The 288,358-nt window shown below is 37.6% G+C and overlaps 2 protein-coding genes across 2 annotated transcripts; both read right to left on the bottom strand.

Annotated features, from left to right (window-relative positions):
• Positions 1 to 21,689: 21,689 nt before the first annotated feature.
• Positions 21,690 to 24,310, bottom strand: LOC139178883 (butyrophilin subfamily 1 member A1-like). The gene is made up of 4 exons (XM_070777692.1): positions 24,144 to 24,310; positions 23,626 to 23,652; positions 23,021 to 23,047; positions 21,690 to 22,845 (listed from the first exon to the last, which is right to left on the bottom strand). Exons 1-4 carry the CDS (start codon positions 24,190 to 24,192, stop codon positions 22,322 to 22,324), a joined length of 627 nt encoding a protein of 208 aa, XP_070633793.1. The 5' UTR covers positions 24,193 to 24,310; the 3' UTR covers positions 21,690 to 22,321.
• An 88,016-nt stretch (positions 24,311 to 112,326) lies between these two features.
• On the bottom strand, positions 112,327 to 275,121 carry LOC109555690 (butyrophilin subfamily 1 member A1-like). Its single transcript, XM_070777615.1, has 4 exons — positions 274,953 to 275,121; positions 272,567 to 272,671; positions 113,498 to 113,524; positions 112,327 to 113,325 (listed from the first exon to the last, which is right to left on the bottom strand). Exons 1-4 carry the CDS (start codon positions 275,119 to 275,121, stop codon positions 112,802 to 112,804), a joined length of 825 nt encoding a protein of 274 aa, XP_070633716.1. The 3' UTR covers positions 112,327 to 112,801.
• Between the last annotated feature and the right edge of the window lie 13,237 nt (positions 275,122 to 288,358).

Genomic DNA, 288,358 nt, shown 5'->3' with positions numbered 1-288,358 from the left:
TTTCTTTTTTTTTTCCCTGTTACATTAAAAAAAAAAAAATCATAGCATATATTGTGTGTATGTGTGTGTTAATTGCTCAGTCATATCCAACTCTTTGCAACCCCATAGACTGCAGCCCACCAGGCCCCTCCATCCATGGGATTCTCCAGGCAAGAACACTGGAGTGGGTTGCCATTTCCTTCTCCAAAAGGAACTATAGAAAGAAAGAAAGTGAAGTCGCTCAGTCGTGTCCAACTCTTTGCGACACCATGGAATGTAGCCTACCAGGCTCCTCCATCTGGAGAAGGCAATGGCACCCCACTCCAGTACTCTTGCCTGGAAAATCCCATGGACGGAAGGGCCTGGTGGGCTGCAGTCCATGGGGTCGCTAGGAGTCAGACACGAATGAGCGACTTCACTTTATTTTTTCACTTTCATGCATTGGAGAAGGAAATGGCAACTCACTCCAGTGTTTTTGCCTGGAGAATCCCAGGGATGGGGGAGCCTGGTGGGATGCTGTCTATGGGGTTGCACAGAGTCGGACACAACTGAAGCGACTTAGCAGCAGCAGCAGGTTCCTCCATCCATGGAATTTTCCAGGCAAGAGTACTGGAGTGGGTTGCCATTTCTTTCTCCTAACATATAGTAGAGACTGTAAATGATACTTTCTCACACCAGGGCCCCAGATTTACGTATTTACCTAGATCAGAGGGAGGAATGCGTATATATGCTACCTCTACAAGTTCTTGCAGTCTTAGCCTTATTTATCCTACAGTTTATGGAAAATCTGCCCAGGATGTTGAGAATAGCTGATTTCTACATCTCCAGCCCCATAAATATTTCTAGCCCATTCATTCAAAAAGCTGATGCAGATATTTACAATCATCAAGAGTTCATTTTCTCTAGGATATTCCCATGAATTATGTATTATTAGCCCATAAAATTAATTAGAATTCTAATGACTGCTCTAGGCAAGAACACACCTTTCATGTGTTGTTGGAACATCTGCATTCAGTCTAATCAATTAGGACAAAAACTAAATTCTAGGGATCATCAGCTGAATTTACAAGATGTTTCCTGGTTTCTTGCATTTGATCCCTGATAGACAAGTGTAACTGATTCTAAAGGTTCTCAGGTCCCATGCTGATGTCAACATGATGCATTTCTTTGGCCTTGGAGGTGTTTACACCTGGTCTTGAGAATGCTGTACATGGTCCGGCCTCTCATATGGCAATTTGGATGACTTAGTGCAACAAATTCTCAAACCTATCCCATCCTGCTGTTAAGCTAGAGAATATATACACACAGAAACCTTTGTAGATGAGAAATGCTGAATGATGCTATTTGGAGGATGTTCTTTTAGATTAATGGACAAGATTAAGAACAGATTTCAGTGGTCTTAAATGCACAAGGGACATCAGAAAGGCAAATGCCTCTTTAAACCTCTCCCCTGCTTTGGAGAATTTCAGGGACTTGGCCTGCAACTGTGTAGCACCTGTATGGCCTGCAACTCTGTAGCACCTGTGGATAACTCATCTCTCTGAGTCTACCTAGTAATCACTAATAACTTTCTTTTTTACTGGACAAATTGTTAATTCTGTGGTTACTGACAAACAAAAGAGTTAAATAGGAAAGATCTAAGGCAAAAAGTAACAGGCAAGTCCTACCATAAAAATTCCATTAAAAATATCAGGAATTTACATGAAGTAAACCCACTCTTGGACTTCCCAGGTGGTGCTAGTAGTAAAGAACCCATGTGCCAATGTAGGTAGACATTAGAGCTATGGGTTCGATCCCTGGGTGGGGAAGATCCCCTGGAGGAGGGCATGGCAACCCACTCCAGTATTCTTGCTGAGAGTATCTCATGGACAGAGAAGTGTGGCAGGTTGCAGTCCATAGGGTTGCACCGAGTTGGACACAACTGAAGTGACTTAGCATGCTCACAAACCCACTATTATTCTAAGGTGGTCAGGTGGGAGAGTTTGCTTACTGCTATAGAGGAATGGGGGTTGGTTTCTCTACCACTTAACTTTATGGAGGGCTCCAAAAAGGAAAAAATGATAAAGACATTTCTGAGATTTTTTGCTTTAAATCCTGGTTTCCCTTGGTAAAGGCAACTGCTTATGCTTCCCTGATTTAAGACTATGTCTTGTGCTTACGTATAAACGTCCTGTGTAATTTTCCTATTTTAGTTTTTGGCATTTCTGCTGAAATATATATATTCTTTCTCCAGTTACATAGTAGCTCATGAAAATTTATTTCCAATAGTAGAATTCCATCACATATCAAATCAAGGGACTATAATTTGTCTCTCCTAATGCTCAGGAGAAAATTTCCTTGATTGCGAGCTTTTAAAAATTTTGTTACTTTATACTGACCTGCACAATGTGACTGGGTTAAAACCTAGTAAATACATTTACAACAAATGAGCAATTGAATGAATGAATTTCATATTTCCTTATTTCACTGTATATACCATTCTATTTTATTTTCAAAGTAAGTCATATAGAATAATCTTCAAATTGTCCCCCAAGGTTTGCTGATTTTCTCATCTCTGTTTCCTCTTTATGAACTCTCTACTGAGTGTAATAAGTGCCTGTCTCTCTGTCCTTCTCTTTTTTCTTCCATTTCAGTATATTGTTGATCTTTAAACGTTTTACTTTAGATAATGAGAAATCAAGTCTTATAAAGTTTTATTGCTTACATAAGAATGATTGCAATAATAACGCAGCTACAACTGATGAGTTAGCAAAGATATCTGGGATGTATCTGGTTGACCTTTGTCCACAAGGGAGGGGGGAGATATAGTTTTATTGCTGAGAAAATAACTTGATAAGAAACTTTACATGTTTCTTTTTTTAAAAACCAAGAAGATCTTCCAGGTTTAAAAACATATTGGGACATTTCAGAGGCAAAATCCTGACCTAATTGGTGCAAAAGAGCAATTAGAGAAAAGATTTGAAAAGATTTTAACAATTGAATATGATACAGGTCAAAGAGCTTTTGAGGAAGCAAGAGCAAATATCTGGAGGGAGTTGACAGAATCTTGGAAGATTATTTCTATACCAAGATATAATGATGGCTGTGAGGGTTGTTGGTACTGCATTTATAGGGGAATGACTTTGGGCTCAGCCCGGGGGTTGTTATAAATAGATACGAACTTCATGGGACTTGGCAGTGTTTGAGCTCCCCACTTGAAAAAGCCAAATGGTGACAAAGCAAAAGCATAACTAAGTAAGAGGCAAAAATGCAACTGGAACCATTTTTATGATTTACCTGTACAGACAATTCCATTTTCTCATACTTGTTCATTGTCCTAAACACTCAGAGATGCTCCCTTTCCCAGAGCCTGCTGTCCCCTCTGCTCTCATCATATTTCTCCCAGTTTTTGAGAGTCTTGGCCTCCAGAAGCAGTCACTCTCCATGGGATCTAACCTTGTGTAGATTACTTTAGTCAATTTATAACTGTAGCTTAACTGAGTACTTTGGCTTCCTTGTTGACTCAGTGGTAAAAGTTTGCCTGCCAAGCAGGAGATGTGGATTCAATCCCTAGGTCAGGAAGATCTCCTGGAGAAGGCAATGGCCACCCACTTCAATATTCTTGCCTGCAAAATGTGTGGACAGAGGAGCCTCGAGGGCTACAGTCCATGGGGTAGCAAAAGATTCAGACACAACTTAGTGATTAAACAACAACAATTGACTACTCTAACCATGATTTGGTGGTAATGTTCTTCTGCCTTGAAGATATTTTCTACCATCTACAACTGGATCTGTTTGCCAAGGACTATATTCTGTCCTTTCTATACCAACTATCTACCTGTTTTGGTTTCTGCTTCCTGGGCATGTCCATCAGACTCCCTGTAGATTTTTCTGCTGTGTCCTCATGAAGGGCCCTCCTTGATGTTGGCTACTTGTGTAGCTATCCCTCCTATTATTTGAGACCTTTCTGCCTTGATGGACTCCTTCATCTTCTTGCTGCTGGAACTGAGTCTAATATTTGCCTCATGTTCACCACCTCCCTCAGTGTGTCTAGTTTCTCTAGCCTTCCTGTCTAGCTTGTTCAGCTGCCACCCAAACTCTAGTGCTGGAATTAGAAAGGGCAGATTTATGAAACTTAAATAAGAAGGTGGTGTTGGTGGGCCACTGGGGCTTTCTTGAGTCCACAACAAGTGTGTGTGTGTGTGTGTGTGTGTGTGTGTGTGTGTGTGTGTGATTTTAGAAAAGTTCTCATAATTCTGTGGACCAGGGACCTTGTAAAATATGATAAATGTTTTCATTAGTATAGTATATAATGGTAACGAACATTCAGAAAGTAAGTGTTCAAGGTCAATAAGTATTAGAATTTGCAGAGTGCGGGAGCCAGTACGGGAGTTCCCACCCATGACAAGGTCATGCGGGAGAGCCCTGATGGGCAAGGCGAGTCAGGACTCGAGGGGCCCCCTGGATCTGCTTGAGCATCTACCCCAAAAACCAGAATCATTCTGTTTTACTATTTCATGACTTTTACCAACTCCTCTGACATTTATGGGGGGCTATCCCTGACCACCTTTCTCTGTAAGAAAATCAACTTAGAGCTCTAGTTAATAATTCTCCAGGGTACAATAGGTGTGTTCCAATTCAAATCCCTTAGATAGTTTTCTAACTTGCCTGACAGGTTTTCGGACTCTTACAGCTATGCATGTGACTGTTCACAGCCTCCCAACCACAAGAGGCACGGAAAGCTTAAGATATTCTAACAATGCAGGGCTTCTTGGGGAGTTAAAATTATTAGGATAGAACTAGTAGAAGATTTCATTGTTGAGCTAATGCTTGCTGCCAAGTTTCCATATCCCTTACCCACTGTGTCCCTGGGAGTATATTAATTAATATAGTTGGTATATAGAAAAAATAACTAGTGGCCTTGGTGTTAACAACTTTAGACCCTTGAGGTAGTAAATTCTTTCCTTGCTACAGCCCACTGCACCTTTGCCCTATAGGAATGTAACTTTAGTGCTTTTGGAGCGTGGCACCAAACTTTAGAAAAATTACTTTTAGAGAAAATAAGTTTTCTGGTTAACTAACCTTTATCAAAACAAAGAGTCATAAAATGTTAATAGACCTCCTGGCCAGAAGATGATGTAAATGACCTAAAGCATTTGTATACAGAAAAGAAAGCCTGGTCTCGATAAGGGTCAAGGACTGCTGACTTTGCATGACTCTGCAACCCCTATTATCCTCTATGTACAACTTAAGGTATAAAAACTCCTTTTGAAAATAAAGCTAAGGGCCTTGCTCATCAGGCTTGGTCTCCCCGAGTCGTTCTTGCTTCCCTTTCTCTCCTTTTCTTCTCTGTTCTTCCTTCAGGATGACTAATTTGGAGAGTGGGGGGCCCTCTGAGACCACTTACCTGCCCAGGCTTCTAAGACCTACTTGAGAAGGTGCCTAAGGTGGGGGCACCTTCAGCTATTCGAGAGGGTGCCTGTGGCCTCCGTGGTCAGAGCAAGTTTGGTGTCACGAATTTTATTGGCTTTCCATGTAAACCAGTTAGATCAAGCCTCTTTCTCTCCCTTTTTGCTATTCTTTCACCAATGCCGTCCTCCTGAGGGAATCCCTGGATCCAACTGGGACAGGACCCCGGTAGCAGAGTAAAACTTTCAGAACCCAGAGTGTGCAGATTGCTATAAAGCTAAAGAGAAAGATCTCCTGGAGAAAGGAATAACTACCCATTCCAGTATTCCTGGGACTTTTCTGGTGGCTCAGATAGTAAAGAATCTGCCTGCAATGCGGGAAATGTGAGTTTGATCCCTGGATGGGGACGATTCCCTGGAGAAAAGATTGGATACCCATGCCAGTATTCTTGCCTGGAGAATTCCATGGACAGAGGAGCCTGGCTGGCCACAGTTCACGGGGTCACAAAGAGTCAGATAGGACTGAGTGACTAACACTTTCACTTTCGAAAAGAAAAGGAACACCTGGGCTTCTGAGGGTCTAGTAACTTGTAAGTGTAGGTTCAGATCTAGGTGACACAGGCAGTCTATTCCCAAGTCTAAGATGCAGTGGAAGGTGTGGATTTGGCCAGTGTCCAAAGCTCAGGTGAACTATTAGGAAAAAGTTTCAAAAGTGATTGGCACTGGCCACACTTGCCCTCTGTGACAGTCTGCACTCTGTCTGTGGCGTATGTTTCTAAATAAATCCACTTCTACTTCTAAAAGAGACACACTTTATCTCTCACTGAATTCTTTCTGCATTCAGCCATCAAGAACCTGAGCTTCATTAGGTCCTGAAACCAGCCCATAGCTGATATGGCTTGAAGAAATATGTGGAAGAGGATATCAAAAGTCTCAGATATACAACTTCTCCACGGGCAGTTATTTCATTTAATCAATCTATTTTTCAGAGCTGACTTGGGCTTCCCTGGTGGCTCAGTGATCAGGAATTCACCTTCCAAAGCAGGAGGCACAGGTTTGCTCCCTGATCCTAGAGAATCCGGCATGCCACAGAGCAAATAAGCCCATGTGCCAGAACTATTGAACCTGTGCTCTAGAGCTCAGGGCCTGCAACTACTGAAACCTGTGCTCCCTAGAGCCCATGCTCCTCAACAAGGGAATCCTGCACTCTGCAACTAGAGGGTTGTCCCCGCTCACCATAAGTAGAGAAAAGCCCACACACCAATGAAGACCCAGCATAGCCAAAAATAAATAAATAAATTAAAAATTTGTTGGGACTTAGGGATCAGTTGAGGGAATTGCTATGCAGAAAATATGTTCAGTTCAGTTCAGTTTCTAAGTCATGTCCAACTCTTTGTGACCCCATGGACTGCAGCACACCAGGCTTCCCTGTCCATCACCAACTCCTGAAGTCTACTCAAACTCATGTCCATTGCGTCAGTGATGCCATCCAACCATCTCATCATCTGTCATTCCCTTTTCCTCCTGTTTCAGTCTTTCCCAGAATCAGGGTCTTTTCCAGTGGTCAGTTCTTCACATCAGATGGCCAAAGTATTGGAGTTTCAGCTTCAGCATCAGTCCTTCCAATGAATATAAGGACTGATTACCTTTAGGAATGACTGATTGGATCTCCTTGCAGTCCAAGGGACTCTCAAGAGTCTTCTCCAACACCACAGTTCAAAACATCAGTTCTTCAGTGCTCAGCTTTCTTTATAGTCTAACTCTCACATCCACACATGACTACTGGAAAAACCATAGCCTTGACTAGACAGATCTTTGTTGGCAATAATCTCTCTGCTTTTTAATATGCAGAGGCATAGCTTTTCTTCCAAGGAGCAAGCATCTTTTAATTTCATGGCTGCAGTCACCATCTGCAGTGATTTTGGAGCCCCCCAAAATAAAGTCTGTCACTGTTTCCATTGTTTTCCCATCTATTTGCCATGAAGTGATGGGACTGAATGCTAGGATCTTAGTTTTCTGAATGTTGAATTTTAAGCCAACTTTTTCACTCTCCTCTTTCACTTTCATCAAGAGGCTCTTTAGTTCTTCGCTTTCTGCCACAAGGGTGGTGTCATCTGCGTATGTAGGTTATTGATATTTCTCCTGGCAGTCTTGATTCCAGCTTGTGCTTCATGCAGCCTGGCATTTCCCATGATGTACTCTGCATAGAAATTAAATAAGCTGGGTAACAATATACAGCCTTGACATACTTGTTTCTCAGTGTGGAACCAGCTTGTTGTTCTATGTCCAGTCCTAACTGTTGCTTCCTGACCTGTATACAGATTTCTCAAGAGGCAAGTCAGGTGGTCTGGTATTCCCATCTGTTTCAGAATTTCCCACAGTTTATTGTGATCCACACAGTCAAGGGTTTGGTGTAGTCAATAAAGCAGAAGTAGATGTTTTTCTCAAACTCTCTTGCTTTTTTGATGATCCTACAGATGTTGGCAATTTGATCTCTGGTTCCTCTGCCTTTCTAAATCCAATTTGAACATCTGGGTATTCATGGTTCATATACTGTTGAAGCCTGGCTTGGAGGACTTTGAGCATTACTTTGCTAGCGTGTGAGATAAGTGCAATCATGCATTAGTTTGAACATTCTTTGGCATTGCCTTTCTTTGTGATTGGAGTGAAAATTAACCTTTTCCAGTTCTGTGGCCACCGCTGTTTTCCAAATTTGCTGGCATATTGAATACAGCACTTTAAAGTATCATCTTTTAGGATTTGAAATAGCTCAACTGGAATTCCGTCACCTCTACTAGCTTTGTTTGTAGTGATGCTTCCTAAGGCCCGCTTGAGTTCACATTCCGGGATGTCTGGTTCTAGGTGAGTGATCACACCTTTGTGGTTATCTGGGTCCTGAAAATCTTTTTTGTATAGTTATTCTGTGTATTCATGCCACTCTTTTTAATACTTTCTGCTTTTGTTAGGTCCATACCATTTCTGTCCTTTACTGTGCTCATCTTTGCATGAAATGTTCCCTTGATATCTCTAATTTTTGAAGAGATCTCTAGTCTTTCCCATTCTATTCTCTTCCTCTATTTCTTTGCACTGTTCCTGAGGAGGGCTTTCTTCCTCACTTCATGGCATATTTGTTGGGGCTAAGGGGAAGCAGTGAGAGATTTTGATGGGCTCCAAAATCACTGCTGCTGGTGACTGCAGTCATGAAATTTAAAGACACTTGCTCCTTGAAAGTGTCACGCGAGTGTATGTTCCTTGGTTCTTTGTCTCGTCACAACAAAGATTTGGAGCAACGGACATTAAAGCCCTCAGTGCATGACAGCTCTCAGGTCTTGGACAAATCATGTTACAGCTCTTAGGCAAATCAGTGTTACAGCTCTATTTTATTTAGAAGATAGCAGGAGAGTGAGAGAGAGAGAGAGAGAGAGAGAGAGAGAAAGAGAGAGAGAAAGAGAAAGAGAGAGAGAAAAGAGCGCACGCACGCGCGCGACAGAGTCCGAGACAAAGTGCTTTGGCTCTGTCTTTTATATGTTTTTTCCTCCACCTGGGCCTGCCCTATGCAAATTGGGCTTAGCCAGGAGTGCTGTTTGTTCTGTTTGTTCTGCCTGAAGTCTTCACTCTGGTCCTCGGACCTTCCTTTGACCTTCTTTGTCTTTTAGCCACCGCCATTTTGGACTCCTTTTCCCTATTCTACCTACCTAACAAAAGGAAGCTATGACAAATCTAGACAGTGCATTAAAAAGCAGAGACATCACTTTGCCAATGAAGGTCCACATAATCAAAGCTGTGGTTTTTTCAGTGGTCATGTTATGGAGGTGAGAGTTGGACCATGAAGTAGGCTGAGCACCAAAGAACTGATACTTTGATACTGTGGTGCTGAAGACTCTTAAGAATCCCTTGGACTGCAAGGAGATTGAAAGTTTGTAGCTAGGAACCAGGAGCTACACCACGATTTGTAACTTTTGGAGGATAGGATATCGATCCGGGGTCAGAGACGAGGCTTTATCTCATGAAACTTTTGTGTAATAAAGTTTTATTAAAGTATAAAGGGATAGAGGAAGCTTCTAACATAGACATCAGAAGGGAGTAGAAAGAGTGCCCCCCTTGCTAGCTTTTAGCAAAGAGTTATATATCTGTTAAAGAATCACCTCAAAACTGAGAGAGTTCCATCAGGCCCTTCTCCCACAACATGCATTTTGAGATAGCCTGGGCACAAGGTGAGTCATTCCCAGCCATGAAACAATGGACATGAATCTTAAAGGCAGCTTTTCAAGCAAATGCAGAGTTTCATTAGCATAGCTTAAGAGAACATTTCCATGAGTAAGACACACTGGTTTGTTCAGCCTTTAGTGGTTCAAGGTTTGAGTCTTAGGCAGAACTGACTTGAAAAAAGGCAGATCCTAAGGCAAATACGTAGTTCATTAACATAGCTTAAGAAAAACATTTCCATAAGAGAAATGCATTGGTTAGCTTAAGGTTTAAGAAAAGTTAAGTTCAGATGGAACCAGGTGTAGTCATGAGAACGCAGAATTTTAAAAGAAACCTCCTTTTAATTTTGTATAGAGAAGGAAACAAAAATGCCTGTCACTTGAGTTTGTTTCCTCCTGCTGCTTTAGAGAGAAAAAAAGTCTGACACTTGTAGTCTATTTCCTTTGCTTGGGGACCTCTAGCCTTCCTGCCTGTTACTCTCTCAAGATCAAACCAGTCAATCCTAAAAGAAATCAACTCTGAATATTCATTGGAAGGACTATTGCTGAAGCTGAAGCTCCAATACTTTGGCCACCTTATGCAAAGAGCTGACACATTGGAAAAGACACTGATGCTGGGAAAGATTGAAGGCAGGAGGAGAAGGGAGTGGCAGAGGATGAGATGGTTAGACAGCATCATAACTCACGGACATGAATTTGAGCAAATTCCAGAAGATAGTGGAGGACAGAGGAGCCTGGCATGCTTCTGTTCATGAGGTTGCAAAAAGTCAAGCATGACTTAGAGACTAAACAACAACAGCAACAACAAAATTATAGAGCCAGAATCAGAGGTACCCTGGTACATAAAGCTACATTTTGGAGAGTGTCTATTGTCGTGGTCTGTGCGTGGGTTGGAAAAGAATTTCCAGACATGAGGCAGAATAAGAGGAGAATAAAGTTTATTAGAGTGGGAGATGCTATTAGAACAGTGGGCCAGCCAAAGGGAGAACCGATGTCGAAAAGGAGTCCTTAGTCCACTTTTATACCCAGGGTACAAGGAGCAGGATAGGGGTCTTGGGGGTCATTTGCTGATTGGATGAGGCATGTACACTGGTTGGGAGAAGAGTAAGGGAAATACCTTCTCACTGTGTGGGGTAGGAGGGGAGACAGGCTCAGGAGGACCTGAAATCTGTTAATAGTTACAACATGGGGGAGGGAAGGATGGTAAGGGTCTGATTTTTCCGTTCTTGCATTCCAAGACCCTCCTTGGTTTCATCTGGTCTTTCATCCTTGGGTCACCTTATTCCTTCCTCTATTTTTAGGGGCAATTCTTTGGCCCCTTTTGATACCCTACTCATGTCTAACTATCTACCTATTTCCCTTCTCAGGCCTTTGGGAACCCAATTTCAAAGGAAAAGGGCAATAACCATTCTCACTTCTTCAGGCTGTACAGGGGTGTCGTTGGGCTCTGGGTTCTCTTTGCCTGCTCTCTGTCAGGTGATTTATGGAGGGAGACGAGAGTTCACAGAAGTATAAGTCAGCTTGTTTCAGCATTGTCTGGGTGTTGGCTAGGGACTATTCTTGTACTACCACTTGGAAATTTGTTGTATCCTAGAAGAAACAGACTTAACAAGAAAGTTAAAGATACATGGCCCAAAGATTAATAGAAGTAGAAAATCGCTGAGGAGGTAGCCTCAGGAGAACCAGGACTAGACATTGCTTTGTGAGATTAGTGTTTCTCTAGGTATGAGAAGATGCAAGAATTTGGGCTCATAAAATCTTTATCTCAAAACATATGACTTTCTGAAGGCTTGTTCTTCCAGTTTTTTCCCAGAACACAGAGTGCCTTATTTCTGATCTCCAAGCTGAACTCCTTTCAAGGGGTCTTGAAGGTCAGCAGCCTGCAGTGGTAATGATTTAATCTTTGTAGAGGCAACTGGCAAGTGCCAACTTCTAGTCAGTAAGGCCCCTTCAGAGCCACATATTTGACCATGCGTTGGAGCATTTCATGACCATTGTGTCCCGTGGTGCTGGGAAGGCTCATTCCCAGGTCTAACGAAGATTCCATTGACAGGCCACTCAATGTATTGTTACTAGACCAGACCTTGCAAGTAGCAAAGGTCTCTGGACCATACCTGTCTTACTAGCCTCTTGGTCCTGGAAAATATTCCCTCTTGTTGCTTTTCCCATATCTAGAGTTACTTTATTACAGTCATTGATCTCATATGGTACTGCATATTAGCATTTTATCATAGGCTCAGTCACACATTTGGTAACATAAGAAACAATCTTCTGAAACAAGCGACATAGAAAATAATATAGCTAGCAGTTATTAGTAAGGTCACAAGCAAGAATTTAAGTCAAGAACTTTCATTAGCTATAGCACAGTATACCCCAGGTCATCCGGCTTAGGTAAATGATTATAGCCAGGTGTTAATCTCCCGGTTGTACATCATGGGGCATCTGACCTTTATCCAAAGACTGGTTACTGAGATAAGCTTTAGAAGCAAACTTAGAGTGTCCTTTTAAATAACTTAGTTAAACCTTTTAGCAATAACAACAAGGAACTAGCTCAGAAGTGAGTTGCTGTAAACACAGACCTTAATTAACAAAATTAGAACTTAATAGTAAGTGAAACACAATTTTTTGGTCAGTATGAAGGCATTAACCATGTAGCCAGGGTAGGCTTTAATCCATCAAATAAGAATGAGATTTGTCAGGGAGCCCAGGAAAGCCAAGCGGCCGTCTTGGATTTCCCATAGCCATGACTCTTTGATTTACAGCTATTGTTCACCCATTTTTAATTCCCTGATTTAGGAGCAGACCATGCCATGTTTTAAGGATGTCAGGATAGCAAAAGTCTAACCATGAGGGGTTATTTTTGTAGAAGCAGAATGAGCCTTGTCTACATGTACCATAATCTTAAATAATGCTTATTTACTTTACCAAAGTAACAAAAGATTTAAACAACAAATATAAATCACTTAAAGGCAAAGAAATTCAAAATCTGTTATTGAAAGCTTCATTCTAAGAAAACTTTGTTCTTTTAACTTTGAGAGTAGACTAAATTCCAGCCTGGTACCAGCTTACCAGATAACAAACAAACAAAATTTGTTTATTGGTTAACCTTAGAAAGGTCTTTTCCATACATCTTGAAGTAGCAATATTCTTGCAAAGGCATCAGAATGAAACCATAGAAGGCATGTTTAAAATCTGATTAAATTGCAATTGACAAAGTAACCTGGTCATTGCTGTGACTTGTAACACTTTAATATGTTAACTAGAATTATAACTGACAACATTTTACCAGGACATATCAGATTTTCATGAATTTCACATAATTTCTGGGATATTTATATTAGTAAAATCAACCATATGATATAACCTGAGAAGATTCATCACTCTTCTAACAATACTCCCCGTGTAATTAAACATGTCAAATGAACTCTCTTTGGGATGTTTCAGGTGCCCTCTGAAGCATCCCAAAGTTAGCTAGAAGTCAAGATATTTAGGAAGTTTTGTCAATAAATATCAAAAGGGTTTATAACAGTCAGGTAGGATCATATAAGTCACTGTGAAACATAGTCATTCGCTTAGCCAAAGTTAACAAAAGATTTCAAAGGTAAACATAGAACAGATCACTTCAGAGGTAAAGGAACTTAAAATCTATTATCAAAGGCAGTTCAACATCGCAAGAAAACTTGTATTATGTGCAAAATTCTTTTCTGGGAGTCCACTTTTCATGAAACCTCCTTATGACTTTCTGTACCCATTCCTTTGTTTTCCTATCCTGAAACAGCCACCTGTACGTCAGAACTACTTCTTTTTCCCTTCATAAAATGCAGTTTCACTCCTCATACCTTCTTTATTAACAAAATATACATCCTACTTTCCTTAAGCAACCAAAACCTGACCTTTATATTAGCATTCTATAGATTTGTGAACATAAAATTTAGAAATGATAATTTCTAAAAAATAATTTGCTTTCTTATAGAGAACATCTCAGGATGGCACCAAACGCTGTTCATTAATACTCAAAAATCTCTTTAGTTTCTGTGTAAGAGGAAGTTAGTGTTAAGTAGTGAATTTTCAGAATCTTACTTTATTTGGAAATGACCTAGGTATTCAATAAACTTTCATCACTTAGTTTAGCACAATGTTAGTAATTCATGTTACCAAAATCTGGAGAGACTATTTTAGACAGACATTTTTAAAGTATAATTATTTTGAATAGTTTATCTAAAAGCTCATGTCTCATTTACATTTTTTAGGATTTTTTTTTTTCTAGAGGTACTTTTCTTGTTGACACACTTGTAACAGATATAACAATATAGCAATATTTAACTTATAATAAACATTATAATATAATATATAATAATATAATATAAACCTATTTAACTTATAATAAACCTATTATAATATAATATACAATACATAATAATATAATATAATATAAACCTGTTTAATTTATAATAAAACTTGGCACAATGAAAATATTATGCTTAATATTAATTAATGACTCTTAGACACTCATAGCTCAGTTGGTAAAGACTCTGCCTGCAGTGCAGGAGACCAGGGTTCGATTCCTGGATCAGGAAGATCTCCTGGAGGAGGGCACGGCAACCCACTCCAGTATTCTTGCCTGGAGAATCCCTGGACAGAGGAGCCTGGCAGGCTACAGTCCATGGGGTCACAGGAGTCAGTCATGACTGAGCGACTAAACTACCACCACCACCACCAGACATGTCTATATCTGATTATCAAGCAAACATTAACACTAGATATTTAATATTGAATATTTCCCAGTTCAAGTGAATCTGAAATTCATTTAGGATAATTTTTTTGTTGTTGTTTAGAACTGTTTGATTTGTAAGTGCTTACTTTTCTGTAGGCCAATTAAATAAGAACTCATTTACAACTTCAGCAATATTATCAAAAAACAAAAGACACATACTGAGACACACATAAATCGAGACAGACAGACAGACAGATTCTCGTAGTTTTCTGCCTGAGATTTAAAATATTTCTTTGGCCTTGTTTTTTTGGCTTGAAGTTCTAATTTGCCCAAGGCTGAGGTCTCAGGCAAAGTGGGCAGTGTATTTCAAGGATATGGAAAGGGTTAACTTTAAAGCTTTTCCCTAGGCAGGCTTTTTAAACAAGCTAGTTGTTTTTGATTGCATATGCAAAAAAGAACTGGTTTTGTGGTTTCCAAGAAAAAAAATGTCATTTTAACATTTCTCTCTGGAGTCTAAAGAATATCAGGGCCATCAAATCATCTTCTTTTCTGTAGTCATAGTTTTATACCTGAATTATAGACCCAATAGTGTTCAAATTGATCTGATATCAGGGGCAGATCAGCTGATAAAAATCTTGGATTGTCCCTCTGGTTGGAAGTGAGACCTTTGGCCCATCAGAAGAATCTGAAGGGTTAAGGGAATTTGCTGGAGTGGGGGAAGCTTGGTTCATCCCAACCCTGAGAGATAGGAAGAAGTTAGAAGGGGATTCTTTAGAATGTTTGGAAAGTTTTGATCCCACATGTCAGTTCAGTCACTCAGGTGTGTCCGACTCTTTGTGACCCCATGGACTGTAGCATGCCAGTCTTCACTGTCCATCACCAACTCCCAGAGCTTGCTCAAACTCATGCCCATCAAGTCAGTGATGCCATCCAACCATTTCATCCTCTCTTGTCCCCTTCTCCTGCCTTCAATCTTTCCCAGCATCAGGGTATTTTCAAATGACTTAGTTCTTCCAATTAGGTGGCCAAACTATTGGAGTTTCAGCTTCAGCATCAGTCCTTCCGGTGACTATTCAGAACTGATTTCCTTTAGGATTGACTGGTTGGAGCTCCTTGCAGTCCAAGGGGCTCGCAAGAGTTTTCTCCAACACCACAATTCAAAAGCATCAATTCTTCAGCACTCAGCTTTCTTTATAGTCTAACTCTCACATCAATACAAGCCTACTGGAAAAACCACAGCCTTGACTAGATGAACCTTTGTTGGCAAAGTAATGTCTCTGCTTTTTAATATGTTGTCTAGGTTGGTCATAACTTTCCTTCCAAGGAGCAAGCATCTTTTAATTTCATGGCTGCACTCACCATCTGCTGTGATTTTGGAGCCCAAGAAAATAAAGTCTGTCACTATTTCCACTGTTTCCCCATCTATTTGCCATGAAGTGATAGGACCAGATGCCATGATCTTTATTTTCTGAATGTTGAGTTTTAAGCCAACTTTTTCACTCTCCTCTTTCACTTCCATCAAGAGGGCTCTTTCGTTCTTCTTTGCTTTCTGCCATATGGGTGGTGTCACCTGCATATCTGGGTTATTGCTATTTCTTCTGGGAGTCTTGATTCCTGCTTGTGCTTCATCCAGCCTGAATTTGGCTTGATGTACTCTGCATGTAAGTTAAATGAGCAGGGTGACAATGTACAGCCTTGATGTACCTCTTTCCCAATTTGGAACCAGCCTGTTGTTCCATGTCTGGTTCTAACTGTTGCTTCTTGACCTGCATATAGATTCCCTAGGAAGCAGGTAAGGTGGTCTGGTATTCCCATCTCTTCAGGAATTTTCCACAGTTTGTTGTGATCCACAGAGTCAAAGACTTTGGCGTGGTAGGCTGCAGTCCATAAGGTCCCTAACAGTCAGACACAACTGAGCGAATTCACTTTCACTTTTCACTTTCATGCACTGGAGAAGGAAATGGCAACCCACTCCAGTGTTCTTGCTTGGAGAATCTCAGGGACAGAGGAGCCTGGTAGGAGGCCATTTATGGGGTCGCACAGAGTCAGACATGACTGAAGCAACTTAGCAGCAGAAGCAGATGTTTTTCTGGTATTCTCTTGCTTTTTCGATGATGAAAAAGTGGAACTATGAGCCATGCCGTGTATGGCCACCCAAGATGGGTGGGTCATGGTGGAGAGTTCTGACAAAACGTGGTCCAGTGGAGAAGGGAATGGCAAACCACTTCGTATTCTTGCCTTGAGAACCCCATGAATAATATGAAAAGGCCAAAAGATATGATACTGAAAGATGAACTCCTCATGTCGGTAGGTGCCCAATATGCTACTGGAGAAGAGTGGAGAAATAATTCCAGAAAGAATGAAGAGAAGGAGCCAAAGTGAAAACAATGCCCAGTTGCGGATGTGACTGGTTGATGGAACTAAAATCCGATGCTGTAAAGAACCATATTGCATAGGAACCTGGAATGTTAAGTCCATGAATCAAGGTAAATTGGAAGTGGTCAAACAGGAGGTGGCAAGAGTGAACATCAGCATTTAGGAATCAGTGAACTAAAATGGACTGGAATGGGTGAATTGGATCCCTCAGATTTTGCAAAATAGGAGAAAGACCTGGACCAAAGGGAACCTCAGAATCCTTTCCTAGAGATCATGTGGATATGAAAGGTCGAGTAGGGGTCATCTGGAAATCTGATGGAGAGAAAGAGAGAGGGACAGGAGATAGGGAGGCAACAGAAAGACACATGTGGTATGAATCCCTCAAATCTGGATTCTGACTGAGGGCTTTGAAGGAATGAACATAAGGAAATTCTGAGTCCTTTCTCTGTTTTTGGCAAAGCTACTGTGCTCTTCAGAGGCCACTTTTTGGGGGTTCTCCCAGTTTGTATTTGGGCCATGCCTTTTGCAGGGTCAAAATTTTCCAGTTTCTGAGACTGTAGCCAAGGAGTGAGTCTGAGAAAGGCTTCCAGGACATACCAGAACCCACTCTTAGCTTACCTGACATAGAATGGGGGTACTGAGAGAAAGTTGTCCCTTTGGTCCCAGTGATCTCGCCATGTGACTAATAGCACACAATGGCCAACCGTCCCAACAGTCACATCCGCAGTGAGAGGTGACCCCTGAGAACCATGTGCTAAGGCACCATGTGACCCCAGCAGACAGACATTCCTGGGTGACTCACCATTTGGTGATTCCCTGAAACATGGAAGGCACTCTTGGGATGGCTCAGAGGTAATATCTAGGCTCCATAAATTAATCCAGACCGAAAAGAGAAGTGAAAGTGACAGGGAAGAAGGCTGAGGAATCCGCCTTACTATCCTATTGGGGAGGCATGGCCAGGGGACAATCGTCTCTGTTTTGCTTCAACCACTATGTTCCTGACGGAGTGCATGGAAGTTGTCTTCCTGGGGCTGAATGCCCTTGTGGCCTGATCCATTCCATGTCCCCCTTATCCTCACACAGGAGTCCTCATGTGGCAGGCACCCTAATTGCTTTTAAGTGCCTGACCTGTGCCCATGCAATATTGGTTGGCCTAGTCCTCAGTTAGAAAGGAGTCTAAAGGAGAGACCCTTACCCATTTGGGTGGCAGCTACTGGGGCACAGTGAGCAGTGGGGCCTTTGGAACACACCAGAGGGTAACCCTGGCCAGAGTTCCTCAGTTGCTTCTATAGCACTTGCCAGTTTGTAGAGGGTCCCTATGAGAATGGAGAAGTGAGGAGGTGGGGGAGGAGACCCCAAGTCCCCCTATGGGCCATCAAAAATGTCATGGACCAAGTGAGGATTGGAAAAGAATTTCCAGAAATGAGGCAGAATTAGAGGAGAATAAAGTTTATTAGAGTGGGAGATGCTGTTAGAACAGTGGGCCAGCTCAAGGCAGAACTGACGTTGAACAGGGGTCTTTAGTCCATTTTTATACTCAGGGTACAAGGAGTGAGATAGGTGTCTTGTGGGTCATTTGCTGATTGGATGAGACATGTGTACTGGCTGTGGGAAGAGTAAGGCAAATACCTTCTCACTGTGTAGGGTAGGAGGGGAGACAGGTTATACTGCTCAGGAGGACCTGAAATCTGTTAATAGTTACAACATGGGGAGGGAAGGATGATAAGGGTCTGGTTTTTCAGTTGCTGCATTCCAAGACCCTCTTTGGTTTTATCTGCTCTTTCATCCTTGGGTCACCACGTTCTTCCCTCTATTTTAGGACCAATTCTTTGGCCCCCTTTGGCAAGCCTCAGGTATGGGATGTGTTATTTTCTTCCTTCCTGCCGTCCACAGGTGGACAGGGTTCTGAACAAAGGCACTTTAGTTTAACGATCAGGCAGAGGGGCAGGATTCTCTGAAGCAAATCATTCTGTATGATTATAATAACAAAATCAATGAAAGCAAGTCAAAGAAACAGTTCCATAATGGAGTCAGAATTGGCTTCCATGATTTACTTATTGAGAGGGTAAGGGAAGTTGGTTTAATTATTGTGAGGACTATCAAATCTGAAATCCATAGGGAAGGGCAAGCTGGCAGATTCTATTTCTTTTGATGGCTTCATTTTTAGGGTTGAAATAATTTAGAATAGCACTTTCTAGAAAATACAGCAACCTATGCTGCTGATGCTGCTAAGTCACTTCAGTCATGTCCGACTCTGTGTGACCCCATAGACGGCAGCCCGCCAGGCTCCCCCGTCCCTGGGATTCTCCAGGCAAGAACACTGGAGTGGGTTGCCATTTCCTTCTCCAATGCATGAAAGTGAAAAGTGAAAATGAAGTTGCTCAGTCGTGTCCGACCCTCAGCGACCACATGGACTGCAGCCTTCCAGGCTCCTCCATCCATGGGATTTTCCAGGCAGGAGTACTGGAGTGGGGTGCCATTGCCTTCTCCGACAGCAACCTATTTAATTTTATAATTTTGAGAGCTTTATTTAAGCAAAAGGCTATCGCAGAAAAGATTTGAGAGCTTTATTTAAGCAAGAGGCTATCATAGAACTAATATTCCTTGGAATCATACTTCGAGAATTAATAGCTTGTGATCGTTTAAACTAAGAGCTTTAACACCCACCGTTTAACTATAAAGTGGGCTTGTCAGGTGGTGCTAGTGGTAAAGAACCCACTTGCCAATGCAGCAGATGTAAGAGACATGGGTTTGATCCTTGAGTTGGGAAGATCCCCTGGGGGAGGGCATGGCAATCCACTCTAATATTGTTGCCTGGAGAGTTCTATGAACAGAGGAGCCTGGTGAGTTTCAGTCCCTGGGGGCACAAAGAGTTGGACACAACTGAAGCAACTTAGCATAGCATACATACATTTACTATAACTCTTTGGTCACACTGCTGTTGATTTTACTTCTTTAATCATAAACCTGTAACTGGTCCTCATCATGAAGTATATGTATCGTGATGTTTTGGTCTAGATAAATAAGAAAAGAGTGAGTTTGTTTAGGAAAAGTTGCCTTGGATTTGTTGAGTCAAAAGACTGGGACTCTAGTTCCAGTTCTGGCATCTAGTAAATGTGTGACTTTGGGAAATATTAAAAGTCTGATAACAATATAAATAATCAAAGCCTTACTTTACTCATCTGTAAAATAGGAATTAAGGATATTGATAGCTTTAACATGAAACAATAGGTATTCAGGCATGTGGAATTATGAACAGTGAAATACAGACATAATTATCACAGAATTAAGTACTTTACATAAATTCATTACAGTCGTAGAATTAAAAATTTTTTTTCTATGTTGGTTTTCAACTGTTTCATGAAGTTTATATAAATGCAGAAATTCTCTGGAGTTTCTGTAACAGGTTTTGGGTTATTATTTTTTTTTTAAAGAATAAATGATCAGATTGTGTTTAACAAACCAAAATAAAAAATAGTACATTGTTTTGCTGGGACTATTAATAGACTGTAATGAAGTATCACACATTGATTGCCTTAAATGACTGAAGTTTATTATATCACAGTTCTGGGGCCAAGAATTGTGATACTGAGGTGTGGCAGGGCTATGTTCTTTTTGAAGGTGCTGGGGAGGAATCTGTTCCAAGTTTCTCTCCTAGCAGCTGGTACTTTGTTAGCAATCTTGTGCATTCCTTGGCTGTGGAAGCAGACTTCAGACTTCACATGGCATTCTCCTTGTGCCTATGTGGATGTCTAAATTTCTCCCCCTCCCCCCACCCTTTTTAGGGTCAACAGTCTTACTGTACTAGGGATGCACTGTACTCCATCTTTAATGACACCTGCAATGAACCTATTTCCAAACAAAGTCACATTCAGAGGTCCTGGAGGTAAGGGCTTTCAATACGTGAATTTAGGAAAGGTGGTGAGGGAGATACAGTTTAACCCATAACCTAGAGTATATGAAGAAGGAAATGGGAATCACAGAAATACACAGTTTTTATGTAATTATTTTGAGGAGTTTATGAAAGAAGAGTATAGAGGAGGATTTAGGGTAGGTAGAAAATTGTATTGTTTTGATTTTTAAGGTGGACAAGATTTTGAAAAACATAAGGTTTGTGGGAAAAATCTTGAGGAAAGTCTGAGAGGAACAACTGAAGGATTGAAGTCCAGAGAGCCCAGTACAGAATGAATGGAGATAAAGATTGGTTGGTGTTCCTGTGAAGAAAGGGAAATACTTCTGTTAATAACACAGTGAGAGAGGAGTAATGGGGAGGTGGAGATTTAGGTTTGTTGTATTTATTATTGCAAAGATGAGATAATTGTCTTCTAATTGATTATTATTATTAATATTATTTTTCAAAGTGGGAACACGGTCATATATTGAGTAAAGGTGGGAGTAGATTTGGAAGTTTAATGAAGGTAGATTTTTTTAATGAATGAGAGGATTACTTGATAGTGCTGGTGTCCAAGTTGTGATAGGTAAATCATACAAGTAAAGAGGAACCATCTGCTCACATGTGTGGATTTCTATAGCATGTTTAACTGCCAGTATGAGAGATAGGTAATTAGATTTATCCATATTTGGATGTGTTTTTCCAAGTACATGTGATATAAGGGCAATGAGGCCAGGGATTTTTACTCATTAGTAAGATAATACCTAAAATTATTAACCATGGTAACCACAAAGGAGAGGGTGGGAAGTAAAGTCAAGAGGTACTGAGGATTCAGGAGAAATTGGAAGACCCTAAATGAGACTGACACACTGGAGTAGCTGAGCAAGCAAGTACAGGACTTTACATTTACTGTTTCATCTGAATATTCAACTGTGGAAGTCATCTGCCACCATCCTTAAAGGGAGGGTGATTGAGTTAGTATTGGATTCAGTCACAACAGACAAAAATACAACATACAAATGGTTTAAAGATATAAAATTTATTTCTTACTGGAAGTAATTCAGAAAGTGAGCATATAGTAGTTTCATAAAGCTGTCAAAACTCTAGACTCATTCTATCAATATCTTTTCTGTCTGTATCATATTACATGGTCAGAGATGTTCTTAGAGATCCATCCATCATGGCACATTCCAGCCATCCAAATAATTAGAGAAAAGAAGAAAATCACATAATTTTCCTTTAAGAACACATTCCAGAGATCATACTGAATATTGTTGTTTAGTTGACAAGCTGTACCCAACTTTTCACAACCCCACAGACTGTAGCACTCCACGCTTCCTTGTCCCTCACCATCTCCCAGAGTTTGCCCAAGTTCATGTCCACTGAATCAGTGTTGCCATCCAACCACTTCATCCTCTGTCATCCTCTTCTCCTCTGCCCTCAATTTTTCCCAGGATCAGGGTCTTTTCCAAAGAGTCATACAGAATAATTCATCTTAAAATGCACTGGTCATAATTTAGTCACATTCAGCAGGGGATGCAAGGAAATCTAATCTTTGTACTAGGCTGTCATAGGCATAGTGATAAGAAGAGGGACCTATAACTTAGGAAGAAGGGAGAATTAATATGGGAGACAACCATCAGTCTGTGTATCAGAGCTTCAACTGAGAATAAGTCAGTAAAGGAGGAAGAAAAAAAATTTGTGTCTAGTGGGGAGAACTGTAATCATCATGGAAGGTTAGGCATATGAATTACAGCATCATTGTGTTCTAGTCCACCTGGACAATGGTCAGAGGGCCTGAGTCAGAGGACCAAAGTCTAAAAAGTGGTCTTAGGCCACCATAAAATGCTTGTTTGGAAAATGTGTAGATGTGGGATCCATCTGTCATGTTATAGAAAGATACATCTCCAGCCTTATAATCAACGAATACTCCCACCCTACAGAGTTTTTCTTTTAGAGTAAGAGAAGTTTCTGGGGATGTGAGGCCCCAGTACTCCCCGTCATAGAGCCTAATGGCCCAGAAACCATTCTGCGGTGACACTGTGACCCTCCCCTTCCTTGCTACATTATTCCTACAAACTCCCAGGTCCCAGGAATGTGTGTCCTGAACCTCCACCTCCCAGAAGTATCTCTCTGAGCTGACGTGTAGCTGACCAAGCACACAGGGAATGGAGACAAATCTCTCTGGGCAGCTGGGAAGTTCCTGACATGGTTCTTGCCATGTTACTCTTCTCCCCTCTTCAGACAGGAAGAGGGCAGGATGGGCAGTGGCTGCATCCAGAGTCAGATTTACTGCAAAGACAAGGGATCATCAAGTTTCTGGGAGGGTCTCAGTAGGCTTAGGCCACAGTCTCCCTTCCGTGAGGGCTCCTCTGGCCCTGGGAAGATCCAGTTCACCTCCCTCACCCATCCTCCCTGGGACTACCCCACAAGGAGCTGGGTCTCTTTTGGATCATTACAGACTTACCAGTCTGGAACTCTTCTTTCCTCCAGTCTGCAAAGAGCAAATGAACATAAGAATCCATCATCTGACGGATAGAGCTTCCTGTCTGTCCAGAATACTATGGTAATAAACGTCTTAATTGAAGAATAACAGCAACAAAAAAAGAAAAGAAAAACCAACCTCTTTTTATACACTTGAACCTCTTTTTACAAGATGCTAAATTATGTATGACTTGAAGACCTGTGCCAATGCTATGCTCTCCTCATCCAAAATTCATATAGGACAAATATTTGCAATCTATTTGGGATGTTTGAAAGGAAATACAGGATATGATGGGTCTGAACAAATAACTTATTGTTCACTTTAGATTCTTCAAATTTTAGCAGATGATAACCATTCTACCTTCACTCAAATCACAATGTTATATGCAACTAAAAATAATAAAGCTGTTAAGATGTAATGTTCCAAACATATTATTATCTGTTAGAATAATGAGCAATCTACTGAATTCATGGAATAAAGCCTTGGAGTTTCCTTGATTTTCAGCAAACCATTTTGCACACAGTAGGGTGTTCATTTAAAATATCTTTGATAATAGAATTTTCTTCATCAGAGTCCATGTTGCTTACCAGCATATAATGGTATTTCCCTCCATGCTGCAAATGAACAAAATAGAAAAAACAACTTTTATTCTTGCATGTCTTCTTTGTCTTTTTTGTTATGTTAAAAGCAAATATAAGAAATATTTGTCTTTGTCCTATTTCTTCTATTGAATCCTTTGAACTTTCTCTTTATATCCTATATCCTTATATTCCAATTTCAAACATGGTGATAAAATTATCAGGTGAAGGATAGATAGAAGTATAGAAAAAACAAAGGTGGCAGGGATAGAAGCATGAAGGAAGGAGCAGAGATGGAAAGAAGGAAAGGGGAGAGGAAGGATTACATGCTGAGTCATCATTAGTGGCTTCACTTCAGAGAGAATTTATTAAAGCATTGATATTTATAAAGATAATGCTTCCAGTGCTGTTTTGCTTACACTAAACATTTTTTTTAAAAATATTTTTGCATTCTATCCCACTAGCATAGGGGCAGAACCTAAGAAAAACAGAACAGTGAAGGTGTCTGAGAGATAATCATTACTCACCAGACTTGAATTGAGCCTTCTTCCTCTCTGAAAGAAAATACACAATCATGCATGTATATAAACAAATTTTCTTAACATCATGAAGAAGATGCAAGTAATGCCATACATCTGTCAATATTTGTGTCTGAAACTTGCTAAGTAATGTCCATTTCAAAAGCAATGAAAGAAATGTGTAAAGTTCATTCCATCTGGAAACTTCACTATAGTTTGAAGAATATAATCAGATATGAATGGACATAAAGATTTAATAATTCTTGTAGTAGGATACTAAAAATAATGTAGAATTATTTTAGAAAATAGCCATAGAATTTACATATAAAATATCAATGAAGTTTATTTGAGTGACTGAAAAATGTATGTTCAAGACCCTGAAGGAAGAGAAATTTGTTGAATTAGCTATTAAATAGTTAAAATAAAAATGAATAAACAGTAATAATTTTGCTTGGAAAGAAAAAGTGATGCAAATTCATGTAAAAATATTTATATACCTTAGATTACTGGAGATTATGGTCAAGCAAAGTGTATCAAGATTACACTTGACATTAGTATATGCAAAGTGTTTGAAAGGTCAACAAAGGAAGAACTTATTCAGCAGCTTTGGAGTCTGAACACTATTCTTAAGTTGAAAGAATATAATATATAAAAAATGGGGACTCCATCTCAGAGCACATGAGAAAAACCAAAGTTAAAAGAAACTTTCTATTGAATGGAAATAACAACATTCTTCTTAGCTTAATCCCTTTGATCTCACCAATCTTTTTTTTTCCACCAACCTTATAATGAAGTCATGGTAATCACCAGAAAGATAAAATAAAAAGGAAGATTAAAAACTAGAGGAGGGAATTAAGAGACTTAATACAGGAGGAGTTCATGAAGCCAAAAAGAAAATGGATAAGGTAATTTGAAATTCACAAGAAGGCAAAGGAAAGACAGGAGTATGTAAGAGGCGAATGTCATAAGAGGAAAACTATATCTAGGAAATAAATCTTTTTTAAAAAGTCACAGGAAAAGAGACACAGATGTATAGAACAGCCTTTTGGACTCTGTGGGAGAGGGTGAGGGTGGGATGAGTTGAGAGAATGGTATTGAAACATGTATATTATCATATGTGAAATGAATCACCAGTCCAGGTTCGATGCATGAGACAGGGTGCTCGGGGCTGGTGCATTGGGATGACCCAGAGGGATGGGAGGGAGGGAGGTGGGAGGGGGGTTCAGGATGGGGAACACATGTACACCCGTGGTGGATTCATGTCAAATTTTTTTTTAATTAAAAAAAAAAGTCACAAAGGTTACCAATTTCTTTCTTGAATTGTTCTGAAAAATATAAAGGAAAAACTCAGGTAGATTTCAAGGAAAACCAATACAGAAAATAAAATAAGAGGAAAAATATATATAGGAAATAAATCTTTTTAAAAAAGTCATAAAACTTACCATTTTCTTTCTTGAGTTGTTCTGAAAAATATAATGGAAAAACTCATGTAAATTTCAAGGAAAGCCAATACAGAAAATAAAATAAGAGGAAAAAACATGTCTAGGAAATAAATCTTTTTAAAAGGTCATAAAACTTACCATTTTCTTTCTTGAGTTGTTCTGAAAAATATAATGGAAAACCTCATGCCAATTTCAAGGAAAAGCAATATAGTATATGAAAGTGAAAATAAAATTCCACTGCTCAGTAAATAGATAAGATGAATGTAATTAGAAAAAAAAAAACCAAAGAAACAAAAAGTCCTGAAAAATACCAAGGAAACAAGTATTTTTATCTTGGGTAGAATGGAAGATTTGTTCTTGCAGAGAAAAAAATCTTAACCTGACATTTTGGTAAGCAATGAATATTGCTCACCATGAAGCCATCAGAACCCGAGAGTGGATTCAGGATGGAGAAAAACAGGATACTGGCCCAGTAGTTATGATGCATGTCAAAGGAATAATTTCGGTGAGCCCAGACACTTATATCTTACCACACATAGAAAGGCATTAACATCATTAACTTGAGATGCCTGTTTCATTCTTTTTAAAATTATTCTCAGAGGTAATCTTGATGTGTTTCTACTACAGTTCCCCCCCTCCCCCCAGTAAAAACTTCAAGATATCTTGAATCCTTTCTTACCTCTCTGGAAGAGTTCCTCAGAACTCTCTGGGATCCTGTCTCCCAGATTGTAGTCCTGAGTAAGGTCCCCAGATAAAACATAACTTGAAACTTTAAGCTTGTGCATTTGTTTTTCAGTCAATAATTTTGGTTTGGTGACCAACAAAGGAACCAAAAACATACTTCTCTCCTTCACCTGAACTCCATGAGGATCTCTAGCTTTGTCACTAGCAGAAGTTTTTTGTGCCCATCTGCCTCCTCAGAGAGTCCAGATGATTCTGGGTGGATCTTGGATCTCCCATTTTACTGATGAGCCTGAGTTTTAGTCTGTGGTGTTAAATCTCTGTCTGAAATTTAGTGTCAAGAAGAGATGCCTGGGTGAATGTAGTGGGAATTCTTGATAATGTACTTTCACAGCCCTGAGAAATTTCATAGAATTGCACCTGGAAAAACAGCATATATTAAGAAACTGTGTTTTTCTTAAGAATAATCTTCTTGTTACAAACCCCAAGGGTGAACCCGGAAGGGAGTATGACTGGGATCATGAAAGTATGGACTTTGGAACACCGGGTTGGCATCAGGCATGAACATTGCCTACGCAGTTGCTAATTGTTCCTGAGACTAGCCCAGATGGGAACAGCCTGGGGTAAAAACAAGGAGATCTGGACTATGTCAGTGTAGTGTGTTGGGAAAGATAAGATCAAATAAAGTCTTGTAGTCTGCAATTAGCAACAAAAGCTGGACTCAGAGTGGACTCTGCATCTCAGTCCAGTAGAGGCTGCAGGTCTTCTGACCCATTGCTCCAGATTTTGTGTTCTGTCTTCATTATCATCACTTGTTCCCAGACCATTAGGTCAACAGGTAAAAGACACTGAGAAACTTTTGCTCAGTTGAAAGACACTGAGAGGTTTATCCTCAGTTGAGACACATTGGGACGATTTTGTTGTGTATGTACAGCATTTATACTTACAAGTACTTGCTTTGTTGTGAATTAAAAGACATTTCACCCTAAAAATGGGCAAAATGAGGCTCTTTTGACATCACTTCATGGGAAATAGATGGGGAAACAGTGGAAACAGTGTCAGACTTTATTTTTTTGGGCTGCAAAATCACTGCAGATGGTGACTGCAGCCATGAAATTAAAAGACGCTTACTCCTTGGAAGAAAAGTTATGACCAATCTAGATAGCATGTTGAAAAGCAGAGACATTACTTTGCCAACAAAGGTCCGTTTAGTCAAAGCTATGGTTTTTCCAGTGGTCATGTATGGATGTGAGAGTTGGACTGTGAAGGAAGCTGAGTACCGAAAAATTGATGCTTTTGAACTGTGGTGTTGGAGAAGACTCTTGAGAGTCCCTTGGACTGCAAGGAGATCCAACCAGTCCATTCTAAAGGAGATCAGCCCTGGGTGTCCTTTGGAAGGAATGATGCTCAAGCTGAAACTCCAGTACATTGGCCACCCCATGCGAAGAGTTGACTCATTGGAAAAGACTCTGATGCTGGGAGGGATTGGGGGCAGGAGGAGAAGGGGAGGACAGAGGATGAGATGGCTAGATGGCATCACTGACTCGATGGACATGAGTCTGAGTGAACTCTGGCAGTTGGTGATGGATAGGCAAGCCTGGCGTGCTGCGATTCATGGGCTCCCAAAGAGTCGGACGTGACTGAGTGACTGAACTGAACTGAACTGACATACCAAAATTATATTTTTGCATGCACAGATAAAAAAGACCTTGCTTGTTGGAACATCTTTTCAGAATTATGACTTTAAAGGGGGAAAAAAAAAAACCTTTTCTATGGGCGAACTTGCACTTTTGTCCTTGTGTCTTTGCGATGTAAATGTTTTACCTCCTCTTCTCAGATTTTTTTCTGTGTTTTGAGGGTGTGTTCTCTGCATACCAAGGTAACATATTGGTGGGAGCCAGCACGGGAGTTCCCACCCATGACAAGGTCATGTGGGAGAGCCCTGATGGGCAAGGCGAGTCAGGGCTCAAGGGCGCAACGCCCCCCGCCCCCTCATCCCCACCGGATCTGCCTGAGCATCTACCCCAAAACCAGAATCTGTCTGTTTTACTATTTTATGACTTTTACCAACTCCTCTGACATTAACAGGGGCTATCTCCGACCACCTTTCTCTGAAGAAAATCAACTTAAAACTCTAGTTAATAAGTCTCCTGGGCGTAATAGGAGTGTTTCAATTCAAACCCCTCTGATGACTTTCTAGTTTGCCTGACAGGTTTGTTTGGACTCCTGCAGCTACGCATGTGATTGTTCACAGCCTCCCAACCACGAAAGGCACAGGAAGCTTAAGATATTCTAACAATGCAGAGCTTCTCAGTGTTAAAATTCTTAGAATAAGACTAGTAGAAGATTTCTTTGTTGAGCTAATGCTTGCTGCAAAGTTTCCATATCCCTTACCTACTGTGTCCCTGGGAGTGTATTGATTAATATAGTTGGTATATAGAAATGTAAGTAGTAGCTTTGATGTTTGTAACCTTGGACCCTTGAGTTAATTCTTTTCTTGTTATAGCCCACCACACTTTTGCCTTATAGGAATGCAACTTTATCTAATGCTTTTTGAGGGTGGCACCTGACTTTAGAATAATCACCTTTAGAGAAAAATAAGTTTTCTGAAGAAAGGGTCATAAAATGTTAACAGGCCTCCTGGCCAGGAGATGATGTAAATCACCTAAAGCTTTTGCATATGATAAGTTTGCAGAAAGAAAGCCTGGCTTCGATAAGAATCAAGGACTGCTGACCTTGCATGACTCCACCCCTCCCCCCATTATCCTCTATGCACAACTTAAGGTATAAAAACTACTTTGGAAAATAAAGTGTGGGCCTTGCTCACCAAAGCTTGGTCTCCTCATGTCGTTCTTTCTCTTTCCTTTTCCTTTTCAGGCTGATTCCCTGGAGTGCAGGGGCCCTCTGTGTTCAATTTCCTGCCTGGGCTTCTGAGACCCACTCGAGAAGGTGCCTAAGGTGGGGCACCTTCAGCTATTGAGTGGGCATCTGCAGCCTACATGAACAGAGCAAGTCCCATGCTGGGGCTTTATTGGCTTTCTGAGTAAACTAAGGAATATCAGCCTCTTTTCTCTCCTCTATTTTCTTAACTGCAAAATTCTTTCTTATCTCTTTCTCTATTTCTCTCAATCGCCAACACCGTCCTCCCGAGGGAATCCCTGGATCCAACCGGGGCTGGACCCCAGTAACATATGGTCTATATATGGCAGCCCGTCAAATAGACTAGAATTCCGAGCAACCTTTTTGTCTGGTTATGACAACTCTTGGTAAATAATCTGCTGGTAGTGCAGGAAACCTGGCTTCAATCCCTGGGTCAGAAGATCTCCTGGAGAAGAGAATGGCTATCCACTCCAGTATTCTTGTCTGGAGAATTTCATGGACAGAGGAGCCTGGCAGGATATAGTCCATGGGGTCACATCAGACATGACTGAGCAACTCTCAGTCATGCTACCTCTCAGAGCATGCCAATTTTGAGGGAATTTGTCATAAAGGGTCCCTAACTATAAGGCCTTTGCCATCTTCTCCTTCAGTGCACTGCCTGTACAATGAAGGCCCTTTACTTTCTTAGACTATTTTTGGGAGTAAACATTTTAGATCTTGTGAAGACTACATCGTTGCTCTCTCTTGTGGGGACACCTTTAGTGTCTGATTGGCTTGAGTTGCTATTAAGGTACTACTCATCAATGGCCAGATAATAGAGTCAACTTTGATATGCTCTGGCTAATAACTCAAGGACTAGATGAATACCCAGAACAATTTCTAGCCAGGTTAACAGAAGTCCAGAAAAATATACAAGATTAGACCCTACTTCCACAGAAGGCACCACTGTCCTTAATACCCATTTTATCTCCCAATAGTCCCCAGACATCCTAAAGAAACTAAAAAGCAGAAGAAGCTCCTAAACCTTCTAACAAGACCTTTTAAATTTAGCTTTTAAGATTTTCAATAACCAGGAAGAACAGGCAAAGCTAGAGGAAGCCCAATGAGATCAGGCCAAATACCACCTTTTAGCCTCTGCCCTCCATGGCTCCAAACCTCCATCAACCAACAAAGACAAGAAGCCACCTGCCTTGCTTCAAATGTGGCAAAGAAGGCCACTGAGCCATTCTTGCATAGACCTGCGGCTCTCTCCAGGTCAGTGTACCAGCTGTGGCATAAAGGGACATTGGAAGGTCAAGTTCCCAAATTCCCCTCTAGGGATCAGACATCCCCTCCTGGTCCTGAGCATGAATCCTCTGACCCAGCTCTGCCTAGCTTCCTCAGGCTTTCCGCTGAAGACTGAAGGTGCCCAGGGCTCCAGGCCCCAACTCTCATCACGTCTACTGAACCCAGAGTAACTCTCACAGTGGCAGATAAGCCAATCTCTTTTCTCATCAACACGTGGGCCACTTACTCTGCTATGCCTGCCTACTCTGGAAAAACCAAGGCTTCTCAGGTCTCTGTTATGCGGGTTGACTGTTTAATGTTTATGCCATGAAAACTGAGCCTTTATCTTGCACACTTCAAGATACCCCATTTTCCCATTCTTTTCTCCTACTCCTAAAATGCCCCACTCCTATTCTTTTGAGAGAACTTTTTTCAAAATTCAAAGCCTCTATTACTATCCCAAGTCCACCTTCTGGTCTAGTCTGGTTACTGCTCCTCAATCCCACCTCCTCTTCCCCTTCCCCTTCCCCATTGCCCTCCTTGTCCATAAACCCCATAGTTTGTGATACAGACAACCCATCTGTCAACTCTCACCATGCTCCAATTCATATTTGTCTCAAAGGCCCCTCTATATTCCGCAATCAACAACCATACTCCATCTCTCAGAAATATCAATAAGGGCTAAAGCCTATCATTGCTAAACTCCTACATCAGGGTCTCTTGTGCCCAACCCACTCTCCCTATAATACCCCTATCTTACCCATCAAAAAGCCAAATAGCTCCTATCACCTGATCCAGGACCTGAGACTTATCATTGCAACTGTTATTCCCATACACTCAGTAATTCCAAATCCCTAGACTCTTCTCTCTCATTCCCTCTTCCACTACCCACTTCACTCTTCTAGACTGCAAGGATGCCTTCTTTACCATCTTTTTACACCCAGACTCTCAAGACCTCTTTCCCTTTACCTGGACTGATTCATACAATCATCACTCCCAATAGCTGACGTGGACAGTCCTCCCACAAGGCTTTCGTGAAAGCCCTCATTTCTTTGGCCAAGCTCTAGCATCAGACCTAACCTCTCTTGACCTTATTCCAAGTACTGTCCCCCAATATGTGGGTGATGTCCTCCTTTGTAGTCCTTCACTTACACACTCTCAACAATATACTATATAACTCAATTTTGTAGTCAATTGAGGGTATAGAGTATCTCCAACCAAGGTTCAGCTCTCTCTTCCTAGAGTCACCTATCTCAGAGTCCTTTTGACACCAACCAAAAGATATATCACTTCTGGTAGAAAGGCCCTTATATCCACCCTACCACTCCCTACATCCAAAACAGAGATCCTGTCCTTGGGATTAGCTGGATATCTAATTTTGGATTTCTAATTTTGCCCTCTTGGCACAATCCCTATATCAACCACCAGAGAAGATCTTTCAAAATCCCTACGGCTAAAATCAAATACGCATTCAGGCTTTAACAGCCTTAAGCAAGCCATTTTCTCAGCCCCAGTTCTAACACTTCTGACCTTTCTCACTCCTTTATACTCTACACTACTGAGAGACACAAAATTGCCCTAGGAGTTTTGGGACAAAATCAGGGCCCCTCCTTTGACCCTATTACTTATCTATCAAAGCAATTAGATACTGAGGATGGCCAGTAAGTCTGCATGCTCTGGCAGCAGCTGCACTGCTTGTTCAGGAAAGTAAAAAACATACTTTTGAAGGGCCCACTGTCATTCATTCACCACATGACTTTAAGGACTTACTTTCTCACAAATCCATGACCCTTCTGAAAGGTTGTTGTTGAGTCACGCGAATACACCGGGATTCTTGGCCCCCGAAGGAGAAGAATTCAATCCGGGGCCAGAGACGAGGCTTGATCGCTCAGAGCTTTTGTGTAATAAAGTTTTATGAAAGTATAAAGGAGATAGAGAAAGCTTCTGACATAGGCATCAGAAGGGGGCAGAAGAGTACCCCTCTGCTAGTCTTTAGCTGGATGTTATATAGTCACTAGCAGTCTGTTAATGAAAGAAAGGAGTGTCTTAAAATTCAGAATGGCACCAGGCCCCTCACCCATAAGATGCATTTTGGGATAATCTTGGCACCAAATGGTTTATCCTGGGCCATAACATGATTAACTTGAATCTTGAAGAAGGGCAGACCACCATACAAATAGTTTCATTTACATAGATTAGGGGAACAATATCCATACTGGTTTGTCAAGTAGGTTCTGGGCCAAGAGGCAGAACCGACTTGGAGACAGAGTTTGGGGTAAAGGCATAGTACATTAGCATAGCTTAAGACAAACATTTTCATAAGAAAAAGGCATTGTTTATCTCTAGACTCGAGAATAGCTAACTTCAGGCGAAGCCGGGTGTCATTATGGCAACACAATATTTTAAGAGAAACCTCCCTTTAAATTTGTATAGAGAAGGAAAAAATATTGCTAGTTTGTTTCCTCCTGCCGCTTAAGAGAGATAAAAATGTCTGACACTTGCAGGCTATTTCCTCTATTTGGAGACCCCTGGCCTTCCTGCCTGTTACCCTCTCACTTCTATCTCTTCTACACATCCAACTAATTCATGTCGCCCTTCCTGAATCTCCCATGTTCTTCTTTGAATGCTGTCCTACTCTCAACTCTGCCACACTTATTCCTAATTTTTCTGAGTCCCCCATCCATACTTGTAAAGAGGCATTAGAAGACCTGACCATTTCTTGCACATTTCCTCAGCCCCTTTAAATAACCCTGACTTTACTTGGTATATTGATGGCAGTTTTGTTACGACATCAGAAGGAAAAAAAAGATAGCTGCACATGCAGTTGTCTGAAGTTATTGATTCCCAACCCATCCCCTCAGGAACCTCTTCCCAATAGGCAGAACTTATTGCACTAACTAGAGCACTTACCCTCATAGCTAACAGAACAAACATGTACACTGATTCTAAATATACTCTCCACATCATACACTCACATGCTGCCATCTTGAAAGAATGAAGGCTCTTATTTATGAAAGGCTCTCCCATAACTAATGCCCCATTTATACTCCAGCCTTTAAATGCAGATAACATGCCAACTGAAGTAGGCATCATACATTGTCCAGGTCACCAGGTGGCCTCAGACCCCATTTCATGGGGCAACAATGCCACAGACAGAGAAGCAAAATAAGCCTCACTCCCATCACCTGCTCAACAACTCATAGTAATCCCCAACATAAAGCCTCTTTACTTCTCTGAAGTAAAAAACATGATTATTATAAGAGGGAGCACAACCACAAAGAGAGATGTTACAAAAACAGAGCTGTTATCTTCTCCCCAAATCTCAGGCCACACAGATTCTTATGGACATTTATCAGGCCCTGCACATTCATCAGGCCCTACACATAGGCACTAAACTGCTTTATCATCTCTTAAGATCTCTTATCACTTATCCTAACCTTCTTTCAGTCCTACAACAAATCACTCAGTCTTGCATTATCTGCTCCTCAGTCTCACTGCAGGGAGACTTAAAGCTTATTTTCTCATTCCCAACACATCAGGCTCAACTATCCCAGGGGATGACTGGTAAACTGACTTTGCTCACATGCCTCCAACATGAAAAATAAAACTCATGCTTACTCTAGTAGACACTTTTTCAGGGTGGATTGAGGCTTTGCCTATGAGATCAGAAACTGCCTCAGAGGTAACACAGTTTCTCATATGAGAAATCATCCCTTGGCCTCCCACTCCCCCTCCAATCTGAAAATGGCCAGCTTTTATTTCCCAAATCACTCAACAAGTAGCCCAATCCCTTGGCATAACCTGGAAACTATATATTCCTTACAGACCCCAAACCTCAGGAAAAGTAGAAAAGGCAAAGTCTATTCTCAAAACACACCTAACCAAACTCTAGAACTACAAAGGCCATGGACTGAATTCCTTCCCATGGCTTTGGGTTGCATTAGGGCTACTCCACGGGCTCTGTCTTTCCTCAGTCCTTTTGAGCTCATGTATGGATGCCCTTTTCTCTTAGGTCAATTCCCTACTGCAAGCCCCTTGCTAGAAGAGTATCTTCCCATCCTTAATCTTATTAGACCCCTTGTGAGAAAGCATGCACATCACTCTCTCCCAAGGCCTCATCAAACAAATCCAGCTGACCTAACACTCATACTGGGAGTCCTACTTAAGACCTTATACTATAAAGCTCTCCAGCCTCGATCGACTGGTCCATTTGAGGTTGCTTTAACCATACCACAGCTGCTAAACTGGCATGTCTTTACTCATCGTTTTGTGAAAATGAAAGTAAAAGTCGCTCAGTCATGTCTGATCTTTGCGACCATATGAAATAGTCCATGGAATTCTCCAGGCCAGAAAACTGGAGTGGGAAGCCGTTCTCTTCTTCAGGGGATCTTCCCAACCCAGGGATCGATTCCAGGTCTCCTGCATTGCAGGCAGATTCTTTACCAGCTGAGCCACCATCTCTAGATTAGAATGGGCCCCAGGAGTCTCTCCATCTCCACTAAGAAACATTCCTAGCTCGAAACTCTTTGCTACACCAGCACTGTTCTGAGACCCACCAGGCTTTGACTGGATGGAATTCCTGAAGAAACAGAATAGCCGAAACCAAATACCAATCAATAAAATAAAAACAGATGTACTGGTTACTAATTGGACTGGGATTTCCCCTACCTACCTTATTCGCAATAGGACTTTATGTCTCCCCCTGAGTGGACTATTATTCAAAAGCTTTCCCTCTGCTTTACCTACTTCTGCATAGTTCTTGTTTTTTTTTTTTTTCTGGAGCGTGGTCCTCCTCTTACTGTGATCAGCCAAGATGAATTCATTATCCACTTTTCTTCACATAGTAACACAAACCCTTACCTTTCCTGGAGACACCATTGTTACTGATTGCCCTTTACTCCTTGACTTTATAAACAATCTTTGGCTCCAGGGAGATTTCATAGAGTTCACACTCAAATTTCTTTCTACACCTGGATTCTTATTTTTATAATTTTCTCCCCTTAGACATGAGACATCACATCATGATTTTACTATTACTCCCTCTTCTTTTACAGTCCAAACCTCACAATAATACCTTGCCTATAACTCACCCTTCCCCAAACCTTGCCTACCTATTCAGAACTCTAAATCTGATCCATCGTTTACTCAATACCTAAAACCCAACCCTGGCCAGTGATTGTTGGATTTACTTATCCATCTCCTCTCCTGGAGGATAGGTGCGTCTCATTTCCACAGGCAAATGGACTCACATAACAACTCTTTTTATCACACATACAGAGGAGAATCTTTTCATCATACATATGTTATTTATATTCAATTGATCAAATTCACAATCCTGACAAGATATTGACCTCCCTCCTTACAGATCTCCCTTTTACTCATAAAGGACCAGCTATAGGAAGACATTACTTTGCCAACAAAGCTCCATCTAGTCAAGGCTATGGGTTTTCCAGTGGTCATGTATGGATGTGAGAGTTGGACTGTGAAGAAAGCTGAGTGCCAAAGATTTGATGCTTTTGAACTGTGGTGTTGGAGAAGACTCTTGAGAGTCTCTTGGGCTGCAAGGAGATCCAACCAGTCCATTCTAAAGGAGATCAGCCCTGGGTGTTCTTTGGAAGGAATGATGCTAAAGCTGAAACTCCAGTACTTTGGCCACCCCATGCGAAGAGTTGACTCATTGGAAAAGACTCTGATGCTGGGAGGGATTGGGGGCAAGAGGAGAAGGGGACGACAGAGGATGAGATGGCTGGATGGCATCACTGACTCGATGGACGTGAGTTTGAGTGAACTCTGGGAGCTGGTGATGGACAGGGAGGCCTGACATGCTGCGATTCATGGGGTCGCAAAGAGTTGGACACGACTGAGCTACTGAACTGAACTGATAGGAAGACACGCTCCCCGCCGCCCCCCCCCCCACCCCCAACCTCTGACGTTCATCTACAACAACAGACTCCTTTCTGTTTTTCTACACAAAACTCTGTAAACAATTCTTACCCCCAACTAGGAACTATGCCATCGCATGTCTGTAATTACACTTCACAACTCTCCTTTCCTTCAGGCCTCTCCGTCTACAAAATATCAGGAACTTCAGGACATTCTTTTGCTTTCTCAGGGAGACTCCCTTCTACATATGGCATAAATACTCTTTTTGTAGGGACTACACTGGTGAGTTCACTGTCAGTCTCAGAAACTACTAACAAGTTCCCAGAAAGACTCGTATTTGCTATTAATTTCAGCTGTTGTCTTCTTACACTTGGAATATTTTTCTTATTTGGAACCACCACCTATTTATGTTTTCCCACTAACTGGACAAGAACATTCACCCTGGTATATCTAGCTCTGGATGTTTCTATTGCTCCTAAATATTAGACCCTCCCTATCCCACTAATTCATAACTGACCCAAATGGGCAATTCAATTCATTCCCCTGTTAATCAGTTTAGGAATAGAAACTGGGATTGGAACAGGGACTGCAGGACTCACAACCTCTTTAAATTACTACCAAAGCCTTTCTAAAGACCTCACTGAGAGCCTAGACTAACTAGCTACTAGTCTTATCATTATCCACACCCAGCAAGCTTACCTGACTGCCATGATCCTCCAAAATAGAAGGAGATTAGATCTTCTAACTGCAGAAAGAATGGGCCTATGTCTATTTTTGGAGGAAGCTTGCTACTTCTCCACCAACAAATCAGGAAGCAGCAAGAAATCTGACAAACAGGGCCTTGAAATATGTTGACACCTCAGCAATTCATGGGAAAACTGGCTAAACAGTTGGAATTGGATGCCCTGGGTTCTACCTTTTCTAGGCCCTCTCCTTCTACTTACCCTTATTCTAAGTTTTTGCCCATGTTTAATGAGTCTTTTTTTCAAAATTTCTTCAGGACCACTTACAAGCCTTCACCAATAAAACTATCCATAAGCTATTTCTAACTCATTCAGATTATCAAAAACTTTGGCCCCACACAAATCCCCTTGACCCATATTCCAACCTTTTCTCATCTTTCCCCTACAACATCCCTGTCCCACAGGAAGCAGTTAGAGAAGATTGACCTTTGGCTCTTATCCTAAATCAAAAAGGCTGGAGTGAGAGGGCCTCCATGGGGCCTCCTGGTAGAAATGGCTCAGTATACTGACCTTGCAAACAAAGAATAAAGTCACAGTGACCCTTGAGACTGGCCAAGTTGCCCAAACGATATTCTGTTTCCCCACTGGTGCCGACCTTCTCAAGGCTATAAGACCACCAGATTCCAGACCTCTGGCTACATGACTGCAGGACTCAGCTACAGGCTAATAATTAACCATCCCTTCAGAGAATTTTTCATTGTCGTGTTATAAGAAAGACCCCATCTAAAAGGGAGGATGCTGGTTCTCCTTAAGGGCCAGTGACCCTCTTGCTTCCCCCTAATAAATTTCCCTTTTCTTTGCCTGATTGCTAGGTTCACTCTGTTTCCTCCCGACTCACCTTACATCAGTATAATCTTACCCGAGAAAAAGAAAAAAGGAAGAGAAAAGCAATTGAAAAGAAGCCAGTGTTTTAGGGGAAGATAGCTGTCAGTAAAAGGAAAGGATGAAAAAAGATAAAATTTAGATAATATAAAATGATGAAAGTTTTTTTTTTAAGGTGCAGGTAACAGATTAAACAAGAACTAAGAACAGGCGAAAAAAAATTGACTTGCCTTTTTCCAGTGCAATATTATCTGAGGAAGGAAAAAAAGAGAAAAACAATTGAAAAGAAGCCAATGTTTTAGGGGAAGGTTGGTATGGATAAAAGGTAAGAATGAGAAAAGATGGAATTTAGGTAACATAAAATGACAGTTTTTTTTTTTTTTTAAGGTGCAAGTAACAGATGAAACAAGAGCTAAGAACGGCAAAAAAAAAATTGACTTGCCTTTTTCCTGTGCAGTATTATCTGAGGAAGGAAAAAAAGAGAAAAACAATTGAAAAGAAGCCAATGTTTTAGGGGAAGGTTGGTATGGATAAAAGGTAAGAATGAGAGAAGATGGAATTTAGGTAAGATAAAATGACAGTTTTTTTTTAAGGTGCAGGTAACAGATTAAACAAGAACTAAGAACAGGCGAAAAAAAATTGACTTGCCTTTTTCCTGTGCAGTATTATCTGAGGAAAAAAAAAGAAGAGAAAAACAATGGAAAAGAAGTCAATGTTTTAGGGGAATATTGGTGTGGATAAAAGGTAAGAATGGGAAAAGATGGAATTTAGGTAAGATAAAATGACAGCTTTTTTTCAAGGTGCAAGTGAGAGATGAAACAACTAAGAATAGGCAAAAAATAAAATAAAATAAAATAAAATCCCCAATTTTTGACTTGCCTTTTTCTTGTTTAATCTTATCTGAAAAAAAAAAGAAGGAAAAAAGCATCTCATCAAAATGTGGGCCCAATGTAAAAAAAGGAGAGCAGAAATTTGAAATCCTTCTGTAATTGACTCCATAAGTCAAATTGACCAAAGCATAAAGGTATGTTCCACAGGACATCTTGCATTCAGAGTTATTGTTTTATTATATCCCACAATCTCGATCTCCAGTTCCTGGACCAAAGTAGCAAAGACAGATAATGACTCAAGGAGAGGAGGTAGAATAGGGCTACAAAGGCAAACAATATCAATGGTTCATCTTTCAGTGAACGTTCTCCTTTTTTTAGGGTGGAGGGAAACAGGCACACATACATGAGTCACATATTTAGCAAGTCATAAAGAGGTCTACAGTAGCAGTACTCATCAGTCTAAAATGGTATCTGTAACTGTAGTTTTATGAAGGTTGCTCAGTATAAAGAAGAGGTGTGTTACTAAGTTCATTAAACTTGTAAACAAAAAATGATTGAAAACCATCATTAGCAAAACAAGGTTGTTAAATTTTGGATGTTTATAGTATTATATTATTAAAAAATCTTTTAGAAGTATCGTAGGACTCTAGTTTCTCATGTCATTCACTTAATTCAATATCGAGAAATGTGTTATATATTTCCTTAAAAGTCTTTCTACCAAAATAAGTATAGATTGCTAAATTAATAATTATTTCAGAATAAAAATGAAGGAAAAGATGGAACAATTAGTACAGTATGAAAGAAAATAAAGCCAAGGAATGCCATGTAAATGTTTGTTATTTAGGGTACTTGGGTGCTATGATCAAGGGCAATGGAAGAGGGAGTCTAAACCTCACACTGGAACCATGAAGGATATCTGAGTTTACATAGTCCTTGACAGGACTATAGACCAAGAAGCTTCACTCAGAAAGAATGGAATTTTAGCTCATCTCCTAAGGTTTGGGGAGATATCAATTGCATGTAATGGCCTTTGAACTTTGAATATATGGCAGCTGTACTAACAATGGATAGTTTTCAGAAAATAAGTACAGAGTGTAATCATGTACCCATCAGTCTCTTCTTTTTTGTTTTATAAAATGCACACTGAAATTCTGGCAAGACTCTACAGAGTAGAAGACAGTACTTATAGGGAAGGAACATCTGTTCTGAAAAAATAAAGGGATGGAAAAGAACGAGGGTAGAGGGTAGGAAAACAGAAATGGAGACAACTTAATATAGATGATGCTTATGAAGCAAAATAACAGACATTGAAGGGTAGGGTATGCCAAAAGATGGTGTACAGATTAAAGGAATATGAATGACTGTGAGGAAGCAGTCATTTAGAAGCATATTGGAGTATAAATGTTGTCAGAAAATTTACCAAAATGCAAACCCTGATCAGAAAAATAAAGTGAAAAGGTCCATAAAAGTGTTAGAGAGCAGAAAAAGAAGGAAAATATAAATTTAATGACAACTCATATGCAGTATTAAATATACCAGGATGTAGGCCAACCCACAAAATTCACACACTCATGCAAGTACACAAACACACATGTACACATGTACACAGAGCAGCTGAAAGTTACCTTTTTCAGGAGAATATTGGTTATGAATATAAAAGAAGAAACAATGAATTTACTTAGGAAAAATATCTGGAACAGTTGTAATAAAAAATGTTTCTGACATGGTTTTATGTAATTTTTGCAAAGAATTTCTTTAAAATGAAAAGGATAAAAATGAATGAACTTTCTGAATTGAAAAAAAATTATTTCTTCCTATTATTATCATACAAAAATTATGTTGATCCCATTCAAATTGTTTAACTTTCTAATTACTTGGAGGTTAACCTTCATAAATTCCTTGACTGCTACTAAATATAGAGTCACTGCTTATTATTTTGGTAGCACTAGCTGTACAGTAGCCACACTCGCTGAATTAAAGGAGTCTGAACCACTGCTAATAGAAAAAATACCAAGTTAGGTTCCTGGGTGCTCATTTTCACAAAATTTTCTACAACTGAGTAAACTATAACTTTTAAAACATAGATTAATATTTAAATTGATGGCTAAAAGAAGTTCATTTTAATTAAATCACATGAAAAAAGGAAATGATGCTCTAGACATAGCATATGGGGATTGAAATAAAATGGCTGGGCATATGTGGGACAAACTTTCACATTAGTTCCTGAGGATGCCAATACTTTATAAATGTATGATTAATAAAATTTACACAGTAGGAAGGGTCTGTTAATGCCAGTTTAAGCAAGTGACAAAGAAGTGATAACTGGGGAAATTGAATGAGAAATAAAAATGGTGAATTTCACTTGAAAAGACAAAATAATGAGACAAAACTCTATAAAAGTATGTATAAAGACTTAAAGACAAAGGTACCAGAAAAGAAAGAATCCATGACTAGGTAAGCAAGGAAGATGCCTTTATGTTGGGGACTTGACCTTTTTCTCCTCACATGAAAAAGGAAAAGAACTCAAAATGCATTTAAAATGATAATCCAATGTGAAGAAGAAACAAAGAAAAATTGGAAAAACTTCCATACTTTACTCTGTGGTTCAAACATAACCTAATTTTTTGTAAGATTTGAAGAGCTTTCTAGAAATCTGGGAAAAGATTGTTTTACTTTCATTCACCCTTTGAGGTTAAAGGAATCAAGATAAGAAATGACACTGGGGAAGGAGATAGAATAGAACTTCCTCTTGGATAAACAATGTCTGTCATTAGTCCTGTATTAAACCTTCTACATTTTTCAGAATAAATTGCAGACTCACAGTTTTGCACAAAAGAACAGCTTAAAAAGAGGTGAGGAAGCAAAGACAAAAGGCATTCATTTTTCAAAAACAATGTATAACAATAGTCATATGAATCTTGCTACATGCATTAAAGATATATATTCCTAAATTCCATTCCCTTTGAAGACAAAATTATAATAGAAAATTTCATTAGAAGAGAAGGATGTTAAGTTTAAAATAACTCTATTCAGATCAGATCAGATCAGTCGCTCAGTAGTGTCCTACTCTTTGCGACCCCATGAATTGCAGCACGCTAGGCCTCCCTGTCCATTACCAACTCCCAGAGTTCACTCAGACTCACATCCATCGAGTCAGCGATGCCATCCAGCCATCTCATCCTCTGTCGTCCCCTTCTCCTCTTGCCCCCAATCCCTCCCAGCATCAGAGTCTTTTCCAATGAGTCAACTCTTCGCATGAGGTGGCCAAAGTACTGGAGTTTCAGCTTTAGCATCATTCCTTCCAAAGGACACCCAGGGCTGATCTCCTTCAGAATGGACTGGTTGGATCTCCTTGCAGTCCAAGGGACTCTCAAGAGTCATCTCCAACACCACAGTTCAAAAGCATCAATTCTTCGGTGCTCAGCTTTCTTCACAGTCCAACTCTCGCATCCATACATGACCACTGGAAAAACCATAGCCTTGACTAGACAGATCTTTGTTGGCAAAGTAATGTCTATGCTTTTAAATATGCTATCTAGGTTGGTCATAACTTTCCTTCCACGGAATAAGCGTCTTTTAATTTCCTGGCTGCAATCACCATCTGCAGTGATTTTGGAGCCCAAAAAGATAAAGTCTGACACTGTTTCCACTGTTTCCCCATCTATTTCCCATGAAGTGGTGGGACCGGATGCCATGATCTTCACTTTCTGAATGTTGAGCTTTAAGCCAACTTTTTCACTCTCCACTTTCACTTTCAACAAGAGGCTTTTTACTTCCTCTTCATTTTCTGCCATAAGGGTGGTGTCATCTGCATATCTGAGGTTATTGATATTTCTCCTGGCAATCTTGATTCAAGTTTGTGTTTCTTCCAGTCCAATATAGTGTGATATAAACAAAAGAAAACAACAATAAAAACTGCAACAAAGAAATTGGCTACATCTGATGGGAGGAGAACAGAAATACCGAATGCTTTTGTAGCTTACTCCAAGTTTCAAAGTGACCAATATTTTTTAAATTGGAAGCAAATATTTCCAAAGGACATCTTGTCAAACAGGGCAAAGGTGTATTACACACACACACACACACATGCACACACACCACCTGATGCAAAAGTTATAGAGATGGAAAATGACACTATGAGGTAAAAGATTTCTTCTGGGATAAACAACATCAGTCATATATGTTTCACTGGACTTTCCCCTTTTTCTCAGAATACAATCCAAACATGCACATGTACACGAGTGCTTAAAGTGCTTAAGAAATCATGAGCAAGCCTACAACAAAAGCATCCATCTGGCTAAAACTCTATCAATAGCAGTAGACCTATGAAGTCCTTCATGCATTAAAGAGGTGTATTCCTTAGTTCCATCTAATCTGTAACCAAAAATATAATTAAAAATTATCACTGTAAAAAGAAGGTTGTTAAGCTTTTAATGGTTATATTAGTGCTTCATTAAAAAAATGTATATATGTATATGTATATATATATACATATATATATATATATTTTTTTTTTAGGAGTATCCTAGAACTCTAGCCTCTTGTGTCATTCACACAAAATTTCAAGATGGAGAAATATGTTATAAAAAATCTTGCTCAATATATAAAGTCCTTCCACAAACACTTAAAAGTTATTGCAGTGTGACAAATTAATAATTATGTCAAAAAATACAAGAAAAAGACAGTAAAATTCCTATCGTATGAGAGAAAATTAAGCCAGAAGTGGTATGTAAAATATCTGTGCCTGAGAGAAGACTCTAGTGAATGGTCTAGGGTATTGACCCTAAAGCCCACATTAGATCTACAAGGTATACCTGAATTTGTACTGTCTTTGAAAGAATATCTCAGCAAATCTAGAGTCTAGTCTTAAAGTTTGGAGAGGTATCAGTGGCATATTAAAGACTCCTTGAATTTTGAATACATGACAGAAACCCTAAGTTATTGAAAGTGTACCAGAAAATAAGTACAGAATGTAAGCCACATGCTCATCAGTCTCATCCCCTTCATCTCACAAAATTCATAGTGAAACTGACAAGGATCTGGATGAGAGAAGAAGACAGGGTATATAGGGAGGGAATATAGGAAATGAAACAAGAAGCACTGAGAAAGAATCAGGTTAGGGTAATAGATGGAAAGAATTTAATATGACAGAAGTCCATAAACAAAAACATCAAGGAGAGAAGAGTAGAGAATAAGATAAAGTGTGAATGAAAATTGGGTTTATAGATAAACAGAAAAGGAATGTTAAAAGAACCAAGAAAGTAGTTGTTTAAAGCTTATTGGAATAAAAATGTTTTCAGGGAAATTTATCTAATTTTTTCCCAAAGATTAAATGAAAATTTAAAAGAAAACATGCAGGTAAGTATAATGGGATTAAAGCACCAGGGAAATTCAAATTTAGTGAAAAATTCACATAAAATGTTAAATGTAGTAAGATTTAAACAAGTGCAAACACATACACAAATGTGGTGATATACACAATGTGCCACAGTTTCTGACAGCTTCCTTTGGTTTTGATCAAAAATTAAAGGAAGAAAAAGATCAGTCTTGCTAACTTGAGTAAAAATTTCAGGCATATTAGTGGTGATGTTTACCATGCAAAAATGTTCTTGAATTATTTGGACACTACATGGGCTGTTATTGTTTGGTAGATTACCTTTAATAAATCCTTTGGCTGCTACTAAATATACATTATTAAGTCTCACAATTATTGTAGCTATGTTGCATAAAGTATCCACAAACAGTGAATTAGAGGCTACTGGACTGCTTCAAGAGAAAAATGCAGGGCTTGGTTCTTAGGAACCTCTGTTTACACTTTGTTAAACAATGATGACATGATTTTCTTTCTGGAGAACTGCTGTATTAGCCCATGGCAAAATGAAGCTCATCTTATCGTGACTGCCTTTTCAGAAAAAAAGGTAAACATGTGCCTATGAAAGCAGAATTGGTTAAGAAGAGATGAGGAACTAAGGAGAAAAAGAATCACTCATTTGTTCAAAATAGTATATGTAGCAGTGCCTGCATGCATTAAAGAGGTAATCTGATTTTTCTCTGCAGATAAAAATATAGTGAAAAATGTCATTAAAAATAGGATATTTCATTAGAACTGATTCAAATGTATTCTTTTTAATGGCTGAGTAATACTCCATTGTGTATATGTACCACTGCTTTCTTATCCATTCATCTGCTCATGGGCATCTAGGTTGCTTCCATGTCCTGGCTATTATAAACAGTGCTGGTATGAACATTGGGGGTACACGTGTCTCTTTCCCTTCTGGTTTCCTCAGTGTGTATGCCCAGCAGTGGGATTGCTGGATCATAAGGCAGTTCTATTTCCAGTTTTTTAAGGAATCTCCACACTGTTCTCCATAGTGGTTGTACTAGTTTGCATTCCCACCAACAGTGTAAGAGAGTTCCCTTTTCTCCACACCCTCTCCAGCATTTATTGCTTGTAGACTTATGGATCGCAGCCATTCTGACTGGCCTGAAATGGTACCTCATAGTGGTTTTGATCTGCATTTCTCTGATAATGAGTGATGTTGAGCATCTTTTCATGTGTTTGTTAGCCATCTGTATGTCTTCTTTGGAGAAATGTCTATTTAGTTCTTTGGCCCATTTTTTGATTGGGTCATTTATTTTTCTGGAGTTGAGCTGTAGGAGTTGCTTGTATATTTTTGAGATTAGTTGTTTGTCAGTTGCTTCATTTGCTATTATTTTCTCCCATTCTGAAGGCTGTCTTTTCACCTTGCTAATAGTTTCCTTTGATGTGCAGAAGCTTTTAGGTTTAATTAGGTCCCATTTGTTTATTTTTGCTTTTATTTCCAATATTCTGGGAGGTGGGTCATAGAGGATCCTGCTGTGATGTATGTCAGAGAGTGTTTTGCCTATGTTCTCCTCTAGGAGTTGGTATACCTGTGGTGGATTCATTTCGATATTTGGCAAAACTAATACAATATTGTAAGTTTAAAAATAAAATAAAATTAAAAAAATAGGATATTTAAATTTTAATGGATAATTTTGCATCTTATGGAAAATATTTTTGAAAGCATTGAAGACTATAGTTTGTGGCTTCATTCACATAAAATATTCAAGTTTAGAGATAAAAAGTTCCTAACAATACAAATCTTTCCACGAATATTTGAAGTACTTGCAGTTGACCAAATTGACAGTTGTGTTAATAAAAGTAAGGAACAACGAATTAAAATTATTCTCTTCATATATAAAACAAATTGGAGGGGAAAATGGTGAAAAGTATTTTAATACTTGGAGTAGCAGATTTAGGGCAGTGTAAGAATGACCCTCAAGTTTACATGTGACCAATGAATGATTTCAGATATTATTCAGGTTTTGAAGACCAGAAAGAGAGTACTATGGGAGAAGTCAACAAGCAAAATATTGCCTTAGGATGGCAGAGATCTGGATAGTGCAAGGCAAGGATGGTACATTGACTGAAAACTGGTATATGATTAAGACATCAGGAAAGTAAGGATTTTAAAGTCTTTTGGGAATAAAGGGATGCCAAAGATACTTTCCAATTTTTAAAAATTTCATCTGTAAAATTCAAAGATGTGTCAATATAAATGTCAGTGGAAAGAAATACACAAAAAATTCATATTTGTTAAAAACTGTATGTAAATTTAAATAATTAGGATACAGATAAACACACAAACCCCACTCATTTACACCAACACACACACAGGCACACATACAGTGTTTGAAATTTCCGTTTAGAGAAATGAATAGTATTCAATAAATGAATAAGGAAAAAAGGAATACATTTTTGAATTGAGAAGACAAAACATTTTTTTTTTTTTGTTAAATATCTGATGAAATTATTATGATTCCTTTCAGCAATATGTTTGGCCTGGAGAATTCCCTGGACAGAGGAGCCTGGAAGGCTACAGTTCATGGGGTTGCAAAGAGTTGGACATACTGAAAGATTAACACACTCAGCAATATGTACTCTTTTGTTACCAACTTTTTTATCTTTAATAAGTGATTACATGTTGTTAAACATATCAATAAATACACAACTGTCCTAGAGTAGTGGTTTTGCCATATAAAATCACCAAACACTGAATTATTGGATCCCAAACAACTGTTCTTATAGGTTATCACTTTCAGGTTCATGGTGCCTCTTTCCACATTTTAGTCAACTGATTAATACGTAACTGTATTTTATGAGAGTTTGATTTTAACTCATTCCTCAATGAAACTTACCTTCACAAAGTAAAATAAAGGGAATGGAGATGAAATATTAAGTGGCAGTGAGGGAGCTTTTAAATTAAATGAATGAAAATATCTTGGACAAAAATTTCAAATCAGAAACTTAAAAATGGCAAAATTTTATAGGTAAGTTAGTACATATATACACTTTCCCAAAAGGAAAATATCTACATGAATTACACAGATGGGACAAATCAAAGCAAAAGTGATAGAGCATTGAATAACAAACGAAGGGGGCAACTTCAGTTGAAATAATCATAAAATGAGAAAGAATGATGTAAAGCTATATGTACATTGCAGCTGAGGAAGATGATTGCTGAGAGTTGAAGACTAAAGTCAAGGAAACAAAAGAAACATGACAAACTGCAAACTGTGAAACATTAGTGGGACTTACATTTATCCTGTTCACCCTTATCTGAAAAAATAAAAGGAAGAAAGAGCCATGTAAACCAAACTAAGGCACAATGTAAAAGGAGACAATAATTTGATTCCTTTCCATCATTTACTCATTCAATAAAAATGACCTCCCTTGTCTAAGAGTTGGAACCTAATGTTCCAAAGGCCATATCACTCATGTGAGATAATGCTGCTTTTTATTCCCTCATCCTTTGTGGCAAAGGAATAACTATAGGAAGGGAAATCAGGTAAAGTGAATTCAGTTTATCCCAGTTTATCCTCTGGGATAAGCTGAATAAATACCATATATGAACGCACATACCACTAGACCATTCAGGTATGACCTAAATAAAATCCCTTATGATTATACAGTGGAAGTGAGAAATAGATTTAAGGAACTAGATCTGATAGACAGAGTGCCTGATGAACAATGGACGGAAGTTCATGACATTGTACAGGAGACAGGGATCAAGACCATCCCCATGGAAAAGAAATGCAAAAAAACAAAATGGCTGTCTGGGGAGGCCTTACAAAAAGCTGTGAAAAGAAGAGAAGCGAAAAGCAAAGGAGAAAAGGAAAGATGCAAGCATCGGAATGCAGAGTTCCAAAGAATAGCAAGAAGAGATAAGAAAGCCTTCTTCAGTGATCAGTGCAAACAAATAGAGGAAAACAACAGAATGGGAAAGACTAGAGATCTCTTCAAGAAAATTAGAGATACCAAAGGAAACATTCCATGCAAAGATGGGCTCGATAAAGGACAGAAATGGTATGGACCTAAAAGAAGCAGAAGATATTAAGAAGAGGTGGCAAGAATACACAGAAGAACTGTTCAAAAAAGATCTTCATGACCCAGATAATCACAATGGTGTGATCACTGACCTAGACCCAGACATCCTGGAATGTGAAGTCAAGTGGGCCTTAGGAAGCATCACTACGAACAAAGCTAGTGGAGGTGATGGAATTCCAGTTGAGCTATTTCCAATCCTGAAAGATGATGCTGTGAAAGTGTTGCACTCAATATGCCAGCAAATTTGGAAAACTCAGCAGTGACCACAGGACTGGAAAAGATCAGTTTTCATTCCAATCCCAAAGAAAGGCAATGCCAAAGAATGCTCAAACTACCACACTATTGCACTCATCTCACATGCTAGTAAAGTAATGCTCAAAATTCTCCAAGCCAGGCTTCAGCAATATGTGAACCGTGAACTTCCAGATGTTCGAGCTGGTTTTAGAAAAGGCAGAGGAACCAGAGATCAAATTGCCAACATCCGCTGGATCATGGAAAAAGCAAGAGAGTTCCAGAAAAACATCTATTTCTGCTTTATTGACTATGCCAAAGCCTTCGACTGTGTGAATCACAATAAACTGTGGAAAATTCTGAAAGAGATGGGAATACCAGACCACCTGACCTGCCTCTTGAGAAATCTGTATGCAGGTCAGGAAGCAACAGTTAGAACTGGACATGGAACAACAGACTGGTTCCAAATAGGAAAAGGAGTACGTCAGGGCTGTATATTGTCACCCTGCTTATTTAACTTATATGCAGAGTATATCGTGAGAAACGCTGGGCTGGAAGAAGCACAAGCTGGAATCAAGATTGCCAGGAGAAATATCAATAACCTCAGATATGCAGATGACACCACCCTTATAGCAGAAAGTGAAGAGGAACTAAAAAGCCTCTTGATGAAAGTGAAAGAGGAGAGTGAAAAAGTTGGCTTAAAGCGCAACATTCAGAAGACGAAGATCATGGCATCTGGTCCCATCACTTCATGGGAAATAGATGGGGAAACAGTGGTAGATTTATGTTTTTGGGGGCTCCAAAATCACTGCATTGGTGATTGCAGCCATGAAATTAAAAGACTCTTGCTCCTTGGAAGGAAAGTTATGACCAACCTAGATAGCATATTTAAAAGCATAGACATTACTTTGCCAACAAAGATCTGTCTAGTCAAGGCTATGGTTTTTCCAGTGGTCATGTATGGATGCGAGAGTTGGACTGTGAAGAAAGCTGAGCACCGAAGAATTGATGCTTTTGAACTGTGGTGTTGGAGAAGACTCTTGAGAGTCCCTTGGACTGCAAGGAGATCCAACCAGTCCATTCTGAAGGAGATCAGCCCTGGGATTTCTTTGGAAGGAATGATGCTAAAGCTGAAACTCCAGTACTTTGGCCACCTCATGCGAAGAGTTGACTCACTGGAAATAACTCTGATGCTGGGAGAGATTGGGGGCAAGAGGAGAAGGGGACGACAGAGGATGAGATGGCTGGATGGCATCACTGACTTGATGGACATGAGTCTGAGTGAACTCTGGGAGTTGGTAACGGACAGGGAGGCCTGGCGTGCTGCAATTCATGGGGTCGCAAAGAGTCGGGTACGACTGAGAGACTGAACTGAATTGAACTGAACTGAATATTCATATGAAGCTTGCTACATGAATTCAGGGATATGTACCCAAGTTCGATCTGACATAAAAGCCAAGATACAGTTGAAACATATCATTAGCAAAGTAAGATGTTAAACTTTGAAACTTGAATTGCGTATTGAAAAAAAACTTTGGAATCATCCTAGGAAAATAGCTTTCCTTGTCATTCGCATAAAAAGTCCTGAATTTTAGATATAGTATATGTGAGTTTTTCTTAATATATAACATCCTTGTATATTTATTGAAAAGACATTGCAGTTTTTATAACTATTAATTATGTGGATAAAAAATGTAAAAGTATAAAAAATAAAGTAGATAGAAAAAGACAGAAAAGTACTCTAAAATATTTTAAAAACAGGAATATTTGAGTAATACACTCAAAAACAGTAAAAGCATGTGACTCCGTCTCACAGTTAATCTAACAGTGGATGGCATCAAGTTTTATAATATCTTTAACAGGAAAATGGGAGGAGAATCTTCATTATCAAATTGGAAATCCTCTTTTATCTTAAACTTGGGAAGGAATTAATAGTATAGTAATGTCTCCTTCAACTTTAGAACATGTTAAGGTCCTAAATTAACTGACAGCTTTCAGAAAACATAGAATGGTAAACCGTGTGATGGTCAGTCCAATTCCTTTACCTCAGAAAATCAAAACAAGTTTGGTAAGTCCTGGGCAGACAGACAAAGGCAATATGATAGGATGGAAATGGAAAAAGTGTAATGAGCAAGTGTGGATGGAACATAGGTAAACAGCAATGAAAAGAATGAAATAAAAAAGAGGCTCATATCCTAAAATTGCCCGGAGGTGAATGGACAGCCAGGTGAAAAGTGAGTGAGATAAAAGGCCAGAAGATGTTCAAGACAACATGAAAGCAGGCAATGGAAGAGTTACTGGAGTGAAGAGTTACAAATTTACCAAGTCTTTTCCCAAGATCACCTGGAAAATAAAATGGAAAGCTTCATGTAAACACCATGGAATACAAACACGAAGAAAAGTGAAATATTTTGAAGAAACCAAAAGTAATGTCAACACTCTCTAGATACACTGAAACACACTCACCCATGCACATTATGAACACAAAATAAACTCACCGACAATGGCTGAGAGCTCCTCTGTTTTATCCAGAGAATATTCTGTGTTAAGAAAGAGAAAGAGTTGAGCTGTAGGAGTTGCTCAAAAAATGGGCCAAAGAACTAAATAGACATTTCTCCAAAGAAGACATACAGATGGCTAACAAACACATGAAAAGATGTTCAACATCACTCATTATCAGAGAAATGCAAACCAAAACCACTATGAGGTACCATTTCATGCCAGTCAGAATGGCTGCGATCCAAAAGTCTGCAAGCAATAAATGCTGGAGAGGGTGTGGAGAAAAGGGAACCCTCTTACACTGTTGGTGGGAATGCAAACTAGTACAGCCACTATGGAGAACAGTGTGGAGATTCCTTAAAAAACTGGAAATAGAGCTGCCTTATGACCCAGCAATCCCACTGCTGGGCATACACACTCAGGAAGAAGGGAAAGAGACACGTGTACCCCAATGTTCATTGCAGCACTGTTTATAATAGCCAGGACATGGAAGCAACCTAGATGCCCATGAGCAGATGAATGGATAAGAAAGCAGTGGTACATATACACAATGGAGGATTACTCAGCCATTAAAAAGAATACATTTGAATCAGTTCTAATGAGGTGGATGAAACTGGAGCCTATTATACAGAGTGAAGTAAGCCAGAAGGACAAACACCAATACAGTATACTAACGCATATATATGGAATTTAGAAAGATGGTAACAATAACCCTGTGTACAAGACAGCAAAAGAGACACTGATGTATAGCTCAGTCTTATGGACTCTGTGGGAGAGGGAGAGGGTGGGGAGATTTGGGAGAATGGCATTGAAACATGTATAATATCATGTATGAAACGAGTCGCCAGCCCAGGTTCGATGCACGATACTGGATGCTTGGGGCTGGTGCACAGGGAGGACCCAGAGGGAGGGTATGGGGGGCGGGGAGGAGGGAGGAGGGTTCAGGATGGGGAGCACGGGTATACCTGTGGTGGATTCATTTTGATGTTTGGCAAAACTAATACAATATTGTAAAGTTTAAAAATAAAATAGAATTTAAAAAAAAAAAAGAAAGAGAAAGAACAAAAGGGAATTGCATTCAACTTTTTAAATGAAGAGAGGTTTTTAGAAATATTTGTTCAGATAGTTGCATTTTCAAAATTTTTGTGTTCCTTTTGACTTTATATGGGCTTAAATTTTTTTTTAATTTTATTTTTAAACTTTACAATATTGTATTGGTTTTGCCAAATATCGAAATGAATCTGCCACAGGTATACATGTGTTCCCCATCCTGAACCCTCCTCCCTCCTCCCTCCCCATACCATCCCTCTGGGTCGTCCCAGTGCACCAGCCCCAAGCATCCAGTATCGTGCATCGAACCTGGACTGGCGACTCATTCCATATATGATATTATACGTATTTCAATGTCATTCTCCCAAATCATCCCACCCTCTCCCTCTCCCACAGAGTCCAAAAGACTGTTCTATACATCAGTGTCTCTTTTGCTGTCTTGTACACAGGGTTATTGTTACCATCTTTCTAAATTCCATATATATGCGTTAGTATACTGTATTGGTGTTTTTCTTTCTGGCTTACTTCAGTCTGTGTAATAGGCTCCAGTTTCATCCACCTCATTAGAACTGATTCAAATGTATTCTTTTTAATGGCTGAGTAATCCTCCATTGTGTATATGTACCACTGCTTTCTTATCCATTCATCTGCTCATGGGCATCTAGGTTGCTTCCATGTCCTGGCTATTATAAACAGTGCTGGTATGAACATTGGGGGTACACGTGTCTCTTTCCCTTCTGGTTTCCTTAGGGTGTATGCCCAGCAGTGGGATTGCTGGATCATAAGGCAGCTCTATTTCCAGTTTTTTAAGGAATCTCCACATTGTTCTCCATAGTGGCTGTACTAGTTTGCATTCCCACCAACAGTGTAAGAGGGTTCCCTTTTCTCCACACCCTCTCCAGCATTTATTGCTTGTAGACTTTTGGATTGCAGCCATTCTGACTGGTGTGAAATGGTGCCTCATTGTGGTTTTGATCTGCATTTCTCTGATAATGAGTGATGTTGAGCATCTTTTCATGTGTTTGTTAGCCATCTGTATGTCTTCTTTGGAGAAATGTCTATTTAGTTCTTTGGCCCATTTTTTGATTGGGTCATTTATTTTTCTGGAATTGAGCTGTAAAAGTTGCTTATATATTTTTGAGATTAGTTGTTTGTCAGTTGCTTCATTTGCTATTATTTTCTCCCATTCTGAAGGCTGTCTTTTCACCTTGCTTATAGTTTCCTTTGTTGTGCAGAAGCTTTTAATTTTAATTAGGTTCCATTTGTCTATTTCTGCTTTTATTTCCAATATTCTGGGAGGTGGGTCATAGAGGATCCTGCTGTGATGTATGTTGGAGAGTGTTTTGCCTATGTTCTCCTCTAAGAGTTTTATAGTTTCTGGTCTTATGTTTAGATCTTTAATCCATTTTGAGTTTATTTTTGTGTATGGTGTTAGAAAGTGCTCTAGTTTCATTCTTTTACAAGTGGTTGACCAGTTTTCCCAGCACCACTTGTTAAAGAGATTGTCTTTTCTCCATTGTATATTCTTGCCTCCTTTGTCAAAAATAAGGTGTCCATATGTGCGTGGATTTATCTCTGGGCTTTCTATTTTGTTCCATTGATCTATATTTCTGTCTTTGTGCCAGTACCATACTGTCTTGAGGACTGTGGCTTTCTAGTAGAGCCTGAAGTCAGGTAGGTTGATTCCTCCAGTTCCATTCTTCTTTCTCAAGATAGCTTTGGCTATTCGAGGTTTTTTGTATTTCCATACAAATTGTGAAATTATTTGTTCTAGCTCTGTGAAGAATACCGTTGGTAGCTTGATAGGGATGGAAGAATCAATATAGTGAAAATGAGTATACTACCCAGAGCAATTTACAGATTCAGTGCAATCCCTATATGGGCTTTTATTATTCAGTATGCTTGCTGTAATAAGTTTCTTAACATCTACTAAATATAATGTAAATATATTGTAATCTTTTTACATAATATATTTGTATAATATCTACATAAATATAAAGTAGTCCAAATCTTAGTTTTGTTATATCTCAATTGAATGTTAGTCATAAACACTGAATCAAGAATCTTTAGCCACTGCTTCTAGTAGAAAACATTGAATTATTTTCCTAGTTTCTTTTGTTCACATTATCTTCATTGGCCAAATAATATATCACCTTGTTTTATGTGTGTTTCTATCAATGAATGCCTAAATGAACTTGAAGACAATGGTACAAGAAAAGATGTATCTTTAACTAGGTTCACAGGGAAATACAAGGGGAATTGGGATTTTTTTTCTTCTCACTTTTTGAGAAGTGAGAATTAATTCAAACTGAAGGTGTAATACCAGGAAAGGAAAAGGACAGACATTTGAAAAACTTCCATCCTTCCCACTGTGTCTCAGCCTGACCCACATTTTCTGAGAACTGGCATCATTTTCAGAGAAGGTTCAGTGCCCTTCCCAGAAGTCAAAGGAGACTTTTTTTTTTTTTTTTTTACTTTCATTCAACCCTTGTGCCAAAGAAACAAGACCAGAAATGATAGCAGGGGAGGAGGTAGGACAGGATTTCTTCTGGGATAAAAAACACCATCATGGGTGTGAGCTTAGAGCCCACACTGGACCAATGAATTCACACAGTCTTTGAAAGGACAAGAGCAGTAGAAACTTCACTCAATAACTTTGGAGTCTTGTTTTATCTCATAAGGTTTGAAGAGGTATCCATGGCATATTAATGGCCCCTGTTCTTTGAAAACATAACAGAGGTTCCAAGTGGAATGGGAGTGCTCCAGAAAACAAATATAGAATGTAAACCATGTTCTGATCAGTCTTACCTCCTTCACCTCACAAAACATAATGAAACGGGCAAAACTCTAAATGATAGAATGCAACAGTATTTATAGGGAAGGAACATAGGAATAGGCAAAGGAAGCATTGGGAAAGAATCAGGTATAGGGTAACATAAATGAAGAGAATATTAGTGAAGTTCCTAAGCAAATAATTTGGGACGTTAGAGTAGGTGTCCGTGCAGAAATAGTTTAAGGTTAAAAGGACAGGAAATATTCAAACTGTTGAGAAAGGATAGTTTAGTGAGGGCTTGGAATATCAGTGGTAAGAAAAATTTACCAATTTTTTTCTGAAGGTCACCTGAAAAAAATAAAAGGAAACACCATTATAAATATGCCTCAGAAACGAAAAGGAATTTAAATTAGTGGAAATTTCACATACAATATTAAATGTAACAGAGATAGACAAACACAGATACTTACACAACATATGTGCAGGCATACACATATGTACCAATATGACTGGTAACTTCCTTTTGTTCTGAGAATATTGGTCGAAAATTAAAAGAGGAAAAGGAGTGATCTCACTGACCTGAGGAAAAATTTCAGGAATGATACTACTCGTGGTTATCCTTTTGTTTTTGATTTACCTGACATCACTTGGGGTCTTACTGTATGGTCTGTTGCTGCTGTTGCTGTTTAGTTGCTAAGTTGTGTCTGACTCATTTGTGAACCCATGGATTATAGTCTGCCAGGCTCCTCTGTCCATGGGATTTCCCAGGCAAGAATACAGGAGTGAGAAGGAAGTCACAGTTGCCAGCAATTCCAGCCCTCCAGGATGCTCAGGAAGGAGAAGAATATCTGTGCAATCTGGCAGCCCCCAGGCTGCAGCCACTCCTTATGATGAGCACTGAGGAACTCAGGATGTGGAAAAAAAACACAGGATACTGGTCCCAGGATGGCTGAGGTGCATATGAAAAGAATGATTTCAGTTAGCCCAGAAAACTCTTGCATCCTCCCATACATACAAAAGTGCTAAATTCCTTAACTTAGGATATCTAGTCCTGTTTAATTCACAAAAATATTTTTGATTTTCTGACTGCATGCCCTTTGTTGCAAACTTCTATATGACCTGACTTCTTCCCCTGTCTCCTCAGAGCAGTTCTCTCAATGTCACTTGAGATACCGTCTCCCAGGCTTGAAGTCTTAAAATTCCCCACCGAATAAAACACAACTCAACTTTTGTGTTGTGACTGTTTTTAAGTTGACAATGGTCTTTTCTATTATCAAGACCTTGACAATTTGGTATAGTGAAATTTTATTGATTTACAAATACTTTCATGTTTCTTTTCTCCTTTCAGAATTGAGCTTGCTCAGTTTGAGAGTCAGGCTTGTTTTGGTTAAGAATTTTCAGGTTAGGGACAATTGCAAGACAAAGGAACAAATAGTCCTGTGGTTTTCTTCCATAACATTTCAGTGATCTGCATAATTTGTGATTCTTTAGTGCTCAGACAGTAAAGAATCTTCCTGCAATGCAGGAGACCCAAGTTTGATCCCTGGGTTGGGAAGATCCCCGGAGAAGGGAATGGCAAACCACTCCAGTATTCTTACCTGGAGAATCCCATGGATAGAGGAGACTGGCAGGCTACAGTTCATGGGGTTGCAAAGAGTCAGACATGACTGAGTGACTAACACACATACACACAAAACTAAGAGCTAGCTTGATTTCATTTAACTGAGCTATACTAATATATTGGGGAAAAGTATTCAACTTTCAGATATAAATGTTCTCAACTTAAAAAAAGAATACTGGAGTGGATTATCACCGCCTTCTCCAGGGGATCTACATGACACAGGGATCCTACCCATATCTCTTGAATTGGCAGGTGGATTCTTTACCCCTGAGCCACCAAGGGAGCCCATTTGGTTGGTTACTTTTAATAAATTCTTTGCCTGCTACTAAAAACAAGCAATCAAGTCTCGTATTTGTTTTAACTATGTTGTATAAAATATCCACAATAGTGAACTAGAGAATACTGAACTGCTTGAAGAAAAAAATGCACGGTTTGGTTTTTTAGACTATCTATTCACATTTTATTAAATGATGATGACATAACTACTTTCGCACATGTCAAAATGGAGTTCATGATATCTCAATCACCTTTTCAGAAAAAAAAAAAAGATATTACATGCACCTATGCAAACAGTATTAGTTAAAAAGAGATGAAAAACCAGAGAGAAAAAAAATCATCCACTTGTTCAAAACAGTATCTGTAGCAGTGGCTGGCTTCCCAGGTGGTGTTAGTGATAAAGAACTCGCCTGCCAATGCAGAAGATGTAAGAGATGGGGTTTTGATTCCTGGGTCAGGAAGATACTCTGGAGAAGGGCATGGAAATCTACTCCAATATTCTTGCCTAGAGAATCCCACATACAGAGGAGTCTGGCAGGCTAGAGTCCATAGGGTCACAAAGAGTCAAACACAACTGAAGTGACTCAGCACACAGCACAGCACAGCAGTGGCCACATGACCTCTGCTGCCTGACTTAAAGAGGTAAATTTTATTTCTTCTAAAAACAAAAGTATATTGAAAAATGTCATTAGAAAAACAGGATATATTAAAGTTTTAATGAATAATTTCTGCTTTTGTGGGGGAAAAATCTTTTGGAGACACTGCAGGATGGTAGTTTTGGTGAAATTTACATAAAGTATTTGGGTTTGATATATGTATTATTTTTCAGCTTTCCTAACAATATAAAGTTGATAGTCCCCTGGACTGCAAGGAGATACAACCAGTCCATTCTAAGGGAAATCAGTCCTGGGTGTTCATTGGAAGGACTGATGCTAAAGCTGAAGCTCCAATACTTTGGACACCTCATGCGAAGAGTTGACTCATTGGAAAAGACTCTGATGCTGGGAGGGATTGGGGGCAGGAGGAGAAGGGGACGACAGAAGATGAGATGGCTGGATGGCATCACTGACTCGATGGACATGAGTTTGAGTGAACTCTGGGAGTTGGTGATGGACAGGGAGGCCTAGCGTGCTGCGATTCATGGTGTCACAAAGAGTTGGACACGACTGAGTGACTGAACTGAACTGAACTGAACAATATAAAGGGGCTTCCCAGGTGGTACTAGTGGTAAATTACCTGCCTGCCAATGCAGGAGGTGTAAGACACCCGAGTTCCATTCCTGGGTCAGGAAGATCCCCTGCAGGAGGACATGGCAACCCACTCCAGTATTTGTGCCTGATAAATCCCACTGATAGAGGAGCCTGGCAGGCTACAGTCCATAGGGTTGTACAGAGTTAGACATGACTGAAGTGACTTAGTATGCATGCATGCAGTAATAGAAAATCTTTCCACAAATATTTGAAGTAATTGCAATTGGCCAAATTGACAGTTGTGTCAATAAAAGTAAATAAGAATGAATTAAAATTGTAGTCTTTGCATGTAAAAAAAGTTCCAGGAAAAAATTATATTTTAGTATTTGATACTTAAGGGTAATAGACTTAAGGGCAATGTAAGAAGGACCCTCAAGTTTACCCTTCGCCAATAAATGATTTCAAATTTTATTCAGATCTTGAAAGAAAAGAAGAGGGAGGCATATGGTAGAAGTCCATAAGCAAACCTTTGCCCTAGAAGGGTAGAGATTCAGGAAAGTATAGGCCAATGAGGGCATGTTGAATAAAAGCTGGGATATGTTTAAGACATCAGGAAAGCAAGTCTTTAAAGTGTTTGGGGTATAAAGGGGTGTCAAATATACTTTACCAATTTTTATCTGAAGTTTGTATGTAAAATAAAATGAAAGACAATTTAAATTTCATTGGAAAGAAACACAAAGAAAATTCAGGTTTGTTGAAAATTGTATATAAAATTAAATTATCAGAATATAGATGAACACACAAAACACAAACACACACATACAGATTTTGAAAGTTTCCTTTTGAGAAATAAATAGCATTCAATGAAAAAGAAAAATGAATATATTGTCTGAATTGAGAAAACTTAGGAAATATTATATTTGGTTAATTACCTAATAAAATTTTTCATGATTTCTTTTGAAAGCATTTACTCTTTTATTACTTAGTTTTTTAAAGTTTTTAATTACTTATCTGAGCCCTGCTGAATATATATATATACAAAAATCTCCTATACTTGTAGTTTCTCTGTATATAAGGTCACCAAAAGCTGAATTACAGAATTTTGATCCACTGCTCTACTGATATTCAGGGTCAGGCTAATGGGTGCCTCTTTTCACAACACTTTGTCAACTGATCAAAACATAACTGCATTTTATGGGAGTTTGATTTTAACCATGGCTTAATGAAGTTTACTCTCACAAAATCAAAGAAAGGGAGGGGTATGAAATATTAAATGAGAGTGAAAGGAAGTCTAAGTCAAATGACTGAAACTATTTGGACAAAGCTTTCATATCAGAAACTAAAAATAGCAAAATTTTGCAAATAAATTCTTAGTCGTATGTACTTGACAAAAAGGAAATTTCTTTTAGATAACAAGAACAGGATAAATCACAGAATAACACATGAAAAGCATAAACTTCAGTTGAAATAATAATAAAATGAAAAAAATATGATGGGAAGTTAGGTATATAGGTTGGGGTTGATAGAGATGGAAATGACAATTAAAGACAATGTAAAAGAAATAGATGAGACATAAGATACAGAGTGTAAAAAATTACTGGTATTTATCTTTATCCTGTTCACCCCTAACTGAAAAATGAAACAAAGAAATAATCATTCAAATAAATAAATCATTCAAATATCGGCAAGAGGACAATAATTTGCAACATTTTTTATTATTTATTCTTCTTTTAAAACTGTCCCATCTTTCTAAGGATTGAAATCAAATTTTTCCAATGCCATGTAACCCAAGAGAAGTAATGTTGCTTTATAACCTTTCATTTTTTTTTTCTCATTTACAGAGTGAAACCAAAACCAAAATATGACATTATTATTTCCCAAGGATTTTTCTCCTTTCTTTTTTAATTGGAGGGTAACTGCTTTACCATGTTGTGTTAGTTTCTGCCATACAAGGATAGGAATCAATTTTTATATATCATTATATAATCAATCAATCATTATATATAAATTTATTTATAATATATGTTCTCTCTTTCTTGAGCTTCCCTTCACCATCCTATCCCACCCCTCTAGGTAGTCACACAGCACCACTTTGGTTTCCTGTGTTCTATAGTAGCTTCCCACTACCTATCTGCTGTACAGGTGATAGTGTACATATGTCAATGGTACTTTCTCAGTTTGTCCTCCCCTCTCCTTTCCCTGTAGTGTCCACAAATCTGTTCTCTAGTCTGTGTATCCATTCCTTCCTTGCAAATAGGTTCATTAGTACTATTCTTCTAGATTCCATATATATGCGTTAATACACAATACTTATTTTACTCTTTCTGACTTATTTCACTCTTTTTAACAGGCTCTAGTCATATACCTCACTCCAACTAACTCAAATTTGTTCCTTTTTATGGCTGAGTAATATTTCATTGTGTATATGTACTGCATCGTATTTATCCATTCATCTGTCCATGGACATCTAGGTTGCTTCCATGTCCTAGATATTATAAATAGTGCTGCAAAGAAAACTGGGATACATGATTTTTGAATCATGATTTTCTTAGGATATACACCCAATAGTAGGATTGCAGTGTCATATAGTAGTTTTAGTCCTAGTTTTTTTTTTTTTTTAAAGAATCTCCATAACTATTCTCCATAGTGACTGTAACAACTTACATTCCCATCAACATTAATTGTTTGTAGTTTTCTGAGGATGGTCATTTAGATTGGCATGAGGTGATACTTCATTGCGGTTTTGATTTGCATTTCTCTAATAATGAGCAATGTTGATCATCTTTTCATGTGCTTATTGGCTATCTGTATATCTTTTTTGGAGAAGTCCCTCACAGTTTTGTGCAAAGAAGATTAACTTGAGAAAGAAAATAATGACAGAATATAGAGTAGAACTTTCCCTGGTATAAGCCATGAAAATCATTAATCCTACAATGGGCTCATGGGCTCTTTCACAATAAAAGACAAAGATGATCACATGTATAATAAGATATCTACAGTTTTACTTGTGAAAGCATATGGTAAAAGTACCCTCGTGTTACAAACTGCATTTGTTATTATATCCGTATGAAGTCTACTTCATGTTATTAACAAGATATGTTCCCTAATTTCATTCAATTTGTAAATCAAAATATAATAAAAATATTATAAATATTTATTTAGAAAAACCTTTTCGATTTATGCTAGAACAGCAGCATCCTCTGTCATTGACATCAAAAGTTATAAATTGAGATATGTATTGTGCATAAACTTTTCTTAAAATATAACCTCCTTCTGCAAACATTGAAAAATGATTGCAGTTTGAAGAATTAATATTTATGTTAAAAAGTATAAAAGAATGAAGAACATTTATTGTAGTTGAAAAAAAAGGAAAGTATTGTAAAGTATTTGTAATATTGGGAACAGTTTGGTAATAAGATAACAGATTAGGAAGGGAGGAGGACAACATTTTGAAACTACCATAGTGTTCTGTGGGATTCTAACAGACACATATTTCTGAGACTGAAAATGTGAGATTCCAAGGTTATCTCAGTAATTAGAAGATAACGTTTTTGTACTACCATACATGTCTGGTTGCAAAAAAATAAATATTGAAAATGATACCCAACAATGCTGCTGTATAGCACTCCCTCTTGTATAAAAAGATATCAATCATTGTTCTTGCATTGAACCTTCCACTTTTTCAGAATATGATGGAAACATATACTCATTCACCAGAAAGGTAATTGAAAATAAATGACAAAGACAAAGTAAAGACAACCATCTGTCCATAGTTCTGCTGTAACAGTAGTCAAATAAGTCTGCTACATAAATAAGTTTAATATATAACTGAAATGAATTCTTTCTGAAACGAAAATTATCATTAAAACTGTCTTTTAAAAATATCAGTTTTAAGGATTATATCTTGTTTTTGGAAAAAATTCTTTGGCAATTTCCTAGGACAACGTTTTCCTTGACTTTCACATCAAAAGTTAAGAACTGAGAGAGAGGTGTAAACCAAATGCAAAATTTTTGGCATATAAATTTATTCTAAAACATCAAACAAAATTCAAGTTGTCAACACGATCACTGTGTCATTCAAAATCCAAAAAAGAAAGAAAACAATTTTAAAAAGGAAAATTGCCATTGTTAGAAGAAAAAAAAAATCCCAAACCAGTCTTTGGAAATATTCTTATGCCTTGGAATGCTAAGGTAATGTATTTGGGTACAGTGGGTCAACCGCCTTTTCCAAAATTCAGTAAAAACAGACTACAGGAGAGGTACTTGACAAGGATGAGGAAGAACAGAGTAAAGAAACCCATCTGTCCACAATCTACCTGCAGCAGAAGTATCAAGCTTCTTAGATACATAATTTGATATATAACTGAATTAAATTATCTTTAAAACAAAATATACCATTGAAAGATATCATTAAAAAGTATTAAAGTTTTACATATTCTATCATGCTGTAGGAAAAATAATATTTGGCAACTTGCTAGGGCAATGGTTTCTTAGTCTTTCAAACTGAAAACTGAGAGAGGAATATAAACAATTGAAAATTTCCCAGGATACATATTTCTTCTAAAACCATTAAGTAAAATTTGGTTGTGAAGAAGATCATGTGTTATTCAAAGTGCAAAACAAAGAATAAAAAGGGAAAAAATTACTAATATTGGAAGAAAACATTGCAAGGATAACACTGGAAATATTATTATATCTGAAAATGTGTTCAGACACAGTGGAAGAATGAGTATCAAGTTAATGGACCAAGAAAAGAAAGCAGAATTTATACAGGCTTTGAAGATTCAATGAGTAGTCAAGCTTTACTCAGCCTGTTAGTGGTCTTCTCTGATCTCTGCAGGTTTGGGAAAGTCTCGTTGACCTAAATTTGGGCCCTAGATATTGGAATTAGCCAGAGGACATAATTGTGATGTGTTCTGACAAATGACGAGAAGGAACACAGTTCCTGTCAACCTAATATCCTTAATTTCCTCACCTTTTAAGTAAGCCTATAACATTTCTTAAAAAAGAAAAAAAAGTTAATGTAAACAGGAAAGAAATGCCATGGAATGGAATAAGGAGGCATTGAAATGGGTTTTTAGAAGTGGAAATTAATGAAAAGAACTCTCTATGGACAAGTCTATAACTAACATTTGGAGAGAGAAAAGTAGACATCCAAAAATAGTGCAATACAAAGAAAGCGTATGGATTAAGAGACTGGGAATGTCAAGGCCTCAGAAAATCACTTATGTAAAATAGGTTTGTGAGAAACATGTTTAAGAATACTTACCATTTTTTCCCTAAGGTTCTTTAGAAAAATAAAATAAGAAGTTTAAGGGCAATGTCATGGAAATGGTACATTAGGAAACAAAATTTGTTATAAAATTCATATTTATGTCTTAACGATCTAAATGCAAATACATAAACATGCCCACACACATACACAGAGTGGCTGAGAGCTCACTTGTTTAAGAGACTATTCTCCCAAACGGAATATGCATAAAAAGTAAAAGTATTGTGCTAATTGTGAAAAAAATTTAAAATAATAATTCTAAAGTCTACATTTAAAAAATATTCATTATCTATATTGAATATACTACTGTTGTTGCTTTCCAGCTTATTATGTCTAATTTGTCACTGGGCTTTTCTTCTATAAATGGAGTCAACTTCATCAGTGCTATACCTAAGAGAGATTGCAACAACAGGACAAATCACAGAAGCACCTATGTGGGAAATTGACTAACAAGTATATATGGCACACAACCATTGAAAGGACATAAAAATGAGATAAAATCATACAAGAATGTGTGTACTGACTCTAAGGAAGATGATGATCAAGCATTGAAGGCAAACTTACAAAAGAAAAATGAAGCTATGACTAGGTACACAGGGAAATACGTTAACAAGAGTTGGATTTAAAGAAGTAACTTGTTAGGAATGGTAGAGGACGATATTTTCAAACACTGCCATATTTTTCTGTGGAGTTCTAACCAACACACATTTATAAATATTTGAACCATGAGAGTCAAAGGCTATTTCAGCAATTAGAGGGAAATGAGTTGTACTTTTTATATGCCTGAGTTCCAACACTTCCCTGGTGGCTCAGACAGTAAAGCATCCGCCTACAATGCGGGAGACCTGGGTTTGATCCTTGGGTCGGGAAGATCCTCTGGAGAAGAAAACGGCAACCCACTCCAGTACTCTTGCCTGGAAAATCCCACGGATGGAAAAGCCTTGTAAGTTACAGTCCGTGGGGTCACAAAGAGTCAGACATGACTGAGCGACTTCACCTTCACCTTATGCCTGAGTTCTAAAAAGAATAAGATTGAAAATGATACGAAGCAAACAGGTAGTATAGTTCACCCTTAGTGATAAAAATCATATCAATAATAGGTCTTGCCTTAAGCCATTTCTTTTTAAGAACACACAGACAGCAAACAAAAGCTCATTTGCAAGAGAGGTAGTTGAGAAGACACGAGGAGGACGGAGTTCCTCTGTCCACAAATCTACCCTGTAACAGTGGTCATTTAACTGCTGTCAAATATGTTAATTTGACATATTCCTGAGTTGAATTATCTTTGAAATAAAAATTATCACTGAGGGCGGTCCTAAGACGGTGGAGGAGTAGGACGGGGAGACCACTTTCTCCCCTACAAATTCATCAAAAGAGCATTTAAACGCTGAGTAAATTCCACAAAACAACTTCTGAATGCTGGCAGAAGACATCAGGTACACAGAAAAGCAGCCCATTGTCTTTGAAAGGAGGTAGGAAAAATGTAAAAGACAAAAAAAGAGACAAAAGAGGGAGGGATGGAGCTCCGTTCCGGGAAGGGAGTCTTAAAAAGACAGAAGTTTCCAAACACCAGGAAACACTCTCACTGCTGAGTCTGCGGCGAGCCTTGGAAGCACAGAGGGCAACATAATAGGGAGGAAAAATAAGTAAATAATTAAAACCCACAGGTTACTAGCCCAACAGTAACTCCCCCAGCAGAGAAGCAGTATAGACGCCTGCACTCACCACTAGCAAGCAGGGGCTGGGCAGGGAGGCACGGGCTGCATTGCTTAGAGTAAGGATCAGGCCTGAATGCCCTGAGGGTAATCAGAGTGAACTAATTTGGGCTAGCAAACCAGACTGTGGGATAGCTACCATGCGAAAAGCCCTAAGACTCCACCAGGCCAGCCACAGAACAAAGGGCTGAACAGAACTAGCCGGCTGCAGACCATCCCCCTCCAGTGACAGGCAGCCAGAGCTGGAAGGGGGCAGTTGCATCCCCAGAGAGACATTATCTACCAAACTGCAAGCAGGCTTCTTTGCTAACTAAGACTTCTTGGGGTTCTGGACAGTCATCATCTGCCTGAGAAGGTGCACCGGTTGTACACCCAGAAAACCGAGCAGCAGGGACGGGAGAGGCGATAAGTCGCAGTGACTGCGGTCACCAAACACATCATCATCTGAGCTGCTCGGACCTGGGAAGGGCACAAAAAGCAGGCCCAACAGCGTCTGTGCCCCTGGGGACTACCTGAGTGCCTGAACCTGAGCGGCTTACACCTGGGAGGTGCATGCAGCCCAGGGCTGGCCTCAGACGGTTCCCAGCAAAGCAACCTAGAGCCTGAGCAGTGTGGGCAGGGAGAGTGCACGTGCCATGAGCAGGGGCAGGCCTAGTGTGGCTGAGACACTGTGAGCACACGCCAGTGTTATTTGTTTGCAGCGTCCCTCCATCCCCACAGAGCGACTGAACAAGTGAGCCTAAAAAAAAAAAAAAAAAAGTGTCCACCACCGCCCCGCTTGTGTCAGGGCAGAAATCAGACACTGAAGAGACCCAACAGAAGAAGCTAAAACTGAGGGAACCACCTTGGAAGTGACAGGTGCAATAGATTAAAACCCTGTAGTTAGTACTGACGACATAGGAAGGGGCCTATAGATCTTGAGAAATATAAGCCAGACCAAGGAAGTATCCGGAAATGAACTGACCCCACACCCCACACTGCCCACAAGAACACCAGAGAAAGTCCTAGATATATTTTTACTATTTTTCTGATCATTCTTTTTTTTTGTTCTTTCTTTCTTTTTTAATGTTTTTAAAATTTTAAGTCCTCTTTTACTCCTTTAATTTTCATTTTTATAACCTACTGCTGCTGCTGCTAAGTCGCTTCAGTTGTGTCCGACTCTGTGCGACCCCATAGACGGCAGCCCACCAAGCTTCTCTGTCTCTGGGACTCTCCAGGCAAGAACACTGGAGTGGGTTGCCATTTCCTTCTCCAATGCATGAAAGTGAAAAGTGAAAGTGAAGTCCGACTCTTAGTGACCCCATGGACTGCAGCCTACCAGGCTCCTGTGTCCATGGGATTTTCCAGGCAAAAGTACTGGAGTGGGGTGCCAATGCCTTCTCCTATAATCTACCATTACTTTTCCAAAAAAAAAAAAAAAAAAAAAACTTTTTAAAAGCAAACTTCATATATATATATTTAAAATAATTTTTGTGACTTTTTTTTCTTCTTTCTTTAATATTGTATTTTTGAAAATCCAACCTCTACTCTAGAATTTTAATCTTTGCTTTTTGGTATTTGTTATCAATTTTGTACCTTTAAGAACCCAATCTTCAGTACCCATTTTTACTTGGGAGAGAGATTACTGGCTTGATTGCTGTCTCTCCCTTTGGACTCTCCTTTTTCTCCATGAGGTCGCCTCGGTCTCCTCCCTCCCCCTTCTCTTCTCTACCCAACTCTGTGAATCTCTGTGTGTTCCAGACTGTGGAGAACACTTAGGGAACTGATTACTGGTGGGATCTGTCTCTCTCATTTTCATTCCCCTCTTTTATCCTCCTGGCCACCTCTGTCTCCTTCCTCCCTCTTCTCTTCTCTGTATAAATCCATGAACATCTCTGAGCGGTCCAGACTGTGGAGTGCACATAAGGAAGTGATTACTGGTAGCTTGTTGTCTCCTCTTTTGATTCCACCTCATCTCATTCAAGTCACCTCTAACTCCCTCCTCCCTCTTCTCTTCACCATGTAACTCTGTGAACCTCTCTGGGTGTCCCTCACTGTGGAGAAACTTTTCATCTTTAACCTAGATGTTTTATCAATGGTGCTATATAGAAGGAGAAGTCTTGAGACTACTGTAAAAATAAGACTGAAAACTAGAAGCAGGAGGCTTAAGTCCAAATCCTGAGAACACCAGAGAACTCCTGACTCCAGGGAACATTAATCGACAGGAGCTCATTGAACGCCTCCATACCTACACTGAAACCAAGCACCACCCAAAGGCCAACAAGTTCCAGAGCAAGACATACCACGCAAATTCTCCAGCAACACAGGAACACAGCCCTGAGCTTCAATATACAGGCTTCCCAAAGCTACTCCAAAACCATTGATATCTCATAACTCATTACTAGACACTTCACTGCACTCAAGAGAGAAGAAATCCAGCTCCACCCACCAGAACACTGACACAAGCTTGTCTAACCAGAAACCTTGGCAAGCCACCAATACAACCCCACCCACAGTGAGGAAACTCCATAATAAAGAGAACTCCACAAAAAGCCAGAATACAGAAAGGCCACCCCAAACTCAGCAATATAAAGAAGATGAAGAGACAGAGGAATACCTGGCAGGTAAAGGAACAGGATAAATGCCCACCAAACCAAACAAAAGAGGAAGAGATAGGGAATCTACCTCATAGAGAATTCCAAATAATGATGGTGAAAATGATCCAAAATCTTGAAATAAAAATGGAATCACAGATAAATAGCCTGGAGACAAGGATTGAGAAGATGCAAGAAACGTTTAACAAGGACCTAGAAGAAATGAAAAAGAGTCAATATATAATGAATAATGCAATAAATGAAATTAAAAACACTCTGGAGGAAACAAATAATAGAATAACAGAGGCAGAAGATAGGATTAGTGAAGTAGAAGATAGAATGGTAGAAATAAATGAATTAGAGAGGTAAAAAGAAAAACGAATTAAAAGAAATGAGGACAATCTCAGAAACCTCCAGGACAATAAAAACGCTCCAACATTCGATTCATAGGAGTCCCAGAAGAAGAAGACAAAAAGAAAGACCATGAGAAAATACTTGAGGAGATAATAGTTGAAAATTTCCCTAAAATGGAGAAGGAAATAATCACCCAAGTCCAAGAAACCCAGAGAGTTCCAAACAGGATAAACCCAAGGTGAAACACCTCAAGACACATATTAATCAAATTAACAAAGATCAAACACAAAGAACAAATATTAAAAGCAGCAAGGGAAAAACAACAAATAACACACAAAGGGATTCCCATAAGGATAACAGCTGGTCTTTCAATAGAAACTCGTCAGGCCAGGAGGGAATGGCAAGACATACTTAAAGTGTTGAAAGAAAATAACCTACAGACCAGATTACTGTACCCAGCAAGGATCTCATTCAAATATGAAGGAGAAATCAAAAACTTTTCAGACAAGCAAAAGCTGAGAGAATTCAGCACTACCAAACCAGCTCTCCAACAAATGCTAAAGGATATTCTCTAGACAGGAGACACAAAAACGGTGTATAAACTCGAACCCAAAACAATAGAGTAAATGGCAATGGGATCATACTTCAATAATTACCTTAAACATAAATGGGTTGAATGCCCCAACCAAAAGACAAAGACTGGCTGAATGGATATAAAAACAAGACCCCTATACAGGGGACACGTACAGACCGAAAGTGAAGGGCTGGAAAAAGATATTCCATGCAAATAGAGATCAAAAGAAATCAGGAGTAGCAATACTCATATCAGATAAAATAGACCTTAAAATAAAGGCTGTGGAAAGAGACAAAGAAGGACACTACATAATGATCAAAGGATCAATCGAAGAAGAAGATATAACAACTATAAATATATATGCACCCAACATAGGAGCACTGCAATATGTAAGACAAATGCTAACAAGTATGAAAGTGGAAATTAACAATAACACATTAATAGTGGGAGACTTTAACCCCACTCACATCTATGGATAGATCAACTAAACAGAAAATTAACAAGGAAACACAAACTTTAAATGATACAATAGACCAGATAGACCTAATTGATATCTATAGGACATTTCACCCCAAAACAATGAATTTTACCTTTTTCTCAAGCACACATGGAACCTTCTCCAGGATAGATCACATCCTAGGCCATAAATCTAGCCTTGGTAAATTAAAAAAAAATGGAGATCATTCCAAGCATCTTTTCTGACCACAATGCAGTAAGATTAGATCTCAATTTCAGGAGAAAAACTATTAAAAATTCCAACATATGGAGGCTGAACAACACGCTGCTGAATAGCCAACAAATCACAGAAGAAATCAAAAAAGAAATCAAAATATGCATAGAAATGAATGAAAATAAAACACAACAACCCCAAACCTATAGGATGCTGTAAAAGCAGTGCTAACAGGAAAGTTCATAGCAATACAGGCATACCTCAAAAAACAAGAACAAAGTCAAATAAATAACCTAACTTTACACCTAAAGCAACTAGAAAAGCAAGAAATGAAGAACCCCAGGGTTAGTAGAAGGAAAGAAATCTTAAAAATTAGGGCAGAAATAAATGCAAAAGAAACAAAGGAGACCATAGCAAAAATCAACAAAGCCAAAAGCTGGTTCTTTGAAAGGATAAATAAAATTGACAAACCATTAGCCAGACTCATCAAGAAACAAAGACAGAAAAGTCAAATCAATAAAATTTGAAATGAAAATGGAGAGATCACAACAGACAACACAGAAATACAAAGGATCATAAGAGACTACTATCAGCAATTATATGCCAATAAAATGGACAATGTGGAAGAAATGGACAAATTCTTAGAAAAGTACAACTTTCCAAAACTGAACCAGGAAGAAATAAAAAATCTTAACAGACCCACCACAAGCATGGAAATCGAAATTGTAATCAGAAATCTTCCAGCAAAAAAAGCCCAGGTCCAGATGGCTTCACAGCTGAATTCTACCAAAAATTTAGAGAAGAGCTAACACCTATCCTGCTCAAACTCTTCCAGAAAATTGCAAAGGAATTTTCAAATTCCTTCCAAACTCATTCTATGAGGCCACCATCACCCTAATACCAAAACCTGACAAAGATGCCACAAAAAAAGAAAACTACAGGCCAATATCACTGATGAACACAGATGCAAAAATCCTTAACGAAATTCTAGCAATCAGAATCCAACAACACATTAAAAAGATCATACACCATGACCAAGTGGGCTTTATCCCAGGGATGCAAGATTCTTCAATATCTGCAAATCAATCAATGTAATACACCACATTAACAAATTGAAAAATAAAAGCCATATGATTATCTCAATAGATGCAGAGAAAGCCTTTGAAAAAATTCAAGATCCATTTATGATAAAAACTCTCCAGAAAGCAGGAATAGAAGGAACATACCTCAACATAATAAAAGCTATATATGACAAACCCACAGCAAACATTATCCTCAATGGTGGAAAATTGAAAGCATTTCCTCTAAAGTCAGGAACAAGACAAGCATGCCCACTTTCACCACTACTATTCAACATAGTTTTGGAAGTTGCAGCCACAGCAATCAGAGCAGAAAAAGAAATTAAAAGGAATCCAGATTGGAAAAGAAGAAGTAAAACTCTCACTGTTTGCAGATGACATGATCCTCTACATAGAAAACCCTAAAGACTTCACCCAAAAATTACTAGAGCTAATCAATGAATATAGTAAAATTGCAGGATATAAAATCAATACATAGAAATCCCTTACATTCTATACACTAATAATGAGAAAATAGAAAGTGAAATTAAGGAAACAATCCCATTCACCATTGCAACGAAAAGAATAAAATACTTAGGAATATATTTACCTAAAGAAACTAAAGACCTATATATAGAAAACTATAAAACACTGGTGAAAGAAATCAAAGAGGACACTAATAGATGGAGTAATATACCATGTTCATGGATCAGAAGAATCAATATAGTGAAAATGAGTATACTACCCAAAGCAATCTATAGATTCAATGCAATCCCTATCAAGCTACCAACGGTATTTTTCACAGAGCTAGAACAAATAATTTCCAATTTGTATGGAAATACAAAAAACCTCGAATAGCCAAAGCAATATTGAGAAAGAAGAATGGAACAGGAGGAATCAACCTGCCTGACTTCAGGCTCTACTAGAAAGCCACAGTCCTCAAGACAGTATGGTACTGGCACAAAGACAGAAATATAGATCAATGAAACAAAATAGAAAGCCCAGAGATAAACCCACGCACATATGGACACCTTATCTTTGACAAAGGAGGTAAGAATATACAATGGTTTAAAGACAATCTCTTTAACAAGTGGTGCTGGGAAAACTGGTCAACCACTTGTAAAAGAATGAAGCTGGAACACTTTCTAACACCATACACAAAAATAAACTCAAAATGGATTAAGATGTAAGAAATGTAAGACCAGAAACTATAAAACTCTTAGAGGAGAACAGGCAAAACACTCTCCGACATAAATCACAACAGTATCCTCTATGACCCACCTCCCAGAATACTGGAAATAAAAGCAAAAATAAACAAATGGGATCTAATTAAAATTAAAAGCTTCTTCACAACAAAAGAAACTATAAGCAAGGTGAAAAGACAGCCTTCAGAATGGGAGAAAATAGCAAATGAAGCAACGGACAAGCAACTAATCTCAAAAATATACAAGCAACTCCTACAGCTCAATTCCAAAAAAATAAAGGACCCAATCAAAATGGACCAAAGAACTAAATAGACATTTCTCCAAAGAAGACATACAGTTGGCTAACAAACACATGAAAAGATGCTCAACATCACTCATTATCAGTGAAATGCAAATAAAAACTACAGTGAGGTACCATTTCACGCCAGTCAGAATGGCTGCGATCCAGAAGTCTACAAGCAATAAATACTGGAGAGGATGTGGAGAAAAGGGAACCCTCTTACATTGTTGGGCGAATGCAAACTAGTACAGCCACTATGGAGAACAGTGTGGAGATTCCTTAAAAAACTGGAAATAAAACTGCCATACGACCCAGCAATCCCACTGCTGGGCATACACACAGAGGAAACCAGAATTGAAAGAGACATGTGTACCCCAATGTTCATCTCAGCACTGTTTATAATAGCCAGGACATGGAAGCAACCTAGATGTCCATCAGCAGATGAATGGATAAGAAAGCAGTGGTACATATACAGAATGGAGTATTACTCAGCCATTAAAAAGAATACATTTGAATCAGTTCTAATGAGGTGGATGAAACTGGAGCCAATTATACAGAGTGAAGTAAGCCAGAAAGAAAAACATCAATACAGTATACTAACACATATATATTGAATTTAGAAAGATGGTAACAATAACCCTGTATGCGAGACAGCAAAAGACACACAGGTGTATAAAACAGTCTTTTGGACTCTGTGGGAGAGGGAGGAGGGGGATGATTTGGGAGAATGGCATTGAAACATGTATAATATCAAATAAGAAATGAATTGCCAGTCCAGGTTTGATGCAGGATACACGATGCTTGGGGCTGGTGCACTGGGATGACCCAGAGGGATGATATGGGGAGGGAGGTGGCAGGGGGGTTCAGGATTGGGAACACGTGTACACCCGTGGCAGATTCATTTTGATGTATGTCAAAACCAATACCATATTGTAAAGTAATTAGCCTCTAATTAAAATAAATTTAAATTAAAAAATTAAAAATTATCACTGAAAATTGTCATTAAAGGATATTAAAATTGTTAAAATTTTATCCTCTTATAGCAAAACATAATTCTCAGTGACTTCCCAGGTAATGGTTTCTTTATCTTTCACATCAAAAGTCAAGAAACAAAACAGAATAATATAAACAATTGAACATTTCCTAAGATATAAATTTCTTCTGCAATTATTAAGCAGAATTCAGATCGCCATGATGACCTGTCATTCACAATATAAACAAAAAGCATTAAAAGATGATTACTATTCTTGGAAGAAAAAAAAAATCTAAGAATAACATTGGAAATATTCTTAAAACTAGGAGTGCTTGGGTAAAGTACTCAAGGACATGGAAGAATGTGCCTCAAGTTTATGAATGATGGAAAGATAGCAGAATTTGCACAGGATTTGAAGGGACAATATTTCCCTTGTAGCTCAGCTGGTGAAGAATCCACGTGCAATGCAGGAAACCCTGGTTCGATTGCTGGGTTAGTAAGATCCCCTGGAAAAGGGAACAGCTATCCAGTCCAGTATTCTGGCCTGGAGAATTTCATGGACTATCCATGAAGTGGCAAAGAGTTGGACACAACTGAGTGACTTTCACTCACTTTCACTTTGAAGGGACAACGAATATGGAAATTTGACTCCGTCTTTTAAGCATTTTCTTTCATCACTGCGGGTTTGAGAAGGCTTCATTGACATAAATGTGGACCCATGAAGTTGGATTTTCTTGGAAGTGCTAACTAGTAAAGTGCTAACTAGTCCTGGGAGATAAACAGAGTGGAGCCCAGTGCCTTTTAACTTAATGTTCTTCATCTCATCACCATCTTAGTGAACCTATAACAAGTCACTAAAAGGGTTTCCCTCATGGCTCAGACGGTAAAGAATTTGCCCACATTGTGGGAGACTTGGGTTGAATCCCTGGGTTGAGAAGGTCCCCTGGAGAAGGGAATGGCAACCCAATCCAGTATTCTTGACTGGAGAATTCCATGAACAGAGGAGACTAGTGGGCTATAGTCCACAGGATTGCAAAGAGTCGGACAAGAATGAGCAACTTTCACTTCACTAAAATAGGAAAAAACGAATGTTAACAGGACAAAAATGATATGGATACACACTACTATATGGAAAATAGTCAAAGAGGATCTACTCTATAGTACAGGAAACTCTACTTATTCTAATATTTATTATATGTCAAATGGGAAAAATTTGAAAAAAATAGATACATGTCTATAGAAATGAATTACTTTCTTGTACACCTGAAATCATGATGGTGTGATCACTCACCTAGAGCCAGACATCCTGGAATGTGAAGTCAAGTGGGCCTTAGGAAGCATCACTACAAACAAAACTAGTGATGGTGATTGAATTCCAGTTGAGCTCTTTCAAATCCTAAAAGATGATGCTGTGAAAGTGCTGCACTCCATATGTCAGTAATTTGGAAAACTCAGCAATGGCCTCAGGACTGGAAAAGGTCAGTTTTAATTCCAATCCCAAAGAAAGAAAAACGCCAAAGAATGTTCAAACTACGGGACAATTGCACTCATCTCACACGCTAGTAAAGTAATGCTTAAATTCTCCAAGCCAGGCTTTAGCAGTACGTGAACCATGAACTTCCAGATGTTCAAGCTGGTTTTAGAAAAGGCAGAGGAACCAGAGATCAAATTGCCAACATCTGCTGGATCATGGAAAAAGCAAGAGAGTTCCAGAAAAACATCTATTTCTGCTTTATTGACTATGCCAAAGCCTTTGGCTTGTAGATCACAAAAAACTGTGGAAAATTCTTCAAGAGTTAGGAATACCATACCACTTGACCTGCCTGTTGAGAAATATATTTGCAGGTCAGGAAGCAACAATCAGAACTGGACATGGAACAACAGACTGGTTCCAAATAGGAAAAGGAGTACGTCAGGGTTGTATATTGTCACCCTGCTTATTTAACTTATATGCAGAGTACATCATGAGAAACACTGGGCTGGAAGAAGCACAGATTGGAATCAAGATTGCCAGGAGAAATATCAATAACCTCAGATATGCATGTGAAACTACCCTTATGGCAGAAAGTGAAGAAGGACTAAAGAGCCTCTTGATGAAAGTGAAAGAGGAGAGTGAAAAAGTTGGCTTAACTCAACATTCAGAAAATGAAGATCATGGCATCTGGTCCCATCACTTCATGGCAAATAGATGGGGAAACCATGGAAACAGTGACAGACTTTATTTTCTTAGGCTCCAAAATCACTGCAGATGGTGACCTCTGCCAACTCCTTGGAAGGAAAGTTATGACCAACCTAGACAGCATTTTAAAAAGCAGAGACATTACTTTGGCAACAAATGTCCGTCTAGTCAAAGCTCTGGTTTTTCCAGTAGTCATTTATGGATGTGAGAGTTGGACTATAAAGAAAGCTGATCACTGAAGAATTGATGCTTTTGAACTGTGTTGTTGAAGACTCTTGAGAGTCCCTTAGACTGCAAGGCGATCAAACAAGTCCATCCTAAAGGAAATCATTCCTGAATATTCATTGGAAGGACTGATGCTGAAGCTGAAACTCCAATACTTTGGCCACCTGATTGGAAGAACTGATTCATTTGAAAGGAGCCTGATGTTGGGTAAGATTGAAGGCAGAAGAATAAAGGGATGACAGAGGATGAGACGGTTGGATGGCATCACTGACTCAATGGATTTGAGTTTGAGTAAACTCCGGGAGTTGGCGATGGACGGGCGGCCTGGCATGCTGCAGTCCAGGGGGTTGCAAAGCGTTGGAGATGGCTGAGAGACTGAACTGAACTGATGGATCAATAAAAAAAACTATATTCCTGTAGTATGAAAGATATTTGACATTATCTTTGGTAACTGCGTCTCATGAAATTTTAATGAAAACTGATATTTTAGAGATATTTATAATAGACCAATTCCTGAGATATAGGTCTTTCTATAATTATGTATCAGGAGGGTCAATTTGGCAGTTTAAATTATGTTAATGAAAACGCAAAAATAAAAAGAACAAAATGATTGCTCATTGAAGTTTTTCCAAGAGAATCATGTAAAATTATTTATATACTTGGAAATATTTTGAGAACATGTTAAAAAGAATTGAATAAATAAGCCTTAATTTCATATTAACTAATGATTGAAATTTACTCATGTTTCAGAGGACAATGGATGGAGAAACATCACTCACATGATAGATATCTTCTCTTGTCTCTAAATATTTGGGATATATAATTGATATATTAATAGACATGGCCTCTTGGACTTGGTATATGTGAGAGTTCCTATCTTTGGATGTGTTTTAGAAAGACAATAAAACATTCCTGTCAACTTAATTGCCTTTAATCTCACCAATTTCTCCAAGAAGCTACTGCAAGTCTCTAGAAAACAAAAAAAGTCTGACCTGCCTCTTGAGAAACCTGTATGCAGGTCAGGAAGCAACAGTTAGAACTGGACATGGAACAACAGATTGGTTCATAATAGGAAATGGAGTACGTCAAGGCTGTATATTGTCACCCTGCTTGTTTAACTTATATGCAGAACACATCATGATAAATGCTGGGCTGGAAGAAGCACAGGCTGGAATCAAGATTGCCGGGAGAAATATCAGTAACCTCAGATATGCAGATGACACCACCCTTATGGCAGAAAGTGAAGAGGAACTAAAAAGCCTCTTGATGAAAGTGAAAGAGGAGAGTGAAAAAGTTGGCTTAAAGCTCAACATTCAGAAAACGAAGATTATGGCATCTGGTCCCATCACTTCATGGGAAATAGATGGGGAAACAGTGGAAATAGTTTCAGACTTTATTTTTTGGGGCTCCAAAATCACTGCAGATGGTGAATGCAGCCATGAAATTAAAAGACGCTTACTCCTTGGAAGGAAAGTTATGACCAACATAGATATCATATTGAAAAGCAGAGACATTACTTTGCCAACAAAGGTCCATTTAATCAAGGCTCTGCTTTTTCCAGTGGTCATGTATGGATGTGAGAGTTGGACTGTGAAGAAGACTGAGCACCAAAGAATTGATGCTTTTGAACTGTGGTGTTGGAGAAGACTCTTGAGAGTCCCTTGGACTGCAAGGAGATCCAACCAGTCCATTCTAAAGGAGATCAGTCCTGGGATTTCCTTGGAAGGAATGATGCTAAAGCTGAAACTCCAATACTTTGGCCACCTCATGCGAAGAGCTGACTCATTGGAAAAGACTCTGATGCTGGGAGGGATTGGGGGCAGGAGGAGAAGGGGACAACAGAGGATGAGATGGCTGGATGGCATCACTGACTCGATGGACATGAGTTTGAGTGAACTCCCGGAGTTGGTGATGGACAGGGAGGCCTGGCCTGCTGCAACTCATGGGGTTGCAAAGAGTCAGACACGACTAAGCGACTGCACTGAAATGAACTGAACTGAACTGAATAGGTAAAGAATGGTATGAAATAAATGAAGTTAAGAATGGAATATGAAGGAAAATGGGAAAGTAAAAGGAAATTAACTTCAAGTAACTTAAGAAAGAAGTGCATAGATATTTAATTGAGAGAGAAGGTAGATATACCAGAGAAGAGCAAGCCAATGGATCATTATAGATTAAAAGGCAAAAGACATCAATGCAAGGAGAAACCATCATTTTAATGGTGTTGAGAACAATAGGTTTTTTGAAAAATTTACCTATTTTAACTGATGTTCTTTCTGAAGAAGAAAATAAAAAGATCAAAGTAAATATAATATAAAAATGGGACGATAATTCAAATTGAATGCGAAATCTACATTTTGAACCCACATGAATGTGCACACAAATACACACATGTATGTACCACTGCAGGAAGGCACACACATTCACATACTTATACACATGCCCAGTAGCTGAGAGTTCAGTTTTATTCAATGAGTGTTTTTCTCAAAGTGAAAATGGGCATAAAATGAGTGAGTATTCTGACTTGTGAGAACTTTTAGAAATAGCAGTTCTCATGCTTATCTTTAAAATATTACTCTCCTCTTTGAGATAGTTAGGCTTTTATTATTCAGTTTGTATGCTTTCCCGATAGCTCAGCTGGTAAAGAATCCTCCTGCAATGCAGGAGACCCCAGTTTGATTTCTGGGTTGGAAAGATCTGCTGGAGAAGGGATAGGCTACCCATTCCAGTGTTCTTGGGCTTCCCTTGTGGCTTAGCTGGTAAAGAATCCTCCCGCAATGCAAGAGACTTGGGTTTGATTCCTGGGTTGGGAAGATCTCTTGGAGAAGCAAAAGGCTACCCACTCCAGTATTCTGGCCAGGAGAATTCCACGGACTGTATAGGCCATGGGGTCGCAAAGAGTTGGACACAACCGAGAGACTTTCACTTTCACTTTGTATGTTGTAATAATTACTTTGCCTTTTAATTAACATGTGCATTCAATCTGGTTATTATGACATCTATATGTGATAAAATAGCCACAAACACTGATTTGGAGGATCTTAGACCACTGCTTCCAGAGGTACTATAGGGTATATTACCTGGCCTCCTCTATTAAGAATGTTTTCATCACCTAAAGAATATATAACATGGTGCATGCAAATTTATCTTTTAAGTATGCACAAATAAAATTTTTCTTAATTTCCATGAATAGAAAAGAAATATTAAAAGTCAGTAAAGTAGGTCTGAATGAAGTGACCTGAGCATATCTTGAACAAAATTTTCACTTCAGCCACTTGAAAAGACAATAGTTTAGAGGAATATTATTGATAAAATTTACTTGACTCAATAGGAATGCCTGCATACATGACAGCAATAGGACAAATCAAATAGCTATACTGGGGGATAATTGAATAGCTAATGAATATGGAACCCTTTAGTTGCAAAGATAAGATTGAAGTGAAAAAATCATGTAAAATATGTGTATCTTGGAGTTGAGAAAAATAATGTTTGGAAGTTGAAATAAAAGGTATTAAAACAAGTAACAGTTGAAATAAGACTCAGTGGTAAAGAATCCGCCTGCCAAGCAGGAAATATAGGTTTGATCCATGGATTGGGAAGATACTCTGGAGAAGGAAATGGCAACCCCACTCTAGTATTCCTGCCTGAGAAATGCCATGGACAGAGGAGACTGGCAGGCTACAGTCCATGGGACTGAAAAGGGTCAGACACCACTTAGTGACTAAGCAATAAAGAGTTGAAACCATGCTTAGGTACACAGGGAATAATATTTATGGGATTTATGTTTTTTTCTTCACCTTTGTCAATAACTAAAAGAAAGAAGCCATTCATTCAAAATGATGCACAAGGTCACAAAAGAGGAGCACAAAACTTTCAAACATTTCCAAAGTTGCTTCTGACAGTTGTCTTCTGAGAATTGAAAGTTCAGTGTTCAAAGACCATCTCACTAATCAAAGGAAGATTTATTTCACTTCTGCATATCTTTTGATGATAAGGGACTAAGCAGAAATTACAGAATGCAAGGCCGTGGAATAGTACTCCCTCTGGGTTAAAGGCTATGCGTATGTATACTAAGTTGCTTCAGTTGAGTCTGACTCTTTGAGACCCTATGGACTGTAGCCCGCCAGGCTCCTCTTTCCATGGGATTCTCCAGGCAAGAATATTGGAGTGGGTGTCCATGCCCTCCTCTAGGAGCTCTTTCCAACCCAGGGATCGGATCCATCTCTCTATGTCTCCTGCATTGGCAGGCAGGTTCTTTACCACTAATGCCACCTGGGAAGCCTGGGTTAAAGGCTATAGGATACATCGATCATTGATTTCTATTGGGTTTTTGACTTTTTTAAGAAAAATTTTTCTTTTTTAAAAGTTTTTCTTTTTTAAAGAAAAACACACAGGCATACGCAGAAAGAGGTACTTGAAAAGAGACAGACTGAATAAATAAAGGCCCCATTGTCCAATACTCTCTGCATTACTAAACTTCAGTTCAGTTCAGTCACTCAGCCATGTCTGACTCTTTGAGACCCTGTGGATGGCAGCATGCCAGGCTTCCCTGTCCATCACCAACTCCCAGAGCCTGCTCGAATTCATGTCAATCGAGTCAGTGATGCCATCCAACCATCTCATCCTTGGTTGTCCCCTTCTCCTCCTGCTAAACTTATAGACAGTTGCTAAACTTATACACAATTTTATAGGAGCATTGAATCAATATATGCTTGAATTGAATTCCTCTTAAAATAGAATTTTCATTTAAAATAACGTTACTTGGAGTAAATGTACAAATTAAGGAGAAGGGTGAGCAAAGGAAAGAATACAGATTAACAGACTGGGAATATTAAGGCCTCAAGAAATCCACCATGTAAAAGGGTTTGTGCCGGGAGCCACCACGGGAGATCCCATCCATGACAAGGTCATGTGGAAGAGCCATGACAAGCAAGGTGGATCATGGCTCAAGGGACCCCCTGAATCTGCTCAAGCATCTATCCCAAAGCCAGAATCTGTCTGTCTTACTATTTTGTGCCTTTCACCAACTCTTCTGACATTAACAGGGGGCTATCTCCGACCACCTTTCTCTGGAAAAAATCAACTTAGGGCTTTAGTTAATAAGTCTCCTGGGCATGAAAGGAATATTTATATTTTAACCCCTCTGTTGGCATTCTAGCTTTCCTGACAGGTTTATCCATACTCTTGCAATTAACACACATGATTGTTCACAACTCCCCAACCTTGAAAGGCACGGGAAGCCAAAACATTCTAAAAGTCCTAATGAGCATAGAGTCCTTTAAGGGATGAAAAATTATTAGAATAGATAGTACTGGTAAAGGGCTTCATTATTGGGCCAATGCTTGCTGCCAAGTTCCCATATCCCTTATCCATTGTGCACCTGGGAGTGCATTGGTTAACATAGTTGGAATGTAACAAAAACAAGTAGCAGCCTTGGAATTAACCACATCAGACCTTTGAGCTAATTTGTTCTTTCTTTGTTGTAACTTACTGCACCTTTGCTCTGTGAAAATGTAACTCTGTTTAGCACTTTCTGAGGCTGACATAGATTAGCAATATAAAGAAAAAACACTTCAAGGGAAAATAAGTTTTCTGGCTGATCAGCCTTTATCAAAAAAGGGTCATAAAATGTCCACAGGCCTCCAAGGTCAGAAGATAATGTACACAACATTCTTTATGGGAAAGGTATGCAGAAAAAACCCTGGTTTTGATAAAGACAAAACAGATGTAATGTTTGGGCTGACTCTGTATGACTTTGCATCTTTCATTTCCCTCTATGTACAAGTCAAGGTAAAGTTATGGACCTCGCTCACTGAAGCTTGGTCTCCCCGTGTCATTCTTTTTTTTTCCTTTTCTCTCTTTTTCTCTCTCTGTTCTTCTTTCAGGATGACTTCTTGGAACACAGGAGCTTTATTGGTTTTCTGTGTAAACCAAAGAAGATCAAGCCTCTCTCTCTCTCTCTTTTTACTTTCCTTATTGCCTATGCCGTCATCCTGAGGGTACCCCTGGATCCTGCTGGGGCTGGACCCTGGCAAGTTTGTGAGCAACAAGTTTTTAGCAAACATACAATTTCTTTCCTGTGTTTCTTTAGAAAAATAAAATGTAAGTTTAAGGGCAATATCATGGAAATGGAACACCAAAACCCCAAAATTTATTGAAAAATTCATATTCAAAATTATAGCTATCTGAAAACATATACAAACACACACTACAGGAACACACACACACCACACACACACACAAAACAGTTGAGAGCTCGTTTTGTCAGGAGACTCTTCTTCCATATGAGAATAGGGTAAAAGTTAAAACTTTGTGTGTTAATTGTAGAAAAATATTAAAATAATAGTTTTGAAGTTTACCTTTAAAATATGCTCTTTATCTATTTAGTTATTACTAGGGCTAATATTCTGTTTATTAACTCCAATAGGTTCTTTGGCAGTTATTAAGCAGATGGAGCCAAGTTTATTACTGTAATAGCTAAAATGTGTTAAGAAGGCATGAACATTGAAATAACATCTTGAACCATTGACATAGAGAAAATGCCTGGTTCATTTCTTGTGTGATTCTATTCATACTTAGGTCAACTGGTGAATACATAAACTCTTATAATGTGAACTTCTACTTTAGCTGAAACCTGAGTGATACATGTCTTAATGAGATCACACAAAAAAGGGATTTAACTACTAAATGATAGTGAAATTGGTTATAAATCAAATGATGTGCATATACTGGAGAAAACCCACACTTCAATATCTTGAGAATGGCAAAAGTATGAAAAGCACCATTACTCACATTTAGTTGACACAAAAGTAATGTCTTCCTGCTGCTGCTAAGTCTCTTCAGTCGTGTCCGACTCTATGAGACCCCACTGCTGCTGCTGCGGCTAAGTCACTTTAGTCGTGTCCGACTCTGTGTGACCCCATAGACGACAGCCCACCAGGCTCCCCCGTCCCTGGGATTCTCCAGGCAAGAACACTGGAGTGGGTTGCCATTTCCTTCTCCAATGCATGAAAGTAAAAAGTGAAAGGGAAGTCTCTCAGTCATGTCCGACTCTTCACGACCCCATGAACTGCAGCCCACCAGGCTCCTCCATCCATGGGATTTTCCAGGCAAGAGTACTGGAGTGGGGTGCCATTGCCTTCTAGATTACATCAAGATGAGAAATCACAGAAGTACTAATGGAGAAAACTGAATAACAATCACAGAAGGTGAACTTCTAATACCTAGCCTAATATCTCTCATGCCTATAAAAATCAATAAAATAAGGGCACTTCACTGATGACATGTACAATAAAACCCTAATGCTTACAGAGAGGAAAAGGTGTGCAATGAAAATCAAGAAATGAAAAAGGAAAGAATTAGTAAAAACAGATCAAAGACATTAATACAGCATAGTCTACATCCAAAAAATTGGGAGGGAAGGGTGAGCCATGGGTGGCATACACATAGAAAGGCAGAGAATTTTAGCATTCATTTAAGGTTATGGGGCAAAGAATGTCAGAAAAAATTATCAGTTTTCCCCCATAAATTCTGAAAAATAAAATGTAAATATCAAAAGAAAAAAAGATATTTCAATTTTATTGAAAAATTTTATAAAAATTTGTATGTGCTATAAATTAATTAATGTAAAGATATACACACACACATACTAGGAACACCTCTATGGAAGACATGAATATATAAGAACACACACACACAAATATGCTCACAAGTCCACACTGGCAAATCTTGCTCTTGCTCAAGGATAGTCTCCAGAAATAGAGAGGGTCATAAACTGAGTAAATGTAATATGTTTAGAAATATATTTAGAAACTTAGTCCTGGAATTTACCTTTCAAAAAATTTCTTAATTATATTTATCATCAGTTTTACTGTCTTTTTCAGTCTGTAAGACAAAACAAGCTATTTGGGTGCTACTATGCATCTTGAAGGTAGTAGGGAAAATCACTAGACCATTCAGGAATAACAATTCAAGTCCCTTACAATTATACAGTGGAAGTGACAAATAGATTCAGGGATTAGACCTGATAAAGTGCTTGAAGAACTATGGATGGAGGTTCGCAACATTGTACAGGAGGTGGTGACCAAAACCATCTCCAAGAAAAAGAAATGCAACAAGGCAAAACGGTTGTCTGAGGAGATCTTACAGATAGTTGAGAAAAGAAGAGAAGCATAAGGCAAAGGAGAAAGGGAAACATATACCCATCTGAACGCGAGGTTCCAAAGAATAGCAAGGAGAAATAAGAAAGCTTTCTTAAGTGAACAATGCAAAGAAATAAGGGAAAACAATAGAATTCAAAAGACTAGAGATCTCTTCAAGAAAATTAGATACCAAGGGAACATTTCATGCAAAGATGGGCACAATAAAGGACAGAAATGGTATGGACCTAACAGAGGCAGAAGAGATTAAGAAGAGATGACAAGAATACCCAAAATAACTATACAAAAAACATCTTAATGACCCAGAAAACCATGATGGTGTGGTCACTCAACTAGAGCCAGATATCCTGCAGTGTGAAGTCAAGTGAGTCTTAGGAAGCATTGCTACAAACAAAGCTAATGGAGGTGATGGAATTCCAGCTGAGCTATTTCAAATCCTAAAAGATGATGCTAAAGTGTTGTACCCAATATGGTAGCAAATATGGAAAACTCAGCAGTGGTCATAGGACTGGAAAAGGTCAATTTTCATTCTAGTCCTAGAGAAGGGCAATGCCTAAGAATGCTCAAGCATATCGCACATTTGCGCTCACTTCACATGCTAGCAGAGTAATGCTCAAAATCCTTCAAGCTAGGCTTCAACAGTATGTGAACTGAGAACTTCCAGATGTACAAGCTGGATTTAGAAAAGGTGGAGGAACCAGAGATCAAATTGGCAACATCTGTTGGTTCATAGGAAAATCAAGAGAATTCCATGAAAACCCCTACTTCTGCCTCACTGACTATGCTAGAGCCTTTAACTGTGGAGCATAACAAACTGTGGAAAATTCTCAGAGATGAGAATACCAGACCATCTTACCAGCATCCTGAGAAATCTGTATGCGGGTCAAGAAGCAAAAGTTAGAACCAGACATGGACAAAGGACTGATTCCAAAGGAGTGAGTCAGGAAAAGGAGTATGTCAAGGCTGTATACTGTCACTCTGCTTATTTAATTTACATACAATGTACATCATGTGAAATGCCAGGATGGATGAATCACTAGCTATAATTAAGGTTTCCAGGATAAATATCCGCAAACTCAGATAGGCAGATGACACCACCTTAATGGCAGAAAGCAAAGAGGGACTAAAAAGCCTCTTGATGAAGTTAACAGAGGAGAGTGAAAAAACTGGTTTAAAACTCAACATTCAAAAAACTAAGATCATAACGTCTGGTCTCATCACTTCATGGCAAGAAGGTGGGGAAACAATAGAAACAGTGACAAGCATTATTTTCTTGGGCTCCAAAATCACTGCCAATGGTAACTTCGGTCATAAAATTAAAAGATACTTTCTCCTTGAAAGAAACGTTTTAACAAACTTAGACAGCATATTAAAAAGCAGAGACATCACTTTGCTGATAAAGGTCTCCTTAGTCAAAGCTGTGGTTTTTTCAGTAGCCATGTATGGATGTGAGAGCTGGACCATAAAGAAGGCGAAGGCCATAGAATTGATGCTTTCAAACTGTGGAGCTGGAGAAGACTCTTGAGAGTGTACTGGGCAGCAAGGAGAACAAATCAGTCAATCCTAAAGGAAATCAACCCTTAATATTCATGTGAAGGGTGAAGCTGAAGCTCTGATATTTTGGCCACCTGATGCAAAGAGCCAACTCATTGGAAATGATCCTGATGCTGGGAAAAGTTGAAGGCAGGAGGAGAAGGGGGTGACAGAAGATGAGATGGTTAGATGGCATCACCGAATCAATGGACATGAGTTTGAGCAAACTCCAGGAGATAGTGAAGGACAGAGGAGCCTGTCATATTGCAGTCCATGGGGTCGCAAAGAGTTGGACATAGACTGAGCGATTGAACAATAACAAATGCATCTCTGGGCTTCCTTAGTGGTTCAGATAATAAAGAATCTGCCTGCAGTGCAGGATACTCCGTTTCAATCCTCTGTCAGGAAGAACCCCTGGAGGAGGGCATGGCAACTCACTCCAGTATTCTTGCCTGGAGAATTCTATGGACAGAGGAGCCTGGCAGGCTACAGTTCAAATGGTCACAAAGAGTAATAAATGACAAGCAACTTGGCACACATGCACCATTTGAGCCAATGCCTAAATGAAATCATCTGAATTAAATCTCATGAAACGAAGGGAAATAAAATATTCAATTCCAGTGAAAGAAGTTTAAATTACAGGACAATAATTTGTATTAGACAAACATATTACATCAGCCACAATGAATATGACAGTATTTCAGTGGTATGTGATCACTAACTTTAACTGGATTGGAATAAAACATCTGCAGAGATTGCAACTCTAGGATGGATCATAAAAGTACCAATGGGGAAAACTGAATGACAGCAGAATATGTCAAATATCCTTGAAAAGACAAAGAAATGAGAGAAAAATCATACAAGAATGTTCATACAATATCTTTGAAAACGATGGTAACTGAACATTAATGACAAAAATACAGTATCAGATGGATCCATGACTAGGTACACAGGGAAACACATTAATAGGACTTGCCACTTTCCCCCCACATTTATTCATAAAATCAAAAGCACAAATAAACAATTCATTCAAAATGAAAATAAAAAGTCAGGAAGGAAAGAGGACAAAATTTTCAACCTACTGGAGTTATCTGTGAGGTTCTTATAGACACATATTTCTGAGCACTGAAACCGTGAGATTCCAAGACTATCTCATTAATTATAAAATAGTTATGCTTCTATGCCTAGGTACAAAACAGAATATTATTGATAACGACACCAGGTAAAGTGGTAGTATAGCAGCCCTTCTTGGATAAAAACCTATCAATCATTCTTTCATTGGGCCTTCCACCTTTTCCAGAACAGAATGAAACCATATATCAACGCATATACATACCAGAGAGGTAGAGGAGTCAGATTCAGAGATGGAGAATAGAATGGTGTTTGCACATGGTGGGGAGAGAGGAAATGGAATGTTTGTTTAATGGGAACAGAGTTTTAACTAGTGAAGATGAAAAGTTCTAGAGTTGGAGAGTGCTGATGGTTGGAGAAAAATGTGAATGTACTTAATGCTACTGAATTGTACACTTAAAATGGCAAATCTTATGCTGTTTATTTTACCACAATAAAAAATAGTGAAAAAAAAAAAAAAAAAAAGAGAGACATGAGAAGAACAGAGTAAAGGCGCCTGTCTGTCCACAATTCTAGCTGTAACTGTAGTCAGATAAAACCTGATATATAAATAAATTTGATGTTTAACTGAATTGAATTATTTTTGAAGTGAACATTATCACTAAAAATGTCTTTAAGAAATGTCAAAGTTTCAAGGATTATATCCTGTTGTAGGAAAAAAAATTCTTTGGTTACTTCCTACAACAATGTTTTCTTTGACTTTCACATCAAAAGTTAAGAACACACAGCTGAAAAATTCCTGGAATATATATTTCTTGTAAAAACAGTAAACAAAGTTTGGGTTGCCAAGATGTTCATTGTGGCATTCAAAATGAAAACAAAATATCAAATAAAAAGGAAATAATTACCATTGTTGGAAGAAAAAAATTCCAAGAATAACTGGAAATATTCTTATGTCTGGGAATGCTAGGGTAATATATTTGGGTACCATAAAAGAATGTGTCAAGTTTATGGACCAAGAAAAGAAAGCAGAATTTACACAGGCTTTGAAAGGACAATAAATAGGCAAACTTCACTCAGCCTGTTAGGTGTCTTTTTTCATCTCTGAAGATTTGGGAAAGTCTCATTGACCTAAATGTGTGCCCTTTAAAATAGAAAATGATGAAATTCCTGACTAGGGATGTGCCCAGAAGATAAATAGGATGGAACCCTGGGCTTTAAATTTAATGTCCTTTATCTCATCAAGTTTTCAGTAGACCTATAACAAGTCTCTGGAAAACAGAAAAAGCTGATAAGTGTAGGAAAGAAATGATATGGAATGGGAAAAGTGGAAACTGAAATGGCTTCTAGGAGGAGAAACTAAATGGAAAGAACATCCTCTGAATAAGTCTATAACAAATTTGGAGATATAAGACAGACATCCAGGGGAAGGGCAAGACAAGGAAACCTATGGATTAAGAGAGTGGGAATTGTTAGGTGTCAAGAAATTAGTCATGTAAAATTCATTTATGAGTAATAAGTTTTACTTGCCAGTCCTTTCCTGAGGTTCTTTAGAAAAATAAAATGGAAAGTTTAAGGTCAATCATGGAAATTCAAGAGACAAAATTTATGGAAAATATTGATACATATGATATCATGTATCATACATGTATCATGTTTAAAATGATAACTAACACACAGACACAACAGAAACACACAGAAAACAAGTGGTTCTGGGAAAACTGGTCAACCACCTGTAAAAGAATGAAACTAGAACACTTTCTAACACCATACACAAAAATAAACTCAAAATGGATTAAAGATCTAAATGTAAGACCAGAAACTATAAAACTCCTAAAGGAAAACATAGGCAAAACACTCTCTGACATAAATCACTGCAGGATCCTCTATGACTCACCTCCCAGAGTAATGGAAAAAAAGCAAAAATAAACAAATAGGACCTAATTAAACTTAAAAACTTTTGTACAACGAAGGAAACTATAAGCAAGGTGAAAAGACAGCCTTCAGAATGGGAGAAAATAATAGCAAATGAAGCAACTGACAAATAATTAATCTCAAAAATATACAAGCAGCTCTTGCACCTCAATTCCAGAAAAATAAACGACCCAATCAAAAAATGAGCCAAAGAACGAAACAGACATTTCTCCAAAGAAGACATACAGATGGCTAACAAACACATGAAAAGATGCTCAACATCATTCATTACCAGAGAAATGCAAATCAAAACCACAATGGGGTACCATCTCACGCCTGTCAGAATGGCTGCTATCAAAAAGTCTACAAACAATAAATGCTGGAGAGAGTGCAGAGAAAAGGAACCTTCTTACACTGTTGGTGGGAATTCAAGCTAGTACAACCACTATGGAGAACAGTGTGGAGATTCCTTAAAAAACTGGAAATGGAACTGCCATATGACCCAGCAATCCCACTGCTGGGCATACACAGTGAGGAAACCAGAATTGAAAGAGGCACGTGTACCCCAGTGTTTTTCACAGCACTGTATACAATAGCTAGGACATGGAAGCAACCTAGATGTCCATCGGCATATTAATGGATAAGAAAGCAGTGGTACATATACACAATGGAATATTACTCAGCTATTAAAAGGACACATTTGTATCAGTTCTAATGAGGTGGATGAAACTGGACCTATTATATAGAGAGAAGTAAGTCAGAAAGAAAAACCACAATACAGTATATTAACACATATATATGGAATTTAGAAAGATGATAATGACGACCCTATATGCGAGACAGCAAAAGAGACACAGATATAAAGAATAGACTTTTGGACTCTGTGGGAGAAGGTGAGGGTGGGATGATTTGAGAGAATAGCATTGAAATATGTATATTACCATATATGAAATTGATCACCAGTCCAAGTTTGATGCATGAAACAGGGCACTCAAAGCTGTTGCACTGGGATAACCCTGAGAGATGGGGTGGGAAGGGAGATGGGAGGGGTTTCAGGATGGGAGACACATGCACATCTATAATTGATTCATGTCAATGAATGGCACAAACCATTACAATATTGCAAAGTAATTAGCCTCCAATTAAAATAAATCAATAAAAAAAAGAAAACACATACTGTGGACTATGAATGAGAGCTCATTTTTTAAATATAGTATTCTCCTGAAAGAGAACAGGTGTAAAAATAAAAGTCTTGTCTAAATTGGGAAAAAGTATTGAATACAGGGTTTGTAGACTGGATGATTCTATTCACATGTTTGTCAATAAATGAATATATAAACTCAATTCAGTTCAGTTCAGTTCAGTCACTGAGTAGTGTCCGACTCTTTGCGACCCCATGGACTGCAGTACACCAGGTCTCCTTGTCCATTGCCAACTCCCGGAGTTTACTCAAACTCATGTCCATTGAGTCAATGATGCCATCCAACCATCTCATCCTCTGCATCCCCTTTGCCTCCTGCCTTCAATCTTTCCCAGCATCAGAATCTTTTCAAATGGGTCAGTTCTTCGCATCAGGTGGCCAAAGTATTGGAGTTTCAGCTTCAGCATCAGTCCTTTCAGTGAATATTAAGGACCAATTTCCTTTAGGATGGACAGGTTGGATCTCCTTGCAGTCCATGGGACTCTCAAGAGTCTTCTCCAACACCACAGTTCAAAAGCATCAATTTTTCAATACTCAGTTTCCTTTATAGTCCAACTTTCACATCCATACATGACTACTGGAAAAACCATAGCCTTGACTAGATGGATCTTTGTTGGCAAAATAATGTCTCTGCTTTTTAATATGCTGTCTAGGTTGGTCATAGCTTTCCTTCCAAGGAGTAAGTGTCTTTTAATTTCATGGCTGCAATCACCATCTGCAGTGATTTTGAAGCCCCCACCGCCCCCCCCCCCCAAATCTGACATTGTTTCTACTGTTTCCCATCTATTTGCCATGAAGTGATGGGACCAGACGTCATGATCTTAGTTTTCTGAATGTTGAGTTTTAAGCCAACTTTTTCACTCTCCTCTTTCACTTTCATCAAGAGGCTCTTTAGTTCTTTGTTTTCTGCCATGAGGGTGGTGTCATCTGCATATCTGAGGTTATTGATATTTCTCCCAGCAATCTTGATTCCAGCTTGTGCTTCATCCAGCCCAGTGTTTCTCATGATGTACTCTGCATATAAGTTAAATAAGCAGGGTGACAAGATACCCTTGAAGTACTCCTTTCCTTATTTGGAACCAATCTGTTGTTTCATGTCCAGTTCTAACTGTTGTTTCCTGACCTGCATACAAATTTCTCAAGAGGCAGGTCAGGTGGTCTGGTATTCTCATCACTTTCAGAATTTTCCACAGTTTATTGTGATCCACACAGTCAAAAGCTTTGGCATAGTCAATAAAGCAGAAATATAACTCTTGCTTTTTCCATGATCCAATGGATGTTGGCAATTTGATCTCTGGTTCCTCTGCCTTTTCTAAGACCAGCTTGAACATCTGGAAGTTCATGGTTCATGTACTGTTGAAGCCTGGCTTGGAGAATTTTGAGCATTACTTTACTAGTGTGTGAGATGAGTGCAATTGTGCGGTAGTTTGAGCATTCTTTGGCATTGCCTTTCTTTGGGATTGGAATGAAAACTGACCTTATATATATATAAACTAGTGTTATGCAAATTTCTCTTTTAGCTAAAGTCTAAGTGAGGCAGGTCTTTTATGTATGAAAACACGTGAAGGAAATGTATAAGTACTAAATGATAGTGAAAGTGTTTGCACATCAAAAGACTGAGCATATATTGGAGAAAACTCACACTTCAGAAGCTTGAAACTGGTAAATCTTTGAAATATACAAATATTAACATTTTGTTGACAAAAAAGAAATGTCTGCCTAGGTTGTATCAAGAAGAGAAAATCACAGAAGTACTAATGGGGAAAATGGAATGTCAAATACAGAAGGCAAACTAAATTTGGGAAGATTGAATAAAAAGACAAATCATGTAAGCTATTTATATGATGGTGTTTAGAGACATGGAAATAGATTATTGAGGAAAAGGATATAAAAACACAGATGAAACCGTGTGTATATTCACAGTGAAATACATTTGGAATCATATGTTTTCCTTCTTTACTCTAATTGATCAACAAAATAAAAGAAATTCAATACATTCAAAAGAGAGAACAATGTCAGGAAGGGACTAGGTCAAAAATTGGAAAAACTCCCTTAGTTTTTTTTTTTTTTTTGGTTCAAATGGACCACGATTTATTAGAATTAAAACTAAAAGTTTCAAAGTCCATCATACTAATGAGAAATAACCATTTCATGCCATTCATTCCACTGTGCAAAATGACCCAAGATTGGAAATGGCACCATCAGAAAAGTTAAATTAGGAGTTTTGAGTTCAACAGTATCAGGTCCTTGGTTTTGTGTAAGCACTTCTCCCTATCTCAGAATAGGAAATTAGCATGAATAGATGTATGAGCAACATATTTAAAAAGTGATGAGGACCTATAAAGGGACCTTTAGTACACATGTATCAGTAACCACTTTTAGCCTCCTACTATACTGCTAAATTCTATTTCCTCTGAAACAAAAATATAAATGAAAAACATCAAGAGAATAAAGGAGATAAATATTTAGTGTTTGAATTAGTGTGTTCCGAATAAATCTTTTAAATATGCATTTTGCACCAATAGAAATTTTGAGTTCAAAGGCTGCACAATACTGTAGGGCTTCCTTATTGGATAAAACATTTGTATACCTGGAAACAACTGGGTTTCCAGGTATACAGGGGGGATGGGAGAGTAGGTTTAGAGGTCACATGTAATCAAGGAACGTCATCTGAATTAATAGTCTTTGAAAGAGCAGAAGGCAGAATAATTTACTCAACAAATTTGGAATCTTCTGTTCATTTAAGTTTTGGGTCAGTATCGATCACATAGTTATTGTCCCTTAAACTTAAAAGGTCATAATGACTCAACATTAGTGGTCATTTGCATGAAAACATCTATTGCATGGGAGTGATGTGGTGATCAGCCTGATATCCCTCATCCTTACAAAAATTAGAATCAAATCAAGACAACTCTCAGGAGACATAAAAAGGAAGAAAGAAAACCAATGAAGTTTATAGAAAAGACCAGGTATATAATGAAAAGCAAGGAATAGGAAGAGTTGGAACTAGGGAAAAACAGATAGAAGAAGTTGATATGAAAGTAGTCCATATACAAACAATTGGAGAGGGTTGAGGGGAAGAATGAGTGAAATGATGCCAAAGAGAAAGAAAGGGAGGGAATGATAGTAATCATTTAAATGGTTATGGGAGAAGTGTCTGAAATAATTACCAATTTTTTCCCCTAAAATATCCAAAAAATAAAATGAAGATATCCATGTAAATATCAAAAGATACAAACACATAATAACTCTATTCTACTGTAAAATTTGGCATTTACAGTTCAATTTATTAGTGTTCAGAAACACAAAACACTCATATAGAACATGTATATACACAGAAGAGCTCAAATAGGAATATCAATACCGACAATCTAACACATCCATAGTGAGAAACCCTCCATTTGCTCACTGTATCTCCAGAAATTCAGAGGGGACAAAAATGAAGTAAATTTACCACACTACAGAGAATTTTAGGAATGCTAGTCCTAGAAGTTACCTTTTTAAAAGGTTTTTAATCACTTGTGACACTAGTTAGGCATTCATTGTTTTAAGTTGAAGTATAAATGATTTACAACATTGTGTTAAAGTTTCAGCTGTACAGCACAATAATTCATATATATATGCACACATATTTTTTCAAATTCATTTCCATTATAGATTATTATAATGTATTGGATATAGTTCTCTGTGCTATACAGTAGGTCCTTGTTTTTCATCTGTTTTATATGTAGTAGTGTGTATTTGTTAATTCCTTACTTCTATTTACCCTACCCACTCTTTCTTTGAAAACCAGAGGTTTGTTTTCAATGTCTCTGAGTCTGTTTCTGTTTGTAAATAGGATTTTGGTATTATTTTTAATATTCCATATAAAAGTGAATATTACGTAATATTTGTCTTTTATTTTAATGCACACTAGGGTTGCTTCCATGTCTTATAAATAGTGCTGCCATGAACATTGGGGTACATGATAATGTGTATTTCCAAAATAATTTCTTCTTCATTAATCAGTAACATGGCCTAAATTTCTTTGCTATGTCACTTCTTCACAAATTTATTGTTTCTTTGTTTAAAAAGTATATAAACATCCAACTTGGATTACTTCCTAGTTTTCACATCTATGAGACCTCTGTTTGGACAAAATTAATTTTTTTCCCTGTTAATCTACCTGTGTCAATGTCATTATTAGACCAGCAAAAGAACAAAGAGAGATGGGGGAATTTTTTTTCCTTCTCTGGGAATGTTGCTTTTCCCTAAATGGTCCAGGACAAAATTTATATTACTCTTTCCTTATTTTCATTTTCCCACTCATTTTATTGGTTTTGTCATAATTTATTGTATTACATTTTTAAATCTTACCCAGTTTATTGTCTATTTTCCTGCAATAGTAAATTCCAATTATGAACATTCCAGTTCTAAGCAGTTCTATTACACCTTTCCACGCAAATTTTTCTGAAAAGCAAAACAAAATATAGATATGTACAGTTAGATTTAATATTCATTCTTACTCCCCTTTCACCCCAAAAGAATCCACTTTCATTTTTCTTCTCACATTTGGAGGAATTTAAAGGATGTCTTTTTGTTCAAAAAAACAAAAACATGTTTTTTAACATCAGCTATGTTTGTGATATTACACTAGTTGTGATGGGGAACGCATCAAAACAGAATTTACACTTTCTTTGCTCAGGAAGGTTCCCTGCAGTTATATGATGTATTAGTTGGATCTCCAGGAGTTCTTGTCCTTAAAAAGTTAGGTACACCTTAGAAAAATGGCCAATGAATGGTTGATTAACTTAATTTAGCCATAGAGGACTAAACTAGGAAAGAAAATTTGTGGAGACTCTTTATGGATCCCCATCAAAACAGCAAAAGGAAATAGAATTTAAAATTTGCAGAGAGTTTAAGGGGACTCTGTGACCATATCAAGCATATTCACTTTCACATTATAGAGGTCCCAAGAGGAGAAGAAAGAAAGGAACAGAAAACACATTTGAAGATATAATGGCTGAAAACTTCTCTACCCTGGGGAAGGAAATAGGTATCTAGGCTCAGGAAGCACAGAGTCATAAGTGAGGTGATTTCGTAAGAGATTTACACCAAGTCATTTAAGAATTAAAATGGCAAATGATAAAGATGGAGAATATTAAAGGAAAGGAGAGAGGTCTTTGCCATAAAAAATTCTTTCTGTTTAGTTTTCCTACTTGCTAAATATCAGGTCTTCCTTGGTGGATCAGATGGTAAAGAATCTGCCTGCAATTTGGGAGACCTGGTTCGAACCCTGGGTTGAGAAGAGCCCTTGGAGAAGGGAATGGCAATCCACTCCTGTATTCCTGACTGGAGAATTCCATGGACAGAGGAGCCTGGCGGGTTACAGTCCATGGAAAAGTCGGGCATGACTTTGCTAAATAAGTCAGACAGAGAAAGAGATATTGTATAATTTCATTTATATGTGGAATCTAAATAATACAACAAACTAGTGAATGTAACAAAAAGAAGTAGACAGAGATACAAAGAACAAACTACTGGTTACCAGTGGGGAGGGGAGAAGGGCAATATAGGGATTAGGGCCAGGGAGATACAAATTATTGGGTGTAAGAAAGGCTCAAGGATGTGTTGTTTAACCCTGAGAATATAAACAGTATTTTGTTAATAATTATAAATGGAGAGTAACCTTTAAAAACTGTATAAAAATAAAAAAAAATCTAAACTTCCAACCTAATATCTGATGAAAATAGAAGCAAATTAAATCCATGAAAAGTAGAAGGAATAAAATAATAGAGATTAGAATAGAAATAAATTAACTAGAAAATATATGATACAGCTATTCTACTTTCAAGATAAATGAAATCGTACATCTATACAAAAACTTTCCCAGAAAGTGCATACCAGTTTTATTTACTATCCAAAAAGATGGAAACAAACCAAATGCTTGTAAACAGGTTAACAGATGAATCAATTGTGATACATCTATATAATAGGATACTACTCAGTAATAAATAACATGGATGAATATCAAAATAATTACTGATTGGAAGAAGCCAGAAGATAAAATATGGATGTAGTATGTCATTCCATATTCATAAAAATCTATATAAAAGAATGTGGGCTGTGTTCTTAGTCACACAGTCATGTCCAGCTCTTTGTCACCCCATGGACTGTAGTCCGCTGTCCACAGGGATTCTCCAGACAAGAATGCTGGAGTGGGTTGCCATGCCCTCTTCCAATATAAAAGAATAATTTTTATATAAAACTTATAAAAAGAGACTAAAATGGTCTGGTTTCCTCAAATTTGTATTAAAAAACCATAGTGATATATTGAGGATTTCTCTTTATCAAAACAATCTTGTGACACTGTATGCATATACAATATTTTACAAATAAGTCTCTAAAGCACAAAACTACAAAATATCTCCATATACAGTTGAGAATGATGCAGAAACATATTTTGTGATAGAAGGAATAATGGTCTTCTAAAAATGCCCACATACTAATCTTTGGATTCTGTGAATATGTTATCTTATATAGCAAAAGGGACTCTGCAAATGTGATTAAGCTGACATCCAGATGGGGAAGCTATATTTGATTTTCTGGGTGGGTCAAATGCAATCACAAGGAAAAGTGAAGGAGGGAGGTGGAATGTCAGAATCAGAGGAGGTATGAAGAAAAAGAAGGCAAGGTGTGGAAGAAAGGGTACATTTAAAAATCATATAACCTTCAGCCTGAGAGGCAAATTTAAATATTATTTATATGCCTTCTCACGGAGAAGGCAATGGCAACCTACTCCAGTACTCTTGCCTGGAAAATCCCATGGACAGAGGAGCCTGGAAGGCTGCAGTCCATGGGGTTGCTGAGGGTTGGACACGACTGAGCGACTTCGCTTTCACTTTCATGCATTGGAGAAGGAAATGCAACCCACTCCAGTGTTCTTGCCTGGGGAGTCCCGGGACGGCGGAGCCAGGTGGGTTGCTGTCTATGGGGTCACACAGAGTCGGACACGACTGAAGTGACTTAGCAGCAGTAGCAGAGCATACGCAAGCTTCAGTCTGAGAGATACATTTTTCCAGGTGGCGCTAGTGGTAAAGAACCTGCCTGTCAAAGAAGGAGACATAAGAGACATGGGTTTGATCCGTGGGTTGGGAAGATCCTCTGAAGGAGGAGATGGCAACCCACTCCAGTATTCTTGCCTGGAGAATCCTATGGACGGGGGAACCTGGCGGGCTATAGTCCATGGGGTCTCAAAAAGTCAGACGTGACTGAAACGACTTAGCAATATGCCTAGGAACATAAAGAAATTCAATGAAAGGTGAAAGCCCAAGGGAAAAACTGAAAAGCTAAAAAAATAGCAATAGTGAGTAAGTAGATGTAAATAGGGCAATGAAACTCATCTTCTTTTGCTTCTGAGCAGTTTCTTGACAAAGCTGTGCAGAAAATATCAAATTCAATCAATAAAATTAGGAAGCAGATAAATCATTCGGTTTGGTGATACAGGTTCCCAAAGCAACGTCGTCTGACAATTATAAGTGGGAGCATTCAACAATGACAGAATGACAAAGGAGAAATTATGACTTAGATCTTTTAAGATGTTAATAAAGATTTATTGATAATGTCAGTTAAAAAGAATTTCTCTAAAGTAATAGTCACCAAAAATAAATTTATTAGCCACTTTGGATACAGTTAGGCTCCTTGAAGATTTGAAAAAATTAAAATGAGTGCTTCAAGGAAATGCTACATCAGAAAGTACAATAAATAACCAAAATCTCAAAAGCTTTGAAGAAGCTATTCTACAAATAGTGACTTCAGGCTCTATACATCAGTACTTCTCATCTCAACATCTTTATACCTCGATAACTCTCATCTCAACATCTCAAAGAATATGGTAATCATTGGAGTTCACTAAACAAAAATATTGCTCACCTCTCTCTGTATTGATCACTAAAAAACAAAAGAAAAATTGTGGCTAGTGAGCAAAGTAAAAGTGAAAGAAAAAGAGAAATGGGATAGATTAAAGTTGAAGAATAAAAGTTAGAAAAGATTAAGATAGAACAATCTGGATATCAACAAAGTTATATAAAATTGCCATTTTCTTGAAGGCATGGATAGAAAAGAGGAAATTTAAAAATAAATATGTAAATACCAGTGAAGACAAATAATACAAAAATGTACTGAAAAACCCACAAATAAGATAGACACTAGGATAACACTAAGGAAAAATATTACTCATGTTCTCTCTGTATTGATCACTAAAAAACAAAGGAAAGATCTTCAGCATTTATGCAAACATCAGAATAATTAAGAAAATTTGTGTTCGTGTTCTAGAGAGGTAAGTAGGCTAATTTTCAATTTGTTTCTCATAGACTATTTTGCAGATTTTATTTCTGCCTCTTATCTATAGCATATATACTATTATCATCCTGAATCACTTATATGGACAAACAACCATCACACTCTTGCCATTTCCATTTACATATAGATTGCATTATTTTCAACTTAATGTAAATGTATAGCTTTTCAAGCACTTTTTTTTGGTCTTTATTTATTTATTTATTTTGGTTAATAAATTTTTTTTTTTTTTTTTTTACTTTACAATATTGTATTGGTTTTGCCATACATCAACATGAATCCGCCACAGGTATACATGTGTTCCCCATCCCGAACCCTCCTCCCTCCTCCCTCCTCATACCATCCCTCTGGGTCGTCCCAGTGCACCAGCCCCAAGCAACCAGTATCATGCATAGAACTTGGACTGGCGATTCGTTTCATATATATTATACATGTTTCAATGCCATTCTCCCAAATCATCCCACCCTCTCTCTCTCCCACAGAGTCCAAAAGACTGTTCTATACATCTGTGTCAAGGAAGTGTAATATCTCCATTTTATTCTTGTTCAAGATTGCTTTGGATCTTTTGTGTCTTTTGTGGTTTCATACACATTTTAGCATTGATTTTTCTATGTAAAATACCATTGAGATTTTAATAGGAATTTCATTGAATCTGTGGATTACTCTGGGTAGTATGGCCATTTTAACACTATTAATTCTTCCAATCCATGAACATATTTGTCCATTTATTTGTGTCTTCTCAAATTTCTTTTATCAATATTTTGTAGTTTGAGTATATAGATCTTTTACTTTCCTTGTATTTGTATTTGGTTAAATGTATTTTGCTCTTTTTGATGATTCTGTAAATGGGGTTGTTTTCTGTAAATGGGAAGGTTTTCTTGATTTCTTTTTTGGATATTTTGTTTTTAATGTAAAGATATGGTACTGAATTTTGTGTTTATTTATCTTGAAAATTTATATGATTTTTTAATGAGTTCTAGAAGTTTTTTTGTGACATCTTTATGGTTTTCTACATGTAGAAGCATGCAATCTGGGAATAGAGACAATTTTATTTTTCCTTTGTGATTTGGATAACTTTAATTTTTTCATGTATAATTGCTCTTGCTAGTACTTCCATTACTAGGTTGAATAGAAGGGAGAGAATGGGCATGCTTGCCTTGTACAGGATCTTAAATAAAAAGCTTTTTCTTATTAATTATAATTCTATCTGTGGGCTGTTCACATATGGCCTTTATTGTGTTAAGTTCCTTTTATATCTATTTTGTTTGGAATCTTTCTTTTTCTAAAGCATGAATGGATATTGAATTTGGTCAAATGCTTTTTCTGCATCTACTGAGGTGATCATGTTGTTTTAAATATTATGGTCTGCGATGTCCCTTGGACTGCAAGGAGATCCAACCAGTCCATCCTAAAGGAGATCAGTCCTGGGTGTCCATTGGAAGGACTGATATTGAAGCTGAAACTTCAATACTTTGGCCACCTGATGTGAAGAGCTGACTCATTGGAAAAGACCCTGATGCTGGGAAAGATTGGGGCACAAGATGAGAAGGGGAGGACAGAGGATGAGATGGCTGGATGGCATTACTGACTCGATGGACATGAGTTTGGGTAAACTCTGAGAGTTGGTGATGGACAGGGAAGCCTGGCGGTGCTACAATTCATGGGGTCGCAAAGAGTTGGACACGACTGAACGACTGAACTGACTGACTGATGTTGTATCACACTGACTGATCTGGGTACGTGGAACCAACGCTGTATCCCACTGGTAAAATCCCATTTGGGCATAGTTTATAGTTTTTTGATGTGCTGTTGAATTCAGTTTGCTAGCTTTTGACTGAGGATTATTACTTCTATGTCTAAGCAGTACTAAAAGGGAAGTTTCTAGTTATAAAAGATTACACTAAAAATATCTCCAAAGTTTGAAAAAAAGATCTCAAATAAATGATGTTATATCTCAAGGAACTATAAAAAGAATAAACTAAACTCAAAGTTAGCAAAAGGATGGAAATAATACCTGTGGTGGATTCATTTCAATGTTTGGCAAAACTAATACAATATTGTAAAGTTTAAAAATAAAATAAAATTAAAAAAAAAAAGAAAACAGAAACAATGAAAAAAATTAACAAAACAATAAGTGAGGTTTTTCAAAAAAGATAAAATTTGCAAGCACTTAGCAGCAGCTAGACATGATTAATTAAGAAAAAAAGAAGACTCCAATAAGTAAAACAAAAAATGAATGAGACATTGTAAAAGATCTCTGAGAGATTTTTTAAAAAAGGATCCTAAGGCCTTGCTCATCTGTATATTTTCTTTGGAAAAACATCTATTTAGTTCTTTTGCTCTTTTATGAATTAGCTCTTTTTAATATTGTGTTGTATGAATTGTTTATATATTTTGGATATTAACCCATTTGGTCATATCATTTGCAAATATTTTCTTCCATTCAGTGGGTTGTCTTTTCTTTTGTACAAAAACTTCTAAGCTTAATTAGGTTCCATTTGCTTATTTTTGCTTTTGTTTCCCTTGCTTGAAGAGAAAGTTCTAAAAAATATTGCTAAAACATGTCAAAGAGTGTACTGCCTATGTATTCTTCTGGAGTTTTATGGTTTCTGATCTTACATTAAGGTCTTTAATCCATTTTGAATTTATTTTTGTATATAGTGTGAGAAAATGTTCTAATTTCATTCTTTTACAGGTAGCTGTCCAGTTTTCCTGGCGTAGGTAAGGATATAATTTACAACATAATAGAGGTAATAACAATGCTTTACATTATAGGTGAACATTGTTAAGAGAATAAATCTTAAGAGGTTTCATCACAAGAAAAATTTTCCTATTTTATAAATATGTGTTTATATGAGATGAGGATGTTCATTAAAATTATTGTGATAATCATTTCATGATAAATAAAAGGCAAAAGATGCTGTATGCCTTAAACTTATACACTGTTGCCTATTAACTTTTAATAAACCTGGAAGAACAAATTGAAAAACAGTAAACATTTACTGTGGATTAAAAAAATAATTCATACAGATTAGTCCTAGTTCTGCTTGAGTAATCCCCTCAATTGACTGTTCATTAAACTAGATAGTCCATTATATATTTGAAAGTAAAATAATTGCTACATTTCACAAAGCTTTCCTTTCCCTAAATCTTTTATTTATTTAATCATTTTCTCTCCATTAGAGTTTGCAGACCCTGCAGATTCTGGAAAATATAATCTGATGTCTTTGGCAATGTTGATTCCCAAAATTAATACAGATTTTATATAACCACTGAATGATGAAATGATAAAGTGAGTTTATCAGATATGGTCCATATAAGTTACTTTCTTCAGATATGCTAAAATGCTGTTCAGATTTTTTCTGGCACCATGCAGAAGTCTAATATTATAAATATTCAGATCTGTCACTTCACTCATTTTTTAAACTTACCATATCCTATAGCAGCCAAAGTGACAGTGAATAATTTAATCATAATGTCAGATGTGAAATATGGAACTCCAGAGATCTCTTAGTTGGTTCCTATATACAAAACAGTGTTTTTCTTCCCTTCTTTCCTGTAAACAGAAAAATCACAGCTCAGGTCCATTTTCCTCAGGAACGCTGACCTCCATCATTCCCTGGGGAGTCAAGGGAAGATTGCTGGGTCTGGGTTGGCCCATGGTGGGAATTCAAGGAGGGGTTGGTATGAGAAGGAACTTCTCTCCTGGGTCCTGTGCTGTGAGTGAGGTAACCTCATCTGACAGCACCAGCACATGGGAGTGAGGGAAGCTCCACCTGACCACAGACCTGCTCTCATTCCATCTTCCTTCCTGAAGGAGTGTGAGAAGCTGGAAGAGGTAGGAAAGATTCCAGACCTTTAGAAGAAGGTTTGCCTGAATGAATTCTCACATTGGGTTTGGATGAGTGATTGAGTTCAGGGGAGGAAATGCAGATGAAAGACTCAGTGTTCTCATCTGACACAGAATAAATGCCTCTCCTGGATAGACAGTGAAGGAAAGAAAACCGAGAGATGTAGAGATAATGCAAGGATCATGAAATGTATCCAGAATCAACTGGAGATAAATAAGTTCTGAGGACCAGAGAAAGATAAAAGCCAAGTATCTGAGATTGGAGAAGATTACAGCTTTTCTAGAAGAAACTTTAATGTTTTCTAACTAGGGAAAGAAAGAAATCAGAACAAAGATAGACAAATCAGAAGAGTCAAAGACGCTGACTTTAGATCCTTTTTCTTAGAGTCTCTGCTGTCTCTATTGACCTTTCTCAGATCCTTCACACACACACACACACGCATACACATACTCCACCAGTGCCCTTCTTATACATGATAAACGTTTCTTTTTACACTTACCTGGCTTAATCACCAACAGAAAATATCAGTTTATTAGCACACACTGAACATCTCTCTTCTCTTAAGCCTGCTCTGAAATACTGAAGCCCTAGAAGCGTCAGTCAGACCACTCAGTTGCTTCCCGTCTATGCACTCCAACCAATAGGAACAGAAGCATAGCGCAAAGACACAAGGTAGCTGGGAGGGGACTTTAGATTGCACTTTGCTCTTCTCCGTTCATGAGACCATAATAAAACCCCCACATGACCGTAAAGCCAAGTATTTAATCCAAATAGGTATGTCCGCATATGAACACACACACAGACTGCCTTTTTCCCCTGCTTTTATTGCTTTTGTTATTATTTTACAGTTCATAGCATACAGTAGAGATTTAAACAATACATTCTCACACCAACTTCTGAGATTTATGTATTTACCTTAATCAGAGGAAGGAATGTGTATATATGCTACCTCTACAAGTTTTTGCAGTCTTAGCCTTATTAACCCTATGGTTTATGGAAAATCTACTTAGGACATTGAAAATAGCTGATTTCCACATCTCCAGCCCCATAAATATTTCTAGCCCTTTCATTCAAAAAGCTGCTGCAGTTATTGACAATCATCAAGAGTTTATTTTCTCCAAGATATTCCCACGAATTACGTATTTTCAGACCATAAAATTAAATTAGAACTCTAATGATTGCTCTAGGCAAGAGGAACAGGAACCATCAACCTTTCATGTGTTGTTGGAACATCTGCATTCCAGTTTAATCCATTAGGACAAAAACTAAATCCTTGGGATCATGAACTGAATTTATAAGATATCTCCTGGTTCCTTGCATTTGATCCCTGATGCTGCTGCTGCTGCTAACCACTGTAATTGACCTGCAAGGCTCCCAGGCCCTATACTTATGTCAACATCATGCACTTCTTAGGCCTTGGAGCTGTTTCCTCCTGGTCTAAGAATGCTCTATGTGGTCCTGCCTCTCACATGGCAATTTGGGTGACTTAGTGCAGCAAATTCCCAAATGTATCCCCTCCTGCTTTCATATTAGAGAAAATATCCACACAGGAACCTTTGCTGATGAAAACTGCTTAACTATGCTGTTTGGAGGATGCTCCCTGGTGGCTCAAAGAGTAAAGCATCTGCTTGCAAGGCAGGAGACCTCGGTTTAATCCCTGGGTAGGGAAGATCCCCTGGAGAAGGAAATGGCAACTTTCTCTAGTATTCTTGCCTGGAAAATCCCATGGATGGAGGAGCCTGGTGGGCTACAGTCCACGGGGTTGCAAAGAGTCTGACACGACTGAGCAACTTCACTTTCTTTCTTCCTTTTAAATGGACAAGATTAAGAACAGATTTCAATGGTCTTGAAAGCACAAGGGAGACCAGAAATGCAAACACCTCTCAAAACCTCTCCCCTGCTTTGGAGAATTTCATGGACTTGAAGGATGGTATGGCCTGCGCCTGTGCAGCACCTGTGGCTACCTCGTCTCTTTGAGCCTGTCTAGTGATTGCTAATAACTCTCTTTTTACTGGACAAATTGTTAGCTCCATGGCCAACGTCAAACAAAAAATGTTAAATAGGAAAAATCTAAGGCAAAAAGCAATAGCCAACACCTATTATAAAAATTCCATTAAAAATATTGGGAATTTCTACCACTCGGGATTCCCAGGTGGTGCTAGTGGTAAAGAACCCAGCTACCAATGCAGGTTGATGTAAGAGACGTGGGTTTGATCCCTGGGTGGGGAGGATCACCTAGAAAAGGGCATGGCAACCCATCTCAGTGTTCTTGCCTGGAGAATCCCATGGACAGAGAAGCCTGGCAGGCTGCAGTCCATAAAGTCACACTCAGCTGGACATGACAGAAGTGACTTAGCACAGACACATGCAAACCCACTATTATTCTAAGCTGCTCAGGTGGGAGATTTGGCTACTGGTGCTAGAGGAATGGGAATTGGTTTCTCTACCACTTACCTTTATGGAGAGCTCCAAAAAGAAAAAAAATTATAAAGACATTTCTGGAGCTTTTTTGCTTTAAATCCTGAATTCCCTAGGTAAAGACAACTGCTTAGGTTTCCCTGATTTGAGACTATGTCTTGTTCCCATGGAGAAGGCAATGGCAACCCACTCCAGTACTCTTGCCTGGAGAGTCCCATGGATGGAGGAGCCTGGTAGGCTGCAGTCCATGGGGTCGGTAAGAGTCAGACACGACTGAACGACTTCACTTTCACTTTTCACTTTCATGTATTGGAGAAGGAAATGGCAACCTGCTCCAGTATTCTTGCCTGGAGAATCCCAGGGATGGCGGAGCTTGGTGGGCTGCCGTCTATGGGGTCGCACAGAGTTGGACACGACTGAAGCGACTTAGCAGCAGCAGCAGCAGCAGCAGCAGCAGCTTGTTCCCATATATCAATATTCTGTCTGTGTAATTTTCCTTCTGTTTTAGTTTCTGGCATATATATATTCTCCAATTACATAGTGATTCCTGAAAATTTATTTCAAATAATGAATTCAGTCACATGTCAAATCAAGGGACAATAATTTATTTGTCTCTCCTAATGCTCAGGAAACAATTTCCTTGATTGCAAGCTTGTTTTAATTTTGTTAGTTTATACTGGCTTGCACAGAGTGAAAGAGGGTAAAAACCTAGAAATTACATTTAGAATAAATGAACAATTGAATGAATGAATTTCATTTTTCATTATATTTACTGTCTTTACCATTCTCTTGCCACTTATATTTCAAAGTAATTCATATAGAATAATCTGCAAATTGTTTTTCCCCCAGAGTTTGCTGATTTTCTCATCTCTGTTTGCTCTCCCTGGACTTTCTGCTGAGTGTCATAGGTGCCTGTCTGTCTTTTTTAAATTCCTTTTTAGGTTATTTTTTACCTTTAAACACCTTAATTTATATAATGAGGAAAAGCTATGTAAGATTTTATTGCCTACATGCTAACGATTGCAGCAATAAATCAGCCACAACTTAGGACTTAGTGAAGATATCTGGGTTGTAAATTGGTTGACCTTTGTCCACGAGGGAAGGGTAAGGAAAGATATAGTTTTTATTGCTGGGAGAGTAATTTGATGAGAAATTTTTTTATGTGCTTCATTGTTAAAAACAGAGAGAATTTCCCAGGTTCATAAACATATTAGGACATTTCAGAGGCAAAATCATGACAGAAATGGTGCACAAGCACAATGAGAGAAAAGGAGATTTGAAAATAATTTAACAGTTAAATATAATACAGGTTAGAGGAAACTTTGAGAAAGACTGAAAGTAAATATCTGGAAGGAGCTGACAGAATGTTGGAAGGTCATTTCTGCTCAAGATATGATGTTGATTATGGATGTCATCAGTACTACATGTAAAGAGAGGCATCCTCTAGGTCTTTTGCTCCTATGGTAAAGAATCTGCCAGCAATGCAGGAGACCCAGCTTCGATCCCTAGGTGGGGAAGATCTCCTGGAGTAGGGAATAGCAAGCCACTCCAGTATTCTTGCCTGGAGAATGGACAGAGGAGCTAGAGGGCTATAATCCATGGGATCACAAAGAGTTGGACACAACTGAGCGACCAACACTTTTCTATAGGATCACAACTCCGGGTTCAATCTAGGGTTGTAATAATTAGATACAAACTTCATGTGACTTGGCAGTGTTTGAGCTCCACTCTTGAAAAGGTCAAGTGGCGGCAAACAAGAAGAGGCAAAAATGAGACTGGAACCATTTTTATGATTTATCTGCACAAACAATTCCACAGTTTCTCATACTCGTTTATTGTCTTAGACACTCAGTGATGCCCCTCTCCCCAGAATGTGTTGTTCCCTCTGTTCTCATGATGTTTCTACCAGTTTTTGAGAGTCTTGTCCTCCAGAAGCATTCACTCTCCACAGGGTGTAACCTTGCGTAGATTAGTTTAGTCAACTCATAACTGTAGCTGAAATGACTACTTTACTCATAATTTAGTAGTAATGTTCTTCAGCCTTGATGATATTTTCCACTTCTGTGGGGCTTCCAAAGTGGCTCAGTGGTAAGAATCTGCCAGCCAATGCAGGAGCTGCAGGAGCTATGGGCTGGATCCCTGGGTTGGGAAGATCCCCCTGGAGGAGGAAATGGCAACACACTCCAGTATTCTTACCAGGGTAATCCCAAGGACAGAGGAACCTGGTGGGCTACAGTGTACTGGGTTGCAAAGAATTGGACACAACTGAGTATGAACACACACACACACACACACACACACACACTCGTTCTCTTATGCAGTCCTCACTAGAGGGTGAAATATCACCTCCTATATTCTTTCCCAGGCACAATCACTTCGGATAACATCATTCCCCTGTGTCTTCCATCTCTCACTCTGTTCTCCTTTCTATATAAATATATATTTTTATATTTCCCATTTAAAAACAGAATAAAATTAAGCAAAGCTATTCAAAACAAGCTCAAACAAAATTCCTTCCTTCTAACCTGCCTTCTGTTAAAGATTCTGACATTTCTCTTTTTTGGGTATTAGTTCTAGAAGGTCTTGTAGGTCATCATAGAACTGTTCAACTTCAGCTTCTTCAGCATGAATGGGAGGGGCATAGGCCTGGATTACTCTGATATTGAATGGTTTGCCTTGAAAACAAACAGAGATCATTCTGTCATTTTTGAGATTGCACCCAAGTACTGGATTTGGACTCATTTTTCAGTGTCATATCTTTTTGTCTTTCCATACTGTTCATGGGTTCTCAAGGCAAGAATAATGAAGTAGTTTGCCATTCCTTTCTCCAGTGTATCATGTTTTGTCAGAACTCTCCACCATGACCTGTCCGTCTTAGGTGGCCCTATATAGCATGGCTCATAGTTTCACTGAATTAGACAAGGCTGTGATCCATGTGATTAGTTTGGTTAGTTTTCTGTGATTGTGGTTTTCCTTCTGTCTGCCTCCTGATGGATAAGGATAAGAGGCTTGTGGAAGCTTCGTGGTGGGAGAGACTGACTGTGGGGGAATCTGAATCTTGTTCTGATGGGTGGGACAGTGCTTAGTAATTATTTAATCCATTTTTCTGTTGATTGGGCTGTGTTCTCTCCCTGTTGTTTGGCCTGAGGCCAAACTATAGTAGGGTTAATGGTGGTAATGGCGACCTCCTTCAAAAGGACTTATTCAGTGCCCCTGATCCCTCAGCAGGCCACAGTCAACCCATGCCTCCACCAGAGACTCCTGGACACTCACAGGCAAGTCTGGCTCAGTCTCTTGGGACACTGCTCCTTTCTCCTGGGTCCTAGTGTGTGCAATATTTGGCTTGTGCCTTCCAAGAATCTGTTTCCCCAGTACTGTGGAAGTTTTGTAGTCAAATCCCACTGGCCTCCAAAGTCAAGTTCCTTGGGAGTTCTCAGTCCCTTTTTCAGATACCCAGGTTGGAAAATCTGTTGTGGGTCCTAGAACTTTCTTAACAGTGTTCTGCAGTTTGTGGGTCATCTGCTCAGTGGTTCTATGGTGGGGCTAATGGCGATCTCCTACAAGAGGGCTTATGCTACATGCTGTGTGTCCCAGATCTGTTGCAGCCAGAGCCCCTGTCCCTGTGGCAGGCCACTGCTGACCCACTCCTTTGCAGGAGACACTCAACACTCAAAGGCAGGTTGGCTCAGTCTCTGTAGGGTCTCTGGATCCTCATGTGCACAAGGATTTCTTTTGAGCCCTCTGAGTGTCTCTGATGGGTATGGGGTTTGATTCTAAACGTGATTTTGCCCCTCCTACCATCTTATTGGGACTTTTCTTTTGCCCTTGGATGTGGGGTATCTTTTTTTGGTGGGATCCAACATTCTCCATCTGATGGTTGTTCAAAAGTGAGTTACAATTTTGGAACTAACACCAGAATTTTGGAACTAACACCTTCTAGAGCTAACACCATAATAAGATGTCATTTTCATCATAGGGGACTAGAATGCAAAAGTAGGAAGTCAAGAGATGCCTGGAGTAACAGGCAAGTTTGGCCTTGGAGTACAAAATGAAGCAGGGCAAAGGCTAACAGAATTTTGCCAAGGGAACACACTGGTCATAGCAAACACCCTGTTCCAACAACACAAGAGACAACTCTGCACATGGACATCACCAGATGGTCAACACCTAAATCAGATTGATTATATTCTTTGCAGCCAAAGATAAAGAAGCTGTATACAGTCAGCAAAAACAAGACTGGGAACTGACTGTGGCTCAGATCATGAACTCTTTATTGCAAAATTCAGACTTAAATTGAAGAAAGTAGGGAAAACCACTAGACCATTCAGGTATGACCTAAATAAAATACCTTATGATTAAGCAGTGTAAGTGACAAATAGATTCAAGGGATTATATCTGTTAGACAGAGTGCCTGAAGAATTATTAATGGAGTTTCATGACATTGTACAGGAGGCAGTGATCAAGAACATCCCCAAGAAAAAGAAATATAAAAAGGCAAAACAGTTGTCTGTGAAGTCCTTCCAAATAGCTAAGAAATGAAGAGAAGCTAAAGGTAAAGGAGAAAAAGAAAGATATACCCATCTGAATGCAGAGTTCCAAAAAATACCAAGGAGAGAAATAAGAAAGTCTTCCTAAGAAGTCAATGCAAAGAAACAGAGGAAAATAATAGAATGGGAAAGACTAGAGACCTCTTCAAGAAAATTAGAGATACCAAGGGAACATTTCATGCAAAAATGGGCACAATAAAGGACAGAAATAGTAAGGACCTAATAGAAGTAGAATATCTTAAAAAGAGGTGGCAAGAGTACACTAAAGAATTATACAAAAAAAGATCTTCATGATCCAGATAACCATGATTGTGTGATCACTCACCTAGAGCCAGACATCCTGCTGTGTGAAGTCAAGTGGACCTTAGGAAGCATCACTACAAACAAAGCTAGTGGAGGTTATGGAATTCCAATTGAGCTATTTCAAATCCTAAAAGATGATGCTGTGAAAGTGCTGCACTCAACATGCCAGCAAAGCTGGAAAACTCAGCAGTGGCCACAGGACTGGAAAAGGTCAGTTTTCATTCCAATCCCAAAGAAAGGAAATGCCAAAGAATGTTCAAACTACCATACAATTGTGCTTATCTCACATGCTAGGAAAGTAATGCTCAAATTCTCCAAGTGAGGCTTCAACACTATGTGAACCGAGAACTTCCAGATATTCAAGCTGGTTTTAGAAAAGGCAGAGGAACCATAGATCCAATTGCCAACATCCATTGGATCATAGAAAAAGCAAGAGAGTTCCAGAAAACATCTAATTCTGCTTTATTGACTATGCCAATAGTCATTAACAAACTGTGTAAAATTCTTCAAGAGACTGGAATACCAGACCACGTTATCTGCCTCCTGAGAAATCTGTATATAGCTCAAGAAGCAACAATTAGAACCAGACATGGAAAAACAGACTGGTTAAATTGGGAGGAGTTCATCAAGACTATATATTGTTGCCCTGCTTATTTAACTTGTATGCAGAGTACCTCATACAAAATGCTGGGCTGGATGAAGCACAAGCTGGAATCAAGATTGCAGAGAGAAATAGCAATAACCTCAGATGTGCAGATGACACCACCATTATGGCCAAAATCAAAGAGGAACCAAAGAGCCTACTGATGAAAATAAAAGAGCAGAGTGAAGAAGCTGGCTTAAAACTCAGCATTCAAAAAACTAAGATCATGGTATCTGGTCCCATCACTTCATCGTAAATAAATGTTGAAACAATGGAAGCAGTGACAGACTTTATTTTCTTGGGCTCCAAATTCACAGCAGAGGGTGCCTGCAGCCATATAATTAAAAGATGCTTGCTCCTTGGAAGAAGAGCTATGACCAACCTAGACAACATATTAAAAAGCAGAGATAGTACTTTGCTGACAAAGGTCTGTTTAGTCAAAGCTGTGGTTTTTCCAGTAGTCATGTATCAATGTGAGAGTTGGACCACAAAAAATCTGAGTGCCAAAGAATTGATGCTTTTGAACTGTGGCAGTGGATAAGACTCTTGAGAGTCCTTTGGACTGCAGGGATATCAAACCAGTCAATCCTAAAGGAAATCAGTCCTGAATATTCATTAGAAGGAGTGATGCTGAAGCTGAAACTCCAGTACTTTGGCCACCTGATGTGAAGAACTGACTCTTCTTGATGTGGAAAAGACTCTGATGCTGGGAAAGATTGAAGGCAGGAGGAGAAAGGGATGACAGAGGATGAGATGGTTGGATGGCATCACCGACTTGATGGACATGAGTTTGAGCAAGCTTCAGGAATTGGTGATGGACAGAGAAGCCTGGCATGCTGCAGTCCACAGGATCACAAAGAGTTGGACATGACTGAGCTACTGAGCTGACCTGAACTGATTTCTTTTTACCTTTTACAGCTAATGTTTCTTTGAAAGAGTGGTTCACAGTCATCCTCCTCACTCATCTAATAGCCATTGTTTATAAGATTTCACAATGTTAGCATTCTAATGCCTTTTAATTGAAGAATGAATAAACACAATGTGGTATATCCATACAGTGCTGCTACTGCTGCTGCTGCTAAGTCGCTTCAGTCGTGTCCAACTCTGTGTGACCCCATAGAAGGCAGCCAACCAGGCTCCTCCATTCCTGGGATTCTCCAGGCAAGAATACTGAAATGGGTTGCCGTTTCCTTCTCCAATGCATGCACGCATGCTAAGTTGCTTCAGTCATGTCCAACTCTGTGTGACCCCATGGACAGCAGCCCACCAGGCTCCTCTGTCCACAGGATTCTCCAGGCAAGAATACTGGAGTGGGTTGCCACTTCCTTCTTCAAGATAAATTCTATCAAAAAGGAACAAACCACTGAAATATGAAAAGTGTGTGTCTCTAAGATATTATGCTAAATGAAAGAAGCTAGACATAAAAGACCATATATTATATGACTGCAACTGTATATATCCAGAAAAGGCAAATCTATGTATAGAGAAAATAGATTAGTGATCCCTGGGCCTGGGAACAAAGATTATTTGAAAACGAAAGCAAGAGCTCTTTTGGGGAGATGGAATCCTTTACGATTGGATCAATGATGATTGCTGAACTATGTAAATATGTTAAAAATTATTGAGATGATTTTTTAGAATGAATGAACACTTGAATGAATGTATGGTATGCAAATAACATCTCAACAAACCTTTTTCTCAGAATTATCACAGAATTAAGTACCTTGTATGGATTTATCAGTTTCAGAATTCTTACTTTATTTAAGGTACATTTTATCTATGTTGATTTTCAACCATGGCATGAAATTTGTGTAAATGTAGAAACCCCTTGTAATTTCCATAACATAGTGTTTACTTCTGGATTATTTTTATTAAAGAAAACAAATGAGCAGATTGTATTTAACAAAAGAGAATTGTATTTGTTTGCTACACCTTCTACTATACCACAACAAAATACTACAAGCTGAGTAGCTTAAATGTTGGAAGTTATTTCAATATAGTTGCGGAGGCCAGAAGTCTGAGTTCAAGATGCGGATTCATTTTGATATTTGGCAAAACTAATACAATTATGTAAAGTTTAAAAATAAAATAAAATTAAAAAAAAAAAAACAAAAAAACACAAGATGTTGACATGGTGATGCTTCCTCTGAAGGTGCTAGAAAAAGATTGGTTCCAAGCCTTTTTTTAAACTTCAGGTGCTTTGCCAGCAGGCTTGGACCTTCCTTGCCTTGTGGCAGCAAAACTCCAACCTTCACAAGCTGTTCTTTCTGTGCATGTTTATGTCCAAATTTTCCCTTTTCATAAGGACTCCAGTTACGTTGATTTAGGCACCCGTTCTATGCCATCTTAACTAACTATATCTACAATGACCCTATTTCCAAATAAGGTCACACAGTGGGGTATTGGTGGTGAGGATTTGCATATCATAGAGTATACTAAGAAGGAAATAAAAATGAGGGAATATAAATAGAGACTTTAGATAAATGTTTTGAGAAGTTTGATTATGAAAGAGAGTCAAAAGGGTTAATAAGAAGATGTAGAGTTGATGGAAAATTGCATTGTTGTGATTTTAAGATGGACAAGATTTAAAATTGTTAAGTTTATGGTAGAAAAACTAGTTGGAACACTGAGAGGAATAATTGATGGACCTTAGTACCATGTAAGATAGTATAAGGTGGAAAGATGGGTAGAGAGGAGAGTAGGTTGGTGTTCCCTGTAAAGGAAGAGGGATATTTCTCTTAATGTAACAGTGAGGGAGGAGTAATGTAGAGTTGGGAGATTTTGATAATTTCACTATATTTGTCATTACAATGATGAGACAATTCCCCTCTGATTGATTCTATTTGTTACTATCTTTCCTGTTTTTTCAAAATGGAAATACAGTCTTATACTGAGAATTAGGTGGGAGTAGAGTTAGAAGTTTTAAAAAGTAGAATTTTTAATGAAATTGACTGGAAAGGCAAGGGACTGTAAATGACTGGAGACACATGGGAAGATTGCCAGATAGAAAAGTGCCATCAACAGTGCTAGTGCCCAAGTTGTGACAGGTTACTGCACACGTATAGAGTAACCACTCTACTCATCTGTATGGACTTTTATAGCATGTTCAACTTCCAGTATGAGAAATGAATAATAGATTCATTCATTTGGGGGTTTCTTTCCAAGCAGATGTGAAAGGACAATGAGATCAGGACTTTTCACTTATTAGTAAAAGAATACCTAAAATTATTAACCCTGGCATCTAAATAGGAAAGAGAAGGAAGTGAAGTCAGGAGGGTCTGATGAGTCAGGAGTAATTGGGAGACCCTAACTTGACTCATACACTGGAGGAGCAGGAGTTGCTAAGAAATCAAGTACAGGACTTTATGCCTACTATTTCACTTAAATATTCAACTGTGGGTGTCATCTGTTGCCATCCTTAAAGGGAGGGTATACAAACTAGGATTAAATTCAATTATAAATGACAAAAATCCAAAGTATAAAAAGCTTAGAGAGAGAACAGTTTATTTCTCACTGAATATAATTTAGGAACTGAGTAATAGAATAGTTTCACAAGTTATCAGAAACCTAAGCCACTGTATCTTGTCTGCTATCCATGATTTTTACATGGTCACAGATGTTTCATTAATGATAGATTTCAGGCATCATAAAAAGTAAACAATGAGAAAACATAGTTTTCCTTTAAAGAAACATCCCAGAAATTACACAGAATAATAAATCTATAATGAATTGGTCATCATTTAGTGATATTCAGCTGGTAGTCTAGAAAATTTAATCTTTATACTAGGTTGTCACAGGCATAGTAATAATAGGAGTTTATAATTAAGGAAGAAGTAAGAAGTGATATGAGAGGCAACAATCAGTCAGTCTCACAGAACTTCACCTCGAGAATGAACCAATATGCAGGAGGGGGAAAAAATCATGTTGTGGCCAGTGGGGAGAATTATAATGATCACTTGGGCCCAATGTTATACTTTCTCAGGGAGGTGTAGGCACATGAATTACATCAGTGTGTTCTACTCCACCTCGACAATGGTCAAGGGGCCAGAGTCAGGGAACCAAAGTCTGAAAAGTGGTCTTAGGACACCATAAAATGTCTGTTTGGAAAATGTGAAAATGTGGGATTCATCTGTCATATTATAGAAAGATACATCTCCTGCCTCATAATCCAGGAATATCCCCACACTAAGGGGTTTTTCTCTTAGAGTAAGATGAGTTTCTGAGATGGTAAGGGCCCAGTAATCCTCCTGGTAGAGCCTAATGGCCCAGAAACCATTCTGTGGGGACATTTGGAAAGTCCCCTTTCTTGATACATTATCCCTACAAACTCCCAAGTCCCAGGAATGCAGTTCCCCAACTTTCACCTCCCAGTAGTATCTCCCTGAACAGATTTGTGGCTGACCCAGCACACACGGAATGGAGACAAATCTCTGTGTGGAGCTGGGTAGATCTTGCTGTATTTCTTGCAAGGTTACTCCTCTCCCCTCTTCAGTCAGGAGGAGGCTGGGATGAGCAGTGGCTTCATCAAGAGTCACATTTACTGCAAAAACAATTAGACTGTCATGTTTATGGAAAGAGTCTCAGTAGGCCTGGGCCAGAGGGTCCCCATTCTGTGAGAACTTCTCTGGCCCTGGGAACATCCACGTCATCTTCACCCATCTTCCTTTCTTACCCCACAAGGAGCAGGGTCCCTCTTGGACCATCATACTCACCAGCTTGGAACTCTTCTTTCCTCCAATCTGCAAGGAACATATGAATGTGAGAAGCCCCATCTGATAGATAAATATATCCATCTGCTCAGATTATGAGTATAAATTCTCAAGGATTAATTTATAAATGATAATAACCAAAGAAAATATTCTTTGATATACTGGCACCTCTTTTCACAGTCTGTTAAATTATGTCTGGCTTGAAGAACTGATTTCTTCAACCAGCATTCCCATAGGATAAGTGTCCCTAATCTATTTAAGATGTTGGAAGAGAAATAGAGATTATGATATGCCTGATCAAATAAATTCTCTTTGTTGTGGTTTCCTCAGACTTTATAGGAGATGATCTTTTACTTATCCTCACAGCATTATTTGAGATGTCAATTAAAAAATAATAAAACAAATAATAAATGTTGGCTAGGATGTGGAGAAAAGGAAACCTTGTAAATGGTTGATGGATGTAAACTGGTGGAAAATAGTATAAAGGCTTCTCAAAACACTAAAAATAGAACTGCCATATGATCCAGCAATTCTACACCTGGGTATATAACCAAAGAAAATGAAAACACAAATTTGAAAAGGTACATGCACCCCATTGTTCATACTATACCTGAATTTAATGTATATATATATATATATATATATATATATATATATATATATACACACTACAAGTGACTAAATATTGTTTCTTTGTGTGTGTGTGTATATATATATATATACACACACATACTGATTACTGTTCCTTTGTGTGTGTGTGTGTGTGTGTGTGTGTGTGTGTGTGTATACACATACATGAAATTTTGACATTTGGAACAATATGGATGGACTTGGATGGTATTACTATTAATGAAATAAGTCAGACAGAGGAAGATAAATAGAGTGTGTTATCACTAATATGTGGAATCTAAAAAATAAAATAGTGAATATAACAAAACAGAAACAGACTTACAGATATAGAGAGCAAACATAATTATCAGTGGAGAGAGGAAAGGGGGGAGGAATAATATTACAGTTTCAGAGGTACAAACTACTATGTATAAAATAAATAAACCTAAAGGATATATTGTACAGCATGGGGAATATGCTTCTCTGGGCTGGGAAGATCTCCTGGGGAAGGAAATGGCAACCCACTCCAGTACTCTTGCCTGGAGAATCCCATGGATGGAGGAGCCTGCTAGGCTACAGTCCACTGGATAACAAAGAGTCAGACATGACTGAGTGACTTCCCTTTCTTTCATGGGAAATATAGCCAATTTTTATAATAATTTAAATGGAGTATAGCCTACAAAATTTTGAAGTCACTATGTTGTACACCTGAAACTAATGTAATATTGTAAGCCAACTATGCCTGGTAGAAAGTGAAGAAGAACTAAAGAGCCTTTTGATGAAAGTGAAAGAGGACAGTGAAAAAGTTGGCTTAAAGCTCAACATTCAGAAACTAAGATCATGGCATCTGGTCCCATCACTTTATGGCAGATAGATGGGGAAACAGTGGAAAAAGTGTCTGGCTTTATTTTTCTGGGCTCCAAAATCACTGCAGATGGTGATTGCAGCAATGAAATTAAAAGACACCTACTCCTTGGAAGGAAAATTATGACCTAACCTAGACAGCATATTAAAAAGCAGAGACATTACTTTGCCAACAAAGGTCCGTCTAGTCAAGGCTACAGTTTTTCTAGTGGTCATGTATGGATGTGAGAATTGGACTATAAAGAAACCTGAACACAGAAAATTGGTTCTTTTGAACTGTGGTGTTGGAGAAGACTCTTGAGAGTCCCTGAAACTTCAAGGAGATCCAACCAGTCCATTCTAAAGGAGATCAGTCCTGGGTGTTCTTTGGAAGGACTGATGTTGAAGATGAAACTCCAATACTTTGGCCACCTCATACGAAGAGCTGACCCATTGGAAAAGACTCTGATGCTGGGAAAGATTGGGAGCAGGAGGAGAAGCGGATGACAGAGGATGAGATGGCTGGATGGCATCATCAACTCGATGGACATGGGTTTGGGTGCACTCCGGGAGTTGGTAATGGACAGGGTGGCCTGGAGTGCTGTGATTCATGGGGTTGCAAAGAGTCAGACACGACTGAGTGAGTGACTTAACTGAACTGAACTATGCTTCAATTATTAAAAAATCAAATAGAAAATAATAATGGTCAAATTGCTAAATTTAATATTTTAAGTACATTATTATTTTTTAAAATACTGAGTAATCTATTGAGTTCATAGAATGCATATTTTGGAGTTTTGTTTGTTTTTATTGTATTGTTTTGCATGCAATAGGTATTCATTTAAAATATATTTTGCAATAGGACAGCCTTTATCAGAATCCATGTCACTCACCAGGGTATAATGTTGACTCCCTCCAGCCTGCAAAAACCAAAACAGGAAACTTTACTTTTTTTTCTTCCATTTTTTTTTCTCATTGTCTTTTTCATTTCTCCTTGTCTTTGTCATATATTTTCTTCTGCATTCTTTGGACTTCCTCTTTTTATCTCATATTCTCATATTCCATTTTTAGAAAACACAATGATAAAAATGATCAGGTGGAGGGTAGATAGAAACATAGAAGCAATAAAAAGTGGGAGGGATGAAGGAGAAGTGGGAAGGAGAAGACATGAAATAAATTAAGGAAGGAAGGGGAGAGAAGGAAGAACATGCTGAATCACTGGTGGTTTGTCTTTTGAAAATAATTTATTGAAATTACTAGAATTTAGGAAGATAACATTTCAAATGCTTTTTGCCTACTATAAGCATTTTTGTTGCTTTTCTAAATCCTATTCAATTTCTACAGTGGAAGAATCTGAGATTTAGAAGAATAAAGATTCTTGGGAAATAAGCTTTACTTACTTAATTTGAACTGAGCCTTCCTCCTATCTGAGAGAAAAAAAAAACAAGTATAAATACACATATATAATGTTAACTAGTTAATTTAAAAAACTGTTTTCTTAACATCATGAAAAAGATTCAAGTAAAGTCATACATCTGCACATATATCTGCCAATGCTAGTAGTGTCTGAAAGTTGACCAAGTAATATCCATTTTACTTTTTATTTTTTAAATATAAATTTATTTATTTTAATTGGAGGTTAATTACTTTACAATATTGTATTGGTTTTGCCATGTCCATTTTAAAAGCAACTAAAGAAATCTCTGAAGCCTACTACATCTAAAAACCTTCCTACAATTTGAAGAATATAATTTGATATGTAGGGATATGAGAGTTTAATAATTCTTATGATATAATACCAAAATAGTGTAGGAATAACTTGGAAAATAACTTTAGATTTTAGGTTTACAATGAAGTTTATTTGAGTGAAAAAAAATGTATGTATAAAGACCTTGAAGTATTAATGATTAAAAAGCTAAAAATAAAAATAAAAGAACAACAATAATTATGGTTGGAAAAAAAATCCAGCAAAGTTGTGAAAAAAATATTTATACATCTTAAATCACTTGAGAATATAGTCAAGAAAAATGGACTAGTAAGTCTCAAGATTAACTTGACATCAATCTATATAGCATAATATACAAGTAAAAAAAAAAAAGGAACTTATCTCACTCAGCAACTTTGGAGTTTTAACTTTCCCATAAAAACAAGCAGAATATCATGCATAAAACAATGGGCACTCCATATCAGAGCACATGTTGAAGAACCCAAATTAAAAGAAACTTTCTGTCATCATTCTTAGCTTAATCACCTTTATCTCACCAAGTGTAAAACTAACTACTGTACAGTGAATTACTATAAAATTCCAGTAATCACCTGGGATATATTAATACAAGAAGCCTAAAAATAAAGCATAGAAAGGGAAGGAAGTGAATAAAACCTGAAAGAATGAAAAGGGAACTTAACATGGAATGAGTTCAGGAAGATAAAAAGAAAACAGATAGGGTAATTTGAAATCCACAAGAAGAAAAAGACAAGAAAGGAGTAAGAGGTAATGAGACAGGAAGTGACAAGGAATTTTTTTCAAAGAAATATATCAGTAAAAAAGAATGTCAGAAAAAAGTTACCAATTTCTTTCTGAAGATCTTCTGAAAAATAAAATGGAAATCTCATGTAAATATCAAGAGAAACCAATATAGAAAATGAAAATGAATAGAAAATTTCCACTGCATAGTAAACTGGAAGGATGAATGTGATTAGAAAAAAACAAACAAAAACTCCTGAAAAGAAAAAAAAAGCCAAGGAAGCACAGTTCTATCTTCAAAAACTGAGAAAAGGAAGTGAATTTCCCCAGTTGAATAAATAAAGAAGAATGATGATGATTAGGGCAGAAAAACTAACTAGGATTTTATCCCATACATACATATTTTATGAACAGTATTAAGGACATTCATAATTGAAGATTTAGACAAAATCCATATTTAATAAAGGAATAAAATAATTCCATAACAAATGTTATCTTTCATAGTAGTATGTTGAAACTGATTTTGAATTTTGCAAGTCTTTCTATGTCAGATTAAACAAGTTGTCTTTAAGTGAAACAATTTGTGAATTATAGTCAACAAACACTAAGTCCTGAGAATATCTTTTTAGAAGATGTCATAGCCATTAAGAAAGCAAATGACTATAATGTTTGAGTACATCTTTGGCAACTGCAGCCATGAAATTAAAAGCTGCTTGCTTGCTCCTTGGAAGAAAAGCTATGACCAACCTAGATAGCATGTTAAAAAGCAGAGACATTAATTTGCCAACAAAGGTATGACTAGTCAAAGCTATGGTTTTTCCAATAGTCATGTATGGATGTGAGAGTTGGACTATAAAGAAAGCTGAGCGCCAAAGAATGGATGCTTTTGAACTGTGGTGCTGGAAAAGACTCTTGAGAGTGCCCTGGACTGCAAGGAGATCCAACCAGTCCATCTTAAAGGAAATCAGTCCTGAATATTCATTGGAAGGACTGATGCTGAGGCTGAAACTCCAATACTTTGGCCACCTGATGGGAAGAACTGACTCTTTGGAAAAGACCCTGATGTTGGGTAAGACTGAAGGTGGGAGGAGAAGGAGATAGCAGAGGATGAGATGGTTGGATTGTATCACTGACTCAATGGACATGAGTTTGAGCAAGCTGTGGGAGTTGGTAATGAACAGGGAAGCCTGGCATGCTGCAGTCCATGTGGTCACAAAATCTGATACAACTGAGTGACTGAACTGAACTGACATCTTTCCTGAAGTCCGATGGTTTCTATTTACATTGAATAATAGTGCAATGAAATTTAATTGAGTTGTCAGTTGAGAGAACTTTTAAAATTAGATTTGATAAACTCACACTCTCAATTTTATCATGTACCTCAGAAGAAGTTCAAAGAATTGAAGTTAGGACTGTAATGAAACTTCCATTTCTATTAACTTACAAATAAGTACACCATTTATCAGCACATAAATATTTTATAAGCAAGCAGAAAATTAATGACATAAATTAATGTTTATTTTAGATTCATGTATTTGAAGGGACTTAAAATATGAGTTAATGGAGATAAAGTAATGCAAGTATTACATGAGAAAAATGTTAGAAGATCATTCTTTAAGCAGTTTCTTTTTAATTTTATTCCTATAATGCAACTTTAGGCTTTATGGGATTTCCCTGGTGGCTCAGATGATAAAGAATTGCATGCAATGAGGGAGACTCAGGTTTGATCCCTGGGTGGGGAAGATTCCCTGGAGATGGGAATGGCTACCCATTCCAGTATTATTGCCTGGAGCATTCCATGAACAGAGAAGCCTGGTGGGCTACAGTCCATGGGGTTGTAAAGAGTGAGACATGACTGAGTGAATAACACTTTCACTTCACTTTCAGGTTTTATTAGAGTCCTTTAAAAAACTTACATATACATTTCAAGAGATAAGCTCTTGTCTAGAATTCATGTGTTGTAAAAAATATCTTGGGCATTCTTGCATGTTATAAATTTTAAGCTTTTATATAATATTTACATAAAAGTACGGGGCTTTGCTGGTGGCTCAGTAGTAAAGAATCTGCTGCAGGAGATTCTCTGCCTGAAGAAGAAAAAGCAACCCTATCCAGTATTCTTCCCTTGAGAATTCTATGGACAGAAGAGCCTGGTGGGGTACAGTCCATGGGGTTGCAAAAGAGTTGGGTACAACTTAGAGACTAAACAACAATGATGACATAAAAGTACATATGTGCTTTTCCTACATTCTTTGAAGAAACCTCTTTGGTGGTGTTAATTTTACTGCTTCCTCCTTTTCCCATCATTCCTGTATTCTCTAGACTTAACCATTTATTAATACTCATTCATGTCTCTCAAGTTATAACCTTCTTGAATTTTTATGCCTTCTAACCCAATTTTCCTCATAGGAAAAATGAGGATACTATTATACAATTCCCATGGAGAAAATTTCTTATAATTTCTATGCAATGAAATGAAAGGAAGGGAAATAAAATATTAAAAGGCAGGTGAAGTGGGCTCTAATAATATTACCTGAGCTTATCTTGGATAAAGGTAGCAAAACAGTTTTCTAAAAAATACCATAAACTTCTAAAGTATATTATTAATAAAAATTTATTTTACAGAAAAGATCTGTATACATAGATTGGAATGGCAGGATAAATTATGCCAACAATAATGGTGAAAACTGAATAACAAATGAAGATGCAAAACTTCAGTTGGAATCACAGGATCATCAGAAAAAATCATTTAATGCATATGTAGATTGGAATTGCAGAAAGTATTCTTTGATAGTTGAAGAAATAAGTACAAGGAGATCAAACCGGTCAATCGTAAAGGAAATCAACCCTGAATATTCATTGGAAGGACTGATGCTGAAGCTGAAGCTGAGATACTTTGGTCACCTGATGCAAAGAGCTGACTCATTGGAAAAGACCCTGATGCTGGGAAATGTTGGAGGCAAAAGGAGAAGGGGATGACAGAGAATGAGATGGTTGGATAGCATCATTAACTCAATGCACATGATTTGAGCAAACTCAAGGTGATAGTGGAAGGTAGGGGAGACTGGCGTGCTGTAGTCCATGGAGTCACAAGGAATCAGACATGACTTAGCATCTGAACAACAACAAGAGGTGACATAATGACTAAATAACAGAGTAAACTACATAAATGGGATTAACTTTTTCATTGTTCATACTCAGCAGAAAATAAAAAAAGAAAGAACCAATTCATTTAAAAACAAGTCACTCTGTCAGGAAGGAAAAGGACAAAAATTTGAAACACATCCATAGTTTTCAAAATGACTCCTATCTCTGACAAGTTGAAACTACAGGGTTCAAAGGCCATCTCAAAGGCCAATAAAAGGCAATAGTGTTTTACATGACCCCCATCCCTTACACAAAAGAAGGCACTAAGACAGGAAACAAAACCTGAGAGGAGATATCATAAGATTTGTCTGGGGTAAATTATATCAATCATTCATCTTCAATTGAACTGTCACCTTTTTAAGAAAAAAATGCAGGAAGATTGCTTACAAGATGGTGTAGTAGAAAAACCCTGAACTCCTCTCCTCTCATGAGCACACCAAAACCACAACTATCTGCTAAACACACTGGGACTTACCAAACAGATTTTCTATAACTAAAAACACAAAGAAGAAATCACATTGAGATGGTAGGAGGGGCACAATTGTGATATAATCAAGTCCAAAATCCCCTGAGTGGGTGACCCCAAAACTAGAGAATGGTTGTATTGCACAGGTTTTCCCACAAGAGTGAGAGTTCTGAATCCCATGTCTCTGCAGCCTGGGGGTTTGGTATCAGGAAGAGGAGCTCCCAAATTACTTGACTTTGAAGGCCAGTGGGGCTTAAATTGCAGGGGCGCCACAGGACTGGGGGACAAGAGGCTTCATTCTTAAAGGGTGCACACAAAATCTCAAATGTACCGGTACTGAGGGCACAGTAACTTCATAGGAGCCTGGGCCAGACTTACCTGCTGGTCTTGGAAGTTCTCCTGGGAACATAAGGGGGGCACAGCTGTAGCTTACTCTGGGGAATAGACACAGCGGTGGATATATTGGGGAGTATTCATGTGCATGAACTCTCACTGGAGGTTGACATCTTGCTTAGGTCATTAACACCAAGTTCTGGCCCCACCCAACAGTTGGTAGGAGCCAGTGCTGGGATGCTTCAGGCCAAACAACCAACTGGGGGAAATACAGCCCCACCAATCAGCAGACAGGCTGTCCAAAGATTTTTTAAGCCCACAGCCACCTCTAGACACACCCCTTGACATGGCCCTACCCACCAGAGGGCCAGGACCTAGCTCTACTCATCAGTGGTCAGGCATTGGCCCCTCCTGCCAGAAAGCCTACACAAACCTCTAGACCAGACTCATCTACCAGGGAGCAGATGCCAGAAGCAAGAAAACCACAATCCCACAGTCAGTGGAACTGAGCCTGCAATATAGACTACTACGTGAACAGCTGACTCTGGGAAAGGACCCTGATGCTGGGAAAATTTGAGGGTAGAGGAGAAGGGGGTGACAGAAGATGAGATGGTTGGATGCATCACCGACTCAATGGACATAAGTTTGAGCAAACTCTGGGAGATAGTGAAGGACAGGGAAGCCTGACAAGTCTGCCATTCATGGAGTTGCAAACAGTCGGACACAACTGAGCGACTGAACAACAAATGTGTAAAATAGATAGCTGGTGAGAAGTTGCTGTGCAACACAGGGAGCCCAGCCTGGCACTCTGTGATGACCTAGAGGGATGGAATGGGGGGAGGGGAGGGATGCTCAAGAGGTAGGTGATATATGTATAGTTATGGCTTATTAGCTGTGCTGTATATCAGAAACCAACACAACCTTGTAAAGCAATTTTCTCCCATTAAATAAAAAAAAAACAAAAACAGATCAGACCTTACCCTGGGACCAGCTGATCCCTGAACCTTGAGTAGTGCGAGGGGAGTGCTCTACTGGGACACCTAAGACATCCCCTACAGAGGATCACTTCTCCAAGGTCGAGGAATGTAGCTAACCTCTGCGTGTGTGTGTGTGTTTGTTGCTCAGTTATGTCCAATTCTAACATACATAAAAACACAAACAGAACTTCAGATAAGATGAAGCAGCAGAGGTATATGTTCCAGATGTAGGAACAAGAAAGAAATGCAAATATGCAGATACACACTAGACAGGCGCTCAAAAAATGATAGGGAATTGCATGGTAAAAGCACTCATTTATCCAAAACTGTATCTGCAGCAGTAGTCATATGTGTTCAATATTTCAACACAGACCATTAGAGTGAAATGGCTTTAATGTTTTGATAACTTATATAAGCAAAACCTAAGCTAGGAAAGGTATGGAACTAACAGAAGCAGAGGAGATTAAGGAGAGGTGGCAAGAATACACAGAATTATACAAAAAAGATATTAATGACCTAGATAACCATGATGGTGTGATCACTCACCTAGAGCCAGACATCCTTGAGTGTGAAGCCAAGTGGGCCTTAGGAAGCATCACTATGAACAAAGCTAGTGGAGGTGATGGAATTGCAGCTGAGCTATTTCAAATCTTGAAGGATGATGCTGTGAAAGTGCTGCACTTAATATGCCAGCAAATTTGGAAAACTCAGCAGTGGCCACAGGACTGGAAAAGGTCAGTTTTCATTCCAATCCCAAAGATAGGCAATGCCAAAGAATGCTCAAACTACCACACAATTGCACTCATCTCACACACTAGCAAAGTAATTCTCAAAATTCTCCAAGCAAGGCTTTACCAATATGTGAACTAAGAACATCCAGATGTTCGAGCTGGTTTTAGAAAAGGCAGAGGAACCAGATATCAAATTGCCATCATCCACTGGATCATAGAAAAAGCAAGAGAATTCCAGAAAACATCTACTTCTGCTTCATTTGACTACGCCAAAGATTTTGGCTGTGTGGATCACAACAAACTGTGGAAAATTCTTCAAGAGATTGGAATATAAGACCTTGTTATCTGCCTCCTGAGAAATCTGTATGCAGGTCAAGAAGCAACAGTTAGAACTGGAATGGAACAATGGACTGGTTCCAAATTGGGAAAGGAGTTCATCCAGCCTGTATATTGTCACCCTGCCTCTTTAACTTGTATGCAGAGTACATCATGCAAAATGCTGGGCTGGATAAAGCACAAGCTGGGATCAAGATTACTGGGAGAAATATCAATAACCTCAGATATGCAGATGACACTACTCTTATGGCACAAATTGAAGAGGAACTAAAGAGCCTCTTGATGAAAGTGAAAGAGGAGAGTGAAAAATCTGGCTTAAAACTCAGCTTTCAAAAAAAGATCATGGCATTCAGTCCCATCACTTCATGGCAAATAGATGGGGAAACAGTGACTTTATTTTCTTGGGCTCCAAAATCACTGCAGATGGCAACTGAAGCCAAGAAATTAAAGGACACATGCTTCTTGGAAGAAAAGCTATGACCAACCTAGACAGCATCTTAAAAAGCAGAGACATTACTTTGCCTACAAAAGTCTGTCTAGTCAAAATTATGGTTCTTCCAGTAGTCATGTGTGGATGTGAGAGTTGGACCATAAAGAAAGCTGAGCACTGAAGAAATGATGCTTTTGAACTGTGGTGTTGGAGAAGACTCTTGAGAGTCCCTTGGATTGCAAGGAGATCCAACCAGTCAAACCTAAAGGAAATCAGTCCTGAATGTTCATTGGAAGGACTGATGCTGAAGCTGAAGCTCAAATACTTTGGCCACCTAATGAAAAGAAGTGACTTATTAGAAAAGACCCTGATGCTGGACAAGATTGAAGATAGGAGGAGAAGGGGATGACAGATGATGAGATGGTTGGATGGCATCAGTGACTTGATGGACATGAATTTGAGCAAGCTCTGGGAGTTGGTGATGGACAGGAAAGTCTTGTGTGCTGCAGTTTATGGGGTTACAAAGAGTTGGACACGACTAAATGACTAAACCGAGCTGAAGCCAAAGTCAAGGCCCTTCAATCCAAGAAAATAGAACTTAACAACAGCCAATCACAGTCAAATAAGCTTTCATAAATAAGGCAACAGTTTAAGCTATGACCAGTAAAATAATTGCTTTGCTTCTGCATCATTTTCTCTATAAAGAGCTTGCCCCTAGTTTCTTTTGGTAGAGCACACTTAACCACTTTCAGTTTAGTGCTGCCAATTTGAATTGATGTTTACTCAGATAAACCCTTGAAAATGATATTGTGCCTCAGGTTATCTTTTAGTATATGAAAACTAGTGTATCATTAAAGAGACATATTCTTAAATTCAATTCCCTCTAAAAACAAAAATATATTTGAATGTCTTTAGAAAAAAAGGTTATAAAACATGATAATTACATTAGTGTTTCACTAAAAAATCTTTTGGAAATATCTCAGGAATCATGCTTCATATGTGATTCACACACAAAATTCAAAATTGAGAGATATATTATATTTGAACTTTCCTTAAAATTAAAATCCTCCTATAAGTATTTGAAAGGAATTACAGTTTATTGATCTGATAATAAAAATGAAAAAGGTGAAGAAAAATTTTTGTGGTTGAAAAGTTTAAAAATTTAAGAAAACTTAAGTAAAATAATATATACCTGGAAACTCTGGGATAATATGTTCAGTGTAGTGTAAGAATGAATTTTGACCAAGGAATTATATCTGAATTCACACAGTAGTTGAAAGAACAATATAGAAAGAAACTTTAATCAGCAAGTTTGGAGACTTCCTCTCATCTCCTAAAGTATGAGAAAGTATCAATTTCATAGTAATAGGCCTTCAGATTTAGAATACAGATGTCCAAATTTTGGGTATTTTCAAGAAATACATATATAGTGTAGAAACCATGTGCCTATCAGCCTAAGCTCCTACATTGCATAAATTTCATAGAGAAACTTTTGCAAGTTTCTAGAAACAGAAGAGGCAAGTGCATGTGGGGGAAGATCAGGTATGAAATTTAAAAAAGAAGGAATAGGAAGAATGAAGGCAGGGAAACAAAATGAATAGCACTTAATATGAACAAAGTTTATAATGCAAAATTCATGTGGGAACAGGAGACATCCAGAGTGAGCCAAAAGGTGACATGTTTATAAAAAGGCATGGAATAGAAAGATATCAAGAAAGTAGTTATTTAAAAGTGTTTTAGGAAGACGTGGACGTTAGAGAAAATTTACCTGATTTTTTCTGAAGTTCTTCTGAAAAAAAAAGGAAAGATCACTGTAAATTTTATGAGAAAGAAATATGAATAAAATGCACATTTATTGAAAGGATGTGTTTAATATTAAACCTATAATGACCCATGTAAACACATGCATATGCATGAATACATACGTGCATGCACACACACATGTGAACACACACACACACACACACATAGACACACATACACTTGGCTGAAAGCTCCCTTTTGTGCCAAGAATACTCTTCAAAAGATGAAGAAGGAGGAAATGAATGAATTTTCTGAATTGAAAACAAGCTGGAATTTTTGTTCTGATCATTATACAATTTTTCTTGATCCCTTTTGAAATTATGGATGTTTACAGAAGTTCTTAGTGCTTATAAGTTCTTTGCTCTTAATTATATGTCAGTTATAATTACAGGGTTAAGTTCATGGATGCCTTTATTCACAACATTTTTTCAACCAATTAAAGCATCATCTTATTTTATGCTTTTGATTTTAACTCATACCTAAATGCAACTTATCTTAAAAATAGTCAGATGAAAGAAATGGAAATAAGGTATTAAATGACAGTGAAGGCTGTTATAAATCAAAAGACATACAGTTCAGATCAGAAACCTTAAAAAATACCAAAATATTACAGATAAATTGTTACTAAAATTTACTCAGCAGAAAGAAAATACATGCAGAGTTTGCAGTAACAGGAAAAATCAGTAATAATGAAACAGATACATAAGAAATGATGAAGAAGCATTACCTTTCAAATACTGTATCTGAATTACAGGTGAAGAGAGTTAATTTTATTTGAAAAAATAAAATAATAAAAAAGCATGAACATGTAAAACTATATGCACATTGGCATTGAGGAAGATAATTATTGAAGTTGAAGACGAAGGTAAAATAAGCAGGAAAACATTGCCTAGGCATGAAGTGAAATATATTAATGGCATTTACCTTTTTCCTGTTTATATTTATCTGAAAAATAGAAGAAAGAAAAACCAATTCATTAAAAATGAAAACACAGTATTAGGGAGAAAAGAGTAGAAAAATTTGAAATCCTATGAGCTTTACTTCTTTAAAAGAATTGATGGTTATTTCTAAAATATTGGAACTAAAAATTTGCAAAGACCATCTAACCCAATGAAAGGCAATGCTGTTTTCCATACAACCCCTTAGTGCAAAAGGAATTAAGAAATGAAACCATAGGATAAATAATGTCAATCATCCTTCATTGGGCTATCTCCTCTTTTTCAGACTAAAATACCATATTAACATACACAAATATGACATAGGAACTTAAAATGTAATGAAAAGCCTATAGAAAATGTACTCATTAGTCAAAACTGCATCTGTTGTAGTAATTACATGGAACCTGCTACATGCATTAAAGATATAAGTTCCGAAACTATATTCAACCTGTAAACAGAAATATAATTTAAAATTTGGAAAAGAAAGATGCTGAACTTTTAGTGATTATATTGATGTTTTATGAAAAAATCTTTCAGAATCATGTTAGGAAAATAGCTTTTTGTGTCATTCACAAAGAATTTTGAATTGAAGACACATGAAATTTTCTTGATATAATATCCTTCTACAAACATTTAATAGGTATTGCAGTTCATAGAATTAATAACTGTGTGACCGAAAGTGCAAAAGAATAAGAACATTTATTATAGTTTGGAAAATAGCCAGAAAAAATTGTGTAAAATATTTGTATGACTGAGAACACTTGAGTAATATGATCAAGGGCAGTGAAAGAGTGAGATCCAAGGTCATAGGTGACCTGTGAATGCCAGTGGAATTTATACAGTCTTTGACAGGATAATGCAGGAAGAAACTTCACTCATGAAATCTGAAATCTTCTTTTATCTTGGGAAAATATCAATTGTACAGTAATGGCTTCTTGAACTTGGAATATGTACAGTGACCCTAAGTTAATGGATGTTTTCAAAACAGTATGTACAGACTGGAACTCATACATCTGTTGGCCTAATCAATCCCCTTATGTCACAAAACTAATAAAGGATCAATGGCAAGTCAGTGGAAGACAGGAGAAGCCAATGTTTCTAGAAAGGGGCAGTATGGAATGAAGAAAAAAAAAAAGAATGAGGAAATGATAGAAAGTAGGAAAATGGAAATGGACAGTATTTAATGTAGAAGTCCATAAACAAACAAAAACCCTGAAGAAGGAGCAGTAGACATACAAAAGAAGAATGAACCAATAGATCACATTTGGTAAAAAGTCATGGAATGTTAAAAACATCAAGAAAGCAGTCATTTAAAAAGGACAATGGAATAAAAAGTTATCAGAGATAATTTACCCAGTTTTTTCTGAAGTTCTTCTGAAAAACATAATGGAGAGAACAATGTAAATAACATAGGAAACAAAATCAAATAAAATTCAAATTTATTGAAAAATATGCATGTATTAAATGTGAAAATTGGACTAAATGTGAGAGTTGGACTATAATGATTTGAGATTTGGGCTATAAAGAAAATTGAGTGCTAAAGAATTGATGCTTTTGAACTGTGGTGTTGGAGAAGACTTTTGAGAATTCCTTGGACAGCAAGGAGATCCAACCAGTCAATCCTAAAGGAATTCAATCCTGAATATTCATTGGAAGGACTGATGCTGAAGCTGGAACTCCAATGCTTTGGCCACCTGATGCAAAGAATTGTCTCATTTGACAATACCCTGATGCTGGGAAAGATTGAAGGTGAGAGAAGAAGGGGATGACAGAGGATGAGATGGTTGGATGGTATCACTGACTCGATGGACATGAGTTTGAGTAAACTCTGGCAGTTGGTGATGGACAGGGAAGCCTGGCGTGCTGCAGTCCATGGGGTGGCAAAGAGTCAGACACGACTGAGAGACTGAACTGAAAGTGAAAGTTGTTCAGTCATGTCTGACTGTTTGCAACCCCATGGACATAGTCCATGTAAATCTCCCTGCCAGAATACTGGAGTGGGTAGCCTTTCCTTTCTCCAGGGGATCTTCCCAAACCAGGGACTGAACCCAGGTCTCCTGCACTGTAGGTGGATTCTTTACCAGCTGAGCCACAAGGGAAATCCAGAACTGAACTGAACTGAAAGTTAAATGTATCAGAATACAGATAAACACACACATATGTGTGCCTGCACACACTTGTGAACCAACAGTGGTTGAAGGATCACTTGTGTCCAGAAAATATATTTCAAATGTTAAAGGGGGGAAAGGACTGAATTTAGTGAATTGAGATAAAAAAAATTCAGGGGCACATTAGTTCTGCTGTTTACCTTATAAAAATACTATTGATCTGTTTTTAGCCTTATTTAGGCTTTTATTGGAGAAGGCAATGGCACCCCACTCCAGTACTTTTGCCTAGAAAATCCCATGGATGGAGGAGCCTGGTAGGCTGCAGTCCATGGGGTCACTAGAGTTGGACACGTCTGGGCGACTTCACTTTCATTTTTCACTTTCATGCATTGGAGAAGGAAATGGCAACCCACTCCAGTGTTCTTGCCTGGAGAATCCCAGGGACGGGGAAGCCTGGTGGGCTGCCGTCTATGGGGTCGCACAGAGTGGGACACGACTGAAGCGACTTAGCAGCAGCAGCAGCAGCAGGCTTTTATTATTCAATTGTTAACTTTATATATTCTTTGACTTCCATGAAATATATATATAAGTCATTCTGGTTATTGCAGTAGCTTTGTCATGTATAGTCACCAAAAGTCACTGTTCCAGTATAGTGAAACACTATTCCAGAAGGAAATCTGTGTTAGGTTTCTAGGAATCTCTATTCATAACATTTTCATGAACCCATTAATATTGAATTTGTTTTGTGCAAGTTTATATTTTAGCATGTACTTGAATGAAGCTTATCTTATCTAAATCACATTAATAGAAGGTGAATGCTGTGTGAGATGACAGTGAAAGGGGTTCTTGAATTATCTTGGGATACACCTATACATTAGCCATTCTAAAAATGACAAAACATCAAGAGACATACTATTAATATAATTTACTTGACAAAAGTATTTGTCTACAAGTGTTGAAATGCAGGACAATCCAGAGCAATAATAATACAGGAAAGTGAATTAAAAAGAGAAATGGCATACTCAAAATAATGAAACAAAATCATGACAAAATATACAGATACAGGAATAGAAGGTGATGATCATTGATACTTAAAGACAGGTGCAAAAGACACATGAAAGCATGACTAGGCACACATTACTAGGACTTGTCTTTTTTCTGTTTACACTTATACTAATATAAAAAGAAAAACAATCAATCTACATTCAAAATGAGGATACATATCAGTAAGTGAAGAGGATAAAAATTTGAAACACTTCCATAATTTTCTCTACAGTTCAAACTGACCAATAATTCTAAGAACTGGAATTGGAAGATTCCAAAGCCACCTCACCAATCAGAGGCAATATTCTTTTACTTCCGTATGGACTTGGTGCACAAGAGCTAAACAGAAAACTGATCATGAGAGGAAGTTGATATAACTTTGTTGGATAAACAATATCAATCCGTGGTCTTTTAGAGGCACTTCTTTCATTTTAAAACAGAGTACAAATACACAAAACACAAAGATAGGTTGTTAAGAGATGAGGAAGAAAATAGTAAAAGCATCCCTCTAACCAAATCTATTTATCAAGTAGATGTATTTCAAACCTATTCAGTCTGACAAAAAAATGGAAAAATACCATTAGAAATGGAGAATGTTAAACTTTAAATGATTATATTTGTATTATATTATAAAAATTTTTGGAAAAATTCCAGTGTCTTTGTGTCATTGACCTACATCATTCTCAATTGAGAGATTAATCAATGAACTTTCCTTAATATATGAAAGTTTTTCTCTTAACATTTAAAAGGAATTGAAATTTTCAGAATTCATAATTGTGTTAATGAAAGTATAATCAAAATTCATTTTGATTTAAAAGAAAAAAGATAGGAAAGATTATGCAAAATATTTGTATACCTGAGAACATTTGAATAACATATTCACAGGCTATATAAGACTAAGCCTCCAGTTCACATTTGACCAATGAATGGGAGTAAAACTATATTTAGCTAATAAGCGTTCTTGTTAAAGTTTGGTGAATAATTAATTGCATCTTAACTGGCTCTCATATTTCTTATATAAAACAGAAGTCCTAAATTAGTGGGCAGTGTCCACAAAATATATATAGAATAGAAACCATGTGAATATCAGCCAAATTTCTTTCATCTCTCCAACTTGATAATGCAATAAGTATGACAAGTCTCTGGAAGAACACAAGATCAATGTTTATAGGGAGGTACAGATATTGAATGAAAAAGAAGGATTGAGAATGAATGAAAAGTATAGAAATAGAAATGAAGAGAACATAATGTGAGAGAAGACCATGAGCAGAAATAAAGTGAATGGGACACGTAGACATCCAGAAGAATGAGCCACTGGAAACCATATAGGTAAAATGGAACTCTAAAGACACTAAAAAAGCAGTCATTTATATGGTTATGGGAAATGTCAGAGAAAATTTACCAATTGTTTGGGGAAGATCTTCTGAAAAATAAAATACAAAGATAAATGTAAATATCATGGGAAGTAGATGTGAAGAAAATTAAATGTATTGAAAATTCTAAATATAAGCCCAAAATTAAACCTATTAACATGCAAAAGCACACACACACACTTACTCACATACACACTACCTCACACATAAGTACCAACAGAGGAGGAAATCCCAGTTCTGTCCACAGAATATTTTACAAAAAAATCAAACTAGAAATGGAATGAAATTACTGAAAGAGAAAATTTTTTAGAAATATTAGTTGTGGTGGTTACCTCTTAAAATATGCTATTGACATTTTTTGGCATTATTTAGGCTTTTATTGATGGACAGGGAGGCCTGGCGTGCTGCAATTCATGGAGTCGCAAAGAGTCGGACACGACTGAGTGACTGAACTGAACTGAACTGAGCTGAGGCTTTTATTATTTGATTTGTTAGCTTTGGTAAGTTCTTGTGTTGTGCTGTGCTCAGTTTCGTTCCACCCTTTGCAACCCCAGGGACTGCCAGGCTCCTTTGTTCATAGAATTTCCCAGGCAAGAATACTGGAGTGGTTTTGCCATTTCCTTCTCCAGGGGATCTTCCTGGCCCAGGGACCAAACCAGAGTCTCTTGTGTCTCCTGAACTGGCAGGTGAATTCTTTACCAGTAGTGCCTCCCAAAAAGCCCCAACCCATGGATATATATAGCCTTGTTACATGAAAAAGAAGGAAATTGAAATATTAAGTGGCAGTGATGGCAGTTCCAAATCAGATGGCCTCAAGTTATCTTGAATAAAGTTCAATATCAGAAAGTTTAAAAATGCAGACATATATTTTAATGCAGGAGGCCCAGGTTCAATCTCTGGGTCAGGAAGATCCCCTGGTGAAGGAAATGGCAACCCACTCCATATTCTTGCCTGGAGAATTCCATGGACAGAGGAACCTAGTGGGCTCCAGTCCATGGAGTTGCAAAGAGTCAGACATGACTGAGTGAATAACACATACACACAGAATAATGAATAAATTCTCTAATATCCTGCTACCTTAACCAATGTAACTGTGTATTATCAGCAACATGTAGATATTTAACATGCTTGATGAGTTTAAGATTTTCCAGTCAGTATTTCTTTGATGCTCAATCTCTAAAATCATTATGAAGTGGGATCTTATTTAAGTTGAAACCTGTGTCCTCTTCAAAGGACCCCAGAAGCCTAATGTAGCTTCCTTGCTGTTCATTTAACAAGATATTCCAAAGTAAGTTTGACATTTTCTACCTAATCTGGAAATGGCTATTTTTTTTCAAGACATTTTACATTCTTTTAGTGAGAAATTGTTTAGAGAAATCACGGTCTTGGAAATGGGAACAGGAATTTCTGGGAAGTTGATCATAGTATCCAGACCTATTCAGTGAAACAGATATATGTGTACATATGAAATAATAATACATCATTGGAACTTGCCTTTTCCCTGTTCCTTCTTGTCTGAAAAATAAAAATAAGAAAGAATTAACATTCAAAATGAAAGTACAATGTCAGGAAGAGATGAATATAAAATTTTTAGAAGCATTGAGTTTACTCTGTAGTTTAAGCTAATATTTCTGGGAATTGGAACCACAAGTTTCCTAAAGCCATCAAACCAATCAAAGGCAGCGTTGCTGTACAACTTTCACCCACTGTGCAAAGCAGTTAAGATAGGTGGTGACACCTTGAGAGAAAGTAGACATGACTTCCTCTGGGATATATATATATATGTGTGTGTGTGTGTGTGTTTATATATATATACACACACATATAATCAATCATTATTCTTTCAACAGACCTTCTTTTTCAGAATAAAGTGCAAGCATGTTCACATACAAGACAGATACTTAAAAAGTGATGAGGAAGCATATAATATAAACATTCATCTGACCAAAACTGTATCTGTAGCAGTAGTTATATGAAGCCTGCCACATATATGAAAGAAGTATATTCCTAAATTCTATGCAACCTGGAAACATAAAAGCAATTTTAAAATTAAGGAGGGCAATAACCTTACAGAAGTATTCTAGGATAATAGCTTTTTAAGTAATAGGTCTATATTATCAAGAAATGTATTAAAGATATAAATTGCTTCTACATCCATAAAAGAATTTTATATGGTATAGTTAAGTTCTATGCCAACAAAATGCAAAAATATAAGGAGAATGACTATAGTTGGTAGAAAAAATATGAGTAGGAATTGTGTAAAATATCTATATACTTGTGAACACTTGGGTAAAAAGATTGATTGCAGTGGAAGACAGCTTCATGCTTACAAATGGCCATTAAATAAAATCAGAATTTACACATTTTTGATAGAACAATCGGTGGGGATATTTAATCACATGTTTATTGTCTCATAAGTAATAAACTTTGATAAGTGTCTATTGCAAAGAAATGAGCCCTAATATTTGGAGCACGTGACAGAGGTCCAAAGTTTGAATATTTTCCAGAAAAACAGATAGAATAAAAATCATATGCCATTTGTCTCATGACTTCTCATTGAAACTGTGGAAGGTCTCTGGGTACAAAAAAAAGGACAGTATTTATAGAGAAGAAATGGTGTGGAATGAAAAAAGTGAGCACAAATGGAAGGAAGGGACAAGAAATGGAGACAAGTTAATAGAGGAGAGGTAACCAAAAACTTGGGGAGGGAAGTGTAGACACCCAGGAGAAGAGTGAGCCAATGGATGACATATAGATAAAAGATAGATAATCTCAAAGACACCAAGAAAGGAATAATTATAAAAGGATTTGGGAGTAATGAGTTGTCAGAAAATTTACCGAATATTTTCTGTGGTCTCTCTGAAAAATAAAATGAAAAGATTAGTGAAAATATTTTGTGAAAGAAACAGAAAAAATCAAATATTACAATTTTTAAATTTAAAATAAACCCATTAGTTTTCAGGTAAAAAAACACACACAAATATTTTCCATGCAAAGATGCACATATACACACACACACACTGTCTAAGAGCTCATATTTATCAGAGAATTGTCTACAAAAATGAAAAGAGGAGTGAAAGAGAGAATTTACTGAACTGAGAAAAATTTAGAAATGTTAGATAAAATATGTGTGTGCTGTGCTCAGTTGCTCAGTCGTGTCTGACTCTTTGCAACCTCATGAACTGTAGCCTGCCAGGCTCCTCTATCCATGGGACTTTGTGGGCAAGAATACTGGAGCAGGCTAACATTTCCTCCTCCAGGGGATCTTCCCTACCCAAGGATCATACTGGAGTCTTTGCACTGGCAGGCAAATTCTTTACCACTGAGTCACCTGGAAATTCCTATTAGATAAAATAACTACCTTTAAAAAGTGTTCTTAATCCCTTTTGACATTGTTTAGGCTTTTATTATTTGCTATGCTACCTTTAATAAGATCTGTGGCTGCTATCAATAGTGATATAGTCAATTCTTGTTTTTGTGATATCTATGTTGTATAACCAGGTGGCGTTAGTGGTAAAGAATCTGCCTGCCAATGCAGGAGATGCGGATTCTATCTCTGGTTTGGGAAGATCCCCTGGGGAAGGAAATGGCAACCCACTCCAGTATTCTTGCCTGGAGAATCCCATGGACAGAGGAGCCTTGGGGGCTATAGCCCATGGGGCCATGAAGAACATGTAGGACATGACTGACTGGTTGAACACACACATGTTGTATAAAGTTGCTTAAAATACTGAAGTAGGTAATACTGGTCCTAGAGAAAATGCAGGGTTATGTTCCTGGGCGCCTCTATTCACTTCTCTGTTCACCTATTTAATGAAACCTAACTGTAGTTTAACTTCTATTTTAATTCATACCTGAATGAGCTAACAAACAAATTATTTGATAGGAAGTGGAATGAGATATTAAATGTTGGTAGAAGTGGTCCTCAGTCAAACAGCTTGAACCTTTTTTAGAGAAAATTTATACACCATAAGCTTTAAAAGTACAAAACTTTTCAGATATATTATTAACAAAATTTATACAACAGAATGAATCTGTTTATATTGTTTCAATGATTAAGACAAATGAAAGAGAATATTGGGGAAAATGTAATAACAAATGATGATGGCAAACTATAGTTGGAAAGATAACAAGACTAAGTCATGAAAAATATGTCTGTTGGAACTGAGGAGTATAATCATTGAACACTGAAGACAAAGGTAGAAGAAACAGATGAAACATGGCTAGGTATACAATGAAATAGCTTAATTGGACTTGCCTTTTTCTTGTTTACTCTTATCTGAAAAATAAAAGAAAGAAAACCAGTTTGTTCAAAGTGAGGGCTCAATGTCAGGAAGGAAGAGGATAAAAAACTTTTAAAGTTTTATAGTTTATGGTTCAAATTGATTCTTATTTATGAGAATAGGAACCTTACGGATGATCAATCAGAGGCAGTACTGTTTTATATTCTCCTACCTCTTATGCAAAAGGAAATAAATAGGAAATTACCTACTGAGAGGAGACTGACTAGGAATTCTTCTTGAATAACTAGTATAAATATTTTGTTTTTCATTAGAACTTTTTCTTTTTTTCAGAATAAAATGCAAACGAGTACACATACATAAGATAGGTACTTAAAAAGTGATGAGAAAGTATACACTAAAACACCTTTGTGTCCATAACTGTACTAGTACATGTACATAAGATGCCTGTGTGTGCTCAGTCACTCAGTTGTGTCTGATTCTTTTGTGATCCCTGGACTATAGCTTATCAGGCTCCTCTATCTCTGAAAATTTTCCAGGCAGGAATATTGGAGTGGGTTGCCATTTCCTTCTCCAGGGGAATGTCCCAATCCAGGGATTTAACCTGAGTGCCCTGAATCTCTTGAATTTGCAAGCTGGCTCTTTACCACTGAGCCACTTGGGAAGCCCATAAGAAGCCTGTTCCATTCATTAAAGATATATGTTCCTAAATTTCACTCCTGAAAACGAAAATGTAATGGAAAAATATCACTGGGAAAAGAAAAATATTAAAACTAGTAATTGTATTAGTGTTAATGAAAACATTTTAGGAATATCTTGGGACAATAGCATAAAAAGGTAGCAGAAAGCTCACTGATCATTATTGATAAATAGTCAAAGTTAAATTTGGTAATATAATTGTGATTCATAATTCACTCAGAATTCAAAGTTAAAATAATGAATGTAGTAAAATAGCCATAACTACAACAAACTGTTGCTAGTTACAAATATTAAAAAAATATGTAACTTGTAATAGCAATAACCTAAACTGTGAGATGGGAGAAGGCAATGGCAAACCACTCCAGTACTCTTGCCCAGAAAATCCCGTGGAGTCAGACACAACTGAGCGACTTCATTTTCACTTTTCACTTTCATGCATTAGAGAAGGAAATGGCAACCCGCTCCAGTGTTCTTGCCTGGAGAACCCCAGGGACGGGGGAGCCTGGTGGGCTTCCGTCTATGGGGTCGCACAGAGTTGGACACAACTGAAGTGACTTAGCAGCAAAACGTGAGGTGAAGAAGCAAAAAGTGTAAGGTTTAGGAATTCTTCTGAAGTTATGTTATTATCAGCTTGAAATAGGGTGTTATAATTTAAGATATTTTATGTAAACTTCATAGTAACCCAAAGGGAAACAAAATCTGTAATAATTATGCAAAAGAATATGATAAAGAAATTAAATCATACTGATAAAAAAAAAGACATCAACACACATATATACACATGCAAAACAGAGTAAGAAACAGGGAACAACAGACCTACAGAATAACGGAAAAACAATTAACAAAATGGCACTAGTAAGTTTTTACCTATCCAACCAGCACGCTAAAGCGCCGGTGGCTGCGACCGGCGTGCTAAAGCGCGGGCGGCTGCAACTGGTGCGCTAAAGCACGGCTGAGAGGAGCTACCCGACGTTGGAGGTCAGGGGCAGAAGCCAGGAGGACCCTATGCCTGAAGGGCAGTGGCCAAGAGGAGTTACCCCACGTCCGAGGTCAGGGGCAGCGGCTGAGAGTGCCAGGCTGCGACAGCGCAGGAACTGCCGAGAGGAGCTACCCCGCGTGCGAGGTCAGGGGCAGCGGCCGGGAGGAGCTACCCCACGACCCTATGCCGGAGGCCAGGGGCGGCGGCCGGGAGGACCAACCCCACGTCCAAGGAGCGGTGGCTGCGTGGGCACAGAGGGCCTAGAGGAGCTATCCCACGTTGAAGGTCAGGAAGGGCGGTGGTGAGGAGATACCCCTCATCCAAAGTAAGGAGCAAGGGCTCTGCTTTGCTGGAGCAGATGTGAAGAGATACCCCACGCCCAAGGTAAGAGAAACCCAAGTAAGATGGTAGGTGTTGCAAGAGGGCATCAGAGGGCAGACACACTGAAACCATACTCACAGAAAACTAGTCAATCTAATCACACTAGGACCACAGCCTTGTCTAACTCAATGAAACTAAGCCATGCCTGTGGGGCAACCCAAGATGGGCGGGTCATGGTGGAGAGGTCTGACAAAATGTGGTCCACTAGAGAATGGAATGGCAAACCACTTCAGCATTCTTGCCTTGAGAACCCCATAAACAGTATGAAAAAGCAAAATTATAGGATGCTGAAAGAGGAACTCCCCAGGTCAGTAGGTGCCCAATATGCTACTGGGGATCAGTAGAGAAATAACTCCAGAAAGAATGAAAGGATGGAGCCAAAGCGAAAACAATACCCAGTCGTGGATGTGACTGGTGATAGAAGCAAGGTCCAATGCTGTAAGAGCAATATTGCATAGGAACCTGGAATGTCAGGTCCATGAATCAAGGCAAATTGGAAGTAGTCAAACAAGAGATGGCAAGAGTGAAAGTCGACATTCTAGGAATCAGCAAACTAAAATGGACTGGAATGGGTGAATTTAACTCAGATGACCATTATATCTACTACTGTGGGCAGGAATCCCTCAGAAGAAATGGAGTAGCTATCATGGTCAACAAAAGAGTCCGAAATGCAGTACTTGGATGCAATCTCAAAAATGACAGAATGATCTCTGTTCATTTCCAAGGCAAACCATTCAATACCACAGTAATTCAATTCTATGCCCCAACCAGTAACACTGAAGAAGCTGAAGTTGAACAGTTCTATGAAGACCTACAAGACATTTTAAAACTAACACCCGAAAAAGATGTCCTTTTCATTATAGGGGACTGCAATGCAAAAGTAGGAAGTCAAGAAACACCTGGAGTAACAGGCAAATTTGGTCTTGGAATACGGAATGAAGCAGGGAAAAGACTAATAGAGTTTTGCCAAGAGAATGCACTGGTCATAGCAAACACCCTCTTCCAAAAGCACAAGAGAAGACTCTACACATGGACATCCGAAATCAGACTGATTACATTCTTTGCAGCCAAAGATGGAGAAGCTCTATACAGTCAGCAAAAACAAGACTGGGAGCTGACTGTGGCTCAGATCATGAACTCCTTATTACCAAATTCAGCCTGAAATTTAGGAAAGTAGGGAAAACCACTAGACCATTAAGGTATGACCTAAATCAAATCCCTTATGATTATACAGTGGAAGTGAGAAATAGATTTAAGGGACTAGATCTGATAGATAGAGTGCCTGATGAACTATGGAATGAGGTTCATGACATTGTACAGGAGACAGGGATCAAGACCATCCCCATGGAAAAGAAATGCAAAAAAGCAAAATGGCTGTCTAGGGAGGCCTTACAAATAGCTGTGAAAAGAAGAGAAGCGAAAAGCAAAGCACAAAAGGAAAGATATAAGCATCCGAATGCAGAGTTCCAAAGAATAGCAAGAAGAGATAGGAAAGCCTTCTTCAGCAATCAATGCAAAGAAATAGAGGAAAACAACAGAATGGGAGAGACTAGAGATCTCTTCAAGAAAATTAGAGATACCAAGGAACATTTCATGCAAAGATGGGCTCGATAAAGGACAGAAATGGTATGGACCTAAAATAAGCAGAAGAGATTAAGAAGAGGTGGCAAGAATACACAGAAGAACTGTACAAAAAAGATCTTTATGACCCAGATAATCACGATGGTTGATCACTGACCTAGAGCCAGACATACTGGAATGTGAAGTCAAGTGGGCCTTAGAAAGCATCACTACGAACAAAGCTAGTGGAGGTGATGGAATTCCAGTAGAGCTCTTTCAAATCCTGAAAGATGATGCTGTGAAAGTGCTGCACTCAATATGCCAGCAAATTTGGAAAACTCAGCAGTGGCCACAGGACTGGAAAAGGTCAGTTTTCATTCCACTCCCAAAGAAAGGCAATGCCAAAGAATGCTCAAACTACTGCACAGTTGCACTCATCTCACACGCTAGTAAAGTAATGCTCAAAATTCTCCAAGCCAGGCTTCAGCAATATGTGAACTATGAACTTCCTGATGTTCAAGCTGGTTTTAGAAAAGGCAGAGGAACCAGAGATCAAATTGCCAACATCCACCGGATCATGGAAAAAGCAAGAGAGTTCCAGAAAAACATCTGCTTTATTGACTATGCCAAAGCCTTTGACGGTGTGGATCACAATAAACTGGAAAATTCTGAAAGAGATGGGAATACCAGACCACCTGATCTGCCTCTTGAGAAATATGTATGCAGGTCAGGAAGCAACAGTTAGAACTGGACATGGAACAACAGACTGGTTCCAAATAGAAAAAGGAGTATGTCAAGGCTGTATATTGTCATCCTGCTTATTTAACTTATATGCAGAATACATCATGAGAAATGCTGGACTGAAAGAAATGCAATCTGGAATCAAGATTGCCAGGAGAAATATCAATAAACTCAGATATGCAGATAACACCACCCTTATGGCAGAAAGTGAAGAGGAACTCAAAAGCCTCTTGATGAATGTGAAAGTGGGGAGTGAAAAAGTTGGCTTAAAGCTCAACATGCAGAAAATGAAGATCATGGCATCCGGTCCCATCACTTCATGGGAAATAGATGTGGAAACAGTGGAAAGAGTGTCAGACTTTATTTTTGGGGGCTCCCAAATTACTACAGATGGTGATTGCAGCCATGAAATTAAAAGACGCTTACTCCTTGGAAGGAAAGTTCTGTCCAACCTAGACAGCATATTGAAAAGCAGAGACATTACTTTGCCAACAAAGGTCCGTCTAGTCAAGGCTATGGTTTTTCCTGTGGTCATGTATGGGTGTGAGAGTTGGACTGTGAAGAAGGCTGAGCACCAAAGAATTGATGCTTTTGAACTGTAGTGTTGGAGAAGACTCTTGAGAGTCCCTTGGACTGCAAGGAGATCCAACCAGGCCATTCTGAAGGAGATCAGCCCTGGGATTTCTTTGGAAGGAATGATGCTACAGCTGAAACTCCAGTACTTTGGCCACCTCATGCGAAGAGTTGACTCATTGGAAAAGACTCTGATGCTGGAAGGGATTGGGGACAGGAGGAGAAGGGGACGACAGAGGATGAGATGGCTGGATGGCATCACTGACTCAATGGACTGAGCCTGCGTGAACTCCAGGAGTTGGTGATGGACAGGGAGGCCTGGTGTGCTGCGATTCATGGGGTCGCAAAGAGTCGGACATGACTGAGCGACTGAACTGAACTGAACTGATCAACAGTTATGTTAAATATAAATAAATATTCCAATCAAAAGACATAGAGCGGCTGAATGGAAAAACTAATTTAAAAAAAGATAGATTCAATTTTATGTTACCTACAAGAGACCCACTTTCACCTTAAAGACACACATGGATTGAAGGTGAAGGGACGGAAAAAGACATTTCAAGCCAAAAAGAGGAAAATGAGACATATATATTTCATTACATAGTGAAAAAGGGGGTTAATTCTGAAGATATAAAAATTATAAATGTCTATGTGTCTAATTTTGTAGCACCTAAATATACAAGACACATATTCACAGAGATAAAAGGAGAAATAAATAGCAATACAACAGTAGTGGGGTACTTGAATACCTCACTCCCAACAATGAATAGATCACATAGGCAATCAATTAGGAAACAGTGGATCTGAACAACACTATAAGCCAAATAAACCTCACAAATATATCAAGAACACTTATCCATCAACAGAAAATACATATTCTTCAGAATCACACATGGAATATTTTATATTTAGATCATATATTGGGCCACAAAACAAAGTCTTAGCAAATTCAAGAAGACTGAAATCCTACTAAATATTTTGTCTGCTCACAATGGTATGGAACTACCAATAAGATGAGTCCAAAAATCAATAAGAAATAGAAAACTGGAAAATTTACAAATGCATGAAATTAAACAACACTCATTAAAAGCTAATGGATCAATGAAGAATTTAAGGGGGCATACATTTTCTTGAGACAAAGAACATGAAAACACAACATATCAGAACTCATGGAATGTAGCAAAAGCAGATCTAAGCGGGAAGTTCATAGCAATAATAACCCATTATAATAAAAAAATGAAAAAAAATCCCCAAATAAAAACCAAACCCTATGTCTTATGCAACGAGAAAAAGCAAATTGAGCTAAAAGTTGAAAGAAGAAAGGAAATAATAATAGTTAAAGCCAAAGCAATAAAGAATAGAAAAACAATTGAAAGGATAAACCAAACTGAGTTAATGTTTTGGAAAGTTAAAATTGACAAACTTTTATTTAGAATAATCAGTGAAAAAAGAAAGGCTGCAAATCAATAAAATTATAGATGAAAAAAGTGGACATTACAATTATTATTACAGAAATGCAGAAGGCAGTAAGAGGTTATATGAACATCTATATGCCAACAAACTGGACAACTTAGAAGGAAAACAAACCCTCTTAGAAATATACAACCTACCCAAGACTGGAAGAAATAGAAATCTTAACAGACCAATTTCTAGTGAGGAGATTGAATCAGTAAGAAAAATTCCCTAGTGAAGCAAAGTCCAGGACTTGATGGCTTCACTGGTCAATTTTACAAATCACTAAAAGAAGAATTAACACCAATCTTGAACAAAAGTTTCCAAAATATCAAAGAAGAGGAAATAATCCCAAACTCATTTTACAAGGCCAGCATTATTCTGATAACAAAGCCAGGTAAGAACATTATCAGAAAAGAAAACTACAGACCAATGTCCCTGCTGAATATGGATGCAAAAAATTCTCAACAAAATACTCTTAAATCTAATTAGGCAGCACATTAAAAAGAACATTCATCATGATCAAGTGGTATTTATCTGTGTGATCCAAGGATGGTTTAACATATGCAATGCAATGTGATACATCACACTAATAGAATGAAAGAAAAGAATCATATTATCATCTCAATAATTCAAAAAATGGCAAAAATTCAGCATCTTTCATGATACAAACATATAGCAAATTAGGTGCAGAAAGGACATATTTTAACATAATGAGGACCATTTATGAGAAGCCCATAGCTAACATACTCAATGATGAAAGCTAGAAAGCTTTTCCTCTAAGATCAGAAGTAAGACAGGGGTGCTCACTCTTACCATTCTTACTCAACATAATACTGGAAGTCTTCAGTAGAAGACTAAATGGCATCAGAATTGGAAAGGAAGATGTAAAGCCATCTCTATTTGCTGATGACATGATTTTATACACAGTAAACTCTAAGAACTTGATTAAAACTGTTCATAACCAATCAAGGAATTCAATAAAGTTGCAGGGACAAAATCAACACATAAAAATCAGTAACACTTCAACATACTGACCACAAACTTTCTGAAAAATAAATTTAAAAATTGATCTCATGTATTGTGAACAGTATCAAAAAATTAAAATACTTAGATTCCTAAAATTAAAATACTTAGATTCCTAAATTTAGCTAAGGCAGTGAAGGATCTCTACTATGAAAACTACATACTTTCATGAAAGAAAATAAAGCGTACACCAAAAAATGCAAATTTATCTCATCTACATGCTTGAAAGAATTAATATTGTTAAAATATTGATACAACCAAAAGCCATCTATAGATTCAAAGCAATTCCTAGTAGGATTTTTTTTTTACAGAAATAGAAAATACACTCTTCCTTAAAAATCTTATGAAACCACAAATGACTCCATATAGCCAAATAAATTTTGACAAAGAATAACAAGCATCTCAATTCTGATTTAAGCTATCTTGTAACAGTATAGACCTATAGTAATTGAAACAGTATCATACTGGCAAAAAACTTACAAATAGACCAATGGAAAAGAATTGAGAACCCAGAAATAAAACCAAGTATATATGGCTAACTAGTATTTGACAAAGAAGTCAGGAAGAATCAGTGGGGAAAAGACAGTCTCTTCAATAAATAGTGCTGGAATATTACTCATCTGTTAAAAAGAATGCATTTGAATCAGTTCTAATGAGGTAGATGAAACTGGAGCCTATTATACAGAGTGAAGTAAGTCAGAAAGAATAACACCAATACTGTATATTAATGCATATATATGGAATTTAGAAAGATGGTAACAATGACCCTATATGTGAGACAGAAAAAGAGACACAGATGTAAACAACAGACTTTTGGACTCTGTGGGAGAAAGTGACAGTGGGATGATTTAGGAGAATAGCATTGAAACATGTATATTATCATATGTGAAACAGATCACCAGCTGAGGTTCGATGCATGAGACAGGGTGCTCAGGGCTGGTGCACTGGGATGACCCTGAGGGATGGGATGGGGAGGGAAGTGTGAGGGAGGGTCAGGATGGGGAACACATGTACATCTATGGCTGATTCATGTGAATGTATGGCAAAACCACCACAATATCATAAAGTAATTAGCCTCCAATTAAAATTTAAAAAAAAGTAAAGAAAAAAAATAGTGCTGGAAAAACAGGATAGTCACAGTGAAAGAAAGAAACTTGATCCTATTTTATATCACTCACAAAAAGTAACTCAAAATGGATTAAAAACTTAATGTAAGACTTAAAGCTGAAACTCCAATACTTTGGCCACCAGATGTGAAGAGCCAACTCATTGGAAAAGACCCTGATGCTGGGAAAGACTGAAGGCAGGGGGAGAAGGAGACGACAGAGGATGAGATGGTTGGGTGGCATCATGGACTCAATGGACATGAGTTTGAGCAATTCAGGAGATAGTGAAGGACAGGGAGGCTGGGGATGCTGCAGTTCAAGGGGTCACAAAGAGTCAGACAGGACATAGTGACTGAACAACAACATTAAAAATATCAGGATGTAAACACACAAACACATATATGCAAGCACACAGATGTGTACCAACAGTGGCTGCAAGCTTCATTTCAACCTGAATATGCTGGTCAAATATTAAAAAATAAAAGGGAATAAACTTACTGACGTGAGCAAAAGTTTCAGGAATATTTGTATTTGTGGTATTGTTTTCAAAATGTTCTTAAACTCTTTGGCTATGGCTGGGCTACTATTATTCTGTCAGTCGTCATTGATCAGTTCTTTAGCTAGTACTGAAAAGAAGTGATCATTTCCCTCATTTTTGTAGCTCTGTAGTATGAGGTGCACACAAACAGTGAACTGGAGGATCCTGACCCACCACTTCCAGAGAAAATACAGGGATTGGTTCTTAGGAGCCTGCGTTTACATTTTCATCAAACAGTGACTACATTACCACCTTCAGCTGAGTTCTTGTTTTAATTCATGCCCAAATAGACTTCATCTTTTCTCACTCACCTTTTCAAAAGAAAATGGACACATACACCCATACAGAAGAAAGTTAGTTAGAAAGAAATGAGGAAGCAAAGAGAAAAAAGCAGCCCTTTGTGACATACAGTAGCTGTGGCAACCTTTATATGAAGCCTCCTATGTGCATTAAATTTCACTCCCTCTGAAAATAAAAATATAACTCTAAAGTGTCATTTACAAGTGAAGTTTTGAACTTTTAATGGTATATTCATGTTTTATGAAAACATCTTTAGGAGACATTGATGGACAATAGGCTCTTGTGTCATTCACACAAAATTTCAGTGTTGAGACATATATGATTATTGAATTTTCCTTAAAATATAGAACCCTTCTACACACATTTTGGAGAAGGCAATGGCACCCCACTCCAGTATTCTTGCCTGGAAAATCCTATGGATGGAGGGGCCTGGTGGGCTACAGTCCATGGGGTCGCTAAGAGTCGGACACGACCGAGCAACTTCACTTTCACTTTTCACTTTCATACATTGGAGAAGGAAATGGCAAGCCACTCCAGTGTTCTTGCCTGGAGAATCCCAGGGACGGGGGAGCCTGGTGGGCTGCCATCTAGGGGGTCGCACAGAGTCGGACACGACTGAAGTGACTTAGCACACACGTTTAAGAGGAATTGCAGTTTCCCAAATTGTGCCAACAAAAATAAAAACAGGAACTAAAAGTGCAATTGTTGACAAGAAAAATTTCTAAAGTTTAGGTGAAATATCTGTATGAATACTCTGGGAACAGATGGGTAATAAGTTCAAGGTCGGTGGAAAAATGACTCTCAACTTTACTCTTGACCCTTAAAATATACCAGAATTGATACTGACTTTGGAAGACAATGAGGAGAGACAACTAGGAGAGAAGCTCCAACCTAAAAATTCAGGTTAGAGAAGTAGACATGCGGAGTAGCGTGAAGCTTTGAATGACAGACCAATAAAACAGTGAGAAATGTTAAAAATCCATCAGAAATACAGTCATTTTAATGTGTTTTTGGAGTAACATGACTTCAAAGATACTTTACCAAATTGGTGTTGAAGTTCTTCTGAAAAAGAAAATGGATAAACAATGTAAATCTCATGGGAAAGACATAAGAAGAAAATTCAAATGTGTTAAAGATATATATTTAAAATTGAATCCATTAAGATGTAGATGCACACACACGTACAAACAAATACAACAACACATACAGATGAATATACACAGACTTGTCTGAAGGAGGTTTTCTGAGGAAAGAACAGTATTTAATAAAAGAAAGCAGGAGAAATGAATAAATAAATAAGTATTCTGAATTGAGAAATCATTATAAGGAGTGTAACTCTGGTAATTATCTCACTCAATTTTTCATGATCAATTGGACCTTATTTAGTGTTTTATTGCTCAGTTTTTCTTCTTTAAGCAGTCTTCTGATGGCTGCTAAGGATATATAGTTAATCCTACTGTTGAAGCTATGCTATGTATAATACTACAGACACTGAAGTACAGAGTGGTGAGCTACTGTTCCTATAGGATCTGCAAGGTTAGGTTCCTGGGTGCCTCCATTCACCACTCTTTCTCAACTGATTCATACCCCACTGTATTTGTGTGAGTTAACTCATTCTTAATGAAACGTACTTTAACAAGTGTCCGATGAAAGGAAGGTTGAATGAGGTATTAAACAGCAGCAAAGAGGGGTCTGAATCAAGTGAACTGAAACTATCTTGGAAAATATTTTCAGATCAGAAATAAAAATAGCAAAACTGTACAGATAGATTATTACTAATATATCCTTGACAGAAGGAAGCATGTGCATACATTGTAAGGAGAGGACAACTGAAGAAAAAGTAATGGGAGAAATTGAATATAACATGAAGATCTCAGACTTCGGTTACAACAATAAGAACATGAGACAATCTGATGTACGGCTCCCTGGACATTGAAGATGATCATTGAGAGTTGAAGATCAATGCCAAAGAAACTAGTGAAACCTGACCAGGTACAAAGTGTAATGGACTACTGGGCCTTTCCTTTTGACAGTTCACCATTTTATAAAACAAAAGGAAAAAATAACCCATTTGTACATAGAGAAGGCACAATGTCAGGAAGACAAGGGGACAGTCATCTGAAGCCAATAGATTGCTTGTTTTCTTTTTTTTTTCCGACAAAACAGACATAACTTTTTATGAATTGGAACCAAAAGTTACAAAGACCACTTAACCCATGAGGCAGTGTTGTCTTACCTCTCCCCAGCCATTTGTGCAAAAACTTTTAAGATAGGAAATGGAATCATGACTGAATATACAGTAGGACTTCCTCTTTGCTAAACTGTATCAATCCTTGGTCTTGTTCAAGCCTTACAGATTTTTCATAATAGACCAACATTCTTGCCAGAAAAAATTATGGAATATTGTGGTGGTGTAATTAAGAACATGAGGATAATATGATCAAGGACAGTGAAATGTGAGACTCAAACTTAACCTGGACTCTGAAGTGACATCAGAATTTATACAGATGTTGACGAGACAATAGAAGAAATTTCATTCATCTGGTTTGGGATGTTGTCATCTCTCAAGGTTTGGGATGATATCATCATAGCAATGTCCACTTCATATGAATATTTTCTGATATATCAGAAAATAAAGTGTGAAAAACATGGGCCTATTAGTTTAATTGCTCTCATCAACAACATTTAAAATGTAAGTATAATAAATCTCTGAAAGAGAGATGAAATCAGTGATGTAGGAAAGAAAGTTATGACATAAAAAACAAAGTAATGGGAAATGGTGGAACATAAAGCTGTATCAATGGAAAGAAGTTAATAAGAGAGAAACTGATGTCCAGGAAACAGAGAGGGAAGAATGGACAATCAAGAGAGAAGAGGAGTCAATGGAGGGCATAGAGATAAAAGGGCAGACTGACACCAGAGGTCATTAAAGGTTTAATGGAATAAAATTTTGTCAGAGAATTTCACCAATTACTTTCCAAAGATCATCTGAAAAATAAAACGGAAAGATTGAAGTAAATACTGTAGAAAACACACATGAAGAAAAATCAAATTTTTTGAGTAATCTGAGTGCAATTATCAATGTATGGGATGCAGATGAAAACACACATGCATACATCAGGCATATAAGTTGGTTATTAATTAATGAGGAAGCAAAGAATATAAATAGCCCTTTGTGAAATACAGTAGCTGTTACAACCTTTGGATGTAACCTCCTACAGGCATGAAAGAGATACATTCCTAAATTTTACTCCCTCTGAAAATAAAAATACAACTCTAAAATGTCATTTAAAAGTGAAGTTTTAAACTTTTAATGGATTTATTAATGTTTAATGAAAAAGTCTTTAGGAGACATTGATGGACAATAGGTTCTCATGTCATTTGCACAAAAATTCAGTGTTGAGATATTTATTGTTATTGAATTTTCCTTAAGATATAGAACCCTTCTACACATGTTTAAGAGGAATTGCAGTTTCCCAAATTGTGCCAACAAAAATAAAAACAGGAAGTAAAAGTGTAATTGCTGGCAAGAAAAATTTCTAAAAAGTTTATGTGAAATATTTATATGAATACCCTGGGAACAGATGGGTAATAAGTTCAAGGTCAGTGGAAAAATGACTCTCAACTTTACTCTTGACCCTTAAAATATATCAGAATTGATATGACTTTGAAAGGCAATGAGGAGAGACAACTAGGAGAGAAGCTCCAACCTAAAAATTCAGGTTAGAGAAGTAGACATGCAGAGTAGCGTGAAGCTTAGAATGACAGATCAATAAAACAGTGAGAAATGTTAAAATCATCAAATATACAGTCATTTTAATGTGTTTTGGGATTAACATGAACTGAAAGATACTTTACCAAATTGGTGTTGAAGTTCTTCTGAAAAAAAAAAGAAAATGGATAAACAATGTAAATCTCATGGGAAAGACATAAGAAGAAAATTGAAATGTATTAAAGATATCTCTTTATTTTTTTTTAATTTTATTTTATTTTTAAACTTTACGTAATTGTATTAGTTTTTCCAAATATCAAAATGAATCCATCACAGGTATACATGTGCTCCCCATCCTGAACCCTCCTCCCTCCTCCCTCCCCATACCATCCCTCTGGGTCGTCCCAGTGCACTAGCCCCAAGCATCCAGTATCGTGCATTGAACCTGGACTGGCATCTCGTTTCATACATGATATTTTACATGTTTCAATGCCATTCTCCCAAATCTTCCCACCCTCTCCCTCTCCCACAGAGTCCATAAGACTGTTCCATACATCAGCGTCTCTTTTGCTGTCTCGTACACAGGGTTATTGTTATCATATTTCTAAATTCCATATATATGCATTAGTATACTGTATTGGTGTTTTTCCTTCTGGCTTACTTCACTCTGTATAATAGGCTCCAGTTTCATCCACCTCATTAGAACTGATTCAAATGAATTCTTTTTAATGGCTGAGTAATACTCCATTGTGTATATGTACCACAGCTTTCTTAAAATTGAACCCATTAGGCTGTAGATACACACACATATACAAACAAATACAACACATAAACAGATCTTTATATTGAGCATGCATTCCTATCTTTGTGGTAGTCTGGTTAATGTGTAAAACAGATGGATGTATTAGTTGTGCATTGCACATTTAGCAATATCAGACACATACAGATGAACACACACAAACTTGTCTAAAAGAAGTTTTTTTTCTGGAAAGAACAGTATTTAATAAAAGAAAATAGGGGGAATGAGAAGAAAAATTCTGAACTGATAAATCATTATAAAAATAGTAACTCTGGTCATTATCTCATACAATTTTTCATGATCAATTGGACCTTGTTTAGTTTTTTATTATTCAGTTTTTCATCTTTAAGCAGCTTTCTGATTGTTGGTAAAGAGATATAGTTAATCTTGTTGTTGAAACTATAGACAGAGGAGCCTGGGGAGCTATAGTCCATGGGATAGCAAAGAGTCAGACACAACTGAGAGGCCAACACTTTCACTTTGTTTTCATGCTGTGCATAATGCCACAGACACTGAAGAACAGAGTCCTGAGCTACTGTTCCTATAGGGTCTGCAGGGTTAGGTTCCTGGGTGTCTCTGTTCACCATTTTTTCTCAACTGATTCATGAAGTGAAGTGAAAGTGAAAGTCACTCAGTTGTGTCCGACTCTTTGCGGCCCTATGGACTATACAGTCCATGGAATTCTCCAGGCCAGAATACTGGAGTGGGTAGCCTTTCCCTTCTCCAGGGAATCTTCCCAACACAGGGATCGAACCCAGGTCTCCCACATTGTAGGCAGATTCTTTACCAACTGAGCTATGAGTGATACCTAACTGTATTTGTGTGAGTTAACTCATATCTTTATGAAGCTTACTTTAACAGTGTCAGATGAGAGGAAGATAAATCAGCTATTAAACACCAGAGATATGTGGCTTGAATGAAATGATTTTTTTCATTGAAAATTCTATTAACAGTCAATAGAAGGGAAAAAGGAATGTTTTTCCAGTCAATCTGATGATTATAATCAGGGAGGTGGAATCTCAGAATTTCCGAGAACTGTTCTACTTGTTAGAAATGGAAGGCACAGTTATATTTTGAAGACAAGGGACAATACATCACATTTTATATAAAGTTCACCAAAGATACATTGTCCAAGTAAGCATATACAAAGCAAGTAGCAAGTCACTGTAACATCCTATATACAGTCAACCTTTTAGAAAGTTACGTTGCTAGCATCAGAAAAAAGGAGAAAAAATATCTTTAGGTTGAGCATGTCTTCCTATCTTTGTGGAAGTCTGGTTAATGGGTAAAGCAGGTAGATGTACTAGATGTACATTGAGCATTTAAGAGTACAGGAGGAGACTCAAATGGACAGAGAGAGAAAATTCTATTTTTAAATTTTATTGTCTTGCTGTAAAATATAAATTTTATTTTATCACCTGAAATTATCTTGGATAAAAATTTCAGATCAGAATCTTTGAAAACAGCAAAAGCTTAAATTTAAATTATTGCTAGTAACTCCTTGCCAAAAGAAATGTGTGCATAAATTTCAAGGAAAGAACACATCAAATAAAAACAAATAGGGGGAAATGAATAATGTCTGAAGATGGCAGACTTCAGTTGCAAGGATAATAACATGGAAAAGATAGATAAATAAAGCTCCAGGTACATTGGAGTTGGGGACAAAGAAACCGATGAGACTTAGGTAGGTATAAAGTGTAATACACTAATGGGACTTACCATTTCCTGTCCTCTCATATAAAAAAAAGAAGAAATAAACCATTCAAACCAATGAAGGCAGAATATAAGGAAGAGAGGAAGACAATAGTTTTAAAATCAATTGATTATTCATTCATTAAAAATGAACCACCCTTCCAAGAGTTGGCATTAAAACTTCCAAAAACTATATAATCCGTGAGAGGTAATAATGTTTTAAATTCTGTCACTCATCTGTACAAAAAGAAGTAAGATAGGAAATGAAATCATAACAGAAGTATAGCAGGACATCACTTGGATAAATCCTATGAATCACTGGTGTTGCCTTGGGCCATCCACTATTTTAGAACAAACTATTGATACAAACATGATTACAACATGGGACTGGAAGTTAAAATGTGATTAAAAAAAAAACCTACAGTAAAAGTCAAAGCTGTACCACTCCTCTGTCAAAGCTGTACCTCCAGCCATATGAAATGTGCTATGTGATTTAAAAAGATATGTTCTCAAATTCCATTCAGAATACAAAACAAAATATAATTTTAAAATATAATTAGGAAAAATGTTAAATTTCATTTTTTAGTGCTTCATTAAGACAATCTTAGGACTGCAGCATCTATAGTCATTCAGGTAGAAATTTCTGAGTTGAGAGATGTATGTTATACATGAATTTTCCTTAAAATTTAACATTCTTCTTCAAACATTAAAAAGGTATTGGTGTGAAGAATTAATGATTATGCAAATAGAGATGCAAAAGAATACAGAATATTTACTATAGATGGAGAGGAAGAAATGACATGAAAAATTCTAGAATATGATTGTAGTATAAATGAGAACATGTAAGTAGTATGATCAAAAGTAATAAAAGCGTGAGACTCAAGCTCACCAAATACTCATAAAGAATATTAGAATTTTTATAGTCTATTACAAGACAGAAAAGAGAAAACTCATGTGTCAAGTTTGGGATCTTCTCATCTCCTAAAATTTGGGAAGGTTCAACAGCATAGTAATCGCCCCTTTAATAGGGATACTTGAAATGATCCTTTGATAATGAAATTGTTTCAGAAAATAGAGCGTGAAAACCATAGACTTATTAGTCTCATCACCCTGATCTCAAAAAACTCATGATGCAAGTAAAGCAAGTCTCTGGAATACAGATGAAGTTGATGCTATATGAAAGGAAACATATGAAACAAACAAAAGATGGAGTGAGAAATGATGGAGCCTATGGAACCAATATTGGAGGAACTTAGTGAGAGAGAAGCTCATTAACAAAAAGTAGGGAGGGAAGAGCAGATATCCAGGAGAAGGGGAGCCAAAGAAATATGTATAACTGAAAGGTCAGGGAACCTTACAGACACCAACTGAGCAGTCACTGAAGAGTTAAAGGAGTAAAGACTTGTCAGAGAACCTTATCAAAAATTCCCCAAAGATTTTTTGAAAAAGGAAATAGACTATTCATGTAAATACCATGAAACTTGAGAAGAAAAAATTTTTAGAAAAATTTGAACACAATGTTCAAGGTATCAGGATACTGACAAACAAACATACATACTTTAGGCACACTAAATAAACTCACCAAGAATAGATGAGGACTGCTCCTTCTTACTCAGAGAGTATTCTATAAAGAAAATAGAAAAGAGTAACAAAAATAAATAAAAAGCAGAAAAAAATTATATTTTCTGAATAGAGAAAAAAAATTTTAGGAGCAATATTTGTGAAGTTTCACTTTTCCATATGTTCATAACCTCATTTGACATTATACATTCTTTTATTATTGAATATGGTTGCTCTTATCAGTTTATTGGCTGCTATTAAAGGTGTATTGTCAATTCTTATTTTTGCTGTTGCTCTGTTATATATGAAATCATTGATTTCATTAAAAATTTTAATACTCTTTTAAAATAAACTTTTGAGTAATATTTTTGTTTTCAAAAGAATTAGAATTCAGGAATATATTTCCTGAATAATTTCCTGCCTAAGCATAACTGATTCACTTTGCTGTACACCTGAAACTTATACAACATTGTAATATCAACCATACTCAAATAAAAAGTAAAAAATAAATAAAATAACATTTTACTGAATATATCATGTTTTATGAAAAAATCTTTAGGAAACATTGCAGGCAATAGGTTTTGGTATCATTTGTTTAAAAAAATCAAATTTGAGAGAGAGGCACTGTTACTAAACATTCTTCATGATACAGAACCCTTCAAAACATCATTAAAAGGAATTATGATCTCTCAGACTGACAACTGTGTCAATAAATATAAAAATGAAAAGTAAAATTACTATTGTTGACAATTTTAAAAAGTATTTAAAATATGTTAAACATTTTTATACCCTGGAAAACCTGGGTAATAAATTCAAGGTCAGTGAAAAAATAAACTTCAACTTACCATTGACATTGATAGATATCAAAATTTACATTTTCTTTGAGGACAAAGAAGAGAGAAAACTATGGTGGAAGTCCATAACCAAAAATTCAGGTTAGAAGTGCACACATGCAGGAAATGTGTGAGCCAATAAAGAGGATATAGATAAAATGTTGAGAAATGTTTAAAAAAAAAACCAGAAATCCAGTCATTTTAAACTGTTGGTGAATAAAAGGATATCTAAGATACGGTACCAAATTTGTGCTGATATTCTTCTGAAAAATAAAATGGATAAACAGTGTAAATTTTATGGGAAAGACAAGAAGAAAATTCAAATTACCTATAGGAACCATGGAATTAGGATCCTGGGCATCTCCATTAACCACCTTTTCTCAATTGATTCATACATAACCATATTTGTATGAGTTTTAACTCATGCCTTATAAAGCTTACTTTAACAGAGTCAGAAAGGAAGGGAAATGAGATAGTAAATAGCAGAAAAGAGGGTTGTAAATGAAATAAACTGAAGCTATCTTGGAGAAACATTGCATATCAAAACATTTTAAATTACAAAAACCTACAGATAAATTTCTGCTAATAATCTCCTGGAAGAAAGGAAACACACATAAGTTGCAAGGACAGGACAAATCGAAGAAAAATGATGATGAAACTGAATAACACCCAAAGATGGTGGAGTTCAGTAGCCAAAAAACAAAATAAGAGTAAATGATATAAAACTCTATCTATGTTGGAATTGAGGAAGATGATCTTTGAGAGTTGAAAACCAGTGTCAAAGAGATAAATGAATTTTGACTAGATACAAAATATAACTCAATAATGAGATTTGTATTGTCCTGTTCACACAGGGTGAAAAAATGATGAAAAAAAAAAAACAACATTCAAATATAAAAGAAACAATAGGAAATGAGGACCATTTGAAACCATTTCATTTCATGTGAAACCAATAATTTGAAATCATTTGCTGGATAGTCTTTCCTTAAAACTAGACTAACATTTCTAAGAACTGGACCAAAGTTTCCTAGAGCCTTGAAGTTCATGAGAAGCAATGTTACAATGGTAGTGTTACTACCATTAATCTTTTTTTTTTTTTTGGTAAAAAGTAGTTAATGAATCCATAAGAGGCATTAGAGTAGTACTTCTTCTGAGATAGGCCCCACCAATTATTGGTTTCACACTGAGACCTCCAGCTGTTGCATTAAAAAAGCAAACATGTTTACATTCATGAGACTGAAAACCAAAGAATAATTGAAAATACTATTAGAAAAGGGGGATGCTAAACTTTAAATTATTATGTTAATTCTTTAATAAAAATAATAATCCTAAGACCACAGCTTCCCCAATCACTCACATAAAAATTCTAAATTGAGAGATATAGTAGACATGTGTGTTCCTTAAGATTCAACGTCCTTCTTCACTGATTGAAAATGTATTTTAATGTGAAAAATTAATAACTGTGTGAATAAAAATGCAAAAATATAAAGAACATTCACTATAACTTAAAAGGAAGAAAAGCTAGGAAAAAGAAACTGGAATGTAAATGTAGTATAGCTGAGAATATATGGATAAGGTGATCAAGAGCTATAAAAGAGTGAGACTCAAGCTCACCCTGGACAAAAGAATGAGATTAGAATGTATGAAGTCTTTGACAGGGAAATGGAGGGAGAAACTTTATCCATCACATTGGAAAGCTTCTCATCTTCTAAAGACTAGGGAATTAACAGTAGCATAGTATTTGCCCCTTCAATTTGGATAAGTGAAATGATCCTACATAATGAACTTGTCCCAGGACAGAAAGAGTGGAAACCATGGGCCAGTTAATCTCATCACTTTCATCTCACAAAATCCATAATACATTATAGAAAGTCTCTGGAAGACAGATAAAGCCAAAGTCACAGGGAAGGATAAGTATGGAACATGAGAACAAAAGATGCTATGGGAAGAGATGGAACATAAGGAAAAAAACTATGGAGAAAAGTGAATAAGAGAGACGTTCATATCCAAAACCTGGGGAAAGAAGAATGTACATTTGGAAGGGAGCTGATGGAGGTTATGTGGATGAAAAAGTGGGGACTCTTATAGATACTCTAAAAGAGATGAGTAAAGATTTGTCAGAGAATCTTACCAAATTTTCCCCAAATATCACCTGAAAAAGGAAAAAGTCATATAAATACCATGGAAACACACATGAAGAAAAATCAAATTTTTTGAAAAATCTGAATGCAATGTTTGAAGTATTGGGATGCAGACAAAAGCATACACACAAACACACAGACACACAAAAAACATCAGGCACAAAAAATATACGCACCAACAGTGGCCGAAAGCTGCTCCCTTATCTCCAGGATATTTCCTACTAAAAATGAAAGAAAAAGCAAAAACTAAGTGAATTTGCTGAATGGATAAAAATTCTTAGGAGTAATATTTCTAGTAGTTAACTTTTCCACATGTTCATTAAACCATTTGACATGATTTAGGATTTACTGATTCAGTATGGTTTCTCTAATAGTTCATCGGCTGCTACTAAATATATATTGTCAATTTTCATTTTGAGACAAAACTACATCGTGCTCAGTTGCTCAGTCATGTCCGACTCTTTTGTGACCCCATGGACTGTACCCCGCCAGGCTCCTCTGTCCACGGCATTCTCCAGGCAAGAATACTGGAGTGGGTTAGCATTTTCTCCTCCAGGAAAAACTATATAGAAATATGCAAATTTTGGATTTGAGGAAAATATTCATAGAGACCTGAAGACTAAAGTATGAGAAAAGGATGAAACTATAACTATGCTCACAGGTAAATACTTGAATGGAACTTGTTGTTTTCCTCTTCACAATTATTGATAAAAATAACAGGAAAAAACTCAAATTCACCCAAAATGAGTTCCTAATGTAAAGAAGAGACAAGGGCCAAAATTTCAACTGCTCAGTTATGTCCAACTCTTGAGACCTCATGGACTGCAGCCTGCCAGGCTTCTCTGTCCATGGACTCTCCCAGGCAAGAGTACTGGAGTGGGTTGCCATTTCCTTCTCCAGGTGATCTTCCCAACCCAGGGATCAAACTCAGGTCTCTTGTATTGTACGTAGACTCTTTACCCATTGAGCCACCAAGGAAGCCAATAAAAGTAACTGGGAAAAGCACTCAAATTCATCCAAATGAGGGCCCGATGTGAGGAAGAGACAAGGGTCCAAATTTCAAACACTTCCATTTTTACTCTGTGACTCAACCTGACCCATGTTTCTGAGAAATTACTCCATATCATCCAAAAGCCATCTCACCAATCAGAGGAAAGTTTTATTGACTTCCATTCACCTGCTGGTGTAAAGGGAAATGAGAAGAGATACGACACCATGACAGGACGTAGAATAGGACTTCCTCTACGATAAACAGTGATCATCAGTGTTGCATTGGGCCTTCCTTCACAGAGTAAATTGCAAAGGCACACTCATACACAAAAGAGTCCCTTAAAATGAAATGAAGAAGTAAAGAGGCAATCACCATTTTCTCCAGATTCCATGAAATCTGCTACATGCATGAAAAAATAAGTTCCTAAAACCTGCTTCTTTTGAAAACAAATTTATAACTAGAAAATATCTTTAGAAAATAAGAACGTTAAACCTTTAACGATTTTGTCAGTGGGGTAAAAACAAAGCCAAAGGAAACAAATGTTGGCTACATTCTGATAGAAGAAGAAGGAAACTTATAGCCCTTTCCTAGTGCAGGTCATGGTTCAAAATGATCATTATTTTGAGAATTGGGAGCATTGATTTTCAATGGACACTTGGCTAACCAGAAGAAATGCTGTACTTCATCCCCACCAACTCTTGGTGCAAAATGAAAAAAGGATGGGCAATGATACAAGGAGAGGAAGTAGAGAAGGGATGAGAACCTCTGGGTTAAAAATTAATAATTTGTCATCATTCATTTGTCCTACCTTTAATTTTACAGAATCCAAGGCAATGTGACCTGATTCATGTGTCAGGTACTCAAGATGTCACCAGGAAGCCTTAAGTGAAAGCACCCATCTATCTAAGTCTGTAGCAGTAGTCCTATGAAACCTGTGCCATATATTAAAGATATAGATATAAAGAAAAGATATAGATTTCTTAATTCCATTTAATCTGTAACAAAAATACAATTGTGAATGTCATTAGCAAATGAAAGATGTTAAACATGTAAGTTTTAGTACTAAGTCATTAATCCTCTCTTCAGAGTATTCCTTGGTAGCTCACACTGTAAAGAATCTGCCTGCAATGCAGGAGACCTGGGTTCGATTCCTGGGTTGGGAAGATTCCCGAGAGAAGGAAATGGCAACCCACTCCAGTATTGTTTCCTGGAGAATCCCACTGAGAGAGGAGCATGGAGGGTTACAGTCCATGGGGCTGCAAAGAGTCAGACACAATTGACTGACTTTCACTTTCACTAAAAGTATTCTAAGACTGTAGCCTCTCTTGCTATTTGCATAAAATTTCAAAATAAACTAACACAAGTGAATTTGCATTAATATATTAAGTTCTTCTACAAACAAGGAACTTGCATTTCCCCCCCAATTGTGGGCAAATAATGCAATGAAAAGATAATATAATTACTATGGTATGAAATAATTTAAACTCGGGAAATAGTATTTAAAATATCTGTAAACATAGAGAATATGTTAGGAACTGGACAGAGCAGGGCAAGTAAGCCTAAAGTCCACAATGGTTCAATGAATTATATCTTAATTTACACAATCTTTGCAAGTACAATGTATTAAGGGACATGACTCAGCAAATTTGTAGACTTAGCTCATCTCATAAGGTTTGTGGTGGTATCAATTGCCTAGTAATGGTCCCTCAACTGGAAATATATGAGATATGTACTAACTTAACGGGCATTTTCCAGAAAAAAAAAATATAATGAAAACCATGTCCCCATTAATCTTATCATGTTTATCCCAAATTTATAATATAACTGACCACAGTCTGGATGAAAGAAGATAATGTATATAATGTATAATTATGTGAAATGAAAAAAGAAAAAGAATTGGGCAAGATGTAAAGGTAGGGAAAAAGAAAAAGTGAGAAATTTATATGGGTGATTTTATGAACAAATAATAGACCGGGAAGGATCAGCATCTGGGAAAAGGGGGTCAACACTGCCATAGAGATAAAAAGAAAGGGAATATTAAAGGCACTGAGAAAGGATTCATTTAGAGGGTTATTTTGGTAAAAAGGTTGTCAGAGAAATTTACCACATATTTTCTGAAGGTCACCTGAAAAATAAAAAGGAAAGATCCATGTCAATATTACGGCACAGAAAAGGGCAGGGGGATTTAAAAGTAGTGAAAAATTCACATGCAATGGTGAAGATACCAAAACGCAGACAAACATACACATCCCCACACATGTGTGCAGACATATGCACTTATACTATTAATAATAGTGTCTGAAAGCTCACAAAATTAAACAAAAATTTAATAGGAGTAAAAGAAATAAACTTATTGCCTGTGCAAGAATTTCAGGACTATTAGTTTTGTCCATGATCTTTTAAAGTTATTCTTCATCTATGTGGACATTACATTAGATACTAGTATTCTGTTGGTTGCCTTTAATAAGTTCTTTGGCTGCTAGGAAAAAGAAATAATCAATTCCCTTCATGTTGCAGCTATGCTGTATAAAGTATTCCCAAGCAGTGAAATAGAGAATAATGAACCCACACCTTGAGAGAAAATTCAGGGATTGGTTCTCAGACACCTGTATAAACATTTTCATAAAACAATGATTTATGATCTGTTTTTGGCAAGTTTCTATTTTAACCTATCTCAAAATGAAGTACATCTTATTTTGATCACCTTTTCAGAATAATATGAAAACCCAGACTCATTATGGGCAAGAGTTAGCTTAAAAGAGATGAAAAACCAAATAAAACAGCACTCCTTTGTGCAAAACACTAGCTGTAGCAGCCCTTACATGAAGGCTACTCCCTATCCAATTCTAAAGTCCATTCTAAAGGAGATCAGTCCTGGGTGCTCATTGGAAGGACTGATGTTAAAGCTGATTAGGCCACCTCATGCGAAGAGTTGACTCATTGGAAAAGACCCTGATGCTGGGAGGGATTGGGGGCAGGAGGAGAAGGGGACAACAGAGGATGAGATGGCTGGACGGCATCACCAACTCGATGGACATGAGTTTGAATGAACTCCGGGAGTTGGTGATGGATAGGGAGGCCTGGCGAGCTGTGATTCATGGCATCACAAAGAGTCAGACACGACCGAGCCACTGAACTGAACAGAACTCCCTATATTAAAGAGATATATCTCTAAATTCTATTCCCTCTAAAAGCAAAAATATGATTCAAAAAATTCATTTAAAAAGAGGATATTAATCATTAAATGGATATATTAGTGTTTTATGAAAAAAGCTTTAGGAAACATTGCAGACAATAGTTTCTGGTTCTTTCTGCCTAAAAATTCAGAACTGAGAGATGTAGAGACATTGGGTTTTCCATAAGATAGAAAATACTCCTACACATCAGTAAAAGGAATTGCAGTCTCTTAAATTAGCAACTGTGTTAATTAAAAGACAAAATATAAATTCAATTGGAAATTTTTAAAATTCCAAAAAATTATGTCAAACACATTATACCTGAGAACATTTGAAAGAACAAGGAAGAAAGAAAGTAATGGCTTTCCCCTACTTTCTCTCTTCCTTATTCCTTCAAATGTAAAGTAATTAGCCTCCAATTAAAATAAATAAAATTATATTAAAAAATTCAAGTTAGGATAGTAATCAGCCAGGAAAAGAGTAAGACAGTGAATGACATATCAGAAGAATGAAGGGAAATGTTAAAAACATCAGGAATGTATTTTCAAGTGTTTTGGGTATAAAGAGATGTCAGAGATATGTTACCAAATTTGTGCTGAAGTTCTTCTGTAAAATAAAAAGGAAAAATCAGTGTAAATCTCATGGGGAAAACACAGGAAGAAAATTTAAATTTATTAAAAAGCATGTATTTAAAATTAAAGCATTTAGGATACAGACACACACACATAAATGCAAGAACTCACACCAGGAAGACACATACACACTCACAAAAACACACAAATACACAGACAATGTGAACAAATTTGGTTTAAAGTGCATTATTGAAGAAACGAGTATTTAATGAAACACAAAGGTGGAGATGAATACATTTTCTGAATCAAGGACACATTTTTAAAAACAGAGATTCTGATAACTACTAATACAATTTTTCCAGATTCCTTTTGTCCTTATTTAGAATTTTGTTGCTCAGTTTTTCATCTCTAGAGAGTCCTCTGACTGGTGCTTATATGGTCACTTCTGTTGGGGAAACTATGTATAATCCACAAACACTGATGTATATACAGAGTGCTGAGTTCCTAGAGAATGTGTAGGGTGAGGGTCAAGGGGGCCTCTATCACCATTTCCCTCAACTGAAACATATATAACTGTATTTTATGTGAATATGGTTTTAACTCATGTCTCAATAAGGTCACATGAAAGAAAGGAAAATAAGTTTTTTTGTTTGTTTGCTTTTACTTTTAAACCTTTTGTTTTATATTGAGGTATAGCTGATGCCTGGAGAATCCCGTGGACAGAGGAGCCTGGTGGGCTGCTGTCCATAGGGACGTGACTGAAGCCACTTAGCAGCAGCAGCAGCAGCAGCAACAGCAGCTGATTGACAATGTTGTGACAGCTTCAGATGAACAGCAAAGACGCACAGCCATACATGCCATGTTTTAATTCTCCCCCAAACTCCTCTCCCATCCAGGCTGCCACATAACATTAAGTAGAGTTCCATACTGTATAGCTATACAGTAGGTCCTTGTTGGCTATCCATTTTAAACATAGCAGTGTATACATATCCATCCTAAACTCCCCAACTACCCCTTCTCCACTTTCCTCCCACCATCAACCATAGGTTTGTTCTCCAACTCTGTGAATCTCTTTCTGTTTTGTAAGTTCATGTGTATCAGGCAAATGAAGTATCAATGTCAAGGAAGGAATTTTAAATTAAATGATGCAAACTATGGGCTTCCCTCGTGGCTCAGAGGGTAAAAGCCTCTGCCTGCAATGCGGGAGACCTGGGTTCGATCCCTGGGTCAGGAAGATCCCCTGGGGAAGGAAATGGCAACCCACTCCAGTATTCTTGCCTGGAAAATCCCATGGATGGAGGAACCTGGTAGGCTACAGTCCCTGGGGTCACAAAGAGTCGGACACGACCGAGCAACTTCACTTTCACTTTCATCTTGGAAAAACTTTCAAATCAGAAAATTTTAAAATGACTAAACCTTGCTAAAAGATTACTCCTAATACTCCTTGAAGAAGGTAACATATATGTGCATAAATGGAAAGGACAGGACAAACCAAAGAAAAAGTAATGAGGAAACTGAGTAACATCTAAGAATTACAGACATCACGAAAAAGCAAAAACTGCATGACAAAAAAGTGATGTAAAGGTCTACGTACATTGGAGTTGAAGGAGGTGATCATGGAGAACTGAAAACCAATGTCAATGAAACACATGAAACTTGAGTAGGCACAGAGTATAATATAATAATAGGACTTGCCTTTGTCATGTTCACACTTATCTGAAAAAAATAATATAAAGTTATTGAAACATAATGAAGGCACAGTGTTAGGAAGAAGGAGGATAATAATTTGAATTCCTCACATTGCTTATTCTTTTGTTAAAACTGGATGCACCTTTCTAAGAACTGTAACCAAACTTCCAAAGTACATGCAACCCATGAGAGGGAAGATTGTTTTATCTCTGCCCAGCCATTTGTACAAAAGGAATTAATATAGGGAATGGAATCAGGACTAATGTTAGCACAGGACTTTCTCTGAGATAAGACCACCACAGTAGCACAGTAATGGCTTCTTCAAGTTGGATAAATGAAAAGATCCTATATAGACCAGCCCCAAAAAGAGAGAGTGAAAATCATGGACCTGTTAATCTCATTGCTTTCATCTCAAAAAATTCATAATGCATTACAGAAAGTCTCTGGAAGACAGACAAACCCATTGTTATAGGAAAGAAAAGGTATAGGATATGAGAACAACAACAACAAAAAGATGAAATGGTGGGCAAAAAAGGAACAACGATGGGAGGAAATTAAGAGAGAAGTTCAAATTCAAGAGTGAACATTCACGAGAAGGAGAGCTAATGGAGGGCACAGAGAAGAAAGGGTGGGGACTGTTACAGACACCAAAGATGTAGTCCTTAAAGAGTTAAAGGTGCAAAGATTTCTCAGAGGATCTTACCAAGTTTTCCACAAATATCATCTGAAAAATAAAATGAAAAAACTCTTGTAAATACCATGGAAACACATACAAAGAAAAATAAAATTTTTGAAAAATCTGAATGCAATGGCCAAAGTATTGGATGCAGATAAAAGCATACACACACACACACACACACACACACACACACACACAGACAATATCAAGCACAAATGTAAACACACCCACAGTAGCTGAAAGCTTCTCCATTCTATCCAGATTATGTGCTACAAAAAAGAAAGAAATAAAAATGAACAAAGAGAATTTTCTGAATGGATAAGACTTTTTGGAATAGTATTTTTGGTAGTTAACTTTTCCACATGCTCATAGTGTCATCTGGCATAATTAAGGTTTTAATTATTCAGTATGCTTGCTCTAATAGGTTTATTGGCTGCTATTAAATATATGCTGCTAACTCTCATTTTGTTGTAGCTCCATTATATAAAATCACCACAAACACTGACTCAGAGTATCCTGAACCACTCCTCCTCAAGAAACCACAGGATTTTAATTCCTGGATAATGATTTACAACATTTTTGTCAATAGGTGTCACAACATAACCTTATATTTTGTGAATTTTTATTACAATTCATGTTGAAAAGATGCTCATCTTAATTAGATCATGTGAAACAACAAATGAAGCAATGAACACAAGTAATGAGGGAGTTGAAATCACATATCCAGGGCACATGTTGGACAAAACTTTCACACCAGTCCTTGAACATTCCATCACTTCAAAAGTATATGATTAATAAAATTTATATGGCAGAAAGTGTCTGTTTGTGCCAGTTGAATGGACAGGACAAAGCCAAGAAATTATGATGGAAGAAACTGAGTGAAAAATAAAGATGATGAATTTCAGTTGGAAAGATTGGATAATGAGACAGACTATGTAAAAATATGCAAATGTTGGATTTGAGGAAGATGGTCATAGAGACCTGAAGATAAAGATATGATAAAAGGATAAGACTGACATTTTCCTCTTCGTATTTCATATAAATTAACAGGAAAAAGAACTGAAAATTCATTCCAGTTGAGGTTCTGATGTGAAGAAGGAACAAGGGCCAAAATTTCAAACTTTTCTATATTTTACTATTTGGCTCAACCTGACTCATATTTCTGAGTATTGACTCCATGTCATCTGGAGGTCATATCACCAATCAGTGAAAGTTTTATTGATTTCCATTTTCCTACTGGTTCAAAATGGAATCAGAAGGTATATGACACCATGGGAGGCGGTAGCATAGGAATTCCTCTTGGAAAACAGCATCTGTCCCTGGTGTTTCACTGAGACTTTTGCTTCTCAGAATCAACTGCACACCCACAATCATACTTAAGAGACTTACCTAAAATGAGGTGAAGAAATAAAGAGCACAATTACTTCTCTGTCCAAATGACATGTTACGGTAGTCAGAGAAATCCTGCTACATATATCAAATAAATATAATCCTAAAAGCATTCCCTTTGAAAGCAAAATCATAATTGAAAAATGTCATCAGAAAAGGAGGAAAATTTTAAGGACTTAATGAAGTATAAAGCAAAAGAATAGCCCATGGTTCAAAATGACCAGTATTTTTAGATCTAAAGGCACCAATTTCCAAAAGACATCTTGCCAATTATAGGTAATGTATTTTTTTCCCATGGAAATTTTGGTGCAAAATGAACATAGATGGGAGATAATACAAAGAGAGGAATTAGACATCTCTGAGATAAACAGTAACAGTCTTTCATCTTTCTTTGGCCCCTCTTTTTGTTTTTAAGAATAGAATGCAGTTCTGCCCATATTCAGGTCATAAGGAAGCTACAATGAAAGTACTCTTCCATCTAAATCTATATCTTTAGCAGTACTTGTATGAATCCTGGTCTATGTGTGAAAGAGATATATTCCTTAATTCCATTCAGTCTTTAACAAAAATATAATTGTAAATATCATTAATGAAAGAAGGATGTTAAACTTTTATTGGCTTTAGCAGTGAGTTATTAACCATCTCTTAGGAATATTCTAAGACTTAGCCTCTCAGGCCATTCACACAAAATTTCAAAATAGACTAGTATGTTATAAATGAAATCCCCTTAATATATAAAGTCCTATAAATACTTAAGGTATTTCAATTTTCCCCATCATGTCCAAATAAAGTAATGAAATTACATCACAATTACTACAGTATGAAATAATTTAAACTTGGAAAGTAGTATTTAAAATATATGTATGCCTATAGAATATGTGAGCAAATAATCTGAACAGGTGAAAGGGAGTCTCAAGCCCAAAGTATTCCAAGAGTTACATTTGCGTTTACACAGTTTGAGAGAAGAATGGATGGAGGTGTGTCACTTAGCAAGTTTGTAGACTTAGCTCATTTCATAAGGTTTTGGAGGTATCGACTGTATAGTAGTAATGTCCCTGAACTAGAAATACATGAGATAAGTAGTAACATAGTAGCCATTTTCCAGAAAACAAATTATATGATGTAAAGTAAGTTCTCATCAATGTCATCCCTTTCACATCAAAAAATTCATAATGAAATTCTCGTAAGGCTCTAATGATTGTTGGAAACAATGTTTGTATAAAGACAATATGTTAAATGAAAAAAAAAAGTAGAATTGGGCAATGTTTAAGGGCAAGGAAAGAGAATAAGTGAGAACTCCATATGATTGATTTTATAAACTAATTGGATAAGGATGGGTCAACATCCCATAGTAGGGGGATCAACAGCTGGTATATAGTTAAAGAGACTGGAAAGTATAGGCACTGAGAAAGTGACCATCTAGAAGGTTACTGAAGCAGAAAGATTGTCAGGGAAATTTACCCCACTTTTTCTGAAGGTCATCTGAAAGATACAATGGAAAAGTTCTTGTCAATACCATGGCACAGAAACAGTGAAAAAACTTGTAAGCAGAGAAAAATTCATATGCAAAGATGAACATACCAGGATTCATACAAACACAGACATACACAAACACACCTATGTGCAGGCACACACATATACCAACTGTGTCTGAAAGCTGAGCACACTGGTCAAAATTTACTACAAGGAAAAGGAGCAATGTTACTGCCTTGTGCAAGCATTATAGGGTTATTGGTTGTGTCAGTGATCTTTTAAAATTTTTCTTATTTGTACATTACATGGGATACTAGAATTCTGTTTTTGGATGCTAGGAAAAAGAAATAATAAATTTCTTTTAGATTGTAGCTATTTTGTATAAAGTATCCACAAATAGTGAAGTAGAGAATTCTGAACCCATGCTTCCAGAGAAGATTCAGGGATTGGTGCTCAGATACCTGTATAAACATTTTCATGAAACAGTGATGTCATGACCTGTTTTTGTTGAGTTTCTATTTTAACTTATGCCAAAATGAACCATATCTTAAGTCATCTTTTCAGAATAATATGAAAACCCAGACTCATTATGGGTGAGAATTAGTTTAAGAGATGAAAATCCAATGATAAAACAGCATTAGCCATAGCAGTCATTAACCTGTATTAAAGTAATATATCCCTAAATTCTATTCCCTCTGAAAACAAAAATACGGCTGAAACTATAATTTAAAAAGAAGATATTTATCTTAATTGGATAAGTTAGTGTTTTATGAAATAAGCTTTAAGAAACATTGCAGGCAATAGGTTCTGGTCTTTTCTGTATAAAAATTCAGAACTGAGAGATGTAGAGAAATTGAACTTTCTATAAGATAAAGAATACTCCTACGTATCAGTAAAAGGAATTGCAGTTTCTTAAATCAACAACAGTGTTAATTAAAAGAGAAAATAGAGTTATTATTGTTGGAAATTTAAAAAATTCCAAAAACTTATATATGAAATCCATGTATGCTCAAGAACATTTGTATAATAAGTTCAAAACAAGTGGAAAAATAGCCCTTGATCTTTGAATGTTATCAGAATATATATAAACTTTGAAAGGACAAAGAAGAGAGAAAAGAAGAGAAATCTATAAGTAAAGATTCAGGTTTGAAGTGTAGGCATGCAGACGAGTGAGGCAATGAATGGCATATTGATAGAATGGTGGAAATGTTTAAAAACATCAGGAAATCAGTCATTTTCAAGCATTTTAGGCATAAAGGGATGTCAAAGATATGTTACCAAATTTGTGCTGAAGATCTTCTGAAAAATAAAATGGAAAAAATCAATGTCAATCTATGGAAAGACACAGGAAGAAAATTTGAATTTATTGAAAAAAATGTATTTAACATTAAAATCATTAGGATGTAGACAAACACAAACTCAAGAAATCATAAATACTCATTCAGTCACATTCAGATAAATGCTGACGAACTTGGATCAAAGTACCCTTTTGAGGATAAAGTAGCTTTTAGTGAAACAAAGCAGAAGGCATGAATAAGTTTTGCAATTTAAAGAAACATTTTAAGAACCATAGCTCTGGTAATTACTTGACACAATTTTTAGTAATCTCCTTGATCTTAGTTTTTAATTATTCAGTTTTTTATCTTTAATGAGTTTTATGATTTGGCTAATGATGAATAGTCAATACTTATATTGAGAAAGCTCTGCTATATATAATCCACAAACACTAAAGTGAACAATGCTGAACTATTGCTCCTGTAAGACCTGTAGATTACAGATGTAGTCACTGTGTTTTCTCAACAGCTTCATGCATAACTGTATTTTATACGAATATAATTTTAACTCATGCTTCAATAAAGTCACATGAAAGAAGGGAAATGAAATACTAAAGTCAAGAAAGAATTTTTTTTGCAAGTCAATCTCTATTGAAAACTGCAGTATTAATACATAACAATTCTTATTACAATAAATGTGCTTTTAAGAATTTTAAATCTAAGTTTGTCTGCTTATCAAAATACATACAATTTAAAATAGTATGAATTAGCACATAATGGAATTGGTTCAGGGTGGATGTTCCATTCCTTCGTATTGACTGACACCTTAGTTCAACACAGAGGTGAGGGGTGACTTTAACACTGGAAGACAATGCTGACTTAAGTTTTTTAAATGTACTGAGGTAATGGTCTAAAAAACCAGTACTCAAAAATCATTAAAAAAAAAAAGAACCATTTCCTAGTCAGTAAAGAAAAGTTATGACCAACCTAGATAGCATATTGAAAAGCAGAGACATTACTTTGCCAACAAAGGTCAGTCTAGTCAAGGCTATGGTTTTTCCAGTGGTCATGTATGGATGGGAGAGTTGAACTGTGAAGAAAGCTGAGCGCTGAAGAATTGATGCTTTTGAACTGTGGTGTTGGAGAAGACTCTTGAGAGTCCCTTGGACTGCAAGGAAATCCAACCAGTCCATCCTAAAGGAGATCAGCCCTGGGTGTTCTTTGGAAGGAATGATGCTAAAGCTGAAACTCCAGTACTTTGGCCACCTCATGCGAAGAGTTGACTCATTGGAAAAGACTCTGATGCTGGAAGGGGTTGGGGGCAGGAGGAGAAGGGGACAACAGAGGATGAGATGGCTGGATGGCATCACCGACTTGATGGGCGTGAGTCTGAGTGAACTCCGGGAGTTGGTGATGGACAGGGAGACCTGGTGTGCTGCGATTCATGGGGTCGCAAAGAGTCAGACACGACTGAGCAACTGAACTGAACTGAATAGTGGGCCCAGGGATCTCTCTTGAGTGGGCATCACAACAATACCACCAGGAACACAGGAAAGCTTACTTTCTACCAACCACTGGACTGCACGAGGCCCTACAGGAGACTTCCACAGGGCTCAGGAGGCCAAGATAAGAAACCTGTCATCTCCAAAATACCCATCCTGGGAGCACAGCATGCCCTGATGCTCACTGCAACTTCCCTGAACAGAGATACCAAAGTCTCTTTGGTCCCCCTGGTCCAAGTGACTCGAGGTTGATCCTGGGGATTCAAATAAGATTACCCCAGAGCTTTTAAGAAAGGACTTTTAAAATGAAATGATTGGAGCTATCTTGAAAAAGTTTTCAAATCTGAAATTTTAAATACTACAGAAGTTTGCTAGAAAATTACAAAGAATATTTCCTTGGCAGAAAGGAAATATGAATGGACATAAATTGCAGGGATGGGACAAACCAAAGAGAATAGTAGTCAGGAAGGTGATTACACTTAAAGATTTCAGACTTCATTTACAATAAGAACACCATGAAAAAGAAGTATATAAAGCTCTATGTACATTAGAATTGAGAAAATTGATCATGGTGAGTTGAAGACCAATGTCAAAGAAACTGATGAACTTGAATGGATACAAAGAGTAATACACTAATTGTACTTGCCTTTTTCCTCTTCATATTTATCTGAAAAAAGAAAAATAAAATTATTCAAACATAAAGAAGGCACAATGTTAGGAAGAGAGAAGGACAATAATTTGACTTCCCCATATTGTTAATTCTTTTGTTAAAACTAAACCCACCTTGCTAAGAACTAGATGCAAAGGCTCCCAAAGGTCATGTAACCCATGAGAGAGAAGATTGTTTTACCTCTCCGAGCCATTTGTGTGACAGGAATTAATATAAGTAATGAAATCATGACTGAAGTTAGTGTAGTACTTCCTCTGAGATAAGCCTTACCAATCACTGATATTACATTAAACTTAGCTTTGCAGAATAAAAGACAAGCAAGCTTACATTAATGAGACAGGAACTTAAAATGTGATGGAAACCCTACAGTAAAAGTACCACTCTTGTCAAAAACTCTTTCTATAGCAGTTTGTCATAAGAAACCTGCTACCCACATTAAAGATAAGTGTTCCAAAATTGCATTCAATCAGTAAACCAAAATATAATTGACATATCATTTGAAAAGAAGGATGTTATTGGCACCAAAACAGACATATAGTTCAATGGGACAGAATAGAAAGCCCAGAAATAAATTTGCACACTTATGGTCAATTAATCTTCCACAAAAGTGGCAAGCATATACAATGGGGAAAAGACAGTCTCTTTGGCAAGTGGCCTTAGGAAAGCTGGACAGCCATATAAATCAATGAAGTTAGAATATTTGCTCACACCATACACAAAAATAAACTCAAATGCCTTAAAGACCTAAATATAAGACATAACACCATAAAATTCCTAGAAGAGAACATAGGGAAAACATTCTCTGGCATAACTTATAGCGATATTTTAAGGTCAAAGAAATAAAGGTAAAAGAAATAAAAACAAAATTTAACAAATTGGACTTAATCAGCTTTGCTTTTGCTTAGCAAAGGAAACAAAATGAAAATACAACATATAGACTAAGAGAAAATAATTGCAAACAATGTGACTTTCCCAAGAAGGACTTAACTTCTATAATATACAAACAACTCATACAATTTAATAGTAAAAATCCAAAACAACCTAATCAAAAAATAGGGAGGAGACCTAAATAGACATTTTTGCAAAGAAGACATACTGATGGCCAACAAGCACATGAAAAAATAATCAGTGTTGCTAATTATTAGACAAATGCAAATCAAAACTAAAATGAGATATCATCTCAATTCAGTCAGAATGGCCATCAAAAAATCTACAAATAGTAAATGCTGGAGGGGGTGTGGAGAAAGGGGAACTGTCACACTGTTGGTGGGAATATAAATTGGTGTACCACTATGAAGAACGGTATGGAGTTTTCTTAAAAAATAAAAAATCCCACTCCTAGGCCAAAATTGTAACTCATAAAGGTACATGCACTCCAGTGTTCATTAAAGCACTATCTACAATAGCCAAGACAAAGGAGTAAACTAAGTGTTCATTGACAGATGAATAGATAAAGAAGAGGTTGTGTGTGTGTATGTGTGTGTGTGTATATATGTGTATATATATATATATATATATATATATATAATGAGATATTACTCAGCCATGAGAAAGAAAGAAATAACACCATTTGCAGCAACATGGATATACTTAGAAATTATTATACTTAGTGAAGCAAGTCCTAACAGAGAAAGACAAATATTGCATAATATCACTTTAGAGTCTAAAACATTATACAAATGAACTTATGTACAAAACAAACAGACTCAGAGATACAGAAAATAAACTTATGGTTACCAAAGGGGAGTAGGAGAGAAGAGATAAATTAGGAGTTTGGGATTAGCAGATACAAAAAGGTATTATGTAAAATAAATAAACAATAAGGTTCTACTGTATAGTACAGGGAACTATATGTAGTATCTGGTAATAAATATGGTGGAAAGAATAAGGAATGTATATATAATACATGTATCTAAATGTATGTGTGTGTGTGTTAGTTGTTCAGTCATATCTGACTCTTTGCAACCCCATGGACTGTAGCCTATCAGACTCCTCTGTCCATGGAATTTTCTAGGCATGAATACTAGAGTGGGTAGCCTTTCCCTTCCCCAGGGGATCTTCCTGATCCAGGGATTGAATCTGGATCTCCCACATTGCAGACAGATTCTTTACCATCTGAGCCACCAGGGAAGCATGTATAAATGAATATATAACTGCAAATTAACAACACTTCAATTAAAAAAGAAAAGGAAGATGTTAAAAATTTTATGATTTTATTAGTGCTTTATTGAAAATATCCTAGGACGAGAGCTTTAACACTTATTCACATAAAAATTTCTGAATTAAAAGATGTGTAATATACATTCTTTTATTAAGGTTTAAGGTTCTTCTTCACACATTGAAAAGATATTTTAGTGTGAAGAATGAAACTTGTGTGAATAAAAATGCAAAAGTACAGAGAATATTTACTATAGATGGAAAGGGAAAGGGCTAAAAAATTTTTTGGAATGTAGCTGTAGTATAACTGGGAATATATGGATAAGATAATCAAGGACAGGAAAGAATAAGATCCAAGCACACTCCAGACTAATGAATTTATAAAATTTTTGATAATACAATAGATGGAGAAATTTCATTCTTGGCTTTTGGAAGTTTTTCATGTTTTAAAGTTGAGTAGTATAGGAATGGCCTTTTCAACTTGGATAAGTGAAAAGATCCAATATAATGAACTTGTCCCAGGAAAGAAAGAGAGAGTAGAAACCATGGACCTATTAATCTCATAACCTTCATCTCAAAAAATTCATAATGTATTATAGAAAACTCTCTGGAAGAGAACCAAACCCATTATTATAGGAAAGAAAAGGTATAGATCCTAAGAACAACAGTAGAAAAAAGATGAAATAAGAATGGTGGAACCAAAAAGAACAACAATAAGAGGAAATTAATCAGAGAAGTTCATATCCAAGATTTAACATCCAGGAGAAGGAAAGCCAATGGAAAGCATAGATAAGAAAGGGTGTGGACTGTTATAGACACCAATGGGGTAGTCCTTAAAGAGTTAAAGGAACAAAGATTTTGTAGAGAAGCTTACCAAGTTTTTCACAAATATTATCTGAAAAATGAAATGGAAAACTTATGTAAATACCATGGGAACACACATGAAAGAAAATAAAAAATTTGAAACCTCTGAATGCAATGGTCAAGGTATTGGGATACACATAAAAACATACACACACATATGTATACAGACAACACTGAGCACAAAGAAATAAACATACCCACAGTGGCTGAAAAAAGCTGCTCTCTTCTACCCAGAGTATATTCTAAAAAAAAAAAAAAAAAAAAAAGAGAGAGAGTAAAAGGAATAAAATAAGACTTTTCTGAGGCAATAAAATTTTTTTTTGGATAATATTTTTGGTAGTTAACTTTTCCACATGTTCATAGTGCCACTTGACACGATTCAGGCTTTAATTATTCAGTACGCTTGCTATAATAGGTTTATTGACTGCTACTAAATATATTGTGGGAGAAGGCAATGGCACCCCACTCCAGTACTGTTGCCTGGAAAATTCTATGGATGGAGGAGCCTGGTAGGCTGCAGTCCATGGGGTCGCTAAGAGTTGGACACACCTGAGTGACTTCACTTTCACTTTCCACTTCCATGCATTGGAGAAGGAAATGGCAACCCACTCCAGTGTTATTGCCTGGAGAATCCCATGGACGGAGAAGCCTGGTAGGCTGCAGTCCATGGGGTCACACAGAGTCGGACACAACTGAAGCGACTTAGCAGCAGCAGCAGCAAATATATTGTCAATTGTCATTTTATTGTCGCTCCATTATATAAGGTCACCATATACACTGAATCAGAGTATCCTGAACCACTGCTCCTTGAGAAGCCATAGGCTTTTAATTGCTGGGTAACTATTCACAACAATTTTTGTCAATGGATGCCACAATATAACCTCATATTTTATGAGTTTCTATTACAATTCATGTTGACAAGAAGCTCATCTTAATTAGATCACGTGAAACAAGAAAATGAAGCAATGAACACAAGTAGTGGGGGGCTGAAATCAAATATTTTGGGCACATATTGGACAAAACTTTCACAGTTTTCTGTGAATATTCCACCACTTCAAAAGCATTGCTGTGCTTAGTCGCTCAGTTGTGTCCTGGTCTTTGCAGCCCCATAAACTGTAGCCCTCCGGGCTCCTCTGTCAATGGGGATTCTCTAGGCAAGAATACTAGAGTGGGTTGCCATGCCCTTCTCCAGGGAATCTTTTGAACCTGGGGAGAGAACCCAGGTCTCCAATATTGGAGTTTGATTCTTTACTGTCTGAGACAACAGGGAAGCCCTCCAAGGCATACCTGAAGACAAAGGTATGAGAAAAGAATGAGACCTTAACTAGATTCACAGAGAAATACATGAATGGGACTTGCTATTTTCCTCTTCACAATTATTGATAAAATAACAGGAAAAAGAACTCATCCCAAAAAAGAGCCCAGTGTAAGTAAGAGACAATGGCCAACATTTCAAACACTTCCATACTTTACTCTATGGCCCAACCTGACATTTCTGAGAATTGACTCCATACCATCCAAAGGCCTTTTCACCCATAAGAAGAACATTTTATTGACTTCAGTTTACTTGCTGGTGAAAAAGGAACTGAAAACAAAAATTACACAAAAGGAGGAGGTAGAACAGGACTTCCTCTGGATAAAGAGTATGCATCATTGGTATTGCATTGGTTCTATTATAGTAGTCCTGTTAATATACCTACATGCATGAAAGAAATATAATCCTAAACATCATTCCCTTTGAAAATAAAATTGTAACTGGGAAATGTCATTAAAAAGGAAGGATGATAGATTTTTAAGGAGTCTATTTCTTTGGTATAAAATGAAATAAAATTATACAAAGAATTTTACTACTTTATAATAAATATATTTTGGCAACTTGGAGTCTTTTCTTAGTTCACCCCATGGTTCAAAATGACTAATATTTTGAGAATTGGAAGCACTGATTTCCAAAGGATACTTGGTCAACCAGAGGCAATGTTGTATTCCATTCCCACCAACTCTTGGTGCAAAATGGAAAAAAAAAAAAATATATGGGCAATGACACAAGGAGAGAAAGAGGAACAGAGCTCCTTTTGGATTGAACAATAATAATCATTCCTCATTCACTGACCTCCTTTTTTTTTCTGAATACACTGCAGTCCTGCCCCTATGCATGAATCAGGTACTTAAGATGTCATGAGGAAACCTTCAGTGAAAGCATCCATCTATCTAAATCTGTAGCAGTAGTCCTATGAAGCCTGTTCCCTATATTTAAGAGATAAATTTCTTAATTCCATTCAATCTTAACAAAAATATAATTGTGAATTATCAGCAAAAGAAGGATGTTGAACTTTTAACGGCTTTAGTAGTGAGTATAAACCATTTCTTAGGAGTTTTCTAAAACTGTAGTCTCTCGTGGCTTTGCATGAAATTTCAAAATAGACTAATATGTTTTAGATGAACTCCCCTTAATATGTAAGCTCCTTCTACAAGCACATAAGGTACTTGCAGATTTTCCTAATTGTGTGCAAATAATCTGATGAAAAGACATTACAGTTACTGAGGTATGGAATAATTAAAACTCAGGAAACAGTATCCAAAATATATGTGTACCTAGAGAATATGCTAGTAGATGATCAGAGCAGTGGAAGGTGAGCCTAAAGCCCCAAATTATTCACTGAATTGCATTTGAATTTATAGAGTCTTTGAAAGGAAAATGGATGGAAATGTGTCACTCAGCAAGTTTGTAGAATAGATCATCTCATATGGTTCACAGAAGTATCAATTGCATGGCAATGGCTCCTGAACCAGAAACACACGAGAGATTTAGTAAGTTAACAGCCATTTCCCAGAATATATATACATGTGTGTGTTAGTTCTCAGTTGTGTCCCACTCTTTGGACTGTAGCCCGCCAAGCTCCTCTGTCCATGGAATTCTCCAGGCAAGAATACTGGAGTGGGTAGCCTTTCCCTTCTCCAGGGACTTTCCCAAACCAGGGTTCAAACCCAGGTCTCCTGCATCTCAGGCTGTTTCTTTACTGTCTGAGCCATCAGGGAAGCCTATATATACATAATAAAACCAAGTCCCCATCAGTCTCATTCTCTTCACCTCAAAAATCCGTATGAAACTCTGGCAAGATTTTGCATAATAGAAGCAGACTATGTTTATAGAGAAATGATATATGAAATGAACAAAAAATTAGATTGGGCAAGATTTAATTGTAGGGGAAGTAAAGAGGAGAGAATTTCATATGGGTGATTTTATAAACAAATAATTGGCAGAGAAATGCTGACATCCAAGATAAGGGGGTGCCAACATTGGCATATAGATAACAAGAGAGGAAGTGTGAAAGGCTTAAAGAAAGTGATCCTTTAGAGGTTTGCGTGTGTGTGAGTACTAAGTCACTTCAGTTGTGTCTGACTCTTTGTGACTCTATGGACAGTAGCCCACCAGGCCCTCTGTCCATGGGATTCTGCAGGCGAGAAAACTGGAATGGGTTGCCATGCCCTCCTCCAGGGGATCTTCCAGACTCAGGGATCGAACCGGGATCCAGGGATCTCCTGCATTTCAGGTAGATTCTTTACCGCTGAGCCCCCTTTAGAGGTTTATTGGAGTATAAAGATTATCAGGGAAATTTACCACATTTTTTCTGAAGATCATCTGAAAAATACAATGGGAAGATCCATATCAATTCATGGGACAGAAACAGGGGAAATGTAAAGTTAGTTAAAATTTTCACATGCATCCTTAAAGGAACCAGGATGTAGGTAAACACACACACACCTGTGTGTACCAACAGAGTTTGGCAGCTGAGAATATTTGTTAGAATTAATAGAAGAAAAGGAGTAAACTCACCGTCTTATGCAAAATTTTCGACTATTAGTTGTGTCTGTGATCTATTAAAAACATTCTTGATCTTTTGGACATTTCTTGGGGTACCAGTATTCGGCTGGTTGCTTTTAATAAGTTCTTTGGCTGCTACATAAAAGACATAATTCCCTCAATGTTATAGCTATGTTGTACAAAGCATCCACAGTGAAGTAGAGAATACCAAATGCATGCTTCCATAGAAAATTCAGGGGTTGATTCTCAGACACCTATAGCCACATTTTCCTCAAACGGTAATTCTATGACCTGTTTTTGGTAAGTTTCTGTTTTAACTCATGCCAAAGAACCCCCACATCTTACTTTGATCACCTTTTCAGAGTGAAATGGAAACGCAGACTCATTATAGACAACAATTAGTTAAAAAGATATAACAAAACAAAGATAAAACAACACCCTTTGTACAAAACACTAGCTGTAGCAGCCATTGCATGAAGGCTGAAGCCATTGCATAAATTAAAGAGATATATCCTTAAGTTGTTTCCTTTTAAATAAAAAAATAACTAAAATGTCATTTAAAAAGAGGATATTAATCTTTAAATGGATATATTGGTGTTTTATGAAACAAACTTTAAGAAACTTAAAGAAAGAAACCTAAAGCAAACAATAAGTTCTGATGCTTTCTGCATAAAAATTCAGAACTAAGAGATGTAGAGACATTGAAATTTCCATAAGATAGAGAACTCCTCTACACGCTGTTAAAAGAATTTGCAGTTTCTCAAATTTAGAATTGTGTCAATGAAAAGAAAGAAAAAGTAAAATTACTATTGTTGGAAAAAAAAAAGCAAAACAAGAGAACATAGGGGAGAAGTCACAAGCAATTCAGGTTAGAAGAGTAGATATGCGAGAGAAAAGTGAGGCAATCAATGGCATATCAGAGGGGTGGCGGGAAATTTTAAAAATATCAGTAATGTACTCATTTTCAAGTGTTTTGGGCATACAAGGATATTACGGATGTATTACCAAATTTGTGCTGAAGTTCTTCTGTAAAATAAAATGGAAAAAGTGTAAATCTCATGTGAAAAACACAGGAAGAAAATTCAAATTTATTAAAAATCATATATTTGAAATTAAAACATTCAGCATACAGACACACACACATAAGCACAAGAACTGACACTAGGCACACACGTGCGTGCACACACACACACACAAATACACAGATGAATACAAACAAATTTGGCTTAAAGTGCACTATTGAGGAGATTAGTATTTAATGAAATGCGAAGGAGGAAATGAATAAGTTTTCTGAATTGAAGACACATTTTAAATGTAGACATTCTGGTAATCACCTAATACAATATTCCCAGATTCCTTTTGTCCTTATTTAGAATTTTATTGCTGTTTTTCATATTTAGAGTCCTCTGAGTACTGCTGATGGTATATGGTCAGTTCTTCTACTGGGGAAGCTATCTATGTGTGCTCAGTCACTCAGTCATGTCTGACTCTTTGTGACCCCAAGAACAGTAGCCCACCAGGCTCCTCTGTCCATGGGACTTTTCAGGCAAGAATACTGGAACAGGTTGCCATTTCCTATTCCAGGAGGTCCATCTCATTCAGGGATTGAACCCATGTCTCTTGAATCGGCTGCATTGGCAGGCAGATTCTTTACCATTTTGCCACCTGGGAAGCCTGGGGAAGCAATACCGTATATAGTCCACAAACATTGAAGTTGAGAATGCTGTGTTCCTGCAGAATGTGTAGGGCTAGGTTCTCTGGTGCCTATATTCACCACCCTTTCTCAACTGAATCATATATAGTTGTATTTTATGTAAATGTGATTTAAATTTATGCCTCAATTAAGTCACGTGAAAGAAAGCAAAATCAAGTATTAATGTCAGTGCATGCATGCTCAGTTGTGTCTGACTCTTTGTGACCTTGTGGACTACAACCCACCAGGCTCCTCTGTCCATGGGATTTTCCCAACAAGAATAGTGGAGTGGGCAGCCACTTCCTCTCCAGGGGATCTTCCTGACCCAGGAATCGAACCTGTGTCTCTTGCATTGCAGGCAAATTCTTTACCCCTTGAGCCATCAGGAAAACCCATTAATGTCAAGGAAGGGATTTTAAGTAAATGACAAAATGTTATCTTGGAAAAAACTTCCAAATCAGAAATTCTAAAACTACAAGACTGTGCTAGAAATTACAACAAACTTTTCTGTGGTAGAGAGGAAATATGTATGTGCATAAATTGCAGGGACAGGACAAGCCAAAAAAAAAAAAAAATAGTAACGAGGAAACTGCATAACACCTGAAAACTGCAGAACTCATTTACAATAAGAACACCATTAAAAAAGGATGTAACATTTGATGACATTAGAGTTGAGAAGACTGATCATGGACAGTTGAAGACCAACGTCAAAGAAAGAGATGAAACTTGAGTGGGTACAAAGAGCAATACACTAATGGGACTTGCCTTTTTCTTCTTCATACTTATCTGAAAAAAATTTAAAAAAAATTATTCAAACATAGTGAAGGCACAATGTCAGGAAGAGAGGAAGACAATAACTTGAATTCCCCATATTGCTTATTCTTTTGGAAAGGTTGAGATTTTTTGAATATGGTTGTGGTTATCTGGGAACACATGGATAATGCGAAAGAGTGAGACTCAAGCACACTTTGGACCCTGGACATAGAATGTATACAGTCTTTGACTGAACAATAGACCGAGAAATTTCATTTCTCATGTTAGGGATTTTCTCATGTCTTAAAGTCTTTTTTTGTGTGTGTGTGCTCAGTTTTGTCTGACTCTTTGTGACCTTGGGGTCTATAGTCTGCCAGGCTCCTCTGTCCATGGAATTTTCCAGGCAAGAATACAAGAGTGGGTTGCCATTTCCTACTCCAGGGGATCTTCTTGACCCAGGGATTGAACCCACGTCTTTTGTGTCTCCTGGATTGGTAGGAAGATTCATCTTAGGCAGTGACAATAGCGTAGTAATTGCCTTTAAATTTGGATGAATGAAAAGATCCTACATAATGGACCAGTTCCAGTAAAGAGAGTGAAAACTATGGGCCTGTTAGTCTTATTACTTTGTCTCAAAATATTCATAATGCATTACATTTGGAAGGCAGACAAGCCCATTATTATAGGAAAGAAAGGTATGAATCCATGAGAACAAAGAAGGATGAAATGAGAAATGATGGAACAAAAAGGAACAACAATGGGAGGAAATAAATAAGAGAAATTAATATTCAAGATTGAACATCCAGGAGAAAGAGCATGGAGAAATGGAGCATAGAGAAAACAAGGTTGGAACTGTTATAGACACCAAAGAGCAGTCCTTAAAGAGTTAAAGGAACAAAGACTTCTTACCAGATTTTCCACAAATATCATCTGAAAATGAAATGGAAAAACTCATGTAAATACCATGGAAACACACATAAAAAAATCAAATTTTTGAAAAATCTGAATGTAATGTTTAAGGTATTGGGATGCAGGTAAAAACATATACACAAATACATACACACAGACAATATTGGGCACAAAAAATAAACACACCCACAGTGGCTGGAAGATGCTCATTTCTATCCAGAGTATGTGCTACAAAAAAGAAAGAAAGAAAGAAAAAGGAATAAAATAAGAGAATTTTCTGAGTGGATAAATTTTTTTAGAACAGTTTTTCTGGTAGTTGACTTTTCCGCATGTTTATAGTGCCATTTGACTTGGTTTAGGCTTTAATTACTCAGCATGCTGGCTCTAATTGGTGTATTAGTGAAGTCGCTCAGTTGTGTCCAACTCTTTGCGACCCCATGGACTGTAGCCTATCAGGCTCCTCCATCCATGGGATTTTCCAGGCAACAGTGCTGGAGTGGATTGCCATTTCCTTCTCCAGGGGATCTTTCCGACCCAGGAATCGAACCCAGGTCTCCCACATTGCAGGCAGACGCTTTACCGTCTGAGCCACCAGGTATTGGGTGCTGCCAAATATATATTGTCAGTTTTCATTTTGTTGCAGTTCCATTATATATAGTCATGACAGACACTAAATCAGAGTATTTTGAACCACTGCTCCTTGAAAAACAACATGATTTTAATTCCTGGGTGACTATTTGCAACATTTTTGTCAATTGATGTCACAGCATAACCTTATATTTTGTGAATTTTTATTACAATTCATGTTGATAAGAAGCTCATCTTAATTAGATCACATGAAATGAAAAATGAAGCAATGAACACAAGTAGTGGGAGGCCGAATTCAAATATCCTGGGCACATGTTAGACAAAAACTTCACATGAGTCTCGAACATTCCACCACTTCAAAAGCATATGATAAATAAAATTTACATGGCAGAAAGCATCTGTTTGTGCCAGTTGAACAGACAGGACAAATCCAAGAAGTTATGATGGAGGAAAATGAGTGAGAAATAAAGATTAAGAATTTCAGTTGGAAAGATTGGATAATGAGACAGAACTATGTAAAAACATGCAAATATTGGATTTGAGGAAGATGATATGAGAAGAGAAAGGTATGAGATTGTATGGTATAAGAATGTATAAGATAAGGATGGTGTAAGAAGATAAAGGTATGAGAAAAGTATAATTAGGTTCACAGGGAAATACATGAATGGGACTTGCTGTTTTCTTCTTCATATTTCATGAAAAATATAAGAAAAAAATTGAAAATTCATTCCATTTGAGGGAGGGCCTGATGTGAATAAAGAACAAGGGCCAAAATTTCAAACACTCTCATCTTCTGGGAAACACAATGGACTGTAGCCCACTAGGCTCCTCTGTCCATGGGATTCTCCAGACCAGAATATTGGAGTGGGTTGCCATGTCCTCTTCCAGGGAATCTTCCAGGTATATTACCACTTTAATTGCTCGTGTGTGTGTGTGGGGGAGGGGGGCGCACACGCACACACACACGTGAGCAGAATTTGGGAATAATTTGGGAAAAAAACAAATACTTTTAAGTGTTTACAGTAAGACTTTATATAATAAGGGAAATTCATGTATTAGAACACTCCTAGGAGATTGCTCAGAGAAGGTGATGGCACCCCACTCCAGTATTCTTGCCTGGAAAATCCCATGGACGGAGGAGCCTGGTAGGCTGCAGTCCATGGGGTTGAGAAGAGTTGGACACGACTGAGCGACTTCCTTTTCACTTTCATGCATTGGAGAAGGAAATGGCAACCCACTCCAGTGTTCTTGTCTGGAGAATCCCAGGGATGGGGGAGCCTGGTGAGCTGCTGTCCTTGGGGTCGCACAGAGTAGGACACGACTGAAGAGACTTAGCAGCAGGAGCAGCAGCAGGAGATTGCTAATAACACATTTCTAAAACCATTAAAATTTAACTTTCTTTTTCGCTAATAATATTTTTCAACCATATTTATTTACAGATGGAAAAGATTAAGGAATATACTGCAAGGAAATACTGTAACCTCTTATGCCATTCACATAAAAAATTTCAAAATTGAGAAATATGTTACACGTGAATTTCCCTCATTATAGAAAGTCGTACTATGGAGGTATCAATTAATGACTTCTACACTTGAAACACTAGAGAGATATGGTAACTTAATGGATGTTTTCTAGGAAAATAAATGTGTGTATATATAAGTTATGTATGATCCATGTTAATATCATGGTACATAAACAGGGGTGAAATTTAAGTTTAATGAAATATTTGCACACGATGTACCAAGATGGTAACCAACACACACACATGTTCATGGATGTGTAGCCAGTGGTATTAGTCAAAAGTTAATGGAGCAAATGAAATAAATTTGCTAAATTGAGCAAAAATTTCAGCAACATGAATAGTGTCAGTAATCGTGGTGTTGGAGAAGATTCCTGAGAGTCCCCTGGACTGTAAGGAGATCCAACCAGTCCATCCTAAAGGAGATCAGTCCTGAGTGTTCATTGGAAGGACTGATGCTGAAGCTGAAAATCCAATACTTTGGCCACCTGATGTAAAGAGTTGACGCATTTGAAAAGACCCTGATGCTGGGAAAGATTGAAGGAGGGAGGAGAAGGGGACGACAGAGGATGAGATGGTTGGATGGCATCACCGACTCAATGGATATGAGTTTGAGTAAACTCTGGGAGTCGGTGATGGACAGGGAGGCCTGGGGTGCTGCAGTCCATGGGGTCGCAAAGAGTCAGACACGACTGAGCAACTGAACTGAACTGAATCTTTTCAAAATATCTATTTTGATATTTAGTGGGATACTATTATTATATTGGTTGTCTTTAATAAGTTTGTTGAATACTGCTTGTAAGAAATTGTCAATTACCATCACTATGTTGTCTAAAATATCTATAAGCTGTGAATTAGAAAATATAGAACCATTGCTTTTGGAGAAAATACAGGCATTCTTCTTAGGTGCCTGCATTTGTATTTTCAACCAGCAATGTTGTTAACCTCTATTTTTGGTGAGTTTCTATTTTGACTTATGCCAAAATGAAGCTCATTTTATCTCAATTAACTTTTTGGAATAAAATAGAAATACACATCCATACATGAAAGAGTTAATTAGAAAGAGATGAAGAAGCAAAGAGAAAATATCAGTCTTTTGTGCAGAAGAGCAGCTAGAGCAGACGTTACATGAAGCCTGTCATATGCATTAAAGAGATACTTTTGTAAATTCTGACCCTTCTGAAAAAATTACTCAAAAATGTAGTTTAGGAAAAAATATTAAACTTTTAATTAATATATTGGTGTTTTTATGAAAAAGTCTTTAGGAAACATTGCAAGACAAATAGGTTCTAGTGTAATTTACATTAAAAAATTCAGAAATGAAATATATATTATTATTAGACTTTTGGTAAGAAATAGAACCCTTTACACATATTTAAAAGGAACTGCAGTTCCCCAAATTGATAAATATGTCAATAAAGATAAGGAAGGGGAAGTAAAATTATTATTCTCAGAAATTTAAAAAAATTGGGATATACTTTCATGCCTATGAACACGAGTTATAAATTCAAGGTTGTTAGAAAAATAACCCTGAACTTTATCCTTGATCATTGAATAATATCAGAATATAAGTGAGCCTTGAAATCACAAAGAAGAGAGAAAATAGGAGATAAGTCATAACTAAAAATTCAGGTTAGAAGAGTAGACAAGCAGGAGAAGAGTAAGGTAAGGAATGGCAAATGGGTAAAATTATGAGAAATGTTAAAAACATCAGGAATACAGTCATTTTCTAGTGTTTTAGAAATAAAAGATGTCAGAGATATGTTACCAAGCTTGTGCTGAAGTTCTTCTGTAAAATAAAATGGAAAAATCAGTCATGTAAAGTACAAAGGGGAAAATTCAAATTTATTGAAAAGCATGTATTTAAAATTAAATTAAAATATTTGGTATACAGATACACTGACACACATATATAAATGTAAGAACTTACTCCAGGCACACACATGTGCACACAAACAAATACATAGATAAATGCAAACAAATTCGGCTTAAAGTGCACTTTTGAGAAAACAAGAATACTTAATGAAACACAAGGAGGGAAATGTATAAATTTTCTGAATTGAGGACGCATTTTAAAAATAGGTTCTGGTAATTACCTGGCACAATTTTCCAAGATACTTTTTGTCCTATTTAGAGTTTTATTATTCAGTTTTTAATCTTTAATTAGTCCTATGGCTACTGCTAATGATATATGGTCAGTTCTCCTGTTCAGAAAGCTATATTCTATATACTCCACAAAGTTTGAAGTACAGAATGCTGCACTCCTGTAGAATGTGCAAGGTTAGGTGTTGGTTGCCTGTGTTTACCACCTTTTCTCAACTGATTCATACATAAATGTATTTTGTGTGAGTATGATTTTAACTCAGACCCCAAAGAAACTTACCTTAAACAGAGTCAGATGAGAAAGGGGTAAAGGAAGTATTAACTGGAAAGAAAGGGGATTCTAGATGAAATGACCTGAAACTACCTTGGAAAAAACTTTCAGGTCAGAAAGTTTTAAAATGGCAAAAACTTACAGATAAATTATTACAAATACTCCCTTGGCAGAATGGAAAGATGTGCACAAATTGCAAGGTCGGAATAAATGAAAGAAAACATTACTGAAGAAATTGAATATCATAGGAAGATGGCAAATTTCAGTTGTAATAGTAACGATGTGGGAGAAAATGACATAAAGTTCTATGCACGCTGGAGTTAACAAAGATAATCACTGAGAGATGAAAATCAATGTCAAAGAAACAGATGAAACTTGAGTAGTTAAAAAGAGTAATACACAAATGGGACTTGCCTTTTTCCTGTTCATACTTCTCTGAAGAGTAAAAAAGAAAACAAAACATTCAAGCATTATGAAAATACAATTTTAGGAAGAGGAAAAATAATTTGAAACCCTTAAATTGCTTACTCTTTGATTAAAATGGACACAATTTAACAAGACAAGGATGCCCACCCTCTCCACTTCTTTTCAGCATACTTTTGGAAGTCATAGCCATGGCAATCAGAGAAGAAGTAAAAAGAATCCAAATTAGGAGAGAAGAAGTAAAACTGTCACTCCTTGCAGATGACCTGATACTATACATAGAAAATCCTAGGGATGCTACCAGAAAACTACTAGAGCTCATCAATGAATTTAGTAAAGTTGTAGGATACAAAATTAAAAGACAGAAATGTCTTGCATTTTTATACTCTAACAAAAAAAAAATAATTTCAGAAAACAATCACATTTACCATTGCATCAAAAAGAATAAAATACCTAGGAATAAACCTACATAGGAGGCAAAAGACCTGTATGCAGAAAATTATGATTCTAATGAAAGACATCCAAGATGACAAACAGATGGAAAGATATGGCATGTTCTTTGATTGGAAGATTGGTATAGTAAGTACTAGCTCAAAAACAGACATATCAAAGGAATAGAATTGAAGGCCCAAAAATAAACCCATGCACCTATGGTCAATCTATAACAAAGATGACAAGAATATACAACGGAGAAAAGATAGTCTCTTCAATAAGCTCGGAAAACTGGACAGCTACATATAAAAGGATGAAATTATAACATTCTCTGACATCATATACAAAAATAAACTCAAAATGAATTAAAGACCTAAATGCAATACCTGATACTATAAAACTCTTAGAGAAAATCATAGGCAGAACACTCTTTGACATAAATCATGGCAGTAACTTTTTGTGTCCACATTATACAGTATTAAGAATAAAAAAAAAATAAATGTTACCAAAATAAACTTAAAAGCTTTTGCACAGCAAAGGGAACCATAAACAAAACAAAAATACAACCCATAGAATGGGAGAAAATATTTGCAAAAGATGGGGACAAGAAGGAATTAGTCTCCAAAATATTAGTACACACAGCTCAATATCAACAAAAAACAACCTAATTAAAAAATAAGCAGAAGATCTAAATAGATATTTCTCCAAAGAAAGCATAAAGATGGCCAAAAAGTACATGAAAAGATGATCACCATAATTAATTATTAAAGAAATTCAGATCAAAACTATTATGAGGTATCACCTCACACAGGTCAGAATAGCCATTGTCAAAAAAATCTACAAACAATAAATGTTGGAGAGGGTATGGAGAAAAGGAAACCTTCCTACCCTGTTGGTAGGAATGTAAGTTAGTACAACCACTATAGAGAATGGTATGGATAGCCCTTAAAAAAAAATAGAGCTTCTATATGGTCAGGCAATTCCACTCCTGGGCACATATCTAGAGAAAACCGTAATTCATAAAGATATATGTACCCCAGTGTAGGGCTTTCATGGTGGCTCAGCTGGTAAAGAATCTCCCTGCAATGTGGGAGGTTTGGGTTCAATCTGTGGGATGGGAAGATGCCTTGGAGAAAATAGGCTTTGCAGGTGGCACTAGTGGTAAAGAACCCTCTTGCCAGTGCAGGAGACATAAGAGATGCAAGTTTGATCCCTGGGTAGGGAAGATCCTCTGGAGAATGGCATGGCAACCCACTCTAGTATTCTTGCCTGAAGAATCCCCATGGACAGAGAAGCCTGGTGTGTTACAGTCTGCAGGGTCCAAAAGAGTCAGACATGGCTGAAGCAACTTAGCACACATGTATTTACAATAGCCAGGGCATGGAAACAACCTGAAAGTCCATTGATTGAGGAATGGATAAAGAATATGTGGTATATTTATACAATGGAATATTACTCACCCATAAAAAGAATGAAATAATGCCATTTACAGCAGCATGGATATACCTAGAGATTGTCATACTGAGTGAAGTAAGACAGACAGTAAGACAAATATCAAATTATATTGCTTTTTGTTGTTGTTTACTTGCTAAGTTGTGTCTGACTCTTTTGCAACCCCATGGACTGCAGACTTCCAGGATCCTCTGTCCATGGGATTTTCAAGGCAAGAATACTGGAGTGGGTTGCCATTTCTTTCTCTGGGGATCTTCCTGACCCAGGGATCAAACCCATGTTTCCTGCATCTCTTCCTTTGGCAGATGGATTCTTTACCACTGAGCAATCTGCTAAGCTCTATGTTCCTTATATGTGGAATCTAAAAAAATGATACAAATGAACCTATTTACAAAACAGAAATAGCGCCACAGATGTAGAAAACAAACTTATGGTTATCAAGGGGGAAAAGAAGGGATAAATTGTGAGACTGAGATTAAAAAATCACTGCAGATGGTGACCGCAGCCATGAAATTAAAAGACGCTTACTTCTTGGAAGGAAAGTTATGACCAACCTAGATAGCATATTCAAAAGCAGAGACATTACTTTGCCAACAAAGATTCGTCTAGTCAAGGCTATGGTTTTTCCTGTGGTCATGTATGGATGTGAGAGTTGGGCTGTGAAGAAGGCTGAGCGCCGAAGAATTGATGCTTTTGAACTGTGGTGTTGGAGAAGACTTCTGAAAGTCCCTTGGACTGCAAGGAGATCCAACCAGTCCATTCTGAAGGAGATCATCCCTGGGATTTCTTTGGAAGGAATGATGCTGAAGCTGAAACTCCAGTACTTTGGCCACCTCATGCGAAGAGTTGACTCATTGGAAAAGACTCTGATGCTGGGAGGGATTGGGCGCAAGAGGAGAAGGGGACGACAGAAGATGAGATAGCTGGATGGCATCACTGACCCGATGGACGTGAGTTTGAGTGAACTCCAGGAGTTGGTGATGGACAGGGAGGCCTGGCGTGCTGCAATTCACGAGGTCACAAAGAGTCGGACACGACTGAGCAACTGATCTGATCTGATCTGAGATTGACATATGTGAAAGTGCAACTGTTAGTCACTCAGTTGTGTCCAACTCTTTGTGAGTCTATGGACTTTAGCTCACCAGGCTCCTCTGTCCAAGGAATTCTTCAGGGAAGAATACTGGAGTGGGTAGCCAAATTGGAACCAAAGGCCATGTAACACATGAAAATCAATGTTGTTTACTTCTTCCCAGACATTTTTGCAAAAGAAATTAATGTACGGAATGAAATACCATGATATATGGTAGAGTCATTCTTCCTGGGGATAAACCCTACCAATCACAGTCCTCAAGGTTTTCAGAATAAGGGATAAGTACATTGATGTTCATAAGATAGGAACTTAAAATATAATGAAAAACCATACAGTAAAAGTAAGCGTCTTTCAGAAACTTTATAGTAGCGAATAGTGAAGTCGCTCAGTAGTATCCGACTCTTTGCGACCCCATGGACTGTAGCCTACCAGGCTTCTCTGTCCATGGGATTTTCCAGGCAAAAATACTGGAGTGGGTTGCCGTTTCCTTCTCCAGAAGATCTTCCCAACCCAGGGATCGAACCCGGGTCTCCTGCATTGTAGGCAGACTCTACTATCTGAGCCACCAGGGAAGTCCTATATAGCAATAATCATATGAAGCCTGCTACACACGTTAATTTGTGTTCTTAAATTCTATCCAATCTGTAAATGAAAATATAATTGAAAATACCATTTGAAATGGAGGATGTTAATCTTTTAATGATTTTATTAGTCCTTTATTAAAAAATTAAGGGAGAAGGCAATGGCACCCCACTCCAGTACTCTTGCCTGGAAAATCCCATGGATGGAGGAGCCTGGTGGGCTGCAGTCCATGGGGTCGCTAAGACTCGGACGTGACTGAGCGACTTCCCTTTCACTTTTCACTTTCATGCGTTGGAGAAGGAAATGGCAACCCACTCCAGTGTTCTTGCCTGGAGAATTCCAGGGATGGGGGAGCCTGGTGGGCTGTCGTCTATGGGGTCGCACAGAGTTGGACACGACTGAAGCGACTTAGCAGCAGCAGTAGCAAAAAATTAAGAAAAGAACAATAACTTAAATTATTCACATGAAAGTTTCTGAACTGAGAGCTGTATTATACATGTTCTTCCCTTAAGATTCTTCTTCACACATTGAAAAATTATTGCAGTGTAAAGAATTAATAATTGTGTGAAAAAATGCAAAAGGACACAGAACGTTTACTACAGATGTAAAGGAAAAAAATCCAGGAAAATTTTTGAGTGTGATTGTAGGGAATCATACATGGTAATATGAATGGTAACACATGCTTACTATGATCAAGGACAGTGAAATACAAGACTTAAGCTACTCTGGGTCTAGTATGAATGACATCAGAATTTACAGAGGATTTGGAGGACTATAGTGGGAATAATTTAATTCTTCTTGTTTGGGATCTTGTCTTCTATTAAAATTTGGGGAAATATCACTAGCATAGCAAGAGCCCCTTCAACCTGGATACATGAAAAGGTTCTTTGTTAATGGACCTATCTCATAAAAGAGAGAGTAGAAACCATGGGAATGCTATCTCATCACTTTCAAGATACAAAATTCAAAGAAAGTATGAAAGTCTTTGGAAGACAGAAAAAAGAAATATTAAAGGGGAAAAGAGGTAAGGAACAGCAACAAAAAAGCTGCTATGAGAAAAATGGGAACATAAGGAAACAACAGTGGAAAAAAGTTAATAAGAGAGAAGTTCATATCTGAAAACTCAAAGGAAAGAAACTATCAGAAGCGCTAGTAGTATGAAGCATGCTGCACACCTGAAGAGATCTATTCCCTAGTTATATTCAATCTGTAAACAAAAATATAAGTGAAAAATATCACTATGAAAAGAGGGATGTTAAACTTTTAATGGCTATATTAGTTTTATTAAAAGACATTTGGAGTATCCTAAGACTCCAGCCTCTCACATCATTCACATAAAATTACAAAATTGAGAAATATAAGCAATTTTTGTTCAATATACATATTCCTTCCACATTTTAAAATTATTGTAGTTTGCCAAGCTAAACATTATATCAATAAAATTTAAGAAAAATACAGGTTTACTATGGCATGAGATAAACCCAGGAAATGGTACAAATGAAAGGGATCCCGAGACAACAGTCAAAGACATTTAAAGAGAGAAGCTAAAGTCCACACTGAAGCTTTGAATTACACCTGAACTTAAGAGTCATTGAAGGACAAGAGTTGGAGAAACTTCTGTCAGCAATTTGGAATTTTATCTCATAAGGTTTGAGGAGGTATCAACAGAATATTAATAGCCCCATGAATGTTGAATACATGATGGAAATCCTAAGTTACTGAAACTGTGTCAGAAAATAAATAGAGAATGTAAATCATGTGCCCACCAGTCTCATCCTTTTCATCTCACAAAATTCACTGTGAAACTGACAAGACCTTCAATGATAGTATAGGACAGTGTTTATAGGGAAGGAGCACAGGAAGTGAAACTGGAAGCACTGACAAAGAATCAGGTCTAGGGTAATAGAAATGGGAGAATATAGTGTGACAGAAGTCCATAAACAAAAATACTGAGGAGAGAAGAGTTGACATTGAGATAAACTGTGAATCAAAATATGGCATATAGATAAAAAGAGAGGGGATAGCAAAAGAAGCAAGAAATTGGTTGTTGAAGATTATTGGAACAAAAATGTTGTCAGGGATACTTACTTACCTAATTTTTTCCTAAGATCACCTGAAAAATTAAAAAGAAATATACACACAGGTAAGTATATTGAGATTCAGGCACAAGCATACAATTTAAATTTAGTGAAAAATTCACATACAATGTTTCATTTAATGGGATTCAAACAAACACACATGTGCAAGCACACACAATGTACCAAAGTTGCTGACATATTGCTTTGGTCCAAATCAAAAATTAAAGGAACAAAAAGGATTATTCCTATGGACTTGAGAAAATATTTCAAGTATATTAGTCATGATAGTTATCTTTTAAAAATGCTCTTGTATCATTTGGGCATCATTTGGGCTGTTATAATTTGATTGGTTAATTTTAATAAATTATTTGGCTGTTCCTAAATATAAATCATCAAGGCTCATATTTGTTGTATTTAGTATCCACAAACAGTGAGTTAGAGAACACTGCTTCTAGAGAAAACGTAGGGTGTGAATCTTAGGAATCTCTATTCACTTTTTGTTAAGCAATGATGATGTAGGTTTGTGGTGAACTGACATTTTCACTCATGCCAAAATGAAGCTCATCTCATCTCAATCACCTTTTCAGAATAAAAAGTAAACATGCCCCCATGGAAACAGACTTAGTTGAAAAGAGATGAGGAAACAGAGAGGAAAAATAAATCACCCATTTGTTCAAACCAGTATCTGTAGCAGTTACTACATGAAGTCTGCTTATGCACTTAAGAGATGAATTTTGACTTCCCCTGAAAAAAGAGTACTGGAAAGTGTCATTAGAAAAATAGATTATTAAAATTTTATTGAATAATTTTGTATTTTATGGAAAAACATCTTTTGGAAGCATTGTGGGCAATAATTTCTGATGTCATTCACAAAAAGTATTTAAGTTTGAGATATTATTTTAAAACTTTCCTAACCATATAAAATCTTTCCATAAATATTCAAAGTAATTGCAGTTGGCAATAAGAACAATGACATAATTGTGTCAATTAGAGTAAATAATGCAGAATTAAAATTACTCTTTTGGGGTATAAAAAAAATTCCAGGAAAAAAATTTGCATGAAATGTTTACATTAACTGGAAATATGAAACTTAAGGGAAGTGTAAGAATAACCCTCAAGTTTATAATTGACCAAGGAATGATTTCTGATTTTATTCAGGCTTTGAAAGACCAGAAAAAGGAGGAATATGGGAGAAGTCCAAATGCAATATATTGCCTTAGCCTGGTAGAGTTCCAGGAGAGTGCAAATCAATGAGGGAATATTGATGAAAAGTAGGATTTGTTTAAGATATCAGGAAAGCAGACTTTTTAAAGTTGTTTTGGAATAAAGGGATATCAAAGATAATTTACAAAATTTTTCTGAATTTCGTCTGTAAAATACAATGAAAAGTCAACGTAAAATTCGTTGGAAAGAAGCACGAAGAAAATTCAATTGTTGAAAAATTTTATTAATATGTAAGCCAGCTCCAGGAGATGGTGAAGGACAGGGAAGCCTGTAGTTCATAGGGTCACAAAGAGGCATACATGACTGAGTGACTGAACGACAAAAACAAAATTTAAATTATCAGGTTACAGATAAACAGACAAAACCCACATGGATACACACAAACATATGTGCAGGCACACATACAAACAGTGTTTGAAAGTTCCAATTTAGAATGAATAGTAGTCAATAAAAGAAGAAAGAAAAATGAGTATATTTTTCGAATTGAGAAAACCTTACAAATACTGTTTTGGGTCATTAACTGGCAAATTTTTTAAAAATTCTTTTGAAAGTGTTTAGCCTTTTGCTACCCATTTTTTTAATCTTTAATAAGTTATCCAAGTGCTGTTAAATACATACTCAACTGTCCTCGAGTGGTAGCTTCCTATATAGAATCACCAAACACTGAATTACACAATCCTGAAATAAAGCTCTTTTAGGATATCAGTGTCAGGTTCATGGGTGCCTCTTTTCACAACATTTTTATTAGCTGATTAATGCATAATTGTATTTTGTGGGGCATCAGATTTTAACTCATTCTCAGTGAAGCTTACCTTCACACAGTAAAATGAAAGGAAGAGAAATGGAATATAAAATGGCTGTGAAGGGTCTTCTCAATCAAATGAATGAAAATATCTTGGACAAAACTTTCATATCAAAAACTTAAAAACTACAAAATTTTACAGGTAAGCTGTTACTCATATACACTTTGCAAAAGGAAATGTCTTGCATAAATTGCACAGATGGGGCAAATGAAAGCCAAAGTAATGGAGCAATGAAAAATCTATGAAATAATAATAATTTCAGTTGAAATAATAATAAAATGAGAAAACAAATGCCTGAAAAGCTATATGTACATTGCAGTTGAGGAAGATGATCAATGAGAGTTGAAGACTAAAGGAAAAAAACAGATGAAACATGACAAAGGACAAGGGGTAAAACATTAATGGGACTTACCTTGATCGTGTACTCCCTTATCTGAAAAATAAAGGAAGAAATAGACATTCAAACCAAATGAAGGGACAATGTGAGGAGAAGAAAATAATTTGATTTTTTCCATTATTAATTCTTTGAATTAAAATGACCCCGCTTTTAAAAGTTGGAACCAAATGTTCCAAAGGTCATGTAACTCATGAGAAGTAATAATGTTTTACACTCACTCATTCTTTGCTGCAAAATAATTAAGATAGAAACAGAAATAAAGGTAGAATAGAACTTCGTCTGGGAAAAGTCATATCAATATTTTGTCTTGAATTGGGCTTTCCAGCTTTTTCATAACAAAAGACAAACATGTTCACATATATGAAGTGGGTTTTGTAAATGTGATGTAAATGTGTATAATGAAAGTACCCTTCTATCAGAAATTTGACCTGTGAAAATATTCATAAGAAGCCTGCTACATGCATTAAAAGGATATATTCCCAAGTTCCATCCAATCTGTACTAAGACAGAACTGAAAAATATCATTAAAAAGAGGATGTTAAACTTTGAAAAAAAAAATTGGAATAATCCAAGGATGACAGGTTACCTTGTCATTCACATAAAAATTTCTGGGTTGAGAGATATATTATACATTAATTTTCCTTAAGATAAAACACTCTTTAAAAAAATCCTTGTCTAATTACTGAAAAAGCATTGCAGTTTGCCAAAATAATAATTGTGTGAATAAAAAATACAAAAAATAAAGAATACTACAGATGGGAAAAAAGACAGGAAAATATTGTAAAATATTTATAAAACTGGAACATTTGAATAATATGTTCAAGATAATAAAAGTGTGAGACTAAATATCACTCTTAACCAGTAGATGGCATCTGATTTTATATGATTCTTGGCAGAACAATGAAGGGAGAAACTTCACTGTCAAATTGGGAATCTTCTCTCTTAGGACTGGATAAGTATTGAGAATATTGTAATGGACCCTTCAACTTGGGTTTGTAAAGGTTTTAAATTAACTGACACTTTTCAGAAAATGTAGAGAGAGTCAGGACCATGTGCTGGTTAGTCCAATCCCTTCATCTCAGAAAATTATGATGCAAGTTTGACAAGTCTCTGGAAGACAGACAAAGCCAATGTGATAGGAAAGAAAAGGGACCAAAAGATGTAATAGGCAATGATGAACCACAGGGAAGCAACAGTGCAAAGAATGAAATAAGAAAGAGGTTCATAACCAAAAATGGGTTTGTGATGGATAGACCTCCAGGACAAAGTGAGCCAATAGATGGCACAATTATAAAAATCAGGGGATGTTCAAGACAACATGGAGCAGTTATTGGAAGAGTTATTAGAGTGGATAGTTAGAAATTTACCAAGATTTTTTTGAAGTTCACCTGAAAAATAAAATGGAAAGATTCACTTAAATACTATGGAAAACAAGCATGGAGAAAAATGAAATATTTTGAAGAATCCAAAAGTAATGTTAACTGTATCTGGATGCATTGAAGTAATACATGCACATTGTGAACATAAACTCAACAATAGTGGCAGAAAGCTGTTCTCTTTCGACCAGAGAATATTCTATTTTAGAAAAAGAAAGAAAAGGGAAATGCAGTCAATTTTCTAAATGAAGGAGGTTTTAAAAAATATTAGTTCAAATAGTTGCATTTTCAGAATTTTGTTTACCTTCTGACTTTATTTAGGCTTCTATTATTCAGTCTGCTTGCTCTAATAAGTTTCTTGACTGCTACTAAAAATATATAGTTAGTTCTCAGTTTCGCTGGAGCTCAGTTGTATGTTAGCCACAAACAATCAAGAACCTTGAGCCACTTCTCCTAGCAGAAAATATAGAATCTGTTCCTGGATGCTTCTGTTTACATCGTCTTCATCAAACAATTAATATATTACCTTGTCTTATGTGTGTTTCAATAAATTCTTGAAAGAAGCTCATCTTAATTAAATCAAATGAAAGGGAAGGAAATTATATAACTATAAATAGAATTCTAAATAGAACAACCTATGTTATCTCTGCTTTTTAATATGCTGTCCAGAGTGGTCAAAGATTTTCTTCCAAGAAGCAGCCATTTCATGGCTTCAGTCACCATGCACAGTGATTTTGGAGCCCAAGAGAATAAAGTTTTTCATTGTTTCCATTTTTTCTCTATCTATTTGCCATGAAGTGATGGGACTGGCTGCCATGATCTTAGTTTTTTGAATGTTGAGTTTTAAGCCAGCTTTTTCAGTCTCCTCTTTCACCTTCATGAAGGGGCTCTTTAGTTCCTCTTAGATTTCTGTCATTAGGGTGGTGTCATCTGCATATGTGAGGTTATTGATATTTCTCCTGGCAATCTTGATTACAGCTTGTGCTTCATCCAGCCTGGCATTTTGCATGATGTACTCTACATAGATGTTAAATAAGCAGGGTGACAATATACAGCCTTGATGTACCCCTTTCTCAATTTTGAACCAGTCCATTGTTCCAGGTCCAGTTCTAACTGCTGCTTCTTGATCTGCGTATAGCTTTCTCAGGAGGCAGGTAAGGTGGTCTGGTATTCCCATCTCTTTATGAATTTTCCACAATTTCTTGCAATCCACACAGTACTTTAGCATAATCAATGAAACAGAAGTAGATTTTTTTTTTTTTTAGAATTCTCTTGCTTTTTCGATGATCCAGAGGACATTGGCAATTTGATCTCTGGTTCCTTTGCCTTTTCTAAATCCAACTTGTACATGGAAGTTCTCGGTTCATGTACCATTGAAGCCCAGCTTGGAGGATTTTGAGCATGACCTCGCTAGCATGCAAAATGAGTGCAACTGTGCAGTAGTTTAAACATTCTTTGGCATTGCAAACTACTTCAGCATTCTTGCCTTGAGAACCTCATGAACAGTATGCAAAGGCAAAAAAAAAAAAAAAAGGCATATTAATGGTCCCCTGAACTTTGAATAGATGACATACATTCTAAGTTATTATCAAGTTATTGAAAATGTACCATAAAATAAGGAGAATGTAAACCATTTGCCTACCAGTCTCATCCTCATCTCACAAAATTCATAGTGAAACTGACAAGGCTTATAGGAAAGAAACATAGGAAATTAAACAGGAAGTACTGAGAAAGAATCAGGTCTAGGGTAATAAGAATAGAATTTAATATTGGTGGATTTCATAAACAAATAATTTGGGAAGGTAGAGTAGACATTCAGGAAAAGGTAAGCCAAAGGATGACCTAAGGTTGAAAAGATAGGGAATATTAAAAGTGCTGAGAAAGGGTAATTTAGAGTGTTTTTGGGATATCAAGGCTGTCTGAGAAATTTACCAAGTTTTTTCTGAAGGTCATCTGAAAAATAAAAAGGAAGCACCACTGTAAATATCATGTCACAGAAACACAATGGGATTTAAATTTAGTGGTAAATTCACTACAAATAAAAAGGTAAAAGATAATACACACATGTGTACAAGTAAATATGCATGTACCAATGTAGCTGAAAGCTTCCTTTTGTCCTGAGAATATTGATAAAATATTAAAAAGAGGAAAAGGAGTAATCTTATTGACCTGAGGAATAATTTCAGGACTATTGCCAGTAGCGGTTATCCTTTAAATAAATTCTTGATTTATGAGACATCACTTTGGCTGTTTTATTTTGTTGGTTACCCTTAATAATTTTTTTGTTGCTACTAAATGTAAGTCATAATGTTTTATATATGTTACAGCTCTGTTACATAAAGAATACTGAACTGCTTCTAGGGAAAATGCAGGGTTTGGCACTTAGGAATCTTTATTCACATTTTGTTAAGCAACAGTGACATAACTTTGTTTTTGATGAATTGCCATTTTGCTCCTGACAAAATGAAGCTCATCTTATCTCTATCACCTTTTCAGAAAAAAGTAAACATGTACCCATGTAAACAGAATTTGTTAAAAAGACACGAGGAACCAAAGAACAAAAAAACCCACACATTTCTTCAAATCAGTATCTGTAGCAGTGACTACATAAAGCCTCCCATATGCATTGAAGAGATAAATTTGATTTCCTTTGAAATTTGAATTTTGTCTTCCTCCGATAACAAAAGTATACTGTAAAATGTCATTAGAAATATAAGATATTAAAATTTTACTGGATAATTTTGTGCTTTATAGAAAAAAATCTTTTGGAAGCATTGAAGGACAATATTTTATGGCAACAATCACATAAAATATTCAAATTTGAGATATGTATTATTTTTTAACTTTCCTTACATTGTAAAATCTTTTCACAAGTATTTGAAGTAGTTGCAATTTGCCACCTTGACAAATGTATCAATAAAAATAGATAAGAATGAATTAAAATTACTCATTTTGGATATAAAAAATTCTCAAAAAATTATGTGAGATATTGCACACTTGGGAGTAGTAGAGTTTAGGGCAGTATAAGAATGATCATCAAGCTTACACTTGACCAATGAAGGATTTCCAATTTTATTCAGACTTTGGAAGGCCAGAAAGGGGATGAATATGGGAGTAGTCCATAAGCAAAATATTGCCTTAGAGTGGAAGAGGTCTGGGAAACTGCAAGCCATTGATGGCATATAGATTAAAAGCTGGGATATTTTTGAGGCTGGGAAAGCATGTATTTTAAAGTGTTTTGGGATTAAAAGGATATCAAAGATATTTTACCAATTTTTTCCTGAAGTTTATCTGTAAAATAAAAAGAAAGTCAATGCAAATTTCATTGGAAAGAAACATGAAGAAAATTCAGATTCCTTGAAAAATTATATGTAAATTTAAATGATCAGGATTCAGGTAAACATACAACCCACCCTCCCTCCCAAAATATACACACAGGCACACATACAGTGTTTGAGTTTCCTTCTGAGAAATAAATAGTGTTCAACAAATGAAGAAATGAGAATAAATGAGAAAACTTTTAAAATATGACTTTTGGTAATTGCCTAATAAAACATTTATGACTTCTTTTGAAAGTATTTTATTTTTTTATTAATTAATTATTTCTCTTTAATAAGTTATGTGAGTGCTGCTAAATCCATATACCCAAATCTCCTATATTGGTAGTTTCACTCTTTATAAAATCACTGAACACTGAATTACAGAATCCTGAACTACTGCTCTTACAGGGTATCAGCATCATGTTCCTCAGTGCCTCTATTCACAACACTTTGTCAACTGCTTAATATGCAACTGTATTTTATGGGAGTTTGATTTTAACTATGCCTCAATTAAGTTTACTTTTACAAAGAAAAATGAAAAGGAGGGAAATTAAATATTAAATGGGAGAGAAGGGGCTTCTGAATCAAATGAGTTAAACTGAAAAATTTTCTTAGAAACTTTAAAGATAGCAAAATTTTACAAGTAAATTATTAATATGATGTACTTGGCAAAAACAAAATTTCTGTATAAATAGAAAGGACAGGATAAATCATATAATAACACATGAAGAGGATAAACTTCATTTGAAATAATAATAAAATGAGAAAATATGATGGAAAGTTAGGTATATAGATTGGATTTGAGAAAGTTGACATTGAATGTTAAAGCCCTTAGATGAAAAATAAAAGGAAGAAATAACTATTCAAATAAATTAAGGTACAATGTAAGGAAGAGAAGAGGACAGTAACTTGAATCCTTTTCATTGTTTACCCATTTTTCTAAGAATTGGAATCAAAGGTTCCAAATCCCATATAACTTATGAGAAGCAATGTTTTATATCCCATCATGCTTCTGTGCAAAGGGAATTAAGATGGGAAAGGGGAAAAAAATGATAGAATTTAGAGTAAAACTTCCCCTGGTATAAGATAGGAAAATCATTCGCCTTGCATTGGACTCTCCTCCTTTTTCACAGTAAAAGTCAAAGATGCTCAAATACATGAGACAGTTATCTAAAATATAATGGAAAGTGTACAGTAAAAGTACCTCTGTGTTAAAAACTGTATCTATAGCAGTAATCATATGATGTCTACTTCATGTTATTAGCAAAATATATTCCCAAATTCCATTTAATCTGTAAAGCAAAATAAAATTGAAAAACTACCATTAGAATGCCAAACTGAATAAATATATTAGTGCTTTATGAAAAAATATCTTGGATTAATCCTAGAACAGTATCCTTGCTATTCACATAAAATTTTTGAATTGAAATATATATTATACGTAAGTGAAAGTGAAAGTGTTAGTGGCTCAGTTGTGTCTGACTCTTTGCCACCCTATGGACTCGGGTCTGGCAGGCTCCTCTGCCCATGAAATTCTCTAGGCAGGAATAGTGGAGTGGGTTAAGTTTTTCTTAAAATGTGACATCCTTCTGCAAACATTGAAAAAGGATTGCAGATTTCAGAATTAATATTTATGTGGATAAAAATGTAAAAGAATGAAGAACACTTACTATAGATGGAAAGAAGCCAGAAAAGTACTGAAAACTATTTGCAATATTGGTAACACTTGTGTAATATGATAAAGAACAGTGAGAGAGTGAGACTCCATCTCACACTTAACCAGCCAATGGCATCAGAATTTACACAGTCTTTGTCAGGACAACGGAGGGAGACACTTCATTCACCAATTTGAAATTCTCTTGTTAAGATTTGGTAAGCATAAATAGTATAGTAATGGCCCTTTCAATTTGGATACTTGATAATGACCCAAGTTAATGGATGCTTTCCAGAAAATATAGAGTGGAAACCATGTGCCTATTAGTCCAATCCCCTTTACACTACAGATTCACAATGCAAGGATAGCAAGTCTCTGGAAGACAGAGCAAGCTAATATTATAGGAAAGGGAAGGCATGGAATAAAAATGCAATGGGAAATAATGGAGCATAGGGAAAAACAGTGGACATAAAGTAGTAAGAAAACAGTTCATATCCAAATATTGGGTACAAAAGAATAGGTATCCAGGAGAAGGGGAGCCAGTGGATGGCATAATGACATAAGGGCAGGGGGTGCTGATGACATCATGGAAGCAGTCACTGGAAGGGTTACTAGAGTGGAGATTTGTCAGAAAGTTACCAATTTTTTTCTGAAGATCATCTGAAAAATAAAACGGAAAGATTTAAATGCTATGGAAAACAAACATGAAGAAAAATAAAAAAAAATATCTGAAAGCAATGTTTAATGTTTTGTGAGCAGATAAACACATATACATAAATGTATGTGCACACAAAATGAACTCACCAACAATGGTTGAAAGATTCTGTTTTTTCCCCAGAGAATTTCCTACAACAGAAGAAAGATAAAAGGACAATAGGAAGAGAAATACAGGTGAACTCTGAAACTAAAAGTTCAGGTTACAGTGGTAGACACTCCAAAGAGGTATGAGCCAATGAAAAACATAGTGATAACAGGCTGGAAACAATACACTAAAGACAGGAGAAAAACAATCATTACAAATTGTTTTGGAAGTAAAGGAGTGTCAGAGATAATTCACCATTTTCCTGTGAAATTATTCTTTAAAATTGGAAAAAAATATAACAAAAATTCATTGCAGTGCAAAATTCGTATCTATCTGGATACAGATAACTATAAACACAAGCACATTGGATATAAACACACAGCATAGAGTAAAACATACACTCAAACATGTACACAAATACAGTGTTTGGGATCTGTTTTGTCCAAAGAGTTTTCTCCCAAAACTGATACTGGGCATAAAATGAATGATTTCACTGAACTGAGAAAAAAAAAAAAAAATTAGGGATGTTAGTTCTCCTAGTTGCCTTTTAAAAATGTTCTTGATCCCCTTGACTTTAGCCATTTATTATTGGTTGTAAGATTTAATAAGCTTATGCCTTTTAATTAATGTGTATAGTCAAGTCAAGTTTTGCAGTAGCTATGTGGTACAAAGTAGCAACAATAAACTAGAAGATCCTAAACCCTGTTTATAGAGGTGACACAGAGTCATTTTTTCCTGGGTTGTTGTATTTGCAACATTTCATCTATCAATAATACAAAACTTAGAGGAGTGGGATGGGAAGAGAAGTGGGAGGGGGAATCTTGGTGTGGGCCTTTTTGTCCACTTTTGGGATAAGAGAGCTAGCCGATCCTGAGGCCTCATCCACAGGTTCTTCTTCCTGGGGTCTGTCATGACTCTTCTCTGATCTTGTCCTGCGATTCTTCTCCGTGGTTCCTGCCTCCCTTCTCTCAGGACCTGTGAACAAGCCAGCTCCGCCCGCATCATCCATCAGGACCTGACTCCCGGTGACCCAAAAGCAGCTGTCATGTGCTCTTTTTGTTTCGATTTTTCCTGGATTTCTGCCCGTGACTCGGCTCTCCTCTTTGGCTCTCTGAGCTGCCTGCTGAGTCTGTTTGAACCATAAATGCCCTCAACAGGCATTTCTGATCTCGTTCTCTTCTGAAGACTGCCCGTGAATTCAGTGTCAGACTCTTATCTGTCCATCAAATAGTTTTCAAAATTAAATAGATTTGTGTAAAAAAAAAAAAAAAAAAGGAGGAGATATATGTATACCTACTGCTGATTTATGTTGATGTACAGCAAAAGCCATCACAATATTGTAATGTAATTATCCTCCAAATATTTAAAAATTAATACAAAAACTTGTGTTTTGTGCATTTCTACTTTAACTAATAGCTAAATGAAGTTCTTCACATTGAAAAACCTATGAAAGAAAAGGCTGCTGCTGCTGCTGCTGCTAAGGCGCTTCAGTCATGTCCGACTCTGTGCGACCCCATAGACCACCAGGCTCCGCCCTCCCTGGGATTCTCCAGGCAGGAACACGGGAGTGGGTTGCCATTTCCTTCTCCAATGCATGAAAAGTGAAAAGTGAAAGTAAAGTCGGTCAGTCGTGTCCGACTCTATGCGACCCCACAGACAGCAGCCTACCAGGCTCCTCTGTCCTATGAAGGCTTAAATGGTTGGGAAATGGACCTGAGTCAAATAACTTTTATCTTGGACAAAACCTTTACACTGGCCACATTGAAAATGTTAATACTAAAGAAGTGTAAGATTAATAAAATTTACTTGAGTCAAATGTAATATCTGCATAACTTGTAACAATAGAATGAATCAAAGATGTAATATGGAAAGATAAGGTGCTGTCTCTACAAATAAAGATAGCACCTTTAGGTGGAAAAAGTAAGATCATGTAAAAACATGCATACATTGAAGTTGAGAAAGATGATTGTAGGGATTTAAAGAGCAAAGTGCAATAAGAGGAGAAACTATGATTTTAAATAGTGATATATATATTAATGCGATCTACCTTTCTCTTCATTACAGTTATTATTAAAATGAAAGGGAGAAAGAAGCAATTCAAAATGAGGGGACATTGACAGAAAAAAAAGAAGACAAAAATTTCAGTCTTGCCATTGCTTTCTGAGAATTTGAACCACCAGACTCAAAGACAATGTCAGAAATTGGAGAAAGGATTTCATACTTCAGTAGACATCGTGTTGAAAAAAGGGACTAAGATTGCAAATGCCATCATGAAAAGAAGTAGTAAGCACTTATATATTGGTGTATGATATAGTATAAGTGGTATATATGGTATATATGATAGAGCAAAATACAATTCAGAATAGAACCAATGTTATAGAAGAAATGCAGGGATGTTTCCTGGATGATTCTATCAACACTGTGAACTCATGTAATGTGAATTTCTATTTTAGCTAATGCTTATGTGAAGCAGATTTTAATGAAATTCATGAAAGGAAGGATTTAAGTACTAAATAAGGTGAAATTAATTGTCAACCAAAAGATTGATCATATATTAAAGAAAAATCAGATGATTGAAATTGGCAAAACTTTGAAATGTATAATTACTAACATACAGATGACACATAATAAAGTCTTCCTAGATTGTATCAAGAAGAGGAATCTTGATAACAATGAAACAATGAATCAAGATAACAATGGAAAAATTTGAATAAAAATTGCAGAAAATAACGTTATTTGAAAAAAACTGAATAATAAGGCTGCCAAGTGACTTAAATGTAAGGTAGTGCTTGGAAAGATGGAAACTGAGTGATAAATAAAAGATATAAGGAAGAAATTAAGCCATAAATAGGTATGCAGTGAAATATGTGATGAGTGCTGCCATTTTTCTCTTAACAATAATTAATCAAACTAGAGGAGTAAAACACCAATTCATTTAAAATAAGAAAGGAAGTTCAGTTCAGTTCAGTCGCTCAGTCGTGTCCGACTCTGCAACCCCATGAATCGCAGCATGCCGGGCCTCCCTGTCCACCAACTCTCGGAGTTCACTCAAACTCACGTCCATCGAGTCAGTGATGCCATCCAGCCATCTCATCCTCCATCGGCCCCTTCTCCTCCTGCTCCCAATCCCTCCCAGCATCAGTCTTTTCCAATGAGTCAACTCTTTGCACGAGGTGGCCAAAGTACTGGAGTTTCAGCTTTAGCATCATTCCTTCCAAAGAAATCCCAGGGCTGATCTCCTTTAGAATGGACTGGTTGGATCTCCTTGCAGTCCAAGGGACTGTCAAGAGTCTTCTCCAACACCACAGTTCAAAAGCATCAATTCTTCGGTGCTCAGCTTTCTTCACAGTCCAACTCTCACATCCATACATGACCACTGGAAAAACCACAGCCTTGACTAGATGGACTTTTGTTGGCAAAGTAATGTCTCTGCTTTTCAATATGCTATCTATGTTGGTCATAACTTTTCTTCCAAGGAGTAAGCATCTTTTAATTTCATGGCTGCTATCACCATCTGCAGTGATTTTGGAGCCTAAAAAAATAAAGTCTGATGGGAGGAGGTTAAAAGTTCAAAGCACTTCCTTCATTTTTCTTGGGTTCAAATAGACCCACATTTATAAGAATTGAAGACATATGGTACAAAGTTTACATCACTAATGAGAAGTAATGCTGTTTGAATTCCATATATTCCATTTTGCCTGAGGTTCTAAGACTGGAAACAACCTAACCAACAAAGGTAGAATGGAAATTCTTTTGGATTAAGCAATATCAATCATGGGATTCTGTTGGCCCTTCTATCTTTGTCAAAATAAAAATCTGACATGAATAGATGTATGAGAAATATATTTACAAGTGATGAGGAAACATACAGTAAAGGGACCCTTCTCTATACTTGGCTTGATGGAGCAGTAGCCACTTTTAGCCTCCTATAAACTGTAAAGAGCTATATGGGTACATTGATTTTCTCCTGAAGCAAAAATATAAATTAAAAAAAAAAATCAAGAGAATAGAAGAGGCTAAAAATTAGTTTCAAAGTAGTGCTCTCTGAATCTTATTAGAACTTTCAAAGGAAGATCACTTCTCATTTCATTAACATTATTTAATTAATGAGAGATGTTTTCAATCATCTTCCTCTAACAGGTAAAATTTTTCTAAACACAATAAGAAATTTGAAGATTGAGAAATAAGAATTCTGCAGGAAGCGATGCTGGATGCTTGGGGCTGGTGCACTAGGACGGCCCAGAGGGATGGTATGGGGAGGGAGGAGGGAGGAGGGTTCGGGATGGGGAACACATGTATACCTGTGGCAGATTCATTTTGATATTTGGCAAAACTAATACAATTATGTAAAGTTTAAAAATAAAAGAAAAAAAATTATCTGTAAAAAAAAAAAAAAAAGATTGTAATATATAGTGGAAATATATGTAACTTTGTTCTGTATTTTCCAAGTCTCCTATAAGTGTGTTATCATACTTTCATAATTTAAAAAATACAAAAGAAGCAGAAAATAAATAAATGTTAATTGTAGTTATCTCCAAAAAAAAAAAAAAAAAAAAAAAGTCATACAATGTAAGGTTAGACATTTGTATACCTGGGAACAATTGAGTAATAGGATCAAGGTGAATAACAGAAAGCTTAGGGCTCAAACTTTCCCAGTGAATGACATCTGAAATTTTGGTATTTAGAGCAGCAGAAAGTGGAGAAATTTGTTGTTGTTCAGTTGTTCAGTCATATCCAACTGTTTGTGACCCCATGGATGGCAGCACACAAGGCTTCCCCATCCTTCACTGTCTCCTGGAGTTTGTTTGAAATCATTTCCATTAAGTCAAAGATTCCATCCAACCATCTCATAATCTGTCACCCCTTTCTCCTCTTGCCCTCAATTTCCCCCAGCATTAGGGTCTTTCCCAATGAATCGGCCCTTCACATCAGGTGGCCAAGATATTGGAGTTTCAGCTTCAGCATCAGTCCTTTCAATGAATACTCAGGGTTGATTTCCTTTAGAATTGATTGGTTTGATCCCCTTGCTGTCCAAGGAACTCTCAAGAAAATTCTCAAGCACCACAGTTTGAAGGCATCAATTCTTCAGTGTTCAGCTTTCTTTATGGTCCAACTCTCACATCCATACATGACTACTGGAAAAACCATAGCTTTGACTTGACTGATGGACCTTTGTCAGCAAAATGAAGTCATCTAAGATTGCCCCAAAGAGTTGGGCATGACTGAGTGACTAAATTCAGCACACACAGCACAGATTTGTCATAGCTTTTTTCCCCTAAGGAGCAAGCGTCTTTTAATTTAATGCTGCAGTTGCCATCCACAGTGATTTTGGCACCCCCCCAAAATAAATTCTGTCACTGTTTCCATTTTTACCCTCCTCCCATATATTTGCCATGAAGTGATGAGACGAGATGCCATGGTCTCAGTTTCGTGAAAGTTGAGTTTTAAGCCAACTTTTTCACTCTCCTCTTTCACCTTCATCAAGAGGCTCCTTAGTTCCTCTTCATTTTCTGCCATTAGGGTGGTGTCATCAGCATATCTGAAGTGGTAGATATTTCTTGTGGCATTCTTGATTCCAGCTTATGAGTCATCCAGCTTGGTACTTTTTAATGATATTCTCTGCATATAGGTTAAATAAGCAGGTGACAAACCTGTATGCAGGTCAAGAAGCAACAGTTAGAACCAGAACAACAGCCTTGATGTACTCCTTTCCCAATCTGGAACCAGATTGTTGTTCCATATCCTGTTCTATCTGTTGCTTCTTGACCTGCATACAGATTTCTCAGGAGACTAGGTAAGGTGTTTTGGTATTCCATCTCTCTAAGAATTTTCCACATTTTGTTGTGATTCACACAGTCAAAGGCTTTAGCATGGTCAATGAAGTGGAAGTAGATGGTTTTACGGAATTCTCTTGCTTTTTCTATGTTCCAAAGGATGTTGGCAATATGATCTCTGGTCCCTTCATTTTTTTAAAATCCAGCTTGTACATCTGGGAACTTCTCAGTTCATGTCCCTTTGAAGCCTACCTTGAAGGATTTTGAGCATGACCTTGCTAGCGTGTGAAATTGGCACAATTGTGTGGTAGTTTGAGCATTCTTTGGCATTGCCTTTCTTTGGGATTGGAATGAAAACTGATCTTTTCCAGGCCTGTGGCCACTGCTGAGACTTCCAAATTTGCTGGCATATTGAGCACAGCATTTCACAGCATCATCTTTTATGACTTGAAATAGCTTAGCTAGAATTCCATCACCTTCACTAGCTTTGTTTGTAGTGACACTTCCTAAGGCCCACTTAACTTCACACTCCAGGATGTCTGGTGAGTGACCACATCATTGTAGTTACCTGGGTCATTAAGACTTTTTTTTGGTACAGCTCTTCTGTGTATTCTTTCCACCTCTTCTTAATATCTTCTGCTTTTGTTAAGTCCATACCATTTCTGTCCTTTATTGTGCCCATGTTTGCATGAAATGTTCCCTTGTAATCTCTAATTTTCTTGAAGAGATGGCTAGTCTTTCCCATTCAATAGAATGGGAAATAGAATGTTTTCCTCTATTTCTTTGTATTGTTCACTTAAGGCTTTCTTATCTCTCCTTGCTATTCTTTGGAACTCTGCATTCAAATGAGTATATCTTTCCTTTTCTCTTTTGCCTTTTGCTTCTTTTCTTTTCTCAGCTATTTCTAAGGCTTCCTCAGATAACTATTTTTCCTTGTTTCATTTCTTCTAATTAGGGATGGTTTTGATCACTGCCAAGGAGTGGCAGCTGCATGGGCACAGGACAGCTGAGAGGAGTTACTCCATGTTCAAGGTCAGGAGGGGTGGTGGTGAGGAGATACCCCATGTCCAAGGTAAGAAGCAGTGGCTATGATTTGCTGGAGTAGCTGTGAAGAGATACCCCAAGTCCAAGGTAAGAGAAACCCAAGTAAGATGGTAGGTGTTGCGAGAGGGCATCAGAGGGCAGACACGCTGAAACCATAATCACAGAAAACTAGCCAATCTGATCACATGGATCAGAGCCTTGTCTAACTCAATGAAACAAAGTGATACTGTGTGGGGCCACAGAAGACAGACGGGTCATGGTGGAGAGGTCTGACAGAATGTGGTCCACTGGAGAAGGGAATGGCAAACCACAACAGTATTCTTGCCTTGAGAACCCCATGAACAGTATGAAAAGGCAAAATGATAGGATACTGAAAGAGGAACTGCCCAGGTCAGTAGGTGCCCAATATGCTACTGGAGATCAGTGGAGAAATAACTCCAGAAAGAATGAAAGGATGGAGCCAAAGCAAAAACAATACCCAGTTCTGGATGTGACTGGTGATAGAAGCAGAGTCCGATGCTGTAAAGACCAATATTGCATAGGAACCTGGAATGTCAGGTCCATGAATCAAGGCAAATTGGAAGTGGTCAAACAGGAGATGGCAAGAGTGAACATCAACATTCTAGGAATCAGCAAACTAAAATGGACTGGAATGGGCGAATTTAACTCAGATGACCATTATATCTACTACTGTGGGCAAGAATCCCTTAGAAAAAATGGAGTAGCCATCATGGTCAACAAAAGAGTTTGAAATGCAGTACTTGGATGTGATCTCAAAAACGACAGAAGGATCTGTTCGTTTCGAAGGCAACCATTCAATATCATGGTAATCCAAGCCTATGCCCCAACCAGTAATGCTGAAGCAGCTGAAGTTGAATGGTTTTGTGAAGACCTACAAGAACGTTTAGGACTAACACCCAAAAAAGATGTCCTTTTCATTATAGGGACTGGAATGCAAAAGTAGGAAGTCAAGAAACACCTGGAGTAACAGGAAATTTTGGCCTTGGAGTATGGAATGAAGCAGGGCAAAGGCTAATAGAGTTTTGCCAAGAGAACGCACTGGTCATAGCAAACACCTTCTTCCAAAAACACAAGAGAAGACTCTACACATGGACATCATCAGATGGTCAACACTGAAATCAGATTGATTATATTTTTTGCAGCCAAAGATGGAAAAGTTCTATACAGTCAGGAAAAACAAGACCGGGAGCAGACTGTGGCTCAGATTATGAACTCCTTATTGCCAAATTCAGACTTAAATTGAAGAAAGTAGGGAAAACCAGTAGACCATTTTGGTATGACCTAAATCAAATCCCTTATGATTATACAGTGGAAGTGAGAAATAGATTTAAGGGACTAGATCTGATAGATAGAGTGTCGGAGATTCATGACATTGTACAGGAGACAGGGATCAAGACCATCTCCATGGAAAAGAAATGCAAAAAAGCAAAATGGCTGTCTGAGGAGGCCTTACAAATAGTTGTGAAAAGAAGAGAAGAGAAAAGCAAAGGAGAAAAGGAAAGATATTCCCATTTGAATGCAGAGTTCCAAAGAATAGCAAGGAGAGATAAGAGAGCCTTCCTCAGTGATCAATGCAAAGAAATAGAAGAAAATAACAGAATGGGAAAAACTAGAGATCTCTTCAAGAAAATTAGAAACCAGGGGAACATTTCATGCAAAGATGGGTTTGATAAAGGACAGAAATGGTATGGACCTAACAGAAGCAGAAGATATTAAGAAGAGGTGGCAAGAATACATAGAAGAACTGTACAAAAAAGAGCTTCACGACCCAGAGAATCACGATGGTGTGATCACTGACCTAAAGCCAGACATCCTGGAATGTGAAGTCAAGTGGGCCTTCAGTTCAGTTCAGTTCAGTCGCTCAGTCGTATCTGACTCTTTGCGACCCCATCAATCGCAGCACGCCAGGCCTCCCTGTCCAACACCAACTCCCGGAGTTCACTCAGACTTGCGTCCATCGAGTCAGTGATGCCATCCAGCCATCTCATCCTCTGTTGTCCCCTTCTCCTCCTGCCCCCAATCCCTCCCAGCATCAGAGTCTTTTCCAATGAGTCAACTCTTCGCATGAGGTGGCCAAAGTACTGGAGTTTCAGCTTTAGCGTCATTTCCTCCAAAGAAATCCCAGGGCTGATCTCCTTCAGAATGGACTGGTTGGATCTCCTTGCAGTCCAAGGGACTCTCAAGAGTCTTCTCCAACACCACAGTTTAAAAGCATCAATTCTTTGGTGCTCAGCCTTCTTCACAGTCCAACTCTCACATCCATACATGACCACAGGAAAAACCATAGCCTTGACGAGACGGACATTTGTTGGCAAAGTAATGTCTCTGCTTTTGAATATGCGATCTAGGTTGGTCATAACTTTCCTTCCAAAGAGTAAGCGTCTTTTAATTTCATGGCTTCAGTCACCATCGGCAGTGATTTTGGAGCCCAAAAAAGTAAAGTCTCATACTGTTTCCACTGTTTCCCCATCTATTTCCCATGAAGTGATGGGACGGGATGCCATGGTCTTTGTTTTCTGAGTGTTGAGGTTTAAGCCAACTTTTTCACTTTCCACTTTCACTTTCATCAAGAGGCTTTTTAGTTCCTCTTCACTTTCTGCCATAAGGTTGGTGTCATCTGCATATCTGAGGTTATTGATATTTCTCCCAGCAATCTTGATTCCAGCTTGTGTTTCTTCCAGTCCATGTTTCTCATGATGTACTCTGCATATAAGTTAAACAAGCAGGGTGACAATATGTAGTCTTGACGTACTCCTTTTCCTATTTGGAACCAGTCTGTTGTTCCATGTCCAGTTCTAACTGTTGTTTCCTGACCTGCATACAGGTTTCTCAAGAGGCAAGTCAGGTGGTCTGGTATTCCCATCTCTTTCAGAATTTCCCACAGTTTATTGTGATCCACACAGTCAAAGGCTTTGGCACAGTCAATGAAGCAGAAATAGATGTGTTTCTGGAACTCTCTTGCTTTTTCAATGATCCAGCGGATGGTGGCAATTTGATCTCTGGTTCCTCTGCCTTTTCTAAAACCAGTTTGAACATCAGGAATTTCACGGTTCAAGTATTGCTGAAACCTGGCTTGGAGAATTTTGAGCATTACTTTACTAGCATGTGAGATGAGTGCAATTGTGAAGTAGTTTGAGCATTCTTTGACATTGTCTTTCTTTGGGATTGGAATGAAAACTGACCTTTTCCAGTCCTGTGGCCACTGCTGAGTTTTCCAAATTTGCTGGCATATTGAGTGCAGCACTTTCACAGCATCATCTTTCAGGGTTTGAAAGAGCTCAACTGGAATTCCATCACCTCCACTAGCTTTGTTCGTAGTGTCGCTTTCTAAGGCCCACTCGACTTCACATTCCAGGATGTCTGGCTTTGGATGAGTGATCACACCATCGTGATTATCTGGGTCATGAAGATCTTTTTTGTACAGTTCTTCTGTGTATTCTTGCCATCTCTTCTTAATATCTTCTGCTTCTGTTAGGTCCATACCATTTCTGTCCTTTATCGAGCCCATCTTTGCATGAAATGTTCCCTTGGTATCTCTAATTTTCTTGAAGAGATCACTAGTCTTTCCCATTCTGTTGTTTTCCTCTATTTCTTTGCATTGATTACTGAGGAAGGCTTTCTTCTCTCTTCTTGCTATTCTTTGGGAACTCTGTATTCAGATGCTTATATCTTTCCTTTTCTCCTTTGCTTTTCTCTTCTCTTCTTTTCACAGCTATTTATAAGGCCTCCCCAGGCAGCCATTTTGCTTTTTTGCATTTCTTTTCCATGGGGATGATCTTGATATCTGTCTCCTGTACAATGTCACGAACCTCATTCCATAGTTCATCAGGCACTCTATCTATCAGATCTAGTCCCTTAAATCCATTTCTCACTTCCACTGTATAATCATAAGGGATTTGATTTAGGTCATACCTAATGGTATAGTGGTTTTCCCTACTTTCTTCAATTTAAGTCTGAATTTGGTAATAAGGAGTTCATGATCTGAGTACAGTCAGGTCCTGGTCTTGTTTTTGTTGACTGTATAGAGTTTCTCCATCTTTGGCTGCAAGGCATATAATCAATCTGATTTCGGTGTTGACCATCTGGTGATGTCCATGTATAGAGTCTTGTGTTGTTTGGAAGAAGGTGTTTGCTATGACCAGTGCATTTTCTTGGCAAAACTCTATTAGTCTTTGCCCTGCTTCATTCCGTATTCCAAGGCCAAGTTTGCCTGTTACTCCAGGTGTTTCTTGACTTCCCACTTTTGCATTCCAGTCCCCTATAATGAAAAGGACATCTCTTTTGGGTGTTAATTCTAAAAGGTCTTGTAGGTCTTCATAGAACCATTCAACTTCAGCTTCTTCAGCATTGCTGGTTGGGGCATAGACTTGGATTACTTAGGAAGCATCATTACGAACAAATCTAGTGGAGATGATGGAATTCAGGTTGAGCTATTTAAAATCCTGGAAGATGATGCTGTGAAAGTGCTGCACTCAATATGCCAGCAAATTTGGAAAACTCAGCAGTGGCCACAGGACCAGAAAAAGTCAGTTTTCATTCTAATCCTAAAGAAAAGGAATCACAAAGAATGCTCAAACTACCTCACAATTGCACTCATCTCACATGCTAGTAAAGTAATGCTCAAAATTCTCCAAGCCAGGCTTCAACAATATTTGAAATTTGAACTTCCAGATGTTCATGCTATTTTTAGAAAAGGCAGAGGAACCAGAGGTCACATTGCCAACATCTGCTGGATCATCGAAAAAGCAAGAGAGTTCCAGAAAAACATCTATTTCTGCTTCATTGACTATGCCAAAGCCTTTGACTGTGTGGGTCACAAAAAATAGTGAAAAATTCTGAAAGAGATGGGAATACCAGACCACCTGACCTGCCTCTTGAGAAACCTGTATGCAGGTCAGGGAGCAACAGTTAGAACTGGACATGGAACAACAGACTGGTTCCAAATAGGAAAAGGAGTACATCAAGACTACATATTGTCACCCTGCTTATTTAACTTACATGCAGAGTACATCATGAGAAACACTGGGCTGGAAAAAGCACAAGCTGGAATCAAGATTGCTGGGAGAAAAATCAATAATCTCAGATATGCAGATGACACTACACATATGGCAGTTAGTGAAAAGGAACTAAAAAGCCTCTTGATGAAAGTGAAAGTGGAGAGTGAAAAAGTTGGCTTAAAGCTCACCATTCGGAAAACTAAGATCATGGCATCCCGTCCCATCACTTCATGGGAAATAGATGGTGAAACAGTGGAAGTAGTGTCAGACTTTATTTTTGGGGGCTCCAAAATCACTGCAGATGGTAATTGCCGCCATGAAATTAAAAGACGCTTACTCCTTGGAAGGAAAGTTATGTCCAACCTAGATAGCATATTAAAAAGCAGAGACATTACTTTGTCAATAAAGGTCCGTCTCATCAAGGTTATGGTTTTTCCTGTGGTCATGTATGGATGTAAGAGTTGGACTATAAAGAAAGCTGAGCTCAAAAGAATTGATGCTTTTGAACTGTGGTTTTGGAGAAGACCCTTGAGAGTCCCTTGGAATGCAAGGAGATCCAACCAGTCCATTCTAAAGGAAATCTGTCCTGGGTGTTCATCAGAGGGACTAATCTTGAAGCTGAAACTCCAATAATTTGGCCATCTGATGCAGAGAGCTGACTCATTGGAAAAGACCCTGATGCTGGTAGGGAGTGGGGGCAGGAGGAGAAGGGGATGACTGAGGATGAGGTGGTTGGATGGCATCACTGAGTCAATGGACATGAATTTGCTTAGACTCCGGGAGTTGGTGGTGGACATGGAAGCCTGGTGCACTGAGGTTCATGGGGTCCAGAAAGACGGAAAGAACTGAGGGGCTGAACTGAACTGAACTGATTTACTAGTATTCATGTACACATGCAACACAGGAAAACATATTGGAAATAGTCCTATAAAACAGAAGCATACATACACATGAGCTCTCACATCCTCAGCTGCCAAAATCTTACCTTTGCTCAAGGATAATCTCTGAAATGGAGAGTGGCATACATTGAACCATTTTATAAATTGAGAGAGAATTTTAGGAATGTCATTTCTGGAATTTACCTTTTCAAAAGGTTCTAAAAAGTTTTGCCATCTGTTAAAATTTCATTATTCATTTTATAAGATATAGTAAGTTATTTCACTGCTTCTTTGTATATTCTGGGATTAGGGTATTATGTGCAATAAACTGGACACAAACACTGAAGTATAGGATTAGAAATTCCGGGTGGGAGGGCGGTCCTAAGATGGTGGAGGAATAGGACAGGCAGACCACTTTCTCCCCCACAGATTCATCAAAAGAACATTTAAATGCTGAGTAAATTCCACTAAACAACTTCTGAATGCTGGCAGAGGACATCAGGCACCCAGAAAAGGAGACCATTGTCTTCAAAAGAAGGTAGGAAAAAATATAAAAGACAAAAAAGACAAAAGAGGTAGGGACAGAGCTCCATCCTGGGAAGGGAGTCTTAAAAACAGAGAAGTTTCCAAACATCAGGAAAGACTGTTACTGCTGAGTCTGTGGTGAGCCTTGGAACCACAGAGGGCAACATGACAGGGAGGAAAAATAAATAATTAAATCCCACAGATTACGAGCCCAGTGGTAAATCCCTCAGTGGAGAAGCAGCACAGATGCCTGCACCCACCACTAGCAAGCGGGGGCTGGGCAGGGAGGCGGAGGTGTGGGCTGCATTGCTTAGAGTAAGGATGGGGCCTGAATGCCCTGAGCACAATCTGAGCAAACTAACTTGTCTAGCAAACCAGACTTGGGATAACTACCACGCAAAAAGCCAGCCCTAACCTAAGACACCGCCAGGCCTGTGCACAGAACAAAGGACTGAACAGAGATAGCTGGTTGAAAACCACCCCCCTCTGGTGACAGGCAGCCATAGCCAGAAGGGGGCAGTCGCAGCCCCAGAGAGACATTATCTACAAAACTGTAAGCAGGCTTCTTTGCGAACTAAGACTTCTTGGGGTTCTGGACAGTCAACATCTGCCTGAGAAGGTGCGCCGGTTGTACACCCAGAACTGAGCGGCAGGGACAGGGGAGGCGTAAGTCGCATCGACCGCGCTCACCAAACACCTCATCACCTGAGCTGCTTGGAGCTGGAAAGGGCACAAAACGCAGGCCCAACCGGGTCTGCATCTCTGAGTACTACCCGAGTGCCTGAACCTGAGCAGCTTAGACCTGGGAGGTACATGCAGCCCAGGGCTGGCCTCGGACGGTTCCCGGTGGAGCAACCTAGAGTCTGAGCAGTGTGGGCAGGGAGGGTACATACACCATGAGTGGGAGCAGGCCTAGTGTGGCTGAGTTACTGGGAGCACACGCCAGTGTTATTTGTTTACAGCGTCCCTCCCTCCCCACAGCGCGACTGAACAAGTGAGCCTAAAAAAAGTGTCCACCACCGCCCCCTTTGTGTCAGGGCAGAAATCAGAAACTGAAGAGACCAGCAAACAGAAGAAGCTAAAACAGAGGGAACCGCCTTGGAAGTGACAGGTGCAATAGATTAAAACCCTGTAGTTAGTACCGACTACATAGGAAGGGGCCTATAGATCTTGAGAAATATAAGCTGGACCAAGGAACTATCTGAAAATGATACCCACGATACCCACAACAACACCAGAGAAAGTCCTAGATATATTTTTACTATTTTTATGATCATTCTTTTTTTTAAATTTTAAGTCCTCTTTTACTCCTTTAATTTTCACTTTTATGACCTACTATTACTTTGCAAAAAAAAAAAAAAAGACCCTATTTTTAAAGAGCAAACTTTATATATATATATATATATATATATATATATATATTTTTTTTTTTTTTTTACAATTTTTGTGACTTTTTTTTCCTTTTTTTTCTTCTTTTCTTTAACATTGCATTTTGAAATTCCAAACTCTACTCTAGATTTTTAATCTTTGCTTTTTGGTATTTGTTATCAATTTTGTACCTTTAAGAACCCAATCTTCAGTACCCATTTTTACTTGGGAGTGAGATTACTGGCTTGACTGCTCTCTCCCTCTTTGGACTCTCCTTTTTCTCCACCAGGTCGCCTGTGTCTCCTCCCTACCCCCTCTCTTCTCTACCCAACTCTGCGAATTTCTGTGTGTTCCAGACAGTGGAGAACACTTAGGGAACTGATTACTAGCTGGATCTGTCTCTCTCCTTTTCATTCCCCCCTTTTATCCTCCTGGCTACCTCTGTCTTCTTCCTCCCTCTTCTCTTCTCTGTATAACTCCATGAACATCTCTGAGCGGTCCAGTTGTGGAGCGCACATAAGGAAGTGATTACTGGCTAGCTTGCTCTCTCCACTATTGATTCCACCTCATCTCATTCGGGTCACCTCTAACTCCCTCCTCCCTCTTCTCTTCTCCATGTAACTCTGTGAACCTCTCTGGGTGTCCCTCACTGTGGAGAAACTTTTCATCTTTAACCTAGATGTTTTATCAACGGTGCCAAATAGAAGGAGAAGTCTTGAGACTACTGTAAAAATAAGACTGAAAACCAGAAGCAGGAGGCTTAAGTCCAAATCCTGAGAACACCAGAGAACTCCTGACTCCAGGGAACATTAATGACAGGAGCTCATCAAATGCCTCCATACCTACACTGAAACCAAGCACCACACAAGGGCCAACAAGTTCCAGAGCAAGACATATCATGCAAATTCTTCAGCAACACAGAAACACAGCTCTGAGCTTCAATATACACGCTGCCCAAAGTTACTCCAAAACCATTGACATCTCATAACTCATTACTGGACACTTCACTGCACTCCAGAGAGAAGAAATCCAGCTCCACCCACGAAAACACCGACACAAGCTTCCCTAACCAAGAAACCTTGACAAGCCACCTGTACAAACCCACCCACAGTGAGGAAACTCCACAATAAAGAGAACTCCACAAACTGCCAGAATACAGAAAGGCCACCCCAAATTCAGAAATATAAACAAGATGAAGAGACAGAGGAATACCTATCAGGTAAAGGAACAGGAAAAATGCCCACAAAACCAAACAAAAGAGGAAGAGATAGGGAATCTACCTGATAAAGAATTCAGAATAATGATAGTGAAAAGGATCCAAAATCTTGAAATAAAAATGGAATCACAGATAAATAGCCCGGAGACAAGGATTGAGAAGATGCAAGAAAGGTTTAACAAGGACCTAGAAGAAATAAAAAAAGAGTCAATATATAATGAATAATGCAATAAATGAGATCAAAAACACTCTAGAGGCAACAAATAGTAGAATAACAGAGACAGAAGATAGGATTAGTGAATTAGAATGATAGAAATAAGTGAATCAGAAAGGAAAAAAGAAAAATGAATTAAAAGAAATGAGGACAATCTCAGAGACCTCCAGGACAGTGTTAAATGCCCCAACATTCGAATCATAGGAGTCCCAGAAGAAGAAGACAAAAAGAAAGACCATGAGAAAATACTTGAGGAGATAATAGTTGAGAACTTCCCTAAACTGGGGGAGGAAATAATCACCCAAGTCCAAGAAACCCAGAGAGTCCCAAACAGGATAAACCCAAGGTGAAACACCCCAAGACACATATTAATCACATTAACAAAGATCAAACACAAAGAACAAATATTAAAAGCAGCAAGGGAAAAACAACAAATAACACACAAGGGGATCCCCATAAGGATAACAGCTGATCTTTCAATAGAAACTCTTCAAGCCAGGAGGGAATGGCAAGACATACTTAAAGTGATGAAAGAAAATAACCTACAGCCCAGATTACTGTGCCCAGCAAGGATCTCATTCAAATATGAAGGAGAAAAAAAGCTTTACAGACAAGCAAAAGCTGAGAGAATTCAGCACCACCAAACCAGCTCTCCAACAAATGCTAAAGGATATTCTCTAGACAGGAAATACAAAAAAGGTGTATAAACTCAAACCCAAAACAATAAAGTAAATGGCAACGGGATCATACTTATCAATACTTACCTTAAATGTAAATGGGTTGAATGCCTCAACCAAAAGACAAAGACTGGTTGAATGGATACAAAAACAAGACCCCTATATATGTTGTCTACAAGAGACCCACCTCAAAACAGGGGACACATCCAGACTGAAAGTGAAGGGCTGGAAAAAGATTTTCCATGCAAATAAAGACCAAAAGAAAGCAAGAGTAGCAATACTCATATCAGATAAAATAGACTTTAAAACAACGGCTGTGAAAAGAGACAAAGAAGGACACTACATAATGATCAAAGGATCAATCCAAGAAAAAGATATAACAATTATAAATCTATATGCGCCCAACATAGGAACACCACAATATATAAGACAAATGCTAGCAAGTATGAAAGGGGAAATTAACAATAACACAATAATAGTGGGAGACTTTAATACACCACTCACACCTATGGATAGATCAACTAAACAGAAAATTAACAAGGAAACACAAATTTTAAATGATACAATAGACCAGTGAGACCTAATTGATATCTATAGGACATTTCACCCCAAAACAATGAATTTTACCTTTTTTCTCAAGCACACACGGAACCTTCTCCAGGATAGATCACATCCTGGACCATAAATCTAGTCTTGGTCAATGCAAAAAAAAAAAAAATTGAAGTCATTCCAAGCATCTTTTCTGACCACAATGCAGTAAGATTAGATCTCAATTACAGGAGAAAAACTATTAAAAATTCCAACATATGGAGGCTGAACAACATGCTGTTGAATAAACCAATAAATCACAGAAGAAATCAAAAAAGAAATCAAAATATGCATAGAAACAAAAGAAAATTAAAACACAACAACCCAATACCTGTGTGACACTGTAAAAGCAGTGCTAAGGGGAAAGTTGATAGCAGTACAGGCATACCTCAAGAAACAAGAAAAAAGTCAAATAAATAACCTAACTCTACAGCTAAAGCAACTAGAAAAGGAAGAAATGAAGAACCCCAGGGTTAGTAGAAGGAAAGAAATCTTAAAAATTAAGGCAGAGATAAATGCAAAAGAAACAAAAGAGACCATAGCAAAAATCAACAAAGCCGAAAGCTGGCTCTTTGAAAGGATAAATAAAATAGACAAACCTTTAGCCAGACTCATCAAGAAACAAAGGGAGAAAAATCAAATCAATAATATTAGAAATGAAAATGGAGAGATCACAACAGACAACACACAAATACAAAGGATCATAAGAGACTACTATCAGCAACTATATGCCAATAAAATGGACAACGTGGAAGAAATGGACAAATTCTTAGAAAAGTACAACTTTCCAAAACTGAACCAAGAACAAATAGAAAATCTTAACAGACCCATCACAAGCACGGAAATTGAAACTGTAATCAGAAATCTTCCAGCAAACAAAAGCCCCGGTCCAGATGGCTTCACAGCTGAATTCTACCACAAATTTAGAGAAGAGCTAACACCTATCCTGCTCAAACTCTTCCAGAAAATTGCAGAGGAAGGTAAACTTCCAAACTCATCCTATGAAGCCACCATCACCCTAATACCAAAACCTGACAAGATGCCACACAAAAAAATAAAACTATAGACAAATATCACTGATGAACATAGATGCAAAAATCCTTAACAAAATTGTAGCAATCAGAGTCCAACAACACATTAAAAAGATCATACACCATGACCAAGTGGGCTTTATCCCCGGGATGCAAGGATTCTTCAATATCCGCAAATCAATCAATGTAATACACCACATTAATAAATTGAAAAATAAAAGCCATATGATTATCTCAATAGATGCAGGGAAAGCCTTTGACAGAATTCAACATCCGTTTATGATAAAAACTCTCCAGAAAGCAGGAATAGAAGGAACATACCTCAACATAATAAAAGCTATATATGACAAAACCCACAGCAAACATTACCATCAGTGGTGAAAAATTGAAAGTATTTCCCCTAAAGTCAGGAACAAGACAAGGGTGCCCACTTTCACCACTACTACTCAACATAGTTCTGGAAGTTTTGGCCACAGCAATCAGAGCAGAAAAAGAAATAAAAGGAATCCAAATTGGAAAAGAAGAAGTAAAACTCTCACTGTTTGCAGATGACATGATCTTCTACATAGAAAACCCTAAAGACTCCACCAGAAAATTACTAGAGCTAATCAATGAATATAGTAAAATTGAAGGATATAAAATCAACACACAGAAATCCCTTGCATTCCTATACACTAATAATGAGAAAACAGAAAGAGAAATTAAAGAAACAATTCCATTCACCATTGCAATGAAAAAAAAAAAAAAAAAAGCTAGGAATATATCTACCTAAAGAAACTAAAGACCTATATATAGAAAACTATAAAACACTGGTGAAAGAAATCAAAGAGGACACTAATAGATGGAGAAATATACCATGTTCATAGATTGGAAGAATCAATATAGTGAAAATGAGTATACTACTGAAAGCAATTTATAGATTCAATGCAATCCCTATCAAGCTACCAACAGTATTTTTCACAGAGCTAGAACAAATAATTTCACAATTTGTATGGATATACAAAAAACCTCAAATAACCAAAGCAATCTTGAGAAAGAAGAATGGAACTGGAGGAATCAACCTGCCTGACTTCAGGCTCTACTACAAATCCACAGTCATCAAGACAGTATGGAACTGGCACAAAGACAGATATATAGATCAATGGAACAAAATAGAAAGCCCAGAGATAAATCCATGCACCTATGGACACCTTATCTTTGACAAAGGAGGCAAGAATATACAATGGCTTAAAGACAGTCTCCTTAACAAGTGGTGCTGGGAAAACTGGTCAACGACTTGTAAAAGAATGAAACTAGAACACTTTCTAACACCATATACAAAAATAAACTCAAAATGAATTAAAGATCTAAATGTAAGAGCAGAAACTATAAAACTCCTAGAGGAGAACATAGGCAAAACAGTCTCCGACATACATCACAGCAGGATCCTCTATGACCCACCTCCCAGAATATCGGAAATAAAAGCAAAAATAAACAAATGGGACCTAATTAAACTTAAAAGCTTCTGCACAACAAAGGAAACTATAAGCAAGGTGAAACGACAGACTTCAGAATGGGAGAAAATAATAGCAAATGAAGCAACTGACAAAGAACTAATCTCAAAAATATACAAGCAACTCCTGCAGCTCAATTCCAGAAAATAAACGACCCAATCAAAAAATGGGCCAAAGAACTAAATAGACATTTCTCCAAAGAAGACATACAGATGGCTAACAAACACATGAGAAGATGCTCAACATCACTCATCATTAGAGAAATGCAAATCAAAACCACAATGAGGTACCATTTCACGCCAGTCAGAATGGCTGCAATCCAAAAGTCTACAAGCAATAAATGCTGGAGAGGGTGTGGAGAAAAGGGAACCCTCTTACACTGTTAATGGGAATGCAAACTAATACAGCTACTATGGAGAACAGTGTGGAGATTCCTTAAAAAACTGGAAATAGAACTGCCTTATGACCCAGCAATCCCACTGCTGGGCATACACACTGAGGAAACCAGAATTGAAAGAGACACGTGTACCCCAATATTCATCGCAGCACTGTTTATAATAGCCAGGACATGGAAGCAACCTAGATGTCCATCAGCAGATGAATGGATAAGAAAGCAGTGGTACATATACGCAATGGAGTATTACTCAGCCATTAAAAAGAATACATTTGAATCAGTTCTAATGAGGTGGATGAAACTGGAGCTCTGTATACAGAATGAAGTAAGCCAGAGGGGAAAAACACCAATACAGTATACTAACGCATACATATGGAATTTAGAAAGATGGTAACGATAACCTTGTACGCGAGACAGCAAAAGAGACACAGATGTATAGAACAGTCTTTTGGACTCTGTGGGAGAGGGTGTGGGGGATGATTTGGGATAATTGCATTGAAACATGTATATCATAGAAGAAACAAATCGCCAGTCCAGGTTCAATGCATGATACTGGATGCTTGGGGCTGGTGCATTGAGATGACCCAGAGGGATGGTACGGGGACGGAGGAGGGATGGGGGTTTGAGATGGGGAATGCGTGTAAACCTGTGGCAGATTCATGTTGATGTATGGCAAAACCAATACAATATTGTAAAGTAATTAACCTCCAATTAAAATAAATAAATTTATATTTTAAAAAAGGATTAGAAATTCCTTCTAGAGACTACATGTGGTTATGTACTGGGAATTTCTACTCAGTTTAATGTCAGCTGACTAAGATAACGCCTTGTTTTTGTGGGTTTCTATTACAACCCATGCCAAAATGAAGCTCTCCTAATTAAATCTGAAAGGAAGATCAATGAAATATTCAAGGCCAGTAAAGCCAGTTCTAAACTACAGGGCATGTATGTTTCCTGGACAAACACATTACACAAAAATGGCAGTATTTCAGAAGCATATGATTACTTGTATTAATTGAACAAGAAAAAATATGCAGAGGTTGAAGCAACAGGACAAGTGACAGAAGTACCGGTGGGAAAACTGAATAACTAAAGAATATTTAAGCATCCATTCAAAAGCATATGATACAAAATCATACAAGAATGTGTGTTTATTGACTTTGAAGAAGATGGAAATTGAGCATTGAAGACAAAGTTACAATAACAGATGAAATCATGACTAGATACACAGGGGAAAGCATTAACACGATTTGTCTTTTTCTCCTCACATTTACTGGTAAGCTAAACAAGCAAACAATTCACTTAAAACAAGGATAAAATGTTGGGAAGGGAGAAGGCTAAAATTTTAAACACTGCCATACTTTTCTTCCCTGGTCGTTCAGAGGTTAAAAAGATCTGCCTGCAATGTGAGAGACCTGGGTTCAATCCTTGGATTGGGAAGATCCCCTGGAGAAGGGAAGGGCAGCCCACTTCAATATCCTTGCCTGGAGAATTCCATGGACAGAGGAGCTGGGCGAGCTACTGTTCATGGGGTCGCAAAGAGTCAGACGTGACTGAGAGACTATTGCACACACATACTTTTCTGAAGTGTCCTAACTGACATACACTTCTGAGCACTGGTACTATGAGATTCAAAGATCATTTCACCAAGTAGTGAAAAATACTGTACTTCTCCACATGCCAGTGTGTCCAAAAGAACAAGATTGAAAATGACACCATGCATAGAGGTAGCATAGCCCTCCCTCACTGATGAAAGTCAAATACATTATTGATTTTGCATCAGACCTCCATCTTTTTTCATAGTACACAGAAATCAAACACAAAGTCATTTACAAGAAAGGTAATTGAAAAGAAATGAGGAAGAGTAAAGGCATGCATCTTCCACAAAGGTACCTGTAACAGTGGTCATATAAATGTAGCAACAGGTAATAATTTTATAAATTCATGAATTAAATTATCCTTGAAATATAATTATAACAAAAAATGTCATTAAATGATGTTAAACAATTAAAAATTTTATTCTGCTGTATGAGAAAAATACTTAGCAATTCCCAGGGCAACAGTCCAACCCTACGTCCAAGGAGCAGTGGTTGCGTGGGCTGAGAGGAGCTACTCCATGTTCAAAGTCAGGAGGGGCGGCTCTGAGGAGATACCCCTCCTCCAAGGTAAGGAGCAGAGACTGCACTTTGCTGGAGCAGCCCTGAGAGATACCCACGTCCAAGGTAAGATAAACCCAAGTAAGATGGTAGGTGTTGTGAGAGGGCATCAGAGGGCAGACATACAAACCATAATCACAGAAAACTAGTCAATCTAATCACATCGACTACAGCCTTGTCTAACTCAATGAAACAAAGCCGTGCCATGTGGGGCCACCCAAGATGGGCGGATCATGGTGGAGAGGTCTGACAGAATGTGGTCCACTGGAGAAGGGAATGGCAAACCACCTCAGTATTCTTGCCTTAGAACCCCATGAACAGTATGAAAAGACAAAATGATAGGATACTGAAAGAGGAACTCTCCAGGTCGGTAGGTTCCCAAATTGCTACTGGAGATCAGTGGAGAAATAACCCCTGAAAGAATGAAGGGATGGAGCCAAAGCAAAAACAATATCCAGGTGTGGATGTGACTGGTGACAAAAGAAAGGTCTGATGCTGTAAAAAGCAATATTGCATAGGAACCTGGAATGTTAGGTCATTGAATCAAGGTAAATTGGAAGTGGTCAAACAGGAGATGGCAAGAGTGAACGTCAACATTCTAGGAATCATCAAACTAAAATGGACTGGAATGGGTGAATTTAACTCAGATGACCATTATATCTACTACTGTTTGCAGGAATCCTTTAGAAGAAATGGAGTAGCCATCATGGTCAACAAAAGAGTCCAAAATGCAGTACTTGGATGCAATCTCAAAAACGACAGAATGATCTCTTTCATTTTCAAGGCAAACCATTCAATATCATGGTAATCCAAGTCTATGCCCCAACCAGTAACACTGAAGAAGCTGAAGTTGAACGGTTCTATGAAGACCTACAGACCTTTTAGAACTAACACCCAAAAGAGATGTCCTTTTCATTATAGGGGACTGGAATGGAAAAGTAGGATGTCAAAAAACACCTGGAGTAACAGGCAAATTTGGCCTTGGAATACAAAATGAAGCAGGGCAAAGGCTAATGGAGTTTTGCTAAGAGAACACACTGGTCATAGCAAGCACCCTCTTCCAACAAAACAAGAGAAGAAACTACACATGGACATCACCAGATGGTCAAAACTGAAATCAGATTGATTATATTCTTTGCAGCCAAAGATGGAGAAGCTCTATAGAGTCAGCAGAAACAAGACCAGGAGCTAACTGTGGCTCAGATCATGAACTCCTTATTGCCAAATTCAGACTTAAATTGAAGAAAGTAGGGAAAACCACGAGACCATTCAGATATGGCTTAAATCAAATTCCTTAAGACTATCCAGTGGAAGTGAGAAACAGATTTAAGGGACTAGATCTGATAGAGTGCCTGATGAACTATGGATGGAGGTTTGTGACATTGTACGAGACAGGGATCAAGCCTATCCCCATGGAAAAGAAATGCAAAAAACCAAAATGGCTGTCTGAGGAGGTCTTAAAAATAGCTGTGAAAGGAAGAAAAGTGAAAAGCAAAGGAGAAAAGGAAAGATATAAGCATCTGAATGCAGAGTTACAAAGAATAAGAAGGAGAGAAAAGAAAGCCTTCTTCAGTGATCAATGCAAAGAAATAGAGGAAAACAACAGAATGGGAAAGACTAGAGATCTCTTCAAGAAAATTAGAGATACCGAGGGAACATTTCATGCAAAGATGGGCTCGATAAAGGACAGAAATGGTATGGACCTAACAGAAGCAGAAGATATTAAGAAGAGGTGGCAAGAATACACACAAGAACTGTATAAAAAAGATCTTCATGACCCAGATAATCACGATGATATGATCACTCATCTAAAGCCAGACATCCTGGAATGTGAAGTCGAGTGGGCCTTAGAAAGCATCACAACGAACAAAGCTAGTGGAGGTGATGGAATTCCAGTTGAGCTCTTTCAAACCCTGAAAGATGATGCTGTGAAAGTGCTGCACTCAATATGCCAGCAAATTTGGAAAACTCAGCAGTGGCCACAGGACTGGAAAAGGTCGGTTTTCATTCCAATCCCAAAGAAAGACAATGCCAAAGAATGCTCAAACTATCGCACAATTGTACTCATCTCACACGCTAGTAAAGTAATGCTCAGAATTCCCCAATCCCAGCCTCAGCAATACATGAACCGTGAACTTCCAGATGTTCAATCTGGTTTTAGAAAAGGCAGAGGAACCAGAGATCAAGTTGCCAACATCCGCTGGATCATGGAAAAAGCAAGAGAGTTCCAGAAAAACATCTATTTCTGCTTTATTGACTATGCCAAAGCCTTTGACTGTGTGGATCACAATAAACTGTGGAAAATTCTGAAAGAGATGGGAATACCAGACCACCTGACCTGCCTCTTGAGAAACCTATATGCAGATCAGGAAGCAACAGTTAGAACTGGACATGGAACAACAGACTGGTTCCAAATAGGAAAATGAGTATGTCAAGGCTTTATATTGTCACCCAGCTTATTTAACTTATATGCAGAGTACAGCATGAGAAACGCTGGGCTGGAGGAAGCACAAGCTTGAAATCAAGATTGCCGAGAGAAATATCAATAACCTCAGATATGCAGATGATACCACCCTTATGGCAGAAAGTGAAGAGGAACTAAAAAGCCTCTTGATGAAAGTGAAAGTGGAGAGTGAAAAAGTTGGCTTAAAGCTCAACATTCAGAAAACGAAGATCATGGCATCTGGTCCCATCACTTCATGGGAAATAGATGGGGAAACAGTGGAAGCAGTGTCAGACTTTATTTTTTGGGGCTCCGAAATCACTGCAGATGGTGATTGCCGCCATGAAATTAAAAGACGCTTACTCCTTGGAAGGAAAGTTATGACCAACCTAGATAGCATATTCAAAAGCAGAGACATTACTTTGCCAACAAAGCTCCGTCTAGTCAAGGCTATGGTTTTTCCAGTGGTCATGTATGGATGTGAGAGTTGGACTGTGAAGAAAGCTGAGTGCCGAATAATTCATGCTTTTGAACTGTGGTGTTGGAGAAGGCTCTTGAGAGTCCCTTGGACTACAAGGAGATTCAACCAGTCCATCCTAAAGGAGACCAGCCCTGGGATTTCTTTGGAAGGAATGATGCTAAAGCTGAAACTCCAGTACTTTGGCCACCTGATGCTAAGAGTTGACTCATTGCAAAAGACTCTGATGCTGGGAGGGATTGCAAGCAGGAGGAGAAGGGGACCACAGAGGATAAGATGGCTGGACGGCATCACCGACTCGATGGATAAGAGTTTGGGTGAACTCCAGGAGTTGGTGATGGCCAGGGAGGCCTGGCGTGCTGTAATTCATGGGGTTGCAAGGAGTTGGACACGACTGAGTGACTGAACTGAACTGAGGTCAACAGTTTCTTTATCTTTCACATTAAATAAGAGAGCTCTAGAGAATAGATCACTTCCTAGAATATAAAATTCTTCTATAAACATTAAGCAGAATTTAGTTTGCTATGATGTTCATGTGTCACTCAAAATGCAAAACAAAACCCCCCAGAACAAATAAAATGACAGTTACTGCAAGAAAAAATTCCAAGAATAACATTGGGAATATTCTCAGACTAAAGACCGTGAGTGAATGTATTCAAGCACAGTGGGAGAAAGTGTCTCAAGTTTGTGAAAGAAGCAAAAATAGGAGAATTTACATAGGCTTAAAAAAAAAAAATGAACAGGCAATCTTCACTCAGAATGTTAGACATTTTATCTCATTTCTGAATGTCTGGAGAAGTTTTATTGGCATTAATGTGGGCCATTGCAATTGGAATGTGCTGGAATTGCTATGTAGGCATGTGTACTGAAAGATTAAACAGAATGGAATCCTGAGCCTTTTACCTTAATGTCCTTCATCTCATCAACTTTTTTAGTGAGCCTATAGAACATGCTTAAAATACATAAGAAAGTTAAAGTTTATAGGCAAGAAATGATTTAGAATGAAAAAGGAGAAATTGAAATGGATTTTAGAAGGAGAAACTAAATGAAGATAACATTCTATGGGGAAGTTGATAACTGAAATTTCAAGAGGTAAAGGAAGAAGACATCTAGTGGAGGGCAAAACAAGGGAAAGCATATGGATTAAGATACTGGGAATGTTAAGGCTTCAAGACTGGTCATGTGAAAGTGCATTGTAAGAAACAAGTTTCAGAATACTTACCACTTCTTTCCTGAGCTCCTTTAGAAAATAAAAGGGAAATATCAAGGTCAATTATATGGCACTGGAACACTAGAAAATAAAATTTATTACATATATATATATATGCATAAATGTTACATGCATCTGAATGCTGACATACTCCCCGCCCCCTCACTCCCCCCTCACCCCCCCCCCCCCCCCACACACACACAGTGGATGAAAACTGATTTGGTCAAGAAAGCATTCTTTCCAAGGTGAGTAGAAGTAAAAATTAAAATATCATCTAAATTAAGGGAAAAGTATAATAATACTTCTGAAATTTTCATTTAAAAAATGCTCTTTATTTAGACATCATTGGGGATATTATCATTTGCTTTATTAGCTCTAATTTGTTTTTTGCCTCTTAGCAATTAGGTGAAGTCAAGTTCATTATTATAATCCCTAAGATTTGTTAGGCCCCTAAGATCTGTTAGGCCACTCTTACGGCAGAAAGTGAAGAATAACTAAGAGCCTCTTGATGAAAGGGAAAGAGGAGAGTGAAAAAGTTGGCTTAAAAAGATCACGGCATCTGGTCCTATTACTTCATGGGAAATAGATGGGGAAATTGTGGAAACAATGACAGACTTTATTTTGTTGTGCTCCAAAATCACTGCAGATAGTGACTGCAGCAATGAAATTAATAGCCACTTGCTCCTTGGAAGAGAAGTTTTGACCAACCTAGGCAGGCTATTAAAAAGCAGAGACATTACTTTGCCAACAAAGGTCCATCTAGTCAAAACTATGGTTTTTCCAGTAGTCATGTATGGATGTGAGAGTTGTACCATAAAGAAAACTGAGCACTGAAGAACTGATGCTTTTGAACTGTGATGTTGGAGAAGACGCTTGAGAGTCCCTTGGACTGCAAGGAGATCCAACCAGTCCATCCTGAAGGAAACCAGTCCTGAATATTCTTTGGAAGGACTGATGTTGAAGCTGAAACTCCAATACTTTGGCCACCTGATGTGAAGAAATGACTCACTGGAAAAGAACCTGATGTTGGAAATGCTTGAAGGCAGGAGGAGAAGGGGATGACAGAGGATGAGATGGTTGGATGGCATCACTGACTCATTGGACATGAGTTTGAGTAAACTCCGGGAGTTGGTGATGGACAGGAAAGCCTGGTGTGCTGCAGTCTATGGGGTTGCAAAGAATCAGACATGACTGAGTGACTGAACTGAACTGAACTGGAGATCTGCTAAGAAGACTTTGAACTATTAATACCATCTTGAACCAGTGTTACAGAGGAAATGCAGGGTTTGTTTCCTGGATGATTCTACTCACACTTTTGTTAACTGATGAATACAGAGACCTCTGTAATGTGAATTTTAGTTTAGTTAAATCCTAAGTGAAGTATGTCTTAATGAAATCACAAGTAAAGAAGCAGTTTAATTAAATACTAAATGGCAGTGAAATGACTTGTACATCAAATGACTGAGAACATATTGGAGAAAACTCACACTTCAGAAGCTTGGAAAAGGCAAAACTTTGAAATGTATCATTATGAACATTTAATTGACCCCCCAAAATTTCTGGTTAGATTGTATTAAAGACAAAAATCACAGATGTACTCATGGGTACTTGAAACTGAAAAACAAATGCAGGAGGTCATTTGGAAAGACTAAAGAACAAGGCCAACCATGTAAGTTATATGTAGGATGGACCTGGGGGAAGACAGAAACTGAAGATAAGACATGGGTGAAACGGATGAAACTATGCTTAAGTTCACAGTGAAACCGGTCATGAGGTATGCCTTTTCCCTCTCCACACTAATGAATCAAATACAAGGAGGAAAAAATCAGCTCATTCAAAATGAGAGGATCAAATGACAGGAAGGAAGGAGGTCTAAGATTTATAACACTTCCTTAGTTTTCTCTTCAGTTCAAGTGGACCCACCATTATGAGAATTAAAATCATGCCAGTCCAAGTCCATGTCACTAATGATAACTCACATAGTTTTAATTTCATACAGTCCATTCAGTTAAAGGATCTAAGATTGGAAAGGGCCCCACAAGAAAAAGTAGGGTAGGAATTCCTCTAGGTTAAGCAATATCAAGCACAGGGCTTATGTTTATCTTTTTACCTTTCTCAGAAACTAATGTGAAGAGACACACAAGAAATACGTTTAAAACGTGATGAAGAAACATACACTAAAGGGACCCTTTTATACACTTAGGTTAATGAAGCAGTGGCCACTTTTTGCCTCCTATAAACTGAAATAATATATATTGCTAAATTCCATTTATTCAGAAACAAAAATGTAAATGAAAAATATAAAGAGGATAGAAGAGTTAAAATTTAGTTTTGAGTTAGTGTTTTCTGAAGCACTCAGTCCCTTGGACTGCAAGGAGATCCAACCAGTCCACCCTGAAGGAAACCAGTCCTGAATATTCATTGGAAGGACTGATGCTGAAGCTGAAACTCCAATACTTTGGCCACCTGATGTGAAGAACTGACTCATTTGAAAAGACTGTGATGCTGGGAAAGACTGAAGGCAGGAGGAGAAGGGGAGGGCAGAGGATGAGATGGTTGGATGGCATAACTGACTCAATGGACATGAATTTGAGTAAACTCCAGGAGTTGGTGATGGACAGGGAGGCCTGCTGTGCTGTAGTCTACGGGGTTGCAAAGAGTCAGACATGACCAAGCGACTGAACTGAACTGTCTGAAGACTCATAAAATTTTCAAAGGAAGATCACTTTTCATTTCACTGACATAACGTTTCATTAATGAAAGATATGTTATCAATGACCTTCCCTTAAGAGGTGAAGTTCTTCTAAACACATTAAGAAAAACTGCAGTTTGCAAAACTAGTAATTTTGAAATAAATACACAATATTATGTAAAACATTTTTATACCTGGGAACAATTGGGTAATAGGATCAAAGTGAACGGGAGAGTTATCTGAGAACTCACAAATGACATTTAATTGTGTAGTCTTTGAAAGAGCAAAAGATGGAGAAAATTTACTCAGCAAAATTGAAGTTTTCTATTCACTTATATTTGGGTCAGAAATGGCTGCATAGTTATTATCCTTTGAGCTTAAATGTGACCAACATTCTGACTCAGTGGTCATTTTCAAGAAAATATATTATAGGACAGAGGGAATTTGGTGTCAGTATAACACTGCTCATCCCTACAAAAATCATTAAAAAATCAGGGGAAACTATAAACAAGGTGAAAAGACAGCCTTCAGAATGGGAGAAAATAATAGCAAATGAAGCAACTGACAAACAACTAATCTCAAAAATTTACAAGCAACTCCTGCAGCTCAATTCCAGAAAAGTAAATGACTCAATCAAAAAATGGGCCAAAGAACTAAATAGACATTTCTCCAAAGAAGACATACAGATGGCTAACAAACACATGAGAAGATGCTCATCATCACTCATTATCAGAGAAATGCAAATCAAAACTACAATGAGGAACCATTTCACACCAGTCAGAATGGCTGCGATCCAAAAATCTACAAGCAATAGATGCTGGAGAGGGTGTGGAGAAAAGGGAACCCTCTTACACTGTTGGTGGGAATGCAAACTAGTACAGCCACTATGGAGAAGAATGTGGAGATTCCTTAAAAAACTGGAAATAGAACTGCCTTATGATCCAGCAATCCCACTGCTGGGCATACACACTGAGGAAACCAGAATTGAAAGACACGTGTACCCCAATGTTCATCGCAGCACTGTTTATAATAGCCAGGACATGGAAGCAACCTAGATGCCCATCAGCAGATGAATGGATAAGAAAGCTGTGGTACATATACACAATGGAGTATTACTCAGCCATTAAGAAGAATACATTTGAATCAGTTCTAATGAGGTGGATGAAACTGGAGCTCTGTATACAGAGTGAAGTAAGCCAGAAAGAAAAACACCAATACAGTATACTAACACATATATATGGAATTTAGAAGGATGGTAACAATAACCCTGTATGCAAGACAGCAAAAGAGACACTGATGTATAGAACAGTCTTTTGGACTCTGTGGGAGAGGGGGTGGGGGATGATTTGGGATAATGGCATTGAAACATGTATAATATCATATAAGAAATGAATTGCCAGTCCAGGTTTGATGCAGAATACAGGAAGCTTGGGGCTGGTGCACTGGGATGACCCAGAGGGATGGTATGGGGAGGGAGGTGGGAGGGGGGTTCAGGATTGGGAACATGTGCACACCCGTGGCGAATTCATGTTGATGTATGTCAAAACCAATATAATATTGTAAAGTAATTAGCCTCTAATTAAAATAAATAAATTTAAATTTAAAAAAATAAATAAAATTCACCCCAAAAGAAGTAACATGTCAGGAATGGAAGAGGACAATGTTTTCAAACACTGTCATAGTTTTCTGTGGGGTTTTTAACCAATACACATTTCTGAAAATCAAAATCATGAGTTTCAAAGGCCATTTCACCAATTAGAGGAAAATACAGGCTTTCTTGGTGGCTCAGATGGTAAACAATCTGCCTGCAGTGCAAGCGACGTATGTTCCATCTCTGGTTCAGAAAGATCCCCTGGAGAAGGAAATGACTACCCACCCCAGTATTCTTGCCTGGAGAATTCCATGGACAGAGAAGTCTGGTAGGCCATGGTCCACGGGGTCACGAAAAGTTGTACATGATGAGCAATTAACACTTTCACTTTTTTCATGTTGTACTCTGTTATATGCCTGAGTTCCAAAAAGAATAAGATTGAAAATGACACAATGCAAAGAAGTAGCATAGCTTGCCCTCAGTGATAAGAGTTATATCAATATACGTATCAATGTAACTTACATACTTACATAACTTACATCACTGAAATGCTTGGCTGGATGAAGCACAAGCTGGAGTAAAGATTGCCAGGAGAAATATCAACAACCTTAGATATGCAGATGATACCACCCTAGTGGCAGAAAGCAAAGAGGGACTAAAGAGCTTCTTGATGAAGGTGAAAGAGGAGAGTGAAAAAGCTGGCTTAAAAACTCAACATTCAAAAAACGAGATCATAGTATCTGGTCTCATTACTTCACGGCAAATAGATGAGGAAACAATGGAAACAGTGAGAGACTTTCTTTTCCTGGGCTCCAAAATCACTGCGGATGATGACTGCAGCCATGAAATTAAAGACACTTGATCCTTGGAAGAAGAGCTAATACAAACCTAGACAGTGTATTAAAAAGAAGAGGCAACACTTTGCCTACAAAGGTCCACATAGTCAATGCTATGGTTTCTCCAATAGTCATGTATGGATGTGAGTGTTGGACTATAAAGAAAACAGGGTTGAAGAATTGATATTTTCAAACTGTGAAGCTGGCGAAGACTCTTGAGAGTCGGTTGGGGAGTAAGGAGATCAAACCAGTTCATCCTAATGGAAATCAACCTTGAATATTCATTGGAAGGACTGATGCTTAAGCTGAAGCTCCAATACTTTGGCCACCTGATATGAAGAACTAACTCATTAGAAAAGACCATGATACTAGGAAAGATCGAAGGCGAGAGAAGGGGCTACAGAAGATGAGATAGTTGTATGGCATCACTGAGTCATTGGCCATGAGTTTGAGCAGGTTCAGGGAGACAGTGAAGGACAGGGAAGCTTGGCATACTGCAGTCCATGGGAACACAAAGAGTCAGACATGACCGAGTTACTGAACAATATCAAATACATCTCTGGGCTTACCCAGTGGCTTAGATGATATAGAATCTGCCTGCAATGCAGGATGAAAAAGTGAAAGTGAAAGTTGCTCAGTCGTGTCCTACTCCTTTCGACCCCATGGACTATAGCTGCCAGGCTCCTCTATCCATGGAATTCTCCATGCCAGAATACTGGAGTGGGCAGACTGTCCCTTCTCCAGGGGATCTTCCTGACCCAGGAATTGAACTGGGATCTCCTGATTTGCAGGCTGATTCTTCACCAGCCGAGTTACAGAGAAGCAATTCAGGATACTTAGATTCAATCTTGGGTCAGGATGATCCCCTGGAGGAGGGCATGGTAACCCACTCCAGTATTCTTGTCTGGATGTGTCCATGGACAGAGGAGCCTGACCAGCTACTGTTCATAGTGTTACAAAGACTCATAAACAACTGAAGCAACTTGGCACACACGCACACATTTCAACCAATGCCTAAATGAAATTACCTGAATTAAATATCATGAAAGGAAGGGAAATAAAATATTCAATTCCAGTGAAGTGAAGTGAAAGTTGCTTAGTCATGTCAGACTCTTTGCGACCCCATGGAATTCTCCAGGCCAGGATACCGGAGTGGGTAGCCTTTCCCTTCTCCAGGGGATCTTCCCAACTCAGTGATCAAACTCAGGTCTCCCACATTGCAGGTGAGTTCTTTACTAGCTGAGTCACAGGGAAAACCCATAAGTTAAAGTGAAGATTCAATTCAACTCAATTAAAGTTCAATTCCAGTAAACAAGTTTTAAATTACAGGACAAGAACCTGTCTGAGACAAACATATTACATGAGTCACACTGCAAATGGCAATATTTCAGAGGTATGTTATCAGTAGCTTTAACTTGACAGGAAGAAAACATCTGCAGAAATTGCAACTCTAGGATGAAATGTAGAAGTACCAAACAGGAAAATTGAATAACAACAGAATCTGTCAAACATCCCTTGAAAAGACAAAGTAATGAGACAATAATCATGCATTTGGATTCTTTACCAACTGAGCCACAAGGAAAGCTCAAGACTACTGGAGTGGATAGCCTATCCCCTCTCCAGCAGACCCAGGAATTGAGCTAGGGTCCCCTGCATTGCCAGAGTATTCTTTACCAGCTGAGCTATGAGGGAAGCCTGAGAGAGATATAAACAACTGAAAATTTCCTGGAATATATATGTACCAAAAGCACTAAATGAAGTTTGGGTTGCCAAGAAAATCATTGTGGCAAAACAAAACAAATCAAAACTGTGGCAAAGTGCAAAACCAAAAAACCAAATAAAAAGCAAAAAATTACCATTGTTGGAAGAAAAAAAATCCAAGAGTAACTTTGGAAATATTCTTATGCCTGGGAATGCTAGGGTAATGTATCTGGGTACAATGGAAGAATGTGTGTCAAGTTTATGACCAACAAGTGAAGCAGAATTTACACAGGCTTTGAAGGGACAATGAACAGACAAACTTCATTTAGCCTGTTAGGTGTCTTCTCTCAGCTGTGCAGATCTGGGGAAGGCTTATTGACCTAAATGTGTGCCCTTAAAAATAGAATATGATCAACTTCCTGACTAGGGATCTGCCCAGGAGATGGATGCCCAGATAGAATGGAACCCTGTGCTTTCAATTTAATGTCCTCTAGTTCTTCAAGTTTTCAGGGGGCCTATATCAAGTCCTCAGAGACAGACTGAGGAAAACAGAAAATGCTGATATGTGTAAGAAAGAAATGATGTGGGACAGGGAAAGTGAGAATTGAAATGGCCTCTAGGAGATGAAACTAAATGGAAAGAACATCCTCTGAATAAGTCTGTAACAAATTTGGAGCTATAAGACAGACATCCAGGGAAAGGGCAAGACACGGAAACCTATGGATTAAGAGATTGTGAATGGTTAGGTGTGAAGAAGTTAGTCATGTAAAAGTCATTTGTGAGTAATAAGTTTTTAATTACCACTCTTTTCCTGAGGTTCTTTAGAAAAATAAAATGGAAAATTTAAGGTCAATTGGACTGCAAGGAGATCCAACCAGTCCATTCTAAAGGAGATCAGCCCTGGGATTTCTTTGGAAAGAATGATGCTAAAGCTGAAGCTCTGGCCACCTCATGCGAAGAGTTGACTCATTGGAAAAGACTCTGATGCTGGGAGGGATTGAGGGCAGGAGGAGAAGGGGACAAAAGAGGATGAGATGGCTGGATGGCATCACTGACTCAATGGACATGAGTCTGAGTGAACTCCGGGAGTTGGTGATGGACAAGGAGGCCTGGTGTGCTGCGATTCATGGGGTCACAACGAGTCGGACATGACTGAGCGACTGAACTGAACTGAGCTGAACTGATGGAAGATGAAGAAACAAAATTTATGGCAAATATTGATACATATTTTAAATTATAACTATCAGAGAACATAGACACAAAACATAAACACACACTGTGGACTGTGTGTGACAGCTCATTTTTAAGTATAGTATTCTCCCAAAATAGAATAGAGGTAAAAATAAAAGTATTGCTTTAGTTGGAGAAAATTATTAAAATGCTAGTTCTGAAGTTAACCTTGCAAACTGTATTTTATTTATGTTGATAGTCTAATGCATAATTATTCAGCTTATTAAGTCTATAAATTAATTTGGCTGCTACTTGATAGAGTTAAATCAATTATTATGATATCTAAAATACTAAGAGCCATGAGCATTGTTTAACATCTTGAACCTGTGTTGTTAAGGAAATACACGGTTTGTAGCCTGGATGATTCTATTCACATGTTTGTCAATAAATGAATATATAAACTATTATAATGTTAATTTCTATTTTAGCTAAAGCCTAAGTGAGGCAGGTCTTTCATGTATAAAAAAATACATCAGGAAAAGGTATGAAGATACTGAATAATGGTGAAGGGGTTTGTACGTCAAAAGACTGAACATATGTTGGAGAAAACTCACACTTCTGAAGCTTGAAACTGGTAAATCTTTGAAATATACCAATACTAACATTTAGTTGACACAAAAGACATGTCTGCCTAGTTTGCATCAAACTGAGAAAATCACAGAAGTACTAATGGGGAAAATGGAATGCCAAATGCAGAAGACAAACAAAATTCGGAGAGACTAAATAAAAAGACATATCATGTAAGTTATTTGTTTGATGGTGTTCGGGAACATGGAAATTGATTGCTGAAGAACAAGGTATAAAAACACAGATGAAACCACGTGTAGGTTCATAGTGAAAAACATTTTGAGTCATGTGTTTTCCTTCTTCACACTATCGATCAACAAAAGCAAAGAAATCCAATTCATTCAAATAAGAGGACAACGTCAGGAAGGGACCAGGTCAGAAACTGGAAACCCTTCCTTCATTTGCTTTTGCATTCACTTGGACCACCATTTCTTAGAACTAAAAACAAAAGTTTCAAAGTCCACCAACTAATGAGAAGTACCCATTTTCATTCCACATATTTCATTGTGCAAGATTGAAAATGGCCCCATCGGGGAGTTAAATTGTGAGTTCTCTTAAATAGTATCAGATCCTTGTGTTTGTGTTGGCACTTCTGCCTCTCTCAGAGTAGAAAATTAGTGTGAACTGATGGACAAGCAACATATTTAAAAGGTGATGAGGGAATATAAATCGACTTTTGTACACAGGGGCTAATGGATCATTAACTAGTTTTAGCCTTCTAATAAACTATGGAAAATTCTGAAAGAGATGGGAATACCAGACCACCTGATCTGCCTCTTGAGAAACCTATATGCAGGTCAGGAAGCAAGAGTTAGAACTGGACATGGAACAACAGACTGGTTCCAAATAGGAAAAGGAGTACGTCAAGGCTTTATATTTTCACTCAGCTTATTTAACTTATATGCAGAGTACAGCATGAGAAATGCTGGGCTGGAGGAAGCACAAGCTTGGAATCAAGATTGCCAGGAGAAATATCAATAACCTCAGATATGCAGATGACACCACCCTTATGGCGGAAAGTGAAGAGGAACTAAAAACCTCTTGATGAAAGTGAAAGAAGAGAGTGAAAGAGTTGGCTTAAAGCTCAACATTCAGAAAACGAAGATCATGGCATCTGGTCCCATCACTTCATGGGAAATAGATGGGGAAACAGTGTCAGACTTTATTTTTTTGGGCTCCAAAATCACTGCAGATGGTGATTGCCACCATGAAATTAAAAGACGTTTGCTCCTTGGAAGGAAAGTTATGACCAACCTAGATAGCATATTGAAAAGCAGAGACATTACTTTGCCAACAAAGCTCCGTTTAGTCAAGGCTATGGTTTTTCCAGTGGTCATGTATGGATGTGAGAGTTGGACTGTGAAGAAGGCTGAGCACCGGACAATTGATGTTTTTGACTGTGGTGTTGGAGAAGACTCTTGAGAGTCCCTTGGACTGCAAGAAGATTCAACCAGTCCATCCTAAAGGAGATCAGCCCTGGGTGTTCTTTGGAAGGACTGATGCTAAAGCTGAAACTCCAGTACTTTGGCCACCTCATGCAAAGAGTTGACTCATTGGAAAAGACTCTGATGCTGGGAGGGATTGGGGGCAGGAGGAGAAAGGGACGACAGAGGATGAGATGGCTGGATGGCATCATGGACTCGATGGACGTGAGTTTGAGAGAAATCCGGGAGTTGGTGATGGACAGGGAGGCCTGGCGTGTGCAACTGGGGTCGCAAAGAGTCAGACACGACTGAGCGACTGAACTGAACTGATACTGCTAAGTTGTATTTCCTCTGAAACAAAGATGTAAATGGAAAACATCAAGAGAATAAAGGAGAAAAATATTTAGTGTTTGAATTAGTGTTTTCTGAATAAATCATTTAAATTTGTGTTTTGCACCAATTAAAATTTTGAGTTAAAATAGGCTGAACAATACTACGGGGCTTCCTCAGTAGACACAGTATTTGTATACCCGAAACAACTGGATAATAAGATCAAGGGGAATGAGAGAGTGGGTTTAAAGCTCACATGTAATAAAGGAATGTCACTGAATTAATAGTCTTTGAAAGAGCAGAAGGTAGAGTAATTTGCTCAACAAATTTGGAGTTTTCTGCTCACTTCACTTTTGGGTCAGTATCAATCACATGGTTATTCTCCCTTGAACTTGAAAGGTGACAGTGCTTTGACGTCAGTGGTCATTTACACAAAAACATCTATTTCATGGGAATGATGTGGTGATCAGTCTGATATCCCTCATCCCTACAAAAGCTAGAATCAAATGAAGACAACTCTCAGGAGACTTAAAAGGAAAACACTGAAGTATATAGACAAAAATAGGAATATAATGAAAATCAAGTAATAGGAAGAGTTGAACTAGGGAACACCAGATGGAAGAAGTTGGTATGAAAGTAGTCCAAATACAGACCATTGGAGAGGGAAGAGGGGAAGGATGAGAGAATAGGTGCCAAAGAGATAGAAAGGGAGGGAATGATGGTAGTCATTTATGGCCATGGGAAAAAATGTCAGAAATACTTACCAATTTTATTTCCTAAAATATCCAAAAATAAAATTAAGAATTACATGTAAATATTGGAAGATACAAACAAAATAATTCTATTCTATTCTAAAATTTGCATTTACAATTCAGTTTATTAGTGTTCAGAAACACTCACACACAAAACACTGATATAGAACATGCATATACACAGAAGAGCTCAGAGGAATATCAACACCCAGAATCTCATACATCTATAGTAAGAAACCCTCCTTTTGCTTAATATATTCTCCAGAAGTTCAGAGTGCGCAAAAATTAAGTCAATTTACTAGATTGCGATATAATTTTAGGAAGGTTAGTCCTGGAAGTTACCGTTTAAAAAACTTTTAAATCACTTTTGGCATTAGTTAGGCATTCATTGTTCACTTTATAAGATATGATAAGGTATTTGGAAGGTAACATATGTGAGGAATCAAGGTAGCTTTGTTCAATAAACTGGATACAAATATTGAATTACAGGATTAAAAGCATTCTAGAGATTATTCTTCATTATGAACTATGTGCCTCTAAGCACATTTATGTCAACCAATGAATACATCACCTTGATTTGGGACGTTTCTATTTTGATTCACACCTAAATGAAGCACATGTGATTTATATCCAGTGCCTGTAAGAAAAATACAACATTCAATGCCAGTGAAGCAAGAATTACTGTTTTTGCACGAAACTATTCCAAGAATAACTTTTGAAACATTTCTACACCTGGGAAGCGTAGGGTAATGTATCTGGGCACAGCAGAAGAATGAGTGTCAAACCCATAGATCAAGAAATAAAGCAGAATGCTTACATGCTTTGAAGGAAAATGAGAGGCAAATGTCACTGAGCACATTAGGCATCTTCTCCTCTATCTCTGCAGGTTTGGGGAAGTGTCATCACAATAAACATGGGCCCTAGATACAGGCATTTTACAGAGGTCCTAACAAGGGATGTGTCCTTGGAGAAAAACAGAATGGAACTCAGTGCCTTTGAACATAATGTCCTTCATCAGATACTCTTTATAGTGAGCCTATAACATGTTTGGATAACAGGAACAAGCTAATGTTTACAGGAAAGAAGGATACAGATTGGAAAATAGAATGCATTTTAAATGGGGAACAAATAGAGAGACTCTGTATGGGGAGGCCAATAATTCAACTGGGAGAAACAAAGTCAGGCATCCAGGACAAGCACAATACAATGGAAAGCATCTGGATTAAGAGATGGGGCCTCAAGAAATCAGTCATGTTAAAGAGGTTTTTGAGAAGTTTCAGAATATTTACCATTTTGATCCTGAACTTCTAAAGAAAGATAAAGTGAAATTTTAAGGTCAGTATCATGGGAATGGAACACTAGGGTACAAACTGTATTACAAAATTCATATTTAAATTCATTTTGATCCGAATGAAAAAACAAAAAACAAAAATCCAAATACACAGTGTGTATGAGGAACCTTTTAGGCAAGGGGCTATTCTTCCAGAGGATTACAGCGTTAAGCAGGAAAAGTAGTGTCTTAATGGGGTAAAAGCAGTGAAATGATACTTCTGAAGTTTACCTTTGAAACATGTTATTTTCCTATCATAAAATCAGACACTACTGTACGTATGATTATTGTAGTATGAACCACTCTGGCCTGCTACAACTGTAAAGAGAGAGTTTGGAAAGTTCTATTTCCCCTGAAACAAAATGTAAATGAAAACATCAAGTGGATACCCGAGGCAAAATTTTAGGCTTTGACTTAATGTTTTATGAAGAACTCTTTTAAATTTCTAAGGAAAGTTGCTTCTCAATTCATTAGTGTAACATTTCATTACTGAGTGATACAGTATTAGGTGACCTTTTGTTAACAGGTGATGTTATCCTAAACACATTGAGAAAATGTGCAGTTTGTAGACCTAATAATTTAGAAATTATATAAAAAAAAAAACATACAATATTAGGTAGAACACAACTATACCAAGAACAGTTAGGTCATGTGGTCAATGTGAATGTGAGGTTAGTCTTAGAGCTCATATTGGCCAAGGAATGACATCTGAAAATCTAGTCTTTTAAAGAGCAGAAGGTAGACAAAATTTGCTCAGGAAATGTGGAATTATCTGCTCACTTAAGTTTTGGCTCAGAGTCAGTCATATAGCTATTATCCCTTGAATTTGAAATGTCACAGATTTTCTACATCTGTGGTCACTTGCAGGAAAATTTATTTAGAATTGAAAGAATGTAGTGATCAACCTGATATCACTTATCCCTACAAATATAACGAAAGCTAGTCAATTCTCTGGAGACAGAAAAGGAAGAAAAGGAAAAAAAAAAAAAAAGAACTAATGTTTAGAGAGAAGAAAAGATATGTTAAAAAAAAAAAAAAGCAAGTAATGAAAAGAGATGGAATTAGGGAAAAGAGATAAAAGGAGTTAATATCGGGGTAGTCCATATCCAAAAGTTTGGAGATGGGAGAGGGAAAAGATGAGCATGGTGGATGATACATGGTAAGAAAGGCAGGAAATTATGAGCAATCATTTAAAGGGTGTTGGGGCAAAGAATGTTAGAAACACTTACCAAATACTTTTCCATGATCATCTAAAAAATAAAATGAAGAGTCCAAGTAAATATGAAAAGAAATAAAGATAAATTAATCTTACTGACTATTTTGAAGTTATAAATATTTTTTCATTATTCACACTCACATAGAACAGGAAAACACATATGGAATACACATACACACTCAGGAGCTTAAGCATATATTCACAAACATGCACACACCAACACACACATAGACAAAGAAGCTCACACATTCTCAGTGATCAAACCCTCTCTTTTGCTCAACAATATATTCAAGAAATAGAGAGTGGCATAATCTGAGTCATTTAAGAACACTGAGAGATAATTTTAGGAATGCTGTTTTTGGAATTTACCTTTTAAAAAAAGCTTATAATCACTTTTGACATTAGTTAGATTTTCATTTTCAGTTTGTAAGATATAAGTTATTTGGATGTTAGCACACGTGTTGAGAGATCACAGTAGTTTTGGTCCATAAACTAGATACAAATACTTAATTGCAGGATTGGAAACAAATTCTTCCAGATTTTACTGGGTGTCTCTACTCACATTTATGTCACCAATGAACATACCTACTTGGTGGTTTCTGTTCTGACCCTCTCCTAAATGATACACATTTGATTTAAATTCAATGATATAAGAAACATAAAATAATCAATACCAATTATGTAAAGTTTAAAAATAAAATAAAATTAAAAAAAAAAATCAATACCAGTGAAGCAAATTTGCAGTGAAGCCATTTACAAATTTGTAATTATAAATTACAGGATATGAAAGTGACTTAGGCTAATGCATTACACAACAGCCACAATGAAAATGACAATAACTCCCAGATTAGTGATTACTAGCATTAAATGGACAGGAAGTAAATGTTTGCAGATTTTGCAACAGCAAGACAAATCACAAAAGGGTAAATGGGGAAAACTGAAAAAAATAGTCCATATAGCAAACATACATTATAAAGACAGAAAGGTGAGACAAAATCATACAAGAATGTGTGCATCCAGAGAGAAGAAATACAGCTCCACCCACCAGAACACCGACACAAGCTTCCCTAACCAGGAAACCTTGACAAGCCACCTGTACAAACCCACACACAGTGAGGAAACGCCATAATAAAGAGAACTCCACAAACTGCCAGAATACAGAAAGGACACCCCAAACTCAGCAATTTAAACAAGATGAAGAGACAGAGGAATACTCAGCAGATAAAGGAACAGGATAAATGCCCACCAAACCAAACAAAAGAGGAAGAGATAGGGAATCTACCTGATAAAGAATTCCGAATAATGATAGTGAAATTGATCCAAAATCTTGAAACTAAAATGGAATCACAGATAAATAGCCTGGAGACAAGGATTGAGAAGATGCAAGAAAGGTTTAACAAGGACCTAGAAGAAATAAAAAAGAGTCAATATATAATGAATAATGCAATAAGTGAAATTAAAAACACTCTGGAGGCAACAAACAGTAGAATAACAGAGGCAGAAGACAGGATTAGTGAATTAGAAGATAGAATGGTAGAAATAAATGAATCAGAGAGGATAAAAGAAAAACGAATTAAAAGAAATGAGGACAATCTCAGAGACCTCCAGGACAATATTAAACGCTACAACATTCGAATCATAGGGGTTCCAGAAGAAGAAGACAAAAAGAAAGACCATGAGAAAATACTTGAGGAGATAATAGTTGAAAACTTCCCTAAAATGGGGAAGGAAAAAATCACCCAAGTCCAAGAAACCCAGAGAGTACCAAACAGGATAAACCCAAGGAGAAACACCCCAAGACACATATTAATCAAATTAACAAAGATCAAACACAAAGAACAAATATTAAAAGCAGCAAGGGAAAAACAACAAATAACACACAAGGGAATTCCCATAAGGATAACAGCTGATCTTTCAATAGAAACTCTTCAAGCCAGGAGGGAATGGCAAGACATACTTAAAATGATGAAAGAAAATAACCTACAGCCCAGATTATTGTACCCAGCAAGGATCTCATTCAAGTATGAAGGAAAAATCAAAAGCTTTTCAGACAAGCAAAAGCTGAGAGAATTCTGCACCACCAAACCAGCTCTCCAACAAATACTAAAGGATATTCTCTAGACAGGAAACACAAAAACGGTGTATAAACTCGAACCCAAAACAATAAAGTAAATGGCAACGGGAACATACTTATCAGTAATTACCTTAAATGTAAATGGGTTGAATGCCCCAACCAAAAGACAAAGACTGGCTGAATGGATACAAAAACAAGACCCCTACATATGTTGTCTACAAGAGACCCACCTCAAAACAGGGGACACATACAGACTGAAAGTGAAGGGCTGGAAAAAGATTTTCCATGCAAATAGGGACCAAAAGAAAGCAGGAGTAGCAATACTCATATCAGATAAAATAGACTTTAAAACAAAGGCGGTGAAAAGAGACAAAGAAGGTCACTACATAATGATCAAAGGATCAATCCAAGAAGAAGATATAACAATTATAAACATATATGCACCCAACACGGGAGCACCACAGTACGTAAGACAAATGCTAACAAGTATGAAAGGAGAAATTAACAATAACACAATAATAGTGGGAGACTTTAATACCCCACTTACACCTATGGATAGATCAACTAAACAGAAAATTAACAAGGAAACACAATCTTTAAACGATACAATAGACCAGTTAGACCTAATTGATATCTATAGGTCATTTCATCCCAAAACAATGAATTTCACCTTTTTCTCAAGCGCACATGGAACCTTCTCCAGGATAGATCACATCCTGGGCCATAAATCTAGCCTTGGTAAATTCAAAAAAATAGAAATCATTCCAAGCATTTTTTCTGACCACAATGCAGTAAGATTAGATCTCAATTACAGGAGAAAAACTATTAAAAATTCCAACATATGGAGGCTGAACAACACGCTGCTGAATAACCAACAAATCACAGAAGAAATAAAAAAAGAAATCAAAATTTGCATAGAAACGAATGAAAATGAAAACACAACAACCCAAAACCTGTGGGAAACGGTAAAAGCAGTCCTAAGGGGAAAGTTCATAGCAATACAGGCACACCTCAAGAAACAAGAAAAAAGTCAAATAAATAACCCAACTCTACACCTAAAGCAACTAGAAAAGGAAGAAATGAACAACCCCAGGGTTAGTAGAAGGAAAGAAATCTTAAAAATTAGAGCAGAAATAAATGCAAAAGAAACAAAAGAGACCATAGCAAAAATCAACAAAACCAAAAGCTGGTTCTTTGAAAGGATAAATAAAATTGACAAACCATTAGCCAGACTCATCAAGAAACAAAGGGAGAAAAATCAAATCAACAAAATTAGAAACGAAAATGGAGAGATCACAACAGACAACACAGAAATACAAAGGATCATAAGAGACTACTATCAACAATTATATGCCAATAAAATGGACAACGTGGAAGAAATGGACAAATTCTTAGAAAAGTACAACTTTCCAAAACTGGACCAGGAAGAAATAGAAAATCTTAACAGACCCATCACAAGCATGGAAATTGAAACTGTAATCAAAAATCTTCCAGCAAACAAAAGCCCCGGTCCAGACGGCTTCACAGCTGAATTCTACCAAAAATTTAGAGAAGAGCTAACACCTATCCTGCTCAAACTCTCCCAGAAAATTGCAGAGGAAGGTAAACTTCCAAACTCATTCTATGAGGCCACAATCACCCTAATACCAAAACCTGACAAAGATGCCACAAAAAAAGAAAACTACAGGCCAATATCACTGATGAACATAGATGCAAAAATCCTTAACAAAATTCTAGCAATCAGAATCCAACAACACATTAAAAAGATCATACAGCATGATCAAGTGGGCTTTATCCCAGGGATGCAAGGATTCTTCAATATCCGCAAATCAATCAATGTAATACACCACATTAACAAATTGAAAAATAAAAACCATATGATTATCTCAATAGATGCAGAGAAAGCCTTTGACAAAATTCAACATACATTTATGATAAAAACTCTCCAGAAAGCAGGAATAGAAGGAACATACCTCAACATAATAAAAGCTATATATGACAAACCCACTGCAAACATTATCCTCAATGGTGAAAAATTGAAAGCATTTCCTCTAAAGTCAGGAACAAGACAAGGGTGCCCACTTTCACCATTACTATTCAACATAGTTTTGGAAGTTTTGGCCACAGCAATCAGAGCAGAAAAAGAAATAAAAGGAATCCAAATTGGAAAAGAAGAAGTAAAACTCTCACTATTTGCAGATGACATGATCCTCTACATAGAAAACCCTAAAGAGTCCACCAGAAAATTCCTAGAAATAATCAATGACTACAGTAAAGTTGCAGGATATAAAATCAACACACAGAAATCCCTTGCATTCCTATACACTAATAATGAGAAAACAGAAAGAGAAATTAAGGAAACTATTCCATTCACCATTGCAACGGAAAGAATAAAATACTTAGGAATATATCTACCTAAAGAAACTAAAGACCTATATATAGAAAACTATAAAACACTGGTGAAAGAAATCAAAGAGGACACTAATAGATGGAGAAATATACCATGTTCATGGATTGGAAGAATCAATATAGTGAAAATGAGTATACTACCCAAAGCAATTTATAGATTCAACGCAATCCCTATCAAGCTACCAATGGTATTCTTCACAGAGCTAGAACAAATAATTTCACAATTTGTATGGAAATACAAAAAACCTCGAATAGCCAAAGCGATCTTGAGAAAGAAGAATGGAACTGGAGGAATCAACCTACCTGACTTCAGGCTCTACTACAAAGCCACAGTTATCAAGACAGTATGGTACTGGCACAAAGACAGAAATATAGATCAATGGAACAAAATAGAAAGCCCAGAGATAAATCCACACACATATGGACACCTTATCTTCGACAAAGGAGGCAAGAATATACAATGGATTAAAGACAATCTCTTTAACAAGTGGTGCTGGGAAATCTGGTCAACCACTTGTAAAAGAATGAAACTGGACCACTTTCTAACACCATACACAAAAATAAACTCAAAATGGATTAAAGATCTAAACGTAAGACCAGAAACTATAAAACTCCTAGAGGAGAACATAGGCAAAACACTCTCCGACATACATCACAGCAGGATCCTCTATGACCCACCTCCCAGAATATTGGAAATAAAAGCAAAAATAAACAAATGGGACCTAATTAACCTTAAAAGCTTCTGCACATCAAAGGAAACTATTAGCAAGGTGAAAAGACAGCCTTCAGAATGGGAGAAAATAATAGCAAATGAAGCAACCGACAAACAACTAATCTCAAAAATATACAAGCAACTCCTACAGCTCAACTCCAGAAAAATAAACGACCCAATCAAAAAATGGGCCAAAGAACTAAATAGACATTTCTCCAAAGAAGACATACAGATGGCTAACAAACACATGAAAAGATGCTCAACATCACTCATTATCAGAGAAATGCAAATCAAAACCACTATGAGGTACCATTTCACACCAGTCAGAATGGCTGCGATCCAAAAGTCTACAAATAATAAATGCTGGAGAGGGTGTGGAGAAAAGGGAACCCTCTTACACTGTTGGTGGGAATGCAAACTAGTACAGCCACTCTGGAGAACAGTGTGGAGATTCCTTAAAAAACTGGAAATAGAACTGCCTTATGATCCAGCAACCCCACTGCTGGGCATACACACTGAGGAAACCAGAAGGGAAAGAGACACGTATACCCCAATGTTCATCGCAGCACTGTTTATAATAGCCAAGACGTGGAAGCAACCTAGATGCCCATCAGCAGATGAATGGATAAGAAAGCAGTGGTGCATATACACAATGGAGTATTACTCAGCCATTAAAAAGAATACATTTGAATCAGTTCTAATGAGGTGGATGAAACTGGAGCCTATTATACAGAGTGAAGTAAGCCAGAAGGAAAAACATAAATACAGTATACTAACGCATATATATGGAATTTAGAAAGAAGGTAACGATAACCCTGTATACGAGACAGCAAAAGAGACACTGATGTATAGAACAGTCTTATGGACTCTGTGGGAGAGGGAGAGGGTGGGAAGATTTGGGAGAATGGCAATGAAACATGTAGAATATCATGTAGGAAACGAGTTGCCAGTCCAGGTTCGATGCATGATGCTGGATGCTTGGGGCTGGTGCACTGGGACGGCCCAGAGGGATGGTATGGGGAGGGAGGAGGGAGGAGGGTTCGGGATGGGGAACACATGTATACCTGTGGCGGATTCATTTTGATATTTGGCAAAACTAATACAATTATGTAAAGTTTAAAAATAAAATAAAATTGGAAGAATAAAAAAAAAAAAGTCAAAGAAAAAAAAAAAAAAAGAATGTGTGCATATTGACTTTGAAAAAGATGGAGATTGAGCATTGATGACAAAGGTACAATAAGAGATGAAACCATGTCTAGATCCACAGGGAAATACATGAATGAAATTTGCCTTTTTTCACCTAACATTTACTAACAAAGTCAAAGGAACTAATAAGCAATTCACAAAATGAAGTAACATGACAGGAAGGGAGGAGGACAAAATTTTCAGACACAGACTTGGTTTTCTTTGTGTTCTTAACTGACACATGCTTCTGAGCATTTAACCATGAGTTTCAAAGTACATCTCACCAATTAGGGGATGATGTCATCGTACTTTTATAAATGCCTGGTTTCCAAATGAATAAGAATGAAAATGACACTATAAAGTGGGGGGTGGGGGGTGTCAACCCTTTGTCTGAAATAAATGTCATTACATTCATTTATCTGGCATTGGGTCAACCTCCTTTTCCCAAATCAATGAAAACAGACAGAAATTGAACTACAGGAGAGGTCCTTGAAAAGGATATTGAAGACCAGGAAAAGGATATTGAAGAACAGAGTAAAGACATCCATCTGTCCACAATCCACTTGTAGAAGAAGTTAAGTCAAGCTTCATTGTTATTTAATCGCTAATTGTGTCCGACTCGTTTGTGACCACATGGACTGTTGTACCAGGTTCCTCTGTCCATGGGATTTCCCAGGCAAGAATACCAGAGTGGGTTGCCGTTTCCTTCTCCAGGGGATCTTCCCGACCCAGGGGTTGGACCTGCATCTTGTGCATTGGCAGGCCAAATCTTTACCCCTGAGCCAGCAGGTAAGCCTCCATGTCAAGACTACAACATACATAATTTTGATACAGATCTGAATTAAATTATCTTTGAAATAAGAAAGTCACTGAAAACTTTCATTAAAATATGTTAATATTTTAAGGATTATATCATGCTGCAGGAACAAAAAATATTTGGCAACTTGCTAGGGCAATAGTTTCTTAGACTCTCACGTTGAGAACCAAGAGAAGAATGTAAACAACTGGATATTTCCTGGGATGTATATTTCTTCTCAAAACACTAAACAGAATTCAAGTTACTAAGACCATTATTGTGTCATTCAAAAGGTACAGCAAAAAACAAATAGGAAGGAAAAGATTACTATTGTTTGAAGAAAAAGTTGCAAGAATAACATTGGAAATATTATTATACCTGGAAATGTATTCAGGCACAGTGGAAGAATGAGTGTTGTTTATGGATAAAGAAATGAAAGCAGAATTTACACATGCTTTGAAGGGACAATGAATAGGCAAACTTCATCAGCTTGTTAGCAATCTTCTCTGATCTCTGCAAGCTTCAGGAAATCTCATTGACCTAAGTGTGAGCCCGAGATATTAGAACTGAGATGCGTCCCCGCAGATAAACAGGATGGAATCCAGTTCCTTTCAACCTGATATTCTTTATCTCATTAACTTTTAAGTAAGCCTGTAACAAGTTGCTAAAAACAGATAAAAATTAAATAGAAAGGAAATGATATAGAATGGAAAAGGGACCAAAATGGATTTTAGAAGGGGAAATTAATGAAGTGAACTCTCTATGGGGAAATCTCTAAGTAACAATTGGAGAGGTAAAGGTAGACATTCAGAAACAGGGCCATACAAAGAAAGCATGTGGATTATGAGAGTGGGAATGTCAAGCCTCAAGAAATCACTCATGTAAATGAAGTTTGTGAGAAACAAGTTTTAGGATACTTACCGTTTTTCCTCTGGGGTCCTTTAGAAAGATAAAATGGGAAATTTAAGGGCAATATGGAAAGGTACACCAAGAAACAAAATTTATTATAAAATTCATATTTAAATTTTAAGTATCCAAATGCATATTCACACACACACACACACACACACACACACTCACACACACAGTGGCTGAGAGCTCACTTGGTTAAGAGACTATTCTCCAAAGGGGAATAAGGATAAAACATAAAAGTATTGTATTAACTGTGAAAAAAACTTTTAAAATAATAATTCTAAAATTTTCAGTTCAAGAAATGTTCTTTACCTATATTGAATGTACTACTCCTATTTTTATTTGGTTTATTAGCTCTAATAAACACCTGTGCTTTTACTACATAGATGCAGTCAACTTCATTACTGCTATACCTAAGAGTGATTGCAACAACAGGACAAATCACAGAATGTGGGAAATGAGTAACAAATGAATATGTCACACAACCATTGAAAAGACAAAAAGATGAGACATAAAGAATATTAGTATCCTGACTTTGAGGAAGATAATGATTGAGCATTGAAGACAAACGTTCAATGACAGATGAAACTACGACTCAGTACCCAGGTCGTAGTACATTATGCACCCAATACATTAACAAGATCTTCCCTTTTTTGCCTAACAGTTGCTACTTCTGCTGCTAAGTCGCTTCAGTTGTGTCTGACTCTGTGCGACCCCATAGACGGCAGCCCACCAGGCTTCCCTGTCCCTGGGATTCTCCAGGCAAGAACACTGGAGTGGGTTGCCATTTCCTTCTCCAATGCATGAAAGTGAAAAGTGAAAGTGAAGTTGCTCAGTCATGTCTGACTCTTAGCGACCCCATGGACTGCAGCCTACCAGGCTCCTCCGTCCATGGGATTTTCCAGGCAAGATTTACTGACAGTCAAAAGACAAATACAAAATTCACCCCCAAAGAAGTAACAAGTCAGGAGTGGAGGAGGACTGACTTTTTAAACACTGCCATCGTTTTCTGTGGGGCCTAACAAATACACATTTCTGAAAATCAAAATCATGAGATTCAAAGCCCATTTCACCACTTAGAGGGAAAAACAGTCTTTCTTGGTGGTTCAGATGGTAAAGGATCTGCCTGCAATGCGAGAAACCTATGTTTCATCCCTGGGTCGATAAGATCCCCTGGAGAAGGGAACGGCTATACACTCCAGCATTCTTGCCTGGAGAATTCCATGGACAGAGGAGTCTGCTGGGTTATGATCCATGGGGTCACAAAGAGCAGGACATGATTAGCGACTAACACTTGCACTTTTCACTTTTTTCATGTTGCACTTCCATATATGCCCGGGTTCCAAAAAGAATAAGATTGAAAATGATACCATGCAAAGAGGTAGCATAGCTTGCCCTCAGTGATAAAAGTCATATCAATAATTGGTCTTGCCTTACTCCATTGTCCTTTTTAAGAACATGCAGACAAAAAGAAAACTCATTTGCAAGAGAGGTACTTGAAAAGACATGAGGAGGGACCGGGTCCCTCTGTCCACAAATTTACCTGTAAGAGTAGTCATTTAACTCCTGTCAAATACATTTATTTGGTATTACTGAGTTGAATTTTCTTTGAAATAAAAATTGTCACTGAAAACTGTCATTAAAGGATACCAAAATTATTAAAATTTTATCCACTTTTAGGAAAAAATTCTCAGTGACTTCCCAGGACAACAGTTTCATTATCTTTTACATCAAAAATTGAGACTTTAAAAAGAATACAAACAAGTGAACTTTTCCTGAGATACAAATATAATATTGGAAATTTTAAATTCAGGAGTGTTTGGATAAGATACTCAAGTTCAGTGGAAGAATGTGCCTCAAGTTTATTGATGAAGGAAGAATATCAGAGTATACACAATCTTTAAAGGGACACAGGAACTGCACTCTGTAGGCAGTTTGTCTCAACTCTGCAGGTTTGGAAAAGTCTCATTTTCTTAAATGTGGATTGGTGAAATTGGAATGTGATAGAAGTGCTATCTAGGGAGGTGTCTTGGGAACTCCTAACTTAAGCTCTTCATCTCATCAACTTTTTGATGAGCCTTATAACAAACCACCAAAAAAAAAAAAAAAAAACAGAAAAAATAAAGACAGTGTTAATAGGAAATAAATGATACAGAATAAAAAAAAGAAATTAAAAAATTCTAGAGAAAATAAATACTTATTGAGAAAATAAATGGAGAGAACTTTCTATGGGGAAGTCTAGAAATAAAATCTGCAACTGTAAAGGTACACATCCAGGAAAAGGGCAAGACAAGGAAAAGCATTAAGTCTGGAAAGATAAGGCTGCAAGCAATTCAGTCATGTAATAGGGATTTGTGAATAATAAGTTTTAAAAATACTTACTGTTTGTTTTCTGAGGTTCTTCAAAAAAAATGAAAAGTTTAAGGTCAATATCATGAAAATGGAAAACCAAGAAACAAAATTTATTATAAAATTTGTATATACATTTATAACTATCTGAATGCAGATACACAGACAGACACCACACACATAAGGGATGACATCTCACATTGTCAATAAAAGAATAGGAGTTTAAAAAAATCTTAAGAAAAAACTATTAAAAGAATAGTTTTGAAGTTTATATTTGAAAAATATTCTTGGACATCCCTAGTGCCTAGTGCCTCCATGGTAAAGAATCTGCCTGCCAATGCAGGAGACATAGTCCAGTCCCTGGCACAGGAAGATCCCACATACTGCAGAGAAAGTAAGCCCATGTGTCACAACTATTGAGCCTGTGCTCTGGAATTCGGGAACAAAAACTACTAAGCCCACGTGCCACAACTACTGAAGCTTGCACACTCTAGAGCTTGTGTTCTGCCTGTAACAGAGAGAAGTCACTGCAATGAAAAGCCCACGCACCACAACTGGAGAGTAGCCTCTGCTCTCTACACTAGAGAAAAGCCTGCATAACCATGAAGATCCAGCACAGCCAAAAACTAACTAAATGAAATTATACATATATATATATATATATATACACACATACACACATATATATATTCTTTAACATTTTTGTGATTTTGTTATAACATGTGGTTTATTAGCATTATTTATTATTTATTAAATATATTATTTATTATTATTAATTCTTTATCATTAGGGTTATTAGCTCTAGTAAATTCTTTGGGTTGTTACATAATAGATTGTGTCCACTTCATTATTATAATACCTAAGATGCCTTTGAAAACACGAATATTGACTTAACATCTTTGGCCAAGGAAATGCAGGAGTTGTTTCCTGGATAATTCTATTCACATTTTTATCAACTGATGAATACATAAACTTTTATAATAGGAATTTCTAATTTAAATAATACCTAAGTGAAGTACTTCTTAATGGAATCACATGAATGAAGAGTTTTAAGTACTAAATGACTGTGAAAGTGGTTGTAAAGCGAATGACTGAGTATATATTGGAGAAAATTCATACTTCAGAATCTTGAAATGTATAACTGCTAAAATTTAGTTGACCCAAAAGAAATGTCTGCCTAGATTGTATCAAGAAAAGACATTATAGAAGCAGTAATGGGGGAAATTGAATAACAAAGGCAGAAGGCAGGCTTTGTTTGGAAAGACAATAACAAGACAAACCATATGCACATGCATGATGTAAGCCACATGCATGATGGTGTTGAGGAGGATGATAATTGAGTGCCAAAGATAAAGTTATGAGAAACACATGAGAGTATGCTTAGGTTCACAGTGAAATATGCTGTGAGACATGCCTTTTTCCATCTTCAATTTGTTAATGGAATATAATAAAGGAAACAACTATACATTTAAAATAAGAAGAAAATGGCAGAAAGAGAAGGAGGAGGTCAAATATTTTTTTAATGCTTCCTTGGTTTTCTCTTAGATTCAAACTGAAAGACATTTATAAGAATCCAAACCATATGGTTCATGTCCATCTCACTGATGAGAAGTCATGTAATTTAAAGTTCATACACTCATGTCCCAAATGGATATACGATGGGAAACAGCCCCATAAGAAGATGCAGATTAGGAGTTCCTCCAGGCTAAGCAACATCAGTCTTTGTGTTAGTCCTTCTAGCTATATATATATATATATATATATATAATTTAATACCGTTAGCAGACATATTGTAGATATATTTTAAAAATGATGAGGAAATGAACAATGAAGGGACCCTTCTCTACACATGGGTTAATGGAGAATTAGGCACTTTTAGCCTCCTACAAAATATAAAGAGATGTCTTATTAAGTTCAATTTCACTGAAACAACAATGTAAATGAAAAATATCAAGAGGATACAGGTGGTAAAAGCTTAGTATACAAATTCATGTTTTCTGAAAAACTCTTTTAAAATGTCCAAGGAAAAATCACTGTTTTTTTCACTAACGCAACGTTTCATTAATGAGAAATATGTTATGAAATAAGCCTTCTTTAAGGCTCTTTAATTTCCTTTTGGGAAATTCTTAAACAAGTAAAGAAAAAAATACAGTTTTCAAAAACTAGCAATTTTGAAAGAAAACACTATTTTAGGTAAAACATTGATTAACCTCAGAACAAGTGGTTAATAAGATGAAGGTTTATTGGAGAGTTAGATTAGAGCTCATGCTTGAACAATGAGTGACATCAGAATTTATAGTTTTTGGAGGACCAGAAGGTGGAGAAGCTTTACTTAGCAAATTCAAAGTTTTCTTTTCACTTAAGTTTTGGGTCAGTATCAATTGTATGGATATTGTCCCTTGAACTTAAAAGGTCATAGAGATTCTACATCAGTGGTTATTTGCATGAGAACATACACAGGATGGAAGTGATGTAGTAATCAGCCTAACATACCTCAATTTTATAAAAATCAAAATCAAATCAACAAGTCCCTGGAGAGATATGAATTTTTTTAAAGCTAATGTTTACAGAAATATAAGGTCTGCAATGAAACCAAGGAATGGGAAGAGATGGAATTACGTAAAACAGAAAAAATTACAAGGGTTGTAGTCTATATAAAATATTGGTAAATGAAGGGAGAAAAATGAGTCAATGAATGAACTATAAAGAGAAAGGCCGACAATGTTACAATTATTTATAGGTTTATGGGGTAGAGAGTGTCAGAAATATTTACCAAATATTTTTCGAAGATCCCCTGAAAAATAAAATGAGAAGATCTATGTAATTATTAAAAAAAAAAAAACAGAGACAATTCACTTTATTTAAAATATTTCTTGTAAAAATCAAAGTTATTCTTGGTCTAATTCATACAAATACAAGAAGAGTAAGACACATATGGAACATAAATATATGCAGGAGCACACACACACATTTAACTCATTCAGAGTGACCAAACCCTCACTTTGCTCAAGGATATGTTCTAGAAATCAAGGGGGGACATAAAGAAAGTCATTTTACTATATTGAGAAAGAACTTTAGGAATTATAATTCTAGAAGTAATCTTTTTAAATAGTTCATAGTCTCTTTTGACATGAATTAGATGTTCATTATTCAGTTTGTGCTTCTGTTACATCCATACCATTTCTGTCCTTTATGGTGCCCATCTTAATGTGGAAAATTCTTAAAGAGATGGGCATACCAGACCACCTGACCTGCCTCCTGAGAAATCTGTATGCAGGTCAAGAAGCAACAGTAAGAACTGGACATGGAACAACAGACTGGTTCCAAATGAGGAAAGGAGTACATCAAGGCTGCATATTGTCACCCTGCTTATTTAACTTATAGGCAGAGTACATCATGAGAAACACTGGGCTGGATGAAGCACAAGCTGGAATTAAGATTGCCAGAAGAAATATCAGTAACCTCAGATATGCAGATGGCACCACCCTTATAGTAGAAAGCAAAGAACTAAATAGCCTCTTGATGAAAGTGAAACAGGAGAGTGAAAAATTTGGCTCAAGATTCAATGTTAGAAGACTAAGACCATGGCATCCAGTCCCATCTCTTCATGACAAATAGATGGGGAAGCAATGGTAACAGTGAGAGACTTTATTTTCTTGGGCTCCAAAATCACTGCAGATGATGACTGCAGTCATGAAACTAGAAGACACCTGCTCCTTGGAAGAAAAGCCCTGACCAACCGAGACAGCATATCAAAAAGCAGAGACATTACTTTGTCAACAAAGGTCTGTCTAGTCAAAGCTATGGGTTTTTTTAGTAGTCATGTATGGATGTGAGAGTTGAACTATACAGAAAGCTTAGCACCAAAAAATTGATGCTTTTGAACTGTGGTGTTGGAGAAGACTCTTGAGAGTCTCTTGGACAGCAAGGAGATTCAACCAGTCAAAGGAAGTCGGTCCTGAAAATTCATTGGAATGACATGCTGAAGCTGAAACTCCAATCCTTTGGCCACCTGATATGAAGAACTGACTCATTGGAAGAGACCTTGATGCTGGGAAAGATTGCAGGTGGGAGGAGAAGGGGACGACAGAGGATGAGATGGTTGGATGGCATCACGACTCAATGGACATGAGTTTGAGTAAGCTCTGGGATTTGGTGATGGACAGGGATGCCTGGTGTCTGCAGTCCAAGAGGTCGCAGAGAGTCAGACAACATTGAGTGACTGAACTGAACTAAACTGATTCAGTTTGTAAGATAAAATAATAGCTTATTATTATTTTTTAAAAATAATTTATTAAAAAATAGCTTATTACTATTAAAAAAAATAGTTTCCCTGTCTTTCAACAGGGAAACTAAAAGGATAGAATTGCCTATTTCAAAGTCTATATCTTTAAACTCTATCTGTAACAGTAGTCATGTGCTTATTAAATAGATGAATTTTTGAAGTGAATTCCATTGAAATCTAAAATACAGTTGTAATACATCATTACCCAAACACATTAATCAGTAAAAATTATATTTATGATTGAAATCAATTTAAAGAAATGGAAAGATATTCCATGTTCTTGGATTATAAGTAATAATACTGTTAAAATGTCCATACTGCTACTGCTGCTGCCAAGTCGCTTCAGTTGTGTCTGACTCTGTGCAACCCCATAGACGGCAGCCCACCAGGTTCCGCCATTGCTGGGATTCTCCAGGCCAGAACACTGCAGTGGGTTGCCATTTCCTTCTCCAATGCATGAAAGTGAAAAGGGAAAGTGAAGTTGCTCAGTCGAGTCTGACTCGTCACGACCCCATGGACTGCAGCCTGCCAGGCTCCTCTGTTCATGGGATTTCCCAGGCAAGGATACTGGAATGGGATGCCATTGCCTTCTCTGAAAATGTCCATACTACACAAAGCAATAAAAAGTTTAATGTGATCCCTAAAAATTACTTCTGACATTTTTTACAGAACTATAGCAAGTAATACTGAAATTTCTATGAAACGACTGAAAACCCAGAATTGCCAAAACAATCCTGAGGAAAGAGAACCAAACTGGAGTCATAACACTTCAAACTTCAGACAATATTACTATTTTCCAGGAGAATCATGTAAAATTATTTGTATACCAGAAAATGCTTGGACAATAAGGTAAAGAGAACTGGATAAATGAGCTTCAGATTCAAATTAACTAATGATTGATGTCTACTCAGATATGAATACATGGAAAAACATTACACGATAGACATCTTCTCTGATCTCTAAATGTTTGGTAAGTATCATTGCCATAGAAATGGTTCCTTGAACCTGATATATGTGACAGACATCCTATCTTTGGATGTGTTTCAGAAGGGAAAACAAAACATACCTATCAGACTAATGCCTTTCATCTCACCAACTACTTAGTAAAATGACTGCAAGTGTCTGGAAAAGCCAATATCCAGACGTAAAGAATGGTTTGGAATTTAAAAAGCAGGAATGGAAAATAAAGGAAGTTTGGGAAACTAAAATGACACTAATTTTAGGTCACTTAAGAATGAAGTGTATAATTGTTTAATTGGGAGGGAAATGTAGACATTCAGGAGATGAGCAGGCCAATAGTAGATATAGATTAAAAGGCAGAAAATGTTAATGCAATGAGAAGCCATCATTTTAATGAAGTTGGGAGCAACAGGTTTTTGAAAATTTACCTACTGTCATTGCAGGTCTTTCTGAAAGAGAAAATAAAGAGATCAAAGTAAATACAATATAAAAATGGGAAGGTAATTTAAAAGCAATGAAAAACTTATGTTTCAAAGTGAACCCGCATGGATGTGCACACAAATACACACATGAACATACCACTGCATGAACACACACACTCCCACAATATACACGTGTCCAGTGGCTGAGAGCTCAAATTTTTCCAAAGAGCATTTTTCTCAAAATGAAAATGGGCATAAAATGAATGAGTATTCTGATTTGATAGAACATTTAAGAAACTTCAGTTCTCGTGGTACCCTTTAAAAAGTTCCTCATCCTATTTGATATAGCTAGGCTTTTATCATTTAGTTTGTATAATGTGATAAGTACTTTGCCTTTTAGTTAATATGTACATTCATTTTGGTTATTACATCTAAGTGATATAAAGTAGCCACAAACGCTGAATTGGAGGATCTATCACTACTTCTAGTGGTACTACAGAATATATCACCTGGGCTCCACCATTAAAAATATTTTCATCAAATAGGAATACATAACACTGTGTTTGAAGTTCTCTTTTCCTAAATAAAATTTCTCTTAAGTTCCTTGAGAAGAAAAATAAAATAATGATTGTGAAGTGGATCTGAATCAAGTGACTTAGGTATATCTTGGACAAAACTTTCACTTCAGCCACTTTGAAAACCCTAATGGCTACAGAGGACTAGGATTAGTAAAATTTACTGAAAAAGAATGCCTGCATTCATTATAATAACAGGACAAATCAAATAACAATATTGGGAAAATAATTTAATAGCAAATGAAGATGAAACCCTTAGTTTCAAAGATAAGATTCAGAAAAAAAAAAAAAAACATGTAAAATATTCACAACTTAGAGTCGAGAAAAATGATCTTTAGAAGTTGAAATGAAAAGCACAAGGAACGGATGAAACCATGTTTACATACAGGGAAACACACTTATAGGACTTACCTTGCTCCTCTTCTAATTTATCAATAAAAAAAAGAAAGAATTTATTCAAAATTAGTCATGATGTCAGAAAGAAGGAGGACAAAACTTTCAAATACTTCCAAAGTTGTTTCTGAGAGCTGTATTCTGAGAATACAGACTGCAATGTTCAAAGACCATCTCATCAATCAAAGAAAGATTTTTGCACTTCTGTACATGATGCACCTCCTGATGACAAAGGGATAAAGTGAAAATTATAGACTGCAAGGCAGTATGATAGCCCTCCCTCCAGGTTAAAGGATATGGGATATGCCAATCATTGGTTTGTATTGGGCTTTCCACCATTATCAGAGTAAAAGGGAAACATACATTCGTAACCAAAAAGAGATACTTGCAAACAGAAAGAATAGATCAAAGCCACCATTCCCCAATAATCTGTGCATTACATACAGCTTCATTGAAATATTAAATCAATATATAGTTGAATTTCCTTTGAAATAGAAATTGTTTAAAAATACAAATACATGGGACCTGTTAAAGTTCTAATTGCATTATATTTGTATTAAAAGACAATATCTTAGGCAAAATCCCACAGTAATGATTTCTATGTCTTTCACAGGAAAAATTGAGAAATCAGAAAAGTAAAAATGTTAGTCGCTCCATCGTGTCTGACTCTTTGTGAACCTTGAACTGTAGCCTGCCATGCTCCTCTGTCCATGGGATTCTCCAGGCAAGAATACTGGAGAGGGCTGCCAGTTCCCCCTCCAGAAGATCTTTCAGGCCAAGTAATTGGACCCGGATCTCCTGCATTGCAGGCAGATTCTTCATGGTCTGAGAGGTACATAGCAACTGAACACACCCTGTGAATTAAATTCTTTCTACAAATACAAAATAGGAACTGAAGTTTAGTAAAAGTAAATTGTTTCATTGCAAAGGTAAAAGAGAAAGAACAGCACTGTAACATACATGAAAATTTCCATGAGAATCATGAAAGAATATTCATATAATTTGTAACTGTTCTTTATATATTCCAGGTGTTATTGTTGTTGTTTAGTTGCTGAGTCGTGTTGGACTACTTTGCGGCCCCATGGACTGTAGTCCACCAGCCTCCTCTGTCTGCGGAATTTCGTAGGCAAGAATGCTGGAGTGGGTTACCATTTCCTTCTCTATGGAATCTTCTCCTCCTAGGGACTGAACCTGAATGTCCTGCATTAACAGGTGTATTTTTAACACTGAGCCACCTGAAAGGTCCAAATATTCATATATTTTGGAATGCTCATGTAATATGCTCTATACCAGTGGAATAATGAGGCTCAAATTCATCTTTGACCAATGCACAATATCAGAATTTACACATGCCTTTTTAGATAGACAAACTGAAATCAGCAAATGAGAGTCTTCTCTCATCTCTTAGATTATAAAAGCATCAGTGGTATAGAACCTGGCTTATGCACATGGCCTCTGTGACAGGAGGCCTAATATTGGAAGTGTTCCAGGAAAAGGTACAAAAGGGAAACTATGTCCCTATCAGACTAGTGCCCTTTATCTCATTGCTTTGAGTGAAATCATAGCAAATGCTTGGAAAACAGAAAAAGCTAATGTCATAGGGAAAGAGCACTGTGGAATGAAATAGGAATATAGAAAATATAAAAAGAGGAAAGTTGCAAGAAGAGAAACTTAATCTGGGAAAAGTCTGTAAGATGTTAATTGAGAAAGTAAAGGTAGACCCCCAGGAGAAGCATGAACATGTGACTGACATCAGATGAAACAGCAGGAAATGTTAAGGTAGCAGGAGAACAGTCATTCTACTGAGGTGGGGAGGAGGCTTACAGGATTTCAGAAAATTTACCATATGATGTCTGACGTTGTTCTGAAATGAAAATGGAGAGATCGATGTAAATATTATGGAGAACAATGTGAGAAAATTCAAATTTAATGAAAAATTTATATAATAATAAAACAATGAAGACAATGATGCACACACACACACAAATGCCGTGATAAAGGGCCAGTTTTACCCTGAGGGTATACTCCCTGAAATAAAAGTGTTATTAAATTAGTGAATTTAGTTGTCTGAGAGAAAATTTTAGGAATAGTAGTTGTCATGGTTGCCTTTTAAAATGTTCCTTATCCTTTTAGACATTACTTAAGGTTTTATTATTCAATTTATATGGTTTCATAATTACACTGGTTTTCAACTTACATGCACTGTTTGATTCTATTTATTATACAATAGGTTTTCCACCATAAATACTAGACGAGAGGATCTTGAAGCACTGCTTTCAGAGATACTACAGACAAATTTACCTGAGCACCTCAATTCACATTTTAACCAACTGATACATACATAATCTGTGTTTTGCAAGTTTCTATTTTTCAGTTCAGTTCAGTCACTCAGTCGCGTCCGACTCTTTGCGACCGCATGAATTGCAGCACGCCAGGCCTCCCTATCCATCACCAACTCTCAGAGTTCACTCAGACTCACGTCCATCAGTCAGTGATGCCATCCAGCCATCTCATCTTCTGTCGTCCCCTTCTCCTCCTGCCCCCAATCCCTCCCAGCATCAGAGTCTTTTCCAATGAGTCAACTCTTCCCATGAGGTGGCCAAAGTACTGGAGTTTCAGCTTTAGCATCATTCCTTCCAAAGAAATCCCGGGGCTGATCTCCTTCAGAATGGACTGGTTGGATCTTCTTGCAGTCCAAGGGACTCCCAAGAGTCTTCTCCAACACCACAGTTCAAAAGCATCAATTCTTCGGCGCTCAGCTTTCTTCACAGTCCAACTCTCACATCCATACATGACCACAGGAAAAACCATAGCCTTGACTAGATGGAGCTTTGTTGGCAAAGTAATGTCTCTGCTTTTGAATATGCTATCTAGGTTGGTCATAACTTTTCTTCTAAGGAGAAAGCGTCTTAATTTCATGGCTGCAGTCACCACCTGCAGTGATTTTGGAGCCCAGAAAAATAAAGTCTGACACTGTTTCCCTGTTTCCCCATCTATTTCCCATGAAGTGATGGGACCAGATGCCATGAACTTCGTTTTCTGAATGTTGAGCTTTAAGCCAACATTTTCACTCTCCACTTTCATTTTCATCAAGAGGCTTTTTAGTTCGTCTTCACTTTCTCCCATAAGGGTGGTGGTGGCTCAGAGGTTAAAGCGTCTGCCTCCAATGCAGAAGACCCGGGTTCGATCCCTGGGTCAGGAAGATCCCCTGGAGAAGGAAATGGCAACCCACTCTAGTATTTTTGCCTGGAGAATCCCATGGACGGAGGAGCCTGGTAGGTTACAGTCCACAGTGTCTCAAAGAGCTGGACACGACTGAGCAACTTCACTTTCTATTTTTAGTACATGCCTAACTAATGTTCTTATTAATAAAATTCCATGAAAAGAAGGAAATGAAGTGTTACATGGCAGTGAAATGTAACTGTAATGGTTTAAATCAAATCCCCTGACATATCTTGGACAAAACTTTCCCATCTGCATTATGGGAAGTGCCAATATTTTAGATGTATTTGTTTAATAAATTGCCTGGCTTGAAAGGAATATCTGCATAGGTTGCAACAAAAAGACAAATTGAAGAAGAAACAGAATGGGGTATTTGAATAACAAATGATGATGGCTACCGTCCAGGCAAAGATAAGTTTGGAGAAAATAAAGTAAACATATGGAAGTCCAGTGAGAATGATGATTTAAGGGGTTTAGAGAAAATACAAGAAGCAGATAATATTTTGGTTATGTACACAGGGAAATACATTAATGTGATTTGCCACTTTCTTCTTCATATTTATTGAGAAAATAAAAACAAGAGACTATTAATCCAAAATGAGGGCCCAGTGTTAGGAAGAAAGGAAAACAACTTTCAAAGACTTATAGTTCTCACTGAGATCCTAACTGGCACACACATCTGAGTATTGGTGCTAGAAGACTGAAAGCCATCTCACCAATCAGAAAAAAACTGTGCGTGTTTTACTTCCTTATACCACTTATTGAAAAAGGAACAAGATTGCCAGTATACCACACAAGGAAGTAGACTGAAATGCTATTCTATTTCTCTGGGATACAAGATATATCAATCATTTGTCTTGTATTTTGTCTCTTACATCTTTCAGAATAAAATGAAAATACACACATTCATAAGAGAGATACTTGGAAATAGATGAAAAAGACAGTATAAAGCTGCCCATCTGTCCACGACTCTATCTGTGGCAATAGTCACATAAAGATTATATATATGATAAATCAGTATATTCTTGAGTTGAATTCTCTTTGAATTAAAAATTTCCATTGAAAAACTATCATTAACAGAGGTCGTTCAACCTTCTAAGAAGTGTATTGGGGTATAAGAAATATGTTTAAAAAAAACTTACAATAATAGTTGTCTATGCATTACACATGAAAAATTGAGAATTAACAACTACACAATGATTGAACACTCCATGTGCTATAGAACTCCTCTTTACAAATTTAATAGAAATTGCAGTTTGTATTAATGATAAAAGTAACACTGAAAATACCCAAATCACAAAACAATGTTTTGGTTAAAAAAAAAATCTCATTATTAGTGTATAAGAATGCAAGGGATTTCTGTGTGTCAATTTTATATCCTTCAACTTTATTATATTAATTGATTAGCTCTAGTAATTTTCTGATGGAGTCTTTAGGGTTTTCTATGTAGAGGATCATGTCATCTGCAAACAGTGAGAGTTTTACTTCTTCTTTTCCAATTTGGTTTCCTTTTATTTCTTTTTCTGCTCTGATTGATGTGGCCAAAACTTCCAAAACTATGTTGAATAGTAGTGGTGAAAGTGGGCACCCTTGTCTTGTTCCTGACTTTGGGGGAAATACTTTCAATTTTTCACCATTGAGGATACTGTTTGCTGTGGGTTTGTCATATATAGCTTGTATTATGTTGAGGTATGTTCCTTCTATTCCTGCTTTCTGGAGAGCTTTTTTATCATAAGTGGATGTTGAATTTTGTCAAAGGCTTTCTCTGCATCTATTGAGATAATCATATGGCTTTTATTTTTCAATTTGTTAATGTGGCACATTACATTGATTGATTTACAGATATTGAAGAATCCTTGCATCCCTGTGATAAAACCCACTTGGTCATGGTGTATGACCAACACATTTTTTTAATGTGTTGTTGGATTCTGATTGCTAGAATTTTGTTAAGGATTTTTGCATCTATGTTCATCAGTGATATTGGCCTGTAGTTTTCTTTTTTTGTGGCATCTTTGTTTGGTTTTGGTATTAGGGTGATGGTGGCTTGCATTCCTATACACTAATAATGAGAAAATAGAGAAATGAAGGAAATAATTCCATTCACCATTGCAACAAAAAGAATAAAATACTTAGGAATATATCTACCTAAAGAAACTAAAGACCTATATATAGAAAACTATAAAACACTGGTGAAAGAAATCAAAGAGGACACTAATAGATGGAGACATATACCATGTTCATGGATTGGAAGAATCAATATAGTGAAAATGAGTATACTACCCAAAGCAATCTCTAGATTCAATGCAATCCCTATCAAGCTACCAACAGTATTTTTCACAGAGCTAGAACAAATAATTTTACAATTTGTATGGAAATACAAAAAACCTCAAATAGCCAAAGCAATCTTGAAAATGAAGAATGGAACTGGAGTTATCAACCTGCCTGACTTCAGGTTCTACTACAAAGCCACAGTCATCAAGACAGTATGGTACTGGCACAAAGACAGAAATATAGATCAATGGAACAAAATAGAATGCCCAGAGATAAATCCACACATCTATGGACACCTTATCTTTGACAAAGGAGGCAAGAATATACAATGGAGAAAAGACAATCTCTTTAACAAATGGTGCTGGGAAAACTGGTCAACCACTTGTAGAAGAAGGACACTAGAACACTTTCTAACACCATACACAAAAATAAACTCAAAATGGATTAAAGATCTAAACGTAAGACCAGAAACTATAAAACACTTAGAGGAGAACATAGGCAAAACACTCTCTGACATAAATCACAGCAGGACCCTCTATGACCCACCTCCCAGAATATTGGAAATAAAAGTAAAAATAAACAAATGGGACCTAATTAAACTTAAAAGCTTCTGCACAATAAAGGAAACTATAAGCAAGGTGAAAAGACAGCTTTCAGAATGGAAGAAATTAATAGCAAGTGAAGCAACTGACAAAAAACTAATCTCAAAAATTTACAAGCAACTCCTGCAGCTCAATTCCAGAAAAGTAAATGACTCAATCAAAAAATGGGCCAAAGAACTAAATAGACATTTCTCCAAAGAAGACATACAGATGGCTAACAAACACATGAAAAGATGCTCAACATCACTCATCATCAGAGAAATGCAAATCAAAACTACAATGAGGAACCATTTCACGCCAGTCAGAATGGCTGTGATCCAAAAGTCTACAAGCAATAAATGCTGGAGAGGGTGTGGAGAAAAGGGAACCCTCTTACACTGTTGGTGGGAATGCAAACTAGTACAGCCACTATGGAGAAGAATGTGGAGATTCCTTAAAAAACTGGAAATATGCCTTATGATCCAGCAATCCCACTGCTGGGCATACAGACCGAGGGAACCAGAATTGAAAGAGACACGTGTACCCCAATATTCATCGCAGCACTGTTTATAATAGCCAGGACATGGAAGCAACCTAGATGTCCATCAGCAGATGAATAGATAAGAAAGCAGTGGTACATATACACAATGGAGTATTACTCAGCCATTAAAAAGACTATATTTGAATCAGTTCTAATGAGGTGGATGAAACTGGAGCCTATTATATAGAGTGAAGTAAGCCAGAAAGAAAAACACCAATACAGTATAATGCATATATATGGAATTTAGAAAGATGGTAATGATAAGCCCGTATGCGAGACAGCAAAAGAGACACAGATGTATAGAACAGTCTTTTGGACTCGGGGAGAGGAAGAGGGTGGGATGATTTGGGGGAATGTCCTGGAAACATGTATAATATCATATAAGAAACAAATCGCCCGTCCAGGTTCAATACAGGATCCTTGGGGCTGGTGCACTGGGATAACCTGGAGGGATGGTATGGGGAGGCAGGTAGGAGGCAGGTTCAGGATTGGGAACATGTGTGCACCTGTGGCGGATTCATGTTGCTGTGTGGCAGAACCAATACAATATTGTAAAGTAATTAGCCTCCAATTAAAATAAATACATTTAAATTAAAAAATAAAAATAAAATGCTTTGAATACAAAAAAAAATTCTGAGAATACTCATGGGAAATATTTTTACAGCTGGGATTCTTTGGACAAAAAATTCTGTCACAGAGAATAAGCCTCAATTTCTCATTGTCTAGTGGATTGTGACATAAATTTTATAGGCTTTGAAATAACAAGGATGGATAAACTTCACTCAGTATGTGAGATCACTTCTCATCTCTTTTAGTTTGGGGAAGTTTCATTGGCATCAAAATGAGCCATTAAACTTGAGATATGTGCCAGAGTTCCCATCTTGCAATGTGTTCTGGGAAAATATGCAGAATGGAAACAATGTGCTTTTCAACTGAATGCTCTTTATCTCAACAACTTCTTAATGAAACTATAACAGGTCATAGAAAGACAGAAAATACTAATGATTATGGGAAAAGATTATATGGAGCACAAAAAGTGAGAACTGAAAAAGATTATTAGAGAAACTAAGGAAAGAGAACATAATCTGAAGATCTGCAGCTTAAAAATTGGGGAGGGAAATGTAGAGACCTAGGAAAAGAACAAGACAAGGAAAGGTGTATAGATTAAGAGCATGGGAATCTCAAAGGCTCAAGAAATCAATCACGTGAAAGCAATCTATGAGTAACAAGTTTTCAGAGATTTTACCATTTTTTTCCTGAGGATCTTCTGAAAAAATAAAAACATAATGTAAATACAAATCAAATGCACAATTAATTCAAACTTTATGTTTCAAATTAATCCTATCACAGTTCAGATAAACACATTCTTACACACACATACAAGCATGCATACATTGCATGTAGGTACACATAAACCCATGCATACAGATGCACCATGTCTAAGGTCTCAATTTTGTCCATAGCTGCGGGGAGCCGGTGAGGCATTCTGCTCATGACAAAGGTCATGAGGAAGGAGGCTCGGCATACGCAAAGGCGGGATCGAGCCTCAGGAGTCCCCCCGGATATTCTCGAGCATTTTCCCCCCAAAAACCAGAGTCTGCCTACTTTATTGCTTTGTGCTCTCACCTCTGACTTTACTGGGGGCTGTCCCCTACCACCATCTCGCTCTCTCTCTGTCAAAGAGTTAACTTACAGCTCCAATTAATAAAGTTCCTGGGCAATTAGGAGTGTTTAAATCCAAACCCCTCAGATGGCTCTCTAACTCGCCTGACAAGTTTACCCGGACTCCTGCAGCTATGCATACGATTGTTTACAGTCTCCTAGCCTCCAGAGGCACGGGAAGCTTAAGATATTCAAATAGCTTAGAGCCTCTCAGAGAGTTAAAAACTGTCAGAATAAACTAGTAAAGGATTTCATTGATGAGTCAATGCTTGTTGCTAAGTTTTCACATCCCCTGAATTGTATCCTTGAATATGTATTAATTAATAGTGGGTATGTAGAAAAAATAAGTAGTGGCCTTGGTGTTAGTAACTTTAGACCCTTAAGGTAATAAATTCTTTCCTTTGTTGTAAACCCATTACACATCCGCCCTATAGGAATGCAATTTTATCTTTGGAAGATGGCGCCAAACCTTAAAATAATTACTCTTAGAGAAAATAAGTCTTTGTTGATAAGTCCTTGTCAAGAGTCATAAAATGTTAGTAGGCCTTCTGGCCAGAAGATGATGTAAATCACCTAAACCATTTGTATACGATAAATTTGCAGGAAAGAAACCTTGGTTTTTGATAAGGGTCAAAGACTGCTGACTTTGCATCCCCTACTATCCTCTATGTGTAACTTAGGGTATAAAAGCCCCTGTTAAAAATAAAGCTATGGGCCTTGTTCACCAGCGCTTGATCTCCCCATGTCATTCTTCCCTTTAACTTCCAGCTGAGTCTCCATCTGGAGCGTGGAACCCACCACGCTTACTAATTATGCCTGGGCTTCTAAGACCCACTCGAGAAGGTGTCTAGGGTGAGACACCTTCCGCTATTCGAGAGGGTCCCTGCGGCCTACGTAAGTGGTGCAAACTTCTTGTCTTGAAGTTTTATTGGTCTCCCGCGTAAACCAAGCTACTCAGCTTCTTTTCTCCACTGAATTTTCCTACTGAGCTATCCTCATTCTATTGTTCTCTATATCTCTAATTAGCATATAAATAGTCGCCTAGGCCGTCTCTCCTTCGAATACCCTGGATCAGCTGGGGCTGGTCCCCGGCACATAGCATGCATGCATGCTAAGTCGCTTCAGTCATGTTCAACACTATGCAACCCACTAGTATCCATTTATGTATCCACAAGTATACATTTATAGGAATTACCTTTGACTTCTTCATATTCATGAATAAAATAATTGAGAAAGAAGCAAGTCAATATGAGGACACAATATCAAGAAGGGAGGAGGATAAAGATTTTATACACTTCTATAGTTTTGTCTGGGGCTCTAATTGATACACATTTTGGAACAAGGAAGTTCAAAGACCATCTTACCAAAGAGAGTAAATACTGTTTTACTAGAATATACCATTTGCTGTCAAAACAGCTAAACTTGAAAATGATTCCATATTAGGAGAAAGAGTAGCACTTCCTCTGGGATAAAGATGTATATATAACAAGCATTGATTTTTCGTTGAAGCTTCTATATTTTTCAGAATAAAATAGACTTACACTTACATAAGAAAGATGCTCATAAAGAGATAGAAAAACAGCAGAGTAAAGGCACCCCTCAGCCCAAAACTATTTTAGCAGTAGTCAGATAAAGCCCAGTATATGTATTAATTTGATATATTCCTTAATTGAATCCTCTTGAAATTAAAAAATAAGTTGAAGAAATGGCATTAGAAACAGGACGCTATAGTTCTAATATTATTGTAAGGAAAAAAATGGCAACATTCTAGAATAATTGCTTCACATATCATGTAAGTGAAAATTAGGTCACAGGCCACACAGTGCACTTGGCTCCTGCTTCTTTTGACACACAGCTGGTAAGAGGAGCAATCCATGAGAATCACCATCCCAGACAAAGTATATTATCTATCTCCATTGCTACTTTATTTGATTATATCATGAGTTCTTGCCAATGAAATAGCAAAATTTATAGGATTGTTTCTTGCCTGGAACCGGTTTCCACTGTGACTTTCTCATGACCTCTTTCTGCATGAAAAGGAAAAATATTAAAATCATTTACTTCATAAATTTTGTTAAATTCATTCAAGTTCCCAGTTTTCTTACTCTGATGAAATACACATAACAAAATTTATTATCTTAATCATTTTCCAGTGTAGAATTTGGTTGTGTTAATATTCATATTGTGCAACCATCATGAACAACCATTTTGCAACATTGAAACTCTGTACCTATTAAAAAATAATACCTACAGGTCCCTCTTTTCAATCCCTGGGAACAGTCATTCTACTTTCGTTTTCTTTCCTTTTTAAAAAAAATTTCTTCCTTTTCTTCATGCTCCAGTTCCGGGTAGAGCAACATTTTACTCTGTTTCTGTGTTTGGATTTTTTTGTTTTTTTTTTTGAGTTCACATATAAATCAGATCATGCAATATTTATCTTTATAAGTCTGGCTTATTTCATTTAGCAGAATGTCTTCCAGGCTCATTTGTATTGTCACAAAAGGTAATATTTTATTCTTTCTTAAGGCTGAATAATATATCATTGTATCTTATACGTATTCTCCTTATATACTTGTCCGTTGAAGTACAATTAGGTTTTTCAATGTCTTTGTTATATGCAGCAATGAACATAAGAGTGAAAATATTGTTTTGAGATCCTGTTTCCTTCTAGTGATTTTATGATTTCAGATCTATGTTTAAGTAATTTGTAAGGGAAATAATTCCAGAAGGAAAATCAGAGCGTTAGAAAAGAATAAGCAACATCAGAAGTGATAAATATCTATGTGTATATGTGAAAGTAAATGTTAGTCGCTCAATCGTGTCCAACTCTTTGTGACCCCATGGACTACAGCTTGCCAGGCTCCTCTGCTTACATGGAATTCTCCAGGCAAGAATACTGAAGTGGGTGAAAGTGAAAGTGAAGTCGCTCAATCGCCTCGGACTCTTTGCGACCCCATGGAGGTAACCTACCAGGCTCCACGGTCCATGGGATTTTCCTGGCAAGAATACTGGAGTGGGCTGCCATTTCCTTCTCCAGGGCCATTCCCTTCTCCAGGGGCTCTTCCTGACCCAAGGATTGAAACTGGGTCTCATGCATTGCATGCAGATTCTTTATTGTCTGAGCTACCAGAGTAAATAGTTAACTTTCCTCTTATTTTCTTTTAAAGACATAAATATCCGTTTTATAAAAAACTGAATATTGACATGTGTTTTTCATAAATTATAGAAGGTAGAGGAGTTAAAAGGACCTATGTTGTTGCTGTTTCTATATTTTGAGGAAATATAAAATGCAAGAACGATGTAAAGTGTTAGAGCTAGAAAGTAAAAAGATAAGAGAATATCCTATCCTGAAATTATTTGAATAATCCAAAGAAAACTAAAAAAGGGCAGACAAAGTACAAAAATCAGAGAAGGTAAGTAAAAATATATTATACAAAATGGTAGATATGCATCCAACCATGTCAAGAATTATGCCAACGCACTGCAGAACATACTTTAGAAGCAAATTAAATGCAGAATATAACTAGAAGAAAGGCAATACTTACACTACTTTGAATGCTTTTTTAGCAACTTGTAAATTTCCACAAAACAACAAAAATCTACAAAATAAAAGAAACAAATAATTGAGAAAAAATTTTAAAAGTCAAACTCTGGGTCTTTGCAGAGAGCAGCAAAATTGATAAAATATTCATCTATCAGATCAAGAATAATACAGATCAAAAGATATTGCAAATCACCAACATTAGGAATACAGGTGGAGCTGTCACCATAAATTCTGTGTATATTAAAAGGATAATGAGAGAAGATTTATCAACTTACAGAGCATATTGGACAAACTTGATTAAATTTTTAAAAATTCCTTGAAAATACAACCTACTAGAGGTGATGCAAGAGAAACATAAAATATTATTATCCCTAAGTCTATTAAAGAAATAGAATTTATGAAAACCTTTCCTCAAAAAAAGGTCAGAACAGTGATTTCACTGGTGAATATTTCTGACTATTTAAAGAAGAAATAACATGTCTTTTACAAACTCTTGCAGAAAATAGTAAATGAGGAAACATTTATCAATTTGCTTCATAAGATCAGTATATATCTGAAAACAAAACCAGGCAAAGATATTACACAGAAAGTAAGTTTCACATCACAGCACTCATAAGCAAAAATAAAAGAAATCCTTTACAAAGAAATTGAAACTGCAAATCCAAAATATATGAGAAGACTGGGGTGAGCAGAATTTATCCCCATGATGCAAGACTGTTAAATACTCTTAAAGCAATTAGTGCAACTCATCATATTAACAAAATTAAGGGGAAAAAACAGATAATCATTTCAAGGACTTTTAAAAAAGCATTTGACAAAATATGCCATCTGTTCATGTTTGCAAAAATTAAAATAACATTGTAATAGTAACAGGGGGAAATCTCCTTAACTTGATCAATGATATTCATGAAAAAATCCTAAAGTTTACATTGTACTTACTGTTGAAATATTGAATGTTTTCCTCCAAGATTGAAAAACAGAAAAAGGGACCCATTTTTACCACTTTTCATCAATGATTTACTTGAGATACTAGCCATTGCAGTAAAAAGGAAAAGAACATTTACAAATCAGAAAGTGAAAAAGTAAAATTATCTCTATTTGCAGATAATGTGTAGAATATATGTGTAAAATTTCTAAGGAATCTACAAAGCATCTGCAACTAATAAGAGTATTTAGCAAGGTTACAGAATATTGTTAATGTACAAATATCAATTTAACATTATGTATTAGCAATAGACAGATGACAAATTAACTATAGAAAATGCATTTGTATTAACAAAAGTGTAAAATACTTAAGACTATACATAACAAAAGACATGCAGGATATCTTCTGTGAAAACTAAAGATTATTGTTAGGAAAAACTAAAGAAAGCATGAAGGGAGAGAAATTCCTTTTTTTTTTTTTCCAATTTATAAGACTCATAATTGTTAATTGTCTATTCTCCCTATGAAGAAGGACTTCATAGGGCCTGGACTCCATCTTAGGCCTGTTCATAGTGATCATGCTTGGCCACCTTTCCAATGGACTCTGAACTCTGTGTTTAGTGCCTGTGAAAACAACAACAGAAGGATAAGACCCCCTCCAGACAAGGGACCCTTGAAGATCATATCTAGGTTACTCATAGCCTAAGAGGAAACATACACTAATCACCCCTTCCTCCAGACAGGCCATAAGTTTTTCTGTATCTATTGGAGTGTAACCTCAGGATTATTGATTATTGGTTAATTGTTTGACTGAGCACATGAGCACATAGCACGTGAATGATGGGGTTATTGTATTTTCCTTGGTTTATGTAAGTCTCAAGGAATTTGGAGTGGTGGGTTCAGACATGGGGTATAAAAGATTTTCACAAATGCTGGTCGGGGTCCTTGGCTAAGAGGAGACTCTGCTTTGGGCCTGCCGGGGTAATAAACTGCACTCCACTATCTGCATTGTCCTTCTGAGTGAGTTTGTTTCCCAGAACACGTGGCTACAACACCTAAAATCATCTATAGCACCAACTTCATCCCCATGAAAAATTTAGCTTCCTTTTCCTTTGTGGAAATTCACAAACTGATACCAAAGGGCCTAGATTAGTCAAAACAATATTAAAATGAAGAAAAAAGTGAGAGTTTATATACATATTTTTAATTTCAATAAAGGTACATTAACTCAGAAGTATGTCATCAGCATTAGGAGAGATATACAGACTAATGAACCTGAATGAGAAATACAGAAATCCATCCATATTTATATGCTTAAATAATTAGCAATAAAAGTGCCAAAGACATTCAATGGGAGAAAGAATAATTTTTCAACGAATGGCATTGGAACAACTGAGTATCCACTTGGAAAAAAATAACCAGCAACTCTAACTTCATAATATAATAGAGTTGCATATAAAACAAGTTATAGATGTTCTAGACAAGCACACAGGGGAAATTTTCAAGACTTTAGGCAAGTATTTCTTAGAACATATAAAACATGAATCAAAAATAATTTATAAATTCAATGTTAAAATTTTTAAATTTTGTTCTTCAAAAGATATAATCAAGGAAAGAAAGGAAAATATTTACGAAATAGCTGGCAATTTTTTGTGATACAGCATGGCCAGTTCTGCAGGTAATCTCCCTTATGGGATGATAGAGCATAGTACTCTCAAATAGGCAGCAAAAGTCTAATTGGTACAATTCTTTTGTTTTCTTAAAACCTAAAGCTTTGATTTGAGCATCTGTATGAAGGAAAGTGGCGAGAATTATGTTTTTAAATCTTACAGGTCTCTTTTCACATGCATTGCATTATCATCATTTTCATATGCTGTTTTATTGTTGTTGTTTAGTGGCTAAGTCATGTCAGACTCTTTCACAACCCCATGGACTGTAGCCTGCCGGGTTGTCTGTCCTTGCGATTTCCCAGGCAAGAATTCTGGAGTGGGTTGCCATTTCCTTCTCCCTGGATCTGCTTGACCCAGAGTTCGAACCTGTGCCTCTTGCAAGTCTCCTGCATTGCAGGTGGATTCTTTACTGCTGAGCCACCAGGGAAGGACATCCTGTTTTAGACATTAGTGAAAGTGACGTTGCTCAGTCCTGTCCGACTCTTTGCGACCCTGTGGACTGTAGCCCACCAGGCTCCTCTGTCCATGGGATTTTCCAGGCAAGAGTATTGGAGTGGGTTGCCATTTCCTTCTCCAAGGGATCTTCCTGACCCAGGGAACGAACCTAGGTCTCCTGCATTGCAGGCAGACGCTTTACCCTCTGAGCCACTGCTGCTGCTGCTAAGTCACTTTAGTCGTGTCCGACTCTGTGCGACCCCATAGACGGCAGCCCACCAGGCTCCCTCATCCCTGGGATTCTCCTGGCAAGGACACTGGAGTGGGTTGCCATTTCCTTCTCCGATGCATGAAAGTGAAAAGTGAAAGTGAAGTCACTCAGTCGTGTCGGACTCTTAGCGACCCCGTGGACTGCAGCCTACCAGGCTCCTCCGTCCATGGGATTTTCCAGGCAAGAGTACTGGAGTGGGTTGCCATTGCCTTCTCCGTCTGAGCCACTAGGGAAGCCCATTAAATAAGTAAAAGAGTATAAAGAAGTCTTATGAGGGATTTAAGTTTATAAAGGATTGACTTTAAGTAGAAAAGTACCCGGAGAAGGCAATGGCACCCCACTCCAGTACTCTTGCCTAGAAAATCACATGGACGGAGGAGCCTGGTAGGCTGCAGTCCACGGGATCGCTAAGAGTCGGACAGGACTGAGTGACTTCACTTTCACTTTTCACTTTCATGCATCGGAGAAGGAAATGGCAACCCACTCCAGTATTCTTGCCTGGAGAATCTCAGGGATGGGGGAGCCTGGTGGGCTGCCGTCCATGGGGTCGCACAGAGTCGGACACAACTGAAGCGACTTAGCAGTAGCAGCAGCAGCAGAAGCAGCAGAGAAGTACCAGGCAGAAACAGGACTCAGAATGTTCTCACCTGACAGAAAAAAAATGTCCGTTGGACAGATGGTGGTGGGAGGAGAATTCAGAAATGAAGGAAGGACACAAAGACCATGGAAGGAATCCATGACCAATAGGGAAAGAGCCAGACTAGTTGTGAGAACCAGAGAGAGCAGGGTGAAAGCCCAGTATCCAATGCTGGAGAAAGCTTGGCTCTTATAGAGGAGCTCTTAAGGTTTCTAACTAGGAAAAGAAAAAAAAAATAAAAGATGGACAAATCACGAGGATCAGAGCCACTATATCTGGACTCTTTTATCTAAATTCATCATGTCTCTATTGTGCTTTCTCAGGCCCTTCATGCACACACACACACACACACACACACATGTATTCCACTTCTAAATTCTCAGGAAACAAAATACCTTTAACTCACCTGGCTTAATTATCAACAAAGCAGTATCAGTTTCCTCTCTTCTCTTGAGCCCCCTCTGAAATACTGAAGCTTCAGTCATATCATCCAGCTGTCTCGCTCCCTGTTCTGTAACCAACAGGGATATGAGGGTGGCACAAGGGCAGGAAGCAGCAGAGAAGGGAACTCTGGACTGTACTTTACTCCTCTTCGTTCATATGATGGTAATAAATATGGTCTCACATGAACCTAAACCTGATATATATGCTCATGTGAAGACACACACATATTTAAAACCTCTGTGAAGAATGGCTGTCCTTCTTCCTACTTTTATTATATTATTTTCAAGAGAATAGCATAGAGGTAGATATTTAAGTAAAATATTATCATACCAACTTTCTAGAATTCTGTTATTCCATTTTCAGAATAAGGAAGTGTGTGTGTGTGTGTGTGTGTATCTATCTACTATCTATCTATCTATATATATACATGACCCAGATAATCACGATGGTGTGATCACTGACCTAGAGCCAGACATCTTGGAATGTGAAGTCAAGTGGGCCTTAGAAAGCCTCACTAGGAACAAAGCTAGTGGAGGTGATAGAATTCCAGTTGAGCTATTCCAAATCCTGAAAGATGATGCTGTGAAAGTGCTGCATTCAATATGCCAGCAAATTTGGAAAACTCAGCAGTGGCCACATGACTGGAAAAGGTCAGTTTTCATTCCAATCCCAAAGAAAGGCAATGCCAAAGAATGCTCAAACTACCGCACAATTGCACTCATCTTACATGCTAGTAAAGTAATGCTCAAAATTCTCCAAGCCAGGCTTCAGCAATATGTGAACCGTGAACTTCCTGATGTTCAAGCTGGTTTTAGAAAAGGCAGAGGAACGAGAGATCAAATTGCCAACATCTGCTGGATCATAGAAAAAGCAAGAGAGTTCCAAAAAAAAACATCTATTTCTGCTTTATTGACTATGCCAAAGCCTTTGACTGTGTGGATCACAATAAACTGGAAAATTCTGAAAGAGATGGGAATACCAGACCACGTGATCTGCCTCTTGAGAAATTTGTATGCAGGTCAGGAAGCAACAGTTAGAACTGGACATGGGACAACAGACTGGTTCCAAATAGGAAAAGGAGTACGTCAAAGCTGTATATTGTCACCCTGTTTATTTAACTTATATGCAGAGTACCTCATGAGAAACTGTGGGCTGGAGGAAGCACAAGCTGGAATCAAGATTGCCGGGAGAAATATCAATAACCTCAGATATGCAGATGACACCACCCTTACGGCAGAAAGTGAAGAGGAACTCAAAAGCCTCTTGATGAAAGTGAAAGTGGGGAGTGAAAAAGTTGGCTTAAAGCTCAACATTCAGAAAACAAAGATCATGGCATCTGGTCCCACCACTTCATGGGAAATAGATGGGGAAACAGTGGAAACAGTGTCAGACTTTATTTCTGGGGGCTCCAAAATCACTACAGATGGTGACTGCAGCCATGAAATTAAAAGACGCTTATTCCTTGGAAGGAAAGTTATGACCAACCTAGACAGCATATTCAAAAGCAGAGACATTACTTTGCCAACAAAGGTTCGTCTAGTCAAGGCTATGGTTTTTCCTGTGGTCATGTATGGATGTGAGAGTTGGACTGTGAAGAAGGCTGAGCGCCGAAGAATTGATGCTTTTGAACTGTAGTGTTGGAGAAGACTCTTGAGAGTCCCTTGGACTGCAAGGAGATCTAACCAGTCCATTCTGAAGGAGATCAGCCCTGGGATTTCTTTGGAAGGAATGATGCTAAAGCTGAAACTCCAGTACTTTGGCCACCTCATGAGAAGAGTTGACTCATTGGAAAAGACTCTGATGTTGGGAGGGATTGGGGGCAGAAGGAGAAGGTGACGCCAGAGGATGAGATGGCTGGATGGCATCACTGACTCAATGGACGTGAGTCTGAGTGAACTCCGGGAGTTGGTGATGGACAGGGAGGCCTGGCGTGCTGTGATTCATGGGGTTGCAAAGAGTCGGACACGACTGAGCGACTGATCTGATCTGATCTAATCTGATTTGATATGCCTTCACTATAGATTTTTGGGTTTTTTTGCAATCTAAACTTATTAATCTTACAGTTTGTGGAAAATCTACCTGGGACATTGAGGGTGGCTGATTCTTAATTTTATAGTCCCATAATTGTTTATAACCTGTCTGTGCAAAAAGTTCTGATAGATATTTTCAATTGTCAAGAGTTTGCTTTCTCCAGGATACCCACATGTGTTAAACAATACCAATCCATAAAACTAAATTAGAGATTCTAATAGTTACTACAGGCAAGAACTCAGAAACAACCCAGCTTTCATTTGTTGGTCATTTGCACTAACTTTTTAGGATATAAACTAAACTCTAGGGGTTATTACCTGAGTATATCAGATACATCTTGATTCCTCCCATTTTGATCCCTGCTTGAGAACACCACTGACCCTTATGGCTGTCAGTACCCACGCTAACATCAGCATCACACATATTTTTGGCCTTGGAGTCATTCATACCCTGTCTGAGAATGATCCCTGCTCTCAGGTGGGCCATTTGGATGACTGAACACAAGATGTTCCCACACCTACCCCCTCCTCCTGTCAGACAGAGTAGTGAAAATATGTATCCCAAACATGTTATAGATGAGAAATGCAGAACTCTGCTATTTGAAGGATGTACTTTGAAAATAACAGAAAAGATTAAAAGCAGATTTTAATGGTCTTATATGCACCAAGGACATCAGACCATCCAGCTCCTCTAGATCCTTTTTTCTTCCTTGCTTTGTAGAATTTCAAGAACTTGAAGAAAATTGTGGCCATAGTTTTATAAATGAATAGATATCACGATGTCAAGGTGATGGTTTTCATATCCCTCTTGATCTATGAGCCTATTACTTGCTATTCACTGCCTTACTACTGGTGAAATTGTTATTCCATATCAGTGTAAAAAAATCAAATAGGAAAAATTAAGCCCCAAATGACACCCAAGTCCTACCATAAAAATCCTATTGAAAGTATCAGGAATTTCTGCCAAGTAAGTGTACTTAAATTTCTAAGCTACTCAGTGACAAAACTTTGGCCTATTGCTGACTGGATTAGTGGGGGATGGTTTCTTTACAGTTAACTCATTATGGAGAACAGAAAAAAGGTGCATACTGATAAAGGCATTCAGGGGAATCTTCAGAAATCCTTCACTTTAAATCCTAATTTTATTGGTAAAAATGATTGGCTCAGCTTCCCTAGATTGAAACTAGCTTGTGTCTCACTCAGGTATGTCAATCCTCTGTGCAACTTCCCTTGCGTTTCAGTTTTTGGCACTTCTAAGCTATATACATACATACACACACACACACACACACACACACACACACACACACACACACACATATATATATATATATATAAAACTTTTGGATTGTGTTGTAATTTTGTGTGTCTGTGATCTTGTGCTGTGTTACTTTAAGTGTGAACTCCATAGCCCAACCTGTCGGTGTCAGAATGGGAATTTAGCCTGCACAACTCTTACAGGGGCAGATGAGGAAATTGCCATGATGTACATTCCTCCAAGTGCATAGTTTTCTCTCAAAATATATTTTCAACAATAGAATTAAGTCAGCTATCAAATAAAAGGATAATCCTTTACTTGTCCCACCTAATGCTCAGATTCCTTGCTATCCAGCTTTTTACATTTTTATCAATTCATACTTGCTTGTGCAGTATGGAAAAGAGTGTAACTGAGTTAAGTGCTTTTAGAACGAATGAACAGTTGAATTAATGGATTTCATATGCCTTTATATTATTTTTATGACTCTATCATAACCTACATGTTTAAATAGATCATATGGCATAATTCATGCATCTTCTTTTTCAAAAGCTTGCTGATTTCCCCATCTCCATTTCTCTCCATGAATTCTCTGCTGAGTGTAATCAGGAGCCAGTCTCCCTGTCATTCTCTTTCTCTTCACTCACTTCTTGGTATGTTGTTGATCTTTGAACATAGGACTTTAGAAAATATGAGAAGGGCATATTAATGTTTTTATTGCCCAGGTAAGAATGATTTCAGAAATAAATCAGCTGAAACTAATATTTAGCAAATATATCTCTCTGGGCTGTAAAATTGTTCACCTTTGTAATTTTGTCCATAAGGTTGGGGAGGGGTGGTATTGCTTTTACTGCTGGGAGAGGAACTTAATGTAGAAACTTTTTTGTGTGTGTTTCAGCATCGAAAGCTTAGAGAATATTCTAGGTTTCATAAAAAGGAACTAAAATATTGGTACATTTCAGAGGCAAAGGTCATGATAAAATTGATGTATGGGAGCAATTAGAGGAAAGATTTTAAAAGGACCAAGAAAGCAAATATACAGATGAGAGGGACTTTCAGAAAGAATAGAGAGAAAAATAGAGAGAAAAATAGAGAGAAAATAGAGAGAAATAGAGAAATAGAGAAAAATAGAGAGAAAAATAGAGAGAAAAATAGAGAGAAAAAGGACCACACAGAATGTCGGAAGATCGCTTTTGCACACAGATAAATAACATCATCTGTGGAGGTCAGTATTAACTGGTTAGTAGTGACAGGAGCATGAATCTGGGCTAAGTCTAAGGTTGTACAAACCTAATGAGACATGGTAATGTATAAGCCCCTCCCTTAAAAAAAGAGACCAAATGGTGACAAATCTAGACCATAATTAACTGAGAAACAAAAATGCAACTGGGACAATTTCAATGATTTACCTGCACAAACACTCCCATGGTTTCTTGCACTTTCTCATCATCTCAATCACTCAGAGATGTCCCTCTTCTCCAGAATCTACAGTTCCCTTTGCTTTCATAATATTTCCCCTAGTTGAGTATGGTCTTGGCCTCCGTAGGTATTGACTTTCCACTAGATCCATCATTTATGCAGATTATGTTAGTCACCTCTTAAACACAGCCTGAGAGTATTTTAACCACCATTTTGGTAGGTAATTTTTCTCTCTTAAAAATCTTTTCCACCATATGTACCTTTATTCAGTCTTCAGTAGTAATCACTAAGCCTATGACACTCAAATCTTGTTTGATTCCCATACTTTTTTTGTTTTTTAATCTATGGGACTCTGTAGGCCTGTTAGAGGGTCTTTCTATTCATCTCAGCTCTTAACCTCTTCCCTATACCCCAATTATATTCCTCTTGAGCTCCCAACAGATATTTAATAACTTCTAGAACATCTCATTTTGGTCATTTTATTTGTTCTTTGAATTCAGCATATGCAAACATGAATTCACTATTTGCTCCTCAAATTTTGTCCTATGCCATGTAATTTTGTTCTCAAAGAATGTCAAATCATCCACTCATACTTAGGAAGTTCAATGTTTTCTGATCATTGTTCTTTAGAGAAAATACATTTTTGAAAGATAGTATTTTCTATTTTTACTTATCAGTATTTCAACAGAAATTTTACATTCTTATCATAATTGCAAAGGATTATTGCTGGGAGTACAGGTGTATTTGTTTGATATGTTAATGCTGTCTATCCAACCTTATATTTAAGCAGAATATAAGTGCAAATGATCAGGTTCCTACAGGTTTAAGTTCTGCTATCTTTGAAAACATGGTTCAAAACCTGGCAAACATCTATTTGTTGAGAGTTTTTCCTTCTAGGAAAACTTTTTCTTTCAAGCACTTCAAAATTGTGGGAAATTTTATACTACTCTCCTCTTTTCCCCTGCTACCCCTGCCAACCTCCTGCACTGTCCCAGCACTTAAGAAATGTTCCATGGGAAAAAATATCCTTCAGAGTGGGAGCCTCTAATTTCTTACTTCATTGTTGCAGATTCACCTGTCTGTCAAAGGCTATACCAGTGTCCCTCTGCTCAAACTAAGCCCTTTCCTGAGTTAGCAAAGGACCCCCAGGAAATAAACTGCCCGGTGAATCAGCTTATTTGTTCAAGTCGGTATTTCTTCTTTAGCTTTTGGTCATTGAGATCAAGCTCACTCTGCTTGCAGCACGAAAGGCCAATAAGAGTATAGATGGGATGTTGAGAGAAATACCATGCTTAGTTTCTGAGTCTGTCAGACTCTTTGTGACCCCATGGACTGTAGCCCATCAGTCTCCTCTGTTCATGGGGTTTCCCAGGAAAGAATATTGGAGTTGATTGTCCTTTCCTTCTCCAGGGGATCTTCCCAACCCAGGGATCTAACCCGAGTCTCCTGTGTCTCCCACACTGGCAGGCAGATTCTTTACCACTAAGCTACCTGGGAAGCCTCCCAGGTTGAGGCAAGGAATGTGACTTTATTAGGAAAGCCAGCAGATCAAGAAGATGGCTTACTAGTCAGACAAAGTCCTCAAAATAACCATCTTCTTGAGGTCTGGATACTAGATTCTTTTATTGAACAGAGTTGAGGGGAGGTGAGGAAATGAAGTTAAAAGGCCATTATCTTGCAGATATCTCTTAGAATGGCAAGCCTCAGGGAGAGGATGTTGTTCATTGCTTCCTTCCTGTAGCCACCCACAGGTGGACAGGCTCCCAGAAAAAGGCATTTTGGTTTAACATTCAAGTAGAGGGGCAGGGTTCCCTGAGGCAGGCCATTCCAACATGGAGACAAAATTGGCTCTTCCAGTAACATTTTGATTTGTTTAAATCTATGATTTAATTTATTCATTTCATTTATTCTTGATGGGGCCCACATGGGGTCTCATTGATAAGATGGCTTGTTATGTCCACCTTCCAATGTCCCTTTATGCCACAGCTGGGACATGAACCAGGAGGGGGCCTTGGCTTAGGCATGAGCAGGCCCAGTGGCCTTCTTTGCCACATTTGAAAGGAGGCCCAGGTTTCTTCCTTTATTTGTTGGTTGATGGAGGCTTGGAGCCATGTAGGGTAGTGGCTAAAAGGTGGTATTCGGCCTGATCTCTTTGGGCCTTCTCTAGCTTTGCCTGTTCTTCCTGGTTATTGAAAATCTTAAAGGTCAAATTTAAAAGGTCTTGTTGAGGAGTTTGAGGGCCTTCTTCTGCCTTTCTTAGTTTCTTTTGGATATCTGGGGATGACTGGGAGATAAAATGGGTGTTGCTATATGCCCAGTATCTACGGAAACAACATACCAAATGGAAAACCAGACCCTCTGGATGGAAGAGCTGAAGGGCTCGTACATAGACTCTCCATCACCTAAAAGAATACCCTAATTATCTGTGTAACTGAATAGAATCATAAATTTTTTATGCTTACTGGGGTATGACCATAGGCCTATTGATAATTGTCCACTGGTAACTACCTAGGCTTAAGACATATGAATCACAGGTTAACTTTGATTGTATTTTTCTTTATCTTTGTTCAGACTAGTTTCAGGGAATTTGGGGAGGTGGGTTTGGGCATGTACACTTAGCATTGTCGGAGTCCTTGGCTAAGGGGAGGCTCTGCCTTGGGCTGTCCAGTGTAATAAACTGCACTCCACTATCTGCATTGTCCTTCTGAGTTTTGTTCCGGGAACACGTGGCTACAACAGTAAGATGGGGTAAGATACTTGAATGCTTTTAAATAATTATCAGGGTCTGAGGAGAAGGAGCCAAGATGCTTTTCAATCTGAGATAGATCAGTGAAGGAGAATGGGACATGAACCCAAACAATGCCTTCTGCTCCAGCTACCACCCTTAAAGGGAGGAGTAGGGCAAGGGAAGGAGCAGGGTCCTGCATTGAAATTTCCTATTTTAAAGTTGTTCACAGGGTACGGGAGGGGATCTAGGGAGGTTGGGGTAAAGGCTTGGGGCCCTCAGGGTAGAGGGTGGGGCTGATGTGTCAGAGCCTTTCTCAGGCACAGGCTGGGGAGGGGGATTGGGAGCTGCAGCAGTGGCAGAGGTCTGTGCTTGAGAAGGGGGCAGGGAGGAGGGGACATAAGGTGGAGGATGTGGAACTGGATCTGAAGTGGCTGCAAAGGGATTGGGAGAAATTAGGGGGTGGGCTGTGGTTGGAAGGGTCTAAGGAAGAAGAAAAGTCTGAAAAGGGATCAGGAGACATTGTATTAGGAGGATGTGGCCCAGAGTGGGCTAAGTATTTAAGAAGTAGAACAGAATTTACAGAGAGAGGGTTGAGAGCGAAGATCAAAGAAAGCCTGAACATAAGGGTTTCTAACCACATGCCATTGCCGTGGCAGAAGTTCTTGAGGTCCCGTAGAATATTATAATCAAGAGTTCTATTTTCTGGCCATTGGGACCTGTTATCAAGTCTTTATTGTGGCCAGACAGTGTTAGAATAGTAAATAAGTCTTTTTGGTCTTATCTCCCCTTGGAAGCCCAAAGCTTTTAGGTTTTGGAGAAGGCATCCTAGGGGAGTAGATTTTGAGGGCTGAGACTGAGAATTTCCCATTGCGGCCAAATAGGGAGGTTAGGCCCGGACTAGAGAAAGCGAGGAGAAAAGGCTGAGAGAAAAGGCGTCCCATTCTCAGAGAGTAATAATAGTCTGCTTTGAAATGGGCGTGCCCTATTTCAAAGTCAGAAGGGGCACAAGGCCGAGGGCCTGAGGGCTGTGTGGGTCCTCCTGACTAGCGCTAAGACTTGGAAAGGAGGTGTGAAAGAGAGGATCCGAGGGAATGGGATTTCACTCACCCTTGTAACCAGTGGGTGCAATGTGGGAAGGTGTGTGGATGTCAGTCCAGCAAGGCTAGTGGAGAGTCCAGTCTCGGAGCTCGTCTCAGTTTCTAAGCAAGGTCCAAGGGAGGGGACCACGGGAGGTGGGCTTGTGAGAGGAGCCCACTCAGTTGCGGTGGATCTTCCCTCCTGGGTTTCTGCACCAGAATGTAAGGCGAGTGGAGAGAAAAAAGAGTGAGCTGGGTATCAGGCATAAAAAGGGAAATTTATTAGAGGGATAAGAGAGGGTGACTGGCCCTTAAGGAGAACCAATGTCCTCCGTTTCTGATGGACTCCTTCTTATATCCCACCAATGAAAAATTCTCTGAAGGGATGGCCATGTAGCTGGAGGTCTGGAATCTGGTGGTCTCACAGCTTTGAGAAGACAGACGCCAGTGAGAAAACAGGATGCCATTTGGGCAATTTGGTCAGTCTCAGAGATCACTGTGATTTATACTTTGTTTGCGAGGTCGACATAATGAGCCATCTTATCAATGAGACCCTTCTCATTTTTTTCTTTAAGAATATTACCCACCACATTCTACTCAGAAACATAAGTCACCAATTAACTATATTTTTAAGTGGAATAAATTTTAATGTGAATTTCCCTGCTCAACTTGATTTAATTTCACATGAAATAGAAGACAAACCCTACCTCTCATGATCATTCTTTCTATATGAAATTTGAAAAAAAAGAATTAAATTTGTTTTTAACGTTTAAAATTTTAATATACATAATAGCAATTTAAATGCCAAATAAAGATAATAAATTTTTTTTGTTAAAAAAGAAACATGCAAAAACCTTCCCTGCTATAACTATGTTAAAATGAAGAGGGTCAGGATTTATGATTTTAAATATTTATAGCAGACAATCGAGATGTTAAATCCTCCAAGTACTCACTCATCTCTTAAGGACTGCTTTTTTTGACTTTCTGGGTATTTGTATTCCCTTCTACTCTCTTGGAGATAGCTTTGCTTTCCTGTGCCTGACTTTCCTTCAAGTAATCCCTATGTAGACCATTTTCAAATCATAATGCTCTTTCCACCTTCCTCTACAATGATTCATATAAATTCCAGAGAGGTTAAACACATATTCAGATAAGTGATCAGTTTTGCTGTATAAAATTTTGAAATATTAACATTGAAAAATATAATATATCAAAGAATATTGGAAGAAAATCCGAGAGGAAAACTAATATCAAAATATCTATCTGTATCTATCTATGTGTGTATATATATAGACACACATAGATAGGTAAAGATAATAGTAATTGGATGCCAGTGGAGAGTAAGAAGAGATTGAAAGCCCTAAACTGCCTAATTATTGTTTGTATTAGGAGGTATTGAAAAGTCTACATCTCAATGGCTCCCTGTAAAAAACCAGCAGGGATATGGTAAAAGATGAATTCTCAGTTCAGAACACTATTCCCACTACCACCGTGCCCCCAAGAACTGCCCTCATGGGCTCATTGTGCCCCACTACATCTGGGACATGGAACCCATACATGTTCAAGCTAGAAAATCAAGCAGATAATTTCCCTCTTTAGAAAGTGAGATACTGTTTTGGTCTTCAGGTAACTGAAAGTTCCCATGTGCTGGTTTCACATCCAGAAAGTAAAGCCACTGCCAAATAACTTGACTTTAGCTATTTCAAAAAATTTCTAATATGATTATTATGGCTTAAGAATTCTTTGAAAGAAACCAATATATCCTTCACCAGGAGAATGGATAAACAAACTGAAGCACACTGATGATGGGATGTGAAAGTGATAGTCACTCAGTCGTGTCTGCCTCTTTGTGACCCATGGACTATAGCCTGCCAGTCTTCTCTGTCCAGGGAATTCTTCAGGCAAGAATACTGGAGTGGGTAGTCATTCCTTTCTCCGGGGGTTCTTCCCAACCCAGGGATCGAACTCAAGACTCCTGCATTGCAAGCAGATTCTTTACCATCTGAGCCATGAGGAATGTTATTCATCAATTAGAAGCAATGCACTATCAAGCCACAAAAAGGCGTGGAGTTAACTCAAATGCATTTCTCTCAGCAAACGAAGTCAGTCTGGAAAAGCTATAATACTATTTGATTTCTACTATATGACATGCAGAAAAAGGCAAAACTATAGATGTAGTAAAAAGTTCAGTAGTTGCTAGGGATTTAGGAGGGTTGTAGGAATGGACTCCTCTTTCTTCTTCCTTGGAGAAGGAAATGGCAACCCACTCCAGTATCCTTGCCTAGAGAATCCCATGGATGGAGAAGCCTGGTAGGCTATAGTCCACGGGATTGCAAAGAGTCGGATGCGACTGAGTGACTTTTTTACTTTTACTTTAGGAATGGACAGGTGGAGGGTGGAGCCCAGTTGATGTTGGTTCATCAATTATAATGGACGTACCACACCAACAAAAGCTGTTACTAGGTGGAACAGTATTCAAGGAATAATGGATATAGGTAAATTTTCTGTATTTTCTGCAAAACTCTTCTGTAAACCTAAGGTTGCTCTTAAAATAAAGTCTATTATAATGTTTGTAAAATGGACTAAAGATGTCCAGAAGGCACACAAAGAGTAAATAAGCACAAGATTATTATTATTAGATGGATTCAAATAATAACACAATGAAATACCATCCCATATTTATTATAATGGATAGAATTAAATATCAATAATAAATAGAAAGTGAAACAAATCAAAACTAACAATACCAGGTGCTGGTAAGGATGTGGGGCAATTGGAACTCTCAATCATTTCTAGTAGGAATGCAGAATGGTACCACCACTTTAGAAAGAGTTTGGCAGTTTCTTATAAAGTTGTAACTGCTCTAATCACATGACCTAGCCATTTCATTTTTAGATATTTACTATAGAAAAGTGGAAACTGATATTAACACACAAATGTTTACATAAATGTTTATAGCATTTTAATTGTTGTGGCAGTCTGAACCATGGGTTTGCAAAGAATTTCCAGACATTGAATATTGTAGAAAGGAGGGAGCTTATTAAGAACAAAGAGCAGAGATAATGTGGGCACTGCTAATGTCTCAGGTTGCACTCTCAGTGGAAAGTCGACACTTTTTGTGGGTTAGTTGCCAATTTTTATAGTTTCAAGTCAAACTTTCTGTTGCAAAGTTGGCATTAGGGTGATATAAGTGAAGTAAAGTAGCTCAGTCGTGTCTGACTCTTTGCAACCCCGTAGACTGTAGCCTACCGGGCTCCTCCCTCCATGGGATTCTCCAGGCAAGAATACTGGAGTGGGTTGTCATTTCCTTCTCCAGGGGATCTTCCCGACCCAGGAATCAAACCCGGGTCTCCCACATTACAGGCAGACTCTTTACCCTCTGAGCTACCAGGAAGACCTAGGGTGATATAGGGTAGGTATATTTTTGCCTAATATGTGGTCAAGAAGCCTACTGGTGATGTTCACCTACTGGGGGCTTTTGACAACGATTATAATGGGGCTCATGGAGAAGTCAATGGCACCCCACTCCAGTACTCTTGCCTGGAAAATCCCATGGATGGAGGAGCCTGGTAGGCTGCAGTCCATGGGGTCGCTAAGAGTTGGACACGACTGAGCGACTTCACTTTCACTTTTCACTTTCATGCATTGGAGAAAGAAATGGCAAGCCACTCCAGTATTCTTGCCTGGGGAATCCCAGGAATGGGGGAGCCTGGTGGGCTGCCGTCTATGGGGTCGCACAGAGTTGGACACGACTGAAGCGACTTAGCAGCAGCAGCAGCATAATGGGGCTCAGTCAGCTTCTGAGATGACCTTGGTGCTGGGCTCTGCTTCTGTGGTCTTGGGGCAGGACTCCACGTTAATTTACAGTCACCCCAATTGGAAACAACATAAACATTCTTTAGAAGTTAAATGATCAAAATGCTGTACATTAATTCACTGGAATACTACTCAGCAAAGAGGAATCAAGTATTAATACCTCTAATACCATGGTTAAATATCAAAAGCCTTATTCCAAGGGAAAGGAGCCAATCTCAAAACACAAAATATAATGATTCTATTTATATGAACTTCTGGCAAAATACAAAACATACAGAAGCACTAATTTGATCAACTGTCTCCAGGTTAAGTATTAATGAAAGGTTTGACTACACAAATCTAGCACAAAATAGTTTTTTGGAGTAATGAAATTATCTTTTATCCTCAATGTAGTAGTGGCTACATGAGTCTGTATAAGTGCTAAAACCCACAAGAAAAAAATTGATGCTCCATGTACATTAAGAAACTGTCTTCCCAAGCTATACAGAGTAGCAAGAAAATGCAGGAATGAACCAATACTCGGAGTGAATGGGAGGGTAAAAAGTGTAAGGATGGAATATAGATGTTCACACAGAGGAAGCTGAAGAATACACTTGAATTCTTGAATACACTTGAAACACATCTGTTTCCCTCTGAATGTCACTACGTTGGACAACTGAGAACAACTCAATTATTTTTATTTAAAGGTTTTAATTTTATTTTTCTTCATTTCACTTTATAAATGTTGTACAAAACCAAAAGGTGCAAAAGAATACAAAACAAAAAGTTATTCTCCCCGTATTTTCACCTTTGACATTTAAAATTTGTAATCTTAAAGACATTGCAACACTCTATGGACAAATGGCACCCCACTCCAGTACTCTTGCCTGGCAAATCCCATGGACGGAGGAGCCGGATACGACTTCACTTTCACTTTCACTTTTCACTTTCATGCATTGGAGAAGGAAATGGCAACCTACTCCAGTGTTCTTGCCTGGAGAATCCCAGGGACGCGGGAGCCTGGTGGGCTGCCGTCTATGGGGTCGTACAGAGTCGGACACGACTGAAGTGACTTAGCAGCAGCAGCAGTGCTTTGTATACATTTAGACTGATGATATGATTATATTTTATGATCTTTTTTTCATTACACAGACCACAAGCAACATACAGTTTTCTACCCTGCACCATGCTCTGGGGAAGCTGTTTCTGAAGAAATAAAAGGATAAGGAAAACCATAAAAATGGATAAGAAAAAATAATTTGCTTCTGGTCTAGGAGAATTCACGTCACGATCAAATGCTTCAAGCCACACTGACCCGCAGCTTATATGATGCTCCTAGTACAGAGGATTCTGGGCTGTTCTAGGCCCTGGACAGATGGTCAAATGCTCTGACTCACTGGGCCAAAGCCTGAAAAAAGGCTTTAAGGGCCCATCAAAGGCACCTTGAGACAAGGTGTGAATGTGAGATTTATCTACCATGTTATAAAATGAAATGCTTCCCTCCTCATATTCTAGGAAAATACACACTCTGACCGTCTGTGCCTTTACAGTGAGTTCTGTTTCTGGAGAGGTGAGTGCCCAGTACTCCTGCTTACAGAACCTGAGGGCTCAGAAACCATCCTCAGGTTTGATACAAACCCTTCCCTTTCTCATTACATGAGGCCTACAAATCCCCAGGTCCCATGGGCCGTGGCTCCCGACCTCTACTTCCAAGTACTACCTCCCTGAGGTGATGACCTGATGATCCAGCACACAGGGAAGAGAACAAAATCTCTGTGGGTCCTCAGGTAGATCTTAAGACTTCTATCCCCAGGTTACATATCTGTTCCCTTACGACAAGAAGAGGGAAGGATGGGCAGTGGCTGGATTCAGAGTAATATCCACTGCAAAGACAATAACCATTTTAATATCTGAAAAAGAGGGATCAGGGAGCAGACATACTGCTATTGTTAGCCTGCGATATTTTTGAGCTTGTGGGACACTCATATATTTCCACATGGACTCTTTCATCTGCCCTCTTCTAGTAAATCCTCAGACTGATCCTGAGAGAGTAAGAAGTAGTCTCTCTTCTGCCATCAGGGAATAATTTCACTCACCAGCCTGGAAAAATTCTTTCCTCCAGTCTAAAAAGAAAATAATCATTATCAGACCTCGTACCTGAATTTCCTTGTACGAGAGGTAATTTCTTCTTTCTAATGCTTCTTTTGCTAAAGATCCAAAAGTATTCTATAACTTTTGCTTGAACTAAAGCTTTCACTGCTTTTCTTATTAAATATTCTTATAAGAATGAATTCCTCTAAATTATTCTTTATATAGTGCAGACTATAGGCATTCCCAACAAACAGTTACCCTCTTCTTAAACAAATAGCTAAATTACATGCTTGCCTTTCATCACCTTCATTGAATTTATTTGAGACTACGTGACTGAATTATAGACAAAAAAAATCTGCTTAGCACAGGACCATATCATTTCTAGATTTGACAATAAAACAGTTCATGTGATTTTTCTTCATTTTCATTCTCACTGTACACTTTCCCACCCAATCCAAGAACTGTGAGGCCCTAAAAATGGAGAAAACTGGGAGAAAAACCTAGTCCTCAGAGTTACTGTTTTTAAGAGAGTTGCTCTGGAGAACCACTGACCAAGATGATATAATTTATATGAGTGTGGTTAAACTGTAGAGATAATAGGAATTGCTTTTTTAAAAAAAATATCCAAGCTAATTACACTGCTTGTTGCAGAAATTGCTATTGTAAAGTGAAAGCAAAATACTGTAACCAACACTTAAGAAATGTGTGGTCTTGGTTTAATGCTTAGGTAATAGGAGTGACAGAAAAAGGTGAATCCGACTGCATGTAGAGACATCCATGATACGCGTGTGTGTTGAGTTGCTTCCGTCATGTCCAGCTCTCTGCAACTCTATGGACTGTAGCCCACCAGACTCCTCTGTTCATGGGATTCACCAAGCAAGAGCACTGGAGTGGGTTTCCATGCCCTCCTCCAGGAGACCTTCCCAACCCAGAGATTGAACCCGTGTTTCTTATGTCTCCTGTATTGACAAGTGGGTCCTTTACCACTAGCACCACCTGGGAAGCCCAGGATATCCATGATAAGAGGAGACAAAACAGTTGCTAAGACAGTTTCCTATGAGTATTTAGGAAACATACAATATGCACTACACAGGACTAAAGGAGCTAATTTGTAGAGAGTATTCACTGGGTCTGTTATTGACATCCTATTTAAATAAAACTATTCATTTAAAAATAATTATTCACCTTTTTTTCACTCATAAATCAAAATAAATGAAAAGCTTCCAAAATGGGCAAATTTTCAAAGTTAAAAGGTGACTTTCTAGCCAAGAGTGAACAAACTATGTATGGCCTGGGAGCCAAATCCGGCCTACCCCATGTTTGTTTAAATACAGTTTTATTGTAACACAACTGTGTGTGT

This window comes from Bos indicus, chromosome 23 (genome assembly GCF_029378745.1).
Source record: "Bos indicus isolate NIAB-ARS_2022 breed Sahiwal x Tharparkar chromosome 23, NIAB-ARS_B.indTharparkar_mat_pri_1.0, whole genome shotgun sequence".
NCBI classification, from domain to species: domain Eukaryota; kingdom Metazoa; phylum Chordata; class Mammalia; order Artiodactyla; family Bovidae; genus Bos; species Bos indicus.
This window is presented reverse-complemented; position numbering and strand designations above follow the sequence as displayed.

Coding starts and splice junctions, on each gene's coding strand:
- LOC139178883 (XM_070777692.1), bottom strand. CDS start 24,192: ATGATTGTGTATTTTCTTTCAGAGAGGAAGAAGGCTCAATTCAAGTCT. Junction 23,653..24,143: donor GAAGGCTCAATTCAAGTCTG/GTGAGTAATGAT, acceptor GTTCATTTGCAG/CATGGAGGGAAATACCATTA. Junction 22,846..23,020: donor GAAAGAAGAGTTCCAGACTG/GTAAGTCTGTAA, acceptor TTGTCTTTGCAG/TAAATCTGACTCTGGATGCA.
- LOC109555690 (XM_070777615.1), bottom strand. CDS start 275,121: ATGGCCCACCTGAGAGCAGGGATCATTCTCAGACAGGGTATGAATGAC. Junction 113,525..272,566: donor TTTGTTGATAATTAAGCCAG/GTGAGTTAAAGG, acceptor TGTTCCTTGCAG/ATTGGAGGAAAGAAGAGTTC. Junction 113,326..113,497: donor GAAAGAAGAGTTCCAAGCTG/GTGAGTATGATG, acceptor TTGTTTTTGCAG/TAAATGTGACTCTTGATGAA.